The sequence below is a fragment of the Corvus moneduloides genome, chromosome 4 (assembly GCF_009650955.1).
Source record: "Corvus moneduloides isolate bCorMon1 chromosome 4, bCorMon1.pri, whole genome shotgun sequence".
Lineage (NCBI taxonomy): Eukaryota > Metazoa > Chordata > Aves > Passeriformes > Corvidae > Corvus > Corvus moneduloides.
In genome coordinates this window covers 71586644-71867601 of record NC_045479.1, presented here as the reverse complement: position 1 = coordinate 71867601, position 280958 = coordinate 71586644, and the positions used below count along the sequence as shown (strand labels likewise).

Sequence of the window (280958 nt, the reverse complement as noted above, 5' to 3'; positions counted from 1 at the left end):
ATCCACCACCTCCTGTCTCAGTCAGACTATTGGTGACTTTATGTCCTCTATTTCCTCTCAGAAGGCTCCATCATCACAATCCTGACTTGTCTGGCCTTGAACTTGTGTACATGACAAGGATGAGAACATTGTCCTCGTACCACAGGCTGGTCATGTCAGCCTGGGATCAGCAAGAATCTGCTTCTTGGCACACACATGGAGCTCCTAAAATGTGTGTTCACCTTCATCTGCAGATGTAGAGTGAATCTGCGAGAAGAAACAGCGAGACAGGGTTGGGGTGGGGTGGAAATGCTGCAGGAAAAGGAGCCGAGCAGGATTTGTGATGAGCTTGTCAGGCAAAGTTGTAACTTCAATCAGGGAAGAGCAAAGGCCTGAGGGAAGTCCTGGGTGTGCTCACACACCAGGACCAGCAGTCCCTGGGACTATTTAGGTCTTGTCAAGCAGAGAGTGACTTCTCCCTCTGAGCAAATGTCCATCCCTGAAGCTCTGGTGACAGCCCATCCCTGTCCATCCATTTAGGGTTTTGTTTTTGTGACAGCTGACATCGTGATTGCTCGGTATGAATTGCAATCACAGCCCAAGCACAGTGAGTGTAAACTTAACAGGGGGCTTTAACTAACCAACAATTCTGCTCAGAGGGATGGGCCTCCCTCTGGGAGAAAAAGGCTCCTGGGGAGCTAAATGCTCTCTTCCAAAAGGGATGTGTGCCCAGACAATAGCAGGGCTGGGCTTTGTAGGGGAGGGTGCTCAGGTGTTAGGCAGAGAGAATACTTTTTCTTGTTCCTTTGCCAATCACTGAGAGAAACAGGAGGACCCCTGGACTGGTGCCATCCCACTCAGTAACCCCACACATAAACAGGGAAGGGCTCCCCCATACTGAGGGAACCAGATGCTAAAATCTAGTGGGAGCTGGAATAAATTCAGATTTTAAAAGAAAATTAAATATTATACTAAGTATATAATAGCTACATATATTTTAATAATATTTTTTAATTACATGGGAGGGGTTTAAGTGTGTGAAATCTCACACCTTTTAAGTGTGTGAATTTTGGTGGTGCACTTTTTGGGTTTTAATCCTACAACATCTCCAGTCTCAAACATATCTCAAACTTCAGCCCCTTTCTGCCAGCTTTCACTGCAAGCCACAGGAGGGAGAGAATTGCAATCCTGCAAAGCCAAGAGTCCAAGGATGTCCCACAGAGACACCCCAGAAAGTTCCCATATGGTCAGATAAGCTGCTGGAGCTGATTTCCTGGCAACAGCCATGGTGCACAGTTGGAACAAACCTGTCCCAAAACGTCTCACCTCCCTCGTGCGTGCCAAGCACAGCTGAGCCACGGTGGATGCCAGAGCTGGAGCTCATCAGGAGACCTGGAGCTGAGCTGGGAACTGGTCTGGCTGCGCACAGGTCAATTCTCCAGCAGACGGGAAGGCTTCTTCTATGGACAAGACTTTCCAGAGCACAGCGAGAGTGTGGACATTGCACAGTCCTTTCTTGGGAAAACCAATGAAAGGAAGATGCATCCAAGCTGCCAAATGCACTCGCAGACATAAACTGTGTTTTGGGCAGCACTTTCTGCTGTCCCAGACCTCAAGGCCTGAGTTTGCATCCCTTGTAGGAGTAGTGAGTCTGCTCACTGAATGGGACAAGAGTGGCAGGCCATTATCCCTGCTCTCTCTCATCCTGGGGTAGCCCCATATCACCCATAGGCTGATGCTGAAGGGTGACAGAAGCACTGAACATGGAGAGAGGCTGGATTTGCAACCTCTGAGTGGTTTCATTCTGCTTACCCCTCACTTCACCTCGCCAGGCTATTGCCCTTTGTCTTCTCAAAGAGCCACCTGAAGTTCTGTCCCTTCCTTCGGATGCTGTTGATGGCCATGGTGGAGATGGGAAGTGCCCAACCTCTGTGGAGCCTCTGCACAGCCTCCAGCATTCCTGGCTCTGCTTCACCCTCTGCCTCAGCTTTCCTTCCATCTTTGCTGAAAATACAGTTCCTGGGGCAATAATTGCCAGACAACGAGTACACAAGAAGGTTTTGTTCTTCGGAAACAGCTTTTTAAATTCACCTCCCTCAACAACTCTTTCCAGTGGTTTTAACTGGCCAGACAGACAATTTTAACCTCTTTCTTGCAGCGTGCAAAGTCCACTGCTTTGATTTGTCTCTCGAGGTGGGATTCATCTCACCTAATGTTTGATGCACACCACGTTGATCGTCTGCAGCCACACTGGTCACCTTCAGACACCTTTAGAGTCTGCAGAGAGAAATAAGCCCTGCCAGGACATGAGTCATCTGACCTATTTGAGATGTCTGCTTTAGAATGAGATTAATCATGCCCTGGAAGCACCTGTTTTTCTCCAGCTAAAGCAGGAGTCTAGACAACCAGCTCATGAATTCAACCTCGGCGTCTTTTTAGGTGCTCATCTCCCCAGGATCATCGGCTCTAATGAACCCTCCAACAATTTTGTCAGTCGTGCTTTAGCTGAGTTGTACTTTGGCCCATGCTGTGTGATGACAGCTAATGATGAGCAGTGTGACCTAATGAGAGCAAGGGCTGCTGTTGTCTCCTGAAAAGAGAATTCTGCCCTTCAGAGAAGGTGGGAGAAGGTGTGTAAAGGTACCAGACTAGGCAGCCACACTCAGGTTCTGGATGTGGGTGGATTTGGGGGTATTTTTATACTGCCCAGATGGTGAGGATCCTGCTCAAACAGTGCAGAAGAGATATCAGAGAGCATAAGTAACTTAAGGATATGTTCAAACTGTGAAATGCTGAGCATTCTTCTTGTGCTCTGTCTGCTTTTCCTCACAGTGCTGGCTCTCAATCTTGCCAAAATCAGGGCTCAAACTGGGAAAAAGGAGCAAATCCAGAGTCGCAGAGAAGGGGAGCATCTCCTTAGAGCACTCAGTGCCAGCTATGCAGCATCACAGGCCACAAATACCTACACAGAAAACCTTTCGAAGGAGCTCCAGGTATGAAAGGGGCAGGTGAAGAACCGTAGCCAGCACACGTGCCCATGAGCTGGGCAGAGACCTGCCCACTGTGCCCACACCCAATAAATACATCCAGGGCTCAAAATGAAGGGCTTGGACCCACACAAAAACTCACGTGCACTCATTGCTTGCTGTGTTTCCAGAGCTCCGCACCATTTGTGTCTAAGTGCATTTGAGTCCTTAACAGTGCTGAGCCTGAGGTTGCAGAAGGGCTTTGACCTCGACTTAATTAATAGGGAAGATATAATCTTGATGTATGGCTTGCTGTTAGCATCCCTGGCTTGATACAAGTTAATTTAACTACAGCGGGATCTGTGCTGGAAGCAGGATCATGGGATTTGGCTCTGGGGAAACTTTCAAGTTTCATTATGCCACTGATTAATGGCCATCACAGAACCACGGAATGGGTTGGATTTAAAGGGGCCTTGAAGATCATCCAGTGCCAACCCCTGCTGTGGGCAGGGACACCTCCCACTGTCCCAGATTGCTCTAAGCCTCATCCAACCTGGCCTTGGACACTTCCAGGGATCCAGGGGCAGCCACAGCTTCTCTGGGCAACCTGTGCCAGGGCCTCACCACCCTCATAGTCGAAAAATTCTTCCCGATATCCCATCTAACTCTACCCTCTGGCAGTTGGAGCCATTTCCCCTTGTTCTGTCCCTCCATCCCTCATCCCAAGTCCCTCTTCAGATTTCCTGGAGCCCCTTTAGGCACTGGAAGGGGCTCTTAGGTCTCCCCAAACCCTTCTCTTCTCCAGGCTGAGCCACCCCCACCTCAGCCTTCCCCAATTTAAAACCACAGGGAGAATCTGAGCCCAGCGGAGTCTTTACTTGGTGGGTTTGACAGTCAAAAACTTGCAGCCATTCCCATCTCTGTCACAAAGATGAGATCCTTATCCTGTCAGTGGAGCATGAGCTTGTAAAATATACAACTTTTATTGCTCTTGCAACTAGCCACGACCAAGACAGCATAGGAAACATGCAGGGAGAAGTGAACTACTTCTCTCCTGGCACTCAGGGCCGTTGCTTCGTGGAGAGGAAAGGAATTTCCCTGAAGTGCCTCACAGAGGGCTTGTTCTCAGCTTGCAAAAACAAAGCTGTGTTTAATATCAGATGAAATCAGTGAGCAGGAGCACAGGAGCAGGGCCAAGGGTGAGATGATGTTTTGTGATACAGTTAAGGCTCGCAGCAATCTCAGTATTTTGGGAACAGATAATATGAGGTAGGAAGTCTCCCATACATTTTTCTTTTCAAGCATTGCTGTTCTTAGAGGAGTCACTAACCCATTAGGATAAAAAAAGTTATTTACACAGCAGGAGATGAAGAAGGGCTCGAGTCCCTCTGTCCCAGAACTTGGCTGAAGTTTCCATACAGCCTTCAATAAAAGCAAACCAGCCCTGGGGACTGCCTGATTCTTTCTCAGGGGCAATAAAACCCAAGTTAAATCAGCAAACTTGCTGCTGTGACAGTCCCCTATTGTCTTTTGCATCTCTCATTTCAGGCAGAAAGGGGAACATGAATGTGAAAGTGCCGGGAAAATATGGAAGAAAAGGAGGAAGAGGGTTCAGATTGGAAGAGAGCCAGTAAATGTTGTGGCCACAGGCAAGGTCTGAACCAGAATACTCTCTACTGAGCAGGAGGGACCACTCTGTCCATCCAAGGGCTGCAGTGATTTAATCCACTCCTCAGCAAGATACGGAGAGGAGGAAGGAGGGAAGAATATTTACTTTACCACAAGAACACAATCCAGGACAGATCGACAGCATTTCTGAGAGACTTTCTTCACCCAAAAAAGGCCTGCAGTACATCTGCTCTCTGCTCTATTTTCCCCACATTTATCAGAGGACTCCAAGCAAAACACCCTGGGGACTGTGACAGAGCAAAGGTATGCAAAGGAGGAGGCATTTGAAGCTATTTTTCCACTGGGAATATCTTTTAAAGTTGAAAATCTGCACTGGTCACCATTCCATCCTCTCAAGACTCTTTCATCCACACCCACGTTTTCACTTGAAGATAAAAATTCCCTGTGTAGTGCTGACATGCAGGATGCTGTCTGACTCCAGCCTCTGTAGGCAGCTCCCCTCAGAGCCCATTAAAGTGATTTGCCTGAACCCCAGAGAAATTGGGCAGTGAGTCTTTTCACCTCTATCCTATTTCTCCAATATCCAATATCACCCCTTGGATCGATCCCTACATTTCTGTGCTTTTCCTCCCAGCACTGAGGTGTTGCCCCTGCCTTGGGGATTTCTGGGATGGTTCTTTGCACTCCCTCCAGATCAGGCTGCAGATGATGTTTACAAGCTCAGAGCCTCTGCAGAAGCTGTGAATCTGTGGCTGTGCCCAACAGCATCCAGGTACACAAAAATCTGCCTTCCAGCACCATCCTCCTCCTCCTCTGCAGCCACCCTGGGCAGGAATTTTAACTGCATTAATTAATTAGTCACTGTTTGCACTCCCCAGGTCTTGCATTATCACTGGAATACCCATCTAAATCTGGTGGCCAAACAAATTAGAACTAATGAGGCCATCAGGGTCATATTAACATAGGAGGAAGATGGGAGAGCTTCCAGAGGAGGTTTCATTGCCAGACCAGGGCACGTGTGGTGCCGTGTGCTGCCATCAGAGCCTGACTTCCAAACAGGCCTGGAGAGAACAGGAGCAGATGAAGTGGATGCAGGGATGATCCAACACCAAATCTGGGATGTAGCACGATGTTGCAGGATGTGGCAGCAGTTCCTTGCTGCCTCCTGGGGAGTTTGATAGTGGCAAACATGGTGGGAACAGCAGGCTTGGATGAGGGGTGAGAGGCAGGGTTTGGAGTGGATGGATAGAATTTGGCATATAGCTCCAGGGGTTCTTGTCTCAGCTCCCTACTCTTGACCTCTGCTGGTAAACGAACCTGGTGCTTCAAGAGAGACTTCAGAAAGGTCACCTGAGTGATTCCCATGCAGGTGGCCACCCAGCCATGAAGCCAAGGGAGCAGAGGGAATGGGATGTGAAGCCAGGTGCATCCTTTCTCTCCCATGCCTTGGCTACAGACAGGCTTCCACGGCATTTCTGCTGGCCCAGGAGCCCACCTGGGCGGAGGCTGTTGGAAGAGACAAATTCAATGGGAAGATGAGCAGTTCTAGAAGAAATACAGCTGACACAGAAATGGGGATGGCTCCTCTAAGGGGTAACAGACCCAAATAGAAAGCTCATCCATACTGAGATCCACCCTGTCCTGCAGGCACTCCCCTTTGGGAAGTGCCAGTCCCCACGTCTCCTTGGAAAGGGTGAGAAAATTCCATGCCACCCCTCTGAGACAAGAACCAGAGCATTCCTGCTCCCCCTCTGCCCTTGAAACACAGACAATGGGTATCACGAGGGCAGATGGTGCTTAAAGGGTCACAAAACGAGGTTATTTGAGTAGAAGGGGCATCTCAGAACACACACAAGTGTCTCAGAGCCTTGATAAGAGCTTCCAGCCATCTCCTCAGTAGGTATTCTGTCCTTCCTCAGGCACCAGAGGGGCAACTGCTTAGGAGAGGCAGGACAGAGCCTTTTGAGAGAAGCTGGAATCTTCAGCAAGCCTCAGAGAGCAAGACAAATGTTTTGGTTAATACCTGTAAACTTGGCTGCTGCTTTCTGAGATTTATGTATTTTATATTTTTATTTTGTGATGAATTTCTTTCCTGATGTAGAGGTAGCACTGAGAAGAAATTATTTGTCGATCAAGCTGGTGATGTACCCAACACCACGGTGCCATTTCTGTTTTCTTGGATGTATGAGGGGCACTTTTAGGACCCCTTTTTGCAGGAACGAACACTTAAACAAGACATTTTAAAATGTATTTCCCATAAGCGTTTATGCTAATGAAGAGAGCATTTACAGAAATCTCCAAAAAGGAGCACTGAATCATCCCTGCTTGTCTTGTTTCCTGGAGATCATCCAAGACTGAGATAATGCTTGTGCTCCTTTGCAGGGTTAGAAGGTCTTAGAAACATCTCCAGAGGTTCTTCTGCTTTCACAGCAATACTTGAAATCTATGTAACAGCCAATAAATAGCAGTGATACCTTCTGATAATAAAATTACAGATAACTGAGGTGTCTGGTGGTGGTACCTTGGTCACAAAGCTTCACCTTGTGCTACCAACCCAAATGTGGCCTCAGGTGACCAAGAGAAAGCCGCTGTCACCTCATGATACGAGAGTAACATTTTATGGGACACTAACCAGTTCTTAGGGTTCTCAGTGAAGAAGTCAATGATATAATTGACAATTAGGAATGAAATATTTTCTCACTACCAGAGGTAGATAAATGAACATTGAGGCCTAAAGATGAGCTGATACTGAGGAAGGAGTTTGTGACATTCTTTCCAGAGACACAGCAGGAAATACAGGACCCACACATACAGAATCTATGTCCTTCACAGAATCATGGAACGGTCTGGGTTGGAAGGGACCCTTAAAGATTATCCAGTTCCAACCCCCTGCCATGGGCAGGGATGCCACCAAGGAGAGCAGCTCTTGAGAGGACCAAAGCCAGCTTCCCTCAACCATCACCAGGAAACACCTTTCCGGTGCTTAACTGGTAAAAAAGCAACACAGAGTTTAGAGAACCAGTGAGAGGCACGAGCCCCTCCATCAGCTCTTCCACCACACAGAACAACCTCCAGGTGCCCTCAGCCGACCTCAGCGCACGGTAGGGCTGTGGGGAGGGTTTCACACCTGCCTGATCCCCCTGCCCCAGCTCCCTGGGCACTCTGAGTGCAAAGGAAGAAGAGAAAAGAAACGCTGGGACGGGAGAGAGAGTTAACTTTTAGGCTGCGTAAGGAATAAGGGAGCTGGATGTCATTGTGCTGCAGAAGTGACCTACTTTCTCTTTATCTGGCTTATCTCTGTTTGCATTGGTTTATTGATGGCAGGAGATACTGCTAAGTGAGTGGTGCCTCCAGAATACAAATGAAGGTTGAATGCAGCCCTTCTGCCTGGGGAAAACTCTGGCAGGGACCAGGAGCAGCTCCTCCACCCAGCTCCTGGCAATTAGCAGGCAGAACTAATGCAAGGAGGTGATGGGCTCTGAGGCAGTGACCAGAGCCGTGCTACTGCTGTGCCTTCTAATGAACAGGCAGAAATTAGGCAATGAGCCCTGCAGCAGATTGTGACAGGGGAAATGCTGGTTTAGTCCCACAGAAAGCCTGGTCCAGCTAGGGTAGACTTTTCCTTGGTCATTCCTTGATTTCATCAGGCTGGGAGAGCATGGAGAGGAAAGACAACTGCTGGAGAGCAGCAGCTCCAAGTGAAATTCTCTCTCGGAGGGACAGTGAGCTGGAGAGCACCTGCATGTTTCTGCATGGTCACAGCTGTGTTAGCCCAGGGTTGCCATGGCTCTCCATGTGGGCAGGAGGTTGTCCTCCTGGTGTGCTCTTCATCCCCCTGCAACACCATCCACCTCTGAGGCTAAGCCTGTAAAAACACACGGTGCAGGCCCAGGGGAACAGCTGCTGGCACAGCCCCTGGCACAGCCTTGGCCACTGCCACCTGCACCCTGACAGCAGTGCCCTGGCAGGGTTGAGGAGATGGCAGGGACACCGCCTGAGCCCATCAGGCCACGTGGTGGAAGAGAGGAGAAGGAGATTTGTGGATATAAATAACTGTACTACGTGCCCTCAGCCTCAGAGCATGCGCCCTGCTATGTTTCATTACACGCGTAGCTACGCCTATGAAAAGTGTCTTTAGTCACACAAAAAACTTTCTTTAGCCCACATGGAGAATATATGGACTGTAACACTCTTGGTGCCTCAACTCTCAGCATCCTTTTGCCTTTCTACAGTGACTGGATCCCTTTTCCAAGCCAAATCAGGCTGGCTGGCAACCACTGAGACCAGGGGTCAGCCCCACTTTCCCCCCTCTCCACGCCTTCCCTCATCTCTCTCAAGTGCCAACCTGGCTCCACAACTTTTATCCAGGATCCTGCTTCCCACCTGCACAGGGCTGGTGCCAGACTTGGAAAAATCTCCTCACCCTCTCCTCTCCTCCTCCCTTTTCCCTTGCCTGCCACACCTGTATTTGCTAATCAGCTCACAGCATGCTCAGTAATTGCCCACGAGAAAACATGGGTGCAGATGTGGTGGGGAGAGAGGTGCACGCACAAAATGAGATTCTTGTTTTCCAAACAGACACCAAAATTTAATTACAGCCTCAATAAACGGTTATTAAAACCCTCTTCGCTTTATTGTTGCTCTTCCCCCCATTGTCTCCTGGCTCTGCATTATTGAATCATCAGCTCCTGTTGTCTTGTTTGGATGCTTTGAGGAAAAGACACAATGCAGGAAACTGCAAACACAGTTTGGACCCACACAGTGTCTTCCCCTTCTCTCCTCCCTTTTCTTTTACCATAAATTTTCCCTCTCCTTCTGATAAAAAGATGTAGCAGAGAGTTGTCACCCACATTTTCTGCCTGTTTTCATTCCCTGTCAGGCAGACATTCCCAATCCTTGGCACAGGGAACAGAGAGAAGGAAGGAAAAGGGGAATTTTCTGCTGTCTGTAGGGCAGTGTGTCCCAGTGAGGTGTGTTGGAGCCCAAAAAGGGGCACTGCCTGCTGCAGCTCTCCACGATGAGCTGATCTCCTCATCCTCTGCCAAGACTAACATTCCCCAGGGGTCTGCATCCTAAGGGAATGTCTTCTAGCCTGAAGACAAGGGAGCATCTTCCCACCTTGGGTTTGTGCAGTGTCTGGTCTCCTGTTGTCCTCTTCTTTGAAGCGACCATAATGATCTCCTCAACCGTGTCAGATATCCCATGGAAAGGTCTGGATGTCCCTTTTCTTACACCCCTATAATCCTGGGGTAGTTGTGCACTCTTGGCTATTTGCAGGAACCCCTTTCAGCTTCCCTGGGGACTTGTGCTTGTTTTACCCTCAGGGTATGAGTGAGGATTGGCATCCCCCCTGCACTTCTTCAGGGTAAGGAGGACAAAGTTTTTCCTGAAGCTGGAGCCTGGTGCTTGGTATTGGTCCCTGGGAGGATTCTTTGCTGACTCTACCATCCCAAGGACATGGAGAGGTTGTAGGCTGTGTCTCCACAAGGGCCCTGTCAAATGGTCCAAAGCTGTACTTAAAAAGGTAAGAATTAAATCCTGTCCATGTCCATCTTCCCTGTGAGGCTGTTCAGGGCAGAGGGCACTAAGAAAGCTTTGCTACTACACCAGGATTCATTAGCACACCATGTTAGCCCTGGGCACGCATCAGAAATGTTAATCAGACGTTTCCCCCTTCCCTCCTCCCAGCTTTAATCCCTCTATCAGGATCCCTAAAGGTTTGACATATGCACCCCAAGCCTGCTCACAGAGCTTGGTGCTATCTCTGGCTCCATCAGGAGGAACCAGCCGGTGCTCCTAAGCTCCCCTGCTGTCTGCTGGGTTTTCATACTTGATTCCCTCTCCTCCCTGCATAATCCCTGCTTGTAATTACAAATATCAGGCATGGGGGGCCAGGGGGGCCATCTGTGGAGATAACAACTGCCCTGTTTGCTGACCAGAGCAACCAGAGATGGCTCCAGCTATTTGCCAGCTCCGTTGCATAAATCCAAAGGGCCTAAAATTGTGTATTTACACAGCTCCTTAACTCCCTTCTTGTCAAGGGCAGCCTTCCCACCCCGGATGGAAATAAAAAGGTGTTTATTTGCACAAGCCCTGAAGCCCAGTTTGCCTGTCACATGGGTGGCAGATTTATCTACATCCTGTTCATCCCTTAGAGCCAGACGAAAACACATGGAGATGAATCCTGAGGGTGGGCAAGGGGACCTGGATTCAGGTACACCCTCCAGAGAGCATTTTACCATACAAAAATGCATGGGGCAGTGCTGGAGAAGATTTAATCTGGCTGAGAAAATCCTGTATGAGTGGGAGGAAAAGAGGTCCCTGAAAACACAGTTGTGAAGTGAGGTAGGACCACCCCAATGTTCCAACTCCCCAAAACCTTGGCTTGAATTCACTTCCAGGAAGAGGTGCCTTCTCCTCTCAACTGGGCTTTTAAAACCACGGCAGATTTGGCCCCAGAGGTTCTCCCAGCTACAAACCCACCAGCCAGGACATTTCCAATCTCAGTTACCCCCAGAGACCATGATGGGCCCAGTTTTGTACCAGGTTTCAGGGAGATACACCAGAACCCATTCCCCCATCACAAACCTCCCGTAATTCCAGCCTTTCCCCAGTGCTCCCCACACCCTCACACTGAGCCCCCAGTCACATGCCGGTACCTTCTTTCCCCACCCCGATACCAGACACTCCTTGAGGTGCTTCCCTGATGGACTACAGCACCTTCCCTGATTTCCCAGATGTGCCTTCACTTAGCTCTGCCTTGGAACCCAGACAGAAGAGAATCACTGAATCATTTAGGTTGGAAAAGCTCTCCAAAATCATCAAGTCCAACCATTAACCCAGCACTGCCAAGGCCACCACTGACCCATGTCCCCAAGTGCCACATACAGTTGGCTTTTAAGTCCCTCCAGGAATGGGGACTCCACCACTGCCCTGAGCAGCTGTGCCAGGACTGGACAACCCTGGTTGGTGGTGAAGATCATTTGACAGGAGGGGAAAGATTCACCTGAGTGCCTTCAGTGAGGACAGCAGTGTTCGGGCAGTGGTTTCTCTGCCCTAGGAACCAAACTGGGACTGGGTGTGGTACCAAGCACCAGCCACAGCATCCACTTTATTTTGTTCTTAAACATCTTGCCACAGGTGAAGGGACCTGCTGGAGCTCTCACAGACAGTGCCAAGTGTGATTTAGACTGCTCTGTTTGCCCTCAAGGCTTAAGAGGGCAAATCCCTGGCCCATTTTATTTACCAGTACAAACGATGTCTGTGATCCCTCAGAGTCCCTGGAGCAGTCTCCTGTGCAGAATTCACAGTGCAAGTCGTGTCATCCTGAAACAAACACCCACTCCTGGCCCTGTGACTCACACCCCCAATCTGATGACAGCGTTCATTAGATCCCTCTTGTCTGCAGTGGGAACACAGCTCACAAACCACCCACACTGGAGACACTCCAAGAGGTGAATCCCACCTGAGCTCTCAGTTCAAAGGGGCCCAGTTCTGCACCAGGTTTCAAGGAGATACACCAGAATCCATCCCTCCATCACCCAGCTCCCATTCTTGGCACAGTAAGTGGATGAGCTCTGAAAAAAACAGATGTGAAGGACAACAGGAGCAGCCTAATGGGACGTTCCAATATCCCAAACAGGCTCTTCTTAGCACATCACAGCTGGGTCCTGGCTCTTGCTCCTGAGGGCAGAAGGAGACATAGATGGGTAAAAAAAACCCAACCAGGCCCAAGTTGTCCCCTCCATCTGCTCTGGAAACAGTGAGTTCACAGCTCCTACTCATGGCTTTTGGACAGGAACTGAAGTCAGAGTTTCTTCTCTTAGCAAGGGTCTTTAGTTCCTGGCCTTCCCCACACTCTTCCCTCCCCACTGCGCTCCCTGGCCTCTCAAATCTTTTCTCCTGCCTGTGCTGAAGAAAAATTCCTCTTGCTTTTGGAAGGGTCACTGTGTGAGCAGCAGAGAGATGACAGCAGCACTCTGAGCAGTCACCAGAGATGTTCCCCAAGCATTCCCATCCCCTTTCCCCCTCCCTTTCTCCAGAAGTTCCAGTCCTTTATCACACTAATTTCCGCCTAACTATTTATTGGGCAATAACTCATTACCATTCCTCCTAGGACACCTTTAATAACAGCCTATGCTTGCATATTAAATATTAAATTTATAAGATGTATAATCCTTCTAATTAAGTTGAATTTAATCTAGAGCTCTAAATTAGAAGGAAAAGAGTGGGGAGAAAATAAGAAGGGGAAGGAAAAAAATCAGAAAAGCCAAGCATGGCACAGAATATCTGTGTGTGCCAACAACCCTGTGGTGTCATTGTCTGAGAGCAAACACCGAGGGGCTGCCACCACTGAGATGAGAGAGGGCAGGGGATCCACAGAGCCCTTTGAAGATTCATTTCATGCCACTCACGGGCAGCACAGCCAGAGGCGAGGTGTCCACCCATCACAGAGCCCTCCTGGAGTCTGACAGACCTGGTTCCCTCTCCTGCTCCACCACAGACTCCCTGCCTGAGCCTGGGTGTGGGAAAAAGGCTCAGAGGCACAAAGGGGCTTAGGAGCTGGGTCTTGTTTGAGACAGGGCTTAGCCACCAGCAAAATGATTCTGAAAGCTCCTGACTTTGGGGAGTTTTGATCCACGTGGCTTTCCAGCCTTTGGATTTCATGCAATGTTTGGCTTCCTTATAAAAGTCAGAGAACAGAATCCCAAATAATTTGTGTTTTGTATCGGTCCCGAGCTGCAGTTCCTGCACACAGGGGTATTTCCAATTCCTCCTGCAGAGGTCCTGTGTATCTGCTAAGACCCTACAGCTTGAAAAGCAACGGGGTCATGCCTGGATTCTTCAGGAATGGAACCTCATGGAATCAAAGAATGGTTTGGGTTAGAAGGGACCTTAAAGACCATTCAGTTCCAGCTCCACTGACGTGGGCAGGGACATCTCCCACTATCCCAGGCTACTCCAAGCCCCGTCCAGCCTGGCCTTGGACACTTCCAGGGATCCAGGGGCAGCCACAGCTTCTCTGGGTACCCTGTGCCAGGGCCTCAGCACCCTCACATGTTGCAGTGGGGATACTCCCAACACTCACAGGGAAGAATTTCTTCTGTAGACTCCAATTTCTCCTCCTTGGTTTCGATATGTTCTTCTAATGTCGAGGGGAGACAGCAGGTCTATGGGAACTGCCACTAATGAATGACTTTTTTACTTGTGAAATATCTTATTTTGTTCTTAAAACATCTGGATTTCCCATCTCACCAATCCCACAGCTATATGACTGCCTTTGGTAAATACAGTTATGAGTTTAACACAGCTCTTGAACACCCCTCCCAGACTTTTTCCATACAGAAACATGGGATATTTAAAAGCGAAAAAAAGGTAATCATCACTCCTGGCCAGAGGCTGGAGAGTGGGGGAACTGTGCTGTTCTAAGCAGAGTGTGTAAGTGCCAGGGCAACTCTGCCCAAGCAAAAGCAGTTTTAAAAAGTGGTGGCAGGTTGAGGACAAGAGAAGGGAAATATTTGGCAAACTGAGCTCTGCACTGGGTTTACTGGATTGTTGGACAAGAAGTGTCCTGACCTATCTCCACATCACCTGGAAGAAAACTCCCCAGGGATGTTCCCAGCACAGCTGGAAGAGAACTCCCTTGGGGTATCTCCAGCACTTCTGGAAAAGAGCTTCCAAGGGTTGTCCCCAACACCACTGGAGGTCACCAGAGCTCCTTCAGCACACCGGAAAGAAGAGGTGATCATGATATTCCCAGCATAACCTAGCAGTGTTTGAAGACAATCCCACCAGGACACAGTGACACATCTGGTGCCACATTCTACCAAAATGCTCCGAGGCTGTCTGGCAGCACTAGAGGAGTTAAAAAGCAGGAAAACTGGAGTGCTGAAAAACAGGAATATAAATTATCTCTCCTGACAACCTAATGTTCCTTCCTACCCCACTGGCTGAACAAGACCACGGCCTGCAAAGCGTGGAAACCTCTCTCCTTGTTGTCTCTTATACCCAAGTTGTGCTCTTGCCTTTTTTTCTGTCAGTAGGAGACCCTTGCAGGGCCATAAAGAAAATAACTCACTTACTGGCATTTTCTTCAAAGTCCATACTGTATGCATTTCTTTTCACAGGGAATTGGATTTTCAAATTCACAGGCTCTAAAGGTCAAGGATAACAGGCTATCAGCATTTAATATGCATTCCAGGGAAAAGGAAAAAAACTATAAAATTTGAAATAAAGGCTGCATGAAAATTCATTTCCAAAAAACTCAGATCACAACATCTCCCTTCCCTCCCTATGAATCGGCATCTGCTCTTTGTTGTTTTATCTGAAATGTATTAAAAGTCTCCTGCTAGCACCATGGCTTAAGTCAACATCTGCAGCATTGATTCCTGAAGGTGATCCAGTAAGGAGGGGGGTTGGAGCCAGGACTTTTGTTCAGCATCAAAACAACAGCAATGGCAACAAAGACCATGGTAGCTTTTGTGCCTGTGTGTGCACGTGCCTGTTAGAGATGCTGAGGTGGGTGAAGGTGTTGAAAGAGACTCAGCACGGATTTCAAACAGCTCCCTGCTGCTGGAGGGACAGGGGGGAGCAGAGAGAAAGGAGAATATGAAGCCCTAAAGCTGTCTCTGTTCTCATTTCCATCACACCAGCCAATCTCAGGAAGGGCAACCCACTACTCTGAGTTTCGCTGCGTATCCAGATAAATAAGATTGAAAAGGAAAGAGGAAGGAAATTTGCTCAGAATCCCATATTCTGACCAATTGGATGGCTGTCTTCTCCCTCAGTAGGTGCCACAGGTAACACCCAAAAAATGTTCCACATTTTCTTGCAGGTCTCCAGCACTGAAACAGCTCCCTCCTCACTGGAGGAATTCCCTTTCTGTTAGGATCCAACAGTGTCACCTAATTCTAGAATTCAGCAAGGTAAGTGTCCAGGCTGAACAGTCACTGGTGTCCTTTGATAGCAGGTAGATAGAGATGGACAATTCCAGAAGGTTGTTAGCCCAGCTGGAAAGGGGCAGGACCAAAACCTTCCCTGAAAATGCATTTGTCTCTCCGCTGCCACCTCCTCCAAGAAGTTTAGACAACTTGCTTATACAAGAAGTTTCACTTTTCAACAGCTGAGAAAGGCCTCTCCCTTTGAGAGCTGCCCAAATCCTGCACTCCCACATCTTGCTTTCACCAGCAAAATCATTCCCTGCCTTTCCATCAAACCCCACCCTGTGACAGACCTCTCAGCACCAGTTTCCACCTGGATCACCTCATTCCCTGGATCAAGGCAGCAAGGACACAGGGACTCACACCCACACACAAACTTCGATTCCAAGAGTAGAGCAGGGCCAGAGCCCAAACCCTCATCAGAGCTGTCATGACTCATAGGGTCCCTCAGGTGTGGAATCATCTCAAGTTTAGGCAGGAACAGAAGCACAAGGAAAAGAATTCCCAAATTCCCCAACATCCCCATTCACAGCCTTATCTGTTGTGCCACATGTCCCATAAAGCCTTCAGCTGGAGGAAAACCCATCAAAAATGTGCTGAGTGACTTCAACACCGCGGAGTGCTAAATAATTCACTGTGACTCAGTACTTGGTGCAGAGAAGGAGAGGGAGGAAAGCTCGATGGGAAAGATTTTGCAATCACTCTTTCCAATCATCTGCAAGGTGGGATCAGTCTGCCCGTGCTCCCCTTGTCTGAGCAATGATGTGCCTGGGAATCACTTTGGCACAGGAGCTGCTGGCACAGCTGTCTTTGGGTCCTAGAACAGGAACATCACATTCCTCCCCAATGTCCCTCAGGATTTCCCCTCCATCAGGTTTCTCCAAAGGCCCCAGTACCAAACCAGCACAAGTCCTGGTGTCCTCACACCTCATGGGCTGGGGCTGTGCAGGGCATGAGAACAAACTCTCCTGCGGGAGTTTCCCTTGGGTAGTCTCTGGGCACATCCAGCTTCCAGGGGGTGACAGCTGGATGGAGCTTTCACAGGAGTTTAGAACCTGTGGAAGCTCCCTGGTCCCACTCGTTTGAGGCTTGGCAGGGAGCCCCTCCAAGCCATCTTGCAGTGATTTCTTATGGTCTACAGAGAAAACAGACCCAGATCCTTCTTGAGAGAGCCCAAGCATTACTTGCATAAGAAAGAGTGGGATCTGAACCAGCCTGAGTCCAGCTTGATTCATAGAATCAGAGAATATTCTGAGCTGGACAACCCCCAAAATGCAACCGTGTGCCTGAGAGCATTTTCCAAATTGTTTCTTGAACTCTCTAAGACTTGGAGCCATTTCCACTTTCCTGAGGAGGCTGTCCCAGTGCCCAACCACCCTCTGGGTGAAGAACCTTTTCCTAATACACAATATTACTTGGTGTGGTGGTGCATCCTTCCCTCCCCAGCCCCGGGACACACCAGTATCAGGAGTTTCACCAAGGAACCCATCATCCAGGTGTAACCAATGTGCATAAGCATCTCCTGGTGTCCCTCCAGGGTAGCTGGCTGCCAGTCCCCATAGCCCAGGATATCCGGGCTGGCTTGGGTACAACAGGGACCTTGTGCTTCACTTTCCCTCCTGTCCACATGGATCTTCAGAAGGAGGCTAAGGCATTTCTCAGATTATCCACAACTGCAATCCAGGCTGGCTTTGCCAGCCCATCATCTCCAGCAGCCTGTACCCCACTCCCATGGAAAACAGCCCTTCTCCCTTCCAATGCCTCCCACCACGCCCAGGGCAGGGGGCTTGGAGAAGGGGTTAACCTGCCCCTCTCTGGGACAGAGCCAGACACCCAAAATCAATCCCTCAGCAGCTGATATGAATTAAGCCAATTTCTGCATGAAAGCCAGGGAAAAGCTGGTTGCTGTTAAGGGAGCATTTATGAGGGGTCTGGAAGTGTTATTACATTTGGAAGGTTTCTCCTCCCCCAAGATCAAGGACTCCTGGACAGCAAGTCTAGAGACCAAAGCAACACCTTGTTGTGAGGGAAAGAAAACTGAGACAAACTGCTGGGAACAGATTAGAAATCAGCTACAGCTGCACAGAGAGAAGGTCTGGGGGTTGAATTGGTTGGGGTTGTGCAGCACAGCCTTCTCCAGTAGAGGAAAGAAACACCTGAGGCTTTCTAAAGGTTTGTCTGCTGAGGTGGACTGAAATTAATTTGACCTCACCATGCAAGGGCTGAGAGGTTCCCAGTGAAATAGTCAGACCATCACAGCTGAAGCCAAGGGAGCCTTTTTTTCACAAAGTTCTTGGTCCACCAGAAGAACTTCTTGCCTCAGGATATCAGGTACCAGTAAACCTGCAACAGAGAGAGAGCTGTTTGCATCATCCCTCTGTAATTCTGAAACACAGCCAGCCCACTGCTCCATCTCCAGTCAGGCAAATCTGGCTGGATTCAGAGTCAACATTTCCAGACACTTGGAGGTGTTTGGATCAGGAAAACATAGTTTATTTGGGAAAAGCCATTTCCCTCCCTCACTCTCACCTGCTTTGAATTCTGCCCAGTGAGATAAGGACTGAAGTCAAGAGGAAAACCCACCAGTACTGCAGGGATGGTGCTGAGCACAGCGCTTCCTTTCCTCTTCCAGGACAACAGCTCACCAAATTTTTGCCCCTTGTTGCCAGTGCAAGTGGCTGAACTTATGAAAGAGAACTGGATATGTCTGAAAATGGGAAATGATGGGATAGGCAGAAATTTGGAACAGAGAATGGAGAGCACTTGGAAGTTGAAAGCAAATTCATTTTGGGGGATACAAAGGAGAACATTCAGCATTTCTGTACTTCGTGCAGATAGGAGGACAATTCCTTTCTTTTGTCCCTGGAGCTCTCCAAGAAAGTCAAGTTGCTTAGTTTGCTTAATTTCCAGCAAGGGTTGCTGACATGAGGAAAATTGTCTTCACACCCAGGCTGTGAAACACTGGAAGAGGCTCCTGGGGAGGGAAAGCAGCATCATCTTTTGTCCTGGGGCAGGTTATTCTGCCTGCTCACATCTGCACAGACACCAGTTCCGTGGATCTCATGGGCACAGGCAATCCCATGGAGTGACAGTGACACTCATTGGGATTTCTGGACAGCAGAAATCCATGTGTTGCTCTGCCTGGGCTGGTGGATGGCCACAAAACTGTAGGGCTACCCAAAATGGCAAAAGATCCTGAGAAGCAACGTTTTCACCCCAGAAACAGAGACAGGAGGATGTTTGGGGAGATCTCTGGTAGGTGCAGAGTACAGGGAGGTGGGATAAGGTGTTTTCCCAGCCTGTGTTATCTGGAAGCTCTGGTTTCTTGAGGATAACAGGGAATCCTGAGATCCCACAGCCAGCTCATGGGCCATGGCACTGATCCCCTCTGACCCTCAGCTCCTTCCCTGGGAAATAAGAAGGAGAATGTCCCTTTTTTCATTCAACTCCCTTGTTTCCACATGGAATTTACAGGTGGGTGATGCTTCCTGCTGCCTTTGTCTGCCAAGTGCTGGGCTCCAGTAATGCCTGAGACTCTGAAGCGCTGCTGTGATCTCTGCTGTTACAATGACTGCCTTGTGTGCGTGGTTTAGGTGAAGGAAGAAGTTTAACCCTTCCACGTCCACCTGAAAAGCCACCAATTCTAGTGAAAACTTGCAGGGTTTATGCTGGAGTGCCTGATGGGAATAGGGGAGGACCTTGGGCACTGCAAGCTGAAGGTTGGTGGCAGGCAGGTGGTAATTGCTCTGTGCTGGCCAAGAACCAGGTCTCTGCTCCCTTCCCGAACACAGCAACCACACAGCTTCCAGCCTTCTGCTTGCCATCTGCTGTGGAAATGCTCCTGGATGCTCTCCTGCTTTCTCCCCTCTCAACATGGAGCAGACTGAACCAGAGGTGATTTCCCTTGTTAATTCCTGAAGAAGAACAAGGCCCTGGGTAGAAGATGTCCCCTCAGGCACCCCTGGGGCTGTGTCTGGATTCTGCTCCAGTTCTTCCCACACCAGGGACATCCGAGCTGGTTCCCATCATGCGTGGGTCGAAGGACACCAAGAGGGCACCACATCTGCATTGCACAACAGACCCTAAACAGGCAAACCTGGAACATCTCAGCTCCATCAGACCCCAGCACAGTCCTCGCTACTGAAGGGAGCAGAGAACCTGCCCCTCCTGCTCCATCTCAGGCTTCTCCATGGCAGAAGGCGAGAGACAGAGCCATTCCCTGTGCAGCCATCAGCAGAGAGTATAGCCCTGTTTTGGGACCAAGAACTGCCTGGTAATCCCTGCACAGACACCCTTCCATGGCAGCCAGAAGTGCCTCTGTGCAGAGGTTTAGCTTTCCTGAGGAAGCAGAGAAACAAATGGTAAAAAGTGTTTTTCTTTTGCTTGGGCAAATGGGCTTTTATTCAGTTGCTTTTTTTTCCCCCTTTCTTTTTTCTTTTTTTTCCCTTTTTTTCTTTTCCCCAGCAATAGCACAGCCGTTGCCTGCATACTAAGCACCCTGCAGCACTCTAATTATCCTGGCAGCACACACAGCCCCTGCTTCTGCTGATGGCTGCAGGGAACCACTGGGAAGGCAGGCGGAGATTAGAGGGAGACTGTGGGCAGAGGGAGCAGGATGCAGGACACAGCCCAGGAGGTCAAGCCTGAAACCCCTGCACCCTGAGTGGAGGGTTGGGATTGGAGTTATGCTGGGAACAGAAGGGATGCCCTGGGTCTGCTACTACAATCTGCCTGGAGGCCCTGACTGCTCACTACAGATGATGCTGGATGATGATTTGATGGTGGCTGGAGGATTGTGGGCCAGTCCCACATCCCACTGGCCATTCACCAGTAAATGGAGGCTCTTAAACGCTGAGGACTGGGGCAAGAAATGGCCTCATCTCAAATACGGAGTTCGGTTTTTGGTCCCTCATGACAAGAAGGACATTGAAGGGCTGGAGCATGTCCAGGGAAGGGGAAGGGGCTGGAGCCCCAGGAGTGGCTGAGGGAGCTGGGAAAGGGGCTCAGCCTGGAGCAAAGGAGGCTCCGGGGGGACCTTGTGGCTCTGCACAAGTCCCTGACAGGAGGGGGCAGCCGGGGGGGTCGGGCTCTGCTTCTGGGGAAAAAGGGACAGGATGAGAGGAATACAATCATTAGGGTTAGAAAAGCCTTCTAAGATCAACCATAATTGAGAAAATGGCTTCAAGTTGTGAGGGGTTTAGCCAGAATATTCAGAAAACTTAATTCACCAAAAGGGTTGTCCAGCCCAGGCACAGCTGCTCAGGGCAGTGGTGGAGTCCCCATGCCTGGAGGGGTTTAAAGCCATGTGGATGTGGCACTTGGGGACATGGGTCAGTGGTGGCCTTGGCAGTGCTGGGAATGGTTGGATGACCTCAGAGGTCTTTCCCAACTCAAATGTCTCTACGATTCTATGGGGAGCCAGGAGGACTGAGTTGAGCAATGGGGCACCATTTTTTATGGTAACCTGTGAGAACTTTCCTATGGACAGAATGTGTCTGTTTTCGGGAACAACACAGACCTCCAAAACACCCAGGGGCACACATATTGTGGAGCACTGGGAGAAACAGCCAGGAATTTCTGTTGGGGAATTGTCTTCTGACAGGTGAAAACCAAGTAAAACTGGGCCATTTTCTTCCCTCTTTCCTATTACTCAGCAAAAGCAAACTGGATTTCTGCAGTGATTGTTTCTCATTTAATCTGTCCTGGTTCCTAAAGCTTTAATTAAAGCCCTACTGGGGTCTCATAGTACGATCACTGTTACTTCAGTAGAGTCCTAATGTATTTCCAGATTCAGACCAAAAAAATGCTACAATGAGGGAACTCAGGCTGAAACCTGATGGGATTTCATCTGTCAGGACCAGAGAAGGGAACCCTTCTTTGTAAGAGACTCTAACTGTTATGGGTGTCAAGTTCTGCCTGCAAAGAGGCCATGGCCAGAGTCCAGTTCTGTGTGTCTGATGCCTTCAAAATGGAGAGAGATCCTGGCTGAGGGAACACAAGAGCCAATGGACTCAGTGGAACAGGGAATAATTCAAGGCTAAAAAGGACCTCTCAGATCACTCTGAGCTCCTACAGTGCCCACAGCAGGAAATCAGTCAGTGCTTGTTGTACAAACCGTGTCAATCTCTCCAGAACTTCTTTCTACATCCACTTTTGGCTAGGGTAGAATCCACTGTCCCTTTGGGGCACGGAATGCAGTGGCTCCTTTGGTAGGTTATTCCAATAGGTAATCTTAAAATGGGTTTTTAAAATAATTTCCCTCTATTTCTCACTTGTATTTGTCTATGTTCAGTTTCTAGGAAGCAGCAACTTTGCTTTGCTGTAAGAGAGCCCTGAGCAGGAACACTGCAGTGTTGTATTGTGTTCATTAGTCCATTTAAAGGCAAGATTTTCCACATTTTATGCCATCCACAGCTTTGATCTTGACAGTGAAGTCTTGGAGGAACCTTGAACTGTGTTACCACAAAGTGCCAAGCCTGGGCACTTCCAGACTGATGTGCCTCTAACCTGCTGTGAGATTACTCCAGCCCCTCCCAGACCATCTCCAGTGTTCCCTTAGGAAATGACTCACAGGTCATTACTTGAGCCTTCCCTGATTTTGTTGTAGAGCTGCAGAACTTCCTGACTCATCCCATGGAGAAGAGCACATTCCTTTCTCTCTCTGCTGGTCTTCTGCAGATTGAGAGGTGGTGCCATGCCCCCACCTCAGTGGATGAAACATTGCTAATCCTCCCACCTTTCCCCATGGACGGGGAGCCCTGGGATCGCTCTCCTCTTGATTTTTTTCTAATGGGTCCATCTAAATGTCATAACCAAGCTGAAGGCCTCACATTGATCCATCAGGTAGAAGAATTGCAAGGAGATTAAGTAACCACAAACAAGGCCATTGCAGTCAATCTTCCCTCCACGGAGGCATCAGCAGGGGGAACTGTCAGCTGGAATGCCTCCAAGCATTTTAAAACCCAAAGAGCTGCGTGTTTTCATCTTCATAACCAGCCTTGCATGATGCATCCAAGCTACTGTTTATTACCCTGGCAAGAGCAATCTACTGCAGTCCCGACAAATGTAAAACAGACTGGCTTTTCCTTCTTTTTTTTTAGTTTTTTTGTTTTGTTTTGTTTTCATTTTTTTCCCTTTTCTTTTCCCTTTTCATAAAAGCAATAAACCCTGAATAATCTCAACATCACCATTGGCTTTATTGGTTAATCAAAAGCCTTTTTTTCCCCCTTCTGAGCTTAAGCCAAGCTCTTAACTCCATGGTTAATGGGCAGATATTTTCTCCAAATGCTCTTTTCTCATTCTCATAAGGTAACTATGCAATGGATAATGGCTTCTTTTTCCTGTTGAAGTGGGCTCTTTATCTACCTATTGGTTCCAGCTGATATAAATCCCTCCTTTTCAAGATGTGTAGACAGACAATATTCCTAAGTGGGAGACTGGCTGCATCTGTCCTCAAAACCTCTCCACTGTCTGTTTTTCCTTCTTTTTTCCACAATCCATATGAAAATATTGGAATTGTTGCCCTTTAATATTTTTTTTTTGTATAATTATAATTACTTTATCTCTGTATTTATTTATTTATACATGGAGGGGGTTTTTTTTGGCTTAAGTTCTAGTGAATATCCATCACCAGACCTGAAAAGACCAAGCTCCAGCCTTCTTGGTGAGGAGGGGACACCTCAAATGACCCATCTGCCACTTGAATATCACCAGCCCCACGGTGGGTGAGTTCACTGTGGGTGCCAACACCACAGGATGGGCTCTGGGTGCAGCATTTTAGCGCAGAGCAGGATGAAACAGGGAAAAGCTCTTCTAGACAGACATTCCCAACAAAGAAGTCCTGTGCTGCACATGGAGTTTTTGGGAGGAAGGGGTTGGATAAGGGCCCTTCCTGCTACTCCCAGTGCTGGGTCCTCACTCAGCTCCTTGCACCAATTTCTTTTCCTCTCTTCCCCCACTGTCCCACCAAAGCCACCCATGCAACTGTGAAAAAACATAAGAAAAAAAACACTGGGGCATTCTCAAAAAGAGAATTGCAGGGATGGATCCCCCAGCCTGGAGAGCCTGTGTCACTGCTCTGCCGTCTGCCCTGAGCCCATCGGCCCCCAAACCTCCTTCCAGCTTGGTTTGCCTGAACCACATCCTGGGAATTGTAGGCTCCAAGCTGTCTGACTCAGGCTTCCAGAGGCAATGAGAATATCTGCACTTTAGGAGGCTTCAGAAGCACTCGCCTTCTGCAAAAGAGCACTTCATAAATGGATGTTTTTCACTCACATTATTTTTTTTATCTCCCATGCTTGTGTTTTTTTCTGAGCTCATTACTGGCTTGGCTGTTAATCCCTTCCACGACTCTATCCCTCATCTTCAGGGGCAGTTTAACAGTCCCTCAGCCTGTGAAAGGGCCTTCAGATCTGGGATCACAAAGCATTAATTATGGATCTGCAGTATCAACTCCGTGCCACTTGCTACATTCACGAGCTGCCAGAAATCAATGGGAAGCTTGCGACAACTGCTGGCTGTGATTTAAGGCTCCTTCACAAGGAGGAGTTGGGAAACCTCTGCATGACTTTTGGGAGAGAGGTCTGGTGCACGGGAGGTCACTGATGGCTTGTGACACCATTATTTCTAGGGGAAAGGATGGCTTTCCACTAACCAGCTCACTTGTGGGGTTGTCTTTGCACTTGAGCATCCAGGGATGAGCAAATCCTTGGATATGACCCCAGGCAGCAGCATCCTGACCATGTGAAAATGTGGCTTCACTGCACCAGCAGGAACGGCCTAAAAATGCTCTGGCCTTGCCCCTTCCTCCCTCAGACCAAGTCCTTGGTGTCACTCTGGCACTTGCACAACACCTCAGTGTGTCAGTCCAGCCTCTAAAGGGGAATAAAATAAACTCAACTGAAAAAATATTTTGTTTCTGGCAGATTAATGTCTTGAACTGGTCCAACACAGGTCCAGGTAAGCATCCACACCTGATCAGAGGGAAGTAAATCTGTTAACACTTTTTTAATTGTTATTTATTGTTGTTGTGTCCCAGTGCTGCCTGGAGTCCTCACACAGCCCCTCCTGCCTTGTGCAAAATCCTGCCTGAACACTTCCCAAACTCCAATCCCAGCTCCCAAAGGGAGCTCACAGCCCTCCCAGATCACACTGGGAAAGGTGTTACAGCCTGTGCATGGCCAGGTAAAAAGCTAATGGTAAATGCAGGATCAGAGGACAAGTCTCGTGCATCCCCACCATCCTTGTCCTCCTCCCAAGTCTGGGAGGAGGTGGAGGAAGGTGCTCGATGGTGGCAGGAGATGCTCCATGGGGTCCGGCCCAGAGCTGCTGCCCAAGAGAGAGCAGCGAGCAACCCACAGACACTGCAGAGCACAAACCTTGAGGCACCCGTGCCAAGCCGGGCACCAAGTGCAGTCACACCGAACACAGAGGGTTCTGCTGCCCTCTCCTGCTGGGCTGAGCACCCACCTTCCGCCTTGCCAAAGCCAAGGTGGAGCAGGGTCTTGGTCACAGACGCCCACGTCCCTTCGCTGTGAAGCTCCCAGAAGTGACATTTCTCCAAGATCTGCTCCACACAAAGCCACCACGGCCTGAGCTTAGCAGCTGGGAAAAAGCAGGGTCCGAGCGACAGGAACCCCTTGGGTGCATCCTGGAAAAGGGGGGAATTCTGCTGCAAAAAGCTCCATTTGATGGAGATTTGCTTGCAGCAAGGAAGCAAGGTCCCAGCTTCTGTCCAGCCTGGCTTTCTCCTCATCACAGGGCGTAGGGACAGGTTCAGCTGCCCTCTGAGTGTTTCCAGCCCGAGGCCGGAATCTTTCAGGAGGAGGCTGAATTTCTGGGTGGGGGAAGCCAGCACCTTATGCCTGGCTGTGCTCAGCCACAGCGCGTTGCTGCCATCGTGAGTCCAGAGGCGTGGACTGTCCAGAGGCAGGGAACAGAGGCACCAGGACACCTGTGAAAATCTTCTAAATAACTCCCCAGAGCAGGGACTCCTTTCACTTCACTCCTGGGGAAAGGCGCTGCAAGAAAAGCCTCGTTCTAAACGCAAAGGATGCAGGAAAGTTTTTGCCTGTGCATCAGCTTTGCCTATGTCCTCCCTAATGCAGGCTCTGAACCACCCTGGTCTGGTTTAAATGCCCCATGGAGCAACAGAGGCTGTCCCAGCACCCAGAATAAACCTCTAGGCAGCACTTCTGGTATCCCAGAGTTTCACCAAACAGTTTTTCCCTGCTTTTGAGGAGGGAGGAATTCCCTGTGCGGAAGAGCTTCCCCAGACCTTCCCATCCTTGCTCTGCTCTCAGCTCTGATCTCAGCTCCTAAACCAGTTCCTCCAGGCCATTCTCTTCTCCCCTGTCCCCTCCTGTTCATCATTGTCCCTCTCTCTGGGGACAGAGTCTGTGGTGGAGCACAGGCATCCAGCTACTGTGGGGGAATCCAGAGCCTCTGAAAAATCAACACATCCTGAATTCCCCCGATTTAAAAGGCCTTTGGAACAGCAACAGCAGTGCTGTGTCTGTGACAGGGAAAGGGAGGGAAATTGGAAAAGCCTGCAGTATGTGTTTCTGCTTTTAACAGCATTATTTCAATAGATATGCATTCTTTTCCTTGCTTTTCCAATCCTGAGAAAGAGCAGGGTGGCATGAAGATTTTCCCTCCCTGGGGGAATGTTCCTCTGGGAGGTCAAAGGCAGAAGCTCCTGATTCCAGCCCAGCCCTTAACAAGGAGCCAGGGTGTTTGGTTTGTAGCAAAAATGCTTTTCCTCTCAAGCATCCCACGGGCCTTTCAGCTACATGCAGGTAAATGAAGAGTGCAAATTAAACCAGGGCTAAGAAAAAAATTCTCCACCCTTAAATATTAGTCCCTTCACACTTCTCAGTGTTCAATATTGCACCCTCATCAGTTTTCCGGTCACCCGTGGTATCTTTCAGGAGTGTGAGGCACATACAAACAGGATAGGAGAGACCAAAATTATTCCTAATGCAAAAATCAAATGGGTAGAAAATCATAACCTTTCACATCAGTCTCAGACACCATAAGAAAGCAGCAAAAAAGGATTTAATTCAGTTCTGCTTTTCCTTTAGGAACAGCCCTTAAACATAAGCACTACCTGTGCTGATTTACCTGGGAACATCAATTAAGCACACTGATTTGCTGTTTGCCTGTTAATCCAATTACTTCATTAGACAGAAAGGTTTTAGTGAGGGAGCCTTGAGTGGTTCAGTACAGATAAGGCTGGAAAAGCTCACATGCATTAATGACAGGCAACCCCTGTTCAGGAGGCAGCTGCTGAGGAAAAGCCTCAAACCAAAGAGCAGATCCTGCCCCCAGCACAGAAGTGGGACTGCTACCATCCCGTGGCTCTGCAGGGAAGTGATCGTTCCCTGCTGAGCTGTGAAAGGATTCAGGAGGTCTTTCTTTCACACTCTCACTTGAATACCCTATATTTACCCATGGAAACTTCCAAGTAAAGCACCACTCTGGTTCCTATCAAAAAATCATGTCTGGGACACATGTCCTGAGGCACTTGAGCTTAAAGGCAAAGCCACCAGTCTGATGGCTGATCACTCTTGTGGCTTTCTGGAAGCCTCTGCTTCTGGAGTCATGAGAATATTCTCAGATTTTCAGAGTTTAATTTTTTAAAATTTATCTTCAAGTTTTTGCTCTTGTGGTTGTAGAATCATGGAATGGTTTGGGTTGGAAGGGACCTTAAAGATCATCCAGTTCCACCCCCCCGCCATGGGGAACATCTTCCACTATCCCAGTTTTTTCCAAGCCCTATCCAGCCTGGTCTTGGACACTTCCAGGGATGGGGCAACCTGTGCCAGGGCCTCACCACCCTCACAGGGAAAAATTTCTTCCCAGTATCTAATCTAAATCTGCCTCCTTTCACTTTAAAATCATTGTCCCTTGTCCTGTCGCTCCATACCCACATAATAAATGAGCCCTCTTCCTCCATTAATTCCTTTAAGTTATGGTGAAAGGCTGGGAATTTCAATATTTACATAGGTAAAGTTTAGGTATTAAACACTGATAATTTTTGGGTTCCAGAGCAGAGGATGTTGCTCTCCTTTAGCCAGAAATCCCATTGAGTGGCTGCTCCTACCAAAATCCCAGCGTGTCACTTGGTTCCTTCCCTCCCAACATGTGAGACTTGAGGTTCCCTGCCACAAAGGGGTTCCGGGCTGAGAAATTCCCTCAGGCCTCATGACAAGGAATTTGACTGCCTGCAAGCATTAGGACTTCTTTAATCACAGCAGCCCAGCAACCTTCTCCCACCTTACAAAACACCTGGCAAAATATCCCTGTCAGTACAGCGTGGATCTGCTCCCCCAGCTGTGTCTGACACGGGGTCCCAGAGCAGGAAAGAGGCTTTAAATGTATGTGGGGAGAGTGGGGAGGGGACATCAGGGGGTGTCCCCTGCAGGGCATGAGACTCAACTGCCTTTGAAAGTCAACCTGAGCAGCTGTTTAGCTCCGGCAGCCGATTTTTCCCTCCTGCTTGCACTTTCCTGGAGTGTTTGGTCTGTCTCGGCAGAGAGCTTTTATTGCTGAGATGGTTACTTCAGCCTTGTCTCAATTTGCTTTTAGACTAACAAGCAATGTAGCTGCAAATTAAAAAGATGGAAAACAACAATAACCAAAGCTCTGCCTCTCTCCCCATCCCTCCTCCCTTCCAAGAGGACGCTGCAAGATTGAAAAATGAATCACTGAAAGACCTTTCTAGGTCACGGAGACCTTTTCCTAATGCGCTGTGAATAGAGGAAGGAAGGGTTTGTGATTGCTGGGCAGGGACCTGGCCTCAGATCCTCACTTGGCTACAGGCTCACAGTGTATTTTGCATCTATTAATTACAGAACTCCAGGGGATTAATTTATACAAAATGGGTAAACGATTCCCCACTGCAACAATTCCCCTCTTTCCTGTCTGGCTGCTCAATTTAGAAGGTCACGTCTTTGGGGCACAGATTGCCTTTTTGGGGAGAGTACAACCCCAGGTACCCATCAACAGGCTGTAAATCACAGCCACAATGAGCAGCATGAACTACAAGAGCATAAAACACCATTCCCTGGCCCCAAACCCCCCATTTTTTATAATTTCAGCCAAAAGAAATTTCACTTTTTGGCATTGTGATCTCACTGCTTGTAACTGGGGTGGTTGAACTATTTTTGGCAAGGGCTCTTTTCTGAGGGAGCAAAACCGTGGTATCTAAAGGAAGATCATGTTTTGAGCACAGACTCTGTTCTTCAAGTCTGAAACAGAAATTACGAGCTCAAGGAAAGATTTAGTTGGGTTCCATTTTTGGTAGAAAAGGGAGACAATTTGAAGCTACAAATCCTGGCTTCAGGTCAGCTTTCCATCCCTGCAGAACCAAACAATTTTGGCCAAATGGAAACAACCAAGGGAACATCAGCTGAGCATGAGATGGGCGTAGGTTGGACACAGGAAGTGGGATTACTCAGGAAAACAAGAAAGGCATTAACAGGTTAATGGGCAGGAGTGTGGAGTTAAAATATTGGATGGCTGGGAAAAGCTCCCTAAACAGCCTCTTGGATATTTGACTGTTTTCAAAGGGAAGTGCTGGAAGCAGCTGTTCCTGGAGATATTTTCGACTTTGGGGAGGCCAAACACTGTAGGACATGGTGAAGGGAATATTTGCATTAGCAGGGAGGGACAGCTCTTTCCCAAGTGTTATTTTTCTGCTCTGCTCCTCTTGCAGTAACATTTCCTCCCTCCTTAGCTTTGAACACTGTGACACAGCAGACACCCCACTGTGCAATGTCCCCAGGGAGATTCCCAACCTTCCACATCCCTCAGAAGTGGAATTTGCAGCATGCTGGGCCTCAGGACGGCATCTTGGGCTGGGCCTTGGAGATTGCTGATGGTTCTACAGCCTCTGTTCTCTGTACCGTAGGAAAGGCCAGAGAAGTCGAAGAACAAGAACCACAGAATGGTTTGGGTTGGAGGGACCTTAAGGCCCATCCAGTGCCAATCCCCTGCCATAGGCAGGGACACCTTCCACTAGCCCAGGGTGCTCCAAGCCCCATCCAACCTGGCCTTGGACACTTCCAGGGATCCAGGGGCAGCCACAGCTTCTCTGGGCAGCCTGTGCCAGGGCCTCACCATCCTCACAGGGAAGAATTTCTATCCAATACCTAACCCAAACCTACCCTCTGTCAGTTTGAAGCCATTCCTCCTTGTCCTGTCCTCCAGACCCTTCTCCAAAGTCTGTCTCCAGCTCTCCCAGATCCCTTTTAGGCACTGGAAGAGGCTCTAAGGTGGCACTGGAAGGGGCTCTGAGTCCTCCCTGTAGCCTTCTCTTCTCCAGGTTGAAATCTCCAAGTCTCTCAGCCTGTTTTATAGCAAAGGTTCTCCAGCCCTGTGTTCAACTTAGTGGTTTCCTCTGGACTTGTTCCAACAGGCAGGAAGGTTCCTTCTTGTACAGAGGCCCAAGAGCTGGATGCAGAGATGCCTCTGAAGGGGATCCCAATGAAAATGTTAGAGAAAAGGGAAACCTGGGAGAACAGAAAACATTCTCAAATCTTCACCTCTTCTCGTGCACACTCACTGCACAACCAGTGCTGTGTTCAACACACCCACTTCAGCATTTCCTCTCAGGAGGAGGGCACAGGTTTTTGAACCCTAACTCCCTGTGTCACAAAGAAGGAGTGCTTTTATTTTTCTGGCATGTTGACTGAGACATAGAGTACTGAACTCATGTTCTGACACAGCTTCTCTCCAAATCTCAGCATCAAATGGGATCAGCAAAAGGAGGTTAGAGGGACTTGGAGATTATCTAAACCCTCCCCTCTGCTCAAAGCCAAGGCCCTCTATGCCTCTGTTATTCCCAGCTATTCCCAATATCAGTTGTTTATTGCTTTTAGAAGACCCAGTGTTAAAAGCCTCCAATTCTCCTGCATTTTCCCCCTATTCCTGGATTTTAATTGTTAGATGAGCAGCAGGTGCATTTCCTCTCACTTCTGTATTTCTCTATTCTTCCAGAGGATAGAAAAAAACAAGGAGAGACACAAGGTTTCTTAATTGTCCAAAGATGCCACTGACAAATTGGTTAGTTTTTACTGACTCTCAGTTTCACTGCCGTGGGCTTTTTTTTTTCCTACAGAAGAAAAGGCCACACCAGAGGAATATTTATGAGCCTGCACAATGGAGAAATGGCTTGTAAAAGTATCTACAGCAAAGCACAGCACAGACATGTCTATTTGCTAAGGAGCAGGACCAAGTTACTGAATCTGGGGAGCCACTGATGTATGCAGTAATAGAGTGAAATCGAGCTCCAGAATAAAATGTGCAGTCAGGCAGAGACCCAAATGAAATGCCATTGCTGGATACAAATGAAAAATTATCAAAGGATAAAATGAAACCCATCAAAACACAATGTCCTTCACTTTGTTGTTTTTATTCTAATTCAGAAACATTTGGGTTTCATCTCCAGCCAGGCCCTAAACAGAGGCAGACTTGCATGTTGTATTTCAGGCATTCTTTCCTCGCTCTTTTGTTCTTCTATTTCTCTTTTTAATTCAATTTTTTTAAAGCAAATCCTAAAAAGGAAAAAAAAAAAAAATTCTGCCTTTGTTTCTAATCTGAGCAGTTTGCCCTTTGCCTGCAGGCTCTGCCCTCAAACCCCAACCCATATTCTGACCTTGCTCCCTGACCTCTCACATCCCTGTGGCTTTGCCTTGAGCATCCTGGTGTTAAGACCAGAGCCTGGCTTGGGACAAGAGCATCTGCATAAGAGAGATATCCAGGTTTTCTTTCCTTAGAGGACAATCCACCTGGTCCCTATTATCTCTTTCTCCTCCTCCCTCCATCAGTACAACGTTTAAATAGTGTAATTGCCCCAGTTTTAAACACTCACAAGTGATTTTTTCCCTGGCCATGGATGCCAGCTGCATGGATCTTTTACTCACTGAATGGCCAAGCGCTCTGCTCTAAGAAATCACCCCCCTGCACCCTCGAAGGGACTTGCAAAGAGGAATGCAGTGGCTTTTTACACCACCATGCAGTGGCTTTTTACAGCATTTTGTAGTGATTAGGCTGAATCCTTTACTGAAGCACAGGATTTCCAGGTCTGGGCACCAGCCCTGTAGCACTGACAGACATTGCTGCTGACTCCCTGGGGCAAGGAGAAGAAAACCGGCTGTGTTGTACTAACAGAGAAGGCAAATTACTTCCTAGAGGTGATTTAACTAATCAAGCGCAGTCAGAAGATGCAGATGTCCTTTCCTCTGTCTGTGCATCACCTGGGATGCAGGTTGGGCGCAAGCCATGCTTGAAATGATGGCAAAGAGCCCTGGTTTGGGTACTTTTCGTAGGTATTTGGCTCTGTGTTACAAATGTTACCTGCTGCACCTGCACGTGCTATTCCTGAGATGATTTGGGCAGAGCCCTGCTGGGGTGTACCTTCAAACTCTGGTGTTGGTGAGCAAAACCAAAGAGACTGTAGAGATTTAGAGGGCAGGTTTAGATTGGATATCAGGAAGAAATTGTTCCCTGTGAGGGTGGTGAGGCCCTGGCACAGGTTGCCCAGAGAAGCCGTGGCTGCCTCTGGATCCCTGGAAGTGTCCAAGGCCAGGTTGGATGGGGCTTGGAGCAACCTGGGACAGTGGAAGGTGTCCCTGCCCATGGCAGGGGGTTGGAATGAGATGATCTTTGAAGTCCTTCCAACCCCAACCATTCTGCGATTCCATAATTTCTATGGTCTGGGGCAAAAAACTCTCTGTTGTAGAATGTGGGGAGGTTTCCCAGACTGAGTGCTGAGGGAAGTCCAAAACTTGATGTCCATTAGATACAAGGAAACATTACAAGGATCTGATCAGCACATCTTGTTCCAACTCAGGCCAATCACACTTCACCACAGAAAATCTCTGTCGAAATCCAGGCTTAGAATACGCGGAGTTATTTCCCATCAAGGTTTTATCCTCAGAGCATCCTGAAACATCACCCCAGAAAGTTCCCAACAGCCACCTCTCTTTAAACGTGCTTCTTCAAATCTTATGTTTCCGTAGTTGTTTCCTAGCCCTTCTAGCTGAGACATTCAGATATTCTGCTCTTTTTGACCACACGGATCGTTTCAAGTACATGTTATTGCGTTGCTATGGTTATATTAGGATTGCAGTTTGCCTTTGTATTTGATTCAAACCCGAAATGAGTTCTTCCTACATAACCAGTTTTCTAATATAGAGATATCACAATTGTGGGGGGTTTCTTTGTAGCCAGTATCAAACATCATTTCAACATTTCAATGCAATGGAAGGGCTGATGTCGATGCAAAATTCAATCTACCCTCTGAAGGAAATTTTGTAATCGGTTAAAATTTGGCTGCTTAACTTTTAGGTGAGTAAAATTAGAGAAGATGGATGCTGGTTGAAGCACTGAAAATACGATATTTCCAAGAGAACACATTTTTGCAAGAGCACATATGAATGGTGAACTGTCATTGCAAAAAGGGGTCAAACTATTTAGGCCCCTTTCATTTGGGTTGATTTCTTAGTTAACACAAGTCCCAGAACTGGATTTGGGAGAAAGGCCAATTTTTGCCAGAGATTCAAAATTTTGTTCCTACCCGCTAAGGTGAAAATACTCACAGAAGGTAGCTATGAGACTCCTGCAAACTCTCTGGAACAAAGCTGAAGGAAAATGTGGATTGGTAAAGCAATTTTGAAGATCAAAGATTGATCTGAGGGAAAGATAACTGATAAAAACACAAAAACCTTTAAGAGTCTGGCTTAATATTAAGGGTATAAGATCAAATTTTAAGTACCTTTCTTGTACGTCATCTTGGGAAGGGAAAGGAGTACAGAAGAACCACTACTGACAGTTGTTCCCATCACAAAAACTTTACTCATTGCCTGGCCAGCATCCTTCCATTGGGAATAGGAGATGCAAGGATATCATGTTCCATCTGCCTGCCTGGAACTCATTATCCACCAGTTGCTGGGGTGGGATAGTCCCAGCACCAGCCTGAGTCCCTGAGCAGGGCTGCTCCATCCCAGAATTTTTGCAGAATGACCCCTGGGGCTCTTGGGGACTCCTCTTTGTGCTTGAGGGTGACGAGGCCCTGGCACAGGATGCCCAGAGAAGCTGTGGCTGCCCCATACCTGGAAGCATCCAAGGCCAGGCTGAACAGGGCTTGGAGCAGCCTGGGCTAGTGGGAGGTGTCCCTGCCCATGGCTGGGGGTTGGAATGAGATGATCTTTAAGGTCCCATCCAACCCAAACCATTCCATTTTTCCATTATGACTGTGCAGTGCAAAACCCCAGCGCTCCTTCTCTTCCACCACTCCAGCTCTGGGGTGCTCAACACCACCACCTCCCATCTCAGCCTCCCTCCAGGCCCTCTTTTGGGATCAGCCTGAATTGTGGAGATATAAAACAGGGGCAGGAGGCACGCTGTAAGGCAGCGCTGCTTTATTCCTTCCCCCATCTCCCCCTCCTCCTTCTCAGTCAGGCTGCGATGCACGGGCTTCTCCTGCCCTCAGCTGGCTGCTCCCCGCAGTGCAAAATGCCCGGTTTCCAAAATCCCAGCCACCTCGAAGTCGGGAAGAAGAGGGGATTTCATCTCAGCATCCCTCCAGCACCCCTTGATGCCGCCCCTCTCTCCAAACCTGACGAACCTCTGAGACACAGCCAGACCTGGGAGCATCAGAGTGGAGGAAGGCTGAGCTTTCCATGATGGTCTATGTTAACTCTTAATTACAGTGTCACAGCTAGCAGGGAAAGCACTGGAAATGCAGGAAGAGCTTAGAAAACAGAGGTCTGATTTGATGGTAAAGAGGGAAAGAGTGATTTATCCTTGATAAGGGGGTGTGAGGTGTGGGCTCCCAGAACACAGGGCACTAAAATGTGTGGGATCAACTCCTGGGCAAGAGGAAAGGGAAAATTCCTTCCACAAAACAAGATATTTAATTGAGTGACTGTGGCATTGCAATCATAAAATCACAGAATACCCCGAGTTGGAAAGGACCTACAAACATCATCCAGTCCAATTCCTGGCCCTGCACAGGACATCCCAAAAATCCCACCTTGTCCAAGCACTCCTGGAGCTCTGGCAGCTTTGGGGCTGTGCCTATTCCCTGGGGAGCCTGGTCAGTGCCCCACCACCCTCTGGGGGAAGAAACCTTTCCTGATCTCCAGCCCAAATCTCCCCTGGCACAGCTGCAGCCGCTCGCTCAGGTAACATCCCTCGGACCATGACTGCATTGACAGCAGTGCTCTTATTTAACGTCACTATGATGCCATGTGTCTGAGAGGACATGGTGTGCCCTCCTGGCTGCTTGTGGGTCCACATGGAAATGAGTTTAATGATTAAAAAGTGTCTCAGAGATGCTTTTTTTGAGAGCAGATTCCCAGGAAAACGGAGGTGTCATTCAGGTGGGTTTTGCCATGCTGGGTTGTTTAGAGAATTTGCCAACTTTTGTTTCTGCAATAAAGCTTTGCATGGGTTGTGTAGTGGAAGGAACACTGTGAACTCAGCAGAGTCAAAAATCAATAATTACACCATCTTCAAACAAGCTCCTTAGGTCTCGTTTGTTTTTCTCACAGATCTTGGGGCAAGCCTTTCCCCTGTGCCTCAGTTTCTCTCCCCTGTGAAATGAAGGTGTTGTTCTGCTTCTCTTAGGTGCACACCGGGGTAACCAGTGGAGATCTGACCTGGCCCTGCCATTTGTAAGGACTTTAATGCCTTCTGCAGATGTGCAATGGATAGAGGCTCATCCCTGGCTGATTCTTCATTTCTGCAGGGGAGAACTGATGTGTTTTCCTCCTACTCAGACCTCAGCTGGATCAGCCACAGCAGAGTCTGACACAGAAGGGTCCCTGCATTCAGCTGTGTTGTTTCTTCATCCCATCTACCCCCACCAGGCATCTCTGCAAAGGATTGGGAACGTTGCTGTGCGAGAAGCAGCTGAGATCCCTCCCTGCAGCTTCTCAGTCTGGGATTGTCACCAAGGAGACTGATGCCTGTAGAGGCCACCTCAAACAGAGACTAGACAAGAATAAGGGAATAAAGGTAGGTATTTATTTGAAAGGCCTTCAAAGGTACACCCTGGGGAGCCAGAGGCCACTGCCAAGGTGGACCCCAAGATGGGCAACAGGTCAGGAGTTCTTCACACTTTTATAGGTTTGGTTCATTTGCATGTCAGGGTTAATTCTCCAATTAAAGCTTCAGTTAATGATGCAGTTTCCCCAAGCTCGCTCTCCTCTTAGGATGTTGATTTACACATTTTGGGCCTAGGACAGTCTGGGTGTCCTTGGAGAGCAGGCCTGGAGGGCTTTGTTATGTCTGCCTAGCATGAGAGAGCAGAAATTAACAGGCTACAAGAAACTTCAGAGTCACACACCAGGCAGTACAGGATTTGAAAAAGGTAAAAGTTAAAACCAAGTCCATCAGTACTCGAGGGGCCAGGGGTTATAGGCAGGAGTGGCTGCCACCAGTTTTCCTACAACTGTGTCCCTGGTCCCCTCTGCCAGCGCCTCCTGCTCTTCTGGAGATCTCACAGCTGCAAGTGAAGGGAGAAAGCTTTAAGATGCCCTTGGGGAAAGCGTGGCAGGAGAGGGCTGCTAAGGAGGGGAACAAAAGCTGCTCCACCTTGATAAGCAAAAATACTGCCTGGGGATGCCATGAGCATCTTCTTGGTGGGGACATAGATGAATGTTCTCCAAACCAAGGCTCCTCAGGAGCATTTTCTTCCCTGTGAGGATGGTGAAGCCCTGGCACAGGGTGCCCAGAGAAGCTCTGGCTGCCCCTGGATCCCTGGAAGTGTCCAAAGCCAGGTTGGACAGGGCTTTGAGATGGAGCTTTGAAGGTGTCCCTGCCCATGGCAGGAACTTGGAATTTTGTTTTAAGGTCCCTTCCAACCCAAACTGTTTTAAGGTCCCTTCCAACCCAAACTGTTCTGTGGTTCTGTGGGTTTTGGAGGTTTTTCCCACATCTATTTCCAAGAGTACAGCAGGGCATAGCGAGGTACCAGCAAAGGCAGAGGCTGCACAGGACATTCAATACCTTTTGGAAAAAAACCAAACCTGTGACATGAGCAAGTTTCTTCATCAGAGGCACCTGCTGTGATATGATCTTGCTTTGCTTTGGAAAAATCCTCTGATGTTTTTGTTTGTGGTTTGGGGGTTTTTGGTGTTGGATTTTTCTTTGGTTTTAATTTGACCAACACTAATTCGGAGTGTTTCTTTCCTAGATTAACTTTGGGAGAAGGCTATTCCTTCACTCACCTCTTGAATCCCCAGTGCTTCTGGCTGGAATGCAAATGTGACCCAGGGAATGCCCCTCCAGAGTTTATCTTTCCCAGGGAATCCCCTGAACTTGAGAAACCCAGATGTTAGAAAAGGATGTTTCATTAAATCTACCACGCGAGGGCAGCCTCTTCCACCGTCCCGTGTTAAAAATCCTCCCAAATCCAGGATAAAAGGCTCTTTCGTTTGTTTGAAGTCCCTTGGTGATAATATTGCGGTGGTGACACCGGCTGCTGGATGATTTTCAACTAGAGATGTACAAACAGTTGGGCTCGATGATATTAAAAGTGCCTTCCAACCTAAATGATTCTATTATTCTATGAAATATTGTTCTATTATATTAAAAAAAAAAAAAAAATTATCACAGGTCTTCCAAAAAGGATGCCTGCAGCTATAGGAACATTGCTTAAGGACAGGGTTGAAAGTACTCCCACACTTCAAACTGTGACCACTGAAAGCACGGGGTTAAAACAAACGTGATGACTGTAATCACTGATGAGTCCTGTGTGTGTAATGCTGAGTTCCTGGGCAAGTCATCTCCAGCAGGCACAAACCTCATTCTTCTGGCTCTTGCATCGAGAGCCACCACGTACAGCAGATAAATAAACGCTGATTTTTGCAGCCCAGAGGCAGCAGCAGCAGATTTATCAGCCGCTGTTTGACGGAGTCACTGCTGCGTGGGGAGAGAACATCCCACCAAAGGCAGTGAATTACACACATATTTTGCCCTGGGCTGTGTCCTCTTCTTGATTTGTGCACTCACAACCCAGTGGAGGTAACAGAGCTGCTTTCCCAGAGCAGAGAGCAGCAGGAAGAGCCAGAGTGGTTTCTTCCAGTGGTTGCAGCACTGCTAAAACCCTGCTGTGTCCAAGCTGGCAGCCCTGGGTGGGGATGCCAGCCTTGCAGTCAGAATCTCCGGAGAGAGGAGGAATAGCAGTGACTGTCATTAAGTGAACTTGCTTCTGTGATCACTCATTAAGGACTGGTCCCAGATTTCTCCCAGGGGTGCCTTTAAAGAATTTTATTTTTATTTTATTTTTATGTTATGCTTAAGCTCCGTGCATAGGATTAGCCTCTGGAAGATTTCTTCCTTCCCCTCTCCAGACAGAAATGGTGTTTTCCCATGGACTGAGCCTTCATCTAGCAGAGCACTTAGCATCCTCCCAGGCTTGCCACAACCTGAACACAGCAGATTGGCCAAAAAGACCAGAGCCCAACCTGATGAACTATCACAGCATGGTTTGGCAACCTGTGGAAGCTGAATTTGTGCAGAAATTCAAGCCCTGTGCTTGATTCCCCAATGCCTCAGCTCTGCAGACTGTCCCAGCAAGTTAATCAGGAAGATTATCAATTTACACCCACTATGCTTGAACATGAGCAATTGACTATCAGAGCAGGAGTGAATTTGGCACCAGCCTTAACATATTAAGCAAATTAAGAGCTGGGATAAAAATCATTATATCTGACAGAGCAATTTGTGCATCAGAAGACGGTGTGCTTTTAATTCGTTGACAAGAAGGAGGGCGGTGGGGGGAACATCCATTCGCTGCAAACCCAAAGATAATTGGGTGTGGTTTATTCTGGTGCCAACCCTTCCAAATAAGAAATAAATTATCAGGCAACTGCCACAGACAGATAAACATGCCAAAGAGGAATTGGCCGTTTGTTGCAGAGAAATTCGTCCTCTTATCCTGGCACCATGCTGAGGGAAAATGTGGCATGGGATAAAAGCAGGTTAGCTCAGGACACCCCAGGGATGGTTTGTTCAGGCTGAAAGAAGAGCTGTGAAAACCTCTCCTACTTGACACCCTCATGGCTCAACCAGGTTAAAACCAGAGGGGCCCAGAGCACGGAGAGATTTCTGGGGTGGGAGTAAAGGCTGAGTGATGGAAAGCTGAATATTGGCATTCCCTTTGATCCAGTCTGGGACCTCAAATGAGAGAGATGACACCCTGATTTCCACCTTACCTACCCTTCATCTGTGTAGGAGGACATTTATCAGCCTGAGCTCACAGAATTCCAGAATCACAGAAGGGTTTGGGTTGGAAGGGACCTTAAACCTCATCCAGTGCCACCCCCTGCCATGGGCAGGGACACCTTCCACTATCCCAGGCTGCTCCAAGCCCCATCCAACCTGGCCTTGGACACTTCCAGGGATCCAGGGGCAGCCACAGCTTTTCTGTGCAACCTGTGCCAGGGCCTCACCACTCTCACAGCCAAGAATCTCTTCCAAATATCAAATCTAAATGTCTCATTTTAAAATGTTCCCCTTTGTCCTGTCACTATCTGCCTGTGCCAAACCAGTCTCCCTCTTTTCATAAGCCCCCTTTAGATACAACAAGCCCACACTGAGGTCTCCTCAAAGCCCTCTCTCTCTTCTCCATGCCAAGCAACCCAGTTCTCTCAGCCTGTCAAGATAAACATTGCACCTTTGTTTCAGCATTATGGAAGCAAATTTCTACTTAAGACCTATCTACGTTCACAGGTACTTCATGACATTGAATAGGTTCTGCAGGTTGGGGTAGATCAAGACAGAACAGGTAAATTTGAAGTGACAGGGAAAAAAAGCAAATTGATGGGTTACTGTATCGCCATCGTGAAGGACGTGGAGGACAATTCATAAGGCTGCCCAGCAGAGCAGCTTCTAGACATCTTCTTTATTCCTCTGCCCTTTTTTCTGTCCCTTCAAGTCTGAGACCCCACTGAGGACTGCTTTGAGCCTACGGTGCCATGATAGGAAACTTCTGTGAGGCTCAATGCAGAAGTGTCCTCTGACAAAGAGGACACAGGACTCTGCCATAGCATCTCTCTGTGCTACCCTTTTGATTTAGGGGACGAGATAACCCAAAGCTGGCTCAGACGTTAATGTTCTTTCTGCAGGAGTGGCAAGCAGCACAAGGGCTTTGATGAAAGGGGTCTCAGAGCCTCTGCAGTACTGGGTGCTTTGAAGGAGCAGAGCTGAGTTGGACAAGACACCAGCAGAGTTCAAACCAAGCTGCCCTGAGGGTTGGAGCTTCCCCTCAGCTCACAGTGATCTGAGAGGTCTGAGCTGCTCCTCAGGGGTTTTCTCCTGCATTCAGGGCTTGTAAAATAAGGGACAGGCAGGGATGGCCAGGTATAGAGCAGCTGCTGAGATGTGATGCCTTGGAAAGTAGAGGGCATGGCCGAGGGGATGGGCAACCAGCTGTTTTGATTTTCCAGCTCTGAATAATGATCTTGAAAAAATTCCATCCACTGTTCTCAGACAGGCTGAGAGAGCTGGGGGTGTTCAGCCTGGAGAAGAGAAGGCTCCAGGGAGACCTTAGAGCCCCTTCCAGTGCCTAAAGGGACTCCAAGAGAGCTGGAGAGGGACTTTGGACAAGGGATGGAGGGACAGGGCCAGGGGGAATGGCTCCATGCTCTCAGAGGCCTTTTCCAGCATTCTATGGTATGTGTGGCATGGGCATTCCTGACACTCCCACTGCCTGGGAAGGGATATCTGGAGGATGCTGCTGAGGTTGGCATGGTGGGACGGGGTCAGGAAGGGCCAGTTCCTGCCCTCTGGTGGACTGCAGCCCCTCCCAGATCTGCCTCCTCATGCCTGTGCCTGCTGAAGGATGGAGACTCAAACATCTCCATGTTTTTATAGAACTACAGAATGGTTTGGGTTGGAAAGGACCTTAAAGATCTTCCAACCCCTGCCATGGGCAGGGACACCTTCCACTAAGCCAGGTTGCTCCAAGCCCTGTCCAACCTGGCCTTGGACACTTCCAGGGATGGGAATCCACAGCTTCTCTGGGCAACAAGCAAGCCAAGGTTTCCATTTTCCTTTGTCTCCTGACACCAAAGGAGAGTTGACCATTTTTCTGCTTTTATAGCCAACATCCTTCTCTTCCCCATGCTGGCTCCTTGGATACATGAAGGCTGGGAGGAGAAGGCCTCTGGAGCTGTACTACTTTAGGAAGTATCTAAAGCCCCTCCAAACCATCTCAAAGACACATTGAAGCCACACAGGCCTCAAGACAGATCTCCTCCTTTTAGGAGAAGCTGGCTCACACTCGATGCCAAAGGAGATGGCAAATGAAGAAAGAAAAAAGCTTTAACTCCGTAAACTCGTAAATCACCAAAGTCCTGAAAGAGAAGGGGAGAAAAAAAAAGGCAAGAACCCAACATGGCCTTTTTGGTTTGCAGATAAGCACAAAGTTTGGCAGGAAGGAGATTAGGGCTTTTTCCAGTGTGCCTCGCAGTCGATAATTCCCACAGCAACACAGCCCCAGGCTGCAAACAGCCACACGTGCTCCCTGCAGAAAATGGGAGAGAGCAGAGGGGCAGAGGGGCAGGGCAGGGGACAGCTCGTGACCAACTCTGCAGACACCAAGGGAAGGTCCTGACTGATCCCCTCCACACTCCTTCCTCTGCCGAAGCATTTTTGCTGTCTTTGCTCGTTCCGAGTTTTTGGAAGCCCTGTGATGCTTCCTGGGAATCTCCAGGCTGACACTATCAGCTCTTGCCAGCAGCCAAGAGTCGTTATGATTAATGACAGTAGAAAACCGTCAATGGCAGATGCGAAGAATTAAGTTGTCACCAACATTTAAAAATCAGCATTAGGCCATGGGAAGGATGGGGGAGGAAGACGACAGTTGTATGACATCTGCAGCTTCTCACTCTCTCCACAGTTCCTCCTGGGGTGGCCTAAATCCATCCTGAAAAGGAATTTTTTTTAAATCATTAAAGATAATAATTTTAATATCAAAACAATTTTATAAATAACACAAATTATTAACTTTCTAAATCATGCCTCGTGTCACCAGACATCCCCAGGGTCCTGCCAGGCATCAAACTGCTACTCAAAGGATGCATGGTCTTGTGTCACATCTGCCACTCCTGGATGGACAGTGGTGTCCTGGTGGACACTGCAGGACACTGCTCTGGGACATCTCCAGTGACATCAGTTGTGTTCAGGTAGCTTGGTCAAGTCCCTGCATTTCTTCCTGGGATACAAACACCGGAGAACCAAGTGAGGGAGAACAAATGTCACCCAGGTGCCAAGTGACAGGATGAGAGGAAATGCCCTCAAGTTGCACCAGGGGAGATTTAGGTTAAATATTGGGAAAAAAAAAAAACATGAAAAGGGTTGTAAAGGATTGGAAAAGCCTGCCCAGTGTAGTGGTGGTGTCACTAGCCCTGGAAGTGTTAAAAAACCATGTGGATGGGGCACTTGAGGACATGGTTTAGTGGTGAGCATGGTGGTGGTGCTGGGTTGATGGTTGATGATCTTACAGATCTTTTCCAACCTAAATGATTTGATGAAATGGAAAGGACTGGGGATGGTGGATAAACACAGCAAAAAATTCAAGCAGAGTTAATTGGAAGGAGATCCAGAGCAAAGTGTCCCCAGGCTCCATGAAACATCTTCCCACTGCCCACCAGGGCTGAGCCTGGAGATGCAGGAGGCCAAGGGAGAGGTAGCAAAAATCCTCTAAAACCAAGCATCTCTCTCCAGGCTGTGAGCTCAGGGCAGGGGAGATGGAAAAGACCTCATGACTCCAAGGAAGATCTCACTGTCTAAAGCAAAGGTGAGATGTGCAGCTGGAGCTGCAGAAGTTTCTTTCTTCAAGAACAGAGGGTGCTCCTCTCACTTCTGCAACTCTTTGTGCCTCCCACCCCCACAGTGAACACAGGAGGATGGACCCTCCAAAGCCCCTCCTGTCCATTCCCACATGCCCTGGCCATGGCAGAATTCCCACCCTTCCAGCTCAGTAGCCTGAGGAAGCTTCATTCTGTCATTCCTCACATCCCTGACTTCCACAGGTGACAGATGAAGCAGAGACAGGGAAGGGGACTGTGGACAGGCCCTCCCCTTCCACAGTGGGGGGTATTTTCCTATCAGGAGCTGATTAGATTTGGGCAGAGTGCTGCTTCCCACAGCATTCCTTGCAGGAGGGGTCTGTGGGAGCTGTGTGATGCAGCCAGAAGGGCGTGGTGGCCTCGGTGGCAGTGACAGGCTGTGGAACGTCAGGTCACACTCCATCCCCGGAGCAATCCCAGCCCTCCACGAGGCACAGATGGCTCCTTTCCGTCATCTGACCTCATTGTTTAATCTGACCTGATCCGGTGCTCTAATCTAACGTCCATTTTAATCACCACTACGAAGCCGGGATTGTTTCCCTCGGCTCCACTCTGAGTTCCTTCCCTCCGAGGGCACATGCACAGCCCGGATCTATCGTCCATCTGAGGGGACATCCTCAGCTGCCTCCTGTGTGGGGTCTGTGTGGGGGCTGCTCCCAGCTGGCGTAGAGGAGATGCTGCTGCTCATAGCCAGCACTGCAATAAAAGGATATTTCCACTTCATGAAGTCAGCAGAAGTTTCTCCTATGGATGCTACAGGTTCCAAGGACTTCTAAGACCTTTGACAATTTTTGATCAGTGCTTTTGTAGTGTTTGGGGACCTTTAACAGATATCTGCTTGGTCACAAGGCTGTAATTATAGAATCCCAGAATGGTTTGGGTTAGAAGGGACCTTAAAGATCATCCAGTTCCACCTCCTGCCATGGGCAGGGACACCTTCCACCATCCCAAGTTGCTCCAAGCCCCAGTGTCCAGCCTGGCCTTGGACACTTCCAGGGATCCAGGAGCAGCCACACCTTTCCTGGGTTTGCATCATGACTCTGCATGACCTTGGTCAAGTCACTTAGCCTTGGTGGCAACACCTAAACTTTTCCCACTTTCCTGCTCTGCATTGTGTCCTGGTCCTGCTTTGGCTGTCAGTTCAGACAAAGGTATCCAGAGGTTATTCCCAGCTCATTCTTGGGAGGTAGCAGAGAGGACAGCCCCAGGGAAGCTGCAGTGATCTCCATTTGGGTGTTTGCAGATTAAAACCTCCTCGCCTCAGTTCTCCCTCTTTGAAAGTCTCAGCCCAGCCTCTCCAGGTTGAAATCTGTGGATAAAAAGACCACAGCAGGCAGGCACAGAATGCAGCCAAACAGGGCTGCAGACACTGATGAGTTCCGAATTTGTTCACCCAAATCAGGTCTCAGCCATCTGTAGGTCTCATGGTGGGGCTGCCTGTACCCAGGAAAGGACAGCCACACACACATCCTTCCCTACAGCCAGAAAGGGCTTATTCCACACAGTCCCCCCGGCCCGCAGCCTCAGAGGGTGGGAAGGGGCCTGGAAAGGTCACGCAGTCCATGACATCCCCGCAAGGCAGGATCAGCTCTCCTCTGGCCCCGCTGACAGATGTTTGTGTAACCTGCCCTCGGAGACCTCCTGTAAAGGAAGGCCACGTCCTCCCCCCAGCCACCTCCTCCTCCTCTCTCCGGGGTAACTCCGAGGATTTTCCCACGCTGCCCGAATTACACTGCATCCCCCCGAGCCGCAGAGAGCCCCTCTGCTCTCAGCTGCAGCTCTTTTCCCAGACTGAACGAGTAGAAACAATTTGCTGCTACCTTTTCAGCATGGAAAAAAAAAATTCATCCCAGGCTGTCTTTGCCTCACATCAACACAGAGCCCCTAATTCACAGCCCTTTCAGCACCTGGGAGAGGATGTGGCTCTGCCAGGATCTTCTGGCAGCAGAAGTGCTCCCAGCTCTTGCTCTCTCACAGCACAGAGGAAGATTCCCTGCAGTCTGATGGTGAGAAATGAGAATAAAATGTTACTTCTTTTCCGTCCCTACCCCAGGCTACTCTGAGATGACGCTTGCTCAGGCGCCTTGTTCTGCACACTTCGTCCCACTGTGGTCTCCCAAAATCTTCTGTTTCAATAAATTTTGCCTCCACCTCTCTCTACAAGCCCTTGTGAAAGGGCACTGACAGCTCTGCTCTGTGCTCCTGCAGGGAAGAGCCCTCGGGTGAAGGTGGGCTTTGCACGGGGAAGGTCCTGCTTCCAAAACACCTCAGAGTTCTCCATCTTCCTTCCTTCCACCATGGGTAATTCTTCCTCTAAGAATAAAGAAGTTGGCAAGTGGAAAGCAAATATTTATGCCCAGACTGATGGCTGGTGGTAAAACTTCTGTCCAATGTTTGAGATGACCCTTTGGGACCTCGGTGTTGATCCCCATGTGCCTCTCAGGGGCAGCATCTCCTCTTCCCCCTGTTTAAGTTTTGTCACTGCCTATTTTAAAGACACTGCTGAGACCCTGCCCAAGAGGTTTATTTGCCTTCTGACGGGGAAGTTGTCCTATTTTGCCATTTTTCTCTGCAGTCAAGTGTGCTACAACTGCAGTGTAATTCTAGGAACTCCAAGACACACCAATGCTGCAGCAGCTGGGGCTTTACATCCAAAACACACATGTGATCAAATTGAAAGGCTTAGCAACACCAATTCTTCTATTTCCTCTGGTATTACATTGACTTTCTCGCTGAAACAATTTTCACTGCAATATCCTACCAGTGCAACTGCTCCCAGATGCCTGAGCTTAGGCTGCACATTTGGCTCTGAAGCCAGGTTTCACAAAATGCTCCTGGTGATTTTCTACAGAGCTTGGAAATCCTGGAAGGTTTCTTTTTTTTCTGTGTCAAGTTCACTTTATTTGATTTGGTAGGCTGAAAAGCAAAAACTAGATCTCTCAGCAGCCCTATTTAAATGTTATTTAAATGTGCTGTCATGTGAGCCTCAGAGCTGCTTGAGAAATACTCACTCCTCTGCCCCTTGGAAAGCTGTGGCTTCCAGAAATTGCAGACAGGAGGATGATTTCTTGGTGCAATGCACCAAGGGATTTAAATGCTATGTGCTCTTTTTGTTCTAAGGCACCTCCTAATTAAGGACTGAATAAACTTCAGGGATTATTTTGTAACATAATCCCTGTTTTGCAGGTACTGGTGCTCTGCCAGGGCTGGCTGCAGGGGTTACACCCTGGGCATTCAGGGATTGCAGGCATCTGGGGCCAGGTTCTTTTAAAGGTAGATGTGCTTCTTTTGCAGAAGGGGTTTTATACCCCTTGTTCATCTCTCAGCCCTGTGGCACACTTTATGTCCCAGATGTGGCAGGAAAAGCACGCTTTGTGTCCTAGGTGTAGCAGAAAAGCTGTGCTTAGTTAAATCAGAGAATTATGGGTTTGGTTGGAAGGGACCATCCAAATCCCTCTAGTCCAACCCCCTGCAATGGGCAGGGACATCTCCCACTGGACCAGGTTGGTCCAAGCCCTGTCCAATCTGTCCATAAATGTTTCCAGTTATGGGGCATCCACCACCTCTCTGGGCAACCTGTGCCAGTGCTTTACCCTTCTCATCGTAAAAAATTTCTTACTTTTATCTAAATGGAACCTCTTTTAGTTTAAAACAACCACCCCTTGTCCTATCACTACAGACCCTGCTAAAAGCTCTGTTCACCTCTCTCTTATAGGGCCCCTTTAGGCCCTGGACAGGGCTCTGAGTTCTCCCCAGAGCCTTCTCTTCTCTAGGCGAACACCCCCAGCTCTCCCAGCCTGTCTCCAGAGCAGAGGGGCTCCAGCCCTCCGAGCAGGTCCATGGCCTCCTCTGGACTCACTTCAGCAGCTCCACATCCCTCTGATGTTAAGAACCCCAGAGCTGAAGGCAGCTCTGCAGGTGGGCTCTCACCTGAGCAGAGCAGAGGGGAAAAATCCCCTCCCTGGCCCTGCTGCCAGGTTTGATGCAGCCCTGGACACAGAGTTCCCTGGGTGGAATGAGCAAACCCAGCCCTGCTCCCAGAAACCACAGGAACAACTCCCTCCTTTTCCTGCCTTCTCCCATCTGATTCCAGGTCAGCCTGCCACTGCCACGCCATCCAGGCATGTTCCTCACACCTGGGCTTGTCCATGTTGGATGGACAACAGCCACAGGGCTCCTTCTCCTCCCTCTGAGGCTCCTTCATGGCCTCAAATCATCTCCTAACCCACAGCAAATGTTTTTCTCTGCTCAGCCTCCTCCATCTCATCGTATCTGCTCTCCCATCGTGGTGTTTACGCTCTTCAAAGAACCCAAAGCCGTTATCCTATCTTCGCCTTAGTCATAACTTGGCCAGGACTTACACATTTCTTTCTCCTTTTATTTCCTAATCTGCCCTCTCAGGTCTCTCCCGTCAGGAGACTGCTCTCACAGGCTGCTTGGGTTTCTCTGTTTATCTTGGAGCAGGAACAGCGTAGATTTTGCAAAGCTAGCTGTGAAGCAAGAGACTTTCACACTCAACAAGCTCACGGGTGGCAAAGTGCCATGGGACAGCTGTGGAATGAAAAGGGATTAGAGGAGCTAAGTGGATGCCCCTGGGACATAACCCCAGTCCCTCAAGTCCCTTCTCCAGCAGAGGGACTGATGTGGGCTGTGCTGCCCCACCCTGATACAGCTCGGCCGGCAGGATCAGAGCACGGATCTTGGCAAGAAACTCCCGTGAAAACTTCATGAAAAGCACATCATGGGGCTGTAATGGGAGGGCAGTGTCTGCTCTGCAGAACCCGGGCTCTCAGGACCTGAGAAATGTGTCTTTTCCTGGGGCTTTCCTGAGGCTTTTCCTGAGCCTGGCATATCAGTTGGTGGGGTGCTTTAATCTCACCCTTTGTCAGATGCGGGATCTGTCAGAGCGGGTCCAGAGGAGGTCACCAGGATGATTCCAGGGCTGGTGCACCTCTGCTGTGGAGACAGAATGAGGAAGTTGGGTTGTTCAGCCTAGAGAAGAAAAGGGTAGAGGGAGACCTTATTGTGGGCTTCCAGTACTTGAAAGGAGTTTATAAAAGAGGCGGAGAGGGACTTTCGCAGTGCAGATAGTGATAGCATGAGGGGGAACATTTTTAAACTAAAAGAGGAGAGATTCAGGTGTTAGGAAAAGGTTCTTCATTCAGAGGGTGGTGAGGCCCTGGCACAGGTTACCCAGAGAAGCTGTGGCTGCCCCACCCCTGGGAGTGCCCAAGGCCAGGTTGGACAGGGTTTGGAACAACCTGGGATAGGGGGAGGTGTCCCTGTCGGGACTGGGTGGTCTTTAGGTTCTTTCCAACCCAAACAGTTCCATGATTCCATGATGTCAGCATGCAAACAGGCTGGAAGTCACAGCTCACCCCGCTTGGGTCTGGCTGGTGGGGTTTTGGAGGGAACGACGAGCGGTTACAGCAGGAGAGAAGGAGGGCATCAGTTGTGCAAGGATCTCTCCATGCGCAAGAGATCACGGAATCGTAGAATCATTTAGGTTGGAAAAGATCCCCAAGATCCTTGAGTCCAACCATTAACACAACACTGCCAAGTCACCACTAAATCATGTCCCTAAGCACCACATCTCCCAAATTTGGCAGGTCGGGTCATTGACTGGTGGGAAGAACATGGGAAAAAGGCTCTTCCCATTTTAAGATAAGGGTAGATCAAACCCCAGAGGAGTTCATGGAATCAAACTGCTGCCAGAAAGCCCTGAACCATCACAGCCCTTGGGGCTTGGATTAAAGTTTTAGGCTGCCTGTGACATTATTAGTACTTTCTGTCCATGCAAACTGAAACCTCTCACTGTTCACAGCAGACTCCCTCAGGTTTGGAATGGATGGGAAAGTGAAATGAGAGCGAGTGGAGGTGCCCTCTCTTGCCCTGCAGAGCAGTGACTTCTGGTGGCATCAGCACTGGGCACAGGCTGTGCAGACTTGGCATGGTTGTGCCATGCTGACTGCCCAACAAGAGTGGCAAAAAATGGCATAAATCTGGATTGGGGGAGGATTAGGCTGAATATCAGGAAAAAGTTCTTCCCCTAGATGGTTGTGGGACACTGAGCAGGCTCCTCAGGGAATGGGCACATTCCAGAGCTCTGGGGGGGCTTGGACAATGTTCTCAGGGATGCACAGGGTGGGATTGTTGGGGTGTCTGTGCAGGGCCAGGAGCTGGACTGATGATGCTTGGGGGCTCCTTCCAACTCAGGATATTCCCTGAGTCTATAAAACATCATTCCTGTAGACACTGTTCGTGTTATAATCCTTGTAAAAATAAAGGCAGGCAGGGGAGCAATGTGATCCCAAGGGAAGAGCCAGGACAGGGTCATGGGATACCAGAAATCCCTCTCTTGGCTTACCACAGGCTTGTGTTGAGACTTTGGCCAACTCCGCCGCTCTTTTCCATTTTTCCCCCGCTTCCTTTTGTGTTGCGGCATTGGAAGTTCACGGGAGGGTTTCTCTGTGGGCGTGTGTGGGTGCCCACATGTGTGTGCAACATTCTGAGGTCTCTCAGTACAAAGGCAACATAAATTATATCGTGTCAAATTCTTGGAGTGGAGGTATTGGCACTTTCCTCCCTCAGAGACTTTGCAAAACAGCTACCTGTGAAATTAAATTAAACATTTCTTCTCCTGGGGTTTAAACAATACACTCCCTCTAAGTTGGGCTGAGGATTTCTTCATGCTGTACTACTTTATAGATTAATACAGTGCAGAAAATTAATGACCTTTTATTCACTAAGACACTTTTTTTTCCCCTTTGCAGATTTTAGATTTTCAATTTGCAAAGAAAACTGAGGGGGGACCGCAGGAAATCCCACGTATGTGAGGAATGCAATCTTACGATCTGGTTCCTGGTACCTGGTCTGCTCTGCTCCTGGGATCTGCTCTGCCTCCCCCAGCTGATAAGAGCACTGCTGGGTCTGCCTGCCACGCTCATTCCATTACTCCTGACACTGCCTTTTGTCTCTGGTGGGCTCTGGACAGGCATAAATCAAAGCTGTCACGTCCTGCAGAGCCCTGGTTTGGCCTGGAGTGCAGAGATCTCTGAACTCTGCCTTGTACAACCATTTATTACAGGCAGGAGAGGTGCAGGGTAGTATGGATGCCTCTTTTGCCTCTTTTCCCAGCCTCAAACACTGATCTTGAAGGGTGAGGTTTTGCAGCCCTGCGTCAACCAGAGCTCTTTTGGTGGTCCAGGGAGTGCAGCTGGGAGGGGAAGAGCAAAGCACCACTAAGATTTTATCATAGCAAGGATTTGAAGGGCAGTAAAACATTTGTGAACACCCTTTTTGTCTTCCAGATCATCGGGTAGAGATCCCAAAGGATCTCAAACACACCAGATGCACAAATTCCCAACATTTCCCCATCAGGGATAAATAAAAATCTCTCTGTCTCATTTTGCCAGGATTTTTTTCTGTTTGTTTCTACTCTGCTGCTATAACTTGAAATCCTTTTGGGACCAGCTTGATGCCCACCTCCACTGCCACCACAACACCTCTGCCCATGAATCTTCTGACCAGAGCTGGCGGAAGGCAGCCCAGCTGGAAAGACGGCCAGGGATGGATTTGGCCAGCACAGGTACCACCACATTCCAGAGGTCATCCAGCCACTGCCAGTATTTACCGTGCAAAGCTGGCTCAGGGAGGGCCTTTCTGAAGTGCAGAGGGCAGCAGTTTTATCTGTTGCAGCTGGCTATCTTTAGACAATTTTAATAAATAAGTGAGATTAAAAACATTCCAGCCTCCGCTGAGGTGTTTAACCCCGTCAGGCTGGGTGACGAGGAGGAGAGCTTTTGAAAACTGATTGCGTTAAGAAGGGAGATCTGGAGGAGTTTGCAGTTATATCCTCTTGAGCAAGTGCTAAAGGGATGCTGCCAGCTTCCAAACCATCCTCTGGGGTTATTCACACTTGTATCAGCCCTGATAAAGGTGCCAGAAATCACGCACAGATGGAAACCTCTGGATCTGTGCTGCCCTGGCTCCATGGCACATTATCTCCATTGAACAGTGGCAGAGACCTTCCCGTCATCTGTTAAGTGGTGTGAATCATTTCCACAGTTCTCCTCTGGAAGACAAGGCATTCCTTCCTTGATTTTGGCAGTTTGGGAAATTTTTCTGGGGACATGGAGAGGAAGGAGGCCTTGATCTTCTGGTGAGCAAAGTAGGGGCAGAAACTGTTCCAGAGATGGCCTCTGACACCCATCCAAGGAAGTCCCTGATTATCCAGGTCCTGTCCTTCTGTGCCCCTGACAGGTCAAACAGGGCTCCGAACAACCTGATGTAGTGGAAAATCCTTCTTCCACTCGAGAAGTCCCTTCTCATTGCAAGAGGTTGGACTAAGTGACCTTTAAAGGTCCCTTGTAACCCAAATCACTCCATGCCTCTACGATTCCATGACCCAGAGGGCCTTGCAGAGTGTGGGAGCATATTTCTGCAAAGTGGCCTGAAAGGAAAAATCCCCATTAATTGCCTTTGCAGGGACAGTCTTCAAGCCTCACAATTCCAAGACTTTGCATTTATTAGACCATAACAGAGGTCCTGAGCTTGACATTCCACATTGCAACCCCAGGGAATGCTGTCACTGGAGTGACTCTCTGCCATCAGGGTATTTGCAGTCTGGGTCCACACTGAGGACCTCCACAAACCATGACCCTGAGCTTGCCCGCCCATCATCAGGCATTATCTAATCATCCTTTGAGATTGTTTCCTAAGGAAATGGGTTTCTCTTCCCAGCAAAGCCTTTTCCACCGACAGAGATGGAGCACTGGTGAGCTGAGAGGTGCAGGGGTGGCTACAGAGACCTTTCACCTTCCTTCCTGGGTCTTCATGGAGAAAAGCTGCTCAGTGCAGCTCCTTTTCCAGAGTTAAGCTACATCAGGGAAAAGTTCTGCTATTTCTGAAACAACTGAATGTTGAAAATTCACCGGTGTTTTCTGCTCAGAATAGTCAGCATGTAAAATAAGGACAACTTCGACTTCCGTGGGATTTAGAATCTAATATCACATTCACTTCAATATTTTTTTCCCAGAAATTCTCAGTTCTTTGCAGACAAAACCCAAGAATCTCATACAGCAGTCCCAGTGGCTGAGGATGAACAACAAACGGTAACAAAGCACAATAAAATTTGCTGAAAACATGGGATTGCTCCCTCATTTTTCCCTTTCCCATCTCTCAGGATACATGATCTGAAGTTCCTGACCTATGACTATCCAGTGGCGTGGAGCAGGTTCTGCCTCTGTTTGCCCCAATAAGCAACACCAGGTGAATTTTTCATGAGCTCAGGGTACATTTTGAATTTAAAATATGGTCCAGACATTGCCTCTGCAGCAGCCCTGTGTTTGTATTTTCCAATTAGCTGCAAAAGTAGATACAGCCTCGAAGGGATGACTTTCCCTGTTGCTGCTCTCATACACATGGGGCCCTAAGCTCTGAAGAGCTGCAGCTTCAGTCACTAATGCAGAAGACAATAAAGAAGAGTTTTTAAATGGAGAAAGAGTTTGATCTCATAGCTTTATTTGTCTGTTCTTACTGTCCATTGCTCCTGGTTCCTGCTCAGCTGTTGATCACGTCTATGGGGGTGGCCAGATCCAGCTCTTGGTTTGGGTGCTCTCTCCAAGGCTGGTAAATGCCAAAGGTGAGGGTGCAGCCACCTCTGGGAATGCAGAAAAACAGTCACAAATGCATCTCTGTGTGCAACAAACTGCTACCAGATCCAACAAATATTAGCTGATTGCACCATGCAAACCCTGACTGCATGCAGGACATAAGCACCACTTTCCTTGTGGAACTCGGATGAGTCCCCAACATGGAGCCCAATGTGATTTCTGATTGTAGAAGAATCTCACATCCTAATTAAGTGAAGGAATGAGAAAAAACAGCTGCCTTCCTGAAAAGAGACCCTCCTTACAAATCTCATGTTAACAGGAGGAGCAGGAAGATGCCAACAGCTGCACGGAATCACTATAATTAAAAAAAGGAAAAAAGAAAACTTTCCAGTAAGCAGAGAGCTGTGGGCGTCCTGCAGTGGGGAAAGGTTAATTCCAGCCTCATCTCCCAGCTGGCTCCATGAGGACAGAGGTTAAAGATGAAGCTGTAACATACACATGTCAACACAGCTTAGATCTCTGCCTAACAGTCACCCTCCCTGAGTCTGCCTTGAAAAAACCACTTCCCTCCTGTTTGGTGAAGAGAATCCACCTCCCAGCACTTTTTAGTGGAGTTAAAAAATAAGTGTTATTAAATATGAATGCTTAAGAGTCTGTGTCTCCACTTGAGACGTCTGGTCTCAGGCTGTAGAAGACAAGTATTGAAAAGAGAGGTCCCTTGGGGGCTCCCAGCAAGACAAACTTCTGAAAATAACTGGAAGCTGGAAAAGATCTGAAGGGGGATATTACATGTGCTTGCCCTGCTTGGACCTCTCCCCTGGGGTCTGCTTGCAGCCACACTTCTGTTGCCTTTCCTGTCACAGACAGGGTTAGCATGTCCTACCAAAGCCAAACGCCTCTCCAAGAAGAGGAAAAAACTAAAGGAAGAGAGGGAAAATCTGAAAAAAATTAATGTTTAAAGCCCAGGAGCTGGTAGGGTGCCAAATGGTGCTCTGGTGCTCCTGGCTGGACAAAGGAACAGAAACTGCCCCTGCTGCTTCTCTCGCACCCTGGTTTGCTCCCTTGCTGAGGTTGTTCACAAGGAGATCCTGTTGTTTGCTGAGGCCTTGGAGGAGGAAGGTATAAATACAAAGGTGAAGGAGAAGGACCTCAACAAGAAGCTGTGGAAGGGTGGCTGCTCATTTCTGCACTGCAGAAACGACACGGGTCAGAGGGTGGTGCAAACCATCTTGTGACAACACCCACATGCCCTGCTGGAACATCTTCCCCAAGGTAAGCATCCTCTAGGTTGTCCTCTGGCTGGCTGTGGTTAATAGAGATAGGTGATGGAACATAGCTGCGACTTCACTTACACATCTCTGTGGCAACTGATACAGAGGGTCATGGAATCATCGGATGGTTTGGGTTGGAAGGGACCTAAAGATCATCCAGTTCCACCCCTCTTCCATGGACAGGGACACCTTCCACTGTCCCAGGTTGCTCCAAGACCTGTCCAACCTGGTCTTGAACACTTTCAGGGACGGGGCAGGCACAGTACTCCTGGGCAACCTGTGCCAGGGCCTCCCCACTCTCACAGGGAAGAATTCCTTCCTAATATCTCATCTAAATCTCTCCTCCTTTAGTTTAAAAATGTTCCCCCTTGTCCTATCACTATCTGCCCCTGTAAAAAGCCCCTCTCCCTCATTTTTACAGCCCTCTTTAAGTACTGGAAGCCTGGAAGGCTGGAATGGTTTTACTCCCTGCCTTTGAGCGCACCCTCAAAATCAATTTAGAAAGATTCATCACTCTCCCCTATTTTGACAGCAATTCCTTCTCTCAGCCCCTGTCCTGAACTTCGCTCCTCAAAAGCCTGAGGTGTGCCTCAGCAGAACCCCAAGATCTACCCTCACCCATAGTTTTCTCCATGCAGCCCCATGCTCCAGCATGCCAGAAGGCTGATGTGTTAAAAAAGTGATGTATTGAAGCAACAATGCTCATTCTCAGGTATCAGAAAGTCTCTGCTGCTCTCCTGGAAATCAGGAAGCTGTCCTTGGAATGACTGGAAGGAAAACAAATTAAGCAGCCCTTACACATGTTTCCATGAATTTAACTGGTGTGAGCTGGTGCTGGAGAGCCCATAAGCAGATCCCATTCTCATCCTCTGCAGAAGTGTTTTTACCAAGAAAATTAAATTATTCCTTTACTACCAATCCCAAGAAATGCAATTTAAGTTTAGAGTTTGAAAATGGGATGGAAATGTAGGGTATAAAAACATGGATAGTCTGAGGAGAAGTGTGTAAGCTACAGAGCAAACTGAGAAGGACATTTACTAAATCCTTGGAAGATTGCAGAGCAACATAAACCTTACACCGACCTGAAATGTGATTCCCTGTATGGGGGGTCTGGGTGTCCTTTATCTCTGAAGGTTTCCTGTTGGCATCCAATCTCTTGTACTTTGAGCTTTAGACAGCACAAGTCAGGGAGTGGATTTTTAGTTCCTTCTAAAATTTTATGGAAAACAAACCAGTGTTTTGAGTGCTTTTTCAAGTGACCAAACTTTTCTTTGTTTTGTGGGTGGAAGTGTTTTCTTATAGTGGCTTTTCAGTGTGTGTTTGTTTGTTTGTTTGTTTGTTTTGTGGAACCACCAGAAGTGGGAAAAACAAACAAAATATGTTTTTTGCCAAAAAGGCTGAATTCTCTATTTGACAGATTTTGGCAGGTTTTTTTTCTTTTGAGGGGGGAAGGTGGCGTGTTTAAATATTAGAAGTTAGAAAATTAGAAAGCTGTGGTGAAGTGTTCGCCTGCAAAGATGGGGACAGACTTTTTACAAGAACCTCTATTGATAGGACAAAGAGTAATGGTTTAAAACGAAATGAGTGTAGATTCAAACTACATATAAAGAAGAAATTTTTCATGGTAAGAGTGTTGAAATACTGGCACAGGTTGTCCAGAAAGGTGGCAAATGTCCCATCCCTGGAAGTGTCCAAGGCCAGGTTGGAGCAACCTGGGCCGGTGGAAGGTGTCCCTGCCCATGGCAGGGGGTAGAATGAGATGAACTTTGAAGTTCCCTTCCAACCCAAACCATTTTAAGATTCCATGATTCAACGAATGAAACTCAAGGAATGTTCTTGGAGGATTCCCTTCTCTGTTGCCTCGGCCTGTTGGACCCATCAAATGGGATTGAGGACTTCCATGGTGAGGTTCTGGGACTCAGTTCTGTGGCTGGACCCTCTCTTTCATCCCCAAAATGTAGGACTGAAGGCTGACATGATGTAAAGAATGTAGGGGGACAATATTCCTGCAACTCCTCCCTTGCAACACAGCACAGACATTGAGTGTACACAGCTCCTTTTCTCCAACTCCTACCCTGTGATATCACAGCCATTCTCAGTTTTCCCTTCAATTCTGAGTCATTTCTGTTGCTTTTCTTCAAAATAGGAAATAGAGGCGGTGGGTTTGCTTTTAAAAAATTATTTATTATTAAGCACTTATTTGCAGCAAAGAAAGAAATGAGAATTTGCACCACACAAGCAGAGTAATGCTAAACAACAGCAAAAGAATTATTTCAATCCTTTCTGAGAAAACAAGTTTGAGGTGACCTCTGGGAATCAAATAAAGTGCGCATACACATGAACAGCAAAAACCAAACATGCTGCCTATTAATTCAAGCCGACTTATTTTACAGAGTACAACTCGGAAAACATAAACAAGTTACTATAAAAACAGAGGAAATTGGCTGGCATTTCCCAGTCTTCCTTTCACAGCTTTTGAAGATGTTTGATAAGAGATCCTCTCAGTCTTTTGAAGCCAAGGACAGTCCAATTCCAATGCCAACCAAAAGGCAGAGTCATCACTTTCAAAGGAAGTTATGGATTCCATCCCTGCTGAATAAAGACCAATCTCCATCCTATGGATCGCAGCTCCTCCTCCAGTGGGACAAAGCAGATCAGAAGGTGTCTGAGAGCTCCCAGACAGAGTTTTTCTGATCAGGGGGACTTGTTAAAGGACAAATACCCAGAGGAAATGGACTCAGGCTCTGCAAAAGTGGCCCTTTCTGAAGACAGAATTTTTATCGTGACACATTCGATACTTAAAGCCTTTTTTCAGCCTCAAGTCCTGATGGCAAAGCCCCATTTTCAAGTAGAAGCCTGGTTCCACTGCTCAGCTCTTTCATTGATTTTCCTTGGCAGCTGAGTGGATATTCCAAGGACTGGGGTCACTGGGAAGGCTTAGCTCAGCAGTTCCCAAGTTGTAGAAAACCCTAAGGTCGTTCAGAGTGGTCTGCACGCACACAAACACACACACACATACACACACACAGAGGCTGAACCAATGTGTGCAAATGGACAGATTTTTAAACCTGTCTTGGCATCTTTTCCTGGGGCAGCTCTTTGGGCAGCAAACACAGCTGGAGTATCTCAGCTCCTTCTGCCCCTGCTCACAACACGGTGCTGACTCAGGTGTCACTGCCAGCATGCCACATCTTCCTCCTCCTGGAGGTTTGTGTCCCTGAAAGCCACTTTAGCTGGCAGATAAAATTACTTCTGGCTTGGATAGAAGCTATGCTAAATCCTCCTCTGTGGCTCATGGAGGTACACAAGAGCTCAGCAGAGATATTAACCCTCCCTGTAATGAGCACATTGCTCTCCTCAGGGTGTTTGTGCTCCTGCCTGGACTGAGCTGAGTGACCTCCACTCTGATCCATGGAATTTCACATATTCAAGCCTTTTTCCATGGCTGTGTAGATAAAGTCTGTTTTTCCAAGTGTAGACAAAGCTGTCAGGATCTCCTCTTGAAGAGCATCTATGCTTGGCTACCCAGCCAGGAGTTCCTGGGGAAATCCATAGAGAGAGAACTCATAGATATTTTCCAAACTCTTCCCAGGGATGTCAGGCTCTTAGTTCCCATTGACTACAGTAAGAATATCTCTCAGAAAATGTTGGCTAAAACACAGCAGTGGACCTCCTTTTTATCTTCTGAGTAGGTGATGTGTTGTCCCTTCTTGTTGCTGCTGGGTTAACTCTTGGACTTGATGACCTTAGAAGTTTATTAAATCTTACTAATTCTATAATTCTACTAAAGTCAGAAGCTCCTGGTGGTGGGAGTCTTTCTCTTGCTGGTCACTGATAAACATCAAGATCACCTTGAAATAAAGTGGTGGCCTTGCCTGCCAATCTTTGCTGTCTTTGTACTTAACACACTAATGTGTTCCTTTTCCAGGAAGCTCAGCCCATTTGCAGTGCTCCTATTTTATAGGGAACATCTAAAGCTGTTAATGGCACAAGGATCAGAGAGACTCCACGAGGTCCCTTTCAACCCTTAGAGTATCACCCTGGGAGCTGGCTCCTACCAAAACTTGAGCCAGGAGCAAACTGCTTTGGACCTGACAGACCTGCTTCTCCCAAAATTGCCCTAAAACAGATTTTAGAGATTTTGCCTGGAAATTAAGGCAATCATCTAGGCTGCCAGCACAGGACGAAATGGGCAATTCCAGGACACAATTCATCTCCTTCTACACCAGACAGCCAAACCTGTGTGGGTAAGCAAATCCCTACAGATATCTGTTCCTCACCTTTAAATATTCAGGCAGCAAACATGAGCAGATCAAGTGGAGGAATCTGAATTTAGTGAAAGTAAACTCTTTATCTTTGTCCTGCCAAAACTACAAGCTCTTTTGCCTCCCAAGAACTCACAAGTCTCTTTTGGTCCAGCCCCTGGAGATACCTGTCAGAATATTTTTTCAGCTTTTTAAAAGACAAACAAAAAAAAAACCCAAGCAACTTTATGGCAGCTGCTGTTACAAATGCGCTTTTTTCTGCAGCTGGAGAGGCCAACCCACAAGTCCATTGGTATAAATCACTCTCACTCTCAGCTGATGTTTTGTCAGGAGCTGGTTAAAAGCACTTTTAAAGTTCAGAAAGAACTTTTTATAGGACAAAAAAGCCCTCACTGGGGTGAATCACCATCTGCTGTAATAGGGACACATCCTTCCCAGGGCTATGAGAGGACCTCTGCTCAGGAATGCTTTATTCTTGGAGGAAGCCATTTAAAAAAAAAAATATGAGGAAGGGTGGGGTCACAATCTCTGATGTTATAAATGAGTAAAATCTTTTTCATTAACCCATCATCTGATCTGCAGTAACTAAGGACCCTTAGTTGTCATCTTAAAACTTAGGGATTGCCAAAGTGAAGGGCTGGCTCAGGCCACTCCTACATTTCTCCAGGTGGGAAAGCCCACCTGGCATGTGCTGATGCTGATCAATAATCCTTCAGGACTATGGGTTTGTGGGCTTAGAAGAGACAGACAGGGGTCCAAGGCTGGCAATTTTTCTGTCACTGCTGAGTTGAGAAAAGGCTGCTGAGCTCTGACTTACAGAAACCAATGATCCTCTGCATCACCCAGGAGCACAGGAGGTGAAAGTGAGGTGCTGGGAAAAGGAGATTTAGGTTTCAGACTGAGCAAGTCTGAGGGAAGAACCTCTGGGAGCCATCAGACCTGGGCTCTGCTATTTACTGTGCATTTCTCGTCTAACTAATACAACTCCAAAGGCTGGAATGTGTAGTAGCCCGAGAGAGAGCATGTTTTCATTGTATATGAAAGCATAATAAAAGCAAAGCTTGCTCCCAGAGAGCTTTAGAGACTTAGAAACAAATGCTGTTCATATTTGAGAAGACAGAAGAAGGATGAGAAGGAAAACAAAGACACACCCAGGAGTACACAGATGGTAGAAGTAGGTAGGAGATGAACCCAGGTATCCTGGCAGCCTGGTGCTTTGTCCTCCTGCCCTCTCTGACTGACAGAATTGAAAGCTGGAGGAAGAGAAGGGCTGGCACATGGCAAAAACAGGCAGATGTGATTTTTAGGAAGGACACCTGTTACCAGGAGCGGCAGATTTCCTTATCTCATTGATGCTTCTGTTCTCTGAGCATAATTATTCACTGTCCCCTTCTACCACCAATATCAAAAGCAGCAGAAAGCCACTGATCCTCTTTTTCTGTGCTTCCCATCTCCATCCATTTTCCCCTGACGTTTGCTGTGGGCACAGAGTGTGCAGCCCAGTCACAGAGCAATGGCCCTCTGTGATGAACAGCATCTCCTTCTGTGACGTGTTTGCTCTGCCAAAGAGACAGCCCTGAACTGGGCAAGGAGCAACAAAGAGCCCATAAAGGAGATAATTTATCCCTTTCCCAGACACATCCATGAAAGCAACTTATCTTCCCCTTCATCCACCCAGAGCCAGGATGTGGCTCTTATCTGCCTGTAAACCAGACAGAGTGGAGCATGTTGCCCTTTAAGGTCAACCTGTTGAAAAAGGAAAGAAAAAAAAAAAAAAGAAAAAAAGGAGAAGTAGCAGCATTTTTAAGCTTTGTTTTTTTTCCTAGCGGCTTGGGTGTGTTGGACATGCCTGTCATCATGGCAGTCCCTGGGAAATGGGACCTGTGCCTGCTTTTTGTGCTCTTCTTAGAGTTCTTATCTCTGATGTTTGAGCTCCATTTGCTCAGAGTGAGCTCAGAGGAGGCTATGAAGATGCCCAGAGGGCTGCAGCACCTCTGCAAGGAGGAAAAGCTGAGGGCTTTGGGGTTGTTCAGCCTGGAAAAGAGAAGGCTCCAGGGAGACCTTATTGCAGCCTTTCAATGCATGAAGGGGGTTAAGAGATGGAACAAGACTTTTTGCAAGGACACATAGTGGCAAGACAAGGGACAAGAGATTTAAACTAAAAAGGGTAGATTTTGGTTCAATATAAGGAAGAAACTCTTCTCTATGAGGGTGGTGAGGCCCTGGCACAGGGTGCCCAGAGAAGCTCTGGCTGCCCCTGGGTCCCTGGATGTGTCCAAGGCCAGGTTGGACGGGGCTTGGAGCAGCCTGGGATGGTGGAAGGTGTCCCTGCCGATGGCAGGGGTGGGACTGGATGATCTTTAAGGTCACTTCCAAAGCCAATCATGCTCTGATTCCATGGTTTTGTGTACGGGGAGCTCGACAATATGGGCAGTGGACAATGAGGTGTTACACAACCTCCGCTGACAGAAAGCTCTGTAGTAGGTGAGGTGAATCACATTCCTACCAATCCTGGCTCTCTGTTGACTGCCAGTGGAGCCTCAGTCCCCAGCTCAGGAGTGGCCTCTGGCACAAAAGATGCCCAGTTCAAACAGGGTGAACCCACTCTTAAAGCTCAGTCAGATGAATCCCACCCTGGTGACTCAGAGAGAAGGAATTGCACTTATACAGGCATGTGTGATGGAGTATTTCCTTTCATTTCTCTTCCAGTCTGACTCCTGGTCATTTTACTGGATGCTTCTTGGTTCTCATGTTATGAATAATAGTGAGTAACCACTTCCTACTCACCTTCTCCATTCTTCCCCACTGTTCATAGTTCTAAAATGTGATTTTAGAAAAAAAACCTAGAATGATTCCACACAAAAGACATGGATATAGTGCAGATTTAAGCAGCTGTGTGCTGTTATTCTCTGTTTTGTTCACTATTCCCTTCCAGTAATTCCTAACATTCAGTTCCCCTGGGCTCTGGTGCCAGGATCTCTTTTGTGAGTGGAAATAGCTACCCCAGAGACCATCACTGTGTATTAATGTTTAGAGCTGCACTTCCCATACGTGCATTACTCTGCATTTACTAACACTCAGTGTCACCTGTCTCTTTGTTGCCCGGTGTTGAGATGATCCTACAACTCCTGATGGGAATATTAGTTTCAATTTCCATGAATAATTCTGTGTCATCAGCAAATTTCATCACTCTTTTATTGTCAGTCGTTTCCAAATCATTTACAAGTGCGTTCAAGAACACAGTTCCCAGTGGAAAACCCTTCAGGACTCTCCTGGCAACGTTTTCCATCATCCAAAACAATCAATTCTTTGTTTCTTACCTTTTAATAAATTAATAATCTACAAGAATAATTAATCCCACAACTTCATTGTTTGACTGCTCTGTGAAAGACCGTGCTGACAACTCCTCCATTCCCACTACGCCAGCTGGGTGGTTTTATCACACGTTCACAAAGTCCTTCAAAACAGTTTGATTTGTGGGGATTAATTCCTCTAAAAGAAGTGTTGCCTTTTCCCCAACGTGTTGCATTTAGCCCTGGGACTACGGGTGCTGCTCCTCCTTGCAGACCCCACCAGTGAGTTTAATTCCGATGGCAACATTAATTTCCCAGGTCCTGCATGGTGCCCTTCTCAAGAATTCCCAGCACAATTGTTATTTTACATTCCCCTGCAGCTAAGTCTGATTGAAGCAACAAGCTGCACACCATGATTAATAATACAGTAGTTTTGTATCTCCATTCCCTCTTGAATCATGTCTCCTTTCTTTTCATTGATTTTTTTTGTAATTTATTTTACTAACCCTTCCGTTAGGGATCATTCCTGTGATTGACTCATTCCCTCTTCTTCCCCAAGATAAATGTTGGTGTAGGAACTATCTGAAACTACTCCACATTTAATAGGATTGGAAAAATTCATCAAACCTTTCTGCTGCACGCAGTGACCATCTTTTCCTTGCACACCTCCTTTACTCCACTTAAAAGTCCCATAGAGTTCCAGACAGATTCTTGTACCAATAAATTGCAGTGAGGTTTTATTGATATTTCATTCCTTTAGTAAAATGTTTCTTCAAATCTTGTTGGCATAATTTATTGATGTTCTATGTTAAACTTCCAGATATTGACTTTTTCTATGCCTCATTTCTCATTTAGGTATTTTTAAGGATTTTGTTTTGCTTCAATCACTTTTAGTCTTTTACTAACCACTTATTTATCTAGATTTAGTCTTTTTCCAAAATCTTTTTAATACATGATATATATTTGTCCTCTGAGCATCCAGTTTGTTGCTTTCGAAGTATTTACTCTGCCATATATAAGAACTTTGCCATTTATTATATTTTCTTTTAAAAGTTTCCCCCTTTTTGAATAAGTTAAGCCCCTTTTGGAGCATAAAGTTTCTTTAGAGGACTTTTTTATCTTTTCCTCCCTTGCAAATATTTGTGTGCATTACGTTCACTGTCAAAGTACAGTGTAGGTTGCCTTTGGAAGCTGCTGGAAATTCCCAGGCTTCAGGAACAAGGAAATAAGATCTGGTGATCCCTCCTGTGTCATGCCATTCTTTGCATAGCTTTTATTTAACCACCTTTATACCTCTGGTAGGGAGCAGGAAAAGCTGCACTCTGAGAGGTGAGAGTACACCAAGGATGATCCATCATTTAATCATAGTCTGATTATAATGAGAATTAATTTCAAAGTTAGATTTTGTTGTACAAGATCTCACCTAGTCCAGCTTTTAACCTCTCTAAGGATAGTCTGAAGCTGTTTCAATAATCAGTCATGCCCATGGTGAAGAATTGCACCTTAAAAACAGACAGAATTTCTTTTTCTGCATTTTTTTAACTTTTCTCTTGCCATCCCACTGCTCACCTTTGTCTTCACTGAGCAAAGCCCATCTCCTGCTGCAGCCTCACAATCTGTCCATACAGTCCCCATCTCTCCAATCTGTATATAGACCTGTGAGACCACATCAGAAGCCCTGCTTAAGTACAGGTAGGAGACATCAGCTGCTCTTGCCTGTCAGCTCATCCCAGAAGTCAAAGAAGTAGTCCAAACACAGCCTGCTCTCAGTAAGTCCTGTTCATAATCCCTTTTTGTTTTACTGCCCATGCTTGTAAATAGCTCCCAGGGGAACTTGCCCCGTTATTTTCCCAGTGGCTGAAGAAAAGTCAACCAGATTTTAGTTCCTTGGACACCTTTACCTGCCCCTTTGAAGCTGAAAGGGATGTTTTGCCTTTTTCCATCAGGAAACCCCAGGAGTTGCCACAGTCATTCAGACATTGGCCAGCTCCCTCAATCTCCTCATTCTCTGCTGTCTCCTGGATTTGTAATTGCCTACAAATGTTCCTGATTTAATCCTCCTCTACTCTGAGCAGTGTCTCTCTTCCCCTGCCACAAGGCAGGTAGATCTGGGAAGTTTGGAGAAGAAGTTTCTAGTAAATACTGAAGCTAAGAAAGCCCTTGGTTATTTCCTTATAAAGCATCCTACACAGTTTTGCTGCAACAGAGAAAGCAGCTGCCTCTGTGGCCTTTTCCTGGAGCACTTTCAATCAGAGACACTCTTTTGAGAGTGGCTTTTCTGAGCAATGTCATCATCATTAGAATAGAGCTATGGGATACCTGATGATGATATCAGCTGCTTGTTTTGGAGCTAAAGCTGTTTTCCTCCACATGTTGTACAAGGCTCAGTAAATGCTAACCCTTCCCACAGATGTCAGATATCAGCAGAGCTGTGATCAGAGAGCCCTACCAACAGGTCTGATATTGCTGAGTAGGGGGCAGGAGGCAGAGTATCCTCTTCATCACTGCTGCAGGACGCAGAGTCATCCATCCATCCATCCACTGCTAACCCACAGTTCGGGATTAAAATCCGAATGTACAACAACCACACGCTGCCTGCAAAGCTGGGCTGCAAGAGAGGAGGAAGGAGTGTTGCTGTAGTCCATCCTGTTGGTTGTTTTTTGTAGGATCAGATTCTGACTTTGGTGTGGGCCAGTCCCTTGTCCTGGTTTGTCTCGTACCCCAAAGCAGAGTCCAGCTCTGAGTTTGCACGGGGTGAGTTGGAGGAGGTTGGACTGACACCTCCTTGCTCAGAGAGCCGTGTCTGGAGCTCCTGGGCTCCACTACTAATTGGAACACAGGTACATTTTCAGTCTGTTCCTCTTTCCCCACTGCCAAGCTCTTTCCTTTCCCCCTGCCCCACTGTTCCTTCCTTAAATCCAGCCCTCTCTTGTGGCTCTGGTCTGAATTCACACTGAAACCTGCCGTTCATTTCTCTGCCTTCCCACATGCCAGCTGCCCTTCCCTCCCTCTGCTCCCTGTAATTTACGTTCTCTCCCTTCATTGACACAGATGGGATTTCACATTTAAACAATGTTCCACCATGTACCATTTCCCCCCGATAAGCAGGCTCAGTCCCAGAGTGACTCAGCCCCGTGGCACGCAGGTAATTTCTCCAGCTCCCTCCCATGGCATTCCTCCCTGGTGCCTGCCTGTGAGAGATTCCCACATTCTGGATGTCTGTGTGTGCTGTAGGTGACTGGATAATCTGTTTGCAGTGCAAGAAGATGTAATGCACAGATTTAATAGAAATCTTCACAGCAGCTCTGTCTTGAAAACCTCTAATTGTCCTCATTAGGAGAAAAAGCATTGAGCATTCCAGGGATGGGGCAGCCAGAGCTTCTCTGGGCAACCTGTTCCAGTGTCTCACCACCTTCACAGGCAAGAATTTCTTCCTAATATCCCATCTGAATCTCTCCTTTTTCGGTTTAAAGCCATTCCCCCTTGTCTGTCGCTACATGCCCTCGTAAACCATATTGCAAAGTGCCGCATCTTGTTTTTGGAACAAGGATTCCACCACATCCCTGGGCAGCCTGTTCCAATGCTTAATCAATTTTCTAGTGAAGAAAATTTTCATAATATCCAACCTGAACCTCCCCTGGTGCAACTTGAGGCTGTTCCATCCTCTCCGTCCCATAACTACACATCCATTTTTGCTGATGAATTTTGAAGATTTCTCTGTGATTGTTTTTGGGCTGCCTCATCTCTCGAGTGGTTGAGATGGGTCGGAATAACACCATGAGGGACTATGCCAACATGGATAGACATCACCACAGGGAGAACCGCAGCTTTTTTCCCCCCAAACATATGTTCCTCTTGTTGCCATAACTGGAATCAGCCTGCTGGAGAGCCAGGTGGAGTGTCCCAAAATAAGTAATAATTCACTCTGCGGATCTGATGGGTTTGCGTCAGGATTATGAAGGCAAAATCCAAGACAGTTACAAATCTATGGAGTAATGGTGTGCTGATAAAAGCAAAGAGGGAGGAGGATCACATTCCTCCCAGCCCAGCAGGCTGACAGTGCAAAAAGAATAACAACATGTAGTGCTCTGTACACCGAGTCCTCAGCCTGGCAAAGGGTGTGAGCCTTATCAGCTGGACAGGGACTTCATATCTCCCCGAGTGCCTCACTGAGACAGGTCACACCTCTGAGGTGTGATCCCCATCCCAGGTTTGTTTCTGCTTTGTATTTCTCAGCTGGGCACTTCCCCATCCCGAAAAACCCCATTGGATGGGCTAAATTAACTGGTTTTGCTTCCAAAAGCAATATTTTGGGGTTTACCCACAAATGATAGGAGATTTAATTGTCCCTTTTCCTTCACCTTTTTTATTCTGCTACCACAATGTCTAAAAATGTATCTTTTCTTCTTTATTTTCCCCTTCTTTTTTTGAGCTTTGAATACTGACTGGTCCCCTTTTTTCTAGTTGCCCAAGCGAGGTTTAGAGGGGTCAAAAATGTGCTTATTATAGGTTTTTCTCAAGGCTGGCGGATCAAGATGGTCCAATCTAATTATAGAGAAACATCCTCCTCCAGACTGAGTTGTGGTGGCGAGAGTCTTGCTAGAGGGTACCACAGATCTGCCTGTGAACTGCTCCAAGGAACACTGTCAAATAGGAAAAAAACCTATATGTGAATAAATAAATAAGTCAGAGATGTTGAAAAAACATTTTTTTACTCATTTTCAAACCGAAATGTTGAAGTGCTAAATTGCAAACCTGGCGGTGATTTAAGATGACCTTTCCTAAGAGCTTGCAGGGATAAGCAAAAAAACCCACCTGATTTGAAATGTTTCATTTTAGGACAAACCCAAAGTGATGACTCAACCTGATAAGATTTTTGCCTGCTTTTCTATTTCTGTGACAGAAAAAAAAAAAAAGAAAAAAAAAATTCATTTTAGTTCAGCCAATATCCATATTTTGATTTTTGACCAACTATATTTTCTGAGAACAGCTTCTGAGCCAAAAATCTCCCAGATGAAGATGTAACACTTATTCTGACTGTGAAGCAGCTGATAACCACCAGACACTTTCTCTGTTTTTATGGAGGTCACCTACATTTAGATAGGTGTTTCTGGCAAATATCTATGAAAACAGGAGTCCTCAATTCCCTGCATCAACAACAAAATCAGAAATCCCTCCCAAGTTCCTGGGACATCCTCCTGTGCTCAGTCTGCTGTAAATGACCCTCTTTGGACACACCAGAACATAGGGAAGGACCTTGAAAATGAAGATGTGCCTTGGATCCAACTAAAGAGCCTGACTGAACACCCAAAGAGCAGATATCCTGCTCTCTTTCGGATTTATTTCCCATCTGACTCTACTTATTAACTTTATTTCTAACCAGCCAATCTCCAAAGCTGACTCCCTTCATGCCCTGAAGATGCACTGAAAACTGTGCAAGTGCTTAAGAGCTGTTTTCCATGTCTGCTCTGCATTCCAAGAGGAAACTTAGACCAACTCTCACATCCCAGCTCAGCTGCAAAGGTGAAGAGATTTTCAGGCAAAGCTTCAGAAAGAAAACCAGGTTCACCAAAATAAGTCTGTGCCTGGCCTTGTTACCTCCACACACACTTTAAAGCAGCTGAGAGAGAGCTCTGGGATCAAAGTTAGGGATCTGTTTAAATTTTACATTGCAAATCTGTCTGGAGAGCAGGAGTGTCATGATGGTGTCACCAACCCATGTCCCCAGTCCCTGAATGATAATAAATCATTCTCCCTCAAGTCCCCCTCAGTGCTTTTTGAAAACAGAATAATCTGAATGAATACTTTAAAATATTTACCCCATGTGGAGGAAAAACTTAGTCTGCAGCACTACAGAGGGAAGATACAATCAGATTTTTGGGAAAAGATCATTAGATGATCTTTAAGGTCTACAAGATGATTTTTGGGGTCCTTTCCAACCCAAACCAGTGTCTGGTTCTATGAAAAGACGGTGTCTGCTCTCGCACTCCCTAGACTGGTACAGAGGAGGGGCACGGAAACATCGTGCTATTTGCCCGGAGGAAACACACCACCAGTGAATATTTGCTTTACCTTTGTGCAAACAAAATGTAGATTCTTGCTCTGAAGCTGATTCTCGGTCACTTTTAGCATCCACCTTGCACACAGTGCAGATGCAGTCCCTGCCTCATGCCTTAGCACAGAGACAATAAGGTGGGACATGCCTTAGGATGGTCACGAAGAAATACCAAGGCCCTTGGGCTGAGCTTTCTCCATCTGATGGCTCACAGTCTGTCCCAGCAAGCAGCCAGGTCACTGCAGTGCTTGCCAACAATGCTTGGCACAGGAATGTGGTGCTGATCACACCCTCGTAGCTTCCTGCAGCCACGGGCACGGAGTCAACTCCCCTGTGCCAGGCCAGCACAGCAGCTCTGTCAGCCAGGATTGAATCTTTGCCCTCAAATCCTATGTTTCCCTCACTTAGAACCATGGACTGATTTGGGCTGGAAGGGAAATCAAAAACCATCTCGTTCCAAGCCCCCTGCCATGCACAGGGAGACCCTGGCTGTAGGGCTGCGCTTCTCCAGCTCCAGCTCAGCAAACTGGGAAGGATTCTGGTCACCCAAAGACTAAATATCACCATTCCAAATCTACAGAAGAGGGCTGGAGTGGGCACGTGCCTTGTCCCAATCCCACCACAGCAGGAGAGCTGATCTTACCCAGCTCCTCAGCTCCATGTCAACCAACAGTATTCCTAGCAAGTCTTCCCACTGTCGCCTTTTGGCATAAAGAAATCTTTGTGGATCCCTCTGGATGTTTCCCTCAGCCGTTAATGCACGGTGTGGAATCATGGGAATGAATGTGTGGAATACATTATGCCTTGATTCCTCTGAATTTTGAACTCGCTTGGCTTTATTTGCCATGTTGCTGTGATTATTATTTCATCAGCCTCCCCCAAAACTCCTCTTCTGACCCCGTCTTTCAGCCACGCTGACTGTGCAAAGTTCATTCTGGCTTTGTGGCCTTGCCTCTGAGTCTCTCAAGAGGTTCTCCTTGCAAAGAGGGGTTTGTATAAGTGGGTATAAATTGTTTCCTTCTCATGAAGCAAATTTTCTTTGATTTCTTGAACAGAAATTGTGGAAAGGTAGACCTGGTTTCAGTGATCAGTGTGTCCCTTTAATTTTCACATACTCTTGTCCTAGAAAGGGCATCTTTTCAATTTATCCAGCAAGAAAACTCCAGCCACCACCTCTTAGTTTGAAACTTCTTTCAAGTAGCACCACTAAAACAAAGCTTTCACTTAACAATGCATTTCCTTATGTTCTTTAACTCTCAAGAGCATGGGAGCATATAATCAAAATCCTGGCTAAACAGAAGTTTATTTTAAGTAGAAATATCTATAGAAATTGTCAAGAAGGGTGTTCCGTCAAACGTCACCGCTCCTGCCAAAAATATATCTCAGCCAGTATTGTATGATGGCCTCAAACCCACGGAAAGCTCCTTGAGGATAAACAATGCACTGCACTGCACTTCCAGGCTGCAGGACAGATGGTGACACAGGAGCTGTTAGCTGTGGGTGAAGGAAAAGATCAAAGGTCTCAAGAACTCAAGATAATTGACGTGTTGGAACTTACAACAAGATAAAATATCTCAATTCCAATTCTTTAGCAGAATTAGGCCTGGACACACTCTCCATTGAAGGTTCGGGAGCCTGCCTGCTGTGAGAGCTTGTATGCAGAGCAAGACTTTTGGAGGATCAGGGAGGTGTCTCCAGTGGGTCAGATGATCTCTGCAGTCCCACTGCACAACTCGTGCTGCCTCAGCTCTAACCTGGGCAATTCTTCCTAGCCAGGGATATGGAATACCCAAACCCTTTGGTTTATAATTCCCTGGCCCTGTTGGATGAGTTTAGACAGGTTTGAAATTTTGGGGGTGGTAGTTTTGCTTGCGAGCAAGTTCAGAATCCAAAATGTGATGTTCTGTTTGGCCATGAAAGCCAAACATGGTGTCATTTAGGTGCTCAGATTGACAGGAACATGACCCTTAATTAGTTCAAAGCAGCCTAGAAAAAAAGATGGAAAGGGACATTTACAAAAGCATGGAGTGACAGGACAAGAAGGAATGGCTTCAAATGAAAGGGTTTAGATTATAAATTAAGAAAAAAATCTTTACTGTGAGGGTGGTAAGACACTAGAGCAGGCTGCCCAGAGAAATTTTGGATGCCCTATCCCAGAAAGTGTCCAAGGCCAGGGTGGAAGGGGCTTGGAGCAACCTGACCTAGTGGAAGGTGTCTCTGCCCACGACAGGGAGTGGAACTGGATGATCACAAAGTCCCTTCCAACTCAAGCCATTCTGTGATTTTGTGATTCTATTAAAATAAATGTCCAGTGCAAGTGCACAGTTATGTACATACATATGGCAAAACATGGAATTTTTGCCCCCGTGACTGGAGTTTTCTTTCTGTGAATAAATAAACATCACATCAATAACAGGTATTACACCCTCATTGCACCAAACACATGCTAAATGAGTTTTGAAGCACATTGCAGCTCTGACCTAATCAGTAGCATCCAACTCCTGACCCAGCAGACTTTTGGTTTAGGATCCACCATGACAAAACCGTAACTGTGAGGCATTAGCTTCCCTCAGCAGGAAGGTTTGAAAAATATCCTTATTTGCCATAGCTCATCTCCATCACTCAAGATGGCTTTCAGTGTGACAAATACTCTGGGAATATCAAGATTTCCTTGTCTGGTGTCCATTAATTTCAGTGATGTTTCTAATTTAAGCCTAGAGAGAGAGTCCTCAATGACAGTGAGTTACCCAACCACAAGCAGATGATTTAAGAGCAGATGCAACAACCTCATTCTCTGAAGTTTCCTCTCTGCCTGCCTGCCTGGTGAGTTCAAGATATCCCACAGGATGCCAGTAGATAAGTGCTTCCTTTGACTGGAATCAAAATATGCCCTAAAATTCTGCCCATGACACAAAATATGTTTTGGGTGATGTCTTTAAACAGATAGAGGGCATGTTTAGAATGGAAATTAAGAAGAAATTCTTCCCTGTGAGGGTGGCGAGGCCCTGGCACAGGGTGCCCAGAGAAGCTGTGGCTGCCCCTGGATCCCTGGAAGTGTCCAAGGCCAGGTTGGATGGGGCTTGGAGCAACCTGGGATAGTGGAAGGTGTCCCTGTCCATGGCAGGGGGTTGGAATTGGGTGAGTTTAGGCTCCCTTCTAATCCAAACGACTCTTGTGATTCATTCTGTGATTCCACCCTTTTGAGCTGGGTATTTAAACCCCCATGGAAGTCAACAGAGACTGAGGGCTCAACTCAGCTGAGCTGTGGCACCAGCTGAGGTGCTCTAGGACGTCACAGAATATCCTGAGATGGAAGGGATCCCTTAGGATCATCCAAGTCCAACTCCTGGCCCTGCACAGGACACCCCAAGAATCCCACCCTGTGCCTGAGAGTCCTCTCTGTGGGATACAGAAATACTACAGATGTATCAGACACCTCCCAGAGACAACTCAGATGATCCAATAAACCCATGACAAGGCAGCTGAATCCCACCTACTGTGCATGGCATGGACAGGAGACCAAAGGGAAGCTCAGCTTGAGGAACAAGCAGCATGGAGGATACCTGCACTCAGTAGGAGCTTCTTCACAAAGGGAGCAGAGACAGGTCAGGAATACCAGACATTATACAGGATTAGTTTGCATAGCCAGAGACAGTTCCCAAAACAAAACTGGTCTGGATCTCATCGCTTTGTGGGGGGCTGGTCCAAAGCAGTGGCTAAAGGCATGATCAGCTGTGTGCTGCCCCTGTCCCCATCCCTCAAACCCCACCTCCTCCCTCCACAGAGGCAGCTCCTAAGCCTCAGGGACCAGGAACCCACCAGTGGTGTTTTGCTGCTGTTTGTTAGTGGCCAGCAGACCCCAGCAATGGTGGAAACTAAATATAAACTGGCTCAGGCTCACAGATTTCATTATCGAGCTCAGAAGAGGAAACACCTGGAGCGAGGGGAGGAGGGGCTGAGCACAGCCAGCTCTGGAGCTGGCAGGGAATACCCGCCCCAGAGGCAGCGGCGTTCCCATCACAGCCTCCTGACAAACAACAAACAGATAGTGTTTTCCATCCTGGTAGCACATCCCTTCGGAGTGACTGTCCAACCTCAGGCTGTAATTACTGAGCCAGGCTGCTGCAGACTCCTCAGAGAGCTCTGCAGATCCATTGCTCATCGAGGGTCTGGGGAGGATGAGCGAGAAACATTCAGTCCACCTGCCAGCCCTTCATCTTCTGCTGGCCAGGATTCCCCTCACAAGGGACAGTGATGTCTTGCACAGGTTGGATCCCCATCCCACTGTCCCCACCACCGCCTAACTCATGGCAGGTGCCTTTTCTCCCGTCCCAGCCTCCAGCTCAATCCACCTCCTCCATCCCTGGCCTCGACTCATCAAAGGGCTCTGTGTTGCCCCTCCCGCTCCCAGTGAGGTCGGCACTACAAATTATCCTTTCATTGCTGCTGTCGTCCCCTCGGCACAGCACTGAAGTCCCTGTCCCCCCCTACTCTCTCCAAGTTCAAAGCTGAAAACAAAAATTACATTCTGTTTTTCCCCAAGAAACACAGTCCACCTGCTCTGATTTTTGTCCCCATCTCATTTTCTGCCCTTCCTTGGTGTGTTGCCTGTTCTTATGGGAAAACATCCACAATGGAAGGGATCAGAGGCGGTGGGGAGGATCACACAGGAGCCAGCATCCGTCCAGACAGCTGCTCCTGCTCCACCAGCCAGCAATAAAGATTTTGTTTTCCTCTCTCCCTTCACATGCTAATCACCCAGCAGTGATTAGAGCTGCAGCCTGACTCCAAGGGAAAGAAACAGAGGCGAGGGGCCGAGAGGAATTTTTTCAGCTCTGAGTAGAAAGGGGGGAGAAATTGGGGAAGGGAAAACAAAACAAAGCAGCAAAACCAAGAAATGGGACTTGAAGAAGCTTCATTCCATATGGTTGGTCACGTCCATCCCTTTCGGCATTCAATCCCAAAGTCACCAGGCAAGGGGCCTATTAAAGATCCCTATTTTGTTATTAGTATTCCTCCCTCCCAGCCAGAGGAGGTGGCGGGGGGGGGGGGGGGGGGGGAGGGAGATGGGAGCAGGTCTGGGGAGGGCGCTGGGAAATTCCTGGCATTTCTCTGCCTTTGTGTCTGGGGGCTGAACTGAAAGGGAGGGATGCCGGGCTGAATTAAGCCTCCTGCCCCCTCCAGCAGAGAAGGGATTGCGCTCCCAGAACTGAGAGCCTCTTTATCCCCTTCCTTAGACGGCTTCCAAGAAAAAAACCTACAAATTCGGTGGGGTTTTGAGGGAGAAATCGCTCTGAAGGGAAGTCTGGGATCTCCATGCCATCTCACTTGGTAACACTGACTCCTTTCGATCCCCGTAGGAAAGCAGATCTTCTGCGTACATCCCTTCATTTTTTCGGCTGGTTTCACTTCATAATTGCTGTTTGATGGGGCTCCCCTGGCTCCTCTTTTGACACGATTCTACAGTGCTTCTTTTCACTGCCAGATCCCAGCTGGTCACACGCCTCAGGGAATAACAGCCACCACCCTGGAGCTCAGCAAAGCCTGGTCTGAGCCAGCACCGCGTCCCCAAAATAACCGGGGGTGGATAAAGGGGGAGAGTGGGAATGGAGGAATATTCCTAGAGAGCAGAACGAGAACTGCAGCAATAGGTGATCTCCCCAGGAACTCCAGCACGAGGGTGGTGGTCCAGAGCATCATGTTCATCAGCCACCAGTAGATTTGTCCTCCATGAATTTTTTTCAGATTTATTCACGTCTCTGGTCTTCACAGCATGCTGAGGCAGCAAGAGCCACACCTGAGCTCTTCCTGGCTCTTGCTTGGCTGAGGGATGCTGCCCAGCTGCTGGAGTTAGGTGAAGGAGCTGATGCTCCTGCCTCCTCCCCCTCGCCCTCCAGGTGCTGTGACCCAGGGGCTGCTCTCCTGCTCAGCTTTCTCTGCTGCACACAATGGGGACCCAGTCTATTCTTACACAGGAGCCAATTCAGGGCCTAGAATTGTTCCTGGTGCTTTTACCTTTTCCAGCACTATTGTATCCTCCTGAGGTGGGGCATCAGCATTGTACCCACCACGCAAGGGGTCAGTGCCATGGGGATTCACTCCATGCCATGGTGGGGTTTTTTTTAATAATATTCTTCTTGTCCAAACTCTAGACTCCTATTTGACCTTTTTGACTCTGGCTGAGTGCAGTGTTGACATTTCACTCAACACTTTCCAGGGACCCAAGGATGACACCCTGGGAATGGCTAATTTGGGGTCTGTGTATTCTCAGGCTGCTTTGTTTTCCATGTGCAAACTTTTCCACTTTTCAACATCAAACGTAGGCTGTCCCTTTTCCTGCTCACTTCCTGCAGACAAGGAAGAATATCCTTCAGCAGGTTTTCCTGGTGAGTTTTCAGTTGCATAAATCTCTGCTGGCTTCACTATTCCACCCCTTTGCCAGATCACCCCTGAACAGTCTGGGCAGAACAAGACCAGCATCATGACTCTTCTGGGAAAATCAGCCACGCATTCCTGTCCTTTGTTCCCCAGCTTTAAACATTTAATTAATCCACCACAGCTTCTGAATAAGGACAGTAGGATAGTCTCTCCAGGAACTGGATCAATCCCATCAGATTGGATTCTGCCCATGTGCCAACTCACCCATGTTTTTGACAGGATCCAGCAAAAGAGGCCAGAAAGTCCCCAGTGGCAGGATGGCCTCACTCCTGAGGCTCAGACTGCTGCTTTTTGGTGGCTGTCAGGAAGAATTCCCGCAAGAGGCTTTCCTGTAGTCCACATCGTCCTGTGAGAAGATGAATGTGCCTTATAGTATGAGGCTCAAGCATTAAGTCATAGAATCAGAGAATAGTCTGGGTTGGAAGAGACCTTCCACTAGACCAGGTTGCTCCAAGCCTGACCTTGAATGTTGCCAGGGATGGGGCATCTACCACCTCTCTGGGAAACCTGTGCCAGTATTTTTTCACCCTTATTGTAAAAAATTTCTTCTTTACATCTAATATGAATTGACCCTTCTTGTTTAAAACCATCACCCCTTGTCTCATCACAACAGGCTAAAAGGTTTGTCCGCATCTTTCTTTCAGTATTGAGAGGCCACAACCAGGTCTCCCCAGAGCCTTCTCTTCTCACTGAGTCCCCAGAGCTCTGCCTGGATTGATTTTCCCTGGGGGAATCATCTCACTTATCCCACCCAGTCTACCTGCAGGACACATCTCCAATCCTTCTCCCCTCCTTCATCCTGCTGGCACCAGGAGGAGAAAATGTGCAGGATTTTACATCATGGGGAGCTATAAACTGTGTCCAGGTCTGTTGCATGGAAAGAATTACGAGGAGCTGAAACATCCACATGTCATCAGATAGCTAAAAATAGGAAGTGTCCACCAGGAATTGCCAAGCCCCACCCTGGCGTGCCCATGGAGCACCGGTGGGATGTGTTTGCAGCTACACAATGGGAGATGGGGAATGCTAAATATAGAGAGAGCTGTTCTTTAGCACAAAGGGGTGGGGTGGGACATGTGCAATGCCAGGAGAGTGGCTTTTGGCCAGTAAATAAAAGATGGCAACAGTCAAGGAGGAAGAACTGCGTTTATTCCTGAATATGTGCTGTCTTGTGCCTCTGTGTCCTGCCAGGAGTGACCTCAGGGAAACTGGGAGCTCCTCACCACCTCCTGCTCCTCTCCTTCCCTACTCCTCTTTCTGCTTTGGACTCCTCTGCCATTCTCAGAAGAATCTCCCTCATTCATTGACAAATAAATGTCTCATATCAAACTCACAGCACACTGGAGAGGAAACTCTCCATAACTAATACACCAAGGGAGGTTTCAGGATTCCATTTTCTTCCTCACTATTTCCTGTGATTATTCCCTGTGCTTTTCAATGAAGATGAGCAGTCCAACCCTGCCTGGTGCTGTAGGAGCTGGGGAAGCAGATGAGGCAAACTCAGTGATGTCACATCAAAATAGGAAAAGGGAGATCCCAGCTTGGGGTGGTCACTGCAGTGTGGCTCTCTGGTTCTCATTCCTCTGAGGTTCAGGCCTCAAAAAGGACAACTAAGTTGGGAACCCACTCACTCAGTTTTGAGGATGAGGTCAGGCCTACCATATTTTGGTTTGTTATCTGTAGAATATGGCCATAATATTTCCTGTTTTCCATGTTTGCCCTCCTATGTGCAGGACTACATGCTGTTCTGTAATACCACCCATGCAGACATGTGAAAGAGAAAACAGTTTGAAGAGGACAAACAGACTCTTTTTGGAGAAAATGAGGGGTTTTTGTGATTCTATGTGTGAACTACAATGTTACAACATCAACCTGTTCTTTAATCCAGCATCTTGAAAAGCAACAATAGGTGTCAGCATCTGGGTTTGTCATCTACCCTGTGAATTCAGTAGCTTTGAAGGAGGTGAGGCTCTTCCTGCAGGGAAGATTCTCACGGGACAGCAGCTGTGCTCACAGACCTTGTTTCAGAGGGGTTTCTCCACATTTTAAAGCAGGAAATTTGCATTGATCCAGGATGAAGCCTTAGACATTAACTAACCATGCTCCTTAAGTCTAAGGAAGAACTAATTTTGTTCTCAAGACCTTGGAGACAAAAGGGCTGGGAGTTCTTCCAAGGTTGCCTAACTCTTCCCAGTCCTGCAGCTCCTTTATCACCCTTGTGAGCCCACCCTGCTCCTTCCACTCTCTCCTGGGTGCTCCTGGACATCGTGGCTGCTACACATGCATGGGCAACCCTGCCTTCCCTGCTCATCTCAATGCTTGAGCCCACTGTCCAGAGGCTTAGAAATACAGAAACATTACGGACTTCACATTTTCCTAGCTGACTCAGGATCCTAAATATTTCCAAGTATGAAGGAAGTCAGTATGGCACTGCCTTCTGGGGTGTGTGGGGAAAACCGTGCCTCATCTCACATTTCCCAGAGGAAAAAGTGAACATCCATGTTAATCTCTCTCTGTTCATCCCACCCAGGGCAATGGAGGGAAACATCTCCATCCTCTCCAGTGATTGGAGAGACCCTAAATGGAGAAACACACTTGAAAAAGTCCAGCTGCTGCTGACCCAGGAGCCTCAGGAACTCCACAGTGGGACGTGGAGCACTTGCTAGTCAGGGGTCGATTGAGGATAAGCCTTCCCTTTGTTTCAGACCAAGATATACTAGATGGAGACCAAGAGTATTGATAGAGATCAATAGTGTCGATTCCAGTTCCACACTGCTCTTGGCAGGTGTGGGATCCAGCTCTGATCCTGGAGTAGGTCAATCAGACAAAGCATGGAAAGCACACCCTCTTTATCCCATGCTGCCTGGTTTGCTGAACCCACAAACCTGATCCATCATCAGAGCCATGGGACCTCTCCAACATGGTCACTGCTGGTGGTGAGCTGAGGGCTAGCTGTTTGCAAGCCTGTTGGGGAAGAATTGCACGTTTTCTGTGAGTGGATTTGCCATTTGCTAGCAGGAAAACCAATCAGGTTCAGCCTGGAGAGAGAGGTCAAAGCCTTGTGTGTCCTTTTGCATCTTTTGCAGATGTTCTCCTCAGTGGGCCGTGGCTCTCTCACACACAGGATGCAGCAACATAATGACAACTTCCTTTGATCCCAGAAATGTCAGCAAAGCTGTCCCCGCAACTGGAGCCTTCCCACCATGTTTCTTATAGGAGCAGGTCCAGCCCAGCCCCCTGTTCTACCCAGAATTTCCTTTTATTGTTCATCTCAGCAGAGTGAAACACAGACCACATCTGGAGTGTTCTCCTGGACACTCAACCGTCCCACCAGCCACCCTTCTTTGTGATGTTATTGCCTTCTCTGGAAGGAGAGATTCAAGCTGCCCCCTTGGTTAACTGTTATTTTAATTGACTCCTGAGGAATTTCTCTGCTTTGCTGTGTCCTGCTGTGTACTTGGCACAGAGCTGAATCCTAAAAAAGTCTCCATGTCTCTCTGCAGTGTCTTCAGATCTCTTGCCCTTCTGTGTGCACCATTGCACAGCTTGCTTGGTATAAATACAGAATGTATTCACTCAAATGCAGAATCACCAACAAAGCAGCCACATCTTTCACCTCCAGGAGCACAGCGTGTTTCTCTGGGCCCTTCAGTAAATGCAGTGTCCATTTGAGAAGTCCCAGAGAACCCCCCCTGGCTTCCAGCTACTGCATCTGTCTCCTCTAGTTACTGGGACACACCTGCCACTGTGGGTGGGTGCCCATAAACCTGACAATTTGAATCACATTCCATCCTTAACTTGTGCCCCAGAAGTGGTCACATTTGAATACAGGGCAAAGCTGGATGTGATGTGCACCCTTCCAGGTTCCCAGATCCATATTGCAACCCTCATGTAACTGCAAGGACTCCTGGAGAGAGGAGACCAGGCCACACAAACCGCAGATTGCTGGGGATTTATTAATTTTATTAATTTTCTTCTTTTTCTCTCCACTCTGGCTTTTAACTCTCCTCTTTTTATTATCTTGATAGAGCTGCAGCCCATCACACTGCAGAGCAGAGGGGAGTGGGGTGTGCATCTGACTGGTGCAAGTGTAGGGATGCCCTTGCGGAGCACCCTCCTTCAGGATGCTCAACCTCTGAGCCAAAACTGACATTTTTAGGACAAAGCAACTCCCCTGCCATCACCCCCTGCATCTGTGAGCTGAATCCCTCCTCCTGCAGGTAGCAGAGAGCTGAGGCACGAAGCAGGGCTGTATCTGATGTAAAACACCAAGGTGGAGGGTTGTGAATGCTGCTAATTGTCCTTCACGAAATGTCAGCTCCCCAGATACCTCATTAACATCCTTAACCCAGCCAAGAGGATGTGGCTTTATGCTGTGCTGGGACAGGGACGCTCTCCATGGCTGTTTGCACAACACTGAGCAAAAGGCAGCTTTGAATCCATTTGAGCTTTCTTAGATCAATCTGAACCACAAGAATGAGCAGTGATATTCCTCAGGTAGAAATAAATCCCATTTCATTGCCAATACCCCAGGCTAAAAGGAGAATTTCTTTTTACTCGTTGAGGCTGCAGGCATTCTGCCTCCAGGCTGGCTCGATCTCTAGGGGGTGAAGTGTTTGCACAAGGTCTCCTGGCAACAATTTCCCAGTGTCTGGGTAGTAGGTTTGGCTTAAGCTGAATCAACAGTGACTCCACAATTTGGGGTGATTCAGGTTAATAACTCCTGCCTAACTTATCTTAGATCTGAGTGCCAGAGAAGTTAAAGCCATCACAGATCACCAGTACCCAACTGCAGCAGGGAAACACCTCATAAGCCTTCCCCAAGGTCAGCACTTCGCTGGCAATCCCAGCACTGTCAGAGGGGAGATGATGACAGGCTCTCACACCTTCGAAGTCTTTCCTTTCCCAGCTGCTTGGAAAGCCCTGAGATGCCTTTTCTTTTCAAACACCACTCAAAAATTGTCATGCTGGGGGTGCTGCTGGTGTGGGCACCTGCACAGAGCTGCAGGAATGGTGAGGAACTGGCTGGATGGAGACTTCCCCTGCTCATTTCCCCTTTTCCCCTGGCTATTTATTGTGGAGGATTCTTTTGCAACTGGAGGGAGAGAGCTTTGGCCACATGTTTTGGTGCAAGCAGGAATTCTCCTGTCTCTGCACTTGTCCAGCAGGGAAATTTATCTCCATCTTTGTCAACCTTGCAACCAGCATCCTTCTGTAATTCCCATTACTGCTGATGAGAGTGACGCATTTCCACTAACTGGGTGAATGCCCCTTAAATTAGTCTTCACTGAGACATGGGAGCAGGGAAATAAAAGGGAGGCAGGGTTTCAATTAGCTCCTAGTTTGTTTTCAGCCTTGTCTCTAAACAGGAGAGCTCCACATAAAGTGTTTAAAAACCCCTCACTATTAAGGAAGAAAAAGAGCAAATTTGTTCATCTGTACAAAGCTTTAGTTCGTGAAAATAACAACATTTATTATTTCCACTGCATGTTCTTTCTGTAAATGTCAAAACCTTTCACAGACCCAGCCCGTGACGATCTTGTTAATCTTGTTGAGATGCAGGATGTAACTTGGAGCTCGTGTTGGGAAACTGAGGAACTGGAAGGGAAAAATACAGGTTAAAAACTAAACCAGTGTGAACATTAGAAATGAGACTTAGGAGTGGGGTTCACCTCATCGGATTTCGAGAAATAACTCACCTGTCCTAGCCTGGGTTCCCACTGTACAAGTGAATTCCCCTGCCCAAAAGCCCATTTCTCACCTTAATCCACCACGAACAAACACCAGCATAAGGATGGGAGGTGCTGGGCTGACACGGGATTCACACCAACTCTGCCGTGCTGATATCCCAGGGAGGAGTTTTGGGGGTGGAAGGAAGCCATCTGAGGTGATTCACGTCTCAGCAACCCATAGTTTGCACCAGGCATAAGGGAAACTGCTCACAAGGGCACTGGGAGCACCAGCCCCACTGTGGACATTGGAGTGGGGAAGAGGAAATGAGATTTTTGATAGTGCTGGAGGAACTGGAGGGGTCAACCACTTCTCTGGGACATGAGGCTTTAATTTGACCCCTTCTTTCCTCTTTATTTTTTATCCATGTCTAAAAAAGCACAAGGGAAAGCAGGAGGACACCAACTGAAACACAGTCCAGGACAGGGACAGGGAGACAAACAAACAGGGATTTGCCCAAGGCTACCTGACCCAACCCAAGCCTCTGGCCCTCACTCCCTGCCCTCACTGTCCTCCAGGCACCCTCAGAAAGCCCCAACCACATCCTAAATGCTCCATGGAGGGGCTCCACAAAGACAATCCACAAGCTCCCTCCCATCCCTTTCCCCATTCCAGGCTCCGAACAATTCCCCTCATCTCTAATAATTCAACGAGCTTTGTTATGACAGGGCAATGCACTTAATGGAGAGTGAAATTGAAGAAGAATGTGTGGAAGTTGCAGCTTTTATCTCTAAAATAAATAGTGAATTCCTCAGGGCTGCTGCAGCCCCAAACAATGCTCCAGAGCTGCTGGACTTTTGCAGGTTGCCCTGGTAACTTCCAGGCTTTTTTGGGGGCAGGTCCTTGTCAGAGGGAAGACGTGGTGGCAAAGCCACTCCAAAGAGATGTGGAGTTGGTGTTGGGAGAGCAGTGTGGGCCCAAGTGGCAGAAGATATTTAGGTTGGAGAGGTGTGCTGCACCCAAGGATCATCGTGGGTAATTCTCACTGAAAAATCCAGATTGGGATTTCAAGGAGTTTCCTCTCCCCATGTTGAAGGAAGTATTTCTGGTCTCTTGTCCAGGAAAATGGAGCAATCCCTCCCAAATTTCTTTTAGAGGTTTCCTACTGGTCCTTCACATCCCACAGACCTCTGCAAGAGTTTGTGGGGAGGATGAACACAAGGGATTTTGGAGCAGCAGTGGCCACTCACTGTGGCCTTGGAAAAAGGGTTATCTGTGTTGGTCTCTACCCCTTCCTGAGGAGGGGAAGTGGGGAGGGAGGTGCTGAGCTCTACTCCCTGATATCCAGTGACAGAACATGTGGGAATGGTTCAAAACTGTCTCAGGAGAGGTTCAGACTGGACATGAGGAAGCATTTCTTTGCCCAGAGGGTAGTCAAACACTGCAACAGGCTCCCTAGAGAGGTGCTGCATAGGCACTGCAGGAAGGTTGGCAGCTTGCTGAAAATGAGGTTCCTTGCTTTTTCTCTTAAAAAGTTAAACTCAAGAGAATCAGAAATTACACCTGTCTGAGTGGTCAAGTGCAGAGAAAAGTGGAAGAACAGAAGTTCTTCAAAATAGGATCACAGCTGAGACAGGAGATTATTTCAGAACTGAGGGCTGAACCTGGATTTTGTAAGTCTTTGTCTGATACCAATGGGATTTTTGCCTCTCCATTCGCAGAAGTTCGGGAACAGACAGCTGGCATTGTGAGCAGTATCCCAGGCTGTTCTTGGCTTTCTCAAGACGATTCCTGCTCCTGAGGCTAAAAGCTGCATTTTGTTTCCTTCTTCTGGGTCAGGTCCAGGCTAAGGAGCAGATTCCCATGCGACATTTCTGACTCCTCAGCTTCTGAAACATAAATACAAACATCAGACCTCTGGTATTTTTGTCTCTTGATGAAAGGAGGGTAGTTTGGGTTTGGGTTTTTTTGCTTTCCTTCCTGGAATAGCCTCTAATGATCCTCAACCCAGGAGCCCACAGGCTGCTGCTCACACTGTTACTCACGTCAGAGGTATCAGCCCTTCATCTTCCCCATCGTAGCCCCAGATCTGAATTCCAAACATTATTACTTGGTGCCCAGTTGCACAAGGAGATAGGTGACGACATTCAATAAAATCGGATTACTGGCAAGTTAAATGATCCTAAGCTGGATCTCAGCCCGAGGATTTTTGAGCTGCACAGGCTTCCCTAGGTCATTTTCTGTGAGAAGAGGTAAATATTGCAAGGCTCCCTGGAGATGTCAGTCAAATGTTGTGACGAATCTGAACGCAGCCGAGAAGGAATTACAAGGTGCAGAGAAGATAAAACTGTCTTGGGGAATTTATCCCAGCATTGTGAAGCACAAGAGCAACTCCTACTTTATGTTTTCTTCTCCTTTGTCCAGTTTGCATTAAATTGCAGAGAAATGGGGTGTCTGTAGCCTTTGGGGAATCACAAAAACATCTTGGGATTTCTCCAACAAGGAAATCTTGTGTCATGTGGAGTCTTCCTCCTCCTGAGAGGGTTTCAGCCCAGCTGACTTGCATACCTTGAAACCAATGACTCCCTGTGCTGCTCTTTCACAGCCTTACGTAAATATTTGGCTGGAACACACAGACCCAGGTACATGTGAACCTGTGTGCAACCGTATTAATGTCAGGATTGAAAAACACACTTGACTGACTTAAGCCCATGAGATTTTAAATAATCATAATGTCAATAATAAATTTTAAAGTGAATTCTTATTTTTGACTCCCACTTCTCAGAGAGACGTGCAGGCCATTCTCCAAAGGGTTTCCCTACACCTCTAAGGCATTCATGTTTGGAGTTGAAAGCAAAAGCCTCTACATAATTTCCTGGCCCAGTGATTTTGGTATTTAGGAAAACCTCCAGAGCTGGGATACTCGTGATAAAGCTCCCAGTTAGCAATGCTGCATGTCTTGGGGTGTCAAAGACTGTTTCCATCTTTCTGGGAAACACCGATGCCTTTTTGACACCCCCAGAAAGTGCCCAGTTTCCCAAATTAGGGTTCTTTTCCTGGCCTTTCCCCCAGCTGATGGTTGGGATGTACTTTATCAGACACCCAGCTTTTGAAGCAGTCTTGCTAAATATCCCTTTATTTTTCCCTCAGCTGCTCATGATTCACAGCCTTGATCTGACACCCTCAGTAATTATCCCCTTTGCAGCAGAGGCAGATTCAGAGCTGGCGCAGGTGGGAAGGCGCCTGTACCCTGCAAAGCAGCAGGAATAATGGGAGACCTTCCTGCTGCCCTCCTGGAAAAGGAGGCTTAACTCCATGTTTCTGGAAGAATCTGTTTTTCCAAGAAGCGGAGGCCATGCCGTTGTTTCAGCCGCAGTGGCGATTGCCAGCAGCCAAGGCTTGAGGAGACAAAAGAGCATTGCGTCCAACAAGCCTCTTGAGAACTCACAAAACTGCCTGTGTAAGTGCCAGGGTGCCTTTTGTGATAATTAAGAGAAAACCTACGTCCCAAATCAGCAATCTAGAAGGATTTAGATGCTCAGGGGTGAGGCTCCTTCCTCCTCCTTGCCCAAGGCCAAAGGACCAGCACAGCCCAGATCTGCTGATGGGACCAACCAGGCAGAATTCTTCTCCTAACTCTCATTACAAACAACAAAACCAAATCCAGCCTGATTTCTAAGTGGATTTCAGGCCATTCTGTTTTCCTTAGGTTGCTGCCAAGGCAGCTCTGTTCTTATCTGTTATTCCCACAGCCCTCACTTTGAGAGGACACCCAGCACACCTTGGGGAATCCCCCATCTCCCAGGCACTGCTGAGTGCAATGAGCCACGGGATATTTTTGCAGTGTTTTAGGAGCACTGGTGCCATAAAGAGAGAATTTGAGGAGCTCAGCATCACCTCCCTCCTGTCCATCCCAACCTGTACTGAAGCAGCTCAGGTTTTTCCCCGGGCTGTCTTGGCTTGGCAGTTAACAACAAAAATTCGGAGAGACTGTGTGTATGAATGGGATCTGGTATTAAAAATACTCCTCAGGGAGAGAAGGAAGTGCCTCTCTGATACTGGCAGGATTAACAACGTGCACCAACACATTCATTCATTTATTGCAACTCGAGTTTCACAGCTTTTGGGTGCTGTGTAGTGCAGAGTGGTAGCAAGAGGAGCTGAGTCTGGGCTGAGGCACCTGGAAAGTCTCTCTGCAGTGGCCCAGAAGTAAATCAGGACAAGAAGCCTTTTCTGGGGACAACATGTGAAGCAGGGAGAGCTGAGCCAGCAAACCCAAGCATCTCCTCATCTTCTGAAGGTGACCTTGCAACAAGAACAAAGTCCACCTTTAACTGAAGGCATCAAGAAAACCATATTTGAAAAATCCTTTTTGGAGTGAAGGTTACCTTCACCACCTCTGGGTCCAGGCTGGGAAGGTTCCTGGATCCAGCAGATCCAGGAGGAGGATCCAGTGCAAAGGTCTGACCTTATTTTCAGTCTCCTCCCAGCTGCAGCGAGCGCTCCTTGCCTGAACACTACAAAACAACTTTTGGTGCCTCAACACAAAACAATGCTGAGATTTGATCATAGTTTTGTCCTTCGTACTTTGGACGTGGCTGACTGTGAGACATTCTCAAACAGGAGCTAATCTTTCCCAGAAAACGTCCTGGGAAAATGTACATTCTCTGGGGGGAAGAGGAGGGGTCAGTGTGTGTGTATATGTGGTGTATATGCAGAAGGTGATCCCAAATTAATCCCACCTTCTGATGAAAACTCCAAATAAACCCCCAGCCCTGCTGAGAATCCCAGAACTAACCCAATCTAGATTGAAATCCCCAAGTAACCTACACCTGGATGTGAATCTGAAATCAAACCCCAAACCCCCATCCAGATGAAAATCCCAAATCCACCTCCAAATGCCCATCCTGATAAAACTCACACATTTTTGCTGTGCAGGTGGGAATCCCAATGAGATCCCCAAGTCTGCATCCAGACAAAAATCCCAAATCCTTGGTCATGTGGGTGGGAATCCAAAATCAGTTTACAAAACCCTATCCAGATTAAAACTCCCAATCCCTCACAAGTCTTCACCATGCAAAAACCCCCAAATACTCCAGTGAAACCCCCCAAATCACTCCTATGTATGTTGAAATACCAAATCATCCTCACGCCTCTCATTCCAATAAAAACCCCAAGTCCTTCCCAACATCCCAAATCCAACCAAAACCCCAACCACCCCCTCATAGATGGGAATGACAACAAATCCCCCCTCAAATGCCCACACTGACAAAACCCCAAATCTTTCCAAAGTCTTCATCCTGATGAATACTCCAAACTCTCTCCACGCAGGCAGGAATCCCACCACCCTTCAAGTCCCCATCCCATTGGAAATCCCAAATCCACTCCTAAATTGAATGTAAACCCCCATGTAGTTAAGAATCCCAAATCCCCTCCCCAAATTTCCACACATCTTCACCTCAATGAAACCCCAAAGTCCTCCCCAAGCCCCCAGCTCTAACAAAACCCCTGAATCCCCTGTGCAGTCGAGAACCCCAAATCCCAATAAAGCCTCTAAATCTTTCCAACCTCCCAATTCCAATGAAACTCCCAAATCCCTCTATGCATTTGAGAACCCCAAAACTTAATCCCAACAAAACCCCCTAAACCCTCTCTCACCTCCTAACTCCAACAAAACCCCCAAATCCCGACAAAACCCCTAAATCCTCTCCAACCTCCCAACTCCAATGAAATCCCCCAAATCCCTCCATGCAGTTAAGAACTCCATCCCAACAAACTCCCCAAATCCTCTCCAACCTCCCAACTCCAACAAAACCCCCAAATCCCTCCATGCAGTTAAGACCCCCAAATCTCCATCTCAACAAAACCCCCTAAACCCTCTCCAACCTCCCAACTCCAACGAAACCCCCAAATCCCTCCATGAAGCTGAGAACCCCAAATCCCCCAGACCCCAATCCCACCAAACCCCCTAAACCCTCTCCAACCTCCCAACTCCAACGAAACCCCCAAATCCCTCCATGAAGCTGAGAACCCCAAATCCCCCAGACCCCAATCCCACCAAACCCCCTAAACCCTCTCCAACCTCCCAACTCCAACGAAACCCCCAAATCCCTCCATGCAGTTAAGACCCCCAGATCCCCCCTCCCACACCTCCACCCTAACGAACTCCTTAAACCCTCTCCAACCTCCCACCTCCAATCAAACCCCCAAATCCCCCCCAGACCCCCATCCCAACCACCCCCCGCCTCCCCTCCGCAGGTGCATCCCCCGCTCCTCGCTACCCGCTCCATCCCATCCCATCCCATCCCATCCCATCCCCATCCCACGGCGCTCTCTCCCCCCGAGCCGGGGGCGGAGGCGGGGGCGGGCCGGGGCCGTTCTGCGCCTCCCCCGGCGGCGGGGGAAGGGGGGGCCCGTGGCCGGGGCCGTGGCCGGGGCCGGGGCCGGGGCCGGGGGAGGGAGGGAGGGCATCGCCCGCCCGCCCCGCCGGGACAGAGCGCCGGGAGCCGCTCCGGGACGGCCGCGCCGAGGCACCATGCGGGCTGCGGGGCTGCTGCCGCTGCTGCCGCTGCTGCTGCTCGGTGAGTGCCGCTTCCCGCCGCTTTCCGTGCCTTCCTGCCCGCTTCAAGCATCCCTCGCCCTCTCGCCGCGCTCCGCTTTTCCCGTTGCTGTTGGCGAGTTTGGCGGAAAAGGAGCTGCGGGGCCGCCGGGCGCCCACCCGGCTCCTGCTTGCAGCTTATCGCGCCGCTTATCGGAACCCCGAGCACATCCAGCGCTCCGCGGCAGCGCAACTTGGGGCGCGGGAGCCGCAGTGCTGCTTCGTTCTGCGGCGGGATGAGCCCGACCCTCCGGCACTTCCCTCCCGCATCCCTCTCCTAAAGCCCCCGCTCGGGGCTTGGGGCTCTTGGGAGAGCGATGCGCGGAGCGTCGAGCCCCACACCCCGCTTTTGGGGTCCCATCGAGCAAGGGAGGACCTTGGGTTCGGCGTGGTGGGGCTGTTCTTGCCGCGGTCCAGCGCGCCAGGTGCTGCACCCATGGAGCGTGAGCCAGAGATGGCGCGGGAGGAGAGGGGGGAAAACTGCTGGAGACAGCAATTCCCTGCTGGAAGTTGATGGTGGAGTTGGGAAAAGGTTAAACTGGAGACTTAGGGATGTGTCGTGCTGGGGAGGTTTGGGAGAGGAAACAGTGCCTGGGGTCCTGTGGTAGTGTTGGGGTTCAGGGGTGATGGAGTGGAAGTTCTGGTTCTCTGGTGGGGTGTTTTGTCGGAGAAGTGGCCATAAACCACATGGAAAAGTAGCAGGGAAAGGAAATGCACCGATTCTTTCCAGAGTGAATAAAGGTAGGGAGGAGTGGGGCATTTCTTCCGTGTAATCAGGGAAGGCGAGGGAGGTGCGAAATGAAAGTAAAATTTAAAAAAATAAAATAAAATAAAAATTTAAAAATAGAGTAAAATAAGAGAAGGTGAAATCCTGCTCCAACCCATGTGCCACAGAAGAGCCTCTGCAGAGCTGAATGTGCTTTTATTCAAGGTAACAAAAGCTGGGGGATGCTCCGGAGGTAAAAGCACAAGTGAAGGCAGGGCCCTGGGGATTTAGCTCTGGGGTGAATTCCCAGAGGTCTGGTTGAAATCTCTGCCTGCTCCGTTTTCTTTCCTGTTCCTCTCAGGACTCACAGGGTTTGGTGGTGAGCAGGTGTTAACCCCCATCTGTCCCTGATGCCAACATGGGCTTTAAAAGAGATTTCTCTTCCCATTAAAACTCAGGAAGCCCTGAGCATCATTAATATTGGCATAAAGTAGGAGCTGTTAATGCAATTCTTCTTGAGCTGGCCAGAATTTAGCTGAGTTTAGCTGACTTTGCCTGCTCAGAAGGTTTTGATCTGTTTTCCAAAATGAGGTGATAAATGCACTGGGATTGGACAAAACGGGCTGTTAGTTGGAGGATGGTGTTGGGAACCTGTTTCTCTAACACTCTGGAGTGATCCTATTACATCTTTCTCAGAAATTAATTGATTAAATCCTTCCAAACGGTGTTTTCTGCTATTCGTTGCTGCCCTTAAGTTTTGAAATAAGCTCCTTAGAGACGCTTTTATGTTGCTCCCTGGGTATTGGCAGCAGGATTTTCTTTCTTAGGGGCCAAGATCGGCATCCCTATTTGCTGAGTGTTTGGGCTCGGAGTCCCAGCAGTGCTTAACCCCAGGACTGGTATCTGCTGTGATCATCTGAGTTACTCAAAGCCTAATATTCATCTTTTTTTTTTTTTTCCTTCCTCCTTAAGTAAGAAGAAGTTGAGTTTGTAAGTGAAACTGTAAGATTCGGGGTATCTTAAGAAATAGAGATTGGGATGGAGCCTGCATGATTTGCTGTGTTTAAATTGGATGTGGAATGAGAGTTGAGATTTCAGAGCTTGTTTTTGGATGGTGACAACCTCGGTGCGTGGGGCAAAGCAGAACCAGCCCAAGGTTGATGAAGTTTTTTGAAAGCAGCTCTCTGGGGTAGAGCAATTTCCCCTGAAATACTGACTTCCAGGCTTGTACATCCCAATCCCCTGATTCTGGAGAGATTCCCCTTTATATCTCTGCTTAAATCAGAGGAAAATCAGCCTCAGACAAGGTACAGCCAGTGTGTACAAAGAGAGATGCAGCAAATATGGCATTAGGCAAAAAACATCTTTAAATTCCACCAGCCAGAGAGAGACTCAGAGTTACCCACTACAGCATCTTCACGGGATATTTTATTTTATTTTATTTTATTTTATTTTATTTTATTTTATTTTATTTTGTCTATTGTTTCTCTAAGTTGCATCTCGTATTCCCACAGGGGATCTGATAGCAAAATTGCATCAGGAAGAGACAAACAATACTTTTTATTCTCAGGGGATTCAAAAGAGCCACAGCTCAAACCTGTCCTGGGGGCAAAAAAGGGCAGGAAGGGCTTTTACCAGAGATCAAGCACCCGGCTCAAGGCAAACCACGGATTGATGGGTTTGAAATCCTTGTTGCCAAAACACCGCTTTTCATTCCCAAAGCTGAATTCCCAGGGTATCTCCCTGGTACTGGGAGTTCTCTGGTACTGGGAGTTCGTGTTTGTCCAGGAGCTGTCAAAGATGTGCGTTTAAAAAAAAAAAAAAAAGTATCCATTGAATACTAATCCTGACACGGGCAGGAGAAGGCAATTGGGGCCATGTCCCTAGGAGGAGGGAAAACATGTTTAACCAGAGGGTTTTAGAATCAGCATCAAAGCTGAGAGCTTCTTCTAGTATATTTTGTCTCGGAGGAACTTTGATAAGATTTTTGCAACACTTTTGCCATTTTAGCAGTGCAATGTCTTCGCACAGACACAGTAACACTACCCCGGGGGCTGTTTGGGAGGCTTAATTAAAGAATTGTTTGCAAATCATTTGAAGATTCCTGGATGAAAGGAACTGGAACCATGCAATATACCGATTTAATTCCAGGGAGTTGCTCTAAAGGCTTGTGACGAGGGTGATCATTCATGCTGGTGTGACGGGAGATCGGCTGGAAATATCTGCCCTCAGCATTTCCAGGGAGGCTGGGGTTGCGCTTTGGTTATTATTTTCCCTCTAAACCATGCATTTTCTCTCCCCATCTGCACTTCTAAAAGGTCTAAAGCCACCAGCATGAGTTCTGGGGTATTTCTGGGGACTCAGGGAGGTCAGTTACAGACAGAGAGTATCCCTCTGGCTGTGCAATGCCCCCCTGTTATCCTGGGGGTTTTATCACTCTACAACAGCAGAGAGGAGCTGTGGGGTTTAGATGCCCTAAATTTTGCCCCTTTATCCATGATGCTGCTCTGGGTGGCCCCTTTGCCCTGTCCCCAAGGACCCACCACAACCCCCAGAGCCCCCTGAAGCTCTGCAGGGCCAGGGAGGATGGGGTGAGTGGGGTTTTATCCTTACAGGGTGATGCTCTGTGGAGGTGAGACACTGCTGTAACATCTGCCTGAGCTGCTCTGTGCTACGGGGGCTCAAACATCAAGCTCAGGTGCCTTCAGCAACTTCATCTCCAGGTGGTCCAGGTGGGATGAAGCCCATGGCAAACCCACCTGGGGATGTGCAGGAATTCCTCCCTCCCCGCTACTGAGCTGGTGGGAGTGACACTTAAAAAAATGTGCAGGTTGTGAACCTGAATATCCAGCTGACTTCCAGTGTTGTTCCCAGCCTGACAGCACTCCTGCATGACCAAGAACCACCCTCAGCTCTGCCCAGAGCGGAACAGCACGAGAGGGTTTGAACTCTGCAGGAATCTGGGTGGCCCGGTCGGGTCCATTCCCCATGTGCAGGCATGTGAAATCTCACCAGCCCTCTCCAGAGCTTTCACATGCTCCTGCCAACTTCCTGCTCGAGAGCCTGTTTACGTGCTCAGCTCCTTCCACAACTGGCCCATCTCCACCTAAGGATGTTGTTCCTGAATTCTTGCAATGCCTGCCCTTTCCTTCACAGAGAGATCCTGAGCAAACCTTGCTTTTTTTTTTCCACTCTCTAAGCGATGCACGCAGTCATCTGGCATTTGTTGTTCTGCAGCTACCTGTGCTCTGCCCATTGCAGCCCCCAGGGCTTTGCCAAATACTCCACGTTGCAGAGAGCGGTTCCTTTGGGCTTGGAATTGCCAAAAAAAAAAAATCCATCAAGTCTTTCTCTTGCAGTTTGTGAGACCACCCTGACTCTGCATGGGGGTCTTGCTGGTCCTTTGGGGATGTGCCACCCATCTTTCCCAAAAACCTCTCTGTCTGCCATTGGGGCTTAATAAAAAAAAAGTCCCTATTTTTTTTCCCTGAACTGCCTGGTGGGATGGTGTCCCACACCCCAGGGTGAGGGTGCTTCCTCCTGTGCTTCGTTATTTGGGAGGTTTGGGGACAGTTTCTCTGAGCTTTGTTAGGTTTTAACTGCTCTGATTATGTATTTGTTGGGCTGAAGCCTCATGGTGTTTTGCTCTGGGGATCCTTGAGGAAAACAAAGATCCACTCAAAACAAGCAGGAGGGATGTGCTCTGCCCATATCACAGCTCCAGAGGTGCCTAAGCACTGGGGCTATCCAAAAACCTGCTGATTTTTATGCTAAAAAGCCCTGTCTGGAAGGCAGACAGAGCTGGGGAGAATCAGATAATCTTCCTTGTTGCTGTACAAAAATCATATAAGATTTTTTTTCAGCTATGAACTGAAGAAGTGAAATGCTGTTTAAAGGACTGGCTGTGGTGGAATTTCTCTCTGTATTTTTCTTGTGTTTGGTGGAGAGACCGTGCAGTGAGTGGTGAGAGGTGGGGAGATTCTCTCAGGTGGGGCTGCTGCGGTACAAATAATATCGAGAAACGTTCAAAAATGTAGATGTGGTGCTTAGGGACACGGTTTAGTGGTGGACCTGGCATGTTAGCCATCAAATGATTCCATGATTCCATGGGCAGGGACACCTTCCACCATCCCAGGTTGCTCCAAGCGCTGTCCAACCTGGCTTTGGACACTTCCAGGGATCCAGGGGAAGCCACAGCTTCTCTGGACAACCTGTGCCAGGCCTCACAGTAAACCTGAGGTTCCTTCAAGGGTGACTAAGCCTGTTTCAAACCTGCTGGCTTTGAATTGCAAAAAATGCTGGAAATAGTGATTTTTTAGGGGAATCTTAGAAAATGGCAATAGTAACCTTACTGCTTTCAGGGGGTGCAGAGCTCTGTGGTGGCTTATTTGGGGTGACTTTTGGGGATTACATGCCCATATCCACTGGATTTGAGCTGTTGTGTGTCTTAGAGCCAGCCTGTGGCACTGAATATTGCCGAAATCCATTGGGAACCAGAAAATGCCAGGACACCCTAAAGAGAAAAAAAACCCCTTTCTCCTTCAAGAGGTGAAACAAAGCTGCTCCGAACTCCACAAGCAGCGATATCCTTCATTGCTCATCTGCCTGTTGGGTCCCAGGTCTTGCTGATGGAAGTTTCATCACCACCAGATGTGCCTGTTTAGCAAATCTTTGCATCCCTGCAGCTCTGCATGTTGCAGGCACCTTTTCTGCCCCGTAAATAACGTGCGTCTCACGCCTCGCTTGGCCGCAGGCCAGGCGCTCTCAGCAGACACCGGTGACAGTTTGGTGACAAAGCACTGCAAGGACACAGGGAGAATTCAGACAACTTATTAAAGTCAGCTCAGTGTGATGTCTCAGCACCCAGCAGAGAGTGGGAGGGGGAAGGAACGGGGGTGAACGTTTTTTTTTGGGCGATGGGAATTCCAGCACTGCTGGAACTTCTACTTTTAGATGTGCAACCAGCAGAGGGAACAGGCCAGGCTGAGATTTAGTTTTCAGCAGGACTTCATTTGTGAATAATGTCCAGGACTCTGTGTCTTGGGGTTGGGTAGCAGCGGGAAGGGAATGGGATCTTCTTTGGACAAACTGAGACGACTGGACTTGAGGAGGAAGGGAGTCACAGTGTGACTCTTCTGTGTTTTCTTCCCACTGAGGGACCCAGGGTAAGGCCATGCAGGTTCAGATATTTAACTAAGATACTTAAGGTTGAAGCTGTGTTATCCTTGAATCCACCTGCATCTGAAGGCAATCCAGATGTGTCTTGGGATGAGTTATCCACTAGAGATGCTTGTTTCCATAAATGATCCCCAACATGGCCTGATGTCACACCAAAAATATCCAGGATCTGCCCCTGGAAACATTTATGTTGTGTAACACTGTCTGTACGTGCTTAAAAACATTTTAAAAATTTAGTTTCGGGATTTGGAAGAACTTCTTGCTGGTGGGTCAGGAGTGCACCCTAAGGGCTGCAAAATGAACAGGCAAATAAGAAGAACACGATCCTTGGGCTTAAAAACCAAATCTGTGCTTGCTGTCAGGTGCAGGACAGATCCTTAGAAATAGGCAGAGATGAGATCTGCGTTAAAAGCTCCTCCAAAATTGAAAATGTAGTTTTTTTAATTTCTGAGTCAGTCCCATTTTAAATGTTGCTTTGAGGTCCGGTTCGTATCCTTATCATCCTTCATAAAAATTGGATTAATCCAGTGGCTTTTTCTCTGTTTCACAGGCTCTGTGTGCAGGGAGCTTTGGTCTGAGGCCGCATGGCTGACGAGGGTGGTGAAAGGGGGAAGGAAGGTCATTTTGCAGTGGAAGAATAAGGCCTCGGTTATTAATGGCAAAGGCTGAAATGTTCTCTCTCAGCCTTAATTGATTTTGGCAAATTTAACTGGAGGAGGAGGAGGTAGAAATTGGCTTAGAAATTAAGCTGTGGTACCTAAATATGTATCAGATCTATTGTAGAGAAATGAGGAGACTGCCTTGTTAGGCATTTATTCTAAGTGGCTTCTGCTGGATACAGGCAAAGAGAAAAATACCCAATTTCTAACTTGGACAAAGGGGACTTGAAAGGCTCTTCAGAAAGGTTTGGAGAAACTCTGAAGGAGAAAGTCCTTCTTTGAAACCTAATAGCAAAGACCACTTTTTTTTTCCCCTCCTCCCTGGAGTCCAAAGGCAGGAGGGCGAGATAAGACATTCCGCCACGTAGGCAAATGGGGGGAAAAAAAGGGAAAAGTTTAAATGACACTGCTGCAGGCTGTGGAGAGTGGAGAGCTCTCAGGGTGACTATTATGTGCTGCTTATCAAAATACCGTGAGCCCTGACTGTGAGAAAAAGCAGAGTATTTAAAGAGATGCTCTGTGCCAGCACGGATCTGGTTAGCAGTGATTTTACTGGAGTAACACCAAGTAACCAAGGTTCTTGAGATATATCTATATCCACATTAAATAAGCAGTAAAGTTGTCCTCATTGGACATTTCTAATTTATCAAGCAACAGAAGAAATGTTTAAAGCACAGGTAAGGGGAGAAAATTTTCTGAGACAGTTACTAAGGAGCAGCCTCAAAGCGGGATGTGATTGCTCAACTCCAAACCAATATTCTCATCATGCATTTTTTCAGCCACCTCTCTGCTGGCAACCTGGTTTGGTTTAGGAGCCTAAATGAATAAAAATAACAAATAAACAAACAAGAATTTGTTCCTGTGGGTTTTTCTTGGAGAAAGTAGCAGCACTCAGTAAAAGCATAAAACAGCCTCCCCCAGTTTTATTTTCTTCTCTGTTTGTTTTTGCTTCTAATATTGGTCTCATTTTTAGATGGATCAGCCCCCTGATCTGGTTGGACACAATGCTAAGAAGTGTTTGTTCTCTCCACTGCCTCATTCTAAGGGCACACAAATCACAGCAACACCGTAAACACCCCCAAAATCCTGTGTGACGACAAAAAGCTGTGATACCTGTGCTGCAAATGTGATGAACAAGCAATTCTGGGGCTCCCAAAAATCCTGATCCAACTGAGAGACAATCACAGAAAAATATAAGCAAAATGGGACAGGGCATCCCATCAGCTGTGAAGCCAGAAAGCAAAATTCACAGCCTTGAGCCCAAATTTCAAGCGTGCAGGAGTTAATCTCCCCATCACCTCTACTTTCCCAAGCCTCAGGGTCATTCCCATGCCAAAAAGCCAAGGAGAGATGCTGATCTCTTTGACATAAAGAATAAATTTTCCTGCCCCGTGCAGCATGTGGAATACTGCGGAAAAATAAAGTTTAGAGATTAATGCAACACCCTATTAGAGACAATTATTTTGTTTCCTTAAAATTTTCCCAGATGTCTAAAAAAAGCCCTCAAGGCTCTCAGCCCATGTGATTTTTTGGGCTTCTAAGACAGTTCCTGCCCATGAATGGCATCAATAAATCCCCATTAACCGTATTTAAAAGGAGAATGATCTTTTTTTCTCATTAAAGCCTCGCAAAGGGTTCAAAACCTCATTTTACTGGCAGGGTGCTTTGATTTAAATTGATGTGGCTTAAATTATGAATTTTAATCACGACTTAAAATACGGAAGGAGAAAGTCATAATTTGAATGATTTGATTTTAATCATGTTTTTCATTTACAATTCATAGCTGTATCTCTTAAGCAGGGCTGAATCTCCTCATTGTAAAGCTTGGAGATTTACAGCCCACTCTTGCCTTTCAAGTGTGTTTTCTAACCGGGCTGGCACACTCTGAACATATTTGTTGAAGGAATTTTATAGCCTGAGACCTCTCTATTTTGATTTCTAATTTATGCATCTCTGGAGCCATCCTTGGTAATGATGAATAAAACTAATTTAGGGTTTATTGGTGGAAATCACTCTTTGCTTGTAGAGGAAATTTATGTTAAATTGACAAATGCAAAAGAGCATTTAAAATTCCTCTGAGATACATCAAATAACCGAGGACCTGGGGACCTTATGCAATAAACTTTTCAACAAACTTTTGAGTTTAGTGCTAAGCAACTCACTGAGTAAATCTGGAGCATCAATCTGTGATGGAGTTAGTGACTGAAATGAATTGTTCTGTGTCTCTCGAGGGTTTCAAATAAACGGGAGTCGCTCTCTTAAAATTCACTTTTACTGTTGAAAATGGGAGAGGAGACAATTTTATTTTTTGGCTGCCAGTTTCCAGTTGTTTTCGCAGCTTGGAATTAACTGTTGGTGGAGCAGCTGAATGCATCTCTCCTTGACCTGCAGAGGGAATTTCAGTGGATAGCTGAGGTTTTTGCACATAACTTTTGGCTGTCTGGCTATCCCATGCTGAATGTCTGGATACCCTGGACATCTGCCCATAGTGTGGGCAGAAAGCAATTAAAGAGAAGCAAAAATTAACAAGGCTTTCTTTAATTGACTGCCCTGTTTTTGTCTCACATCCAAATCCAGCCCCACTTAGTGTTGGAAAATCCGAGTTCCCCAAGTGCCACGGGTGTCCTGGTTGGCTTTAGTCTCACTGTAATGTATTTAATGGGTTTTTTGGTGCTAGATGATAAAATCTGGCCTCTCAAAAGTTAGGAAGAGATTTGGCCTTGATGGATTGTGGCCCATTCCCCTCATCCAGCCTGTTCTGATGTGTCCCCTTGCTGATCCAACATGAGAGCATTTTCTCCAGAAACCTTGACAAATGAAACTTTTCTGTTTAAGGCAACAGTCACAGAGGGGAGAAGAAGAAGGAAAATAAAATAATCCTGTGGTGAATGTGGTTGCCACTCCTGCTGTCACTGCTTTGCACGAAGCCATTCCAGTGGAAGGGATGCACCTGCTTCTGCTGCAACACATCAGTTTAGGCTGATAAAGGTCTCTGATAAGCTGCAGTCTGACCCAGCTCAAGGTGGAGTATGCACTAACAGACCCTGGGCAGGTCCCTGCAGCTCTCATTCTGCATTTCCTTAGCCCAAATCCCTCTCAGGCTCTTGGGAGGAGCAGCATCCCATGATGGCCATGCTCCTGAGAAGCTCTTCCATGGAGAGTGGTTCCTAAAACCTGGACAATAATTCACCATCTCACCCCCAAACATTATTTTGTGGGGAGTTTTCCAGCCAGGAGAAGGTTGATAGTGGATGGGGTGGTGTTAAGCAATTCCTAATGAGGACAAGGGTGGACAACACAACCCCCACTGTCAGCTGCCGAGTGAAGGACAAAACCTGTCACCCATCACTGTCCATGCTCTCCATTCTAGGTTTCTCCAAATCATGGCTTCAGTTGCTGGGGGTGATTAAGGGTAGCCGGTTTGGGGAAAAAAGCTTTTATTTTGGCAAAGGAAGTGGCACAAGAAGGGCAGAGTGGTGGGAGGGTGGTGAAAAGTGGACAAGTGAGGTTGGGTTGGTGGCAAGAGAGGTAGGAGATGTCATGATCAGCATGTGCATTTATGAATGCCCTTTACAAAGGGTTAGAGAGGGAAACACAGGAGTCCAAACTGATGAGCTGAGAAAGGAAAAAGATGCTTTTCTTCTTTAAAAAATCCACCTGTTTGTGTGCTCCTATTATGCATCTGGTCACGGGTAGCTGACAGCTGCACTGGGTAAAATTTTGGGGGTTTAAAGGAGTTTGGGTGTCACAGGAAGACCCCAACGGAGCAGTGCTCTTCCTCTCTGATCATATCAGAAATGAAAATTCCAGCATCTTGTCACCATCCCTGATGGAGGCAAAGTGACCTGTCCTGCCAGCAGCTCCTGCTCCTGCAGGAGCCTCTGCACTTAATCCCTGGACAGTGCAGAAGATTCCAGCATTGCAGGACATGCCATGGACAGTGGGATAGGCCTCGGGATGGGTACAGAGCCCCAGCACGATGGTTACTGGTGAGAAATTCATGGGGGTACTGTGTAGAGCGGGTTATTTTGGACCAGACCCAAAGCCAAGCTCTGGAATGGTCCCACTGCGTACAACTCTCCACGTCTCAGCCGTGCTCTCACAGAGAAAAATCCCACTGCCAATCCTGATAAAATAGTGCAAGGAGGGAAAAAAAAGAAAAAGAAGTCAGGAAATCACCAAAAGAAGCTGCGTGTGCCTTGGGGGTTTGGTGGGGGGACAGCCACGCCGAAGGAATGCCGGCTGTTTCGGGCCGTGTTTGTGTTTGAGCGGCAGGAGGAGGAGGAGGGTTGCAGCTCCACACTTTGTCTGCCATGAGAGCCTTTTGCATGTCTGGTAGGATGGCTCCAATCTGATTAGAAAGGGTCTTGATTAGGAGGGGTCCTGATTAGGAGGGGGCTCGCTGTGGGGGCAGCAGCAACGATGGAGGTAAAGCTGCTTTCCCTGGGAGCAGCGGCCAGGGGATGCCCTGAGCCCAGCTGGCCTTTTGGGGAGGGTTCCCTTCTAATCCAGCTCAGAAGCAGTTTTGGGGCAGGGGTTTATCTCTGTCTTGGCTGGTCAGATTGGTACCCTGAGGTGCTGGAAGAGGAGTGTTGATAAAGTGGATGGGAGAGGAGGAGCTGCACAAGGAGTGCTCTGTGGGGGAATTGGCTTTGAAGCTGGGTTTTGGAGAGCGCTTTTGGGATTGCACTTTATTTATTTATTTGTTCCCATCCTGAAGGCTGACACTCCTCACAGTGAGGGGAAGGGTAAGAAAAGTGCAGTCCATGAGCTGTTCCTGCAAGGATTTCCACTCGGTCTGAGCAGACACATTCACCCCACAGAGGGACAGCAGAGAGAATGGGCAGTAAGATTTTGTCTCTGCCCAAATCTGACAAGACCAGATGCTTGCAGCCTATGTCTGAAGTAATTAGAAGCATTCCCGCCACAGGAATTTCTTCCTTAGAGGAATTTTTTAGAAAGGAAGTAGAGGGATTATTGAAGGAAATATTTCTTAGAATTTATTTCTCATGCTCTCAGATCTCTCAGCCCTTGTTTTAAGCACCAAGACTGCTCTTTGCTGAGATGGACTGTTGTGCCTGTGGGCAGATTTCCCATTTTTCTCCTCACAAAAGGCAAGAAATGGCTTGTTACAGGAACCTGGTGCCACCTGCACCTCTCAGGACTCCCCAAAGCCAAAGAGTTGCAAATTTTCCCAGCCTGTTCAACCTATGGCTACCGTCATGAAACTGCCAAGAGTGGGGAAAGGCATAGCCCTCTGCTTGATAATCTAGATTAGGAATAATTAATTTGTTTTGTAGTAATAAGGATCAGCTTTTGAATCTGCTTAGATTTGGATTTGAGCCATCTTCCCAGGGGTGAGGGTCTAACATCCAAATGTCCTGGTACTGTAACTCATCTCCATCACAGGTTTGTGCTGCCCTCCAAGCATCAGGGATTTGCTCCACATCTTGCTTTCCTCCAACACTTTTCTGCTCCTGTTTGGGAGAGCTGATTCCAGTCCTGCAGCAGCCCAGGACCTGGCCATCTGCTGCATCATCCACAGTCCCAAAATGCAGTGCCTGGATTCCAGCATGTGTCCTATTTATTTGGCAGCTCTGCTGTGCACAAACTTACTGGGCAAAGGACCTGGTGCTGTTGGTTTGCATCACTTGAGCATTTCAGCCTCTCATCAGTGACACTGTTGCCCACATTGAGAGGTCTGGGCACTGCAAGGGACTGGTGATGGACAAGGAGAGCAATTCAAGGCCAGGTTGAATGGGGCTCTGGTCTAGTGGGAGGTGTCCCTGCGCATGGCAGGAGGGCTGGAACGAGATGATCTTCAAGGTCCCTTCCAACCCAAACCATTCTGTGATTCTGTGATGATTCTGTGCCAGTACCAGGGGCACGAGCATGCCTGCACCACAGAGTAGTGTCTGCAGTACATAGGCTTGCAAGTTATCAATTATTTAAAGCAATCAGCTGCTAAGAATTTAAAGCAAACCACAATCAATTACAGAGAATTATCAATAAGAATTGCTAGAAGTCGTCTTTTGCTTTTGATGGCTCAGCTCTTTCTTGCCTCCATGGTCAGCTTGGGGCTTGATTTCTGAGTGGTGTCCAGCAGCATTTTGCGCAATTACAATTTCCAGAGACATCAGGAGGAGATGAGGCTCAGGGCAACAAGAGGGTATTTTTGCACAGCTGATGGTGCTTCTCCAAATGCACATTTGAAATCTGTGGGGGGATTTTTCAGCTGTCTCTTCTGCCTTGCTGTAATCAGGGATGCTGTTTTCAGGTAGTTTTGGCAGCAAAGCCATGCTTTGATTTGGCCAGGGATCACTTGCAGACATGCCAGGAATGTTCATGTAGCTGCAGCCTTCACCAGTGTAGGGGCTCCATCTCCACTGCCCAGCTCCAGGATTACAAGCAGCAGCACCCACTGAATCCCAGTTCAGTGCCCACTCTCTCCTCTGCTCTGCTGATGGATTTCTGTGGGTTCCATATGTCCCCACCCTCTCCTCCCATCTCCAACCCCACCATGACTTCAGCTCAGCTTCCTGAAAGAAACGTCCAAGCTGACATGTCAGAGTTTTCCTGCTGAGCCCAAAGCGGGACCTGGTGTCTGTCATCCCAGGAGCAGAGGAACTGGGATATTATCAGCAAGCCCAGCCCCACAGCTCCCTCCCGTATCCAAAGCTGCCACTCACCTCTGTGGATCCCCTCCAAGCTGGGAACTCAACCTGGTGTTTACAGACCTGATGGCCTCTCTTAGGAGAAAGAGGAGGATGATAAACAGCAGGGAGGGGATGCAGCTCCTTCTTCCTTCCTGCTTCCTTTGCTCCTTTCCCTTGCCCTGATGTGGCCTTCCCTGCCACACAACCTCCAGGCACTGCCCTGGAGAGAAGGGTTTTGATGGCAGGGAGATGTTTTGGTGACAGAGAGACACTTTGGTGGCAGGGAGATGTCAGCAAAGCCCTGAGCTTACAAGGTGACAGGGCCTGTTCCATCCAGACCATCCTGAGTGCAGTTGCTGTAAGCTTTGCTTTCCTCTAGATACCATTTAGGATTTTCCTCCCTGATCAGTGAATCTCTTCATGCTCAAACTCACTACCTGTCCAGGCAGTTTTTGGGGAGCAGAGTATGACCATTGTTGTGTGCTGTATTTTTTTCATATATTACTTTTTTTTTGCTGGGGTTTCTCAGCACACAACTGTGCCATTGAAACCTACTGAGTGTGGAGCACTACAGCCCCAACCCGGTGACATCCCACAACTTCCCATGCTCTTCTGCTCAGCTGTAACCACGCAGGAATCTCACTCCTTGCTGGGCTGCTGGGTGGACAACATTGTTCCCCTATTGAGTCATTAACAATGAGGTCATTGGGCTGGAAAGACAATGTCATTCAGCAGCCAAGAACCCAGCTGGCTGATCCCCGTTGTGTCTCATCTCCTATGACAAAGCCACTTTTAATTGACTAATTAAAGCTTTTGCAGGCTCCATCTTGGAAGGGATGACCAAAATACGCATTGCTCTTTGTCAGTATTAAGTCAGGCCAGTTGGCTGATTAAGAAGCAAGACCTTTCTTCCTTCTCTACTTTGCTACTTGCTATGAAGCCCTAAATTCCTGGTCCTGGCAATAGGAAAACCTCCTCAGAGGATTCCTCAGAGATATCCCACCATATGTGTGAGCTGCTTGAACGAGGACCCATGGACCTCAAGAGAACTCACCCAAAGCCCACTCAAGCCACTTTGGGACGGCCTCTCTGCATTACCATCAAAGCTTTTGTTGGACACTTGTTATTTTGGATTCTCAGCTCCTACAGGAATTTGATATTACACCTAAACCTACGGCACTGGGGTGCTTTCCATACCCTGTAGACCTTACAAGGACAATTTGGTCCACTGGCTGTGGGCCAAGGGCATTTTTCTTTCCATTTCTGGGCCATCTTTCCCTTTAGGCACTTTTTGGGTGGCACAGTGTAGGCAGAAAGCAGGGGAAGTCCAAGCACTGGCAAGAGATGTGCCCACAGTAAATCCCTGCTTGCCTTAGCTGAGTGCTCCCACACTGCCAGGACCCTCACCACTCTCTGAAGGAAGATGTTTTGAGCCTTGAGACCAGTGGGCACTTGACATTTCTTGCTCTCATTGCCACTCTGAGGAATATCATCCTGAAAACAGTGAATAAATGTGCCCTGAGGGACTCCGCAAGACGAACACTGCTCAGTGCAGCTACGTTGCTGTTTCCATTAAACCCTCAGGGCTTTTTCTGCCTGCACTGTGATTGTCTCAAATCAGATTTATCTCCTCTTTGCTGCCCAGGCCCAGCTGAGCAGGAACGCTGGGTGTGTGTTTACCAGGGCCGGTGTCCCAGCCCTAAAGCATAGCAGCCGCTTCTTTTGAAGAACACACAAAGCAAGGAAGAGGAGCAATTGTTTGGGAGGAAGTTGAACCATAATGTGATAGACTCCCATGGGATTTACTATTAGTAATTATTTGTATTGCTCTGGCACCTGACCAAGGTTGGGGCCCCAGTTAGAAAGGTGCTGGATCAGCCAGTAAACGAAGACATCTCCTCTATACAAAATCTGTCCACTCTTGCAGGTAGAGATGGGGAAACTGGGGCAGGGAGAGGTTGACAAGTGTAACGAGGGTTGTTTTGGAGAGTTGTGGCTGAGCAAGGAGGTGAGCCAGCATACAGTGCTTACAGGAGCATCCTTCCTCTCTGGGGGTAAATCCTGGAACATGGAGTTGCAGAACGGTTTGGGTGGGAAGGGACTTTAAAGACCATCTCATTCCACCCCCCAGCCCTGGACAGGGATACCTTCCTCTGGACCAGGTTGCTGAAATCCCATCCAACCTGGCATTGGACACTTCCTCTACTTGTGCTGCTCCCAGTTCCACGTAAGAGGCCACTCGGTTACAAATATGCTGTGCTGGAGATTCCTGCACTGAGACAGCACTGGAAAGGTCAATTTCTCACTGTTTGTGCCTTTAATAAGTGATTTCTGTGACCATGTGTATTATTTTAAGGAGGGTCAGAGCAGGAGCTGTCGAAGAGCACAAGTTCGTCAAATGGAAACTGAGTCCCAGTGCTCCTGAAAAACAAAATCAAACAAACAAACAAACAACAAAACAAAAAGCTAAAATGGATTTTTTTTTCAGTAAAACTGACTGTTTCAGGAGAGTTAAGTAATGAGGCAACTACAAAATGACCAACAATAGAAGCTGATCGGATTACACAGGCCTGTAAAGCCAGATCGTCACTGGAGCCATTTGGTGGGAAAGAAACTCAGTGCCAGACAGTCTTTAAATAGTATTGAATAGGAGGGAGGGTTGGCTGTGTCCTTCCCTTCCGAGGCTCTCCCCACCTAAAGAATAGCACCGAGCCTCCTGCCAAGTCCAGCATGTCCAGTTCATGCCCAAAGGCTCCACTCGCAGGCCCAGCTATACAAATATATATAGGTGCTCGTGCATGCACATGTGTATATATAGAGCTCCCAGTTATCCGGGAAGACCCCACCCTGAGGGAGGTGAGGGTGTGGAACTGGAGAAAAAATAAAAATGGTGGGACCCAAAATAGCACCAACACACAAAGGATTCCAAGGAAATGTGGAGCTCTCCTCACGGCATTGACAGGAAACCTCCGGGCTGCTGGCTCGGTAACCCTGGCTAGCCAAGGTCATGGGGGACTGATCACAGTGGAGGGATGGATCCTGACATCCATCTTCTGCAAAAATCATGGCATGAGGGGTGTGAGGTGGAAGCTTTTATGTCAGTGAAGATTTGCAGGTGTCCCAGATGTGCCTGCAGAGGAATCTGTCTCCAGAACAGCACTGAACAGTGAATATTTAACCAGGAATCACACAAAGTTTTACTTAGAGAGGCTGGGATGCCTGAGGAAGTCACCAGTGCCTCTTGGCTTCTATGTCACTTGGCATCACTTGTGTGTTTCACATCACCTTAGAGTGTCAGTGGACCAAAGATCACAGAATCACACGATATCTCCAGCTGGAACAACCCACAAGGATTATCCAGTTCAAGACATTTCAGCTCATCCTCTTTGGGTCCATCCTGACCTGGTGGTGGGTGGTGTGTGAGATGGGCTGAGGGACACAATGTGACTCATGACCCCCAAAAAGTTTAAAAGTATATTTGCTGGCTGGAGGGCGTAAATTTGGGCTGATTTGTGACTCATCAGAGGTTCTGGGAGCACAAAGGAGGGTGAGGCTCTGGGCCTTATCGTGTCCCCACCATCTCTTTTCCGCTGGTGCGTTCTGTCCTCGGGATAGGCAAGCAGTGTCTGAGTGCTGCCCTGAGCATGGCCCCGGGAGACTGGCAACCTCCGCACGACAACCGTGGTGACAGGAGCGGGCAGAGGCTGTTGTGTGAGGGCGATTCCTGCTGTAAATCTTCAGGGGAGGTGGAGAGGAAAGGGAGGTACAAGAAGCAAGGGACAATGTGTTGCAGTGCCACAGCAGCACTGTGTGCCAGCACAAACTGACCTCCCACTCACCCATCTCCATTTTTTCCCCTTGTACCAGAGCAGCCTGTTACCAGGCCGAGGTGTCCTTATTCTTTTGGGTTTAGGGTCTCTCCTCTTGTTTTCTGCCCCTTAGGGCTGTGGCTTGGACCTCCTGCACGCTGGGCCTGCAGCTTCAGCCTCCAGCTGGGGATGGCATCCTTGGTTTTGGTGGCACAAGTTTGGGCATTAGAACTCAGATGCTAATACCAGCTCTAATGCCTCTCCATGGCCTGGCTTTGTCAGGCTGTGAGGTCCCAGAGAAGCCGGTAGTCCCTCTTTGGGTTTGGGGTTGATCCTTTTTCTTCAGGAAGAGCCCCCACCACAAGAGAGGGAATATTTCCTCCCTTCCTCTTCCTCACTGCAAAAATTAGAGTGACACTCCCAAAAAGTGAGGAGAGATTCGGCTACACAACTAACCCACAGGAGTTCTGCTCCACGAGAGCCTTGTGGCCCTCATTGCCCACGGATAAAGTCTAGACAGGTCTCCGATGCACAGCACCCAACTTGAGTGACATTGGATGTGACAACTCTTCCCCGGTGCCGGCCAGCTGGCAGAGGTTCAGCTGGCAGGACGAGTAGCTCAGGGCCAGCTCCATCCCTGCCTTGCTCAGCATGAACCCAAATATGGACCCAGCCAGCTGGAGAGGAGAGCAAGGCGAGGAATTTCATCCCCCATGCCACCTGACAAGTTGTAGGGTGCTCTCTCCACTGCCTTCTTGTGATCCTGCCTTTCTCTGTGGCAAAAACTGAGAAAAACTGAGTTCCAGGGAGATCTGATTGTGGCCTTTTTGTAGTTAAGGGGGCTTATAAGAAAGATAAGTGAACAAACTTATTAACAGAGTCTGTTGCAGTAGGATGAGGAATGATGGTTTTAAATTTAGATTAGATACAAGGAAGAGATTTTTGATAGGAGTGCTGAGATGCTGGCACAGCTCTTCCAGTGAAGCTGTGGATGCCCCAACACTGGAAATGTTCAAGACCAAGTTGGACCGGGCTCTGAGCAACCTGATCTAGTTGAAAATATCCCTGCTCATTGCAGTGGGGTTGGACAAGATTTTAAACATCTGTTTCAACCCAAACTAATCTATGATTCTATGATGTGACATCAAATCTGACATCAATCAGAGCTTTCCATGCCCAGGAATTAGGGCAACCTCAGCTGGGGAGGAAGTTGTGCCCCATCCCTAATGTTTGGTCAATGCAACATTTAGGAGCTTGTTCTTGTGGGGACCATCACCAGATTTCTCCTGAATTATATTTCTTAAAGTGCATCAGCTCCCCATCATCAGCTTTGAGAGCTGAGGAGACTTTGATTTGATTTAACCTACTTCATTTAGGCTAAATTAAATAGAGACTGATTTAAAGCTGAACAAGAGTGGCCACCTGGTGGGTTGTGTGCACTTTGACTAATCCACTCTGAAATCATACCTCCTTTTAATTTTAGATTAATTTTTTCTGAGTACCCCTGTGTAGACAAGCCATCAGGCTGAATAAAGATCAGTTCCTGTCTCGTGGGCTCACGTCCTCACTCCTTCCCAAGCTGTCTGGAGTGAAGTCCTCCAGGAAAAGCCAGCAAGGGATGATTCATCTTTCTGGGGTGAAAAGCAGGGGGAGGAACTTTTCCTCTGTCTTAATGAATAAATCTGTGTCCTCAGACACCCTCGATGGTGAGTGGCAGGGCTGGAGAAAGGAGGTCAGGTCCCCAGGAGGGGCTGCTGCGATGTGACAGTTCAGCCCTCAAGAGCAAAGCTGATGCTTTGGCCAAGCAGCTCCTTGTGTTGGCTTCTCCAAAGGTCTCCTTCCCACCACCTTGCAGGCAGCTCCATAGCTCCTTAGTGCTGGAATCAGCTTATGGCCCAGCCCTCAACCCCAGGGAGAGGTGGTGAAGTTCCTCCAACCCTTCTTCCACCCTGGAGAGAGGTGGTGAAGCTGGGTGGGATCCTCATGTGGTCAAGGTGGAACCCCCAATCTGGCAGCCCCAGTCTTTAGGTCCTTCCCATGGACCTGAGATTCCTCTCCAAATTCAGACAGATCTAGACTTTGAACGTATTTGCCTTTTCTTAAAAAAAAAAAAAAGGCTTTTTTAGCACTTGTTCACAGACAAAAGCCTGAAAGACCATCTTAAAGACTTACAACACTGAAGAAAAATCCCAGATATTCAGTGTGTAACAAAGTTCCTTGTTCTTATGGTTTTCCTGTGGTTTTCAATGTTGTGTTGGTTCATCGCCACTGTTTTGGGGCAGAAGCACCTGGGTTTTACCTTGATATAGAGAGACTTTTCTGGTTCATCACTCAGTGTAAACCTTGAGTTTCTTCCAAAGTCCTGTGTGACTTCTGCAGAAATAGAGGGGTGTCAGGGCTAAATGTACCAGACACCGTGTCCTTCAGCCAATGGGTGATTGATGCTTGCTTGATACAGGCCACAAATGGTCCTTCAAAGCAGCAAGGTCATTGTGGGATAGTTCCACTCCAGTGATATAAAGGATTCAGGAGCAGGACAGGAGCATGGCCACGCTCTGTGTTGTGGAGGGCCTGGTCAGGCTGGGACATGAGGCTTTTTTGGCTCATGCTCCTCACGTTTCCGCTCCAGCAGCTCCGGTGCCATTTCCTCCATGACAAGGTGTTTCTGGCTGCAGAGACCCCGGCTCATTCTGCAGCCCAGGGAAGGGTGCAGGGCTGCAGTCAGGTCCTTTAAAAATACCATCAGCTGCTGATGGGAGAGGATATTTCCAGGCTTAGTCGTGAAAAATGCCTGTGGGTTGCGTGGATAGAGGTGAGCATGTGTGTTTGTGTTTGTTTGCCTCCTTGACAACCTCCTGTGAAGGATTTCGGAGATTTCATTTTCCACAGTGGTCTTCCTGTCTCCTTCTGGTGGTTTTTTCATCTTTCCCTTCACTTCTTGGATAGCCACAGATTTTCCATGAGAAGAATTATGGAGACACTATCCTAAATAGGATGTCCTATGTTTATCCATAAGAGAGGCTGGACTTCCCACTGCTGGCATTCCTCACCTCTGGCCATGGGGTGCAGAACTGCCTGGGATGGTCCAGCTGGGTCCATTTGAGTGAAAAATGCCCCTGATCACAAATTTCTGGCAAACCCCAGACTCTGAGGAGAAATTCAGGAGTGGTCCAAGCGTGGCACAGAGGGCAATTCAATGACAAAGCTTTTGAGAAGGTGAGAGTGAGGAACACTGAGATACTCCTGCTCCCTCAAATCCACTGTCTGGTTATTAATTAGTGCAGCAAATGAACCCATTTCTACCTCCCCAAATGTGGTGTTAAGAGGGATCAAGGGAGGGAGGAGGAGACAAGTCAGGGCTGCAGGGAAAGAGGAGTGTGGGGAGGTGTGCCTTGGGATGATTATTTTTAATATTTGTCGTACTTCCAAATGAAACAGCAGATGAGCTGAGCTGGCTCAAATACTTGCAGAAAGAGCTGATGGGGAATTTGTTAATGAAGCAGCTTTCTCATCAGAAAATGCCTGTTCATCAAAACCTGGGTTCTGGGGACATGTGTTGCAGTCCTGGCAGGAGAAGCATACCAGGCTGCGGGTGGGTTTCTTGGTTGAAATCAAGGAGGTTTAAAGGCTGTTGTGCGAATAAAATAAAGCCAGGCAGATCTAACAGAGAGGATGAAGCAGCCAAAGCTCGTGTGAGGTTTGCTTCAAGTCCTACTCTTGGGGCTTAAGGGTTACTTGTACTTGGTAAAAATAGGGACAACTTGAATTTTTCCCGGTTCTGGAAGCAGAGTGGCCTTGTGGCTACTGTAGGGATGTGACTCACTGCAAAATGCTGCAGACTTAGAGTCCTCAAGATTATGCTAAAATGCTGTGAGGACATGCCCCAGATCTCCTGCCGAGGGGTATCTTCAGGCTGGCAGTGGAGTAGGAAGCCCTGGATGCTCCTCTCCATCTGGAGATGAAGCAAATCTGCTTGGAGCTTGAAGTCCATCCATTCCCCCCCTGCCCTGCTCCAAGTCCAGACAGTAAGGGTTTATTGTGAAGGTTTTTCAGGGCAGAGGCTGTGGCTGCAGATTCCCTTAATTTGACAGCAGAGAAGAGGGCACTCGTCAGCATTATTGCCTTGGTCTCACTGTCACTTCCATGCACAATCTAAACAGCAGCAATTTGAAGAGTTTTTTCAAGAGTCTTTTCACAGCAGGGCAAAGGAGGTTCCCTGCTGACAATAAACCCGGTGGCTCTAAATCACAGTCCAGGCACACTCGTTCCATAGAACCATAGAATGGTTTGGCTTAGAAAGGACCTTAAAAATCATCTCATTACAACCCCCCCTGCCATGGGCAGGAACACCTTCCACTATCCCAGGCTGCTCCAAGCCATGTCCAGTCTGGCCTTGGACACTTCCAGGGATCCAGGGGCAGCCACAGCTTCTCTGGGTAACCTGTGCCAGGGTCTCACCACTCTCACAGCCAAGAATCCTCCCCCCTGACCTGCTGCCCACACTTCTTTGATGCAGCCCCTCCCCAGGTGTTCCTGCAGCACTAATTAGACCCAGCCATTCCATCTCACCTTTAATATTTTGCAGAGCAATTCTATCAAAAGTGTTCTGCAGCAGTTTTTATTCTGGCAGGGGTTTGGAGAGGATATGTGTGCACTGGATGATTGGTCTGATGGATTAGAGGCTAATGCTCTGGCAGCTGATGTTGGATCTTTCCCCATTCTCTAACCCAGGAAGACAAGCTGATCTTTGGCCTGGGTGAAGCCATTTCATAGAGCTGATGGTGAGCCTGGCAGCAAAGGGGTTGGGTGATGCTCATTAGGAAATGCATCTTAAGACATGGAGAGTGCCAGGGTGTGTAAACCATCCTTGTACCATATCCCTCACTAAAATCTCCACCGGCAGCTCAGGAAGAATCTGCTTGGATCCCATCTATCCCTAAGCCGATGGAAGGGAAAGAGCCTCTGCACAGGCAAAATTAAAAACTCTGTGAAGTAACCATTTGCTCTGGTAGCCCAGCTTAATTCCAGGATAAATAACACTGCTCTGTGATATTCTGCCAATCTGATCCCTCTCACAGTTTCAAAAGGAGGTGACAGATTTCCTCTCCTCTGCAGCGACTGGGCTCTGCTGCACCTCAGACACGGCTGCACTGCAGCTGGTGGATAAAACCCTCCTTGCTCCCAGGAGCTTCTTGCAATGCAAAGGAACGTCCAGGAGCTTCCTCATTCACTTTGGCAAATGCTGTCTCCTAGGAAAGGCCACCCCCGGAGCCTCAGCCCCTGCTTTGCCTTTGATGAACTCAACCCGCTGCCCCTGTTCAATCAGGAAAGGCTGCAAAAACGAGGAGGAAAATAGGAACTTCCTCAGGGCCTGGCTCACATCCCTTCCCCTTCCCTGGGTTGCTCAGGCTCCTTAGCTTTCTCATCCCGCCTTGGGAGGAGCAGGAGCTGGCTGGCGTAAGGCTCCGAGCCGGGCTCAGCCTGCTGGTGTGGGGTGTGTCACCCACCATTTCCTAAGTTATTCTTTTGAGTTTCCTTTTCTCACTATTAATAGAATTTCAGCCAATATCTGAGCTGTTTCAACGAGGTGGACAGAGGGGAGACAGGGGGAGGCGTTACCAAAATAGGAAGCAGGAAGCTGTTGGGCAGGGAATTAATCAGAGAAGCTGCGTGGAGAGGGAATTAATTGCTGGCTTGGGGTGGGCTGCAGGAGGATGGACAGGACATGTCCTTTCACTTTGCATTTTGAGCCTGTTTAATTCTCATTTTGTGGTCCAAGCCTTGACCTTTCCAAAAAGCTTCTCCCCTGAGTGCCTTCCCCAGCCTGCAAAATTCCACGTACTCGCTGCATGGAGGTTACAACCAGAGCATCACTCCATGGCGTGGTTAAACTGCAAGAGAGTCACTTTAGGTTAGATATTAGTAGGAAATTAGATTAGATATTAGTAGGAAATTTCTCCCTGGGAGGGTGGTGAGGCCCTCAGAGAAGCTGTGTCTGGTCCATCCCTGGAAGTGTTCAAGGCCAAGGCTTGGAGCAACCTGGTCTAGTGGAAGGTGTCCCTGCCGAAGGCAGGGGGTTGGTCTAGAGGGTCTTCAAGCTCCTGTTTAACCCAAACCATTCTGTGATTCCATGAGTCTGTGGTTAGAGGTGGTGCACAGCAGCTCAAAATTGTGTCTGTAACTGCTGTTGCGAGGAGCTGTGTTGGCACAAATCAGCTCAGCTTTCCTTTTACGTTTTGGGTGACTTTTCACATCCCACCAGCCCCTGACCAGAGAACCCCCACACCAACCCTATCCACAAGCACCTACAGGGCCACTTCCAGCCTCCCACATGGGGCGAACAAGCCCATGTGGGTAATTAGCAATAAGGGAAAGTTCTCTCCCCTCCTGGCTGTCCCCATCCCAGACACACCATATCGCAGGCACAGTCATGGGATACACGTATCCGGACATGAAATCATGTTTTTGCAGCGGACTCATTTCCTCCTGTTTGGCCGCCGAGCTCACGGATGAGTGGCGGGCTCGCAGCCTCCTCCCACAGACCTACCCCACACCCAGCACCAGAGGTCTGGGGTTTCTGAGGGATACATGAAAGAAGAGAAGTGCAGACCAACCTTTAGACTCTCTGCAGCCAGTGCTTATCAAAATACCTTGGTAGCTGATGAATCGCTCTCATCTTCCCTAAAATGTGGAATTGGTGACGGTCCAGAAAAGTGAAATCAAAAAAGCAGCCTTGGCGTGCCAAAATGCAGCCAGGAAGGTCAGGGGCAGGTGGTTTTTTTCTGCCTTCTGGAAAAGAGGGTGAGGGACTCTGGTCCAGTTCAAGTGGACTTTCTTCTGGAGAGGGTCTCCTCTGGGTAAGGGGAGTGATAACTTGGAGGATCTTTCCTCCACCCTCCTCCTCCTCCTCCTCTCTCATAGATGTGTTAAATCCTTTTATCTGCGGGGCTCACGGTGTGAAGGGATCACTTGTTCCCTGCAAAAAGACTTACTGTATCTTTTGTGAGTAATTTTCATGCTGAAGGGGCCCTGAACATAATCCTGTCCTGTCTGGCTGTCCTTACCAGGGGTTTTCTCCTCCTTCAACCAAATCCTTTTTGTTTCTTCTGTTGGGGACAGTTGTCAGGCAATACTGGCGACTAGCCCAGGCAAACAGGGGCTCATTACCAGTTATTACCCCTGGGTCCACCACTGAAATTTGGCACAGGTGGCCAGTGGCAGAGAAAGAGATTAAAAAAACATTTTCTGGCATTTGAAAGAGATACAGTACGTGTGGAAGGAAAACAGTGACTCCTGGGACTGTGGTGCTTGTTCCGTAGTTGTTTCTGCTTTGGAATTAAGTTTGCAGTTGGTTTGCCTAAGCCAGGTCTTCTGTGGGTGGTGATCCTGCAAGACACCAAAAAAAAAGCAATTTTTCTAAATGAAATACATTTTTTCCCAAACCTTCAGTGAGAGAGAGTCCCTGGACAAACAACAACATTAAGCTCAGAGCAATAAAACTGCTGGAAGGCACTGAGCCCCGTGACTGCAGCAGCACCTTGTGCAGCAGCAGTGAGAAAACAGTTTCATTTAATGGAGAGAAAAGGTAAATTTTGCTGACAGAAAGGTGCCCAAAAACCTGCAGGAGGGGTGTGGTGATGGATGTTGTTGCTCATCACCCAGCTGTAGCAGCAGCTTCTCTCCACTGGTGTGTTGTGGGTCCAGCCCATGATGCTTGATCCCACTTAAATCACTGGACCTGGCTTAATGAGGAAGAATAAATGGATCTTTTAACATCTCTTGACCTTAGTGGAGAGGAACACTAGGAGTGGATGCAGAGATACAGAAAGACAAAACACCAGTGAGATTTTTTGGGTGCCAACTTGAGTCTTGGTTCTTCTCCCAGTTTCTTTTTTTGGGCTGTGTCCCTGTGTGTGCCCCAAAAGACGCCCTGCTACCACCCCAACCAGGACAAGCCTGGAGGATCTCACCAGACCTCTCCATCAGCAGAACAACCCCTTGGTTTGGGCTTTTGCCCTCAGTTTTTGCTAAAAGTGGTAAAATCTTAGCTGTATCTCCCTGGGGTGGGACAGGGAAGTGCTGGGGCAGGGATCCTGGTTCCTTGGATCACAGGGTGGTCCCAGCTGGCCACCAGGACTGGCGTAGAGCCAAGCCATGGTCCTATCCCTTTCTCTTGGACTGAGTTGAATTGAATTGTCTTTTTGACCTCTCTTTGGAGCCTTTAATTTCTGCCCCTCTGGGATGGGACCGCGGCATGAAGAGGAAACAAGAGCAGTGGGGGATTTCCTCCTTCCTTCCTTCAAACCCTTTCTTTCTTTATGTCTCTTTTATTGGTCCTACCTTCAGGGGATTTTTTGTGCCTCCTTTGTTGTCAACCTCCCTGTCAAACTTTTACACCCTATTTATGGGACAGACCCATCTTGTGGCTCACTGCATGCCTGGGCTCTCCCCAGCTTGGTACAACCATCGCCGACAATTCAAGCCACACAAATTGATAACACAACTAAGGAGGTGGGTAGATAAAACCCTCTCTTATCTTCTGCACCTGGGGTTTATCTGTCAGGTCCCTGTGATGGTGTTTTGCTTCCTTACCTGTTCTTCTCCTGCAGACAGTGGTCAGCCTATAGGAAATATGACTTATCTCCACAAAAGCTCTTTTCCTGCAGATGTAATGGAAATGTTTTCTCGCAAGCCAAGTGTTTCCTAAAATAATTCATGCTGCTACTTTCAGTTAAACTCACACCTTGTCTTTCCAGGAGTGGCTGCTCCCAGTGGCTGGTGGGGAAACCGTGTTTTGGGAGGAGGTCTGAACTTTTACAAGGGCGTGGAGGGACAGGACAAGGGGGAATGACTTTAAAGTGACAGAGAGCAGGGTTAGATGGGACATTGGGAAGGAATTCCTGGCTGAGAGGGTGGGGAGGCCCTGGCACAGGATGCCCAAAGCAGCTGTGGCTGCCCCTGGATCCCTGGAAGTGTCCAAGGCCAGGCTGGATGGAGCAGCCTGGGATAGTGGAAGGTGTCCCAAGGGGTTTGGAATGAGATGAGCTTTAAGGTCCCTTCCAACCCACATCAGTCTATGGTACTGTGATTCCCCTGAAATGGTGAGACAGTTGTATGAGCTGATCAGTGTAGGTCCCTTCCAACTGAAATATTCTATATTCTATTCCATTCATTTCCATTCCATTCCATTCCATTCACTTTCTGGATGGCTATGCAAGGCCCAGCTGTAGCTCCTCTGCCTTCTCCAAACCCACTCTGTTCCCAGGCATCTCCCACAGGACCTCAAACCTGTTGCAGCCTCCTCATCCCAAATCCCACTTCCCAGGCTCTTCTCAAGCCAGATCCTGACATGGTGGAGTTAAATTTTCCCACCAGAAACTTGACCTTTCATCAGATCTTCCATGCACAACCAGTGTCAATAGACAGGCTCTGTAAGAGAAGATACTTTGCCTGTGTGCCAGCACAGAGGAACAAAGCAGATCTCTGGAGAGCAGCATTAGGCTAAAAATCAATCATTGAAAGTGTGACTCCTGTTTTAGAGAGTTGGAAATAATATACTAGTGCTTCATGGGGAAATAAAAAATAATGGCATTTCTTCTGCACAGTTCCCAAATGGAAGAACCTTCTCCCCAAATCAGGTTGTTGCCTTGACTGCAGAGGGATCCACGGATAAAGTGGCTCAACGCAGCCCATGGTTCCTGAAAGGTGAAAAAGTGGTCAAACTTTTCCTGGGGTGAATTTGAGCAAGAGCCCAGAGCTGGTGGTCACCATTTGGGGAAATTCTCCATGGCAATTCTGGAGCTCCTGCAGTGATTACAAACAGAAGAATAGACACAGGTTTTTATACTGGTTTAGCAGCGAAAATACCCCATTTCGGCATTGCAGCACATTGCAGAGCTCTCTGCAGTGGGAGAGTTCTCTCTTGTCAGGCGAGTTGTCCTTCAGCTGCATCCCCCACTGAGAAACAGGGTCATTATTTGAAAGTTTAAAGTATTCTTCAGAAGCCAACTGCACATCTCTTTGTGTGTGATAATGTGAGGTAATTGGTTGGGCTTAATGATCTTGGAGGTCTTTTCCAACCTTAATGATTCTGTGATTCTGTGTCACCTTACGCTTTCAGGGATGTGAGAGACCTTTATAACAGGGAGGGACAATTGCAGTCAGTGCATCCCTTGGCTGTCCCCTTACAAGGGCTGGATCTACTTTATTTTGGGAACCACTTGCAGAGCTCTGCATGGAAGCTGGTGGACCTCCCATCTGAGGGAGACCTCCGTCCTGAGACCCAGCAGGTCTTGTCCTCCTGCTCTTGCTCTGAAGTCCTGTGAGTTTGACTACATTTGGAGGTTCCTCAGGCTTCCCCCTCTTGTCCTCCTCTGCTCTCCTTCCTGCTGGACACAGTGATACCAGAACGTGGAATTTGATACGACTTTGGAGAGCAGGAGGCAAGCCCTGAGTGAATGACTCGTGGTTTATGCCAGTGTTTATTTCTACAAATACCTGTTCTGATGGGAAACCAAGGGCTGTTTCCTTAGTTCAGAGTTTACCTTGGCATTTTTATTTTTCCCCAGGTGTCAGGTCTCAGGATGATGCAGGCCTAGGACAAAGCATTACCATAACAACCATCACAGGGACTACCCCTGCAAACACTACAGGGATCTCACCAAACACCTCTGCATTGTCACCTACCAAACAACCCCAAACGACCACCACCACTACGACTGACAAAGGACCCACTCAGATCGCTGCGACAACCACTGCTCAAAGCACCGCCACCAATACCACCAACGCGGGAACGTCATCATCCCCCGCTGCAATGTCACCTACTGCAGTGAGAGGGACCGCCCCCACAGCATCAGGGACCACACTGGCTAACACCACCACCACATCAGCCCCCACATCTGGGCAGGACAGCTCTTCACACAACGCCACTACCCCCACGGCCGTCCCTGCTGCAAGCGCCACTACTTCCCAGCAGCCCAGTAATACTACAGCCAGTTCGGGAATCTTGGGGACCACCACTACTGCAAAGACTGTCCTTGCTGGTGCCATCAGTCCTCCAGGAGCCGTAGGGACTGCTACCGCATCCTCTCCCAGCGCACAGCCTCAGGGAAAACAGCCTTTGGATCATTTGTCCAACACCACTGTGAGCACCACAGTGCCGAGGACTGACCCTTTCCAAAGCTCCAAGGATTGTGCTGTCTCTCCTTCCTCATGTGCCACCAAGCAGCCTCCTTCTTCTTCCAGTTCTCCAGTCCAGGGACTAATCCCTTCCACCAGTCCTGGAAGCACTGGCACATCTGTTATCCCTCTGATTACATCCCCGTCCCTCTCCACCACTCCGACATCACAAGCTGGCAGCAAAGACACAGTCCGAGAGGCAGCCACCACAACAGCTCCTGGGGCAGGTAACCGAAGACAGGAACCTTGGTTTCTTGTGCTGGGGAGGCTTTTTTGTAGTCTCTTCCTCCAGCTACCCTAAACACCTCCTGTCGTGATGGGCTGTCACTACCTTGTGTCATTTTAGGACTTTCCAGCGCACTTGTCTGTGTGACAAGCAGGCGTTTAGGTCCCTGTTGTCCTCGGTGGGGGTCGAGTCAATGCAGTCAGTGAAATTCAAGGAATGAATCAACTGGCAAAGCACAGGCATTGGCTTTTGGATGGACCAAACGGTGCCTGAAGCACCATCAACTGCAGCGACTCGATCCCCAGTGATGGCAAACGGGAGCGGCGGCGATGGGTTGGGGACTGACACGGGAGAGCTGGGGAAGCAGCCTGACAGCCCCCGGAATGCTGCCCATGGAGGATCCCTGGTGCAGCTGACAGCTGAGGGAAGGCTGTCTGGGCATGCACAGAAAACGAGCTTTAGGTGGCTAAGGAGATTTTGTGGCTAAACTCCGAGTTTACAACCCCTAAGGAGTCTGACTTTGGTAGGACGTTCATCAGTGCTGTGGGAGGGCTTTAGCTGCTCACGGCTGTCTAAGCAGCACTAAGAGTGTCCACATGCTGTTTAGGACCTTGCTGAACACTGTTAAGGTGTTTTCTCCCACCTCTGGAGCGTTACAGAGTCGTGCTAGTTCCTAAGTGTCCCGGTGAGGCACAGTTTAGCCTCCCAAACCAGCATTTTGTCTGGTGGCATTTACAAGGAAGTCATCACCCTGTGGGACTGCCAGGGCTCCATGGAGCCTTCCAGACTTGGCTAGGATTGTGGGTTCAGCTCACGTGGCTCTGAATAAAAGCTGTGATCACGCTGAAGCCCTTTATTATCTTCCCCTGGAAAATGATGTTCTTGACCCAATTTCCAGTTACCTGTAATTAGAAGCCACTCAAAAACCATCTCCACCCCATTCAGCCTCCCAGCTGTGGGCATCACTAAATGGGCCAAGGTTTTATTGCAGGCCCATCTTCACTGTCTTCTCTCATGTTTTCATGTGTGGGCAGGAATGAGGTGAAATGGGTATTTTCATGAAGGATATTTCTTTTACCTTTCTTTCCCCTCCAGCTCCACAGGACTGTTCTCCAGTGAAGGACGATATATAAAATTATGTTAATTCAAATTTGACCCCAAGCATTAAGCCTGAAGAGGTCTAAAAAACCCTTTATATTTAATAAATAGCTGACAGAATGCAAGAGAAACAGATGGGTTTGGAATGAACTCTCTCCTGGAGCCTTCAGAATGTTTCTGGGAGAGAAATAGCCCTCATCTTTGCTGTGGAAGAGGCAGGAGTCCCAGAAGCAAACAGGCTGTGAACATCCTGTGGCATTTTAATTCTCTTTGCCACCACTTAAGGATCAATTAGGAAGCTGGGGATGAGGGTCCTTGCCTTCAAAGGGATCTGGGGAGGCAGGAGGCTGCTGTGCTCCTTGCACTACTCCTCTGCACAAATAATTCTAAGATGCTACAGACCTTAACCAAGTCCTCAGAGGTGACCTCAGGTATCAGAGACACCTGCATGGGCCTGGCAGATTTGGGACTTGTGACCTTCTGGAATATCAGGCAGGACACCCCAGGCTGTCTCCTGTAGAACCAGGCACCACTTCTAAGCTTGGGACCCTGGAATTTTTCCGTGGAGGTGCAGTCAGCAGAGGTTATGGCATTACCTCCCCTACTAACAGAGGTGGGTGGCAGGTCCTGGAGAGCCAGGTCTGCCCCTGTTGAGGAAATTTCCCTGGAAGACACCCCAGATAAAGTGAAATGAGGGTCACTCCATATTTCTAAGTGATTGCCCAGCTACCCACATACAACAATCCAATAGCCTTTGATTCCTCTTTCCAGAACGCTCTGATGGGTTTCAGCAACAGAAAATAAAATCAGTAATAATATTCTTTCCGTATCAAAGTTCATTAAAAAAAAAAAAAAAAAAAATTAAAGAAACAACTTAAAGACTCTCCAGCCCTTGACACAACGAGCTTTGATGCAGGGCTAGAGCTAAAAACTGATTTTGAGCTGACCCCTAACAGAGCTGTGCCAGCTGTATCCTCTATACTGTGTCAGTGTCTCTCTGCTTGTTTTTTGGTGCATATTGGGGAGCCAGACCAGAGTACCCACGATGCTGGATCTGCATCAGCCAAACCCACCAGTGCCTCCCAGAGCCCTGCCAGTGCCCAGACATCGGACCCAGCCCCGAGGGAACAGACAGACAGCTGCAGTCCTGGCCACCAGCACCCCAACATTTCTTCCTCAAACAAGGTAACAGCACCAGAATGCGAAGGAGGGCACTTGGCAGTGGGGCTAATTTAGCTGCCATCCCATGTGCACGTGAAGCCTGCGGCTCTTCTCACTGTTTCTGTGTCAGAGAGAGAGAGAGATCTGCCAGGAAAGTAATTCCAGGTTGCAGAATCACAGAACTGTTTGGGTTGGACAGGACCTTAAGAGGTCATTTACTCCCATCCATTTCTCCTGCAGTTTTCCAGAGAAGAGACAATGGGGATGGAGGTGAAGGGGAGCGTGTCCAGGGGAGGGGTCTGGAGCACCAGGAGCAGCTGAAGGATCTGGGGGGGCTCAGCCTGGAAAAAAGGAGGCTCAGGAGAGACGTTCTCCCTCTCCACAACTCCCTGACAGGAGGGTGCAGCCAAGTGGGGGTCAGGCTCTTTTCCCAGGAAACAAATGATGGACTGCTGGATTGGTGACCAGCTGTCCTTCCAATCTTTGTGCATCACTGAGAATTGCTTTTCTTCTGCCTTTCCAGCTCGTCTGTAAAGACAGGGTGCAACATACCGGGCCCACCATTTATCTGAAGGAACCCAGAACCTGTGTAAGTACCAACTTGTTGACTGCCATGGAGGATTAGCAGCTGTTGGATGTTCAGCTTTTAACCTCTGGTGCTCTGAGCATGTGAGAAAATGCTCAGAAATGAGGAAATTTCATCAAAGATGCAACCAGTGTAAAATGGCGAATGCAAACCCAGGCTCAGCAGTGTCACCAGTGGGGGATGTGGCAGGAGGAGAAGAGGCTGGTGTGGTCTTCTTCAAGTAGAAGTCTCAGCTGAGCCCACTCAGCTCTTACAGAAAGATAAATGGGAAATTTTAAAAGGTAAATCTTTCCCTATACAAAAGCTAGCAGGAAAGCTTTTTGCCTAAATTGAGGGGCTGGAATTTTGTGCCAAAACTTAAGAAAAAAATGAGGGGTTCTTCCACAGTTATTGTGTACTTTGTGAGATCTTGTAGCTCACACTGGGGTAGGGTGGCATCCAACTGCAGAGCAACTGGGGAGGACAGGAGCCCAGAGTTTGAGACTCACTGTGCTCCTCAGTGCTCTCACAGAACCCTAAAGTGAGAGGAAAAAACTCCATTTCACTTGTTTCAGACCCTCTACAAGACCAAGGAGAAGTACAATGTGGTGGAAAGTCTGGGGACAGGCAAGCCCAACCCATGACCACACACCAAGACCCCTTCTGGTGGGTGGGCACTGTCTGCTGGTGTTCCTGAGGGATATCCACATTCAGAATAGTTCTTGTGGAAGCTGTGAGCTTCCTGCAGTAGTGAAGATGCGCTGTACTGATAAGTTCCAAATAGGAAGAAGTTTTAAGTTGGTGATAAAGAGGAAGAGACACCAGTAAATGGCTGGCGAGGTCCTGACAGAGTGATTGTGGGCAGGGCTCAGGGGTGGGTTTTGGCATGATAATGCTCTGGTTTCTGGCAGTGTAAGCAATGGAAAATTGGCACTTCAGGGACCTTCTCACAGCCTGTGCCATGGGCAGGGACACCTTCCACTAGACCAGGTTGCTCCAAGCTCTGTCCTGCCTGGCCTTGGACACTACCAGGGATGGGGCAGCCACAGCTCCTTTGGACAACCTGCTCCAGTGTCTCACCACCGTCACAGTAAAGAATTTCTTCCTAATATCTAATCTAAATCTCTCCTCTTAATTTAAAACCATTCCCCTTTGTCCTGTCACTCCCTGTCCTGTCCTAAGTGAACAGAATCAGCTGAGTTGGAAGGGAAGTGAAGCCACACTGTGTTCACAAAACCCCTTCAGACACTCTGTCAGCACAGCAGCTCTTGAAATTCCCTGTCCCTGGGAAATGGCCCTGCCTGGCAGCCCTGGAAAGGGCTTGGACCTCCCAACATCACCCACTGTTCTCCTGGAGGAGGGAAAGCACCTGCCTGCTGCCTGTTGTCACCTTCTGACTGTGGCTGCTGCTGGGTGTGAGTGCTCCTTGCCCACACGCCTGCCGAAGTGGTGATGTCCATAGTGATGCTGCCCTTAATGCTGAGGATGATTCCAAGGAGGGACCTTATTTCCATGAAGCCCCAGCAGGACAGTCTCTCCTGAGACCATTCCTTTCCCCATGTAATGTCTGGACACAGTTGCAGGTTCATGCTGGGAAAGCTTCTCATTGAATTTTGTATTGAATATATAAAAAGATTCAATCAGATTGGACAAAATCCAATTTTGGAGACTAAAAGTACTTAGGACCATGCTGGTGTTTAAAGCTTCCCCCCTCCTCCTGAGCACTGGGATGCTCTGTCTGGAGCTGTCCTTCCCATGGAGCTGTGCTGGGAGGCTTTTTGGAAGCAGGGATGGTGAGGCTGGGAAGCACCAGCGAGCTGAGGGATGGGCAGACACCACATCTTGGCATCATCCACCACTCCCTTGTGCCCTCTCCAGGGCCGTGGAGCGCTGGAGCTGGCGAGCCAGGGAGTCTCCTACCCTGTTTCCCTTTGATTCCTCTGGGTGTAACAACGAGCCAGAGCATTGTTAGCACAAAATGCCAATTACGCCCCAAAACAGCCACAGAAAGGCTGCAGGGCTGCAAGGGTGCATCCTCCCATCCCATTGCCCTCCTCGGCTGCCAAAGCGCCTCCCACACGCTCGCCCTTAACTTTCCACTCGTATTCCTGAGAATTGCAGCCCATTTTGTGCCTCCCAAGCTGAGCAGATAACAGAGAAATGGCACTATCTGGTTTCCCTGCTTTGTAGGCCCGGTAAACACGTCTGTAGCCAAATCCTGACAGCAAAGTGAAAAAATCCTTTGCGTTTCACAGCCCGTGGGAAAACAGGAAAGTGTGTGCTATAAGGAGGAGTGTTCCAGAAACAGCTCCAATCCTGCTCCGAGAACAAGCCAGAGTCGGGGTGGCATTGTACTCAAAATTCAGATCCAGCAAGAAACCAGGGAAGCATCAAGGGCAACGTGGGGAACCAGTGATGGGGGACATGTCTGAATCCCACAGGGCAGGGGAGAGGACACTGCAGAGCCACACACCCTGTGCACAGCTGGGCTGGTGGGGCAGCACCAACAATAGGGGGACATCAGCAACTGTTGGGACTGAACCCAGGAACTGCAGACATTTCACCCCACCACACCTCACTTTCTCCAGAAAAAAAAAGGAATTCAAGCCATAAATCCCCCCAAAAAGCCAAATACACAGTTGGCACTGCTTTGTGGACTGTAGGCATTTCACAGGCTGGTTGGTTCCCTGGATCCTTCCTCTTCAGATGATGCTTTAAGCAGTGCTGAACAGTTTGGTCCATGTTCCCCCACCTTCTACTTCTCCTTCCTTTGCTTACAGAAGGATCTTAATGAGTTTTTTCTGTAAGTCTTATTAGCTCAATGCCTCACGTTCCATAGGATGACTTCTCCCAAGGTCTGGCTCACAAATACATTTTCAGTTGGGTTGCTCCTGCCTTGGAAGGGATGGGTGGATGGATGGATGGATGGATGGATGGATGGATGGATGGATGGACGGACGGATGGACGGATGCTCTGCTCTTCATCCCAACCCTAAAATAAGTTAGGTAAAGCAAGAAGTGATGATGGCAGAGGTGGTTGGTGTAGCCTGAGCTGTGGTTGAGCCACACAACCCCATGTCCCTCTCCCAGGGTTCCTCCTCCATCGTGTCCCCCACCTGGACACAAATGTGCCCAAGGAGCTGAGTCAGTGGATACTGGGGAGCACCAGAACCTGCTGCAGTGGGAGGTGCAAAAGCCACAGCAGGAGCACTCAAGCCCACTGGAATTGCTGTGTGCCACCCACTGCTCTGGGGACACAGGACAGTCCCTGGAGCAGGCAGAGGGACTCCCTCACCGAGCAGGGTCGTGATCCCTCCTCACCCCGTGCAGCTGGCAGGGGTGGTTTGTTGACTCAAGTGCTGTTACCTCATTCGGGGATGTTGATTTTAGGTCCCCGCCAGTGTGGGAACCGGATCGGAGCTGCTCGGCAGCGCCTGTCAACTCCGGCCAAGGAATGCGAGTGGCTCCGGCGGCGGAGGGGGAGCTGCCAGGGGCATCCCTGCCTGCCCAGCGGCCTCACCCTGCCCCTCTCCAGCCCTGGAAAGGGCCAGTCCCTCCAGTGCACCCTCTGAAGGGCTTTAGGCACTGCTCACCAGCTGCCAGTGAAGCGGTCTCAGCGAGGTTTTAGCCTCGCATCCCATTTCCCTCCCCACCCAAAACCAGGGTCCTTTTTCCCCCCATGGGATGGCAGAGGGACAAACAGGTTACTGAGGGCTGAGGAAAGCAGAGCTGCGGCAAAGCCTGGGGAAGGAGGATGCAGGGGGGCAGCAGAGGCTTTCCCTGCCTCTGCCAAGCGGCAACTGCTGCACAGCCAGGGACTGAACACTCAACATTCCAAGCGTAGGAGCACAACCCAGCGTCCAGACGTGATAAAACCACCGCCATCACCAGGCTACAGCCCCTGTCCAGCTGGGAACCAGCTTTCCAGGGAATGCTGCCCTCGGGCTGTCCCGGCACCGGGCTGGGGGCAGACTCCCCACCCAGCTCTTTTCCCAGGGACGGTACAACCCCACAGAGGGGCCCCGGGGAAATTCTCCCGGTGCAAAGCGAAAGGACAGGCAAGGGACAGTGGCCTCACGATGCTGAGCTCGCCCTGGAACTGTACTCGGGGCCGGCCTTCCGCCCTGGCAAGTGCATCCTGTCTCCACTGCTGCTTCCCAAATATTTAGATAAGATGGGGTGAGATTAGGTGCGTCCCCGGGCCGGGCAGCTCCCATCCTTGCAGTGCAGCAAGCAGGGTGCTGCCGGCCACCGGTGCTGTTGGGATGGGAGGGGAGGGTTTGGGGTGATGCAGCAGGCAGGAGCAGAGCCTTTCCCAGCCACGTACTTCATTTCAGCATGGATTGAGGACTTTGACACACAGGAGCATCTGCACACGAAGGACTTGTGCACACAGGAGCTGTATATACAGCACCTCTCATACAGGACCTGTGAGAGCCAGGCTTGTGCACAGAATCATGGAATCGTTTAGATTGGAAAAGCCCTCTAAGATCATCAAGTCCAACCATTAACCCAGCACTGCCAAATCCACCACTAACTCATGTCCCCAAGTGCCACATCCACACATCAGGACCTGTGCATGGAGAAGGGTGATCCCCTCTACCCTGCTGAGCTCCCAGATGCTACGAAGCATCAAACAAAGAACTTCAGGAACACCTTAGAGGGAGTGTGGGCTCCATTCACCACTCTACCATCTCTCCAGGGATGCTTCAATTTGCCCAGAGAAGCTGTGGCTGTCCCATCCCTTGAAGCGTTCAAGGTCAGGTTGGATGGGGCTTGGAGCAACCTGGTCTACGGAAGGTGTCCCTGCTCATGGCAGGGGGTGGAACTGGATGATGTTTTGGGTCCCTTCTAACCCGAACCACTCTGCGATTCACTCTGCGATTCTATCCAAAAGCAAGGCACTGTCTCTTGCTCTTCCCTACAGAGCTGTGGGGAAGCTCCAGGCAGGACAGGGACCTGTGTTGGTGGGGACAGAGGGTAGAAAGGCTGGAGATGCCTGTGGGTGAACTGTGGGGCTGCACAGCCCTGCCCTGCTCCTGCTGTGGCCCCCTGGCCTCCCCAGCCCCGCCTCGCTTCCCTCAGGGACCTGCTATTCCTGGAACACCAAAAGCTGCGGCTCACAGATAAGGCTGGTGCAGGGCCCCGGTGAGGAACGGCAGCCAAGAGCTCGGCTTCTTGTAAAGAAACTACTTTTAAACTTTTCCTGTTCCCTGGGAGGGCTGGCGGCAGGCAGGCAGTGCAAAGGGATGAGGGAAGATCACAGAATCTGTGTGGTTGGAAACGACCTCTGAGATCATCAAGTCCAACCTATGACCCAACACCACCTTGTCAACCAGACTCGCACGGTCCCTGAGGCAGGCTTCCCTGAGCCAGGACACAGCTGACATTGCTCAACAGTCTCGGAAATTAAATAATATTCACGAAAATATTCTTCCATCGGCATATATTTTGACTCAAAAATTAACTGTGTCCAAACGGTCTTCCAAAAGTCTTTGGTAAGAATTAAATCCCAAGAAACATAGAAAAAGTTCTTGAACAACCATGCCAGGAAGTGTTTCAGCTCCTTTTGAGCTTGAATTAAGCTAAAATTTACAAATCGTTGTTCAAGAATCTTTTCAAGTTTAAGATAAATGTCCATATGCGGCTCTGAAAGCCAAGAGTCTTCCCATGGTTCCTCCATAGTTTAGAGATGGAACAGCAAAACAAAAACAAGAAGAGGAATCCACAGTTTCTAGAATTTACTCACAATCAGTCGCTGTAGGGATCAGGGATCATTCTGCTCACATTCCCCACCATTTGTTACAGTGGGGATACTGCAACACGTGTATCAAACAAGGAGGCCGTGGAAAAGAAATATATATGGACCAATTCTTGATAGATGTTTCAGAGATGTTTATTTCTCCAGCTGCATGGGCGGGGCTCTGCCCAGGAACTCTCACAACCCCCAGACCGAGGGTCCTTGCCCGCGCAGGGGAACACAAAACAACCACTGGGGAACGAGGCTGACCGGGGGCTTGGGAAACGCCATCTCTGTCCCCTCAGGGCCCCTCTCCCAGGGCTACATGGCAGGGGGAGGAGACCCCGACACCAGCCCGTGGCACTGAGTGGCACATCCAGTCTTAAAGGGGTCATTCTATAAGGATGCGACATCCTGCACCCCTGGCGATGGGGCAGGATGTTCCTGGGCAGTCCCTGGTGGGGAAGCACTGCTGACCCTCACTGTCACTGCAGGCTGAGTGGGAGGCTGCCAGCAACGACACCACCTTCTTTGAGAGCTTCTGCTCCACGGCCCAGCACGCGTTCGACACCAGCAGGGACAGGTGCACGGTGACGCTGACGGCCTGCGAGCCCCAATCCCACTGCTGGGCCGTGTGCGTGGTCCTGCACCGTGAGTATGATCCCACCCTCCTGCTGCAGTGGGACAGGGTGGCACTGGAACTGGGGACCCCAGAGCTGGAGGCTTGGCAGAGCCCTCAGGTCTACTAGAGCTTGGCCAAGGGACTCTGTTCCTGTGGCTGCCCCATCCCAGTGGTTGGGAGAGGTACAACAATTCCAGAAATGAGCTTTGTGCCCCAAGGAATGCACCAGATCCCTCTGCCATGTTGAGTCAAGGCAGGAACCAGTCTCCAGGAGGAAAAATCCCTCCCAGATGGTTAAAATCAAGTGCCCAGTTCAAATCCTTCCCCAAAGACCACAGAAAGCAGCTTCTTGCCCATGACAGAGCCCTGTTGGAATACCCAGCTCAGCCTGGGGGTGCCCAAATATTGCTTTAGGACTGGGGTGCTGGGGACATGGAGACATCCTGCTGCCCTAGCATGAGGGGCAGGAAGGCCTGAGCTCCATCCTGCTCTTACTCATCATCAGAGCAGGGGTTGCATGGGTGGTCCAGACTCCACATCCATCCTCAGGGAAGGCACCCAGGCACTGGGGACTAATCCTTGAGGAGCCGAGTCCATGCCCCTCACTGGGCTTGCTTGTAAATCACCCACTGGAGATGGATGGTGGGGCCTGGGGGCTCTGGGGCTGCCCCCTTCCAGAAGAGATCCCGGCTCCTTGTCTGGCTGTGGAGCACCTACAAGGGTTAGGTTAATCCCCACACATCTCCATCCTCCTCCTCCAGAGGATGGTGGCACATCCTCCAGGGGATGGTGGCACATCCCTTCCACACCTTGTGCTCACTGAAGCCTCTTTCTTCCCCCAGTTCGCTTGGACTCTGAAGAAGTCTTCAAGGGGCTGAAGGAGAAGAAGGAGAAGTTAGAGGAGGTAAGTGGGTCCCTGGTCACGGCACAGCTACCCCATGGCTGTTCCCCAAAGGTGGGTGGCACAGGAGCCTGACCTGTCCCTTCTGTGGCAGCTTGGCATCGTCAACATCACCTCTGACAAAATGGTGGAGGACATGACCATCAACGACGAGTTCAGCACCCCCCTGATCATCACCATCATCACCCTGGCCGGGTCCCTGCTGCTCATCGCAGCCATCTACGGCTGCCACCAGCGCTTCTCCCAAAAGAAGGACCAGGTGAGGTGGCAGGGGGGTGGGACAGGTATCCCAAGACTTTTTTCATCCCAGAGGCATCTTCAGGAGATGAGGATCATCAGTGTTGCTGTCTCTGCTGGTGGAGACATCCTGGCTTGTCCAGTGGGCACCACCCTCGGTTGTAATTTGAATAAGAAAGGCCTTCTCAATCCAAAACCCCATTCCAAAAACCAGCTATGCCCCTCAAAAAATTTCTTGAAATACTTTTACGAGTAGTGGAGCTGAGTTGGGTGCTCAGAATCACCCCCAGGGGTGCCAGGGAGCCCCCCTGCGTGCAGGGAAGAAGGAGGGCATCAGCAGGAGGGGCATCGACACCACAGGGCTCAGCCTTTGCAAGAGCTGGGCCAGGGCCAAATTTCAGAGCAGGAGCAGCAGGATTTAAGGAAGAACCAACACAGAAAGATAAAATAATGTGAGTTTTATCTCAGGAAGCAATCCAGGGTGATTTTAGTCCACCTGCAAGGACTGGCCATTCCCAAGCCCTGGGGCACCGAGGTTCGCACTGGTCCCAGCTGCTCTTCCTGAGGATTTAGCTCTGGGACAGACAGAAACAGAAAGAGAAAATAATTATGAAATCAGATTATACAATCAGGGCAAACCACCCTTCCAATGGAGAAGCAAACCTACTTCACTCTTACTTCAAATAATTTTCTCCTGGACCAGCACATCCTTTCTCAGCAATCCCAACATCTGCCCCATGGGAAAACAAGGAATACAGCTTTAAATATTTAGAGTGCAAGGTAGGTGAACACAAGAGGGAGGGAAGAGCAAACCAGTGCCAATGTCAGACTTGTTTGTACTTACCAGGCTTGATTTTTTTGGGAAGAAATAGGGGAAGATGCAAAACCTCAATAAATATTTGACCTGTGCTGTGGTTGTCCTGGAGCTTACAGGATTTCATCACCCCTTGGATGAAACCTCCCTGGTTGGGGTGAAAAACATCCCAGCAGGGACAGAGAACAGTACAACATGCCCCATGATTTTCAGAAAACAGGTAGAAATAAGGTATTTTTAGCGATGTCCCTAAAATAACCTGGTGCAGAGGAACTGGTACCAGTCCCAGCTGGATGTTCCCGAGGTAAATTCCCACCAGGCACAGAGCAAAGTAGCAAAACCAAAGCTAGTTCTGAAAATCAAACGCATTCCTCCTTCCTGGCTTTGTTTTTGGGTGGTTTCTTTTGTTCTCCTTCTGTTTCAGTTCCAAAAATGACTTGAAAGTTTTTTTCTATTTTTTTTTTTTTTTCCTCCAACCTTCCCTCCCCCTCACCTCCCTCCCTGTTGTTTTATCTTGGAAATACCCAGAACATCCACCCTGATGTCCCCGGGTTTGATGATGGACATGTGGCCCTGATCTTTAATGTGAGTTCCAACACAGGGATCGGAGGGGCGGGCGCCGCATCCGTAACACCCCCAGCTCTCACCTCCGGCGCTTGGTAGGGCCCAGGAGCTTTTAACAGGACTAAAGCCCAGCTTTACAGCCCCCTTCCCCTCACTGCATGGCTGGAGGGTGCCTTGCCATGGTGGGAGACCAGCAATCCCACAGGGAAGCAGCCCTTGGGAGAGCCCAGATGTGTCCTCTGCTTTCGAGCATCCCCCAATCTCCACCCACACCCCCCCTGCCACGAGTGACACAGGGGACGCCCAGCAGTGCCTTTGCAGCCCCTCTGCCAGCACCAAGCCCTGCAGTTTTGCTTCTCCATCCCTTTCCTTCTCCATGGATTCCCTCCCACGCCTGTCTCCTGACATTTACTAGGAGCATTGTAATAGAGCAAGCTGTGAATCCAGGCAGATTTTAACAGGGCTCCCCAAAAAGGGCTGAGCAAGGACTGCAGTTCCCCACTGAATCCTTCCAGGGAAGGAGAGGCATGAAGGACCCACCGAGTGCCCTGAGCTTCCCAAAAAAAGGCTGACCAAGGACTGCACCTCCCCACTGAATCCCTCTAGGGAAGGATGGGGATGAAGGAGCCCAAGTGGATGCAAAATTAGGATGGGCTGGGGTTCTGCCAAGGGATGAAGGGCAGAGTCGGAGCCTGAAGCACATCACACCAAAGGACCAGGGTGACAAAGTGCCTGATTGCATCTTTCCCTGCCTGGTTGTCATAGAGAGTTCCAGAATGAGGAGGGATGATGCTCAAGATCTGGCAGGTGGGACTACTCCTGAGTTAAGGAAGAGAAGAATAATAGAGCAACTAAACAAAGACAGGGGTGGTGAGAAAGGGGAGGGGAAGAGCAGATTTGAGGTAGGGAGGCAGGAGTTGGGATGCAGCGATGCTCAGCCTCTTCCCAACATCCTGGGTGGAACAAACTGAAGCTGGCAGCTGCTCCTGGAGGTTTTCCACATGTCTCTGGCTGCTCTTTCTTCCCTCCCATCATCAGCAGAGTCTTCCTCTTGCCAGCTCCATGCTATCCCCTTGCTGACCCCACCTCAATCTCACCATGAATGTCTCTCTATGTAGTTATATAAATCTATACGGGGCAGCTGTCACAGCTGGCTGGGAGGTGACAGCCCTGAGGTGATGCTCACAGTGAGGCCAAGGTGTTGTTCAGTGGGGTTCATGGTTTTCTTTCCTCATAGCAGCGCCTGACCGAGGAGATGCAGACCATGGAGAACGGCTACCACGACAACCCCACGCTGGAGGTGATGGAGACCTCCTCTGAAATGCAGGAGAAGAAGGTGAACCTCAACGGTGAGCTGGGGGACAGCTGGATCGTTCCTCTGGACACCCTCATGAAGGAGGACCTGGAGGAAGAAGAGGACACGCATTTATAAGATGCAGAAGTCGATCAAGTGAAAAACGACCACCCCCCCCAGAAAAACCCCAATAAACCCTACACACATGCACACACAGCTCCAAAATAAGGCAAGATTCCTCCCAAAAGGCAGAAAATCCCTTAATGAACTAATCATGGCCCCTTGTGCCACCACATGGGGTGCAGGATGGAAGAGGAAAGGACATGAGAAGACACCTCTGGGGCACATCAACACAAGCCACTTTGGTGGCCACATCTGGCCAAGCATCCTCCATCCCCCATCCACCTCCCACACCAGACCTGATCATGGGCAAACAGGGTGGCTTTGCTCCTGAAGAGCTGCTGGTGTCTCCTCCAAGCATGTCTCCTCCCATCCCACATCCAACCACGCCAGCTGCATCCTCCAGCTACGGAGCGACTCAAAAATCAAGAGAAATGAAGTAAATAGGACGGGAGATGGAGCACGTATGACAGCAAAGCAGCACCTGGCAATTACAGCTAGAAAAATCCTCTGGCCCACGCTGTTTAGTCATCACCCTGCCCTCCCTGACACCCAGGTATTGAGTGGAAAAAGCTGGAACAGCCTGTTCCTTTTTAATCCGGTTTCCATCCTCTCCTCAGAGCTAAAACGCACAAGAGCTCCTCGTTGTGCCATAGGCAAATGGATGCATCGGGACCCAGCGGGATGGGAGGGATGCAGCAGTGCCAAGTGATGCTCAGCCCTGCTGCCAGGGGCTGTGGAACAGATCCTGCACCCACTTGGAGACTGAGAGAGGTGCAGCAGCTTCTTGTTTTGAAAGGATGAGATGGAGGGAGAGGAAAAGGAGGAATTCCTTGAGTTCATCCCTCTTAGGAAGGGTGTGGAGAGCAAGAGTGATGCCTGGTCTCTAGTCCAGGTATGATGTTGGCAGTTTTGTGGTGCAGGAGTCCAGCTCTGGTGCTGCATTTCCCTATAGAATGCCTTCCAGGAATTACACAGCAGCATCTCACAGCCCTCATCCATCCTCCACGAGACTGTGGGACACACACACCACGATGGTTTGTGATTTTTGAGGGCACATTTTCCTGCCTGAGCAGCAGAAGAGGTAAAAGAGCAGCAGAACAGGAGCCAGGGAGCTTGGTGGCATTCAGGGTTTTCCACCAGTACAGCCCTTGGTGTTTCCTCCCCTCGAGGTTTAAAAGCTCAGTCCACGCCCTTGAGTTCTTCTTCACAAGCCACTAAGACAACAGAGACCTGCAAAGCAACTTCCAGCTCAGCAGCAAAGCTGGGACTGAGCTTCGTCCTGCAGCCCTTGGTCTGTCACCCAGGTCTCCCTTTGCTGAAGTCTTTAGAGGGGAGAAGAAAGACACGGCTGGACTGAGGCCATTTCTGGATTTTGACTGCCCACCACAGCTCCTAAATGGCTCTGAAAGGTTGGGGAGAGTTTCATGCCTTTGCTCTGGTGAAGCAGCTCAGCCCTGGCAGAGGCAGGGACCAGTGGGAACCATCCTCCAGCACATGAGGACCAGAAGGTCACTTGGCTGAGTCCTTCTCCTGACCTGAGGATGGTGCTTGTCCCAAATCCCTCTGCAAACCAGAGGAGCTGCAGATAAGAGCGATGCCCAAACACAGCCCTTCTCCCCTGCTTGCCATAAACCAAGGCACAACAGGGAGATTTCCTTTGGGCTCTGCCACCAAGTCAGCCCGACTGGGATCTGCTCCCATGGCTGCCCTGAATGAGGGGAAAAGCAGAGCCAAGCAATGGGAAGCTTGGAGAAACCCTGGTGGAGTTGGGAGTACTCAGGAAGGAGAGGATCGGGGTGGTTTGTTCAGCCCCATGACAGGCACTGGCAGAAGATACATGTGGCTCTTCCCCCTTCTGTCCTGCACCGAAGGGCAGAGTCTGAAGTGTTCAAACCTTTATATTTTTGTATGTAAATATTCCTGCTATTCATTAGCAATGTATTCTGCACACTTCACTTACCTGTGCACTGCACTATGGGGAAGTAATTTTGGAGGGGAGGGGAAATAACAAAATAAAATTTAAAAAAAATTTAAAATTATTAAAAATAAAAAAAAAATAAAAAGAAGAAAGAAAAAGCTAAAGGCCAGCCTGGTAGGGGATTAAATTTTGACATGAAGCAGGAAAACACAGCTCTTGCCCAGCTAACTCTATGCCACAACTTTACCCCTGTTCTAGCAGCATCAAGTTCAGCTCTTTAACACGGCCATGAGGCTCAGAGAAGCGGCCTCGGCATCCACAATTGCTCTGGTGAGGATTTTGGCCTCCCAGCTGCCCTGAAAGGTGAGCAGCAGGTCCCTGACCTCACACTTCTGTCCTTCCCAGAAATAAACACAGTGAAAACAGGGCGGCAGTGATGCTGTGGCCATGGGGGCTGGAGTTGCCACAAGGACACCCCTGGCAGGGGATCTCCAGGTGGTCAGGCTTTAGCTTGTGCCTAAAGATTCCCCCTTCCCAGCAAAGAGATGCCAAAGTGCTTTAATGAGTCAGGTCCGAAGACTTTCCAAGAGAACCCTACAGAGGCTTGAGATCAAGTAACCTTAAATCTTTCCGAGCAGAGACCAGTGAAGATATTACCTGCTCAGCAAGTGCTTACAGTGATTTATATTTGAATAGGAATTGTACATTTATTTATTTTTCCAGACACCATATTTTTAAACCACTAATATTTTATAGTAGATTTTCCTTCCCCTATTTAAAAGAACTATTTCCACAGGAAAAGAAAACAGTACTTTTTTTTTTTTTTTTTAATGTTGAGAACATTCTTTTTCGGGGAAAAAAAAAAATCAGGTAGGAAATGCAGCAATGAGCATCTTTGGCCTTAACCCTTCCCTTCGTAGACTGTAGCCATAACTGTCACACCAAAAATAATAAATAAAAAAATAAATATTTACCAAGGCATTTCCTTCCTCCCTCCCCCTCCTCCCTTCCCTGCGCTCCTCCTCTCTCCCCCAAAACAGCTTTAACATCCCACACGTTGTACAAAGAGATTCTTGCTCTTACCTTTTGGTGAGAGCTTTGCAAGCAGCTCAGATGTCCTTGCAAGAGACTTTTCTATTTTCAGATTCACGAGGAAACGTGTAAATATTTTAGGAGCATTTTATCTCCCGCTCCCAGTGCCGTGACCCAGCTGATGAGGTTGATACTGTGACTGCTGCCTACAGAAGACACACAGAAGTCTGTGAGGGACTGGAGAAGGAAAACCTGATTGCCCAGGTGGTTACCTGTTGAGCCTTGCACATATAGTAGAGCTCTTACATACTGTGTGTAGCAGCATCTCTCACGGGGACAGGAGTCTGATTTACACTGGAATTTACTGAGGAACTGGATTGTAAGAGATTATTCTTGCATTTTCCTACAAATATATTTTGAGAGCATCATGTATTTCTGTCAATAAACATTCTTATGTAAAAGACTCGTACCTTTGGATGAGTGAGGGGAGGGGTGGGCAGGGCAGAGCTGGTGCTCCAGGGCCACAGCTTCCTGCTCTGGAGATGCTCCATGGGAAAACACTGACCAGCTGGAACAAAACCAACCCAGACCTTCAAGGTAGCCAGCCATGGAAGAGCCTGTATTTTTCCTGTGCAGAAGCAGTATTATAGTGGTGGAAAACCAATTAAATTTAAAAACCAGAGGACTTGGAGGGGTGGGCAGCTGGGGCAATGTGAGGGCACCCCCACCACAGCCAGAGCACTTGCTTAAGCTCTTGGTGCCTTCAGGCTGACAGAGGGAAAGGCAGCTCACCCTTATTTCTGCATTTCACCCTTACTTCTGCATTCCATCCTAACTCACTCCTGGCCTGCAGCCCCTCCTCACACTCAGGGCAGGCTGTGGAGGAGGCAATCAAACCTCACACCCATAAAGCGGGAGAGGCATCACCCAAGGGCAGCAGAGGGGCAGCAGCAGCGCGGGCAGTTCAGCAGCTCGGCTGGCCTTCAAGTGCCCAAAATAAAACATTTTGTCCCACGTTAAGTTTCTGCTTATGTAAAGAAAAAAAAAAAAGAATTTGGTTGAAGTCAGATATTAAAAATCAGCGTTTTGCAGCAGCCTATGTTCTAACTCCGTGTTCCTCCCCAGTAAAAGTTCCTGTGAATGTTGGGAACACGCTGGATTTATGGGATACTGACTGAGCTCATCAGTGACATCAGGAACAGGGCCAGACATAATGCACCACTGGTTTCACAATTTCTCCAACACTACAAGACCTTCACAGGCATTTTTCCACTCTCCGAAGCGATGTGAGAACAAAAAGATCTTAAATCAACACCCTTGCTAGCATATACATTTTTATTAAGAAAAAAATGAACAAAATACATTCTCTCCTTATGTACATTACATACAACATAACTACATTTGTAGATATTCCTCATATCACTCATTCATTTATGTACAGCATGGGGCTCACACACCAACCCAGAAATCATCAAAGATGATTTATGCCAAGGAAGAAAATTAACATTCCAGGCTGAACAAAGATCACCCATAAAGAAAAGGGTGGGATGGGGAATCACCAGAGTCCAGGGAAGATGCCTGTAACCACCATGGGCTCAGCACAGGAGCAGTCAGTATTTGACTTGCCTATTAAAACACATGAGCAGTTCACAGCTGTCATCACCCCGTGGATGCTCCTTTCCAGCCCAGGGCTGCCCACACCTCTCAGCTCAGCTCTCCTGTGCTCAGGTGTCCCAGACAACAACTGCAGGACAGACACCAAGGGGAATCCAGACGGACACCAGAGCCTGCAGGATTGCTGTGGAGGTGCAAACCCTTCAAGCTGGGTGCCAAAACAGAACAGAGAGGCCAAATTGTGGACAGGGGGTGGACACTCACACTTCCAGCATTAGGGAGGGAGAACCAGCTTTTGGGGGCCACACTGCGGTGTAGAGGACAAGATAATGAACACTGAAGGTCCAGACAAACCATCACACACTACAGTGATACCATCAGAGCAGAGGCAACAGCTCAACAAACAGCTCAAAACCCCACCCCAACCAGGTGATGCTGTCCAGCCAGCTCACCGTGTTTGACCCCAAGCTACCCGGGTCCTGTCTATGCCACCAAATCCCCTAAGAGGGGCAACTGCAGCAGTTTCAAAGGGCAAACATTTAACAAGGCTCAATACTCCCAAAATGAGACACGCTGCATCGCAGCATCTGAATGCACAACATGTACAATACCACCAGCCCACAAGGATGGGAATGTCACCTCCAATTAACTGGGAATGAGCCCACAGACTTTCAATTTCTGTCCCTCAGCAAAGTGGTCTGCGTGGTTCGGGGCCTCCAATTCTCAAAACTCTCATGAACACATTTGTTTGTATAATTAAGCTCTTTTCTCTGGCTGACGGTCTCCCCAGCACCCCCTCATTTCCTTCTGTGGAGGAGGGAGTGCTGGAAGACACAGCAGGAAATACAGCTTTAGCAAAGTAACAGCTACTAATAACGAGGGGTTTGTTTTCCTTTCCACTACCCCACACAGCAGTTTCTGAAGTGAGGAGTGTTTTGTACATCAAAACATCAATGGGAGGGATAGGAATGAGGAGGGAGAGATGAAGGCAATATTCACCCTCCACTGCTAGTTTGCATTCCTGATGACCACAGCAGACAGGAGGGGAAAACAAGTCAACAGCACAATAGTTCTCCTCCATTTTCCCCTTTTAAGAGCTGGGTTTTTGTCAAAACCTCAAAAAAAAAAAAAAAAAAAAAAAAAAAAAAAATCACGTTTTAGCCTCCAAGTGGCTTTTTAAATGAACAGACCCTGTTCACACACCGCAGCACTTCTCTGCTTAGTGAAACACTGAGTAATTGATTGAATCCCTTGGTTACTAAGTCAGGATATTTAAAGTATATTTTCCTGTCACTGGGGAGAAAAATCTATCCATTGCTATTTGGGATGTGAAGATGACTGCAACCACTGGAGCCACTGTTGTGGTTTAGCCTCCCCACCACCATATTAATTAAAAAGCACCTAATCTCCTTTAATCCAACTGGCAGCTTTCATCAGAAAGCTCAGAACACTTTTAGGTTTTAACAATCCTTTAAGGCACCCAGACCTGATCCAAAAGCCAGTGGTGCTGCACCACCTCCAGTCTGTCTGAGCAGGGTTAAGCCCAACTTGGCTTCCTTGCAATTGCTGTGGAGAGAATAAAATTGTATTATCCTCTCTTTGGGGTAGACAGGGGCCAAAGCTCGAGATGAAGCTCCAGGACTAGAAGACCCCAATATTACATCACTTCTCTCTGAAAAAGAGCCAAACAATCCAGCTCACATTGTAAAACCAGCTCTAAACAGCAACGCTACTGGTTAGGAGAGTTCCTCAAAGCTCTTCCACAAAGACAGACCACATCTTATGGATCTACTCAGTCAGGCATCCCTGTATTAACCCCAAGACTATTTATCTTCTCATTCCCTCTGCCCTGCTATGTTGCAGAAATAAACCAAACACCCCAATACTAGTGAAAGTTTTGGGATAACAAGAGCAGGTGCAGGAACCTGGGACAACTTGAGGGCTGGTACCATCACCTTTTTCTTCTTGAGGTCACACAAAATAAACCCTGAGATGGGAAGGAAGGAGTATCACAGGACTGAATGTGGGGCCATGGAAGGGCACAAGGAAATAAGTCTGTGCTGCAGTGGGAAATCATCTCCCACACTTCCCTGTCCTTACCCGGGATGAGAAACAGCCCTGGAAAGAACAATGTTAATCACAAGGATCCTTCCTGACTGTTTCAGAGGCAGCAGGAAGGAGGTTTGCAAAGGAAGCAAACAGAGCATGATGTGGAGAAACTGATGCCTCAATAACACTACACAGCTCTAACCTTCAATTCCTCTGTAGGTACCCATTAAACTCAGGGAAGTCTGAAGCATTTTAATAGCAGTGAACAGCCACACAGGAAAAGAGAAGTCAGAATAAATGAAGGAATAACCAAGAGGTCGTGCTTTGACCATCATACCTGCTCGTGATAAGACTCTCCTTTCAAATTAGTAGCAAACCCAAAAATCTAACCTGATAGAGCCAGTTTTGAGCTGTTCACTCACATCTCTGTTTCCAGGAATGAACTGTGATGCCACACTGGAGCTGAACAGTCGAGTGAGTTCTGAGAGCACTCACAATCCCCAGGTCATCAGTGAAAGCTGTGCTGACTTACAGCAAACAGCTGGAAGCCAAGGCAACGTGGAACTGTGTCTGCACCAAGTATAAATTGAGATTTCAGGGTACCAAGGTGATGCACTGACAGCAGCTCCACTGGAAGCAGAGCACTGAATCTGGGTCACAGCAATATCTGGAGTTCAGCCCCATCAAACCGAGTCCATGAAAGCAAAGCAGAAAGCAGCAATGTGTTATCCTCAGGACCTGTGCTTGGGCAAGGGGCTGCCCTGCAGAGCTCCACACCTCAGCCATACAGCTGGAGTTACACACAGCCCACACAGCCACCGCATCCTCCTCGGAGCTGTACGGATATAACCGAAGCACACGTGGCTAATCCCGAACTCCAGCCAGCTCTGTGACCTCTGCAAGAATGCCAAAGGGATACCTGCTGGCATCCCCGTGAGGCTCTCCTCTGGGACTCTCCAGCAGCAATAAGCAGGTCATTAACTGGCTTCCACTGCAAAACCGCGTTTGGATCCATTGCCTACGGACAAAAGCATCTGGAGTCAATTTATCCAAGTGCTGAGCCATGGACTCTTATCCTGGTTCCAGTACAGTAAACCTACTTTTTCCACTCCAACTTTTCATTATAATAGAAGCTTTCAGTAAAAGAGGGATTTTGCCTATAAGCCATTACCACAACTTGAATAATCTCCAGTATAACCTTTTCCCTGACAGGATATGATCAGGTCTCCCACTCCCACAGGCATTTAGATACACTAACAAGCTTCTGACAGCACATTTACATTTCAACAGTATTTACAGCTTATATACTACTAGCAATCTATATCAAGTCATATAGTTGTTCTTAAACTCTCCTCTCACAAAATAAGACCCATCTCCAAATTAACACATGTACTTATTAAAACAGGCCAAGCTCAGAGTTTCTATAATCTTCCCCCTAAATCAAAACACCAATAATTTTAATTTTCAACTGAGTCCACCTCTGTTTCTGTAGTAAGAACAGCTATAAAACAACACAAGCACTTCCAGAGACATACATGAACTGCTTTTACCGTCAGGACTTCACTTGACAATAGCCAAACATTCCTTAACTCTGAGCCAACTAATAAGCTAAAATTCAAAGCATACACGGGGACTCAAGATTTCACAAGACATTTTTCCACTTTTAAAAACAAAGGGACTGAATGGAAACGTATCTACTCATTTTTGCCATTTTCCCCAGAAGTGGCACAGCATTACATCAGCAGAATTACTGCCTGTACAGAGATGGAGGTTGTACAGAAGTTACTCAAACCTAAAGTTCACTCGGTAAGTTCTACAAAAGTACTTATTTCTTGATTCTGAAATGCAGGAGGCAGCAAGAGAGCTGACAGTATTTGTGTTACAGGTACCTACCACCCTCCTGCATTTGAAACAAGCAGCATTAGTGCTCATCTTTCCCACAGTAAGAGCAGCAAACAAGTTTGAAGTGTTCCTCAGGACACTGCTCTGAATCCATCACTCCCCAGAGCAGGTTGGCACAGCAGGGCCAGGTCAGCACACGACTTCGGGACAGAGAAAACTCCCTTCGAAAAATTTGCACACATCAGGAAAATGGTTCAGCAAACAGCTGTTCCACAAAGCCTTATGAAAAACTCTCTTCCAGAGTCATTACTCGGCTTTGGAAGGATTTTCTTCTGGAAGAAGGAATAGCTCATGGAGCACTGGACACTCGTGGCTGCCAATTAAAGAAACACACAGATGAGCTGTAGCAATCCCTGGCAATGAGCCCCACACCTCCGCCATCCTCCTGCAAATAGGTGGGTCCAGTTAATTTGCTTACTGACTTCTTAATCTTTAAACTCTCATCATTAAATCATTAAATTTTCAGGCTGGGTTATTATAATCAATGACCAAAAAGTTTCAGCAATTTCATTTAACAGTCATCCAGGACAATTCATAAAGGGAAGCTTTTCTACGCTCTTTAGGAAAATTTCTGCTTTCCCTCTAGTTGCCACTGCACAAGGCAATGCCTTAGAAAAGCTTTTCCAATTGGGTATCCCCATACTGATTTTCCAAAATAAGAGTAAGATTTTGCTAACTGAAGTTCTGGTAGGAAGCTCCAGCCTGATCCCTGAGCCAGCGTGTACCTGTGCACACCCAGAGCCATCCCAGGCAAACAAAAACCTAATTCCAGAGGTTCACTTATGCAACTGGGTACGACTACCTTAACTACCCATGCAAGATGCCACCCAGGGAAAGGGCAAACAAACTTTCCCAAGACAAAGTTCTCCCTCCTCATTATGCTCAGCAAAAGGAAGAGATTATAATAATAAACACGTCACAAGTATCTTTAAAACAGCCAGAGGATAAAACCTGCAACTATTTTCCAGGAACATTTTGCATCACCCTTCAGGCCTTCCCAGGACCAATACTAACTAATGGGATCCTCAAAATAAAAAGGCAAAAAGGTGGCTAAGGTGGCTACAATCTTATTTAACATGTAACAAAGTCCTTCTGCCACATGACAACATCTAGGGTCACACCCCAAGAGCAAAACATGCTCGGAGAGGTAATTTTGGGAGGACCCTTCAACAACTTCTGCCTTGTGACTACTGTGAGGGGTTGTGTAAGACAAACGTTAACAAACTCACTTAATTCTACCTAATCCAAGTGACCAAAAAAATTAATTCTGAAGGGCTTTATTTCTCTAAGAAAATGTGTCACTTGACAGGAACAATATAAAGAATAATTTCTTGTTATCCAAGGAGATGATCCACTGAAGGATATTGTAAGGGTCAGTCGGTGACAAACCGAACACAGGAATTTCAAAGGGTATTTTTAAAAAAGCTAAACCAAGAGTGAAGTCTGAATGTCTGTATCAAGTTTATCCCACCCTGACTTCCTCCAGTTTTAAAAGACACACCAGAGCCTTGTAACTTTGGCTTTAAAGACCCCAATCATGATGAATGAGTTCCTCTCTGATAAGGAACGATGCTTTCCTTTGCAATACCTTATTTACAGGTTAACACAGAATTTACAGATAAAACTACTCACTGTAGTGCAAAGATTATGTGGCGTGAAGTTCCTACACAAAGTCACTTTATAATCTAAAGGCAAATAGAGTATGTTTGTCTTGTCTAAGCTAAAGAGCAGCCTCAGACACAGCCTGCAAGCAACGATGGTGAAGTTTGAAGACTTCTCACGCACAGCTTGGATATTTATAACCTCGCATGCACTGGGCTGTGAAACGTTTTCAGGTGGCTGTTTTCAGATCCCGTGGGTTTCTTTACTGTCTGTATTTCGGGCTTTCTGTAATGAGCACGTCTAATGCTTTCCTGGAATATCACCAGTGTCTTTAAAGATCAGCATGCAATGAAAATCAGACTGCCTGTGTCACTGCCTGACAACAACTGGCTGATTTTGAAAGGGAATTTATACTTCACTGCTCAGAATTTTTTATTAGATTTTAAAGACTGTAACGTAGCATACACCAATGCAAAGAAATCATTTGACTCCTAGCCTTAAGGACAAAAAGAAGGAAAGATCCTTGGCAAAGCCACAAGAAGCCTTCCCTTTGGATTAACCTCTTTGGCCACATGGTGCCTCTGCTGCTCAACAAATAACTGCAGAGCTGAGCAAAGTTTCTGCTGGTTAATCACCAGCTGTAATCCATGAACTGTGCTGGTGCGAGCGGCATCGATCTGCTCGGGACAAAGGCAGGTCAATATCTGATCATCCTGAAGTGCTCTCGTTAGCTGGGACTGTCAGTCCTGCAGAAGCAACGTTCCCCTCGCTCAGACAAATCATTGATTTGCACGATGCTACAAAACACAGAGCTGAGGCTGCCGGGCCCCGCGCACACCCCTGGCACAGAGGACAATGAGTTTGGATCGAATTCCTGTCACACAAATCAGACCTGACACGGTGCACTGCTCACCAGCAATGCCATTCACAGCTCTGGGCGTTCCTGAACTTCCCCTGCCTGCTCACCAGGGCTCCTCCACCAAGATGTATCTTTTGGGTTCTTTTAGCCATCCAAGGTGGACACACAACAGTTTACAAAGAGCTTGGTTAATTAGCAACTGTCAAAAAGAGCATTTAATCATCTGACTGAAGCTGAGGATACACAAGCAATGGCATCAAGTGATAAAGGAGCACAGCAGCACTAAATTTAAGTACTAGAGGGTTGCAGAATTTTGGCTGGTTGCATTAAAAGCTCTCGGTTTGATCTCAAGGGAAGCAACACCTCAGCCATAATATTCCCCCAGTATGTACATTTGTACTGTATAAACTCTACGTTAGTTAACAAAGCCTCGGCACAGGTAGCACACCACAAAGCCAAGCAGTGATGTAAAACTTTCCATGCCAATAGGAAGAAAAAACCTGCCATGTTCCAAAGAAACAATTTCATCAGATTTCATTTCCCACACTGAGTGGATTCTTCCCCAGACATCTGACTTGCCATCCACTGAAGTGCACAGTGTCTGAACAGTCTCAAGTGACAGGTTAAAAACACTTCATTTGTACAGTCCTCCCTGAAGACAAGCCTGGCCTCTGACAACACTATTCCTTTCTAAGTGATTAAATACTAGTATGAGATTTTGAAATTTATTTCTAATGCACCAGGACTACAAAAGTCACACAAAGAACATGATAAAGAGGCAATACAATCAAAGCAAGCAGACACTTGATCTCTGAAAAAGACACTCAACTAACTCTTTATTTCAAGAGTCCAAATCATCTTTGCACACACAGGACTTCCACCAAGTTCAACAGGAGCCACAGCGGGTGCAGCAATGATACCCGACTGGCATGAATACTGCTGGACAGAAGGGTTTGCAGTTTCATATAAATATTTACATCTGCCAGTGTGTACTGAATGCTCATGGACACCGAATGCAGAGTTTCTAATGCTGGGTATGCGTGTCCTTCATTCCACCTCACAGTGCAGCACCAAGCCCTTACGATGTTTATAAAGAACACTTTCAGCAAAAGGGAGAATATATTTTCTATACATATGCATCAGCTCATTTTCAGAGATTTATGCTAAGAAGGCCTCCCTCACATTCAGATCTACGTCTAAAATGCATTGACAAGGGAGCTGCATTACACAGGAAGGAGACAAGCTGTTGGGAGCAACGCCCTGTACACGTACACATGGACAAATGCACAGAGAAGTTACATGGAAACAAAGACAGTCTGCTTCAGAAATCCTACACCCAACCCAGGGTCAGGTTGCAGAGGTTGGGGGTGTGTGTGGTGGAAGACCCAGTTCTGCCAGGCTCGCCGAGGACCCGCAGGGTTTCTCAGTGGAAGAGCACAGCAGCAAAGAGATCAACTCCTGAAAAGGGGCCCATGCGGACGGCGACCGCACTCCCGTTTTCCAGCGGTATCTCTGAGGTTCCCTCTTGCCTGCTAGGTTTAAGTGGAAGGCTCCAGAGAACAGGAGACAGGGATGTAGGTAGTCAGTTTAGATGGAGTCTCAGATGCAGTTAGACACGACTGTCAGCACGACTCTGGGACGAGGAGACAGACGGTTCAGAACACGCGCTCGCCTTCCCGCGACACACCGTGAGCACAAGACTCAGGACGTAAATTACATCACCTCAACACGTGCCAGTGTCCTGCCACCAAATCATTCAGCTGCTGAGGATGGAGTTGTGGGATAAAAGCAATACATCATGACTAGCTACAAATGAGGAAAGAAAAACCTCTTCCCCCCTCCTCCTCAGGAAACGCAAAATAAAACCCATCATCTTTAATCCCAGACAACTCACAAATCTTAAATTTTCCCCCATAGGCAAAAAGATCTGGGTTTTATTTCTTTTTCTTTTCCCCCCACCTTTACATTTGCTAACTCAAAATCCAAAGTCAGAAAAAATATATATATTTAGTCAGAAGTACGTCAGTTACATTTTATTAACCTACTCCAAGGGAAAAGCTCCAGGGATTCACCAGACAAGTATAAAACCCCTTTCAAACACCTAGGGGTTACTATATTAACTTCATCCCAGCAGTCAATCAATGCAGTAAAAAAATTAAAATACTGAAAATGGATGCTTTTCCCCTCTTCCATGTGTCCAGTGATTGCTCCATTACAGCGTGATGAGGTCCACCAGGTTGCCTTTAGGAGGGGTCATGTTGTCTGGGAAGAAGTTGACTAACGTGTCAAACAGCTGAGTTCTCTGGGCATATGTGTGGTCAACGTCTGAAAATCCTGGGGGAGGAAGGAAAGGGAAAGTCAGTCCTCACAATCCCAAACATTCAATTTAGTTGGGAATTGTCCATTTAGGAGAAATGTTAACAGTTTCCTCCCTCTGCCTCCACTAACAAGGCTGCCAGCTCTCCGTCCCACTACTGTGAGCACATATACAGAGATTATGTCACCCCAAGCCAGCACTGCCATCAAAATGCCATAGAAAGTAATAAACAAATGCCTGTCAAGCTCACTGACAGCCCTGAAGAAACAGGGGAAGCAGGAGTTCTCAGGGGACTGCTCTGATGTCCCAAAAACAAAATTCGTGCAGCTATTTTTATTTGGTGCCTCATTTCTTCTGTCCTCAGGCTTTTTTCATTATCTTCACTGCCATAACCAGAACTGCTCCTTGGACTGCTTGGAGTTTTCCTTGAGACAAGCTCTGCTGACAGCAGGAGTCCCAACTCAAGAGTTGGTATTTACTCACTCGACTTGCACCTGGTTGCATATTGGCACACAGGAGCTTTGCAAACTGGTTTCTGAAATGCTGCCCCCCAATACTGCAAGGTTTGGTTTGCACTGTTTATCTAAATCCTACACTGAAGCCTCCAGCAAGAACAACAGGGCAGGCACACAATGATTTCCTCCACTTTGGATTACTCCCATTGCTGCTATCTCAAAGGAATGCTTTTTAATTCAGTGAACTCACTCTTCAGTTAATTAGACAACCAAGTTAATCAAATCAAGGAGGGCTGGGGTTTTTGTTTGATTTTCAAAGCACCTCTTGACGTACATATCCCTCCTATCTGTAAACCCAAAATCTGGATAAAATGTTGTACCAAGTGAAGAACTAACTCATCTTTAAAAATGCTTAAAACTAGGGAAAAGATTTGAGGGTGGTGAAGCACTGGCACAGGCTGCCCAGAGAAGCTGTAGATGTCCCATGTCTGGAAGTGGTCAAGGTTAGATTGGATGGGGCTTGGGGCAACCTCGGATAGTGGAAGGTGTCCCTCCCCATGGCAGAGGGGGTTGGAATGAGATGATGTCTGAAGGTCCCTTCCAGCCCAAACCATTCTATGAGTCTACGAAAAATCCAACTTTTTTGAAACTTGGGGTTTCTTTCTTTTAAAAAAATTGATCTTATAGGGTCAACTTGATGTCTTCCAAACCACAGGAACTCAGCAGAGCTTCCTCATCCAGCTAGGCAGAAGTGCAGTGGGCTTTCTCTTTCCCTCAATTTCTCAGACTGGGAATTACGCCTCCATAAAAGCTGAAGTCATCCATTCTCTTAGCAAGAGCTCAGTGACTTGAGGACACCCCAGCATTATAAGGATGTAATTTCTGCCTGTAGCTTTCCTGTAGCTCACCCAGGACAACTCTCTGAGATCTCTTAAACAGTTAACTGGACAGAGCAGCGAAACAAATCATGGCTTTGGCTCAGCCCTCCTGTTTCCAGCCCTTCACGCCACTGTTTTCTTCGCTCTTGACACTCTGCCCAAAGAACTCATTCTGCAGAGAACAGAGCGAACCAAACTACTCCAGGAATTGCAGTTATCACAGCAAACAGAGCCGTAGCCATGCTGTGAGATTCCAAAGTAACATGACAGGAGGTGCTTTATTCTGACCAAAGCTTCTGTTTACTTGGGTAAGAGCGAAGGATCAGATGTAATAAGAGACACAAAATGATCCCAGGAGGCACTGGTTTAAAACCACTGATGTTGACAGATGTTTTAAATATGGGCTTGAGGCATTGGATGCTGGTCATTATAAATAACCTCTCAAATATCTGGGTAGTGGCACTTTGCATATTGAAAAGAGCCTGCAATGTTGATAGGAACTATAACATTTGATATAAAAACCAGGAGAAACTAAGAGTAATTATCAAAGGGAACATCATGTAATTCCTCTGACACACAATACTCACCAAGAGTTGTGAAATCCGAGCCAGACTTAAATAATGCTGAGGCAAGAAGCTGAAACTGCAGAAGAAGAGGTAAAGGGAAAAAGAAAGAAAAAAGTGTTATTAACCACACAGGCAAAAACCCCAAAGGATTCATTGAAGTCCGAGTAGCTTTAGAGTTGCTGTGTTTTCTCTACACAATCCTCAGAACTCCTGTGCCATACACATGAATAACAGCAGCAGGCACTTTCACATGAGCACTACAATTTGTCACCTTGGCACAAGCCAGATGGTTTTTCCTAGAATTAGAGCAGTGTTGATGCAATGAAAGGTATTTGACTGAGAGCTCTAAAATCTCATTTTTTTACATATAATTTTTTGCCTCTTTAGCAGAAGGTAGAGTCCCTTCCACACAATGACAATCCCAGGGATTAACATGGTACAGGCTCAGCAGCTGGGGATTAGATGGCACAAAAACAGGGTAACTGCTGGAGTGAGCATGAACTTCTTGAACACAGAGAAAACTCTGCCCAGAGAAGCTGTGGATGACCCAACCCTGGCAATGTTCAAGGCCAGGTTGGATGGGGCCCTGAGTAACTTGATCTAGTAGGTGGCACCCCTGCCCATGGCAGGGAGTTTGGAACTCAAGGATCCTTAAGATCACTTCCAACCCAAACCATTCTATGATTCTAATGACAACAATCTTTCTGAACTGCCAGAGATCTCATATCATGAATTTAAGGCAATACTTTCTTAACTAAAAATAAAAATTCTTTGTTTGGGAACATCAGGACCATGAATAAAAATGTTTTAATTAACACATTCAGGGTTTTATTCTCCCTTCATGTCTCACTGATAGACGGTGACCAAAGTGTCTTCCTCTGCCCCGACTGCTGCTTTCAGTTACCCAAGGAACAGCAAAGCTTAGTGCTTTGTCATGTGTAAAGAAAGAGTTGATTCCTTAAAGCCTTGGAATCTTGGGTCTCCTGCCTGTGTATCTTTTCAGCACACAGCTCGAAGGAAAGGAAGGGAGGAAAAAAACAGAAGAGAAGCAAATATGTTCAGGGAATGAGTGGGAAGAACAGCCAGGCATTACATACCCATCAGTTTAATTTCAATTTCAAGAAAAAAATGGGAACACAGACAATTTGTAGGCATGGAGGAGTGGAGAAGGTGAAGAGTAGCAGCCAACGTGAATTTGGCAACAACAAGTTGTAGCACATCAATCTGATTTCTCCTATGAGGCAGAAGGCCCTAGGGATGGGACTTGGCAATAGACCTTGTCCATTCTGACTTTCATAGGAATTCTAACACTTTTATATGATATTTAAAGCACATTGTCAAGGCATCACTTAGATTAAGCCAAGAGGGAAAGGCAAACAGGTCAAATAACTTTACTGTGGGTGGCCATCAATGGTTTGACATCAAAATGGAGCCTTGAATCAGGAGTGATTCATCTGTGCCCCAAGGTCAGCACCACTCTGGGTTTTCAGTGATAACCTGCTTGGCAGAACAGGGCAGGATCACCAGACCTTACACCACACTCAGACTGACTGCCAGCATGGAACAGACAGCCTTCCAACTGTTTTTCCACTTAATCCAAATTATAATGATGGATTGAGGTGCATTTCACCAGGGCCAAGAGCAAACCAACATAAAGAGGAAAAATCAGCAATACAAAACAGGCGCAGAGGCTCTGTGAAAAACGCACTTAGGAGCTGCAATAGACCAGTACCACTTTATTATAAAACTGACAAATGCATGAAAAGGAGCAGAATCTTTAAATAAAATACTCTTGCTGTTATCAAGGTTTTAAAATCTCCTCTACAATAAAGTGCCCATTTTGGGATGCCCTGTATCAATTAGCAACATATGAGGAAAGCACTAGAAAAAAAATTAAGTGGTCTGAAAACCAAGTTCTATGAAGAAAGCTCAAAGGAGTCAGGGCTGCAGAGCCTCCACAGAACAATAGTCAAGTGCAAAACTGCCAGAAGTCACAGATGCAGAAGGCTGCTACAAAAAGTAGATCCACAACTAAGTGCAAGAAATACTTTAGTAAGATCAGTTTCAATGTGACATCAAGGGAAAAAACAGGCTAAAATAAGGACTGTAGTGTGCCAGGTAGGTTTGAATCCTTTGGGGAGGGTACGGTGGGAAGGTTTAAGAACAGGTTAGAAAGATATGGAATTGACAACTTGCAGAAGTGGGGGGAAGGGTGCAAAGTGCCCTCCTTAGTGTAAGGCCTAAGGTTACATGAAATCACTGCAGTGCCACACATGGATTCCGCCGTGAGCCTCATTTGTGACAGCAGCTTGGCTTCCCAGCAGCACCATACTTAAACAGCTGCCCAGCATAAATAGCTCCAAAAGTTCCAATAAAACCCGTGGCTAAATCTGTGCAGCTTCTGAGAGCAAATGCCATGCCCTGGCCATCCTTCCCTCCCACACAATTACCTCACGGGCCCGCTGCCAGCTGCCTGGTGGCACACAAAGCTGGGATGAAGCGGATGCCACGTGCTTCCAGGGGTTCCCGGGCTGTCGCAGCAAAGCCCTGCTGGGAGCACAAAGCCACCCTGGGGCTCAGGTGCCCGACTAAGAGGCCAGATGAGCAGGGTTCAGCCAGGAACTTGCTGAACTGAGACCAGAACCTGCTGAAAATGGCCTCTGCCAAATATTCCAGCCTGATCTGCACCAGGCATGATGGATTTTCACGGCTACGAGTTTCTTTGCAGCTTTGTGGGGAAGGAGGATCTTGTTTCCTTCTCCACTGATGGCACCGCTCTTCAGTTAACCGTAAGGGCTGTTGTTAGTTTGGTTTGAAATTAAATTTGTGTATCAGCTCACACTTGAAAAGCAGCTCCTGATGGAAAAGTCAAGCATGTAAGTTAAGAACATCAGTTAAGGACAGTGCTGAGCCTAAGCTGGTTCACTCTGCATTCGTATTACAATCCCAAACCCTGCAATATTCTCCCAAAGGATCCCTACTTTTTTCCCAAAGCATAGGACAGTTACTGCTCACTCAACACCAGGTCTCCTACATAACTATTCACAGCAGATATCCAATGTGCTATTTTCTTCACCAAGTTCAAGCTCTGCTCTAAAGAAGGAATTATTTTCTTCATTGATTTTCTTATCATATTAATTGTTACTTTAACAGATGGCACTTCTGATTCTTATTAATTTTGGATCTATTTGAAACTAACAGTATCTGATTTTTCAAAATATGCAGTGTTATGCAACAGCTTCTGAATTCACAGAAAAGCAAAGCCCTCAAGCAAATCACACCTATCTCCCATCAGGCACCAGAATGAAACACCCAATTAATGACTATCTAGGAAAAACAATTTGCTTAATACTGCACAGCAACTCTGTTATGGAGGCAAGACCAGAATTCAATTATCCAGCAGAAGCATCCAACTGCTTTAATCACACCACCACCCATTTTCTTCTGACAATCCCTCTGGCTCACTGGCTTCATCCATTCCAAAGAAAAGACAAAAGACAGCGGTCCCCTTTGTTACACAATTAACTTCTCTCTCAGAGATCCAACCAACCTTCTGAAGAGAGGCAGGGGTTCCTTGCAGATAAACACATCTGGATAACTAATAAAAGGTTATACTATGGCTATTTTTATATATTTGCTGCACACCTCTGCCTTTGAACAAACAAAATGGTTAAGGGGAAATGACTAACTCTCATTTGGGATACCGGGCAGGTTGTGTGAATCAGACACAATTCCTCCTCCTCCTCCTCTGTAATGTGTGTAAGTGCTCAGATCACAGCATAAACCAGTTCCTCAGCTTTGATCAGTCCTCTGGGGCTGGTGACTCCCAGCACAGGCTCAAAGAGAGGCTCAAACCCTTTGAGGACGGAGCTGTTGCTGAAATTGGGAAGGCTGAACGCTGTTTTTGTAGAGGCTCCTTGGCTCCAAAGCCTCTGCTCCTGCAGCCCTTGGGCTCTGAGGCTTTACAAAGAATCACAGCAGGACACAAAGAAGAGAAACAGGCTTTTCTTACCTCCTTCCTAGAACTATTTTTCCCATTTGAGCTTTAATTTTCCCAGAAATATCAGTCTAATGCAGATTCAAACAATACTTCTGGGCCCCGATGGCTTTATCTGTCAAATTTATTAAAGACAAGGTCTTAAGAATGGAAAGTATGAAGCAGCCTTGAACAGGGGCCTCCAGTCTCAGTCTACAAGCAAGTCAGGCCTCAGATTGGCCTCCAGGTCCTTGCTCTTTCTCCTACCATGCTCCAAGAAAAACATCCTGCGAGTTTTCCTTGCGCTTTGTATCTGTTTTACAACAATCATGGGATTGAGCTTCATCAGTTGTTGAATCTCCATGTACAAAATCATCCTGCTCTCCCATACTTGGAAAGCACTGGACGTTTTTGGTGTCATCTTGATTTCTACTGCAGCCCATTTAACAGCAGCAAAGTTCTGGGCATGATTACTGCAGTGTTCAAGGAGCATCTTTAGCTTTTGTACATGCACTACTGATGTTTCTGTGCTTTAACAGCACCTGCTTTTCTCTAAGTACAAAATCTGGCATTCAATTTGATATTTATTTTGACTGTCTTTTTATCTTTAAAAGCCTATTGTTGCAATCTACCACCAAATTCACATCTGTGTGTGACAGAGACCATCCATGCCAGCAGAAAATTTTACACCAACAAATGACACTTTTATACAACTTTTAACCTGTTAAATCATGGGCAAAATTCCCCATTCTCTAGGGATTTTCCCTCCTTTTCCTACAGTGACGGGGCTATTAACCCACAGCCAGTAAGAACGATCCACTGACTGGAAAACACTGAACAGACTGAGGAGGTTTAAGGGACTTCAAGCAGAACCACAGTTAAAGAGAACTGGATCTGCATTTGTGGGCAGAGAAATTGCTGGCACACAGCCTGCGGCTACTAAACCAAGCACCCATGCAATACCTGTTACTTGCAGGCATCTACTTCACTTTAGAGTAATAAAAAAGGGAAATAAAAATCTAGTCCTCTTAGCATCCCTAAAATTCACAGCAACAGAATGAAAATCTTGGAGTATGTTCCTACTATCAATCATTCATGCTACTTTAAACAAAATTGGTTACTAAAGCCAAAGTAAGTTTCAAGAACAGTCTGTTTGTTTTCCTTGGCATCCAACTCCAAACAGCTGAACAGACTTGCCTAACTAAGTTAGAAGGAATTACTTCTATTACAAAGCAAGCAAGCCTCACCACAAGGGGAAATTCTGCTTGTAATGGTATATAACACCACCCAGATCTCCATCCATAAAACATGAAGCCATACAGGCCGGTCTCCAGAATTATTGCACAAAGTTGGGGACAAAACTACACAGCCTGGTCCTTCCCAAATTTAACAGTAACCCTGGAAAGAGGGGAAAACAGGCAGGAATTGATTCCCTAAAGTTCTGCCACACTAAGAAGCCTTGCAGCACTCAATGGCTGCAGCCAATCACATATATCGCCTTCGGTATTAATCAAGATACAAATCAAATAAAGGCAGGGTATGGAGGTGTCTGGGCCGAGAGACACAATCAAACTGGTGCTTGAAATTCGATATGGAATCCAAAATGCCTGCGTCAGTCCTTTGGAAAGCACAGGAGCAATTTGAAGATGCAATGCCAGAGCAAAAAGCCAACTCGATGTGATAACCGGAAGGTAAATTGACGTCAACTGGAAACACACCCAGTCAGTACCAGCCCAGCAGCTGGCTCTGTGCCACCACCCTGGCAGATCTGGCCAGTGTAAAAAAGCTTTGGAAGTTAAAGCTTTATGACCAGCACAATGAATAACAATCATAATTAAAAAAACCAAACCAAACCAAAACCCAAACAAAAATAGGGTCCCAGAAACGGTTAAATGATTTTTGGAGATGGCTGGAATGGATGGAAGCTTTAATTGTGCTGAATGGTGAGTGTTGATCCGACGGCCCAGCATGACAGACAGAAGCTATTGGATTTTGTTTGGACCAGACATTAGGCCTGCAGAGAAAGAATCCACAATATATTCACTCAGCTGGATCGAGCTATGTAAGCTCATTCACTGGATCATTAATGTTCAGAACACCAATGTGCTCTCTGAAAAGGGGTAATTCTTTTTTTCAAACATTTTATTCTATTTCTACCTGGTATGATACAGCTACTACATCCCCCAAAATCTCAGAAGAGCCCATGCAGTCATGTAAATTCTCCATTCCTACAAGGTGGACAAGTTGAACACTGCACACTGAACTGGGAAAAGGAAAAGCAGGATATTAAAGGCTTTCTTGTGCCAGATGTGCCCAACGTGCAGCTTTTGCAGCAGCTCCTTCAGTCTGTCGGTGACAGGAGGCAGCAGGAACTAGGAGAGGAGCTTGCTCATCACACCACAGCTGTTTGCTGTTCAGGGAATAGTAACAAGGCCCAGCCAGCCATGAGATGCACGATCTCCTTAGGAGTAACTGGCTGAAGAGAGACAGGCTACCAGCACACAGGTGGGACATGGAGAAAAAGAGACATCAGGGAACACAGGACACATCTTACAGGAGTGGGAGGTAGCAGGAGGGGAGAAGAGAGCATCAGAATGGGGGCTGTATGGTATGGGTTAGTACAGGCTCAAACAGAAAGAAGAAACCTTGAATTCTGTGTTCAGTTTCGGGCCACTCACAACAGAAAGACATTGAGGGGCTGGAGGGTGTCCAGAGAAGGGAACAGAGCTGGGAAGGGGCTGGAGCACCAGGAGCAGCTGAGGGAGCTGGGAAAGGGGCTCAGCCCAGAGAAAAGGAGGCTCAGGGGGGACCCTGTGGCTCTGCACAAGTCCCTGACAGGAGGGGGAAGCGGGGGGGGGGGGGGTGTCACTCCCAAGGAGTAAAACATAGGACAAGAGGAAAGGGCCTCAAATTAAGGATATCAGGAAAAAATTCACCAGAAGGGTTGTCCAGCTCTGGCACAGGTTGCCTGGGGAAGTGGTGTAGTCCTCATCCCTGTAGGTATTTAAAAGTCACATAGATGTGGCACACGGGGACATGGTTTAGTGGTGGCCTTGGCAGTGCTGGGGCAATGGCTGGACTTGATCCTAAAGGTCTTTTCCAACCTAAATGACTCTGGAAGTGTTACCACACTGGGAAAATGGTACATATTGGGGGAAAAAAAAATCTCCTTTTCTACCTTATGAAATGCAGGATCATCTGTTGTATTTCCTATGCTAGAAATGACTGGAAAGGATGTGAAATTACTTGATATGGGACAATTTGAACAAGAAACCATTTAAAAAGAACAGAGTGTCACAGCACTTGAATGTTTTGTTGGATCACATGTTTATAAAAGCTGATTAGAATTTATGACAGATGTGATCAGTTCCAAGATCCTGATAAGAGTAAACTTTTTTTCTAGTTCTAACCGTACAATCTCATCCTGCACACACGTAAGAAGCATATTCTCCCCCAAGACCTTTCAGTGTCTGTATAATCTTTTCTTTAGCTAAAGTAGCAAGTTAAAGCCACCAGATTAGGTGATTTAATCCAGGGACTCAGCATGGAATAGAACTGCCCCTCCTCCTATCATGATTTTATAAAAGGAGCTGTTGAATCCCTTCCCAAGTCATTAAGGAAAGAAGACAGCAAGAACCACGGACTTTTCCTTATCTACCCATCAGGAGCTGAACGCTGGCACAACTCAAATTCCATGTGGAAATTAATGCCAGAGTCAAATCAACCACCTTATCTGACACTTCTCACTATTTCTTTAATCTGTTTTGTAAAGTGACATGCACTGCAGTACTGGAATCAAAACAGGAAACGGGAACAAATTCCTGGAATAAATAAAGAACATGCCTACTGGATAATATTCAAAAGGCAAAGGACATAAGATTTTAAGGGTAGCAAGCAATGTATATATATAAATTACTTCCACAAATATTGATCATCTTTGAAAAAACTTTCCCTCCCCAGAGATGTTGAATGTTGAGAAGCCAAAAGGCAGCATGAGTAAGTTTCTATTCCCTTTCCAATGCACAACCAACTACAGACTGGTGACATTTCAGAGAGTTTACATTTCAATTAAAGCTCCCAAAATATACACCAGCACACTGGAATTAAAACAAAGGCTTAGTCTTCACTCTTAGGAGTACAAAAGCTATTTTATCTGGACCTGCAGTTGTTAAATGACTGTTTCTAAAACAGTGTGAACTTAAGTGCAGAGAAATACATGATACAGCAAAGTGTCTGGCACCTGCAGAGCTTTTATAAACTGAATAAAACCCAGGTTTAAGAGGCTCAAAACTTTCAATGAGAACACAGCTTAAATTTCTTTAGGACAAGGATTATTGATCCTCACCTCCTTTGTCTCCTCGGGGTCCGAGTGATCCACGGTTACATACAAGTCATTCTGCAGGTACTTCAGTGCACTGAGAGGGTCAGTTTGAGCTTTCTCCTCAAACCTGCAGAGAAGAGACAGAAAACTTGAGCAAAGCCATTTCCTTTAGAACTAAGTACTACTGGTTCAACAAAGAGCAAAATCCTCATAACAATCACAGTATTTCCAAAGAAAACCATGTTAATGGCAGCTTAGCCTCATGTTTCCTGGAATTTCAAGCCAGACTGAAACATGAAGGAGGAGTTTTTTGGGGTGTAAAGAAGTTAAAAGGGCAAAGTGTTACATTCTTACTAAAAATAATCAAAAGCATATGCACAGGAACTTCTTAATATATAAATTTAAAATACTGAGTACAGCTTGTTTTCTGCTTAGGTGAGTAGCACCTCACAGATCAGACACAGCCAAGCCCTGAACCCTTCAGACCCTGGGATATTAATATCCCACCTTTGGAAAGAGCACAGCTCCATAAAAATCCTGTGCACCACCACCATTATTTCCTCATTTTCTTTTAATGAACAGGAACTGTAACTTCTGTGAATTCCCTCAAGAAGCGAACAGAGCCCTCAGGAAATGATTCTGGGCTCAGCATCCTCAGTGAGCAGAGGATCGACTTCCCTGCAGCACTGAGTTGGTTGCATAAACCCAGAAAAGATGAGGTTTAAAATGATCTTTTTCCTCCTCTCACCTACCACCAAGTGGAGCATCACACTGTTTGTCATCTTCCATATTGTTATTTTTTTATTTGCGTCATCTACCTGGCTATTTATACCACAGTGGACACGTGTAGCCTGAATTTTGCAACTGCCTAAAGATGTCAGTGACTGAGCAGCACAGGGAGCACAAAGACTTCGTCTGTCACCTGATGCACCTGACAGTTTGGTCACTAGACATGGTTTCAGTCACTGACACAGATTTTCTCAGATGACATCACCATGGTCCAGAGAGCTGAAGTGCTTTAAATAAGTGCAACGCCTGCCACCTTGCTCTTTTCCACCTGCCCAGCTTGGCTGACTGGTACTGAACAAGTTCAAAGGAAAAACAGGACGCCAGCTGATGCTGTGGGTTTGCTGTGGATGCAAGGCCAGTACCTGTTCTGGTACCTAGAGCTTGAGGGAGTGCAGGAAAACAGCAGCCAGTGATTGCACAGCAATTCAGCTCCAGCCAGGCACCCATCCCACCATCCCTGGCTGCTCAGGTTTAGCTCCCTCACATGGACCCCAAAAATGGCAGCACGGTGCACAAACCCCGAATTTCTGCCAGATAACACACGGCAACATTTCCTTCAAATGCACTTTAAGCTAATAGGAACAAATAATCCAGAGCTGTCTCTGGAGGCTGCACAGCTGCATTTCCATACCACCACATCTGGGTTTAATAAGCCTCCCAGATAACCAGGCAAGGCCTTTTTTCATTCTTGTAGGTATTCACATCTACTGTGTGGCTAATGTTAGTGTCTCACCCAGCCACAGTGGCTGTGAGTTGAGTACAGCAATTTGCTTGCTGCCTCAGAAATAAAAAACCATCAGGAAAACCTGACCTTCCAACTCTTGGCAGAGCCTGATAACAAAGTATTCTCCCCCGGAATGCAGGGAGAGCTATTTACTGCCTTCAAATGATTTCCTGGGTCCTGAAAGGCTCTCTTGCTGCTGCAATTTCTTGACTAAGGCAACACCATAAGCTTGATTCTGAAAAGCTGTTGCCCTAAATAGCAAATATCAGGCAGCTCTGAGGAATCCAGAGTGCAAGAAGCACTGCAGTGTAGCTGAATTCTGCCTAAGTGAGCTCTTTCAGGAGTTTCTGAATGAGAAACTCTGATGACCTCACCACGGTTGAGTCTCAGATGTGCAAAGCCATCCAGCCCCCAGACTTCATTAGCATCCTTGCAGGCTGTTACTATCTCCAAGCACAGTGTTTCCAAAACATACTCCATTTCCTTGGGAAGTGACAGCACCAAAACACATGTTGATGAGCAGCAGAGTGAAAAGGGAATCTAAAAATTCCCCATGACTCCCCACACAATAACCAGATTTTTCTAGTTCTAGAATAGCATAGGCAAAATGCATCAAGTTAATTTTGTAGTTTAGCCCGGCCCACTGCTTTTTATTAAAATAATTTTAAAAAATAACCAAGAAACCTGCCAAAGGTTTGGAAGGGACCTTGAAGATCATCTAGTTCCATATAACCAACAAAATGACATTTCACAAAAATGTTTATGAGAGATTTGAGTCTTAGCAGCTTTAAAAAAAAGGAAAAAGACACACCTGAAAAAGAAAATTGCAAACCACTTTTGTTTCTATACCTGTGCTTTCTGATGAGGTATTTGCAGTGTCTTAGCAGGTATTCCTTCGAAGGTCGACAGAGCTTCAGAGACCAGAAATCATCTAATCTCATCTTTGGAGAGCAGGATTTACCAGGATTCCCTCCAAATAAGTAGTGAACCTAAGGAAATGAGAGGCAGATCAAAAAAATTGATTGTGTACATCCACTGAACAAAGACAATTTACTATGTCAGCAGCTTAGCAGAGGTTTATTCTGGTGGGACAAACTCTGCCTTTTAGACAAGTTGCTCCATTTTATTATTAGCCTCACTTTGTCCCCTTGGAGATGAAGAAAGTTCTCTTAAACCATTTACATTTTAAGATAATAGTAGAGTTGTATTGTGAGAACATTACCCTAGCATATACCTAAGAGACTTATAAATAAACATCCCAAATTTGTGCAAACTCTTTCTTTAGGAAAAACCTATGAGCATGATAAATCCTTAAGCACTGACAAAGGGAGTGGGAAGTCCTAAAGATGCTCAAAGTAAAGTGACAGCAAGCCCAGTCCAGCATAACCTAGACTTACAGAGAGAGGCAAATTTCCAGAAGACTGGAAGTGTCACAAAAGGACTGTTTATTTCTTCACTACATTTTTCTTCCCATCATGTGGTAATTTCAGACTCTGAATTGTTGATATTAAACATGCTACAAAGGACCTTCAAATACTGAAGTCTAACAAGTCCAACAGGCTACCTTTCCCCACGGCTTTAAAAATAATCACTCAAAACAATGTATTCTGCATCCCACTGCTGTAGGCTCTCCTTATTTATATCAGAGGAGTTTAGAAAGGTCATTGGAACAGAGGTTTCTAAAAATAAGACTCTTCAAAACAAGCACATCAAACAGCTCTTCAGATAAAGCTGGGCAACAGCAATGATTTAGTAACCTTCAGAGTAACTCATAAAATACTACTCTCAGTCTCATGGTGCCTTACACTTAGAAGTAAAGGCAGAACAGTATTTACTTATTTACTGTATCATTACAGTGAAGACAACAAGCAATGCAAATTCTCCATGCAGAATCTGCACCCATTCCTCTTTAAAATCCCCTTATTGTCAAAGTTTTGGGCTAGTTGGGTTTCCCAAATTTGATTAACATCCCACAGAATGCAAGATTAAAATATGTTTTTCTTTAACTCAGACTGTTTCAGACTAGGGAGAATTTTTAGAAGAATCCATGAAAGGTTCAGTAAGCATGTCACAGTAATTTAAATTCATGAGTTAATGAATTTATGAACCCAATCTGCGGGTTTGTGCTTTATCGGTTAATATGCACAAAGCTCTAAGTTTACTGAGCTGTCATATACACTAAACCCAATTTTAAGTCTATTTAAGTATGAATGTGTCCATTGGAGGCTGACAGTGCTAAAGAGCGTCAGTTGCTTCTGCAAAGTCAGGCACCTCTGGTTAGCTGTGATTAGTTCATTCGAACACACCTTTTCCTAAAAATGTGGGTAACTCTCTGTTCTCATTTAGTCACCAATAGTTGAGAGTAAATCCCTGAGGATAATGAATGAAGCTTTGTGTGCTCTGAAGCATGAGAGCAGCTCTCGTGTTTACTTCATATTGACATAAAAAGTAGCTTAGCACCTCCTTTTGAAATATGGGGAGTCAAATGGGAGCTACTCACCATATTAATCTGAACATTAACACTAAACTGAAAGCTATATTTATGGTACCATCTTTAAGGAAACAGCTATATCTTAAGGGCAAAAAGACTAAAAAAAAAAAAAATCACCTCATACCTTGTGCAACTCATCGTACACCAGCTGATGGGCAAACCTTGGGCAGGGCTCCTCCTCCTGAAGGCTTTTACCTGGATTCTCTTTTGCTGCTTGGTCATTCTTATAGACACAAGACCTGAAATTCAAAGCAGTCAGGAATTATTAGTTGTACCTACAGGAAGCAGGAAAAGTTGCTGAAAGGCAGGAAGGTACAAATGATGTGTAATACCAAAGATTTTCTTACTTCTATGTTGTCCTCTATTATCCCATCCCATTCTTAGCTCTACAAAGAACCCAGCCAGCAATCAGAGGTCACCTTGGCTGAAAAGAGTCCTCAAGCACAAGCCAAACAGGAAAAAATTCTAGAAAATTATTTGTCACGAGCTTTGGGGGTCTCTTCAGACATTACATTATTTGCCTACAGAACTGTCAGCATGAAGTATTTTTTTATCATGGAAAAAAACCATCTTGCACCCAGTAGAGCTTTAGACCACGGATTACAGGAAAGGTGGTATTTCAGTCACCGATTTCCAAGCAGACTTAAGTTATAACTGAGAATTCACTTTTAAAAAACAACACTCACACCTTTTGAAGTGATCGACCCCACATTAGAAGAGGCCTTGAACACAAAAACTCCGCCAGCTCTGGAAAGGAACAGTGGCAACAAGCTACCAAGTACAACTCAATGAACAAACCAGGAGATACTTTCTCAGAATGCACGGGGACTTCTCCACCACCATTCACATGCAGCAGTTTCCTCAGTTTCTAAGAACTAGCACCATGTACACTGCCATTAACAACTTACACTGGACTGAATTTGCTGCATTGGTGCTGAACCCTGGCCTTGAACCCTTCCTTACAGGAAAAGCCTTTTATAACTGCTCACTTCCCCTCATCCCCTGCACCTGGCTCCAATAAAGATGTTGACATGATTTCTCTCCCTCATTTGGATTATTGCCATGGTGCCTCTAAAGACAATGGGAAAAAGAGGTGCCTTAAGGGAACTCAGCTGTCTTCAACAACTTTCAACAGTTCCATGGTTAACAGAGCTTACAGAGTTCCCTGGGAGACAGGATTGCTTTCTAAAGAAAGTCAGTGCAGAAATCAGAACCTAGGACTTACCAGCTGTTCCTCACAATGTCATAAATCCAGAAGGAATTCCTTACGTTCTCTTCCCGCTTTTCCTTGTCTTTACTGAGCCCTGACAAGACATGGATTTCATTCAGTTCGGGATCAATGGTGGCCCTTTGAGTGAAACCTGTCATTGGAACTGAGAAAAGAAAATAAAAGTTACAGGCTGGAAACAACGAAGGATGCAGGAAGGGATCCAATAATCAGGCAAAGAGTTTCCCTCCCCCTGCAACTGAGCAGATCATCATCCAGAGGCCAACTTCTTCCCTGCTAAAGCCAAGTCCAACACAAATTCTCTTCTTCTCTTCCTATCTCTGACTCTTGGAAGGAAAAAAAAGGCATTCTGAGAGCTGCTGTTTCCTAGGGAAAGATATGGATAGAGCTATTTGGGAGACTACCAGCTCAGAAATGAGGATTAAGTGCCTAACATAGAACTAAATGACCAGATGACCCTTACAAATATGAATGGAGTGATTTTGTTATTGTCTCATCCATAAAAGGAAGCATTGATTCCAGAAAGCTTAATCACAAAAGCTGGGAAACTCCAAAAAATTCAAGATGACCTCACTATTCTATAGCTCACAACCCTGCAGGACAAAGATGTCAAAGAAGCTTTTTGTATTTTCTGAATAGTCGGGGTGTAATCACCAAACTATTCTTCCATCCCACCTTCAGATTTAGAAATATGGTGAAATCCTGCAGATTCCAACAGTTTTCATCATAATTCCCTGAAAAAAAGGTCAGCAAATTTGTTTGGCAGCCCTTTTTGTTTGTTGTATAATTCCCCGTTTCCTGTTTCCCTAGGCAACCATCCTTCCAAAATGTATTTGTGAAGGGCACGTGATCTTTGTTTACAGATCCTGTTTGTCTCCTCTCTCTTTCTGGGTCAGTTTACAAAGGCTGGTAAAGGTTCCTGGCCTTCGGACAAGATTTTGGCATGAAAAATTCTCAGAACTCTTGTATTTTGCAAATTCTTCCTTGTAATTAACTCAATTGCACCCACGGCTTAGAGCCCTATGTTAATAAACCATTTAATATTGCTGTTGGGGAACACACAAAATGGTATTTTGGAAACCCATTGTGTAACTGGTTTCATTCTCACGCTTCACTCTTTTCATTTGTTAGGCCAGGAAAGCAATAAAGGAATTTTAAAATTTTGAGTAGAATTTGGTTTTCTACAATTTTAGCCCCTAATGAAGAATTTAGCAACACCACAAAACCTAAGCATTTCTGAAAAAAAAAATTTAAATGCTTAATTCTCATGTAAATTTAAATAGAAACTAGAATATATTTGGATAATTCATTTGCAGAGTCCCTTTGACAAAATCCTTCCTTATGATTTCACAGGAGGAAGAGGCTTTGGAGCCCTCATCAGCATAAACCTGTCTAGTCCGACCTCCAACTTTGCCACAAAGTTTTAAAGGAAAATTCATCTAGTTTATAAGGAAATGGGTAGTAAAAAAGAGAAAAAAAAAAATCAGGGAATAACACTGGCACAACAACAACTACACATCTTGTTTTACCTGCAAACCACAAAGAACTTGATTTTTAAATACAACAAATGAGGACTGTGAAAGTGATCCCATAAAGAAATTGAGAACAAAAAGACAATTATAGAGTAAAAATTGCTAATTTTTGAAAAGTATTGTGTAATGTGTTTGCTTGCATTGTCAGAGACTAAGTTGCTGACCCAAAAGGATTAAATTCAAGGCCTGTTTGAGACATTTCTGGCAGGAGAGCCACCTAAATTTGATCAGCAATGCTAATGCACATGGAAAATGTCTTTGCAACCCTATCTTCTGCTTTGAACATTTGAGACCATGCCGGGAATATTACATAAAAAAACTCCCATGCAAATCTTCAGAGCACTAATACCTCATTGAAATGAAAATTATTATAATCATGAGAAACATGGCTGCTCTGTTACCACTGATACCCAAAGCATCTGAAACTTGTCTATGGAGGTCCCATCCCTCCTCCTGAAATGTTGTTAAATAAATGAATTTTGTATCTCGTTTATGCTCGATTTCCCGAAGCTGAAATTATTATTTAAATAATGAAGGAGGGAAAAGCTGCCAAAGTTCAGTGCTGGTGGTTTTTTTCCTCTTGATATTAAGAATAGAATTCATCTGCAGCAACTGCAATCAAACCCAGATTCAAGTCAAGTAATTTCAGGCTTCCCTCAGTTGTAAATCAATCCCTTCTTGAGACTGTTTGAAATGCAGAATTTCTAGAAAAGTATCAGAAGTATAAATCCCCACGTTTACTAAGGGCCTAAGATGAGGTGTAACTTACATAAACTCTGTGACCTACCTAAGCAACGGTGTAGAAACTGTATTTATATAGTGCCTTAGGCTAGAAAAAGTTGACATCTGGTCTTTTGCAGAGGAGGACAAAATGAGAAAGTTGGATGCAGTATCATTAAAAAAACCCGTAACACAAATTTGATAAACAAGTCCCTGAAAATAAATAGACAGTAAGACAAGATACTACAGAGTGAGCAGGAGAAGCTGTGATGTTTTAAACCCAACAGAAACATGAAAAAGGTGTTTTCCAAGGAAGTCTGATCCTTGACAGAGCAAAAGGGCTCCATAAAAACCTCAGGACTGAAATACTTCCACTAGGGGGTAAGAGAGGTTCACCATCTGCAAGTGCAGCAGACTGGCAGGAAATGTTGGACAGAATTCACACGAGAATAGTTGGAATATTAGAGAGGGACACAGGATGGAAACATTGGAAAAATACTTGTGATATTTAGGTAAAAAAATGTACACTGGGAAGGAAATCTAATTCTGCATGGGCAACAAAATGGAACCTATAAAAATGAGTCTAGTAACAGTGACAATAACTGATTGCTTAGGACATATCTTTTTTAATTTTAGGACTTGGGAGAAAGAAGTCAAATAACAAGGGGTGAGAACCAGAGCACTTCCAGATCTGTTACTTGCAATGTACTAGATCCAAAGGGTGAATGAAGTGGTAAGAAAGGCTCCATGCAAGTTCCCTAGCTTCTGCTTCTACACAGAGAGATGTAAGATCAGCTTTGGAGCAAATCTCCACCAATTCCACATCTTTCAGAGCACCTCTCAGGTTGGCCATGGGCAGCCAGCTCCAAGAACAACGCAGTGACTGAGGACTTAGCCCTGGGTGTTTTAAACACTGGCCCGTGGCTACGTGGTATTAACTTGGCTCCTATGACAATACATCACTTATTGAAGAGGAAAAGCTGTAGAGAGAAATCATTAAACACAACACAATCCCAAAAAGTCTAGGAAGATGGTGAATGCCTTTCCTGTGCTACTGAATGTTTTTTTCCCCCTTAATCTCATTAACCAGCCCAGAGTAGAAGGGCAGTAGCCACCTGAAAATAAGAAGTCTGAATCCTTGCTCAGGAACTCATTATTTTCATCCATTTTTACACAGTACAAATTAAAAGCTCATGGCCTCAATATTTGAAAACAACATTCACCCACAGAGGCCTGGAGTTCACAGCCAGTTCCATAAACAAGCAGTAATTCCCGAGCAAGCTCCGAAGTGATGCTGTGGAGCTCTGTACAGTGTAATTTCCATTTAAATACAACACATGGGAAAAGCTTTTCTCCGAAAGTGACACCTAATCATGGAACAGCCACATTCCCACTACCATGGTCCCTGCTTACAGGGGTTTATGGATCACGGTGATCATTTCAGCCAGCTGAATATTTTTTGGCTTGTGTGTGCGAACAGCTACAGTTGTTTCAAGCACAACCTTGGCTGCTGCCAGAATCAAAGCAAGAAAACAGCTTTTACACAGAGACAGAGCTTGCAAAGCAGGAAGTTGAAATTCATGGAATCCTAGGGTGGTTTGGGTTGGAAGGGACCTTAAAGACCATCCAGTTTCACTCCCTGCCATGGGCACGGACACCTTCCACTATCCCAGGGTGCTCCAAGCCCCATCCAACCAGGCCTTGGACACTTCCAGGGATGGGGCAGCCACACGGGCAACCTAAAGTCAAGTTTATGGTTACACAGACGTGGTTCTCATAATACTGGACAGAATTTCAGAAATTAAATCTCATCTCTTACATTTGAGGGGATACTACAGCAAATTTTTCAACATGCTTTGCAATGCAACAATGGCAAAAAAATATATACATTTATAGTCTATAGACCACATCAGAAGGATATCATTAAGGATAAATAAGGGAAGCAAGTTCACTGACAGGGCTTTAGTGTCACCTGAGTTATGAAACCCTCAGAAAATGTGACTGCCAATCCCAATGCAAGTGATTTGCAAGTATCCTCCCTCCTTGTGATGCCTCGTGATTAGAGAATTGGGAGAAAGCTGCATCACATGGATACTGCTGCTCACCAGAACATGGCACCTCCCGGTGGATTAATTTTTAAAAAGTGGTAGGTCTGCAAATTATTCCATGCCACTCCTTGTAATTCCTATAAAGCGGAAGCAGCACCGCCCCCAGAGTTTAATGGAGCAAGTCATGGTGAGTGATAGCACCAGGCCAGCTGTTGACACAGCAAGATAATGATTATCCTCTTGGATTTTTCCTGATGAGACTGCATCTGGCAGTCGGCCAAGGAGCAGCTAAGGAAACCATCTGAACAGTTTGGTTGTCATGTTGACAAAGCAACAATCCAATGTCCAACACTCGGCTCTCTCTTGAGATTTTGGAAAAAAAACAGTAAATCTGAATGGAATTCTGAGCAAAGCAACTCTAGGATTTGGTGACTGCCTGCCCCCTTCCTCAACCTCACAGGTAGAAGAAAAGATTTGGGGATTGGTTCAGAGAAGCACCTCCCAAGATGAAAAGCACATAAGGTCCCTCACAAAACAAAATGCTTCCATGGCAAGGGATGTGCTGGCCACTGGCAAGACTTTACCTGAACACAGGCAAAACATGCCAGGTATCACAGAGAGATGATGAAAATGGGATACTCAGGCTGCCTGTCTGAGCTGGATCCCAGCCAAGCTGAGCCAGCTGTACTATCTATTTTGATTCATGTTTTTCTGACTTTGCCTTGTTTCCTGGGCTGGGCTGTGTTGCCTCTGTCCGTGGTACTTATCCATGAAATTCTCCATCCATCAGGCACACAGTTCTGTATGTGAAATGAGCACCTGCTCAACAAGAGACCTGGGAGCTTCACCGGTAGCTTAAAAACTATCTGTAGGCTGCCCTTAAGAACCACTTCACCATTACAAGGAACCACAAGAACATTTAAGGCTTGCTCACATTTGACTTTGGAAGTTACTCCATGCCAAGGGATATAGGATGTTCTGCATCCTTTTGCAGAAGGAACTCCCCCTCTGACCAGGAGCTCTGACACACCACCTGAGTCAGGGCCAGAGGGGATTATCACAGGAACCTTGACCACAAGTGTTGCCATGAGCTCCCTCAGGCTGAAATGACTGCCCAGGATTAGTCACGGATTGAGCATGAATAGAGTCAGGAGAGCTCCCAGTCCAGCCCTTGGGGACACCCAGGACTGGTGGCATCTCCAGACCACCCATATGCTTCAGGTATGCACCATTTTTGTTTGTTGGGGGGGGAGGGTTTGTTGTTTGTGTATTGTTTGTGTGCTTTTTAAAGCAATTAAAAGTATAAAACTGCTCTAAAAGTGTCTGCCTGTCCTTCAAATACAAACTCGATTCAACAGTACTAAAATTCCTCCAATTTGTACCTCTGTTGTCTTCCTTCGCATCCAACACATCATCACAGTTGCATGCCTAAATTTGTCAGAATTATGTCTTTCGCTTCAAATTAAGAAAATTTAAGTGATACTTATCACCCATTATTCCCAAACACACCAGCCATCCAAGGAGTTGGTCACAGGATCAACATCAGAGACACAAACAAAAGCAAAGAAATGCTGAACAGCATAAATATCTCACCCAGAAGATGAGAGCAGCAAAATCAACATATCATTACCATGGTTTTATAGCACTGCAACAACTCTGTGTTACTGATAATCCTTATTATCCATTTCACTACTTTTTTAAAAATCTCCCTACTCCACGAGATATTTAAACAAATGCACAATTAAGTTCTTTTAGAAAGGGTAAAAATCAAAATAGCACCACTAAGAATAGAACTGAATGCCACATGCGAGCCAGGAACAAAATGTAATCATGGGACTTTATAGGAACATTTAGGTCAGGCATCCTCAACTTGACTCATCACACTGAGCAGCTTAAAACTTCACAGCGACCAGGCAGGCAATCACTTTGTTCAGACAGATCAAAATGGTGTATCACTACCTAACAAGAGCACAATAAAGACTTGCTTTTTTTGGGTGAAAACAGTGCTGTCAACATTTGCTGTCTGAACGTAATAAGCATTTTGTTCTCTTCCTGTTAAAATGCAAATTATCCCAGCATTTTCTTTCAAAAGCGATGGAAACGTTCAAATCTGTTTGTTTACTTTCTACACACAGGAGAACAGTAAACCAAAAAAATCTACTCGTGAATTATTTCCAGTGAGTCATTTTCTTATTTAAAAAAAAAAAAAAAAAATCTTCTATTCATCACTTCAGGGCCTGTGGGAATGGGAAGAAGGGCTAAAAACTTACTTCATTTCTCTTTTACTTCACTGAACCTTGCAGTTCATGTATGAAAAGCAGAGCTCAGTGTCCTGACAAACTCTATCTTTAAATCTGAAGTAGATAAAGGTGTCAGCTTAGAACATGTTTTCAAGCTTCTGCCTATGAAGACACATAGCTTGAAAAGATCAAAATGGCAGAATGCTACTAATTTCCTGGGGAAAAAAATGAATCAATTCTTTAAAAGCTCTAAGGGACAACAAAGGGAGCATGGGTTGTGTGCACAGCAGCATCAGGCAATGTGCACCTGAATAAAGGAGACTGTCAACAATATGAGCTGGTTCTTTCTTGGAAGCACTTGAGTAAATAAATGACTCCAGAGAATTAAAGCTTGGGTACTTTTCTCCAGAATTGGCGTAACTAAATTAATGAGCAAACAATAACTCGTCACCATCAATAATTCACTTCAAAAGTTCACCAAAATTATTTGCTAAAAGTTAAGCCTGATCAAAAGGAGAAGGGCAGCCTAAATTCAAGATTAATTACCTTCCTGGGGTTTTTAGTAACTGGAAGAAGAGAAAACAAGATGTGAACAAGGACTGAATATATATAAAATGAGAAATACTCATAATTTCTGTCCCATAGTGGTACACAGTGCAACTCAAATTTCAAATTCTGACTTGTAGGATGAAAATCAGGGTATTTGGAACAGGGAAATGATGTGTTTATACATGCAGAAATGCTTTTCAGGAAGAAAGGAACATTTTTCTCTGTCATTTGAGGAGAAAAGGTATGAAATCGGTTCTTTATGGTTATGTTACAGGCCCTTCTGGGTGTTTTTGAAGACTTTCTGTCATACAGAAGTACACATAGGATATGTAGCTCCAGTGCTATGAATCACACAGAACTGAAGCCTTGCTCCCTCCTCTTCCTTTTTTTTGCCCCTTTCTGATATTTATTACAAATATAACAGGACAACAGATTGGTCTCATTTTTCTAGTCAAAATAACTTCTGTCCCTCCACTCCAATTCTCTGTCTCTGAGCACCCTACCTGCCTTTCTGCAGCTTACCTCTATCTTATAGTAATTTTCACTTAGTGAAAACCAGAAAAATAAGAATTTGCTTTCTCCTTTCCAGGTTTTAAGACTTTTTTTTTTTTCAGCTTTTTTTTTTTTGTCTTTGCTGGAGTTTCAGAAGAGGTATTTTTACTTCTTACTTTGCTGGGCTTTTTTTTCCTTTTGAGGTGCTATGTGGTTTCATGCATCAATTATTTGTATTGTGCTCAAGAAGGGGAGTGTCAAATGACAGAAAGAACAGAAGAGCTGGCATAAGTTTAACCTATATTCTGTGCAGTTTACTTGGGTGTGGAGGGTTAGTTAAGGATGCCAACCTGATCTCACAGGTTGACCCTGGCCTTTCACTTGCACATCTCTCCTTTTACAGTATTTCATCTTTCACAGGGTATTTCTCATTTGTAAAAACAGAAAGAAATGATTATGTAGTTTTCCTCTTACCCATCCCTGAATCTTTCTTTGTGCCATCTGAGATAATGTCCACGTGGTCACTGTCCACATCATAGCTGAAGAAGTCATTCAAGTAAGTCTTCGATCTCTGGCCACCAAATACGTATAAGCAGCGATTTTTCTGGAATGGGGGGCAGAAAAGAAAAGTCTTTTTAAGTTCAAGACAGTATGCTGGTCAACTGTGATCATTAACAGAAATATTTATCATAGAATCAGAAGTGACATTAAAGCCCAGCCAGTTCCAATCCCCTTCCACTATCCCAGGTTGCACCAAGTCCCATCCAACCTGGCCTGGAACACTTCCAGGGATGCAGGGGCAGTCATTAATGAATCAAAGAGGAACAGAGATGTCTCTTCTAAGTTTAAAATCATTGCACACAGGTAACTGCTGCAGCCCTGCCTCATCCAGCTTTAAACTGATTGCTTTAACTTCACACCATTAAAGCAGCAGCACATCTTTCAAGTTATTATTAAGGAATTAACAGGCCCTGTCTCTAAAAGCCATCATAAATTCATTGTTAAAAAACACAATGGGAACAAAAGACAGACTGTAGGAGAAAACCATCCAGGTACCAGCAGATTACTAAATTCAGTACAGGCAAATGGCAAGGAGCAAGCCAAGAATAACAGGTTTATTGCTTCTTTCAAGTCTGCCAAGTGGAAAGTCCGTAAGAGGCAGATTATTTTTCTTTCAAATGGTTGAGAAAACAGAAAAGGACTTAAACTTCCATGACCTGTGCTTACAGAAACCAGTATTCTTACATTTACCACAGGCACCTATTTGAAAGGTCCTCAAGGCCCTGTGCAGAATTTTGTGTGGCAATATGTTTTTCCACAAGATTTTAAAGAACCATTCAAAACAAAAATAAAATTGAAAGCTCTGAAAGCCCAGTATTCACTATAAAAATTCTGATCTTTCACTTGAAAGGGGAAGAGAAATAAATCAGCAATTTCTTCAAATTGGTGGGTTTTGAATGGTGTATTAGTAAATATTTAAACATCACATTTATTTTAATTCTCCTTAATTCTCTTCTCTTAAATAGACATGTGGTTGATGGACACAGCTGGAAAGGCAATGGAAGGTGGTTTTTAATACCCAATACAGAGTAAAATGCTACATACACCCCACCCCTCTGCTCCTCCATGAGGCTCTGGATGGAGTGTGTCCATAACCCCAGCTGTTTACAGCTGCTCAGGACACAACAAAAAGCAGCTTGATGCTCCAGCACCAAGGGCTCTGAGGCCTGTGCAACTCAATGCACACCCAGTAAGTCCCATTCCAGTAAAACAAAGAGTATCTACCAGATCAGAAGCTTCTAAATTCCTCTACTAACTTAAAAAGAACACATTTTTTGGGTCAAACTGAACCACAGCCTTTGGATCTACTCACTATTATTCCATTAAAATCAACTCCTTTAAATTCACCTTGATTTTCACTTGAAATTTTATTCAGTTGAGTCATGAAAGCTCCTAAACTTGAATTAGCACCTGCTGCACTTACCAAAGCAGCATCAGAATGTCAGCAAACATCAAATTAACTGAGACAACACATCGCTCAGGAGATTAAAGAGCTCAAAACTTGCAAGAAAAACCAAAACCAGATGTTCTCCTTCACGTCAGACATCATAAATCAAAGTAGGGTGTGGATACTCACAGAATGGAACAACATGCAGTGTCCTATCCGGGACTGGATATCCTCGGGTCCGGCGTTGCAGGAATCCTCCCTCAGAAGTTTCCACGTCTGGCACTGACAGTCAAAAGCAAACAAGCCACTGAACTGGGGCTCACTGGCTCTGCTGTCGTCCACACTGCCATTGCAGGTCAGAATTCGGCCTCCAAAGGTGTAGATCATGTGTTTTTCAGAATCCATGCACATCTGCAAGAACCAGGGAAGCAGTTTTAAGCTGGCACAGCAAGACCTGAACACTCTGATCTAATCTTAAACATGCCTCTCCTGCAAGCAATGCCTACTAAGCTAAGACGCTGCTCTGCACATTTCCTGAGCCTCCAACCAACAGGAAAGGACACACATTTTCATGGTTGTCAGGTCTTAATCTCATAAAAGAAATTTAAAACACAAACCTAATTTCTATATGCCATTTAATATGCCAAAGAAAAGACTAAATGTACCCTTCATCACCTAAAAAACCTGCTGATTTCAGAGAAAAGTACTTGAGAGTCTTTCACAAGGATTCATAGGGTTCTTTTCTATAGATCCATAGTTTCCACAGAAAAAATCCATGGGGATCTTTTCAAGCTACACCCTTATAGCCAGAGAGTTAACAGAGTATCACCTTTGGCAATGGCTGAGCAAGGAAGAAATTCAAAACTGCTGCTAATTCACTGCCCACCACTCAACTGAAGCAAAAATCAGCCTGTGATTTGTTATTGTGATTCCATTCCAAGCACACATTTACTGTTACCCCCATTACTGGAACACAAAGTAGGGGCATAACCTGGCCAAAGATTCCTCATGGAATATATTTATATATTTAACCCTCAAACCTGAACTGAGCTTATGGCACACAAGAGAAGCACTGCAGCATAGATCAAACCAAACCAAACTCCCTGACTCCAGGTGATGTTTTCAGACAAAGTGCAAAGCAGAGGGTTACAGAACACCAGAGGAGGAAAAAAAAGGCAAACCAACAGACAAGATTACAGTAAGATAGAGATGCTACTCAGCAAAGCCTACTCAAAACACTTCTAGTGCAGCACATTTCTGAAGGTTAAATAAAAACTGAAATTACAGTAGGTGCTGAGGGAGAGAAGAGGAAGAGCTGTGGATTCAGAGAACTCAGTGAGGCCCCTTTTTCCTGAGAGACAGCGTAGGATAAAAAGGAATCTTTTCAAGAGGAAAACAAGGTACCCAGAGTAGCCCTGCCAGCTGACAATTTCCTTGTGCCTCTTCCCCCAACACCTGAGAGACTGGCATTGGTTATTAATAGAACAGAAAGACTGACTGGCTTTTGTTCTGCAGACATGGCGTATCTTTAATTTTCGGTGTCAGCAGAAAGGCACATTGTGCTGGCAAACAGCAGCTTTGGTTACAAAACAGCCAGTACCAATAAAAGCAGATCTTGGGCTGCTTTAAAAATGAGTACTGATGTGCTGTTTCTTGGCGATGTTTCATTTAAAAAAAAAAAAAAATCAATTGAGAACAAAATACCTTTTTCAAGTAGACAAAAACCACTGAACACAACATAAGTAAAGAAGTTTTCAATTTGAACACGTGGACAGATGTGACTTTTTAAAGGATTAGTAGCCATTCCTCTAAGGTGTTTCAAGCTTTACAACTCAAGCACATTCTACAGTTCTTAAAGTAACCAGCTTGGAAAGAATCCTGCTCCTGTGTTGGCCTCATTCCAGCAGCTTGCTTGGAGTATTCTTCCAAAGGTACCAATACACAGCTTTTCAAGTTGCTCCCCAAGGCCCTCTGGGCAGGCAGGTCTGCAAACCCAGCTCAAGGAGACTGATTAAAACCAGATGAACTGTGCTTTGAGCTTTAATAAAACGTGTCTTAATAAAATGCATTTGTCTGCAAAGGTTTTTATGATTCTTCTGACTCAGTTTGATTAGAACACCAGCATCCAGTGGCGTTGAGCAGCAATGCTATTAGGATTTAATTGAGTGCTCACACCCTCCTCATCCCTGCTCTGTTACCTGGTGCAGCACCTTGAAATGGCAGAGACTAGATCGAAACTGACTTTTTAAACACTGAGAACTTGCAGTAGGAGGATGAGTGTGGCTGACCTGATGATCAAACACCAGCTTGGGGCCTCCATCTGCTGCAGTGTCCTCGCTCAGCAACATCCAGGTGTTGGTGTCGATGTCGTAGCGATAGAAGTCGCTTTTCAGGGACTTGCTGTTCCTCACGGAGGAATCCAGGTACCGCCCCAGGGTGTATATCTGCCGTCGCTGGATGTCAATGCACATCTTGTGACAGGACCTGGCACTGGGACCACTCTGAGAAAGGAAAGGACCACAAAAATAAGGAGAATAATGGATTTAATATTGCTCCAGGTAGGTCGCTAAGGGAAAATAAGTATTAGCAGCAACTAGAAATCCTTGGGGAATTCAGGAAAATCTGCTTGCAATCAAATACAGGATTAATACATAAATAGTTACAAGAGCACATCCCATAACTTCAGTCCTTTAGAAAGACACCAGCAAAAACCTTAATGTGTTTGTCACAACAAACTTATGATTTGAACCCCTTTTTGTCAGATTCCTTAGAAAACAGTCAGTTTCTCCCAGAAGTGATTCTCAGAGGCGTGTGAAAACTACTTGATCTTTTAAAATAACAGAAGTCGATGCACATGAGAGGCAAATTAAGATGTCACAGCCTATAAATAACTACACAGGAAGAAGATTAAGAAGTGCTCTATTACAAGAGCCTCCGTTTTATTAATAGGCTGTTTTCTAACAGATCATAAGCAGACACTCCCCCAAGCAATCATATCCCGTAATGGCTCTGGGAAGGTAACAAAAGCACTCCCTGTCCTTCACAAATAGATATGGCCCTCCCAGCCTCCATCTAAAAGAAAGTTTCCCACGGTAAGCAGCATTGCCCTGAGTTATGATCTTCAAGAGAAACACACAAAGTGCCCCATGTCAAATTATTATGGGCTTAATCCATCCAGGAGTGCTCAAGTTAAAGCATGAAGTAATTTATTCAATGACATTATGATGATGATACGCAGTCCTGGGCAGTTTCCTTTCTGCTTCCCAAATCTCATTCTAAGGGCCTTCATACTCTTTTTCTTGAAGCATGAGAGTGATATTCTGGTACTCCAAAACATTAGAAATGAAGATGTACAAAGCCTTATGTGCAAAATATCAGAAAAAAGAAAAACATCACATCCTGAGTGTAGATCAATTCTATAGTTTGACACAGTTGGGTGACAGGACACAGAGAATGGCTTCCCACTGACAGAGGGCAGGTTTAAATTAGATACAGGGAAGAAATTCTTCCCTGTGAGGGTGGGGAGGCCCTGGCACAGGTTGCCAGAGAAGCTGTGGCTGCCCCTGGATCCCTGGAAGTGTCCAAGGCCAGGTTGGACAGGGCTTGGAGCAGCCTGGGATAGTGGAAGGTGTCCCTGCCCATGGCAGGGGTGGCACTGGATGATCTTTCAGGTCCCTTCCCACCCAAACCATTCTGGGATTCTATACCAAAAAGTCTATTAAAAATTATTGAAAAGTAAAGATTAGGCAAGTAGGCAAGGATATAGCAAATCACTAAAATCATTACTGAAGACTTACAGTTAAAGAAGAGTAGCCATATCACACCAAATAATCAGCACAATAGTTGCTCCATGTGCTACCAAGTACTGCCTTATGAAAAAATCTGCATAATTGTACCCTTTCACTCAAATTCTACTGAAATTTAAAGTACACTAATGGAATGCACATCACTAAATTGCCTAAAAGAAGAAAGGAAGCATTACATCTTTGTTGTCAAAAGCCTGCACTATTCATGTTACAGAATTCAATTTCTTGATTAGGCAATGGTTCCAGGAAACTGTTTACAATAACTCAAAAGACCATGTGAAGAGGTGAACTGAATTGTTCATATCTGGTAAATATGAAGCATTATGTCGGCAATGATTACAGCTTTGAGGATTAGTTACTTCATGGCAATTAAGATAATTTTCTTTTCTGAAAAAAAAAAAAGTACTGATAGCAGTGAAGTATTAGCATAAAATCCTGAAATGCAGCAAAAGCTCATTCATTGCCTTTGGTCACGTGGAAGAAGATGACACAGAAGGCAACAACACAATTTACTTTGTTCCTAGAAAATACAAAAACAGTATCTTGCAGAGGACCCTGTTCCAAACACACAGGGGAGTACCTCTGCATGTGAAGCACCAACCTGCACACACACAAAGGCAGCCCCTGGTTCACATATAAGTCACCCCAGTGTGCAAAGTCCATCCCAAGCCATGGAGCTGGGACACTGAGGGATATGGCACCAGTCCTCTGCCAATGAGCACGTATTTGCCTTGGCACAGCTGCCTTGTAGGTGAGATGTGAGGACCCACCTTGCGCTTTCTGAGCCTCCCCTCTGGCACGTCACTGCAGTTTTTTAATTGAACTGGACAATTTAAGAATCATCCCCTACTCCCTGACCTCTATGTGGACTAAATTAAATCCTCCCAAACTCATTCAAATGATGTCTTTGGCACTTTCAAGAGTAAATCTCCAATTTAGCAATTTCCAGACCCTGCCTTGCCTCAAAAAGCTACATCATCAACCAAAATTTGTCTGCGCACAGACACAATGGCTGAGACACTTCACAACTCAACTCCCATTTCAAGGCACTGGCACCAACAACACAGTTGCTACACTAAATATACAACATACAGATTTCCTATGACTATTTTAAAATGAGAAAAGAATTCATGAAAAATACCTTTTTTCTTGAATTACATCCTGGCCACATCTACTTTTTTAAAGATCTCTTAAGGTATTAACATTCCATCTCTACAAACACAGAATCTTCATCACCTCAAGCTCACTCAAGAACTTCAGCTTCACCAAGTTGCAGAGCCTGCCATAGCATGAGCTATCTCTTGTAATACAGGAAACTTCATCCAATTCAAAATTTGTTCTCAAAGAAAACTGGAGTTCTGCCCGCACACCACTCACAAGATCACATGGAACCTGCCAAAAGTTTCCTCCTTAGCCTACATGTTTACCAAAATGAGTAAATAACTCCATTAACAATGGTACACGCTAGTTTGACATTTGAGGCAGAAAAGGGGGAAGGTCTAAACCTGTGTTCACTTCTGAGTTCAGCTTGACCATGGCAGTCCTTGCAGTTCGTATGTACTTCAAAGAGGGACACAATGTCCATTTAGAAAGACACTGCAAATGAGTAAAACGCTTCAAGGCACATGTGATGAATCAAGAGCCCGTGGGTGGCTATGAGTGTTCATGCAAAGCCGTGTGCTCCACGTGGTTACAACAGCAGCCTGTTGTTCACAAAAGGAACACACTGCCACAACTTGTCATGGACACAGCAATCCAGTAAATTCAAATGGGAAAGTTTGTTGATTCCACAAATGTTCAAAGAAATCTGACCCTTTAAAAACAACTAGTGAGAAAAACTGGACCATGACAGAGATGACTCTCTAACCTAAGGTTGAAGAGATCAAGCATGGCTAGAGGGCAAAGGAACAAACTTCTGTCTCCCTGCCAGGATGTAGCCTGGTCATGATCCATGAGTTCATGTCCCAAGCTGAGTGGATCTTAATAGAGATCTCTACACCCTTCTTCAAATTCAGGCCTTAGCACCAAGTCACGGTTTTGATCAGCTGCTTCTGTGGTTACCTGAACTCCTAACAAACCCATGCAAGACTCCTCATCTCTGGAAGTGTTCAAGGCCAGGCTGGATGGGGCCCTCAGCAGCCTGGCCTAGTGGAAGGTGTCCTTGTCCATGGCAGGGAGGTGAAACTAGAGGGTCTTTAAGGTCTCTCCCAACCCAAATCATTTTGTGATTCTATGACTCAGTGCTTTACTTTAGATCTGGTTTCTTCTAAGTTGTTGACACATGAAATCTACATTTTTGCAGATGAAGTTTCACGACCTGATTGACTGAGGTAGCAGAGGTGTCCCTTCCCAGACAGAGCCCATCTTCCGTAAGACTCTAAAAGTCACATCCACCAACAGCACCCAAACGACCTGAACAAACACTGGCTCTGGGGACTCCTTCCAGTTCTCATCAGAAAGCTACTGGCAGACATTCTGCAGAAACCCCACGTGAAAGGGGCTTGTGACTGGGCTAAAATGGCAAGCAGTGCGTTGCGCTGCTTTGGCCTGTGCCTCAGCTGCTGCCAAGGCTGTGATGGCAAGAGGAAAGCATTAGCATATCACATTTCTAACCTACAGGACACCAAACAATACCAAAAACGACTAAGCACAGGCACTGCTGGGTTTGTGTGGGACTCAATAAATGCCCACACAGAGCCAGGACTGACCTGAACAAAGTGGCTCTGTGCCACCCAGCTCCACCATACAATCGGCAGAGCACAATAACAGCTAAAACAGATTAAACAGCATGTGCAGAGTCCCATTTGGAAGTGCTACAAAATACCAAGCTTTATGCCCAGCTCTAAGGCTCTTCCTCAAACAGGTTGGTGTTGATGCAACTTCTCTGGTCTCTACAACACAGATAAACGTCCTGGTGAGGGTGGGATGGTGGGGAAAGGAAGACAGTCTGTATGGTCAGGAGCACTTAAGACAGGCTTTCAATCCTTTAAGCACCCAGGGCCAAATAGGATTTTTAGGTTTCGTCAGTGCTACACGAAATTCAATTGTGCAATGCCAAGTGAATACACAGTATACTTTATGAAAAGCCTTCTCAACATGCTAAGCCACTTTATAAAATCTAATTAGAGCTTTCTTCATTTAACTTGCAAATGCTGAAAGCAATTATCCCACTTAAGGACTAACTTACAAAACGTTTTCAAAAAGCAACACAACAGCACCGAGAGACAACACCGCCTCCTTAGAATAATTGATTTGTTCCTATACAGGGGAGAAAGGATTGGGACTCAACTCCTTAGGGTAGGGTCTGCTCAAATCACTATTTATGCCAGAATCAGCAGGCATCATCTTAGCAACAGCATCCTGGCATGCTCCACTAAGGCACAAACATGATAGCTTTCATTTTTTGGTTTGTTTTTAAGTAAGTGTCCTATGAACCTCCTTTAATGTGAACATGACCGCAGGAAGCCGGTTCCACTGCCCATCCCAAACAAAAACTGGGGGAGCTTGGCTTCTTCTGGTTATCATAACCTTTTGCAAATAAAGGGGTTTCAGTTGCAAGAAAAATCTGTTTTATTCAGACCAATCCAGATGAAAAATCTCAGGAGCAAGCCTGGATCCTGTTCAAGAGTCAGGGAAATAAAGAACAGCTGACTAATTCTCCGTTCTTGGTCCTGTAAAAGACTGAGAGGAATGTGAACACTGCCTCCAGTATGAAGTTCAAAAATAAGCATCATGAGGTAAATGCTCTTGTCCTAAAGCAAACTAGGACGAGGACATAAAAAGACACAAACAACCTACTTTGTTTCCAGTCCTGAGAGCAGCCTGTCAGGCAACAAATAGTCCCTCCTGCCTACACACAACTGCAGAGATTAATTGCTCTCATTTCCCAGTTTCAGAGTATAATTCATTTCCTCCTCCACCCCTCCCCCCCCCCCAAAAAAAGGGAAAGTTCTCCATAAACTTGAAAATGAAAGGAAATGCATATTATTCTTGGCATCAATTCAAGTCCATGTGCTTTAAGATTAGAGCTTGTTAGTGCTTTATCAATGCCGGTCTACAGCTAATAGCTCCTAAAATGTTTCATCTGAGCTGTAGCAAAGATTTGCTTTGCTCTAGCTGAGCACTAAATTCAGCAAGAGAAACAACTGCAGCCACACAACAAAATAAAACACTTCCATCCCATACAAGTTACTCACAGAAGGCATTTTAAGTTTCTCATAACCTAATGGCGCCAGGAACATAATAAAATAATTTAATCTGCTGGGTTTTTTATGGTAGCATGGAGGATTTGGATGGCACATCAGCCCAGAACACAAACCAGAAGGAGCTGGGAGCTGATGTATCGTTCCCATCACCCACAAAATCACCGATGATGTGTCAGGAGCACCAAACCACCAGAGCACACTCAGCCACACAACAGGAGCATCTCAACCATGCTCATGGACAGAGCAGCCCAGCATGGGCACATGGCGGGGCTCAGAGCCCTCTGTAAGGGTTTCTTCAACGTGAAAGACCCTCCCTTAAATAGCACATCCCAATTTCCTACTCTGTAGAATGGCAGAAAGCAGTTCCACCTGTGTCTTTTTATGTCCAAGACTTAACAGCTCCAGCAGTAGATTAAAACCCTTTGGATGTCACACAGGGTAGATGCAGCAAAGGACTGAATGTTTCTAGGAGCATAAAATGGGAGTTTAGCTCCAAAAAACAGATTCTGGATGCTCAATGTACACTCCATTCATTTAATTACTCTGCAAATAATCCCTGGAAGCATCCAAGGCCAGGTTGGATGGGGCTTGGAGCAACCTGGTCTGGTGGAAAGTGTCCCTACCCATGGCAGGGGTTTGGGATTAGATGATCTCTAAGGTCCCTTCCAACCTTCAACATTCCATGGTTCTTGCCACTGTTTATAAAAATAACAGATATTCCAATTTAATTTTAAGGCTGCTTTACCAGTTACAAAGAATATTTCTGAGAATATGCAAATTCATCAACCATGGAATGGTTTGGGTTGGAAGGGATCTTAAAGCTCATCCAGTCCCACCACCTGCTATGGGCAGGGACACCTCCCAGTAGCCCAGCTTGCTCCAAGTCTTGTCCAGCCTGGCCTGGAACACTTCCAGGGATGGGGCAGCCACTGCTTCTCGAGAAAACTGTTATATATAATTTAAATATTTTCTGCCAATAAATGTTTTAGGAAGCCTAACAAATAGACCAGAATCTGTCTAAGAGTCATGATGCTGAAAACTCCTCAGGACCAGTACTGGAAAGCCACGAATTTACACAATTTTTCACACAGGAGAGTTAAATGTCTTACGATAAATACTAGGTTTGGATATCAAAAAGTTGTAATCAACTATTAATAAGTCCAGGCACAGCCAAGACAGGGAAGGCATCCTCGGTCAGGCAGTTGACACAGAATTTGAGCTATGGCTAATCTGCTTACTGGTGCCCTCCTGCAGAGATGCCACGGGACAGATTTACCAGCAAAGTCCTCTCTGGGCATCTGACTCAGACATGATGGAGCAGATTAAAGTCAGAGGCAGCTTTTAGCACACACTTTTGTGTGCACATCTCTTCAAGATGGGAAAACAATAAAATTAAACAGGGATGAAGATTTTTTTTTTCTCCCCTTCCTAAAAGCACACTCACATTTGGGACAGTCCTAATTTCCCACTGTTGATGCTGCACAGCCTTGAGCTGAGTCTGCCACAAAGAGACTTTCCCTGCTTAAGTTAGAATTAAAAAAATAAATGGCCTGATGTTCTATTTTTGAAAGACGGTTCAATGAGCTTATAAGTCAAATGATCAGGCTCAGAGATCATACGACACGATCCTTATGACAGCAGTGGGCTGGATTTGATGACCCTTGACAGCCCAACCTTCCAGTCTGACATGAACTTGACTCCAAGTCTTTGCTCCATCCTTCAGGGATCAGCACAGGTTTATCACAGCACAGACTCAGTGCAGCACAGGAACACTGCTATGAAAACAAATAGATAATGCTCTATTCCCATTAAATTATTATTTATTAGCCTCCCTGCCAGCCTGCTTGCAGAAATAACTAATTTGAGAGTATTTTTATAAAGGAATGAATTAGTACATGATCTTCCGGCTTCTGATGTGCCCTGATCCAGGTACCTCTAAAGACCAAGTGTGTCCTCACAGCTGAACTTTCCAAAGCACCAACATTGTGCTTTGACAGCTGTGCTGCCTGACTTTTCCCCTACAGTGCAGAAACGGCTTTGGCAGACAATGCCAGAGGAACTGCCAGTGCAGGAGCCACATTCCTGCATCTTTTGAGCTCTCTGCTTTCATACCAAGGTACCATCAAGGCCTTCCAGCAATGCATAACACCAGGGATCTCATGCTGCAGTACACCAAGACATCTTACCAACCAGTGGACAGTGAAAAGGGGAGAAAGCTCCACATCTTCAAGCATGCAAAGAGTAGGAAATAATTTGTGGCCGCTCAGTACTTAAAAGGAGGTTGTAAAAAAGATTAAGGGGAACTTTTTACAGAGGCAGATAGTGACAGGACAAAGTGGAACAGTTTTAAACTAAAAGAGGAGACCTTTAGATTAGCTGTTAGAAAGAAATTCTCAACTCAGGAGGGTGGTGAGGCCCTGGCACAGGTTGCCCAGAGAAGCTGTGGCTGCCCTTGGATCCCTGGAAGTGTCCAAGGCCAGACTGGACAGGGCTTGGAGCAACCTGGGATAGTGGAAGGTGTCCCTGCCCACGGCAGGGGTTGGAATGAGTTGATCTTTAATGTCCCTTCCAACCCAAACCATTCTGGGATTCTTTCATTTACGTGAAGAAGGTTGAAGGAATGTGTATGAAGGTCTTACACAGGCTTTAGTTTACAGTCAAAAATAAAAGTCATTCAACCTTTGTGATTCAGCTTACAAATGCAAACAAGAGAAGTACTGAAGGAATACCCCAGTACAAGGCAACCTTGCAGTGAAAGGACATCAATTCTGTGCTATTTCTAACAAAAGACACAATCCACCTGCAAACCAAGTGCTGCTCACACTGGTGAAATGTGAAAAAATATATAACTTCTTAAATTTTACCAAGTAAATTGTCAGTTTGTTCCACATTCACTCCTCAGCTTTGCTTTCAGCAACACTGATGAAATGTAACAGACGACCCACCAGAGAACCAGAGCTTTCACCAGCTCCGAGATCGGCCCTCAGGACAACATCCCTTGTGTGCCGAATTTAACTAACCCCATTAACAATTGCAGGATGTTGAATGAGGTCATTTTTGCATGCACCACAAGTTCACGCTGTCCTCTCATTACCAGTAACAATGGCCAACAAAGGTCCAGCCAAGAGAGATTTTTCCATAGACACAAACTACTCAGCTGAGCTACAGCCCCACTTGCAGACCAAAAGGCTGAAAAAATTTAAATGGTTGCTTATAAACTGTTTAGCCACAAAGGTGAGGATGCAGCAAGGTTACACTTTTGGAAATTGATTTTTTTTTTTAATTTATTGTCCCTGAGATGTCAGTGATAGACAAACATGAAATTCTAAGTCTAAATCCTTCGACAGACACAGGCTCTCAGATGTTTCTGAGAAAGTAAAGACAGTTTCAAACAGGTGACAAAAGAGTAGTTTGCACCCAAAGGAGTAAGCAAGTCATAAGAGTGGCTGTTTCATTTCCTAGAGCCCAATATCAGTAACATTTCCATCATATGCATGCCCTGGAAAATTCATGGATTAAGTCCTATTAAACACACTAAGGTCTTTCAGGCAGGTCTGAATTCAACACATCACTGCACCACCCATTCTGACAGTAAGTTCTCTTGAGACACTCCAGAAAGCTCAATTCCTAATTACCTCCAAAATCCAGTGACTGAGATACCTCAGTAGTAAGGTCCACAAAAACTTACTACATTTTCAAGCATGTAATTATCCAGACAATTTAGCTACAGATTTGTCTGGGATACTACTTGAGACTGCTTCCCCTATGTTACCACCTTGGGATAACCAGTATTTCTTTAGGGATTTCTGTATTTGTACAGACTGAGGAATGTTAATGTAACATTAATGTAAAAAGTCTCCCAGTGTAGCTGAAATAAGACATTACTCTACTCACAAGGCAAAGCAGACTGGTGTGTAAAGCTACTTTCACTCACTGGCAAAAGAGTAAGTTTTCCTTCTACCTCTACATATTCTCCTGTTTCTTTAAAATCCTTTTCTTTTAATCCCTTCAGTGTGAAATGCAGGGGTCCTGACATTCCAGCTGGCTCATCTCACAGGTGCATATTTCTGTGTCTTTAAAAGCCAAAAGGATATAAATCAGAATTCCTTGTACCAATATCAGCCTCTTCACTAAATCTTTACCTGACAATCCAGTAATGTTGTTTTCCCCCAAAATGCATCCACAGCCACCCAAGAATGACTCTACACTGCCTCATCTACTATTCACAGGGAATTGCAAAATGCATTAGGATGATGCAATAATGTCCTAATAAAGCCATGTAAGTAAAATAAAGTTCCATTCCAGACCAGAGATCAGAGCATTAAACTCATCATAAGCTGCAGTTGAAGTGGTGATTTTTATCGGAACATAAACGCCACAAATCAACTCTGCCTGATGCATTACTTCAAGGACTAAAAGTAGTTTTACTTTGCAACTGAAAGCTTTATGATGACTTGGAAATTCAGTATAACCTGAAGACTGGCACGCACAAGCTCCAGGGCTGCCAAAGTTGCGCAGCCTCCAGAACACCGGGCACAAGGCATTTATTTAATGCCTCTTCCTCCACGAGACTGACTTGAACAGCAGCGTGTGGAGGAAAGGGACCTCCACACATTCAAACATCTGGTGTGAGGAATAACTGAAGTCTGGCTTGTTTTCTGGGCTTTTTTTCATGCTGGAAGCAAGAAATACAGGCACCCAGTGAGGGAACTGAATAACTTAAGACCTGGAGCTGTTTTCAAATATGGATGATCTTTTCCTTAAAAAAAATGTCAAAGTTTAAAAAAAAGACAAATAAACCAGTGTTAAGAGGACAGAATTGGAGGCACACATAAATCAGCTTTAAAAGCTGAAAACCTTTTCCAAAATGTTTACTTAAAAATAAATTATTTTTAAAAGCTGAGGTGTTACTCCCTCAACAGGGTCTTTGTGCTTTAGGCTGCCTAAGTGGAAATCACTGGGGATGTCAGTCAGGCATACGTGAAAGTCTCTCTCTAACATTCTGGGGAAAGAATACAGGCTTAGAACATTTTAAGCCATTATGCTACTAATAGGGAGGAAAATAAACCATTAGCCTGTGATATTTAGGATCAGCCTAGGATACTTTTCATTTGGTTCACTTCAGCATCTGTCGTCTTTGTCCCTACTTTAGTAGGCATTTGCACTATTTAGGAAGTTGGCTCCGAGGTACGTCTGCAGTATCCAAGTTTCTTTCAGGGACAGCTGCCTTCTCCCTATGTGCTTTTGTGGCACCAGGCATCTCATACAACTGAGCATCTGTACCACTGGAACTGCTCAGCAGTAGGACATGGCACATTCACTGTATTAGATCTCAAGTCCGTAAACATCACAATATTTGAAACAAAAAGCCCCTCAAGTCACTTGAAGTGTCTTCCAAACTGTATCACCATCTGTGGGAAGAAGTCAATATTTGAGACTAGTTCAATTCCTACACTTCAAACAGCATAGGGTAAAAGCTTTACATTTATAAGCTCATGTACTGCTGCATCACACCCAAAAAACCAGTCAGAGGTGTCACAAACTCTTAACAAAATGCTTCTGTGGTAATACAACACTGAAAGCTTTGGGTAAATTCATCCATGTCAACAAATGTAAGGAAATGCATGCAGAGACTGGAGAAAATTTAACTGGAAATACAATAGCAGCTGAAATTCCCCCTGGCTCTCACCATTAGGAGATCTTTCTACACTTGTCAGCTTTTACTTTCAGCATCCTGGAAAAGCACTTGGTGTTCACAGCAAACTGTCACCTCACAATACACCCATTCTCTACATCATTCTGAACCTAAGGAACAGGAGGCACTTGTTGACCTACACTTTCCTTCATTGTGAGGAAAGATTTATCTTCTCAAGCAGTTAAACCATGACAAGACCTTCACTTCTACCTATGGCAAGAAAACACTTCAAAAATTTTTGAGAGAAACACAGTGTCACCTAAACCTAACCCATTTACACAATTTCCATGTCCTTCACAGAGCTGATTTGAGAGCAGGGTTTTTCTCTGAAGAAGCCAGAATGAGGATGAGTCAATGTATTTTCCAAGAAGCAGCACAGAAGGTACCAATCAGTGCAGTGACACTGTTTGAAGGGAGCTCCCCCCATCTCTGGTCTCTAGGAAATGCTAAAACAAGGTACAGGAATACCAGCGACACACAAAATATGCCAACTATCACACTACTTTAGTCTCATTTATCTGATCTCCAGAGGCATCAACATCCCTCAGCATTTTGATCCTATTTCAAAATCCCCACGCCTATCAATTTACACCAAACGAAGTCTTTCCTATGCTTAAAACTGTCCTCTGCACTGAATTTCACTAAATTACCCTTCAAAAGAGAAAGCTGCTGCTTGGAAACTAGAAATAGACATCAAAACATACACATTAACTTTCTCTATTAACTGACACTGGCCTAGAATAAAAATGTCCAAGGAATGACAAGGTCTGTTTTTTTAAAACTATTTATTCCCTAATCCTGAAGAGGTCTGTTGATCTACAGCCACTAATAAACCCTGAAGACAACAGCATCTGTCAGAACATTCCACCTTGATTTTCAGGGTAGAAACTCTTAAAGGCTCTTAAATGAAATATATTTTGGCTGGGCCTTGTGCCAACTTATTCACAGAGCTGTCACACACTCCAGAGACAGAAGCTGTGGGTAAGCTGAGAGATCCTGAGCTGCTCCATGGAGCATCTCCCTGGAAGGATTCAGGCTTGAGGACAAGGATTTGACAAGGACAGCAAGAGCCCTGCTGGAATACTCTGAAGGGATGGTGGGATCTGTTTGTCCATCAGCAGTGGTGGTGTGTTCACCAGCAGGTCTCCATACCCTGTTTTTCAGGCTGTAAGTGATCAGCTACTCCAGCAGTGCCCTGAGCATATTGTCCAGACATACAAGACAGACACGGAGGTGGTAGAGCATGTGCAGGGAAGGGAACAGAGCTGGGGAAGGGTCTGGAGCCCCAGGAGCAGCTGAGGGAGCTGGGAAAGGGGCTCAGCCTGGAGGAAAAGGAGGCTCAGGAGGGACCTTTTTGCTCTCAACAACTCCCTGACAGGAGAGGGCAGCCAGGGGGGGTCAGGCTCTGCTCCCAGGGAACAGGGACAGGAGGAGAGGGAATGGCCTCAAGTTACACCAGGGGAGGTTGAGTTTGGATATTTGGAAAAATTTCTTCACTGAAAGGCGTGTTCATCCCTGGAAGAGGCTGCCAAGGCAGTGGTGGAGTCCCCATCCCTGGAGTGATTTAAAAGCCCTGTAGATGTGACACTTGGGGACATGGTGTAGTGGTGGCCTTGGCAGTGCTGGGAGAACAGCTGGAGCTGATCTTAGAGGGGTTTTCCAACTTAACTATTCAATGATTCTATGAAAAAGAGCTATGGAAAATCAGCTTTGGTGGTCTAATTGTTAAAAAAGACAAATGCAACTTCAGGTGACAAAGAGACACCTCACTGGAAAACTTTGAAAAACAGCAGCAAAAAAGTTTTTAGAAAAAGGTCAAACAACCTTTTCCTAATGCAGTGCAACAGAAGCTGCCAGTACCTTTATCCCAAAAGCATTACTGTGCATTATCCCTACAATAACACTGGACAGGATGCAATTTTCACCATATTTTGCTCTTGTCCAAGTTTAATTATTGAGTGGCTAATTTAACCACTGTCACTGATTAATTAGAATAAAAAAGCCAGAAGCAGAACTAGCACAATACAACAAAATAAGATTAAGCTCTACTGGAATCTACTCTGAATATTTTTTAAAATTCCATGTCAACAGACATTTCCTTTTTGCAAATTGTTTGTGAACAGTGATGTCCCTATTAGAGAAACATCTGGAGTCTCTGTTTTTGAATTTACTTTTCAACATTTGAGATTGACCTTTTCATTTCTAAATCAGGTTTCATCCAGATCTCTTTGGGAAAAAAAAAAAAAAAACAAACCACAACCCACTGCTGGTTTCCAAGTAGAGCTGCTGCCAGTTCACTGTACCTCTGAAAGTCACCAAAACCCTGGACTACACTTCAGGAGGCCTCTTGAACACTGCTGAATATATCACAGAATCATGGAATGGTCTGGGTAGGAAGGGACCTGAAACATCATCTTGTTCCAACCCCCTGGAAGGTCCATGTGCAGGACCTTGCACTTGGCCTTGTTGAACTCCGTGAGGCTCACAGGGGCCCCACCTCTCAAGTTTGTCGCAGAGAGTCCTTCCAGAATTCCCCTTCTAAAGACACCCACGTTTCTTTACACTTTTCTCTATTAAGTACATCCCTTCTTCAAAATTCCTCATATATTCATAGATTCAACAAGTCTCCACTTACTAAAAATTCCTCTTTCTTCCTCTCTCCCCATGACCCTTCCCATCTTCCACCTGAATTTCCTGAACTTCCATAACACTCTGTTAACATTTTTCCCTCCAAAATCCCTTTATAATCATTTAACCACATCAATTCCCAACTCTTCTACTGTGTCTCCTGCACAGCCCTCCTTTTGTGCATCCCTCCTTCCTCCCATTCCAGTTTTATCCTGCTGGAGTCAGGCATGAGGAACCTAAAGAGAAAACATCCCAGCCAGGCCTCCTAAGCTTTACAGAAACTCAACTGGATGTGGCGTGACCCCAGCAAGAAAGGAAATGAATCCCTTAAACACCAGACTGACCCATACTGGTTTGTGCAGGAAGAAAACACAGTAGCCCCTTTTTGACTAAACACTACATAAATATAACAATTTTACCTCTCCACAGCTTTGTTATGACAGAAACCAGAGTATCATGTTGCCCATTTTGTAAAGGATGTTCCAATCAGTAAGTACATGACAGAGATTTGAAGGCTACAGGAAATGCCTGTGAGATTTTATTCTTTTTTTTCAGCTCAGGCTATTTGTCCTACTTGATTACAACCTCTAAAAACCTTTGCCATGAAAAAAATGAGAATATTAAAGTGTTATTTAATCTGGTAAGGAAGCTCACAAAATTAACCATGACAAGAAATTGGGAAATACAAATGAGAAACAAGACATTTTTATACTGTTTTCAAACAGTTGAGGAAATCAACTCCCAAATTTGTCAAAAAGTGGAGGGATCTCAAACTTTTCATACCTCCAAGAAAAGGTGGCATGAGTTGTCCTCTGACAGACAACTAATGAACTCAAAACACAACAACCACACAGAACTTGAAGATTTCAGCGGACAGTGAAAGGAATTACACAGGCCAAAAGTCTTGGACTTTTTTTGTCTCGCCCTATAACCCAAGCTACATTCATTTCAGGTTTCATATTGTCAAATACTGAGCAAAATAGGCCAAGGAAAATGGTTCAAATGAATTCCACGAAAGCTCTCAGGGTTGTGTAGCCTTTGGCAGTAACCCCTGTCCTCTAGATTTCCATCTGGTAGTTGTCCATTTCTATTCATTTTTGACAGAAGCTAAAAAAATAAACAAATTGTTTCTGAAGCTCGAACACCAGGATCGGGTCTGAAATGTTCATTAGCAAGTTCTTGGAACCTTCCAGTGGAAGGTGTCCCTGCCCATGGCAGCAGGGCTGGAACTGGATGATCTTTAAGGTCCCTTCCAACCCAAACCATTCTGTGATTCTGTGATAAGTCTCATGGTTCAGCCACACTAAATTATTTAACTCGTGCTCTACTCACTGAGCTGATTTTTCTGCTTTTGAGAAATAAACTTTTCCCCTCCAGGAATCTTGAACACTTCAAAGCCACCTCCAGCTCACATTTTCCCCACATAAGCACTTCAAAAGTCTTCAGAACTTGAAGGTCTGAACTCTGTGGCTCTCACCTCCTGCTGAACTTCAACACAAGCACTTTAGAAGGGGCATTTTTGTGGGCAACAACTGATGTATTTTAAAAAATACGGATGTTTGCAGAACTTACCTCTTTCTCAGTATCCCTGGATATACAGGTCCACTGGTTTTCCTTCACACTGTATGCCCAGAAGTCAGCCAGATCCTGAGTTCCATCCCAGCCACCAAACAAATAAACTGTTTCTATTATTAAAAAAAAAAAAAAAAAGTTTTATTTTAAAAAGAGAATGTGTTTAAACAGGCTAATGCCCACAAAACATCTGTGACAAAGAGACTATCAGAAGAGAAATTTAAACTCTTTTTTACTGAAAACACCACTCCTCTTTGAATGGAACGAGTCATCAAGACAAAAATGTGGTTTGGTTTAGTAATGGAAGATTTTAGGGTTGATAGACAGCCAATTCTCAGAGTCATTTTCTATTTCCACATTTACATAAGAGGCAATCAAACCCACAGCCTTCTGATTAAAATTCCAGACAGACAAATGAACAATATTTAACATTTTGGATCCTGTGCATGTAGTCTGTCAATGACATCTCAGCCTGTGCCCCGCTTGGTGCAGGATTTATACATCAACAAGATTTCTGAGATAGAAGCAGCAAATCTTTTCTGTTTAGTCCATCCCTTAGACAGAAAAATCTACTTCAACTACAAAATCCTCTTCAAGGGAAATGTCTTCCATGAAGTAACTTACCTGATGCCACGAAAGCCAGTGAGTAGAAGAGTTACAAGTTTAAGTCAGTGTTTCAGGGCTGTCACCTCAAACCCACAACTGCTCTGTGTACAACAAGTTCTAAGGCTTCCCAGAGTCACTGATAAAACCAGATGAAGCCTTTGAAGAGGGGAAGCATTTAAGAAAGGAGTTTCTGTTCTGCCATGGAGAGATAACCAAACTGCTCCCATTATAGAAACAGCACTATCTGGTCTCAAATGCTAAATATACTTCATTTTTAGACTGCATTAAAACACAACACAAAGCCAAGTCCAAGAAGAACAAGCTCCTCAAGACTTGCAGAGCTTTGAAAAACTCCTTTAAAATCCAAAAACCACTTCTATTATGGAGGTAATGGCCAATTTTTAATCCAACACCAATTAAAGAGCAGGGTTAGAGCGCGATTATAAAATGGGACTAGTCCCTGACCCTTACCTACCATCAGGATAGTGGTCATCACCATGGAAAGGTTACCCTGGTTCATTAACTTTAATTACCCTTCCTCCTGGACTCAGGGCTCCCAGGGTTCCCTGCAAAGAGCAGGTCCCTTTGTGCGCATAAATTCTCACAGCTCACAAAACCCACATTACCACAACAGCTTCATTGATAGCCGAGAAAAATAAAAGATTTGGCACCAGCTAAAAATCCTACTGGGACCTTGCCAAAATGTCAGGCCTGCCTGGAAAGGCTTTGTTGGCTCACATGAAATTTAATAGCAAACCTGAATGACTCCGATGAAAACTCAGATTTTGGAAGTTACCTAACCCAGGCTGACAGAATTGAATGTGAGCACTGAGAGAGGAACACGAGCACCCAGCTGGTGCTGACCATCCCCAGAGCGACACCCTGAACACAAATGGACATGAACTCTGTGCCAGGCCCATTCTTCATCATGAAGTAAAACTGTAGCTCACATGAAAGAAAGGCTCCATCACTGTCCAGACCCAATGAAAATAATTTTTTACTTTCATGCCTTATTGCAGAACTATATGCATACTTTAGAGGAAGGTTCTGTGTTCTAAAAAGATTATTTCTTAATACATAAATGCATCTGTTGCTGGTAATGTCAAGCAAATAATTTGTTATGGTTCTCCTAAAATTTGGAAATGTTTTCCCATGGTATGAAGAAAAAAAATAGTTGTTTGGTGGTTTGTAGGATTGTTCTTGTTTGGTTGGGTTTGAGTTTGATTGTTTTTCTTTGGTTGGGTTTGAGTTTTTTGGGGATTTTAAGGATTTTTTTGAAGTCAAGCTCCACTCTATTTCCCAACCAGTATCACTGCTTGAATTCTAGCTGTTAATTCAGATTTTACAAGAGGGATTTTTTTTTCACCCTGCATGCAGAGACCAACCAGGACAGATATCAAAGGACAATATTCAAAGAAGAGGACAGAGGCCATAAACCCCAGGCAGCAGCAGTGGGGCAGCTCGAGGGGGGCCCAGCAGTCTCACACCAATATAACTCTGGTAGCACTGGGGAACTCAAGGAGGAAAGGATCCTCCCTTTGCATCCAAGCAATCTGGAACACAGCAAAATTGATGCTGCTTTATTAAAGCAAGTCTCTGTTCAGCTTTAGGGGCAGAGAAGGAGAATTTTCAAATCTACCTGCAAGGCAACAAGAAAAAAACATGAAAGCAATTATATTTACCCAAAGCTTTTACCAGCTACGTTTAGGAAGTCAAATTTCTCCTCCAGCATCCTCAGCTTATTTCCTCTACATTTATTTCTGAATACAAATTCAACACTTTGAATTAAATATGTTCTTTGAGTATTTCTAAACTGCTTGCTCAGTCAAAAATGTTTCTGTAATGTCTGAGTTCTTTTATTCCCTTACTCTCTGGATGATTAAAAGGTGCCAGAGAAGTCCTCAAATTAGAGAATGTGCATTCCCAACAATCAACATATTTCCTGTCAACCTCTCCTTAATTTCTGTTTTTCAGAAAAGTAGCAAAGCAGCCTTCTCTAACACATTAAATATCAAAATTCCTGGGGAGGCTTCAGTCCAGGTTCACACACATTCTCAAGGACAGTTCTTTAACTCCTGTTAACTCCATCTTCTCCATGTGGTGAAATCTTGGTGGGATTCTGGTACAGGAGGCCTTCCTCAAGGAATGCACTCCAATCCTGGTGACATATTTAACTACATTATTTGGTCAAGTGGTATTTCCATGTCTCTGCTAGAACAGTTCTCTATGGAATATAGAAGAATTATGGATCTACAGCACCTCTGCAAGTCATCTGGTCCATCAGTCATCCCCCAACCCCCTCACAGGAGGGCTAACTTCAGCAGAGACCATGTTGGCCAGGGAATTATCCAGTTATACTTTGAGTATCTCCAAGGATGGACATGCAATGACTGATAAACTTCATTACAATTTTTTCACCCCTAATATCTAACAGGATTTTCCCTTCCTGTCCTTTATCCTATCCCTCTGCTCGCCCCAAAATGAGCCTGGCCATCTCCGTGCTCTCACCAGTAGCTGAAGACATCTCTAGGATCCTCCCATGAACCTTTTTTCTACCAGACAAACAAAACCAGCTCCCTAAGCATCTCCTCACACATCACATGCTCCAGCCCTGACCACCTTGGTCAGTTCAGTTTGACACAATCCTTATTTTCCCAGAGAGCCCAAACTGGGCACAGCACTCCAGATATGTCCTCGAGTACCCAAGAGAGGAACATCACCCTCCCCTCTCCCTGCTGGCTGTGCTTGTGCTGGTACAGCCCAGCAGGAGAGGCTGGCCTTCAATGCCACAAGGACATGTTGCTGACACATGTTCCACTTCCAGTACCTTGCAAATCCTTCCATGCAGCAAGTCCCCAGTCTGTCCTCCTGCACAGCTGTCACATCCCAGGGGCAGGATCAGAACCTCTCAATTCTCTCCTGCAGCCCCTCAGGGTCCCCTGGACTCACCGCCCTCTTCTCCAGTTCATCACCCACTGCCCTCCCAGTCAGCTGCCAGCCCAAACTTGCTGGGGCTATACTGGAGCATCAGTGTCCCAGAACTACAAAGGATTCCTCTCAGAAACAAAAAGATCAAGGTGTAAGATCTCACAAAAGCCGCCTACAAAAGGATGTCACTTCTCCACATAGCACCCACACCTTTAGTTATGTGCCAGCAGCACTGTCCACTTTGTGAGGAGCGTTTAAGACCACAAATCCAAAATCAGCCTAAAATCTTCTTGCAGTATCACATCCCTTGATTTCTGAGCCACAGTTCAGCTGGATGCAAGTTGGCTGGATACAAGGGTTTTTTTTAAAGGATAGGCACACAGTCCCAAATGTGAAAGCACCATGAAGTTGAGTAACCTCCAGGATTCAGCAGCTGTTTGTGTTTCAGAGCTTAGAAGCCATCTGTGTTTTGTTTCTGAGATCCCTTCATCCTGTACACAAGTCCTGTCTTTAAATATCTTATGGATAGCAGTGTTTTCCTCAGGCAAAACAGCATCCTTCACGTCTGCTGCTCTCTCTTCATCTTTTTCATCTTTCCACGCTGCTTTTGAACCAGCCTTGTCATTTCTGCTGTGCTGCCCACATATACGATGGGCACGCTGGGCCCACTGCTCTGAATCTCCCTCTCTTCCCAACCCACAGATTTGTCCTCATTTATCTAATGGAAGGAAGCAAACAGAATTCCTTCTGACGAAAGGAAAAGCAAAATGATGTACAACCAAAATTACAGAGCAGTTGCACTTCAGTGAGAGCACAGAGGTACCACATCAATAAAGAGCATTTCACTAATGGTTTCCCTCAAAAAACTGTTTTGCCTGCCAAAGAGAAGAGAAATGGACACAGAAAAGAAACCATCCTGGTTGCTTTGCTGTTATTTCTAAAACAGGCTCATTGGAAAACTTCAGAAGGCTTCAGCTTTATGAACTAAAAAGATGAACACTTAAGAAAGCCTGACATGACATAACATAAAATATCCTTTTTTTTAATAGAATGGCTTCTACATGGTCTATATTTCTATTGTTACCAAAATAAATTACATGGCTTTATGGACTGCACTGTCATTCACTGTGTCTGCCCTGTAAGAGCAGATCAATTCCACCTGGCCTATGGAATTATAAACCACATCTCCAAAACACAACACACAGACTGTTCTTAAGTACCAACATTACTCCTGAAAACTTTGCTTTTGGCAATTCACTTACCCATTCCCACTTTCTTCCAGAATAAGCACTGGAATTTTGAAACATGTGCCATATCTGACCCATAAGGAGGCCAGAAAGGGCAGACTCCAAGAGCTGTTAATAAGGAACCAGTGGCAGATGCTGACACCCTCATCCAAAACTGCATTAGGGTTCAATTCCCTGGGAACACAGTTTTACACATGAACCTTTGTGTTACTGCTCCAATATTTCCCCAGGGCCTACACAAACAGCTTCTCATGTCTGACATTCAACACACAACACTGTGTTCTTGTGTAGTTTTGGGGTTGTTTGGGGGATAATTTTGTTTTAATCTATGTACCTGGGTTGCAACTACTCAAATACTTCCCCTTCCTCGTAGAAAAGCAGAGAGAACTCTCCAGCCTCCCACATGGAAAGCTGCATGAGAAATGCACCTTGCAGGGAAAAGCAGGAATAGCACAAGCTTTCTGTTTTTATTTGCAGCTTAAAGCTTTAAAGTACCTAACAGCTATAACTGTGACTTTCTCTTAGTTAATGCATCTGCATTTGTATACCAAATCCAACCTCCTAATTCTGCCATCCAGAGTCATTCCAGTCTGAATGCTAACGGAATTAAATGCATGGAGGACACTGTGAGAATAACTAACTTCCCATTTTTAACTTTTCTTTTTTTTTTTTTAATATAGGAAGACATCAGGCTGCATTCTCAGTTCTGCATCCCACAATGCCTACAGTTCAATTGCAAACTGCTTTACGAGTTTTCCAAAGCATCAGGAACACTGCACTTACTCAGTCAGCTGTGGCAGTGTCAGAGACTGAAAACAGTTCATGCCTCAAACATTGATATAAAGTTTTGCTCATTATAAATAAGCTACAACTGAAGAAGCTTCCCTGAAGAGTGGGACTTTGAACTGAAAGTCAAACTGTTGATTAGATAAAGGGAAACCCATTGTTCAGTCATCCCAGGCTGAGGGAAAGGCATGCATCCACAAAAGGCCAAAGCCACCAGCTGCAACTGTCCCCGGCTGAGTTTGGGGTGCGGGAAGAGCACAGCTCACAGACGCCAGGTTTACACAGACTCCTCCCAACCGAGTGGGGAGGAGGAGGCTTTGGGTGCATGGTGCAGCCTCTGGTGAGAGGCAACAAACACCCATCCTCTGATTACACAAACCGGCCCAGCTGTGGAACCCCCAACCCCACAGGCCACATCCACAGGACATTCATGTGAGAGGCTTGGCCCCACAGGACTGCACGGGATGCAACAGACCCAGAGTCTGCTGTGAGAGACCGACCCCCGCCCCAGGGGGACATGGCCAGACATGCCTACCTAGTCTGAGCATGTACACCCATGGGACTCTGTGCCTTCTGGGGGGACCTTCACCACCGAGAGACCAGCTGGAGAGGATCAACGAACATCGCTGGGATCCACGGAGTGGTGATACTTTCCTTATTCTGTCCCTGTCACTCTTTCTGTCCCCCCCACCTATTTTCTACATGTTTTTCTCTCTCTCATATTGACCATCAAATAAAACCCTTACTATTGCCACTGGCATATGGTCTTGTTTGTACCTTAATTCGGGCAGAAGCATTTCTAAGAACCTTAAAACTGGATCATAACAGGCAGGTATTAAGAACAGGAGTATCAGATGGAAATGAGCTCCAGCACAAGTTACTGGCTGCCAGCAGAGATGCTAAATTCTCTTTCAGTTACTTTCAGCCTGCTCTAAGTGAAAGATAAACCATGCTGAAGTTTAGACCAAGTTAATCCATGTTCTACCTGAAACTGATAAACAAAGTCTCAGTGACTCTACGCACTATCAGCAACTTAAGATCTAGCTCAGCTACTCGCCAACCCATATCCTCTATCTTAACACCAGCACATGCATCCAGCAAGCTCAGTACTACTAAATTAAAATCATTTTTCTAGTCAGTAATATTTGGTTAAAATTTCCTTGAGGTTAATCAAAACACTGAACCATTTATAGTTCACTGATACCTACAGCAGGTCTGGCCATCAGAGATGAAAATTTGCTTCCAACGCTTATTCTATGTGATATGGAACTTCAGAATCTCCTTGTAAGTATGATCTTGATGTTTCACTTCATTTCCAAAAGATTCAAGTTGAAGAAAATACTGATTTTTGAGAAGGCACTCACTCTTCTAACAAGGAGTGCGAAGTGAGACGATTTCTCTTCAGTTGCCAAAGTCTTCTAAAAAAAACTCACTCAGCAAGTGTGTGAGTAAGGAGGGAGGATGTCTTTGAAGGGAAGAGTACACCACTGGCTGCTCCCTCTTCCATTAACACTGGATCTGTCCAAGGTTAGCCAGGGAGCTTTCCAGCTCCAGTCTGTAAAATGCATCCTGACAGAACTGGCTAAATTCCCACCAGCTCGTTAAACTCTACCTATATCCAAAAGGAAAATTCCAGCAATCAGCAATGGGAAACAGCCCCAAGAACTTCCCCTGGCCTATCACGAGCCAAATTAAATGGCAAAAACTGATCATCTCAAAAGTATTTCAGCTCTTACATGCCTCAGTGGACCTGGATGCAAAACTAAGAGCAACTTCCCAAAGAGCCCACAGGGAAACTTTGGGATGGTATCCCACCACCTCTGAACAGAGCTGCAGCAAGAAAGGACCAGCATGAGAGAGGGAGGAAGATCCAGGACTCCACATCTGTGGGTGCTGTCCATCCACTTTTGTGCAAGTAAAAAACAAAAAATGGTATATATTTGATACATTTACAAATACACATTATACAGATTTCCATAAATAATATAAATATTAATAGATAGGAAACATGCAAATATATCCAAAGTATATATAATACATATAAAATATATCAAGAAATACTGAAAAATATATGGATGAGTTTTACTGCCTTGTTAAAGCAGAGTGAAAGTCAAAGGCAGAGCTAACTAAGCCTTACTGGGGCCTTAAGAAAACTAAGAGGAATGGAAAGGAAGGCTCACACTACCATGGATATTTTATTTTCAGGAGGTGTGCAGGACTATCATTTCCAAGTTGACAAGGATCATGTTTCTTCCACACTCTTGTGAGACACTCACTACTAATTCCTGAGGCCACTAGGGAGCGTTCCCAGCCTCTGCACAGACAAACACCGGCAAATCCTCCAGCAGTGTTTTGTTCTAATCAATCTCAAACCTCTCCCACGAAATGAAAAAAGTTTACTCTCATACACAGAATAACTTGAGTGCTTCCTCCAGAGCAGTAACTACTCTGAGCAAAAGCCAGAGGCTGCAGCTACTGCTGGATTTTTGCTTGTTCACTATGACTTAGCAAATTACTCTGGAAGGTCCTATCCTGTCACATGCTCTGTCCCCGTCCTGTGACCACAACAGATACGGCCACGGGCATTTTTCTGCCAACTCCTTCAATGCCACCCTACATTCCTGTCCAATATCCACACCCTGGTCTTGTTTCTCCCTTCCCAAGAACAATCCTTTCACTCACACAGCAAAGACTCAGGCAGACGCTTCCTTATTCTAGTAAGGACTGACGTACCAAAGAAATCTGATTAAATAAGAGACAAAGATACAGAAAATTATGCAGAACAACAATCACTGGAACTGTTCCTGATACACCACCCCACTTTCTTTTCTATGCAGGTTCTCTGAAACAGAGGCTGAACCATTCTTTAAACTACTACAGGAAACAATTTTGCAAAGGATGTCTAAAGAATTATATTTAACAGGAGTTTCTTGCACACTGTGGAAATCAGAAGCCACTCCAACCAAAATACAAGGAATGTTTCAACACATCAGATTTACTGCTTGAGCCTGTAACAGATAAGGGAAATTATTATCCCTAATTTCTCTTCTCGTTTGAACTCCTGCTCTAAGATGGTAGGAGGAACAAAAAATTAAAACCAATTGTTCTTGGTTTCTTAGTTAAGACAAGACAATGGCTAAGGCATAACGCAGAATTAATAGGGAAGAAAGGGAAAGGCAGCTGGATATGGATCCAGAGAGGAAGCAGAGCATTTAACCCAACTGTTAGAAAGTGCGATTTTTTTTCTCAAAACCTGAAGCTAACACGGTGTCTGAAGAAAAACACATTTGCATACTAATCTGGAAAATAACTGATTAAATGTTTTAGTTAAGAAATGTAACAACTACTCACCTGTCTGCACATCTATAACCATCTGATGGCCACCTCTCATCCCTGGCCGACTGTCTTCCCCGTCACCTTCACAAAAAGAGGGAAGGGAGAGTTTTCCATTATAAGATTTTTAAACCAAAGAAAGATACAACCTCAACACAGAAGCAGAGGAACTAAGTAACTCACCCTTCTTTCAACACTAGCACATCACTTTTTTTCCAGGTAACATTTTTTGTGTATTATAAAATTGTGCAAAGTTCTATATTGAATTATCTGGTGACTGACAGTACAGAGAGCAGAAGTGAATACTGCAACTCCCAGCGCCTTGAAAGGAGCTCCAGTGTTCCTGACACACTCGGTGCACACAAAAGAGCTCTGAGCTGTCCTTGCAGCTCTCCAGCAGGGAGGACACAGCCAGCCTTTGGCTCCCCTTCCATCTCTCCCCACTTGAGAGCTGCCTGAGGGCTGAGCTGTGAGAACAGATACTCAAATGACAGGGAAATGAACCCCTGGGATGGGAGCAGGAGGTGATGCAGAGGTAGAGCACAGCAGGCTTTGCACCAGCTATTTTCACATATAAGGGAATTCCAATTGTCCAATTAAAGCAGCTTTCCAACCACTTTAGGTATCTTAAGCATTCAGGACAGGTGACATAGATAACCCCTCCCCAGGGGCTTGGTGACAGTGCTCCACATTTGGCAATTGTCACCTTGGATCCTACATTTGCTCTACGACAGTGATTTTTGTACTGCGTAGTCAGGGATGCTGCTACAAGTCTCCTCTCAAGGCAGAGAGGAAGGGAAAAGATTCTGCGACTTGGATTTACTGTGTAACAGATCAAGACTTCAAAAGATCCACCTCATTTAAAATAGTCCCTGTTAAGATAATGTATTTATTTGTCAACTCTTCACTTTAAGTTGAAGTCACATCAATTCCATGTGCGAAATCCAGTAACACAGATAACTGATCTCATGTTTAACCAATATTCTGGGATTTGTTACTAAACTGATGATCTATCCTTAAAGTTACCACTTGTATTCCTGCAGTGTTCCTTACTCAACCAGAGACCAGACTGAGTTTCACTGAATTTGCAGACAAATGCAATTTCTTCAGAGAAGAAACCATTCCCTAGAACTCTCCTAGAGGAGACTTTCTTGCATCATTTTCTTGTTCCATATTCTCAAAGGAACAAGACAGAACTGGCAGTACATGAGTTCTATCTTAAGAAATGTCCTTACCTTTGGTGCTTTTCGGGATAATCTGCCCCCAGCGAGGTTTGTACTCTTGCTGACTGATATACTGATTGAATAAGCCATCTGCAAAACAAAAAATTTTGCTGGATAAAACATTTATCCTTCCATTATAGCAAAATCACTTTTAATGTGGGTAACTTCAACCTAACTCAATCCAGTATGCCACTCCAAAGCCTTCATTTTCAGTGAATTCCCCATTATATGTCAGTTAGTTTGTTAAACTTTTGTTAGTTTGTTAAACTTTTGTTAGTTTGTTAATGAACTAAATGTGCAAGCACTAAAATAAAAAGAATACTTGCTACTAGATCAATCAGGAATTATCCAGTTTGCCTGCCAGGTCGTGCCAAGTGTCTATAAATCTCCAGTGTGGTGTATTTAATTAAGAATAGAATCCCTCCCCCTTATTTAGGCAAAAGGAAAGTTGCCAGGGCATATAAAATTCAACCATTTTAGTGGACGTTAAGTTAAAACTAGGTCAGACAGCATCTCTGGAGCTTCATCTGAGAAGAGAAGGGAAGCAGACCAGATTGTTTAAATGCCGTGATATGGGACAACCAAGCACTGGATGAAAACAAAATAATAGTTTACATTCTCTTCAGAGTGTTAAGCAAGAAGAGCAACAGAAGAGGCGTTAGAACCCAGGCCAGATGTGCCAAGTGCAGCATTTCTGTGAGCAGCACCACCTCCAGCACTTTACCCACACTCCCCTTGCGCCTCCCACCTCTTCAGCACCCAGAGGCCAGTTCCTAATCCTGCTTAGATGTTAGCATTCTATCACAAACACCAATTTTTTGTAAAGGAGACTCATAACACCCACACTCCCTGGGACTGCTCTCCAGTGTTGGAAGGGCTTGGCACGTGAGGAACTTGGTGCTGCTGTTCTTCAAATGTCTCCTCTGAAACACCTACCTCACCTTCTGTAGCACAACAAACTAGGAGACCCCCTGAGCACTGTTTGCCTGGCTCCATCCCACCCATCACCCACCATCTCAAAACACAAGCTCTTCCTGACAAATGTTTCTGCTGTATTAATGCATTACCTAGAAACAAAACAATAGGAATTTAATAGATGATGAGCGCTGCCCCCGCTTATTTATACAAAAGCCCTTTGTAGGTATATAAAAATTGTCACCTTGGATCCTACATAGGCAAAAAAGAATGATACTTACTGAACACATCCCTACTTACTTAGAAAAAGGTAAAAATCTTTGTTAAGCATGACACAAAGTTCAGAGAAAATTTTAAAGTGTTTCCTGGCATCCTGTAGTTTGTCGTGACTGAAATCCAGGTTTTAATTAAAACCCAAGCCAGCAAGTATTTCCTGGGAGAAGATGAATGCTCTATTTAGAGACTATCTAACAGGAAAACAAGGGCACTCAAGAGCTCCTGAAAGGTGACGAGTTTGGTCTGAAAATATAAAACTTCCATAAACTCAGCTGTGCAAGTTTTTCCAAATAAATACTTTGGAAACAGGGCAGATTTTACTTTCACCTCAGAGCCAAAACCAGCAGCTCTCTCCCCACATTAGGTAATCGAGGAAAGCCAGAAGTTTGCTCAACGTATATAGAAAGAAAAGTGGTTTATTCTGGGTTTAATAGCAGGGTTCTTAACTCCCACTTCTTCAGCATTTATGAAGTTGGGACAACACACAAGAGGCTTGAAGCTTGAGATCTCATAAATTCTGATTCAGAAAAGCCAGCCCTAATAGAACAAATGCATGTGCTGTAAGAAATCCCACAGTGACTCAGCCACAAAACCAGACAGAAACACAGCTTTTTGGTTATCGTTACAGCCTTGGGTCTGCAAGACAGAAACCAAAACCGTATTTATCCCGATGGCAGCCAATAGATAATTGGACATAAATAGCTCAAAAGGATGAATTACACCACATAGGATCTGAAAGGGTGATTTAACCTCTCTCCCATGCTCTACACCCACAGGCTGCACTTGTCAAGATATGACACTTCTCCCCTACTGTGCCTTCAGCCTCTTTTAATAATGCTTCTTGTCTTCCACGGGACATCGGTTTGGAAATACTCCAGCTTGCTTCCCAGAAATGTTTCCACATTCACTCTACTTGCGTTGCAAACCAGCAGCAGCTTGTTTTGGAAGCTGAATCACCACCTGTCTGACACCACCAGGGTAAAAAAAGGAGGATTTCTAGGTGGATTCTGTACCCAATGCCAGACCTACGCCAGCGCACTCCTTATGTTCCTTGTCAGGAGAGCACTGCTGACCAAAAAGGTCTCCAAAGCTCCTGTGAGGCACTGAGGATCAGATCTAGGCCTGCTCAGGTCTGTCAGCTGCTCCCAATGAATCAGGAGTTTAAAATAAATTTCAAGACTCCTGTCAAAAAAAAAAAAAAAAAAAGTGCCAGGTGGAAGTTTTTAAATGAAGCGTTTTCCTTTGCTCCAGAGACCTCTCACTTCAATGTCCATGTTTACAAAAATTACAGCCAAAAAAACTGACTTTGTACTATTTTCAAGCCCTTTGCAGCAAGTCGTGACGCATTTTGGATGTGACAACACCAAGTGCATGGTGGTTAAAGCTAAGTAAGCTCTGCCTCCCTGATAATCCAAGTCTTTATTTTGCCAGCCAATTGCAGGTTACCCAGAAAGGATTAGGACAAACACTGTGCACAAAAATATTTAACTTGCACAAGCCAATCAGTTTGGGGGTTTTAGACAACACACATCTCCAGGTAGGGTTACTGAAATCCATTCACTTCACTGCTAATGGCTCAAAAACCTTCAGAGTGACATTTAGCCCATAATTTCTGGGAGCTGGGGTTTGAGGTTTTAAGATTTTTCTCAAACCAAAGAAAAGTAGCCAAAACACCCAAACAGTTTGAGGCTTTTTGAGTCATAACTACCTTCTAAAGAAAAACTGAAGGAGAGAAAGGTGCTACCAGATAAAAATCCAGCCATTACTTGACAATTTCCTCAAGACTTAGGAGGAACAAGGAAACGCGCAATTTTTTTTTCCAGCTCAGAGCTGTAATATTTTCTTGCACTTTGTTTTTCATAAAAACGAGACAAAGTTTGCTCTCAAATCCATGTAAGTTATCCCTCTTCTACACAAACACTACGATTTACTTCCCAGAGGCTTTGGATCCCTAGCCAACCTCTCCCCTCCATATATCCCAGTATACAGAACACCTTTCTCAGAACCAAATCCAAACAATATTAAATGGCAAAATTCAGGTATACGTGTCTGTCTAGAGCTTCCAGGGGAATACAATTGTTCCTGTGCATCCTGTTCCTGTGAATCATGAGTTCTGGGAGACACTGAAGCCTGCAGGCTGCACATCATGACTTCTTGTTTGTCGCACAGGACTGACTTGTCACCAGATAAACACATGTCACATACTGACACAAGTGGTGCCAGAAGGAACACCTCAGTCCCTGGAATACTAATACGAAACAAGCAGCTATTCCACCCATTCCAAGCAGCTTTCCATGTCTACAGGAGCTGCAAGCAGTTCAACCAAGCAATTTGCACTCCACATACTCTCTGTAGGAATATTAAGCAGATTTTTTCCTTCGATAATATAGGGCTGAAAGCTATAAGAATGGATCCAAATGTGAAGCATTTGAACCGAGTCTGTGAACCAGCTGAGATTTAGGGAACCTTTTCTTTTTGAGAGGAAGTCAGGCAGCTGCCAGAGTTTCCATTTGCCCATTTTCTAAGTGTAACGCACAAGTCAAAAGAATCAGCGGGAAAAGTGTGGCTGCCTGCCACTGAGCTCTCAAAAGAAATCATCTGGTGATGTGAGGTGGAAGACAGCGTTCATCATTAGCAATGCAAAAGAACAAGAGTTAGCTCTGCCAGCACTAATTCTTGACCACCTACTCTTTTTCTACATGACTAAGCCTATGGAAATAGCCCGCAAGAGATGCAGAGCGTTGCACTTTGTCAATACCCACCACTGCAAATATCAGCCTCTCCAGAAGACATTTTAGGCTGAACTGAGTGTGCAGTATCTCTGTCAACCTCGCTGCACTTCTGTTTGTGCCTTTAAGGCAATGAACTCCCAGATCAGCAAGCGGTCAGGAGTTCACATATTCATGCCCAGTCTGCAACAGAACAGTCACTCTTTGAACAATTTCAGGGATAATTTAAGGATCTGTATGTCTCAATTAACTCTACACTTCAGCTACACTACACAGACACAGGATTAAAGTTAATCCGCTTTTACTTGGAAAAACAGCACATCAGACAGGAGTTCAGTGGTTAAGAACACCCACACCTTAGAGACTAAGCAGCGAGCTACTGCGACTTCACAACAGAGCTCCCAGGAAAGTAAAATGGTAAAAAAATCATCACAGAATGGCCTGGATTGGAAGGGACCTTAAAGATCATCTAGTTCTAACCCCAGTGCTGTGGACAAGGACACCTTTCACCAGACCAGGATGCTCAGAAAATGCTGGGGAGCTTGAGCAATGCAGAACAGAATAAGGACAGGTAACTGTGGAAGACCACAGGGAGCAAGTAGTAGGAATACTGTAGGAGAACCTGCTGAAGGCTGAAAACCTCTATTCCCATCCTGCCAAGAAGAATCTAGCTGTTAAGCACCAGTAACATTCAGCACTTTGACTGCCACAACTCCAGATAAATTATTCCAGCTGCAGTTTTGGGGGTTTTTGTGGTTATCAGAAGAGGTTTATCCTGTCCTCTCCCCCACCCCAGCCTGATCAGCTCCCTGTCTGGGCTGGCCATGTGGCAGCACGAGCACCAGTGCCAGGGACACACTGTCCTGAGCAAGGGCAGGATTGACCCAGTTAGTGAAAACCCGCAGGCGTGTCAGCTTAAAGCAAATATGGGATGCAGCCTCGGTGTCTCGGGATAGATAGCACTTCTCTCCAAAGGGTGCTGGGAGGCGACAGAGCTTTAAATGGGTACATTTAAAGCTGAAGACAGCATAAAGAATGGCAGGAGGATGGGGGAAGGAAGGTTAATGTATTCCAAGACAAGCAAAATCATTAAGGATGACCAACAGAGCGGTGGGAGATGCGCACACTGACATTTAACTTCAGCTAGCCAGGTGTGGGATTAAAATGAAGCAAAATAAACATCCCTATGCATATCTTCCTGTCCCTCAGAAGCAGTGACAAAACTTAATGATGCTCTTGGAGAGTCTCCTGCTAAATTATCCACCGTCTGTTACTACCAAGACTTGCTTCTTATACTTGCTGGAACAAAAAAAGGGCTGATAAAACAAGCTACAGAGTATTTCTCCAGCTCATTTAAGTGATGCCGAGCTCCTCAGCCTCCAAAAAGGGACATGATCACAAAAACCAGGAAAGGAGGATTATCCACATCAAATCTGACAGGAAACAAGTGTCTGTCAGACAGAACAATACAAGACCTACAGTTTTCTACCAGGCCAGTCCTTTGCCAGTACTTCCACACTTGGAAAAGCAGAGCACTGCTGACAGCAGCCCCACTCTCAGCATACATTAACTAGTAAAGGAAATTAAGATCTAACAGCTCAAAATATGAGGCTACAAACATTCACTTCATTAGTGCCCAAGAAAAAAATTCCATTTTTGAGAATACTTTTTCAGCACATTCTAAGATTTTGAGTGAAATTCCATTCAAGAAATCATTTCCACTCCAGCCTGCAATGAAGTGGAAAGAGGACAGCCTCCAGGCACTGAGATTAAGCCATGGCCAAGGCAGCAGAGCGAGGCAATGATAAAATCATCACCATCAGCACACAGCACTCCTCTGGCTGCTGCAGCATCGCGGTGGGCTCATCAGCTCCCTCCAGGCACTCGTGTCTTTGAGACACAGACAGCACCAGCTCCCCGCTGCTTTTCCAGCCTGCAATCCTCCCTTGCCCTTACAATTCAGGAGGAAGCTGCCAGTTGCAAAATGCCCCTGCATTGCAGGAAGCTGTTCACGCTCCCATCCCAGTCAACACTCCGCTGTCTCAGGAGGGTGAGGATGAACACGGCAATTCTCAGTCTCAACACTTGTAGCTGCTCATGGAGCTCAGCACAGGACAGGTCTCAGCCGCTCTGTCTGAAGAGAAACCTTGAGCCAAGCCCATAGAAAACTATTTACTGCAGTTTCGGAGGACCTGTTGCAATAAGCTCCTTAAAACTGTGCTCAGTTGAACAGCTTAGTCACAAAAAGATGGTGAGTTTTCATGGAAGACAACCCTTGATTTTCATCACATTCTGAGAACCACTTCCAGCTTCAGTGGTACAAACCACACTGATGGAAGTCAAGCAGGTACACCGGCATCCATCCAAAGGTATTACAAAATAACTGATTAGCCCAGAATTAGAGAACAACATCTCTGGTGCCAGCTATCCATGAAATTGGTTCACTAAGTCTCTAACTCTACTGGGATCAGACACAAAGTTTTTCTCTTACGCCAGTACAAGTTTCCAATAACGAGTGACTGCACAGAGTCAAAAAGCTCTACACCCACAGCCAAGAGCGCCTCTGTTTTATCAGACTGCAATCCAAAACTGCTGCACAGATCTTGAGAGTCACTTCAGTGCAACAGCCCCACTCTTTCTGTATCCTATTCGATCAAGAGAGAGTATATCTCCCTCCTTTTAGGAGCTGATAGCTGTTTATACACAGTGTTTTTAAGTAGGAAGCTTCCAAGTAAAAAATTAATAGCAGTTCCAATGAAACTGACTGCCCTGCAAAGGTGCCACTCTGCAAAGGAAAACAGGCTCTGCCTGCTGCCACTGACTTCCACACCATTCTCCAAGGATTATTTTCCCCATAAGCAGAGAGAGTATCCTCATCCAGATACAGCTGAAAACTTCTGCGTGAACACCAATTCAGTGGTGAGCTCCAACCAGAAACCATGATCCTGATCACCACTGAGAAATCCAGTCTTCTGCTTCCCTACTCACCATTCCAGTTACTTTACTGACAGTTAAGCCCACCCTCAGCTTGCCAACACTTACATGAAGAACTTTTCTTTACCCACTCAAGTGCACCTCGCTGTCATCTCTGGGGGAAAGAGACTCCAAAAGTAGCAGTGGTAAGAGATTTCATGAATTTTTATCCTTCATCACATACACACTCACAAGTCCAAAAGCTGACAGCACACCAGAAATGAAACAACACACGGACCTGCCAATTCTACTACTAAGCACATTAACATTCAAAAGAAGGCAATATTTCAATGTGCTTTTTGTAAAATTAATGAATCAGATTCCTCTGATTCTCTTACCATTCACAGCTTTTTCTATCAGCTCTTCACAAGCATCGAAGTCCCCCTTCAACACCAGTTTGTCGTGCAGGTCTGTCAACATGGGGTGCTCCAGAGCAATCTTGGTTTTCTTCTGCAGCGACTCGAAAGCCTCGGTGTAGTTGTGCTGCCGAAAATGCTTTAGGCAAAGGCGAATGGCTTCCTGTTCACGGTACTACTGGAACACAAGAAAACCTCTGAGACATGGAGATTTTTCCTTTGACCAGCACTGCTGGCAACTACCTGTGAACCTGCCCAGAGACATGATCTCTTATCCACACCACACAAATGACTCGCGAGCTCACGGAGGAACGCTGTGTGAGAGACATTACAAGCTGTGCAGGCATTTACTTTCCAACAGTATAGAAATTATACAACTTGGTATCATCCAATTTAATAAGCATACAAGAAGAGAGTGCCAGTGTCCCAGATCTCTGGGGTGACCATTATTTCCCCCCCATCCGCTTGGCCCTGCTGTTCGAGGCCTACAGGAAGCACAGAGCAAGAAAAAGCCTTCGCTATCAGCGTTACATAATTTGATTGTATGACTCTTACATAACAAAATAATTTAGAAGAGTAAGTAGGTCACAGCTTTTCTAGAAGCAGAAGGAAAAAAAAAGCTGCGAGAATGGGAATACTTGCAATGACCAGCACTCCTGCCACAGAAAGACAGAAGGCTGACCCCAAATCCTGCGGGGTCCTTTTGTGAGGGTTTGGGATCAGCGGCACCAAGGATTTATGTGCACGCCAAAGTTTTAACTTCTAAATATTTCCCTGCATCTTGAAGCAGAACCTCTGCTTTCACACCACGGATGGAGCCACAGCTGCCCATCTCCCACTCAGCTGTGGGAAGGGGTGAGAAAGGTGAGATAAAACCCACGTGGGGTCAAACATCCTGGCACAGACACACGAGGGAGTAGTAAACTCTGAGTAAGAGCTACAATTTTCAAAGCTGCTAACAAGATGCATAAGAAACACAGATTTTTAAAGTTGATAAGTAGCAGAATCACTTATTTTAAATACACTTTTCAAGCCTAAATTCTAAGGCATTAAAGAAAAAAAAAAATCTCAATTTCCATCTTTAACACACAACTACTGCGGTAAAAAGCAAATGTAACTTTAGGCATCTATAAGACTGATCAAATTACAGACAAAAGATTTTACTCCTAAATGGACACTTCTGGTAAAAGTGAAGTTTATAGTATTTAAATGAATAGAATCTTTATGAAAACCTGGAACTAACACTGACATTCAACAAAAATTAGTGCTCTTGAAATAATGGCTCGATAGCAAGAATCTCATAAACTGAAGCGGCTAAAAAGAAACACGGCCATGTGTTGTATTTTTAGTTCTTAATCCATCAGTATTTCACAGCTGCAAATAGCCAGAACTATGCATTTTTAGAAAACCAGTTCCCAGCCCACATAAAGGCCAAGGACATGTACCGATAAGAATGCAAGGCTGCAGCAAAGGAATATTAAAGCTAAAATAGTTTTACAGCACAACTGGCAAAAAACAACTCTTTTTTTTCTTTCCAAGAGATACCTAAGACATGCTCTTTAAGCAAATCTTCACTTGCATGAGTCAAGGCCAAAACCAAATTAGATTTTTTTTGTTCAAAGGGATAGCAAGCACAAGGAGAGCTGCACACCAGTAACTACCAGCTTCTGCATTTTCAGATCCTCCAGTTTAGAAATCAGACAAAATGCAGACCTGGGATAGAAGGTACCTCCTCCCCTCCTCGGAGCCTCTCATGACTGATAGACTTGGCTTAGATAGACAGGAATGACTTGGATGAAGTTTGGCCACTTGATGCTATAAAAGTTTATATTCAAGTGACACCATAGTAGTACCTCAGAAGTTAAACGTAAAAATTTGCTTTAAGCAAAAAAGTGTATAAAAAGCATATAAAAGGCTCCTTTTTAAATGCTGTCATACAGGTTTAAAGAGATAACAATCCAAATAATAGCTTTGATCCAAAGCTGTAAATAATTCCTATGGTTAAAAATGTAACAAGAGCATGAGACTAAGACATCAACACTGTCACACACTCATAGAATTAAAAATACTTAGATGTGTTCATTATCAGAAGTGGTACCCAGTAATAAACTACCCCTTCTTAGGTGCTGAAGTATGTCCACTCTTCAGGAAAAAGGAGTAAGGCTTTTTGAAGGCAGTAGGCTGAGCTAGACAGCGAGGAGAAAGCACTGAGGAATGTTTCAGCCCTTATCCATTATCCTCCACTCCACTCCCCACAGGAGAGGGAGGTTTTGTTGGCACTCTACAAAAAGGAAGGGCAATATGGTGTAGAACCTTCCTCTCATCTGATGTCGCAGGCAGTGAAGAATTATTACACTTCAAAGCCTCTGAGATTTCCAAAAACACATATGAAAATATTCCCACCATCTCAAAGAACAGGAAGAAACAGGTCAACCTTTCTGCCTTTCCCTAAATAATGGGTCAGCACATCCTTCTCCATGGATCCAGCAACAGTGGCCTCTTCTCTGTGAGAGAGGAGAACATCAGTGACACATGCACTCATCACCAAAAACTTGGCAACAGATCCTAGTAGAGCCCAAACCATCGTGAGTCAGTCTCTGCACTGCTGCTTTGGGGCTCCAAGCTTTAGGAGAACAATGCTGGCACCCCTTGAAGAAGCTGTCCCTACACACAATGCTGACCAGGAAAAGTGCCGATTCCATGGGATAAGATGGAACAAAACAGACATCATCACTGCATGACTCCTGACCAAAAAACCATAAAATCAGAGCTTCCTGCTTGCAGCAACTGGTCCAAACTGCCAGAGACACTACCACGTGCAGAGCCAGCAAAAGGAAAACCATCAGCAACTTCTGTCAACTGGACTTTTCAAAACTGGACATCCATCATCAGCTGACTCATGACCACAACACCACTTGGATCATAAAGCAGCTCCAGACAACTTCCACTGTGCTGGTTATTTAAATCCTCCACAAAGCAGCTTATGATGTCGGTACAAATGGGGACGAACCAGAAACCACAGTCACATGGCTTCTTCACCATTCTGGCAGCACCATGAACTGGTGTGGGAGTCTCGGTACCAATCACGCACAATCTCTATCCCCTTTTAAGTTCTTCCTTCTGGAAGCAGAAATACACTGCTCCACTACTCAGTCCTATTCAGCTGGGAAGGATGTCTTCTCTGCAACACAGTATCAGTTTCATTAATTGTTTCGGAAGATTCAATGCACAAAATGCAGCAACAAAATGGGTTCTGGTTGTCAGTGTGCATTTCCCTCCAGCAGGAGAGGCATCTCTTACACTCAATTAAATACAGGTTATAAAAATAAAGTTTGAAACCCTTTGAACTTTCTGTCTGTTGAATGGCAAATGGCATAAATCATTCCATGTCACAGCTCAGTGGCACCAGCCCCACTCTGCTCCAGCGTATTGAGCATAAAGACAGTAAGAGGGAAACAGCAAAAGTTCAAGGAACCGCAACAGGAAAGACACCAACTTGGATTCTCTTTCAAAGAAAGTCATTTTTATATGCTGTAACAAAAGCTGCATCTGTAACCCAAAAGGCTCTGGACTCCAGGCATGTTAAAAGAATGACTAATCAGAAGGCAGGAAGAGGGAGAAATGGAATCAGGTTTTGTTAAGATTAGTTTCCCTTCCAATACAAATACTACTTCACTAATATTGTCCCCTTTGACTCAGTGTTCCTTTCTTTCATGTTCTTCTTGTGACGTCCACCTGGCGGGTTTTTTGGGTGATGCTGGTGGTTTTGGGGGTTCTTGGGGCTGTTTTGTTGGTTTTTCAAAGAGAACAGATAAAATTCAGAAAGTTTCCATTAGAGTCAAAGTCAGCCACGTGGTTTCAACTGTGCGTGTTTGCTGTTTTAACAGCTGATACTCAAGGAATGAAAAGGTCACATCACTCCAGTAAGAGAAGTTTCACAAGATTCTGAGACTGGGAATCTTCAAACAAACGGCATCTAAAATGCAGGCCTACCTTGCTGTACCAGTTGAGGCAGGGCTGGACCACATCTGGATCATCAATGCCATTTAGTTCAACATACCAGATACTAAAATTGAAGCTAGGTCCCCAGGATAAGAGTGGAACTGGAGAAGAAAGGAAAAGGAGAAAAAGGATGCATAAACATCAAACAACCACTATTGCAACAGAATGCTTTTAAAGTTTACACAAAATTCAGTATTTCTGACTTAAGTTCTAGCTCATTTAACTTAGCTTAGCAAAATTACCAAACACATCACGTTCAAGTTGTCATTTAAAGCAACCTGTGCTGAGCAACATTAACACAGCAGATCATTACAAAGCAGAAGCTTGCTTTAAGCAAAAGAGCAAAAACACTATCATTAAGAACAGCTCCAAGAGGCAACAAGCTTTGACAACGATGGGAATCACGAGCATACTAGTGATGGTATTTGTTCCTCATAGTACATTTATTTCCCCATTTGTCAGCAACAATTATTTCCCCTAATGGTGAAGACAAGAAGCTTGGGTATTTTAAATTTTACAAAATTAGTAACATCTGCAAGTTGTGGAGGAGGGAGGGAAGGATAACTGTCACTTTCTAATTTAAAAACTCCAATTTTTTTTTTAAGCTTTAATCTGTTCAGTTTTTCTGCTGATACTATTTTATCTGAATATTGGAACGAATTAACTTGAAATACTGAAAGACCCATGAAAAACACTACAGCCTCTCACCTACGGCTTCTCTACCACACTGGGTTAACATCTGTGGCCTTGCACTGATTTCGTGATTTATCTGCAGGTTAAGACTTGGTTCTGCTTTTTGAAGCAACTCCAACTCCCAGAAAACTTGTGTGTGAACTCTGACTCCTTAAAACTGCAGCGAAATCAAGTGGTTTCATTTCAAATACTTTTGTTTCCTTTTTATTTGACTGTAACTGATAAACAGGAAAAGACAGTATTAAAGTTGAATGAGCAGTTACCAGCAACAGCAAGGAGTCCACTACCTCCTCCCTTCCACTATTTTTGCCACAGAGAAATTGCTTGTTGTCTTTCAAACCACCATGAAATACCACTGAGATTAACCTGTTGAACTCATGTTTTTCTGACCTACTCCTTGAGGAAATAAAAACCCCAAACTCGTCATAAAGTTGTTCCTGAGCTCTTACAGGTTCTTAAGTATTTATACCTCAAACAAACTACATCTCTGACTGTCTGCAATGTGTTTGGGCACAAGGCACATGTTCAAACACATGATTTTTCTAAGTTTTAGAGGGTGTGTTTACAAACCTATTGCTAAAGACTCATGGTAACTTCTGGGAACAGTCAAGATCCAAAGAGACACTGTATACGCAACTCTTAACTGATTTTAATACCCCTAAGTAGGTACTTTCTATGTCACAGCTCTCAAATCATCTTTTCAAGAAGTTTTTTTCAACTTGATTATTCAGCACACAGTGTGATGCTTTCAGAGCATTTCCTTGTAGGAGAATGTTTGCAGAGACAAGAGAGAAGTGAAGTGGTCAGAAAAACCAAGAGTCACCTGTCTTTCATCCCCTGCACAAGCCGAGTGCTGCCAACATGGTAACTTAACACCATAAAACATGACTGCTTCTAAACCCAAGTTTGGTCCCGGATATCCTACCCATTACTGCAGCAGTCTGACAAAATACCACATCTAAGGTTAACACCTTTGGTCTGTCCTCAAGCCTGAACACACAGACCAGACCAAACTGAGGTTAAATTTGGTATTTGGTCAGCTATAAAGATCAAAGTCTATCCATCAGCTCACTGAACTGAAACACTCAACTAAACCACAGACCACCTCAAATGGGCCAAGACCATACATTTCCTGATGGTGAACCTGAGGCCAATTTCCTAACCGAAGTATTACCACCTTCTCTATCCACCTCTACTTCTTTTCAGCAATTCCCCTCAGAACTTACATAAACTTCTCTCAGAAAATAGTTAACAATTTGTCCCCTTATCTTTGAAGCCAACTGCAACACCTAAGAAGTTACTGGGATGCACAAAAGAATCCCAGGCAGCTCTCACCACAAGAAAAAGCAAAGCCAACAACTTACTGACGTTTGTCCTCCCCACAGTTAACTGGGAGCTTCCAAGTCTTTTTTACCAAAAGGAATAAACAAAACACCAGAAATGGTGATTTTAACAACAAGATTTCCACAGTGCAACCGTATTTTCTAAGGAAAGCACATTAAGGTGTACAGGAAAGGGAAGGCAAACACTTCCCCAGCACTGCACTGGCAGAGAAAACTGAACCTGATCTCTGTAAACTACTCCATAGGAGCAGGAAAAGAAACAAAGCTGAAGGTTGAGACTGGAACGTGATTTCTATTCCAGTTAGGCAAGCTGAAGTGTTCTGCTGGATCATCTCCTCATTTTTTGAACTTCTTTCCTGACTCCCAGGAGACACCTCTCATCCCTTCTGCCCCCTCTTTTTTGAGGCTTCCATAGGAGTGCTCAGATCTTCAGAAAAATCTCCTTTTAGAGCACCCACAACCTGACTTCTACCTGGAAAGAGAAGGCACTAAGTACAGCCTGGAAGCACTTTTTTCTGCACACCTTTGAGATGGTAATACACTACAATCAAAGGTGTTGAAAGCCTAAAGCTACATAATTCCTCCAGTTTTTATCATAAAGCCACCTCACCAAGTTTTGTTCCTGCAGGTACCACAGCAATCCATCCTAAAACATCTAACTGTTCGGAGCAGTTGAATTGTCACTCCACAGTGAGAGGAGCTCAGCAGAGGAAAAGCAATTTTTTAAAAAATCAATATTCTTCTGAGAAGGTATTTGAGTCACTTAAACACTTAATCCACACAAGGATGATTTTAAGGGCTACTTCTCAATAATAGCTATGCCTAGACAAGGATTGCAGCTCTACAGCAGAGAAGATAATAGCAAAGGCATTAAACACAGTCATTTTAAATACCTCTCTCAAGCTAATTTCTGTGTCCCTCATCTACAGTCAGATATACAAACATGTACACTTGCAAAAATGAAGAAAATATCCATTAAAAAAGTATCCCTCATTTTTGTTCCATCAAAGCCTAAAAATCTTGAAGCCTAGTTACCAAACCCCATGCTAGTAACAAACTTCAATGAGAATCACACCTGGTACTTTTCAAGCTCTTTCATGGCAATCAGTCTTTACACCTTCTGCTCTCAAGGACACAGCACAGAAAAATCTCTGCTTGGAGGAATCATGAGAACAGAGCCAGAAACAAAGCTCACAGACATGAAAAAGATTATTCTTCAATATTTTGTCAGGATAAATATCTTCTTCCCTCTCTCCAGTTCTTTAATGAGGTGCTACATGAAATGTAAAAATTACCTGTCAAGTAGGTCAAAAGCCTGCACAACTGGGCATTTCAGTGCTCAGGAACTGAAGTTGAAGTAATTAAACTAACACAAGTGCAAGGCTTTTCTTGACAGAAGGAGAGAGGTTATTCTTTCTGTGTTTTATGAGCCTGAAAATTCCTCTGATACGTGAGCAATGGCAGCTGGAGCAGGAATTGTCCCCCCTCCTGTATCTCCCCATGGTTCCTCCTGCCCCATGCCCCCATATAAACCCCAGTGTTGTGTCACTGACAGTGCTGTTGTAGGTCCCTGTGCTGATCTGTGGAATCATAAAGCCAATTCCTGATGCAGGTGCTGTGAAAACTCCAAACCCAAACCTCACTGATAGCGGGATTTTGCCGTGTCAGTCCCCAAGAGTCCAAAAGGGCAGATTTTGGCCTCGTTTCCTGGCACTGTTACAAGGAACACAGCACGGTGCTTGAAATTTTGAGTTACTTTGGCTAGCAGCTTGGAAATTTTAACAAACTCAAAACATTTTCAAGCTGTGAATCTGAAAAATAACGGAATTTCATAACAGTGTTTTGCAGTTGTTTTGCAGCAAAAAACGCTCTCACAACTTCATCAACAAAATGGCACCGGCCATCAACCAGAGGCTTTCATAGGTTTGGGTGACAAGATCATTTCCAGTTCTGTCCTAGCAAAGGAATTCCTTCATGGAAGACAGCTTCAAGAAATGAAAGGCTATAGATAAGAGTTAAAGGAAAACTCACCTCAAACCACAACTAGTGAGGAAGTGACAGCTCAGTGCAAACCTCATATTAATGTACACAATAGGGAATGCTTATTCATGGAATGGTTTGGGTTGGAAGGGGCCTGGAAGAGCATCCAACTTCATTCCCCTGACATAGGCAGGGACACCTTCCACTATCCCAGGTTGATTCAAGCCCATCCAACCTGGCCTTGGACACTTCCAGGGATCCAGGGGCAGCCACAGCTTCTCCGGGCAACCTGTGCCAGGGCCTCCCCACCCTCACAATCAGGAATTTTCTCCTAATATCTAATCTAAATCTACCCTCCTTCAGATAAGGCCACTTCCTCTTGTCCTATCACTGCGTGCCATTGTGAAAATTGCTACATGAAGATCCCATCCCAAGAAAACAAGGTACTCATGTAACTTCAGAGGAAAACATCCTGGTAGTAGAAATTAATCAGTGTTTCACTTTCATAACAAGTTTCAACTCACTGCTACACTTCATTTCATCAGAACACACTTTTCTGGAATACAATTTACACACCCAGAGAAGCAGCCAGAAATCTTTCCATTGGCCCCTTTAGCCCTCCAGGAACCACTTGATGGTTTTTAGCCACTGAAAAATAACATTTTCCAAAAACCTAATGCTGGAAGCTTCAGAATAAAAAATAAAAGTTTTTAAAAATTCATTTAACTTCCCTGATGTAGTCAACCTTTAACTCGATTCCTCTGCTACTCTTGAGGTTTCCTAAAGCCAAGCACTACAGTTGCTTCCAAAAGTAGCAGCCAGAAACCAGCCCAGTGAACAACCAAATTGTCTGCTTCTCTAAGAACAGGAAACCCCACAAATGATTACCGGATTCCCAGCCTGAAGCTTTCAGTTCCTGACAAACATGAAGAGATTCAGAAACAACACACTAGAGCAAAGGGCTCTGAGGGGAGCCCCTACACAGCCACTATCATCAGAGTCTTGGCAAAGGAATTACCCAACACATCAAAACACTCCTAAATTCATCTAAATTAGCCAACAGGATCTTATCTCATTTTTCAGCAACTACCTCCTTGCTCTATTTTTAACCTTAAACTGCTAGTTTAAACCCAGTCATTCTTGTACTATCTCAGTAGGTAGGAAGGGAAAGATAAATTTACTGAGCAAGCTGAAAGGCTCCAAATCCTTGGATTAAATCCAAGAACTGTAAGACTCTTGTTCTCTCTGGCCTGCAGAAAGCAAGGAAGAGACATCCTCACCTGCTCCCAATCACACGTCCCAGCACCCAGCCTTCAGGAGTACCCCCTCAGCCCCTGCCCCAGCCAAACCAGACATCAGGGGGTACAACCCTTCCCTGCCCCTGGGTGTCATCTTTAGCCAGAGGTGAGTGAGACATCGTGATTAGAGCAGCAGGGAGAGAACAAGGGAGGCTTCTGCTGTTGCTTTATGAGTCGCGAGCGTGTTTGAGAACAAAACTTTTCAAGCTTTTTCAGACTCCGGGGCTGCCAGTACTGAAACTTTTACTGCTATTTAGCTTAGTAATTTATTTAAAGCTCTATATAGCAATTCATAGGAGGACAGTAAGCAGCTTCTCCCGCAATTAGTTGACTCAACAGCTGTATTTCTGAAAATTGCTCTATTTTGCTTTCACTCTGCAGGATTTAAATTATGAAGCTACTATTTCTTATTAACAGGACTTCACTGTGTTCCAATCTAACCAGACTAAAAGATGATGAAATGGAACAGCTATTGTGGATACTTTGCCTGAGTACAATGAAGTCACAAGTGCCAAGACCGGCACAAGTATCAGAAGAGATTATTTTCTACTCAGAATGCTGAAAAAATGCATTTACCTATCTTAATGAATCGACAGGGGAACATCTGTTCATCAATTTTATGCTTCAAGGTGAATGTTTCTTTGTTATAATCATTCTTTAAGCCACTGTGGGAAAAAATAAATAAGGTTACTAAATCTTACCTTGTATTTTAGGACTAGCTAATAAATGCAATCTAGGTCACGCCTGAAACGCGAAGCTTGTTTCATACCACTCTGAATCATCAGTACATGCGCTGGACCAAGGCCTGGGCTGCTCTCCACCTACCTGTGCCTCCCTGGGAGGCAGTATTGGGATTCTGGGAGGGAACTGGCTTTGGATCAATGCTGCTCCTCTGCATCTGGAACCCTGAGACTTCAGCTCCTGATATACTGAACTGCACTCTTCCATTCTCAAGAGGGAGGTGGACCAGATCTCAAAATTATCACCCTGACAAAGTGCTTTGTGATTCATTTATGGGCATTACTTTATAAAAATATCAAATATTTAGTATAATTTATCAAAAATTTTAACTCCATTTTTACCAAAAATACAAGTACAGGTCACAAAATGAGGATTTTTATTGAACTTCAGACAAGTGAAATTATATTAAATGCCAATAATTACTATGATACTAAAAGACTTCTTCCCCCACAATTGTAACAGCAATAAAGGCAGATTTCAAGACTGATCTATCTAAGAGGGCAGAAGTGTGGGAAGGGTTGTTGGATAGATTCTATACGGTCTTGAATGACACCTGCAATGTACAGTTTCCCATGTTTCTCAATGGCTACTCTGCTTGACTACAGATGATGCACCCCATACATTCCCTGGAGATGGACTTCTCTTCTGTAGGCCTCCCAAAATTTACAGGTTCTTGCTAATCTTTTCTCTTGTACTCCTGGATATTTAGCTCTCATTTCCCTTTCTGAAACAGCAGACCCCTTAAAAGGCCCTTGCAAATTTATATTAGCAACTACTCAGAAATTCTGGATAACCTGAACAGCCAAAAGGCTCTCTCTTTAGTACCTAACAGTACAGCGCTACCAAATCCAACTAAACGAAGGAATATGCAAGTTTCCATTTGCCTGTTTGATTTATTTACCCATCTGAAAAGGCAGAGCAGCTGACTAGTTCAGATCTTTATGGCTGCAATGAGGTTTTTGACATGGGGAGGTTACTTGGGCTTTTAAAAATTACTTCAAAGTCCCCTACACGTGGGGAATCATTTCTACTGTGCCTCAAACACATGGAAGGAAGGAACTGCAATCCAGCAGCGCTGCACCCTGCGCTCAGCTCTTCCAAATCCCCAAGAGCTTGCTCTCCACAAATCCTCTGTGGTTAGAGCAGGATAAGGAAGGTTTCCTGGAGCAAGCGCTGGGACTGCTGTTCTCTGACCTGACCACAAACATGAGGGCAGCCAATGGCAGGGTCACAACCACAGCTCTGCCCCACTGCTGGCCATGTGTCTGCTGGGGAGCCAAGGGGGAAGAGCATTCTGGTCCAGCCTTTACAGTTCCCAGAGCTGATGGAATCACATCTTACCTGGATAAGAGATCTGTCATATTCTCCTCATTCATCCCACCAAAGACTTTAAACTTCTTTAAATTGCAGACATGTGTTTTCTCGTATTTGCCAAATGTGATGCTCTGGACTATGGCAGGTCTTTCAAGCTTCAGAATCAAATACTGCAGAAAAGAGAACAGTGAGTTTGAATATTAAAGCCAAGGCAAAACACACTAAGGGAGAAGCATTACAACCTCCAAATACTGAGTTTACACAGCCAAAGAATGAAAGTGAAGATGAAACCTCCCCGTTATGGTATTTTCTCATTTGGTCCTGGAATGAAGGAAAGATTTTTTAAGAATATTACTTTAAAAGCAGTTTACCTAGGAAAAAGATTTGGTTGAACTACTTATTCCTACCAATTCTATTCAGAGATTACATACATTCCTTTAAGTTGGACACAAGACTTCCTGAAATCTGGCAAATAGGATCAAACTACAGAGAATGAAGATTCAAACGCCCACTACAGCCTGAAATGAAACCTAAACGGAATACACAATTAGATAAATACAGTATGTTCCACATGCTAAGAGAACATCAAATTACTTTTCCTCTCTGGGCTGACGCTGTTTAACCACTGAACACTAAGTTCAGTGTGTGGCAAACATAGGAACCAACTGCTTATTATTAACCATCCCAAATAAAAGGGAGCCACTTAATGACAGAAAAGGAGCTTTACATGGAAAATGATGAAAATGCTCTCCCTTGTGAACATTTGCTCCCCTCTCACACTGGGTGGACACAATCTGTGTATGAGTAGTCAGATTATCTATACAAAGGCCACAGCTACCAGCTTCACCAGCACTGCTGGAGGAAGAGGTCTGTTCCCATGGAAAAGCAGATGCAAGGAAGCACTTGCACCATTCATCAGGGTCCACTGAGCACCTTCCCCTACCAAACAGGTCTTGGGGGGAGTCTGGAAACAGTTTGTTTTTCAGAATACATCCAGTTTTATATCTGAAAACAATACGTTTCATTCTCTTCCCTGATTTCTCAGAAATAAGCAGTGCACCGCAGAGGCAAAGCACAGAATGACAATTACTCATCGTGCTTGACTTTGTTACAAAACCCTGTCATGAGGACTCCAGCACGAGCAGACCAGCACACTGTAGGACACCTCCCACCGCAGGCTCTGCTGGTGGCCCTGTCCTCCACGCAGCAGCACCGCCAAGCCAGACATGATGCCTGAGTTTTGGTCTTTCAGCGACATCAAGTAGAGTTATTTGCATGTGTGTGGCTGCTTTCTGTAGAGACTGAGTAGTATCTCCTATGCTAAACAACTCCATCAGTAGGACAATCTTACCCTAGACAGGTAACTTTTGGGAGAGCAGCAGAAAAAACTTGCTCATCCATTTAGTTCTCAGGTTTTGGGGTTTTTTTTTTGTCTCAGCCCTATAAAGCAACTAATTCTCAATCTAGGAGCAGTACTGATATTGTTCTGGAGAGCACCAGGATAAAGGTATGATAAATAAAGGTTTGACCTCAATGGCTGGTTCCTACTACATTCAGAGAAAGCTTAGATTAAGAGAAATACTTGTATATAGAGCAGTTACAGGTGAGGATGTAGATTGGATAGGTACAAATAGCAGATTTACTGTCAAAGATGTTTCCAGCATCTCATTGTTTTTCAAAATGAAGAAAATCAACCAGTATCAGCACTGTGAGGGTACAACAGAAGAATGCTTTGGTGCTTTTCCAAGTACTTTTAATGAAAATTTTCTAGTTTTGTGAAGAACGCCATCCACCTAAATGTCAGAACCCACTGTTTATGCAGCAGCAAGCCATGCTGTTGTCTTGAAGTACTTCTCAAACTTCAGGAAAAGAACCCCACTAGAATTCTATAGAGAAAACTGATTTTCTAAAGCAGGAGAAAGGAAAGGATGAGCAAAAGGACGGTCCTTTAATGAGCAAGGCAGCACTTGATACATGGCACAGCCCGCTGCCAAAATTCCCATACAGAACAGACAGTACACAATGTCTAAGAACTCCTCCTACACCATCATATCTTCCCTGCAGATTTCTCCCAAAGCTGGAAAAGTGAAGCCAGCGCTACCAGCAATTGCAGTTCTTAATCCTGCTGGAATCCCAAACCTAATGCCTGGGCCATGAACACATACTTTCTCAAGTACCACACAAGATTTGCAAAAACTTGGCACAAACGTCACCCTGCATTATTCAATTCTTACCCTAAATTAAAGGAGAGAAAACCAGGACTGCAGTTAAGTCCTTTATGCCTGGAAGGGAGCAAGGCACAGCAATTACTCCACATGGCCAGCAGTGATTTCTTAACCCTACAGATAGGGAGAGAACTCTGCCGCCCTCCTTCCCTCTTCCACACATCCCACCATCTGCTGAGTCATGCAGACCTTAGAGAAAATAGAAGCACAAAAACTAAAATCAACCTTTTTTTGTGAATTGTCTGCTGATTGATATGGAAACAAAGGACAGATTTGTTTTAAAACCCTGTGCCTAGGTACGTATTTTTCTGGTTTTTAATGAATACATAGACATATCGAATTGAAAGACTTTCAAACTAAAAGATAAATTTAGATCAGCTATTAGGAATAAATTCTTCCCTGTGAAGGTGGTGAGGCCATGGCACAGGTTGCCCAGAGAGGCTGTGGATTCCCCACGCCTGGAAGTGTCCAAGGCCAGGCTGGGGGGCTTGGAGCAACCTGGGATAGTGGAAGGTATCCCTGCCCATGGCAGGGGGTTGGAATGAGATGAGCTTTAAGGTCCCTTCCAATCCAAAACATTCTATAATTCTATGGTGTATATATATATATAAAAATACAGAGATGTACTTTTTGGGTTTCTATACAAACACACACTACTGCCACTGTGTGGGTACCAGCTATGAATCCCACCGATGTTGAAAAAACACACTGCCTCAAGAGCTGCTAACAGCTGGCTGCATGGATATTTCTGGACTGCTACCAGGATTTTAGCTGTGACAGACTATTCTCTGTAGCTCTGAAGGATGTGACAGTAATGTCTGTAAGATCAAGTGATTTATTCAACCTGGAGAGAACAAGCCTATGAGATTTCAGGCAAAGACATACACCAAGATATTTGACACTTTTCCATTTTATTGCTGTGAGCAACATCAGTATATTTAAGGTCCATGTATTCATGTAGTATTCCAAAAATCCAAACTATAACTGAAGTGTTTGTCCATTAGAACACAGCACACAGATACTAATTGGCATGACTGAGCAAAAACCTCAGCCCAGTTGTTAGGCCTCATATCACAACACTAACAAAAAAAGATGCTACAGAACATTAGAACAGCAAAACTTCTGGTTTCTGATTCAACACATTTGTAAGTAAATATGCACGAAGAGTAGAGTAAGTCACATACGGCACTTCAGCACCCCAACAGCTCCTTACAGTGCGCCCCCAAAGAAAAGCAAGTCTAGCCCTGTTACACCGGGAGCTGCAGCAAATTCCAAACTTTTTTGAAGCTCTGGTCTGTGCTACCATTTGATGACAACCATATGCAGGCTGCTGCATCACACAACAGAGTGTAAATTTTATTAATGTACTTTAAATTAATTCCTGATACAGCAGGATGGAAATCATAGGAAAACTGTTCTTCAGATGCAAAACTGAAACCAATTGTTTGGACACCACCATTAACTTTATACATATGCTCCTCAACGGTTCAAAATTCACATCTCCACAACACTGGAATGGACTGCTCAGGGAGCAGGTGGCAGAGTCACTATCCCTGGGGATGTCAAGAAACAACTGGATGTGGCATTTAACTGGATCCTGGCACTAAAAAGGTAGTGATTGGTCAAAGGTTGGACTCTGTGATCTCAGAGGTCTATTCCAACCTAATTGATTCTGCAATCAAATATGCTGAACCAGATTCCAAGCTGCACTACACAAACTGCTTGTACAATTAGAGCCACACTGTCTATTATCAATTTCTTCCTCAGTTCTGCTGAAGCATTTTTTTTAATTAAGGAACAGTGAAGCTTGTACTGCATGTAAAATAAAACCCACAAAATAACAAAATAACAAGGGCTGCCCTTGTGCATGACACAAACATCTCAACTGCTCTTGCAATTAAGTTGGTGGCTAAATAAAAACCTATGCTTTTGTTCTACAGATTAATAATCAAGCCACTCCGGGGAATTAAATGCTGCTCTGCACAGTCTTCCACATCAGACCATCACTGGAATCATCAGGATGAGCCTTTCTGACACAGCTGTGGTCTTCAGCATCACCAGCCTCATTGCTTCACACTTCCTATGTAAGACGAGAACGACATTAAAAATAGAACCATCAGCCCTCTCCTGCCTGAATAGGTTACTACATAACAGGTTTGTTATTAAATATATAATTTCTGGGTCATCTATTTCAAGACTCAAGAAAGATATCTAGTTTAATAAACAGAAAAACAGCTGTCAGATGTATTTCCTTTCACTGGCACTCATTCATAACCAACTGGTGGCTCCCATGGCCACAAGAATTATTTAACTCTACCATACCCATGAAGCCCGGAAAACCCTTTACTAAATATAGTCACATGGCAACGCTTCAAGGGACTACACTTCCACTTTCATTTTCTTTCTCTTTTTAAAAAGGTCTGGTATGGACTTTAGCACATTTACTGCATTTTCATTGTGTTACTGAACACATTTTGATGTTTTTACCTATGTTCTTCTGATTCGTGCTCTGAAAGAAAAGGTGCCTGGAAAGGTTTTGTTTCACTCAGTGAGGGAACGGAATAAACCAATGTTTAGGGACTCACTCATATTTTTACCTCTAAGACAGCACAGCATCATCACCTCAGCAGGGAATTGCTAAACCCTGGCATTAAGGTGAGGCACTGAGGAGACAAATACGAGCGATTAGAGCTGCAGAGCTTATTAAAATATCTCCCATTGAACACGCTGGACATCAGTCCTTGTGTTGTCCCTTAGCCCTGGGTTCAGCTAATAAAGCTGGAAACAAGGAGAGCTTTTTTCCCCTGAGTTTTAGTTCACTTCCTGTCTGAATTATTATGGCCACCCACACATTTGAGCAAGTGCGTCACCACACGAGTTACCAGTTTTTAACTGAAGAGCTGCCAACACAACACCAATAAAATGTCCTGCGGCTTCATTTTCTATAGGATACGTGATGTCTATACCAGGGATTAAAAGTCATGTGTATACATCAACCTCTTTTGGAATATGAACTACTCGACTTGATTTTTCCCCAAATTCTCTCCTCACCACACTTCAGTCATCCACAGTTTCAACTGAAGTTTTCCAAACTAAAATTCTGCTGTAAGAAACAAGGAAGCAGAACACCTATATAAATGTTCTTTCTTCCTGCAGTTAAACATGGCAGTCTTTCAATGGACAAGGCACAAGAACTACTTTGATCAAAATGCAAGCAGATCTGGAGTTCTTTTGTCAAGTATGAGAAACACAAATGGGAACTGCTTCTATATACACAAAAGTGACAAAAACTGCACTCTTTGCACACAGGACTCTTCTGCAGATTTTAATTCCCCATTTCCTCTTTCCAGCTAATTTTTCAACAGGGAAATTAAATCATAAAAAATGCTTTGCATGAATAATTGAACACTCAGATTACAAACACAAGAAGTAGCTGAAGTATATATTATTTTATGTAGTATAAAGGCACTGCAAATACATCATCCCTCTTACTCAGGGCTCAGGATTGGGCCTGCTGAACACATGAGCAGCTACACAGTACTTCATATTTTCACTATTAGATACAGAGATTCAAGCAAGAAGATCCAGCAGCATTGTCTTTTCCAGTTAGGCAGCCAGGTTTTCTGTTAAAGACAAAACTAAGTAATAGAATAAAACTCAAATACTGCCTTGCCAATCTCTGTTGCCACTATGAAGACCAGTTTTTTGCAAGCCAGGTCTTAATTCTGAATGCCTAATATATGTCTCGATATGCACACACGGGTAGATAATGCCATTGTTAATTCATCTCTCTCCTACCAAAAAGTTTGGTTTAAATGTCTTGCTTAGCATGCAGAGCAGTGCCCAACTCTCCAGGGTTGGAGTCAAGTCATTCTGCAACAACATCTCCATTCAGGTCACGACTCACACACATGAAATTTTTGGAAGACATCTCTTTAACAAGCTCGTGTGGTTTGTACAGAAGTCTGCCACTCTAATTAATCCCTGCTTAATCTAAATGTCTGAGTATAACCTGCATCACTGCTTGTCAGCCTTAAGTAGAAGTTGGGAATATTCTAAAGCATCCACTTACAGGAGGTGTGCTCCCATCCCAGAATCAGATTTTTAGAAGTACTAACTGTTCAGGATGGCTCAGAAAATTGAAGAGCAGATCTGAGCACAACTAGGAGCACATCTCAGATGAAAAACCCAGTCCAAAGACACACCATGAGCCAGCCCTGCCTTGGGAACAAAAGCATCTCAAGAAAAACATGTGCTTCCTGCATGAAAGAAAGTAAAGGATGGTACAGACTGGAATACAATCCATGCTCAATACCCATTATTCAGCAATCCATAGTTCCTAGACAGACTAGAACTGCTTCACGCTATGGATTAAAATCCGATGTTGTTTATCAAAATATGAGTATGTAAAATAATCCAATTAAAAGAGCCATAGGTGCACAGAGGATCAGTATCAGTCTTCACATTCAGGTTTAAGGAACAAGTTGATGGAATACAAAGGATAGCTTTCCTTCTCCTCTAAAAAACCCAAAAACCTAATTTTACCGACACAATGACATAGAAGGATTGATCAGAAAATCCAGGTGAAACCTCTTCAGCTGGAGCAGATGACCTGCTGCGCTAGGGAGCCACCAGTGCAGACTCTGGATTTTTAACAGAACTCCAAGGCAAAACAACAAAATTTACCTGGAGGAAAATCCTGTGATATTTCACTCATGAGGAATACTTGGATTAAATAAGTAGATATGGAGAACTTTGCATGAGAGAGACACTGTGCAAGTCACTCTGCTGTATATCAGTGTTTTAAACAAAGAATTTAAAACAAGCAACATAAGAGACACAGAAGCTGATCAAACCATATCAGACTAATAAGGTACAGATCTAACACAGAGAAAAGGATAACATTCATTGGAGAGAGAAAAAAAAGTGGAAAAGCATTTTCTGGATAATCTAACAGCTTTAATAATAGTGAGAAAACAAATTAGATGCTAAAACCAATACAAATCTTATTTTAACAAGGTGCTTAACCAGTAGAAGAGGTGACATTCGTGTCTCCAACCAGAGGCCACATTTCTAAACGTGCTGTTAGGAGAAACAAACACCAGCTCCTTAGATCTGGGATTCAGGGCCAAGAACCTACAACAGCCTCCAGTAGTGCTGACAAAGGGGGGGACCTGCACGCCTCATTAGCAGCTTAATCTCACCATAAGGTTTGATTATTTCCAGCACAACCACGATTGCCAAGGAGGAAACCTGAAACTTCCCCCGCAATGAAGCACTTCTAGAAGGATCACAAATTGCTAGAAATATAAGTATCTCATGTACCAACAACCTGCATTTTTCTCAGAGAAGGAAGCCTATAAATACTTCAATGTCAATAGCAGCAGCCCACATTTAAAATAAGAACCCCAGTAGACATTAAATTGTACGACACAGCTATAGAGCAGCAGAGATTCAGGAGCTTACCTGGGGAGGATAATTGCTTTCTGAAGACCATCGTGAGGACTGATCATTTGGCCTATCCACCAAGATATTCCTAAAAAATGAGAAGCCAAAAGTAATTTAAATAACAGCTGCATAGTTTACATCTCCAATAAACGTGTTGTAGATTCAGATCAGTAACATTCTCATGCAACTACCTAAATCATTAGGTACAGACTCGGGTTCTCCACCTTCTTTAATAAAGATTTTCTACATTGCCATTTTACAGGACCCATCAAAATACGCCCTCGAGCTTTGTGGTTGTGAAACGGAGCTCCAAGTTGCGAAACAAAAAAAAAGCCAAATTGTGAAATAAATGTAAAACAGATGAATTTACACAGGCCTAAGTCTGTAATGAAGTGGAAAAAATGGGCTTATTCACCTCAGTGGGGTAAGAACTTTTCAATAAGGTTAAAATGATGAGCAGGAGGGTTAATAAGTCAAAAACTCCTTTAGTAGATAGGCAATACTGGAATGGAGAGAGAGGGCTGCTAACCTACTTAAGCTTTCCCAAAGCATGGAAAAATGACCACCTGAGTCATGACAAATTTTGACAAGTATTTTTCATGAGCTACAAGCCCAGAACAACACACAAGAAAGCAGAAGTTCAGCTCTTCAACCAGCAAAATTGAGTTGCTTTCTTCATTTTGAAATAGCACAATACTTCGGTATTTAACAAATTCAAAATAGGGGTTTTTTTGGCTAAAATTAAACAGATTCATCATGACAGTTACATGACACATCTGCTTTCTCTCCTATAACCACGCAGTAAAGCTCACGTCCCAGATTAAACTAAAAAAAGACCCCTAAAAATCCCTAAAATATGTAATTACTGGCAAGGTGACAATGCACCACCTGCTGGACAGTGCTTGCGAGCTCTACCACATCCAACTAACGAACTCGTCAGCTCATAAAACTTATGTAAAAAGAAGGAAGCAGTCATCAAAAGGCTTATGCCATCTCCATCTGCTGTGTAGGAGGAAAAGAACATGAGCATCTGGATTACTACAAAGGGCTGGAGGAAAAAGCACTCCAATGAAAGCACCAAAGGGAAGGAGGTTAAGTCAGAGGTTGAGCATTAACAGACAGAAATTAGCTGGCTCCTTCCACACCGGGCAGCCCAAAATCACCGCAGTAGCAACAGTATCCAAGCAGTCCCACGATGAGACAAGGGACACAGCCAGGAGCCAGACCAGGGTGGCCTCTTAAATCTGAACACTTTCGAGAGCTGGCCAACTGGCTGTGTCTATCCAAAGGCTTAGAGAACACCTCCGGATTTTCACACAGTGCAGGAATAAAACTGAGCTTTCCCCTCCCTTTAGCTGATTCCCATCATAACACAGCGTTTATTAACACAGTGATGCCAGCGCCAATCCAGGTCTGTGGCTGCTTTATTGACCCATCCCCACTTGGGAAAACACGACAGAACAGCACTGCCCCCCACTCCAACCCCATCAAACATAAAGAACATGGCTCTACAAAATTCAACATCCAGCTAAGAACATCATTTGCAGTGCAAAGAGGCTCAACTCCAAAAGAAAACCTGGCTCTGTCTTTTAATCACAATTGGGACAAAACAAACCAACCTAAGCAAAGGGAACAATTTGGGAACTGAGATACAGATTTCTAATAAAAGCTGCCAGTCTGAAGGCTAAGTCACCATTAGAAACCGCAAGACACTTGCTTCTGAGAAGAATCACACCTGCAATCTCCTGTACCATGCCACAGGCAAGACGTGGTATTTAATAAATTCTTAATACCTTTCAGCATCTGGAGAGAAAAAAATGTTAAACTTAAAGATATGTATTTTATATTAAATACTTTAGGGATGCAAAGGCAGATAAAACTAGATAATGCTATATGGCTTTTCTCTTTTATGGAACTTTATCCTAATCCTGGAACAAAAGAAGACAAGTTACCATATGGAATAAATTTTATTTATGATTCCATTACATTTGTTTAAACATTAGACAACAAACTCTTCAAATGCTGAGCAACACTTGCAGGAATTGGCACTGCCGCATGGTCAGATATTGCCCAGCTGGAAAGAGGCATTTTATACCTGGGACAGATCCCAAATATCATATTTTTAGAAGTAGATTTGTTTGCTTCTCCAGGTCAAAGATCAGTTTGCCACAACCAAGGAAGATCTCAATCAGTACAGCTAGACAAGATAAAAATTCTTTTGCAGAGAGAGAGAGAAAAGGGACAGGCAGCTCACAAAAAATACAGGCTAAAAAGAAATGTGAAAGAAAGAAAGCTGTATCAATGGAGTTAGAAATGTTTAAAATAAATGGGTTATTAATTTATTAAAATTAAACAAACATTAAAGACAGAAGTCCATGTGTACAAAGGCAATTTACCGTAACAGTTTAGGAAAATTTATGGACTTGGAGGAATTCAAGCACTGCAGCAGCCGTGAGGCAACAAGAAACAAACAAATGCATGTCCTAACAGCAGATGCCTTTTTCCGTGTAAAGCCCTTTTTCTGGACATCACAAAACTCCTGCACAGTACCCGGAGGGAGACTTTGCAGATATGACACCTAGATTAAAATCTGAGAAACTTTAGAAGTGAAAATTCCACTAACGCAACGACTTCCTATGTAATTTGCACAACACATTACAAAAAAAAAAAAAAAAGGTATTTGTAAGCCCTCGAGCTACCACAAGTACCAATGGTTTTACACAAGTTTCTCCTGTGAAAAAAGCAAGCCATTAAACGTGGTTTGAGATAACTTCTTATCATCAGCTGCGGATACAAGATCCAGCCTAGCACGAATCTACAACACTGCCAAAGGGACCACCCCACGCACTCGCAAAGGATCCTCCCCCTCCATGCACCAGCAGCTATAATAAAGATTTGCATAAATAACTTCTTTCATCAGATCAGTTCTCCAGTTCAGCTCACACCAGTGCCAGCACAAACTGAGACTAAAAGATGAGCAGCTGGATCCGGACAAGGGGTTCACACTGGAGTGAACTCCCAATCCCCCCTTCCCACCGGAAAGAAACTACTAAAAAGATGAGATGATGTGGCGCCTCTGCTATGAGAAGCAAAGCAGAAGGGGCCATTTTATTAACCCCACAAGCAATGCCAGAGGCAGCCCTGGTGTGCCTCATTTCCTAACCTGGCTGCCTGAAGAGCTATCAGCAGCTAAGCCTTTCTGTAAGCATTCCCATCGCTAAAAGGTAGACAGTTCCACGCAGAAAGCTCTTGGCAGAGCACGGTGCAAGTTTCTTTTTATTACCCAGGCAGACATGGGTCTTGCAACTGCTGGAAGGAGATAATTTTTCCTTTTACCAGCCCAGAAACCGTCATATCCTTTGTGCCAACTGTTGGCTGATCTCTGCTGGAATGACAGAGATGTCCCCATGCCTGGGGACTTCTCTGTGCAAGAAGCTCTGTGGGTTCAGACACAATAATCACTAAGGGAGAGTTTTCCCTTGCTCCAATGGGGAAGCGAGAAATAAGATGACTTTGCAGAATACACTGCAAATTAGTTTTAAGGCTGCTATAATTTGCATCTAACCTAAATATTTTCATGGAGCTGCTATTAGAGAAATCCATGACTTTAGGAACAAGCCTTTAAGAATAAACAAATCCCAAACTCTCACTTTGCCTGGCACATTCACATAGCTCTTCAGAGAGCAGCTGTGCAGGAAAGGGCACAGGCTTTACTAAGAGGAATTGGAACTCAGGCTCTCTTCTAGAAAACCACGGAGCTACCAGGCCATTACACTGCAAAAAGGCACTTGGAGTGCTAGGAAAACACAGGCTGGCTGGAAATGGACTAAGTACTTGCTCCAGGGTTGTCCACGTGATGATTCTTTCAGTTTTTCCTACAACCATCCCAAAAGAGATTGGGAAGAATACAGCAACCTGGAATATACGGAGTAGAATTTCCACTAAGTCCACTGTAAGACGTGGTGGATCAAACTATTCCAAACATGTGGAACCCTCACAGCAGCCAGCAGAAAGCATCCACGGAGATAATCCTGCCCAGCCTAGACACTGGAATGTACACACAGTCTTAACCAAGAAAAACAGGGGGAAAAAAATGACTTACCACCAAAAAACCCAAAGGATCTGGAAAGAACTATAGGTTTTTTTTTTTTCCTCCTGCAACTCGCATAACTCACTACAACTCATGCTGGTTTCAAACCACCTGGCCGCAATGTTTGAAAACCTGCATGTACCTATGGCTGTCCCCTAAAGCAGGTCAAAAAACACTTTTTAGGTTCTGCTACAGTTTCTCTCCTTCCCACTGGAAGAGTTCTCTGCTTAGAGTGGCAGAAGGATGTAAAGACGTGACAACATCTTGGTTGAAACACAGTAAAAACGCGAAGTTATTGTGAAGTTATTATGCAGGTTCATTTAGGAAAAAAGTGGGAGGTTTTGGGGTTGCTTTTTTACAACACAGGATTTCTTAACCTCTTGCAAAGCAAAACAAAGTTCGAGTAAAACATGTACAGAAGTGCACAGTTTTAAATATTATAATGTCACGAGATTGGCTAGCTTTCTGCTCAATTTTGTTTCAGCTCCTCAGCAGCCTCACACTATCATCCAGTATATTATAAACCTATTTCTATCAAAAATAAAATAGCTTAGTAAGTACAGCATAACAAAAATAAACTGAAGAATTTAGGAATCACCTTACAGAAATATATTCATCAGATCACAGCTGACTATACTGGACAATAAACACGGCATTACTTAGCTCTGGCCTAGAAACAGCCCAATTAAAATCAGTTTCACAATTTTTTTCAATTAAAAGTTTACTTTTGTTTTTTAAGCTGCCTATCATCACTGCCAGACCAACCAAACTGCTTCTTAAATGCTAAATGACCCTGTCGCAGACATTTCCAGTAAGGCAATTTAGGAAGTTGTTTTTTTTTTTTCACTCCCCTCATCTAGTTAAGACTTTTTTAAACAAGATCTTTTGGATTCATCAGTTCTTCCTCAAGACACAATGGGAAATAAATAGTATCGATAGTGACTAAAAGAGCAACGTAGTGCAGGAAATTATAGAATCACTTGGGGTTGGGAAAGCCCTAAGATCACCAAGTCCAACAATTAAACCAGCACTGACAAGGCCACCACTAAACCACGTCCCCAAGCGCCACATGTCTTTAAAATCCCTCCAGGAACGGTGACTCTACCACTGCTCTGGGCAGCCTATGCCAGGGCTGGACAACCCCTTTGGTGAAGAACCCCTTCCTGATATCCAATCTAACCCTCCCCTGGCACAACCTGAGGCCATTTCCAAGTTATCAGAGCTTGGTAAATAACTGCTATTCCAGTGACACTCAACGACCCTAAATCACGGATTAAACTTTTGACTGTATCACTGAGATTCAAATCCTTGGCGGCAAGAGCTCCCAGCTCCAGGCTGGGAATATCAGTATTAGCACAGAGGAAAAACAAACAGGAGAAAAAATAAAGTCAGGTTTATTTACTTATGTTGGTACCCAGAGTAACTCCATGCATCACAGATGATTACCAGCCTAATTGTCCCAACATTTAGGGATTATAGCTCAGATGCAATTTCATTGCTAAGTGATGCTGAGAATCTTCTAAGCTTGAAAAATTACCAAGGTTTGTTACCTCCCTGCAAGGTTTGTTACCTACCTAACTTTGGGTTTAAATTTAAGAATTGTTAGATTACTAAAATAGATCTTTTCTATGTACTTTAATTCATGTCTATCTGCTTTTTTGTAAGAAAATAAAATGCCAGTGATATTAGTGAACTCAATGACTATGAGATCATCTGAAATAGTTTCTTTTGCTCATTTCTTACTCTGTCCTTTTGTACATGTCCAAGACAAGGATATTTGAGGACACAAGGATATTTGAATTCCAGCCTTTTAACTAAGCCTAGGTAAGATACCAGAAGACTCCCTGAGTAGAAATAAATCCCTGGCTTAATAAAAAGACGAAGAACAGCAGGCATTCTGCCTTTCAACACTCAAGGAAAAAGATGAACAGATTAAACTCTTCAGTTCACTGAATTTGTAGCCAATAGATAAAATACTGGAGTAAAATCTTCCAGAGTTTAAAACATCACCACCCACAACCACTGGATAACAAAGTTCAGTTTTCATTTTGAGAAAATCTCATATCTAGCTTGAAAATAGTTTGGGTCTTATGTGAACATGGGGATTTCTACTGCCAGCAATCACCAGAAAAGTCACTGAACTTTGACTTTCCAAATTTTCCACAGTTCTGGTGGAGCAGCCCACTTCAGCACTGCTCACTTCTCATTTTCAAAAGCATCTTCTTAGGACGGGACAGACCCTTTTTAAGTAGATTAGAGGAAAGCAATGTCTAACACACATCTATGTAAATCCCCTGTGCTGCATTTTGGAAGCATCACAACCTCAGTAGAGTATTTTTGTTTGACTAATGCACATATGGAAAAATTTAACGAAGGCCAGGAAGTAGATTAAGGCCTTCCCCGATTTCACAGCAGTGCAAGGATGCTCTTATATTCCACAGTATCTGTAATAATTCCACTCAGGGGAAGCCACAAAACCAGACGGAGTGATTACATGTGAAGATATACATTGCTAATGTAAGCCATAAACACATCTTTAATAGTCATCAGCACCGTAACCTCACACCCAGTAGAAGTTCACCCAAAAAACTGATGCCTGTAAAAGAATTCAACGCAGACAATGTTCAGTAAAACAGACTGAAGCGCCCTCATGCCCAAACTGATGTCAGGTTTGGAGATTTTTCCACCAAAACTCTATGGAAAATGCCTCCTGGTCCCAGGCGGGACAACTTTCACAGCACTCCTTTCAAAATCAAGCTTCTTTCACTGACAGTGCAACTCAGGGAATGCAGAAGACAAAATACTGATCTGGGAAAATGAGGAAATATCAGCCTGTAAAGTGCTGGTTATTTGGAGAAACGTAGCACAGGTCAAACATTTGACCCTGGAGTTACATTAGGGAATAATTCCTTATTTTCGATCAATATACATAATTCACGCTAAAGGATACAGCCATTCCCAGGCCAAAATTACTTCCATATTTGGCAGCTTCCAAACCCTGTAGCAGAAACCAGGATTTTTAGGAGACAAAATTGAAAGCTAGCAATTGTACACTGTTACATAAGAGTGGAGTGGGAACTCATTCACCAATTCCTTATTCATGGGTCAATTTACCTAACCCAAATTTTTACCTCCAATTTTAACACTCTGCGCTAAGAGCATCTCTTTACTAATAAAACTTTCAAGTGCAGAACAGGCTAGGAAATTGCTGTTTAAATATAATTACCATAAGAGCCAAATGCTGCTTAAACAGAAAAGGATTCCAGAAAAATACAGGTCATGTCCCAAACAGAGTTTAAATGTTTTTTCAGGCACCTTCCCAGAGCTTGAGCATGACATTATGAACTCAGCCAGTCTCAGGAGGAAAGGCAAGGGAAGAACAAGGAAAACACCACCAAATTCAAATTGACCAGAGCACAATTTTTCTCTGTGATGAAGATCCTGTCCTTTTCCAGGAACAAAGGGTGCCAGCAGAGGAAGAGCAAGTGCTATCAGCCAGTCTGGTTCTGCAGTTTAAATTCAGACATGCAGGCTGCTGTCCTCAACTTAAATAGATGGTTGTGTTCCTTGATTTAAATTGATCCAGGAAATAATTTCTCAAGGATTATGCGCACCGAGTTGCAAGTAATGACTGAAATAGCAACTACCTAAAGCAACAAACCACTCTACATTCTTCAGTGCTCCCTCCTCCCCTTCCAGTAACCAGTGTATTATGGAATTCAGATCCAGTTAACTTACAGTTCATTCTTCTCACAAAATTCAACAGGCAAAAAAAGCAAAATTACATTTGGGTTTACAAGTTTATATCAATATGCAATTAAAGTCAAGCACTGGCTTGCTTTGGAACAAGTCACCATCTGTGTAAGTCATGGAATCAGTGCTACCCACACCACTTAACCTCAGCAAAAAATCAGGAATCAGATTACAAAGTCGATGGTGGTGATAAACCTGACCGTTCTACCAACAATCTGATAAAAACATAATGAATGTACACATTTAAAAACCCTATTCTTTGCCATGAAAATAAAAAAAAAAAACAAACAAGCAGACTGTACGTGACGCCTGAGGAACAACATCTATCCCAAGGAAAACTCTGTTTCAAAAACTGGTTAGTCTTTAAACCAGTAATTAGTAATTAAGAGCCGGAAAACTTTTATTAGACTCATAGGCTATCCGGTCACATACACAGCAAATGATCCACCATCTGATGATGTTAACACCTCCCATGAAAATTTTACATTCTTAATGTTCCTGTAAAACGCCATCCCAGAAAAGGCTGAACATCAGAGCACTACAGGTTCTGCCAGGTTGGGCACACCAGGGAACCCGAGCAATTAGCATTTCACCTGCCAGTGAATAAACCTGTCTAATCTCTTAAATAATGTCTATATTTTAACTGGAGCCTAAAGAGATTTCTCCTGATACTACAGCACTTGTGCTTTTACCTGGGGAGCAAGAGTACCATAACTCATAACTCCTTATAACTTCATAATTTTGTGATTTTTTTTTCACTCCCTCTACCTCTGACATTTTTCTTTCTCACTAATTAACTTTATCAGACACCAAAGAGGCACCTAAAGGTTATGTATTCAGTCTGTAGGCAACTTTATTTTCTACAGAAATATTTTGGTTTTTAAGTACTGAATTTCAGCTTTCACAGAAAAATCCTAGGCTACAGAAGTGATGCAAACAAGAGGGAAAATGCCTGTCAGAACATGAGGCTGTCTAGAAACATCCAGAAAATCCACACAAACAAGCAGAGGGGGAAAAAATATTTTCCACTGGCCACTGGAAAGGATGAAAAGCAGAACTGAGAACATTTCTATACACAGGGTTTGGCTGAGAGGAAAGGAGTGGGGGAGCTCACTGGTTAGCCAGCATTTGCATCCCCTGCTCATTTTAATAAATGTTGGAAGAATTGATCAATATTAAAAGTCATCAGCAGTTACAGAGCCAGCCCCTGTGCCTGCTCACCTTCCCATGTCTAAAAGCAAAGCAGTTACAAAAAGGAAAGTGAATTTGCTATGTCAAAATACTGAAGTAAAGCTAGAAATGCTGACAACTTAAGCTGAAAAAATATATTAACACTTATTATTGGTGCAAAAAAACCTCCAAAGTCACAGTTCTACAACTCTTCCACCATTTGGGTCTGGTTTAGATGGCTTTAAACTGCTGAGATGTCAGGAGAAGACATCCTCACCTCGTAAAGGGAACAGAGCTTGGGCTCAGGGAACATAATATTAAAAATAAACCTTTTCATTAGTCATGACTGATCTCAGCTTGAACATGAGACTCTTCAAGACCTGGATGTATCTATAAGGAGATTTATGAACCTCTAAGGTACAGATCTGAGTCATCAGTTTCATGTGGTTGGGGGAGAAACCGAGAATCACGTTTCACTGGCCAGAAACATATGTTTTTTCCTGTTAAAAAAATCTCAGTGAGCACAGAAGCTGGACTTCAGGTTATTTTCCACCTGGGGTTTTTTTGTTTGTTTTTGTTTGTTTAGATCTGTTGTTTCTAATCCTTATAGATTTTACCCTAAAGAGTTTGCTACATGTGTTCTCTTCACCTTCTTACTAAGGTTTGGAAGATTTGAAAACATTAAAGAGTACACTTCTTTCAGAGTAGACCACACTACAGCAGTACATTTTAGTCTGGCCAGGAACTTGCTGTTACATTCTCATAACTAGAAAGCAAAAAAAAATTTGCATTCTCACTTTAAAAGCCTATGAGTCACTCGTATTTTACATCAAAGTATCTTTCACTAAGTTTAGTTCCCTTGGTTTGATGGAAATACAGAAAACCAATGAAAATATTATTTCAAATGTATTTTAACAAACCAACTGGATCTTTCCCTACTCCAGGACACTTCCTAGGAAAGGCACAACAGAGTTATTCAGACTTCAGCATATGACACTGCTCAAAGCATCAAACTGGAGAAGACTGGAATTCTCTGAACAACTGAAGTTGACTGTGAAACAGGTAAAAGTGAGTTGCAGTGAAAAAGTGACACCACCTAAGAGGTTGTTAATGGCATTTAATTATCAGCTAAGAAACCATCTTAATTTATATTCTTAATAAAGACCGTAGCACAAGAAATAAACAAAATACTAACTAAAAATCCTGAAGTCAAACATAGGAAATATACTGATCCTCTACACAGCTTCCATACAGGAAAACTTGAAGGACTGAAAATTTGAGCAACAGAAACAGGATGAACCTTCCCCACAAAGGTATGCGAATAGAGTAACAAAGCAAAAAGCTCTTGTTACTCTCTGAAGTGGGATTTCAGCCGTATAAACAGTGACAGAAGGACCTGAGTGCATTCCCAAATAAAAAATACCATCAGCCACGAGGCTGAGGCAGCCTCTAGAACCCACGGCCCCAGGATACAGCAATCTGGCAATAAAAAAGGGTACACGGCTGCCATCGCACAGAGCACAGCACTTCACCTCTGATTCAGTTCAGGAGGAAGTTCAAACTGGAGCAGGTGTAAAAACAGGCCACTAAAAAAGTCAGGACATGAAGTGCTTCTCTCAGTGTAGAGCAACAGCTTCTGGTTCTATTTCCTACCAAAAAAACCCCAAGTTGGAGCAAGGCCTGCATTACCTTCTATAAACTGTTTATTCCCTCCTTGTCCAAAGAAACTGACTGAGCTCATCGCTTCCTACAGGAGGGCAGAGGAGGGAGGGGAATAAAGTCCATCTCCCTGTCTCTGTGCATGTCAAAAGACACCAGCATTCCTTTGTGTCACTGGTGTGAAGTGACTGCCGGTGGTGGGACAATCCCTAAGCCAGTCCCAGGTATCAGAGAGCCTCCCCTGAGGCCCCATTCCTTTGGGGAGGAACCTTGGAGAGGCACGGAAAGGATCTAACAGAGCAGTCTCAGGCGATGGGTTGGGTTGGTCACTTTCCAAGTTGGACAAGCTGAAGCCTCTCAATGCACCAGTGCCTCTGCACAGGCAGAGCATCTCTGGGAACACCAGATGTTTCAACACCAAATTTCCTCTTGGATCAATTCTCTTCCCAAAGGCACAACCTCCCCTACAACACAGACTGAGCCAGCCACTATTACCAGACCAATACTTTGACTTCTACCCACAGAGTTTCTAAAATAAATATCCAAGTCAGTCTTCTTGCTGGTAGATACAAACCAAGAGACAACAACTCCAGTGGTTTGAAAAATAGAACTATTCCTTGGCAGACACGAAAAAGACTATCCTCACTTAATGTCTGGAAAGGTCCTTGCAAACATGCAGGTAGCTGCAGCACTGGTAAAATTGCAAGAAACTGGATTCAGCACTAACTAATCCTCCAGTACCACCACCAAATGCAAGAGGAAAGACACTGACATTCAGCAGAGGAAGCTTCTCTTGTCACTGAAAGAAAAGGGGTGTTTTTCAATAGATCCTCAACTAGAGCATGACCAGAAAGGCCTTTGAAAAACACTTTTTGTTTTGCTTTGTTTAGGTTTTCTTAATTAAAAGAGAGGTTATCAGGTGATTTCAGTATTCTGAAAAGTTTTAATGTCAGTGCGGCATCACATAAGCAGGTGAGATGTCGCCAGACATCTAATTTCTTCCTTGGTCAGCAGTGATGAAAGCTTTATATTCCACAACTTTGTTTTACATTTAAAACCATACAGCTACTTAAGACATGTGTTTAAATCATGCTTAACTGACAAGCTCCTCTGCTGCTCCTCCCCCAGCACTTTTGCAACTTCCAACAACAAGCAATAAGATTTAATAAGTTGTATACTCGTTCCTACATACATGAGGGCAGAGCCTCTTTTCTCCCTCAAGGTTAAAGTGGTTTCTTTCTAGTTATGCCAGCAAACTTATTTAAACTACAGTATTACCAGAATTCCCAATGTCATAGAATCATATAGGTTGGAAAACATCCTCTAAGATTGAGTCCTTCCAGACAAGCATCATTTTGTTCTACACATTAAATACTAAGACAACTTTTAGCTCTGTGTGCATGTTCATCCCACAGGGTGTTATGATCCTGTCCCAGCCATTTTTAAGATTTCAATCTTCAGACCATCCCAAATAACCCACCCTCCCACATATTTCTTATTAAACTTTCTCTTTTTGAGAGGCTGATCTCCAGTCACAGGTCAAAGCCTCTCCTTTCCAATTCAGACTGCAGTCCAGCTCTCTCCCAGACCACGGGAATCAAAAGTTAGCAAGCAAAAACCAAAACTTCCACAGCAGACAGCACGTTAGGAGCAGCATCCCTCAGACCAAGGTCAGCACACCAGAGAACAACCCCACTGCTGGGATTACAGTGCTTAAAAGCAGATAAAATTGTTTTCACTGATGACAAGCACTTTTAAACAACATCTTAGAACAGCCAAATGCAAGGTCACGCGTCTGTAAAATACCAGCCCAGCTACAGGAATGGGAATTGTATCAGGAAAGGCATTAAGGACTTTGGGCAGCACTGCAGATGCCACGTGAACATTAATTCCTGACACGGGTCTGCAACAAAAGGGACTAATGGGAGCCTTGGAAAGGAATATCAAGGAGAAAGACAATACTCTGTGTCTATATCGCATCACTGAGATCAATAATGGACTGTCACCCTTCCGCTCAGGGACCAACATTTTAATAAGATTGCAAAAGCCAGAAATGCCAGTAGAAAGAACTACAAGACAATCAGAGACCTGAAAGAAGCACCCTAAAGTCAAGCTATTTTAACAGGAAAGGTAAAAGGGACGACTTAATTATCACCAAAGACTACCAACTACAAAAGAAACCAGTTCTTCACATCTAACAAAGACAATATACAGAAAAACAAAACAATTCGGAGTTCAGTTAAAAACCCGTTTTTAGAGGTTTGCTTCATTTTGGAAAGTGAAGATAATTGAGGATATTAATAATTAACAATTAAGGCAACACTGTCACTTGTTGATAGCGGGTGACATCAGGATACATCAATCAAAGGTCAGTACATGCAGCACAATCGATGATCGGATGAGTCTCTACAGCCCATGATGACCCAGCTGTGCCGTGATCCCAGCAGTCCTCCCGAATTCCAGCACAAAGGATGACTTATCCAAAACGTCTACCAAAGACATCACGCCTAAACCACGCTGTGGTCACTCCAAACTGGACTGCCAGCAGCTAGCGGAATTCCACAGGCTGCAGCCCGATGCCTTTCAGCCAACTCTTCCACTGGGGATGGGATCAGTTGGTAGGTACAGCAGCACAAACCAATGGTTCTGCCAACCCCCAAACTGCTAAAGGCACGCGATTAGGGCAGCAGGCCGCCCCTTTCCCCTAAAACCACACACAGCAGGTGACACAGCCCACCATTCCAGAGGTCAGGGGCAGGAGAGGATGTCCAGCTGCCAAAAAACACAGAACCCACAGGCACCTGATATAGGCAGGGCAGGGAAGGAGGGACACTGACCCTTCTCCTCGTTTCACCCAGTAACTGACCAGCCTCTCCCCCACCAGCACCTGTTCTTCCCCCAAATCTGTGGTCAGCTGCTACTCCTTAAGTGCAACTTTCCTTTGCCCATGCCTCGTGCTAAAACACCCCCTAAACCTGACCCTCCAGGCCCTCCCCACTTAACTCACCACTCTAAACCTGCAAGCCCAGACCCTCTACCCAACACAACTCCCCCCAAAAGTCTTGATCAACCACTTTCCCAAACACACCCCCAAGTGATGATGCCCTGTCCCTGAACCTCCAATCCTGCTGAGCAACTCCAGCCCACAAAGACACCAAGTGCCGCTGTACACAAACGCAACCCCCCCAAACCCTGCTGTAGAGATCCCTCTCATACACAGCCCCCCAAAATCTGCTGCACAGAGCCCTCTCACACACAGAACGCCGCTCACACACAGCTCCGGTCCCACTGCCCCCCGCCGCGGCCTCCCCGCGCAGGCCTCAGCGCGGGGCCCGCGCAGGCCCCATACAGGCCCGGCCGCCCGGCCACCCCCAGACCCGAGCCCGGAGCCCGCTGCAGGCGCGGCGCAGGGCTCGGCACTCACTCGGGCAGGTAGGTAGAGGAGAAGCTGCTCCAGCGGTGCAGGCTGTAGCCCAGCACGCGGCTCTCAACGCCCGCCGGACCCGCCGCCGCCGCCATCTTGTTGTCAGCAGCGGCCCCGGCAGCGACCGCGGGGGGCGGGGCCAAGCTCTTAAAGGGGCCGCGCTCTTAAAGGGGCCGCGCCGGCGGGGGTGGGGACGGCCTGAGGGGGCTCAGGGGGCGGCTGAGGGGATGTCCCGTGGGGCTGAGGGGATGTCCCGGGGGGCTGAGGGGATGTCCCGGGGGGCTGAGGGGTTCGGACGCTGCCCCTGGGGCTGAGGTGCCCTGAGGTGCCCAGGGGGTGTCGCACGGGGCTCTGATGGGCTGTGGGTCTGAGGGGATGCCCTGAGGGGCTCAGAGAATGCCCCATGGAGCTCGAGGGGTGCCCTGAGGGGATGCCCTGAGGGGCTCAAGGGATGCCTCAAGGGTTTGAAGTGAGGTGAGAAGTTTGGGTAATGCACTGTGGGGATGAGGGGCTCAGGGGGTGCCCCGTGTGCCTCAAGGGGAATGCCCTGAGGGGCTCATGGAGTGTTGATTGCCAAAGGAAATGCTCCTTTCTGGCGCCACACAGGCGGGTGATTGGGAAAGGGATCTAGAAAAACCCAGGGAAGTTTGATCCCACCCTGGCTTCTGGAATTATAAAATTTTTAAGGTTGGAAAAGACGTTTAAGATCATTAAGTCCAACCACCAACCCAGCACCGACAGAACCAGCACATAAGATGGGGATTATTTGACACATTTATCTCTCTGAGGTTGGTGTAGGGCTTTTCCTGGAGAATGGAGATGTGTTCACCCAGGGCTCCCACCAAAGCAAGGGTGAAGCTTGGGACAGCCCTGGGGGAGCTCTGGGCTACTTGAGGAAGCAGGGGAGATATTTCAAGACTAGGGGGAGAAAAAAAAATAGCCAAACCAATAAACCGCTGTCTGTTGGAAATGACAGATTGGAGAGATATTATGAGGCAGGACAGCAGGATGCCTGGCTAGATTAAATTAGCACAAGGGTTCTTTTATTTTTTTTCCTCTTTATTTTAGGAAAGCGAGTGAGAATGTGGCAGCAAAATCTGCCTGCGGATGAAAAACTCGCTCAGCAGCCTTGAAGGCTGAACATCAACTGGGTGTTTCAAAAGTGAGGGGGAGCAGAAAACACTTCATCTCAAGACCCATTCCCAGAGGGGGTTCACTGTGTTTTCACTGGTATCAAAGCCACACGGCTCGGCAGCAGCACAACAAAATCCATGGATGAGGCACAAACATCCACATCTCCCTCTGCTGCTGCACTAACGAGGCCTTTTGAAGTTTGTGGCCTTCCCGTGGCACTTCAGACTTCACTTATCCCAGCTCCTGCCTGCAGGCATCCCCCTCCCAAAATTACCACAGGAGTAATAAAACGAGTACTTTACTAATAATGTACTCCCAACCCCAGAGAAAGAGATGCCACCTCAGTGTTCAGAACCTCGCTAACAACCAGCCCAAGAGGAGCGATGCCATGTGAAATCTGTGACCTCTGAATATGAAATTTAGGGGATTGAGAGTAGGGGTAACAACACTGCAGCAGCCAGGAGGAGGAGGAGAAGGAGGAAGAGCCAGCAACTCACTGCTGCACAGTGAAAGCACCCCAGGATTTCTCTGCCCAATATCCTGTTACCACTTGAATCAAGACCTGGATGCCAAGCCAGCGTATTTTTAGCACGTTTTGGACTTAAAGTGAAGGGAATGCTGGTGAAATACGCAGTACTGACAGCCCTGGAAAATCTTTATTCATCTGCAGCACAGGCGGCAGGGAAGGCTGTGAGGAAGCAGAGCAACCCAAAGCTGCAAACCGAGCCCCCTGGTCCCTCCAGCACAGCCTGCCCAGTCCTGTGCGGCTACCAGTGACTGCTGGAAAAGAGGCTTTTTCCCCAGTCTGAGTGGACAGAGCACGGTGGAGAGGAGCGTGATGTGCAGGGCAGTGTTGTGCTGCAGATTTGGACAGCCTGCAGCTTCCAGGTGAGCTCTCTGTATCCCAACCAGGGCAGCTGCTGGAGCCCAGCTGGTGACAGGGCCATAGAAGAGGGGGAGAAAACTCAGAAACACAAGTATTTGAACCCCACTGTGCTGGTCCAGGCCTGTGCTGTGCTTGCTGTGCCAATGTAACGCGGGATCTGTGGAATCTGGAGAGCCCAATGGCACCAACGTGCCCCATCCTGCCTCCAGCAGTGACTGAGACCCATTGCTCCAGGGAAGAACCGCAAAGAGGGCACATGTACGTAGAATCACAGGATCACTAAGGTTGAAAAAGACCTCCAACATCATCAAGTCCAACCATTAACACAGCAGTGCCAAACCCACCACTAAACTATGTCCCCAAGTGCCACATCTGCATGATTTTTGAACACTTAGAGGGATGGTGATTCCACCACTACCCGGAGCAGCCTGTTCCAGTGCTTGACAACACTTTCAGTGAAGAAATTTTCCCTAATGTCCAATCCAAAGCTCCCCTGGGACAAGTTGAGGCCGTTTTTTCTCATCCTATTGCTGGGTGCACCCTCCTGTCAGGGACTTGTAAAGAGTGAGAAGTTCCCCTCTGAGCCTCCTTTTCTCCTGGCTGAGCCCCCCAGCTCCCTCAGCTGCTCCTCATCAGACTTGTGCTCCAGGGCCCTCACGAGCTTCCTTGTCCATATGAAGCAAACCCCGTGCAGAGTTTTCCTGCTTCTGCCCCCCTCACTTGGGACCTCACTGCAACCCTCCAGCACGTTTTGGTGCCTCCCAGCCCAGAGCTGCCTGGGTGGATCCATGCTGCCTGTGGCTGGCTGCTCTCTGAGGATGGGGCCGCAGAGGGGAAGTGAGAGCTTTCCTAGCAGCAGAAAGGTCCCTTTGGCGTTCAGGGACCAGCCTGCCAGAGAGCTCGGATGTCCCTGGACGTGTGCCTTGGACAGTAGCTGGAGTTGCTGGGAAAGGCCAAGGTGACCACAAGAGATGTTCCCCACATCTCTTTGCCAGGAGGACGCACACACACCGTTCACGTGCTTGTCCATCAGCAAGCTGGAACTCCAAACACAGGAAACTCGGGGATTTGACAATTGTTTGTGTCAGCCTCGAGACAAATATCTCATCCCCCCCCCCCATCAGGAACTCGCTCCTCTACTGTGCGTGTGTTTCGAGTTTCCTCATGCAAAACCTCGCGTGGGCGTTTGGATATGTAATGAGCACATAGTTCAGGATGAAAACAAGTTGCGTGGAAGAGCCAAGTAACGCCAGAAAAATGAAAGCAATACAAACAACAACATGGCATGCAGCCATACCAGCCAGCTCGTGGGCCAGCCGGATCTCACGTCCTCCCCGGAGCTGCAGAGCTGATCAGCTGTTGGAAAAAGAGACCTTTAAAGACAAGCGAGAGAGGAAATAGCATTGGCAGCACAGGCCGCTGCATGTTTCCTTCCAAAGCAGGACAGAGCCAAGGACATTAGGCAGAGCTGTAACATTTGGGGTCTTGTTGCTCAGCCGTGGAGCAAGGCAGAAACCTCAAGTGGGCTGCAGTTGTGTAAACTCCTATTGTGTAGGGAGCGGAAGCGGAGCGCTGGCCTGGCGGGGTATTGTCCTACCAGATTTTGGCGATGCTCACCTAACCAAGCTCCTCCTGCAAGGCAAGGGCCTCGTTTAACTCAGACATGGTGCAAAGAGAATAAAACCTCCTGCCTGCGCCAGACCCAGGCTAAGAGCTTCCTCCCAAACCAAACACCTGCTGCCTCCCACAGTACCTTCAAAGAAAAATGTCTCTAACCTGTGGGCAAGGCTGGAGCACAGCCAGGAGGAGTTCTAAAAACTCCTCAAACTGGCCTCACTCATCTTCATCTCTCATTTTGATGACATGATGGAAAAAAGTGGCAAAACTCATTGAGACCCATTTCCTGTGGGGCTGCCGTGCACATCCACACTGAAAAGGGATGAGAACAAGCCTCAAAACCAGATGATTTTTTATTTCTCTCTTTAGAGAGAGGGATCATCTGTGCCTCCTTACAGTGCAGTAAAACAATACCTCCTTCAGTGTAATAAAATACCTCTTCTGATCTAGGCCCTGATCCAAGCATCTGCTCCTGGGCTAAACACTCCAATACCTGCTTGAGTCCTCTTCACTGCCTCTTGCAGCATCCATCCTTTGGTTGAAGGCTTAAATCAGTGAAAGACCTCTCTGACAATCCAGAAGATTGAAAGGGCCCAAAATGCCAGCGCCTCCATGCACACATTGGCGTAATTCTCTGCATAAAAGCCAGCTCTAAAAGGCTTGTTTTGCAAAGCACAAGTGTGCATTTTTTTCGAATCAAGGTCAGTAACTCAGCTTCATTCACCAGTCTCCAGCTGCAAAACACCATGCCCCAGACAATGGAGGAGAGTGTATCTGAGTCAGAAGATGCCTTTTAAGGGATGCAAATGGCTCCGAGCCACACTGGGGGAAGAAGATCTCGTTGGTACCCTTGCGTGCTCAGCCCTGTCTGAACTGAAATAGGGCACCCGAGGGCAGGGAAAGGACAGTGAGGTGGGAATGGTGGCACAAATCACGCTCACACTCTCCATCCTTTGGTAAAATCACAGAATGGTTTGGGTTGGAAGGGACCTTAAAGATCATTTAGTCCCAACCTCACCTGCCATGAACAGGGATACTTTCCACTAGATCAGGTTGCTCCAGGCCTTATTCAGCCTGGCCTTGGACACTGCCAGGGTTGGGTCATGCACATCCTCCCACTGGTGTTCCAGTGCCTCACCACCCTCACAGTAAATAATTTTTTCCTAATATCTAACCTAAATTTTCCCTCTTTCACTTTGTGCCCATTACTCCTTGTCGTGTCACTACAATTCCTCATGAAGAGTCCCTCTCCAGCTTCCCCGTAGGCCCCGTTTGGATACTGGAAGCTTGCTATGAGATCTCCACACAACCTCCTCTTCTCCAGGCTGAACAGCCCCAGCTTTCTCAGCCTGTCTTCCTAAGGGAGATGTTGCAGTGCTCTTACCAACTCTGTGGCCCTCCTCTGGACTTTGCTCCAACAATAGCACATCCTTCTTTTTTCGGAAAATGCAGTTTTCCTATGTCACCCCCATGCCACCCTCTCCGTGCCCACCAGTGTGACGCGCCACCACACTCGGCTCTGCTCCACAATACAGCACTTGTAGGAAGCAGACGAGACGCTCCCAGCTGTGCCTCAGGCTAAAAATATTTACTCATCTCTTCCCCTCCAGGCAGGTGTGTTCATCCCAGGCAGGGCTGCTCCCACATGGATGTGCTTCCATACCAGGCACACGCTGCTCATTGTACGCTGCAGAGCTCTGGGGTGTTGTGATGATTCCTCTGAATCACCCAAAGAGAGCTCTGTCCTGTGTTTCAGATGCAAAATGTGCCTTGGAATTCAATAGTTGCTGTAGTGCCTAATTACAGATTTTATGGCGTACTTAGTCACAATGGCTAGAGCTCTTGTTATTTGACTCGGACTCCTTCTGTTGCTTTATTTTATAGACCTTTTTGCTGAATGTTTTCTCCCTGCATTAGAAATAGTGTATTGTAGCATTTTCTCCCTCCAAAGATATCCCAAATTCATGGAGCACTGGTCATCAAATTGATAGTAGTGAGCTTGCAGCCCTCTTTCTGTCATGGTGTTCCACAATACACATCAAAGTCGGCTCAAATAACAGCAGCAAAACATTTCCCAGGATCCAGGAACTCTTGAGCACTGATCCTGGCAACACTGCTGTCTGTGGTTTGGAGACAACTCACACAGTCTGCTTGGGGCATCCACACCTTCCCTGGGCACTGTGGAGAAGGTGGACTCCTTGGGTGCTCTTCCCAGAGGATGATTCAGCCCACCACAATTGGACACGTCTTGTGCGAAGCTGAATCACTCTCCTGAGGTGCTGGTCTGTTTATGCACATTCTAGAAGGCCTCACTTTATTGCAGATGGCTGAGAAGGGTAAGACAAGCCCCATGCTCTGCATTCCTCCTCCAAACCGGAGGAGTTCAAGTGGAGTTGACTGGAGGATCACGGCCCACCTATAGTGCTGTGTTCAGCTCTGGAGCCCCCAACATAAGAAGAACATGGAGCTGTTGGAGCAAGTCCAGAGGAGGCCACAAAGATGCTCCAAGGGCTGGAGCAACTCTGCCCTGGACACAGGCTGGGAGAGCTGGCGGAGTTCACCTGGAGAAGACAAGGCTCTGGGGACACACCAGAGCTCCTTCCAGTGCCTAAAGGGGCACCAGGAGAGCTGGAGAGGGACTTGGGACAAAAGCATGGGGTGACAGGACAGAGGGGAATGACTTCACACTGTCAGAGGGCAGGGTTAGGTGGGATATTGGGAAGGAATTCTTCCTTGTGAGGGTGGTGAGGCCCTGGCACAGGCTGCCCAGAGAAGCTGTGGCTGCCCCATCCCTGGAAGAGATCATCTCCAAGAAGAGGCTGGACAGGGCTTGGAGCAACCCAGTGGAAGGTGTCCCTGCCCATGGTAAGGGAGTTGGAATGAGATGATCTTCAAGGTCTCTTCAACTAAAACCATTCTCTGATTCAGGTGCAGGGATGTTCTCTACCCTACATGACAGGATCCGTCTTTCCCCTATTAACCTCTTTTTGTGCCTGTGTTTCTTCATCAGGAGAACAAAGCTAAGTACTTAATTGCCTACTTTCTAAGGAGTCAGGCAGGATAATTAACTAATATTTGGGTAATGTGTCATAGGGTAGGAGTGCTAAGTAGTGTTCTGTCAGCAGCACAGTGGGAAATGAAGGACTCAATCTTGTTTTTCAGCCGGGAATGTCACGGTCTCCCCGAAGTCCATTGTTCCCATTGACTGGTTTGCTGAGGGCAGGGAACTTGGGCAAAGTGTTTAAAGGGAGAGGAAGCCAGGGACAGTAGAGAGCTGTTGGTGGTCCACAAGAACTGTCAGAAAAACTGGTGAATTTTGGAAAGAGAAAACTGCCAATGAAGCCAAAAGCAGGAAATATGCCTGGGGCTGCACAGAAAATCCTTACATTTGTAAGCGTGGTGTAAATATTCAACAGCAACATCCTCTGAGTAACAAAAGTGCATCAGAGAAACTTTTCTTGCACTGCACTTACTGCACATAGGCAACACAGTGGGAATCGTGGTACAGGCACCCATCTAACTCGCCCTGGGGACTGAAGCAGACGCAGCCCAACAGAGATTTCACATCTTTAATTTTTATTACTCTGCAAATTACGTTATGGATGAACTTCAAGCCCTCCTCATGTTCACTGATCATAATTGATGAGATTTCAATCGCACCTCCTTGAAGTTAAACATCTGAGAGACACTTTGGTTAATAGCTTGCCTTTCAGAGCAGTGCATTAGTTCTCTTGTGCTCCTGTCTGCTTAATTTAGAGCAAGTGGCCAAGAGTGGTGCAATTAAGGAAGCAGGAATCTTGGGCTGAAGCTCTCCATGCTTTCAAATGACCAGCAGACCCCTCAGCGCCAACTTGTTTTTCACAGTAGCTGGAACAACACTTTCCATGACTCACTACTAATTGTGCTCTGGACTTGCAAACAAAGGTTTTTAGCCTATTCTTATTTTATATGAAAATTATAAAATTCAGTGCTCTCCCAGTGCCCTCCTCGAGTGTTCTGTCCCACCTCTGCAAGCCTGACTCTTGCCAGGCCATTCCAGGGAGGCACATTCTCCCCCTGCCTCTCTTCTACACAGCCCAAGGTTTCTCACTCTCTTTAGTTATTTTCTCTTCCTGAGGACAGTCTCATACTTTGATCTGTGCAGAAGATGACTTTTTTAGTGAGGCTGTTGGGCTCTCCCTATTTACTGTGGAGCGTCCAGCCACAGGCCACATGGAGATGATCCATCCCTTTTCTCTGGAGTTGCTTAGCCAGCTGCAGACCATCTCAGCAGCTTCTACCAACTGCTCTGCATCCTGTGCAGACATCTCACCCGGGATCTGCACAGCCAGGAATAGGGAGAGGAAAAGCCACAGATAACCTGGAACTGATCCTCTCCACCATAGGCATTCTCTGATCTTTGGCACAAAGATCCATAAGGAGCAGTAAGGCCTGACCTTTGGAAAAAGAAATCATCCTTTCACTTCCCCGGCCTGATGAAATGCAATTATATGGCCACGCACATGAAACATCCACATGCCAAACCCACCAACCCACCAACCCATCCCAGCACTCCCTGGGGAGAGGTTGTGCCCAGTCTCCAAAGTCTCTGAAAAGCTGTTTTATTCCAGAGCATTGCTTCCTGTTGTGTCTGCTCCTGGTTTTGTAGGTGGAAATACTGGCAGCAGTTCTGGGAAGGGCAGGGCTTAGGGAAGGACATGTCTGTTCACCAAGGCCACCCTTCATGGCCTTAGATGCTCCACTTAAGACCCTCTTTGGCACTCAGGCACAAGTGGAAAATAAGGAGAACACACTGCTCCCATGAAGAGAGATGAATTTTTCTTCCACTTAGGAGAGAAATAATATTCTGTGGAGGAATAAGCATTTTCACTCAGTGCAAGTCATTCAGGGATCTCCAGCTCCATTTTACTGTTGCCCCAGCAGCAAATTCACCCAAACAGACTCCTTTGTTCTGTCCAGACCTCAATCTTACTCCCACCAAAAGGCTTTTGGGAGGGGCTGGGGTGACACATGGTCTGGGGCTGTTTTTATCTACAGATCCAGAAGTTCTCAGTCTATTGCAGGACAGTGCTTCCATTTTTTCAGGAAGAAAGGAGAGCCACATACCCAGCGGGAGACTTGTTTCTTCCCAGGCTCAGCTTGTCCCACCCCATCAGAAGCAATTTCCCAGGAGCTGCAGACAGGCATGGACTGAGGCCTGAGCCCGTCCGTGCTCTGCTGGTCACTGAGGTTACATAGGTTTGCAATCTGCTTCCTGGGAAAAGGAGGGAGGCAATGGTCCTGTGACTGCTGGAGGCTTGGGATGGGCTCATGCTTACAGGCAGTCTTCTGCGTGGGCTTGGCAGGCAGAGCTCAGAGGTTTGTGGGATGTGGGAGTGCCATCCCTGCTACTTTTCCGACCTGCTCCCACATCCGAGGATTGGCTGTAGGGCTCAGGGGCCTCCCCACATTGCTGAGAATGAGGAGTCCCTCTCCAGAGATGCCAGAAGAGGATACACAACCCAAAGTCAGAGAAAAGAGGCAGGAGTATGACCCAAATCACCACATCCTTCAACATGAGCACCTGGAAAAGCACAGTCCAGAGAGTATCAGCCCAACATGTGCTGGAATAAAACACGCTCCCTCCTAACCTTGTCCAGCACAGGTTTTCCCTTGCTGGTTTAGACTGGGACTAAGAACAACATTCAGGTTGTGTCCTGAAGTGGTGCTGCATGCTGCAAGCCAGGCAGATCCCAGTTTCTCCTGGTTCTGGTGTAACAGGGGGAACACCACAAGGCAGGTGTTCTTCTGCTAAGTGCCAAGACTTCTCCAGTCTTGGCACTTAGCAGGGGACTTCACTTTCTGCACAGGTCATCCCACATTACCTGCTGATGTACTCCTGTTTGCCCTGACTTAGGTGTGGAAATTCCAGCTCCTTGGTCACTGCAGGTGGTGAAGGAGTTTGCTCTGCATAAGCCCCAGGTTAAGAGCCTTTGTGCAGACACCTTGTTCCTGGGATTTGTCTCAATGGGACCTAAGTCTGGCTGTGTCCTTCTGCAAGGTGAGGCCCTGATCCCATGGGAGCCCTCCAGCTCACCCTCTTTTTCTTCCCTGAGACCCTTAGTTCTGCCCTTTGCCTTGAATCCAGTCATCTTCGTCAAAGATGGGGAATTTGGCTCCATGCAAAACTAGAAGCAGCTCAAGACTGCGTTGTAACCTCATGGAATATGTCCCTACACATACCCCAGAACTACAGATTTGTTCATGATTCCCAGCTCCCTGTTTGTCCTGGATGTCTGGGGGGCACTTATCACCCATGAGAGCTGCAGAGCCCTAAAAATGAGCCGTGGGGAGGCAGAACAGCCCTGCCTCCTCCAGCAGGACAGCAGCAGCAGCAATGGCTCCCCCTGGGAATACACAGCTCTGAGGGTAAAAATAGCAGCTCTGGAAATGGAAAAGGGCAAAGCAAGCAGGTCTGCATGAGAAAAGGGAAGGTGGGGCGATGAGCAACAACACATTTCTGTGCTGGGGGTTGACCCTACAGAGCAGTTAGGGGGCACTGAGGCTCAAGAAGTACCAGAGACACAGGTCTGTCTCTGGAGGACGAGGGCTGGAAAATGTGTCCCTGCTCTGTCTCGTTGCCTGGGCAGTGCTGGAGGGGATGGCCACCAAAACCACATTCCCAGGCATGCTCTGAGCCCTGTGCAAGGCTTTCTCCTCACAGCACCAGCCCCACTGAGCTCCTCCCCAGCTTCTACATGTGTTCTTCAGTGCTGACCCCATCCCATGAACTGATGGAGATCACGGCACTGGGCAGATTGGAGGTGCCAAACCTGCCCACAGTGGGTGCTGAAGTGCCTCATGTCATTCAAGCCACTCACTGGTGCAGCCTGCTTAGACCTCAGCTTCCCCTGCTGCCAGGGAGCAGCAGTCATTGCTTTGTGGGCATCCGGAGTGTGTGGCTGAATGTGGAAGCAGCGAGTGGCTAAAAAGAAAGTAATTCCAAGGAAAGGCTACTGTGTGGTAAGCAAGGACAGCGTGTTCTCCAGATTGCTGAGAGAGGAAAAGAAGCAACAGTGGTGACCTTTTAGAAATGGTGGAAAACCAGGCAGATAGCTGGGAACTTGGAAAAGGAAATGGAAAGAAGAACAATCCCGGAAATTTTTACCTGGCAATTCTGACTTCAGTCCTGAACACAGCAAGGGGGAAGGCAGGGAGTGACATCAATCTCTGATCAGCGAAAGGAGGATGGAATAACAAAAATTAAGGAGTAGGGCTATCGAGAACGCAGAGATAGATTTCTTATCATTGTATAAAATGAGTGGATGTGGGAACACTGTGAGGCAATACATCAACTCATCAGTGAGTTTGGTGAGTTTGATGTAGTGTCTAACAAAGCCTTTTTTTTTTTTAATTAATTTCTCTTGGCTTGGATCTGAACATCGTCACACAGGCTGAACATTGCAATCTAAATGTCCTCTCAGATGGCCACGTGGAATCTTGATTCCTCCCAGATAAAGTTTGAGTGCTTCTGTTGATGACCCCACCCCTCCCCTGAGGCCGGCGCTCTGCCGACATGAAACCACTGCATTCATCTGCTCCCTCCAACCTCAGTGCAGATAAGACTCGACAAAACACCACATCCTGCAGGATGGAGGCGGGAAGCGAGAAAGCCAGCGAGTGACTCATCCCAGCCTTACGGGCAGGAGTTGCCTGGGATCTGCACCGTGCAGGAGGCGAAGAGCTGTGCTAGGGGCTTGCAGGAAGCTGGTGCTGGTCCTGCTGGAAGCCTAGACCCTTCCCAAGGATCACCCTTGCTAGCATCATCATCATCATCAAAACCTTAATCATAGAATCATAGAATGGCCTGGGTTGGAAGGGACCTTAAAGATCATTCCAACCCTGCTGCTGTGGGCAGGGATACCTTCCACTGTCCCACGTTGCTCAGAGCTCCATCCAACCTGGTCTTGAACATTTCCAGGGATGGGGCAGCCACAGCTTCTCTGGGCAACCTGTGCCAGGGCCTCCCTATCCTCACAGGGAAGAATTTATTCCTAATATCCAAACTAATCCTACTCCCTGACAATTTGAATCCACTCCTCGTAGTCGTGTCACTCCAGGACCTTGTAAACAGTCTCTCTCCATCTTTCTTGTTGTCTCCATCAGGTACTGGAAGGATACAATTAGGTGTCCCCAAAGCCTTCTCCTTTCCAGGCTGAACAGTCCCAACTCTCTCAGCCTTTCCTCACAGGAGATGGTCTTCATCCCTCTAATCATCTTGGTGTCCCTCCTCTGGACCTGCTCCAACAAGTCCAGGTCCTTCCTGTGCTACATGCAGAACTCAGCAAAAACATGTGCCAGTAACCACCATGTCCTTGTCTCCCTCTCTTCTCCTGCAGGACCAGAAGCCACCTCTGCTGGCTCTCCATCAGGGAAGAAGTGTCTTCTAAGAGGCTGCAGCAGTGGTTTGTGGCCAAAATCCTAAGGGGTGTAAATATAGGCCACACTGCAAGAGAAAGTGGCTTTCCAACTGTGTGGTAAGAATGGCCCCTCATTAAGGAACCGAAACACGATCCATCAAGGCTGTCTCTTGCAACATGCCCAAGTCCTGATTATGGTCATTTTCCTCCCTGCTTCCACTGCATGCCTGGGAAAGGGCCGCAGTAATTAAAGTCTGAATCTCATTAAAACCCAGAAAGTGCTTGGCTTTCTGAGAATCCAATTATCACAAACGCTACGTAACGCCAGTCAGGGCACGGCTTGTTTTTGGTGTTGGGAATTATTTTTGTTAAACATACAAATATGGTGTGAAATCAATTTTTCCAGAGGACGTTGCAAATCCAAAGAGAGCACAGTTATAAAAGCAATTGAAGAAAAACACTGGAGAGGGAGGAAGAGGCTGCAAGGAGGAGGAAGTGGGGGGAACATAGTGGTGCTGCTGAAGAAGAACAGAGCAGAGGTGCCAGGCAGCAGGGATGATGCATATCCTGTCCAAGGCCCTCCAGGGACAATCTGTCTGGGTCTGCATCCCGTGGATGGGGCATGTCCCAGCTCCTGGCTGGTGACTTTAGGCACAGAGCAGTGGCCTGCTGTGGCTCAACTATGTCCCAACAGTCCTGACTCACCACACAGCTGCTTGGGTTTCATGGGGAAAGTCCTTGAGTCAATGGGTCCAGCATGTATCCATGGGATGGTCAGGAAATGGGAAATTATATGAGCTGGGCAGCAGGAGATGAAGCTGCTCTTCCTCTCCCTCCTCAGTGTAGCAAGCCCTACAAAAATGCACTGTGGGCAGCAGAACCCTGCCACTTTCCAAGGAAATTGATCTTTCTCAGAAGAGCTTGACTGTGGAAAGGGAAGAGATGGGATCTCCATCCTTCACTAGGATGGGAGCCTTTCTGAGGATACAAACTGTTTGTGTCAGCACACCTACAGCCGGTCCCTGTGGCCGTAGTGGGCTGCAGCATCTCCAGATCCCACCCAAAACCTCCTCCTCCTCTGCTGCCAGCTGATCCCTGGGCTGTGACATCCCAGGGTTTTGCTGACAGCGAGTGTGGCAGCATCCATGCAGCCAGGGGTTTTGGAGTGTCACCCCTAACTGGAACTGGCAGTGGAATTTGGGATGCCTGGCTTTGCTGCTGAGGCCCCAGGGAAATGGGGACAAGGCACTTCGCTGTTCTGTGCCTCAGTTTTCTCAGCTGTAAATGCACATTAAAACAATTTCCTAATTTGTCGGGTGCTGACAACCTCCGGCAGCGCCAGTGAGGAGCTCTGCCAGCCTGGGGGAAAGGTGCTGGTTCAGTGCAGAACAGTGTCGTGGCTTTCATGGCACAGTGTGTCTGCCATACATTGCACTCATGTAGCATTTCTTAGCACTCAGTCGGCACTTCAGGTCTTTAACTAATTACACACATTCAGACAATTTACCAGCGTGAACAGAAAAATATCCAATAATGACTGATCTGGAAGTGTTGGACTGATTTCCAGATTTCTCCAAGAGTGAGCATTTGCAGAAGGTGGGAAATAGGGTTTTGAAAAAGAAAGGCCAAACAAGCAGATGCATTAAAAGAGAAAAAAAAATTGTATAAAAAGTGTGTCTGCATGGAAGGAATTGCAGGGTGAAACAGCCGACTGCAATTCCTTGTGGAAACACCCAGCCACGGCTCAAGCTGCAGCATCTCCAAAGTGCATTTAAAATTCACCTCCTCCTTCTTTTTGCAATTAAACACATATTCTTATGCACCTCGACATTTAAAATAAATAATGACAATTTTTAGTGCTGGCAATTAAAAGCGATGCTGTTTACATTTTAATGAGCTCCTCGAATGTGACTAGCTCAGCTTCTTTCAATCAGAAATGGATGGATTTAGAAACAAGACATCTTTAAATGCGCTTCAGATTTCTGTAAACAGTAGCCCAGCTCTGCTTTCAGGTTCTCAGGGTGGAGGGAACAGAGAGGCAATCTGCTGGATAGAGAACTCTGCACAGCTTTTCTTCCTGGTGGCGATTCTCTGTGGGAGTGCAGAAAAGGAAGTTTATTTTGGAAGTGAGAAAAATAAAGCAAGGTTTTGTTCCAGGAAAACACAAAGATAAGTAGCATCTGTGCAGCTGGAAGTCCTGTATGTGGCTGTGAAGCCCATATTTACAGCTGCAAAATGCCAGGTACATTTTCACATCCTGGTAAGACTTCAGAAGGCATCAAAGTGCCACTGAGCTGATTTCCAAGATGTATTTTCCACCCACCTTTGGCTTGTGCTTGGAAAACCATTAATCATGTTTCGGCTCAGAGCCATCCAAGGGTCTTGATTCGGCATAGTGAGGGTGGATGAAAACTGTACTTCTGATTTCAGTACAAATAACTGTGTTGTTCCAGCCTGGGTAATATGGGTGGGGGACACTGGGCCCTAGGGCTCTGCAGATCAACACTGCTCCATCTGAGCCTCCTCCAGCAATTCCAGGGCAGCAGGCAGCAGGTTGGAGCCGGCACATCTGCATCTCAGATGCAAACCTCTTGGAGAAGAGGTAGATGTCAAAACACCACTAGGAAAGCTTTTGCTGCTAAATAATTCCAGCATAAACAGCAACTGTGAATAAGTTGACAAAGCGGGCAAAGGAGAAGCAGGTTCAGAAGCCCAGCAATAATAGGAGCGGGGTTGGATTTAGTGCTGCTAAAGCAGTATTCTCCTTCCTGCACCCTCATGCTGCTTGGTGATGAGGTGTCAGCATTTCTGACTCACAAAGAGACTCAGGCTTGCACAGGGCAGCAGGGAAAGACTTTGGAGGTAGGGTGAGAATTTAATGCTTTTTTGGGGAAAGTTATCATAGAATCATAGGATGGCCTGGATTAGAGGGGACCTTAAAAATCGTATGGTTTCAATCCCCCTGCCATGGGCAGGGACACCTTCCACTATCCCAGGTTGCTCCAAGCCCTGTCCAACCTGGCCGTGGACACTTCTGTTCCAGTGCCTCACCACCCTTATAGTAAAGAATTTCTTCCTAATTTGTAATCTAAATTTACCCTCCTTCAGCTTAAGTTCTGCCCAAAAATCCCTGTTTCCCAGTGATTTCAGCCCTGGCAGGCTGTCAAGGGAGGTCAAGAGGCACCACAGTCCCTGACAGCTCTAGCTCTGAAAAACACATTTACCTTGTCTCTGTGCTTCAGTTTCCTTCTACAAACAGCACTCCTTGGCATGGGGTTAATGTAGGGAAAATGCCCTATAAAGACCAACCATTGTTATGGAGTTGGGAGAGGAAAGGCAAATCGCTGTGATTTGAAAGATAATAGAGCATCCCTGCCACGGCTGAGTGTGTAAGAGGTATTGGGGGTTGTCTGGGATATTCCCGTGGGGAAATGACTCCTTTGTTCAGTGGAAAAAGGCTGTAGAGATCCCCCCTTCGGCGATTCCTGGTGATTCCCCACGGGGGTGGCTTCTGGTAAGGGAAGGCTGGTCCCTGCCAGCCCCCGGATCCCATGAGGCTGGGACATTCCCTCACTGCTCGGTCTCCTCCAGCCACACAATAAGCAGATAAAATAGTAAGGGACCTCCAACGGCGTTGCATTAACTCGGGGACACCGCGGGCTGGGATCCGCCGGGTGCGCGCAGCCAGAATCACACCCGGGTACTGAGTCACTTTCAGGGAAATCCATTAACAGCAGGGCTCTGGGGAAGGAGAAGGACCTGGAGAGAGCCATTCCCTAGGGAAATGCATTTTGCAGGCTGACATCACCGCTCCTGTTTGCCCAGTGAGACGACGACCACCGAGTCCTTATGATTTAGCAATTATTTCTCATAGCAGGGCTGAAATCTGACACTGAATTCTCAGTTTAATCATGATAATGATTAAAGTGGGATATTTTTCCCCATTTTTGGTGCTTTCTACATAGCAGGAGTGGTATTTCCGGCATAGATGGGCATCCCCCAAAATGCTTCTGCATTTGAAACTCTCATCCTTTCCCCTTCCACAGAAGCCCATCTGGGTGGTGAGCGTAGAAACACTGGCACAAAATGTGTCCCCCGCCAAGGCCAGCACAGGGGACATTTGACCCAAAGCCAGGAGCCTCCCAGCTATTTTGAGAGCAGCCCTTGCCAGTGTCTCTCCTCAGAACCCCGAGCTCCTGGCAGCCCAAGGAGAGGAAGCTGCCAGCAAGGACTGATTGCTCAGGGTGATGTGGCAGAGCCTGGAGGCAGCACAGCAAGTGCAGGAGAAATCAGAGCTGTCACAGCTGGTTACGGCTGCGGCCCCGAGCTTGAGTCGCTGGTTCCTTGGATGCTTTGAAAAGAAGCCCGTGGTTCATTGGCTCCTGCTCTAAGGCTGGAGGACCACCCCAACCTCCCAAAAACTACTGGGTTGCTCTGTCATGTTGCTTCGAGGCTACACTGAGCTTTTACATTTTTCCAGCCAATCCTCCACCCAGTCCCTGCTTCTCTCCAACTCAGCTGCTCATCCCAAAGTAAGGATCCAATGCAAGGGTCCAGAGCATGCACTCATGTGATGAGTTATGCTTTGGAAAACCTTCCTAACCCTACTTCTTATAGACTGGGAGTAGAGGGGAATTCTTGGACATGCAGCTTGTGAAAGGAGCTCAGCTGGCCCACAGTGAGGATTGCATAGAGAAAGAAAGAAAATAAAACAGGGATTTTGGGGGTTTTAAGTCTCTGCTTGAAGGGACAGTAAAAGCCAGAGGTGAGGGAGAAGGCTGGAAAATCCCAAGGAAGGTTCTACCTAGGGATGAAGTCCAAGGCTGAGTCTCAAGAGGCTCTTCAGGGATGGGGAGCCCTGGACAGATGTGTGCTCCTTGATCCAGCTGTGCCACTGGACATGCTCCTCCTCCAGCCTCTCCTCCCCACCCCCCAGCTTCTCCAGCCCTTTCAACATGGAGCAGCATCGCTTGTTGGAGCAGATTTGGGGTCAGAATGATACTTCATGGACACCATGGGGCAGACTGTCCTGTGCTGCTGAGGATTATTGGCTGGGGCACTGTGACATTTCCAGCTGGCGCAGCCCTCTGCAGGGTGGACATCTGCCCATGGATGGAAAATATAGGGAGGTAACCATGTGGGAGCCTTTGGAGACAGTGAAGAATTGCTGGGAGGAGGACAGTGAGCCAGGCAGGAAAACAGATTGGTCTTCATTGAAGGATTAAGAGGAGATTTACACCCAAAAAGGAAGCAGGGAGGTAAGTGAGGAGGAAAATGACACTACTGACAAGCCAAAAGAGCCAATACTCTGAGTGATCCTTAAAATCCTGTACTCCAAGTGCAGGGAGAAAGAGGAAAAAGGCGTTCTTGAGAAACTTTAAGAAACAAATCTGTGTGGGTTGCAGACATCCAGTATCCATTCTCAGCTGCTAACAATGGGATTCTTTAATGAACATATTGATCTTTGGGTGGTTACATTTTAAAATCCTTGGACAGTGTGATCTTGAGAGGCAGAAGAAAGGAAATGAGGTGGTGATTTAAAACAAAGAAGGGGAGAATATAATTATGGCAATCACCAGCATACAAAAGTAGCAGAACAAGTATTTTCTAAAAAATCAGGATGAAATATTTACAGCTTGGTTCTGTCCACACAATAGTGTCAATGGGGAGAAAATTTGCAGGAGCCAGATTCTGAATAAAATTACAATGAGACAACAGTCAGACTCAAGGGATGATGGGCACAGAAAACTGCCAGTTTTCTTATTTTCCAACTTTTTTTGGTGTGAAGAGAAATGCTGTTAGAGATCAGCATGGCCAGAGGATGAAAGCAGTGCAGCCTTTTATGAACATGTGGTTTTGTTTTGACTGATGTATTTTGCTTCTTTGTCTTAGGAAATATGAAAATTAGGCAAAAAAAATGCCTTGGTCTGAAATGTGGTTTGTACAAACTGAAAACACATTGGGATGCAGTCAGTAATCCTGAACAGGAGTGGGCTACACGGTGCAAGGCGCAGTTACCAGGGCAGAACACGAGCCAGGCCTAAAGATCAAGTTTCATTAACATCTTTGCTAATGATCTGGAAGGGCAGTGCATAAAATGAGAAACACAGAGGATGGTAAATTTGAAGCAGCTTGGTAAATAATGAGGAATTGTCTCTGGTTTTGTTGCAGACACCTGGAAATTTCCATCCAATATCAAGTGGTGTTGAACACCCTGAAACATCTCCTCTTGCTGAGTGACATCTCCATTACTCACCACTTAGCCCACTCAGTGTCTCTTTTTAACCCTCCCAATTTACTTACCAGCGTCTTTCCCGGGTCTTGCGGCAGACCCAGCCTTGGGTTGATATTTAGAGAGACATTTCTGGAGCAAACAGAGCAAACCAGCACACGTAGCCGCCTTCTCCAGGTTCAGTCTCCTTTCCCCTCCTGCAATGAACACCGCTGGGAAGGATGATGATGATGAGTACTGTGCCTTCAACTGTGTGTCCCACCCTGCTTTTCGTCAAGTGCTCCAATCTAACAGTGGCTTAAACTGGTCCCCCCAGCAGCTTCTGAGGTCTGTGCTGGCCTCAGGCTCCTCTGGCCGCCTCCTCTTTGCACTGTTTGAGTGATTCACGGCTGTTGCTCAAGACCTTTCCATCCGTGAGGGCTTGAGCAACAGCCGTGAGTCGCTGGAGTAGCCTGATCCAGGTCCCTGGAGCACTGAGCCGAGCTCTCTGGGCCGTCAGGAGACAGGGAGCAGCAGAGGACAAGGTCCTGGGAGCATCTGTGTCCTCTCTAAGCAGGCTAGAAGGACACAGGATGTTTCTGGGGAGGATTTCATGGCTTTTCTCACAGATCAAGCTCAGTGGTGGAAGGGAATCAGGTAGAGTGTTACCCTCAGTGAGGGAACCAGGTGTCACTGTGGGAAGGGGACACCTTCATCTGGCAGTCTTCTCAGGATCTGCTGGGATTGAAGGGAGAGAAGGAAGAGCTGAGGCTTGCAGCAGAAGTGGTTTTCACCTATGTTTTTTATGGTCCCAAAACCTCACTCTCTGTCCTGGCTGAGTCTGCCTGTGCAGAGGCCCTGGTCACCAGTTGTCCTTGGGGCTGCAGCACCGCGGTCTCAGACACCAGCACCACACAGGGAGCAGGAGGCTTGAAAAGAAGAGGGACATAAAATATTGACACCCTTTGGTCTGCAGATGTGATGGGATCTGGTCCTCAGGAGGTGCCTTTTGCAACTCCAGAGCTTTTGTAACTTAAAACAGGAGTTAGGGTTTGCAAAGTCTATTATCACCCACTGGAAGTCTTGAGTGCCCCTGAGATAGAGGGGGAAGAAACCTGGAGAGATCAGAAATGATGGCTACAGTGACTGATGAGCAAAATTACCAGGGATGAGATCTGGTTGGATCAGCTGTGGAGGCCGTAACCTGCACAGGGCAGGAGCAGGTGGTGTGGGGTAAAACCTTCTGGAGAGACAATATTTATCCAGTTTGGTTTGAGACTGTTTGAAGCTGCTAGAGAATTTGCTCCCAAACAACCAAACAAACAGAGGAAAAAGAAATGCATGTGAATGGATCCAAATGTCTCCTTATGGTGTGGGGGTTTTTTTCTTCTTTTTTTCTTAATGAAATACATGGATTTTGCATTTGCAGCACATCAGGGCTAATTTTAGGAATGTGCAATTATTTTCTTAAAAAAAAAAATAGCCAGGGGGTTGCAAAAACCCTGCAGAAGATAATACATGGTCTTCAGCCCCAAAGGCTGAACCTTTGGCTTTCCTGCCAGAGAAGCAGCAATCCCTGGGGTGGGAGAGCAGGCTGTCAGCAAGGCCTTCCAACCAAGCCATGATCCTCGAGCAGGGCAGGGGACCAAAGAAAACTGCTGTCTTCCAAGCGTGGGAAGCAGGGTGGCCTTCCCAGGGAAAGCAGCTCCAGGATTACCAAGAGCTGGTGGGACCCGCTGTCTGGTACCTCCTTGTCCCTCCCAGCCTCCAAGGGACCTCCTGGCTTAGCAGGAACAACACAAACCACAGCTGACCCTGTCCCCTCCCTTCATGCCGCTCTCCCGGACCATGCTGGAATTGGTTGCGGGCGCCTCGTTCTCTGACTCAGCCGTTATATCTGGGGAATTTATGGCTTTTCCTTCCTGCCAGCCTTAGTAAATAACCCTGTCATCTGACTGGCTTTTGGGAACTGACCAGGAGCAGGAGTCTCGCAGGCAGGCTGAGAGGAGGACCTGCATCCAAGTAGGAAGCAGCATTGCCACGGCTGGGGGGCTCCCAGCGGGACCCTCACTCGTGGCATCACCGTCCCCAGTGGGACTCTCACCTGCAGCATCACCATCCCCCGTGAGACCCTCACCCGTGGCACCACCATTCCTGGTGGGATGCATGGCATCACCATCCCCAGCAGAATGCAGAGCCACGACCAGGGAGTCTAACCCAAAGTGTGTCCCCATTCAGGATAGGGAACACTGGGCACAGCTGTGCTCCCACACCTGTGATGCCTGGCTGCGATTTGGCTTTTCTTTTCCTCTTTCTCAGAAGATTAGCCATGAAATTGGGAGGAGGACAGGAGGCAGCAGGAGGGCTGAGGCCATGGAATAAACAGGTCTCCATCAGCCACGTGCTTCAGCAGTGCTGGTACCTCCTCTGCTTTCTTATTCACCCAGTGGCAGCTGTTCCCCCAGCCCAGGTAAAAAGATGCTTTCACTCAGGGCATCCAAAGAGCCAGGGGCTCCAGTGGACTGAGCAGAGCAGGGAGACCTGGATTCTGCTGGAGGGACACCTCATTGCTCCAGGACAGACCAAAGTCACCTTCACAGATCCCCTATAGTAAATTTGGGCATCCTGGCTTGCCCCCTGGAGGCAGCCCCAAGCACTTGGATGGAGGCAAGGAAAACGACGCAGCAACAAGTATGAGGATGAGCTGATGGAGAAGTTCAGGTACATCTGAAGTGCTGCAGGGAGAAATATGCACTTTTGGGATGTTGAAGCAGCTCTTTTGGATAGATGGAACCATGCTGGACTGGGGATGGGATGAGCCAGAACCCAAATCCAGTGTCTAAGGTGAGGAGTGTCCCAGGACGGATGCTCATCCATCCCAGAGCACTTTCTCCCATCAGGCACCTCAAAGTTAATGGGAATTTTGAGCAGGAAGATCAGAGAGGTATTTTAACTCCCTGTGGTGAGGGAGGTCAGGCTGAGCCTCGGGGACTGCTGTGGAAACTGCCATCCGTGTGCCAGGAATTACATGCTGCATCCTCCTGGCATGGGTGCGGGAAGTGCCTCTTCCTTCCTGGCTTTCCTCTTCCCTGTCATCGCCTCGGCAGGCTTTGAGGACTGCTCCAACACGGGGTCTCAGCTCCACATGGCATTTCTGGAGCCGGGATGCCCAGGAAATGCCATCAGGCAATGAGTGCCATCTCTCCACCCCCTTTCCAGGAGTCTGCCCTTTGGAGGGTCTTCCAAGCAGCCCCTCCTCACACTTTTCCCTGGTGCCTCCTTCACCAGTCAGTTGCCTCACATTACCTGCCACTAAGGCTGCCCTTCCCTATTTAACAGCCCCACAGCTCCCAAATCCCTCTCCTCACTGCCATGGGGCTGCACAATGATCTCAGTTGGGGAACTGATCCAGCACAGAATAATCCATCAAATAAAAACCCTCCTTTGGACAGCACAGCTGCCGGAGAAATGTTCCAAGAGACATTAGGAGTGGAGCTGGTTTGATGACCAGGCACATCTCAGCGTCCGTAGAGTGGCAGCGTGGTTTGGGTTTGAAAGGACCTTAAAGATCATTTACTTCCAACCCCTCTGCCATGGGCGGGGATGCCCTCCACGAGAAGCAACCCTGTGTTACTCCTACACGGCTTCAGCACATGGTGAGCTGGAAGAATAACATGGAACAAGAGCCGACCTCCAGGCCTTGGAGTACCTCTGTATACTCTTGGGAGCTGGGCTGCACAAGGTGTAAAACATCCTCTGTCTCATGGCTGGGCATTATTTTACCCTCTCATGGATGTCGAGCAGCTGATAATACATAATTAGTTTCCTGTCCAGTGTGTACTTATTGTGTCTGTGTGTTCCGTGCATTGGGTGGAGAGTTCATAAATCAAAAGCTCTCAAGAACTCTTCTGTCCCAAAGTGCTGTCGTGGGCAGGCAACGCCCAAGAGGCCCCAGAGCAGTGATTAATAGCACCCATCTCTCTGTTTGGGCTGGTTTAGGGCAGCCTGAGTTACTGCTCTCGCTGAGAAATGTGCAGGTTGGCAGAACTTCTCACACCCAGAAAGTGCAAGACAGCAAATCCCTGTGAAACACCAGAGTCAAAAATAAGTGAATAAGTAAAAAGTGCTGCTGGGAGCCTGGTGGAGACCCTGCAAGACAAAAATTGTAAAGACAATCCGCAAATTGCCTCTCTGGACAAAGCTGTGGAGGCAGCGTCTAATCACCATCCTGATGTAGGGCCACCTTAGTCATCCTTTATTGATTCCCTTTTCTGTGAATCATCAGCTCCTCGCGGGGAAGGGCTTTCCAGCTCCCCGGCTCGGAGAGACACAAATTACCAGGGAGCAGCACGTAAACAGGAGCAGGAGAGCGGAGATGCCGACGGAGATGCCCTCGGTCACGTGCCCGGCAATTTGGGAAGGCGATTAGAGCTGCTAACCAGGAAAAAAAATAAATTGAATTTTCTATGGGAAAATGAGCCGGGTGAAAGGTAGCAGGCACGCAGAGGAGGCTGCCGGTCTTCTCCACAAGAGAAAGTCACCTCCTGTTCACTTTCCAGGGAGAAACGGGGAAGGGGTTTCTCCCTTTGATCAAACACTCTCAGCTCTTATTTAATCAGGTGAGAGGCTCCTCAAGTGTGAAGCAGCAGGAGCACATCGGGAGCAGTGATTTGAGGTCACGTACATCTCTCCAACCTGCTCTAAACCCCTTTGAGTCATCCATGCCCTATCACACCTGACCCATCCCCTCCCCTGCTCTTCCCAGGAGATTGTTCAGCCGCAGGAGCCGAAATTTCCTCTGCTTGCCCCGTGGCCACCCTTGCTCTCACCGTGCGCGGAGCAAGGGGGGACCACTGAGGAAGGATTTGGACCTTCTGGCGGGGACCACAAGGAGAGCAGCCCTTGAGGCAGCTCTGGTCGGCTCTGCTGGCACTGGCGCTGAGCACAGCTGGCCTCGGGAGCGGCTGCAGAGCATCCCTGGCGCTCTGCAAACACAAACTGCAGCAACAACACGGCTCGGGGGGAGGAATGAGGGGTGCCAGCCAAAAACCGGGGTGGCTTCCTAAACGCCCAGGGCTGTGTCCTTGCGATTAACCCCCAGGGCACGGGAAGGGCTGGAGTCCATCCCTGCTCCACCCTGGGTTTATTCTCCTGCCTTGCCGGAGAGACAGATGCCGCTGCAAGAGCGAGGCAGGCGGTTCCCCTGCAATCCAGAGCAGAGCGAAGGCGAGCAGGCGCTTCCGCTGCCAGGGAACGAGCTTGAAAGGGATCCAGCGGATAAAGAGATATTCAAAGTTCAGCTAATGAGTGAGATGAGTCACTGGCTCAACGAGACAAAGGTTAGGCTGGAAAATAAAAGCCCTCGCTGCAAGGAGCGGGGTTGGTGGGGATGCAAAAGGCAGAGGATGGGGCGTAGCTAAAAGCAGGAACTGCTGACAGGGGCAGAGGGGCAAAGCAATGGCTGTGGATGGGTTGTGACCCCGGGTTTGCCCCAGATTTGGCCCAGGATGAGTACAGGGAAGCAGAGACAGTGGCCGTGGATATTCAGGCACACGGCAGCTCCCTCCAGCAGTCAGCAGCCCTTCTGCAGCCCCACCAGCCCCTCTCTGGGGTGAAGCACGGCTATTTGGGGGCCCAAGGAGATGCTGTTTGCAAAGGAAGCACAACAACCCTTCCTTCACTACCCAGCGCTGCTGACAAGGGACAGAGATTGGTCAGACCTCAGAAAACACTAATTAATCACTGAGAAGCATCAGCCTACTTTCAATGCTCTCATTGTTACCACCGTGCCCAAAGAAGAGAAATACTGTGGTAAATGTGGGTCCTGCTCCAAACCATCCTGAAAATGAGGACTGGAAAACCATCACCTTCCTGCTCCTTGAGGATGCTGGCTTGGGGTTACCCAAAATCCCTGTTAGAGCACCCCTGTGTCAATGCTGAGCAAAAGAGAGGAAAAATTCTTCTCTCCCCATGGTCTTTTACAGTCCAGAAACCAAAAGTCTGCAGCTTGTAGACAGCACAGAAGGGGTACATGTGGCATGGGGCAGGTGCAGTGCTGAGGGACTTTTCTAGAGATCTCAGGACTTAATTTTTGGATGCACTTTTACTTCCTTCACTACTGGGCTCAGCCCGGGCCAGCTGAGTTGCCACCTGAACTGCTCCTCTGAATAAACATTCCTGTCCTCCTGAGCAAGTGAGAAGAAGAGAGATGGGGTGTTAATTTTCTCTGGGTTCCAACAATGGGGAAGGATGGAGCAGCTTTTGAGCAGCTCTGATAAAAGGAGCAGTGGGCAGGATGCTGACCCTCTCCCTTCTCCAGCTGCCTTGATTTCCATGTCTGAGGGATGGATCCCCGGCAAAGGCACCACGATTGGCCAGAGATGCTGATGGAGGACTGAGATGTCTGTTTGCTCCTTTCCCAAATCCACCCTTGCAGCTCCAAGCAGGCTTGGTTATGGTCCCCAAAATCCTTGTGCTGCTCTTTAATGAATTTATCTGGAAACTGTGAGCAGCACAGGAGGGAAGAGAGAGGCATAGCAGATCCCAGCTTCTCTCCTCCCAGGGGATCCACAGCATAGCCCAGGCTTTCCTGAACTGGCTGCACCAAACCCCTGGAGTTCAGGAGCTCAGGTACAGAATCCATGAAATGTTGTTTCCAGAGTGGGCAGATGCCCTGGGTGCCACACCTGGACCCTGTGTGCCTGCTCTGTATGTGGGTGCCAATGTCACTGTCCCCAAGGGGATGAGACAACAAGCTGGTTCCTGAAAATGTGAGGTTGCTGATATTTATTGCAATGTGGAACAGGGATTATTCCAAAGGAAGCAGGATATCATGCAAACATTAAATTGACTGCACTTGGAGACTTTTATGGTCCTTAACGTGCTTTGGAAGCCTTAATTAATCACGTACTAGCTTTGCATACTCGCCCTGGCTCTGCTTTGCCAGGCCACTGTCCCTCTGCCCACCAAGACCTGTGGGACAGGCTAGAAACAGTGGGATGCACATAAAAATCCCTGGCACAAGGGCTGATGGTTTTAAACTGGAGGAGAGTTGATTTAGATTAGTTGTAAGGAAGAATTTTTTTACAGTGAGGGTGGTGAAACACTGGCACAAGTTGCCAAGAGAGGTTGTGGACCTCTGGAAGCATCCAAGGGTCAGGTTGAATGAGCAGGGACATCTTCAGCTAGATCAGAGCTCAGAGCCCACCCAGCCTGGCCTTGAGTATTTCCAGAGGTGGAGTCACCTCTCTGGGCAGCCTGTGCCAATGTCTTACCACCCTCTTTGATTTCAGAGCTAAATGTGCAACCTGGGAATTAATGTGTGAGCTGGGCTGTCCCAAATGCACCACCTGCATTGGCAGTGTTAGAAAAGCCAACTCAAAGAGGTCCACAGCCTCCTGCAGCCTCAGATGCTGTCACTGCCAGGAGCTGGACCTGCTGCTGTCACCAGAGCTGATGGGAGCACCTCGCAAGATGTGAGAAATTGGGTGGGTTGAATAGAGACAAATGGATGGAGTCATCAGGGAGTTCAAAGAAAATGGTGACAAGTCAAATTGTTTTTAAAAATTATTTCCACTCTAGTGGTTGAAGGCTGCCACGGATTTCTCTCAAAAGCCCTACTGATGGAGAGTGACTCAAAATAATGCCTTCTGATAATCAGAGCATTGGCATTCCTAAGGCTGCACAAAGAGAGCATGACAAGATTTCGATCAAAATAAAACAATCCCATGACTGATTGATGTTTACAAAATAAAAATGTGGCTAAAAGGCATCAGTGGGGACAGAATAAGGATGCTCACACCAAAAATCCTCCGAGCACGTTCACCTCCTCAGCATCACCAGTGGCACACAGGGGAATCCAGCCTACAGCATGGAGCAGCCATATCCCACAGGCTCAAATCCTGCCCCCACCTCTGCTCCTGTGCCCCTGTGCTGTGATCAAAGACCAGCCAAGAGCTGTAGACTGCAATGGTTTGATTATTTTGGTGACAGTCCTACCCAGGGCTTAAATAACATAGTAACTGAGTAATTGCCCAGAGCAGCTCTGGCTGCCCCATCCCTGGAAGTGTCCAAGGCCAGCTTGGATGGGGTTTGGAGCAACCTGGGATAGTGGAAGGTGTCCCTGCCCATGGCACGGGGTTGGAACTAGAGGGTCTTTAATGTCCCTTCCAACCCAAACCATTCTGGGATTCAATGATTCCATGAATGTGCACAAGGGGCTTGGAGAAAAGTTTCATTGCAACAAAAAGTTTTGCCTGTGCATATTTTCTTGTGCATCTTGAGCTAATCCTTTCCCGGGGTGGTGCTGAGGAGCTTATTAATTTTACAAGAGTGAAAACCTACCAAAATACCCTATTTGTTTTCAACCATTGGTCTGAAATGCCCGTAATTAAAGTGGAAGTGAAGGATCTTCTGCACAAAAGCAATGCAGCCGAGCCCTCAGCAGCTCATGGTGCTGGAACAGCATCATCCCAGCTGCCCCCTGGGGACACACTGTGAACAAAAAACACCTTCTGAAAGCATTGAATAAAACACCACTTGTAAGGATGTGAAATACAAATGGGTTTGTGTCTGTACAGCCAGAGTAAAAATGAGACAAGGAGGCAAATGAAAATAAACAAATCGGGTTTGAGAGTGATTTATGCCCAAGGGACGAGGTGAGGGCTGGACTTTGAGAAGTCAGCACTGTGTTTTTGCCGTGGGCTTCAGGGCAGTGAGTGTTTCAACAAACATTTACCCTTTGCATGCGTTCATCACACTTTTGCCACCTTCAAGCACAACCTGGAGGAGACTGGCCTTTCTGATGATGGAGGAAAACCCTAAATTTGTGCCAGAGAGGTGTGAACAAGGGGGGGACCCGATGCAGGGAATCCGCTCTGTATCATCTCAGGCACCTGGGAGCATTTAATTCACCCAGATGATTCTCCCAGGCCAAACAGACTCATCCCTTTAATGCGACATTATCTCGCTGCTGCTGTGACTCCTGCTATTAGCTTGGAAACAAGCTTTATGATGGATTGCCAAGGGGATAAATGGGAATCCCCATTTAAATAAATTTCACAGGGGTGACGTGAAGAGAGGCAGTGTTTAAGTTAAATGCTGATTTTTCTCCTGGTGGAAATACAGTGAGTTGCCTCCAGCATGTACACTTGGACAAGGCTGAAGATCAGAACATAAATAGAAAAACTCTACACTGGCAGAGATGAGGGCTGGGTGAGCTGACATATCTTCCCTCTCTCTATGGTCAGAGCAAAGATTTTGCTTTAATTGGCTTTGAATCATCTATCTAAGTCACTCCCAGTACTCTAGAACCTGAACAACAGCCAAGTTTTTAATATACTCATCCTCATGCAGCTCTGCAGGGGTACGAAAATACCCAGACCTGTTTTCGACATGGAAAACAGGCAAAGAGAGACCAAGAGCCTTAACCACAGCTTCCAGGGTGGGATGGCTTCACCATTGGGTGGGATACAGTGTCCCTTCCCAAGAAATAGCCAAAAGCTTGGCACATCCCTTGGGATGCAGAGAATGGCACTGACTGTCGCCAGCTTGAGAGAGATGTTGGACCACTGTGTAAAGCACCATTTCTTGACTAAGCTGGGTCTGTCCTGGCCAGATTTCTGTGGAGAATTTGGAGGTGTTGTCTGCTGGGTGGGTTCATCCAAAGATGCCACATGGGCAAGAGTGTGAATCTTCCCTCCAACACCTGCACAATGCTGCCGTCTTCTGAATCCTGAAAGGTGCTCAACTCCACACAATGAACCAACCACACTCCAGCACAGCAGAAAAATACTGATGGCAACTTGTATGAAAAACCTGGAGCTCCTGTGAGTCACATCTCACATCTTCCTCTCAATGATGTGTAGTAGGTCTACAACTGCTGGATTTGATGCCAATTTACGGCTTGTGTGACCCCATACCCTCCTCAGCAAGGCCATCAAGGGCATGGCTCTCCAGCACCTCCAGCAAATACCTGCCCAGAGATAAAGACATCCTTCCTCCTTCCCTCAACAGAGCAGCTCTTCACTTGGATGTTCTGCGTGACTTGACCTGCTGCCAGGCTTTGAGCTTTGGTCTTCATCCAGGAGAGGCAGAGACCAAATTCATCAGCTTTTGCCTCAAAGCATCCAGGCACAGGTTCCAGGTGTAGTGCTGACGAGCTGGCGGGAGCCAAGGTTGGCCAAGGTCACTTTGTTGCCGGCAGTGACTCTGGAGTGATGTGTCAGCTCCTCTCCAGCCAGTGGCACAGCACAGGGGGATCCCAGTTTTCCAGGCTCCTGCTGTACTGCGGAGTCACTGCCCCTTGTCGCTCGTGGCCTCTTCCCTCGTGGTCACATGAAGGCAATTCCTTGGTGAGATCCCAAGGCAATGGAGTCACGCTGGGCAGGGGAGGACTTTACTCCTGCCCTGTCCTTGCAGCTAGTCCAGGACAAGGTTCAGTGTCTAGACGCGAGTGACTGGCAGCAAAACAGGATAATTCTGGGCACTCTTTGCAAATCAGCAGTGGCTGGGTTTTGGCAGAGACAGCAGGGACCGAGCCTGGCACGGGAGCAGGCGGTGACACGGTTGGGTGGCATCCGCTGCAGCCCGAGGGTTGGACCTTCTCTTTTGCGCAGTGAGGAAGGATTGTCCTTCCTCATCCCAGCAGGACTGCACCAGACTCCAGGGAAAGGGACAGCACTCATCTTCCCTGACTTTGGGGATAAACAGGAGCCTTCTGCTGCTGTCATCACCCTCTGCTCCCTTCATTCCCCCGCTAAGGGAGAGACGCAGCTGCACCTGGAGGTTGGTCTGTCAGTTTTGATGCCAACCTTAAAATGAAGCAATTCAGCCCCTGCTGCTGCAATTGGCATTCGTAATGTTATGATCTTTGTTTCTTGTGAGTTATAAAGGTGCTTCAGTGAGACACTCCACAGCCCACCCACGAAACCTGACCTTTCACGTAAATGGTTTTGTTTGTCCTCTAAATATGTCCAGGTCTTTTAACATGTCAAAGCCTGGCATCCATTTAAGGGGTACCATGTTGAGATCAATGGATAGTACCAAGTTAATCCCTACAACAGCTTTTCATTCCTTGGGGAAGCACCATCTCTCATTTAGTATGACAACGGTCAGCTCAAAATCTGTGGATGAGGAGCACAAATCAGGAAGTCCATGAGCCAGTCCTGCCCTGACTCACCAGAGAGCTCTCTGCAAAGCACATCTCAAGATCTCATTCTCAGTATTTTGCTCCAAATACTTCTTATAGATCTTGAATATCCTTCAGGGCTTTGTTTTTTGGCTCTGGCACAGTGGGTCCCTATGCAGTGGGGGATCACCAAGAGGATGGTTTTGTTGGCAGATGTTTTGCTGCCATCTCTCAATTTGGCCAAGGCATCCTCTCTATCGCAGTGATGTCAGTCCTGCATTTCCACATCACACAGGGAGGAAGGAGGTTGTGGACCTTGCAGGACTCTCGTGGGCTACATCCGACGTGCTGGGAAGTGCACAAAGATGGTGGTTTTTACAATCAAGTTTTAGAGCTATGGTAGCCTCTAATGGCTTTATTCAGACAATCTATAACACATCAGGTGCCCCTTTCATTCAGTTTTCTTTTCCTTAGTTAATACATTTATAAAAGTTTCTCCCTCCAAACAGAGACCCTGCACTGGTGAGATTGCAAGAGGTGTGGAAAGACACAAGGCGTTTGTTTCCGTGCTTATCATGGGTATTTCTAATTTCAGTATTTCCTCATTGTCCTTCATCTCATCAGGCTGAGATTATAATTTATTGTTAGTTCCATAATTATTTTTTGTCTCCCAAACTCTTCAGAAACCCTAAGAAAACTAAATGCCATGGTTTCCTGGTATCTTTGATGGCTTGTTTGTTTAAAAGACTTTTTGGGGAAGAACAAGGGAAACATCCTTGAGTCTAATCTGGAAACTGGATCTTTCTAAATGCTCCCCTTCCTGCTTGGCACTCAGCTGAGCTAAGCTGCTCTCTGGAGCAGTTAATTCCACTGACTGATGGAGACACATGATTTTTAACTTCTAGGTAGCACTCCAGGATGGGTTAGTAAATCACCCAGAGCTTCCCACTAGAAGATGTATTACCTTGCTTTCAACACTGTGAACTCTGGAATATTTGGGCAGAAGTTTTCTGTGCTGAGTGTTTTGTACTAATGCTCAACCTTCAGCCAAAACCTGTCAGCCATTTCTAAGAACAGGGGTAGGGAAGAGTGAGATGTTTCTTCCTTTTAAGAAAGTATCTGTGGATTTGAGCTGTGGAATAAGATTGATTGTCCTTTGGATTCCTGTGAATGCCATAATCTTCAAAAAGAGCCATTGGCCAGCGTTCAGATGAGACATCTTCAATGGCAGCAACTGAAATCCCAGCAGACTCAAAGCCCACCAGGTGCCTCCCTGCACCTGGAGAAAGAGCAGGAGTGTCCCTGTTCCATCGGGGCTGCCAGGTCCATCGGCTCTGCGGGGTTCAGCCTGGAGCAGCCGAAGAACAACACTGATTAGCTGCTCATTAACTGAGCACGGCACATCCTGAGCACTAAAGGAGGCAGCAGCTCAGTGCAAAAAATAGCTCAATTAAGGGCCATCAGGACTCACCCACACAAGGGGGATCATTGCAGGTTGCAGGGATATTTTTAAGCCAGGGTCTTCCCAACTTGCGTTTGATCATCTTTGCTTGTTGAGGGTGTCCCACCACAAGCATGCCTGGAGTCTTTTCTGCTGAGATTTTAATCTAATTTGTGACAATAAATAAAATTGAGCAATGATTTCTTCTTTCCTACACCCCAAAAGGACCTTGCATCCCCTGGTAGGGCAGACCTGAGAACAGCCACACTCCTTTACCCACTGGAGCAACCACTCTCCGTACTCCCAGTGGGCACCAAGACAGAGCACATGTTTCAGAAGCACATACCAAGTGTCTGCCCTGTCCCACCAAATATTTGTCACGGATCCATCCATGGTGGCAGGAGTAAGGTGACCCTGCCCTCACCCCACAGGGCCCCCGTGTCACCTCCCCTGCTCCAGTTTCGGGGTGGTCACAAGGTGCTTACTCAGAGGGGATGAGGTAACACCCCTGTCAGCAGTGACGCCATCGCCTTCCCCGTAAAGCACTCTTCTTATCGCCTTCTCAGTCATGTTTTCCTGGCTGGCAGCCCAGCCAAGGGATATGGTAATCTCCAAACGCTATCAGACAGGGTGATCAGCTGAGGCTGGGATATCTCCCTGCAGAGGTTGTGGTGATAGCATCCATCCCCATGGAATCAAAGAGTCATTCAGGCTGGAAAACGTCCTTAAGATCATTGAATCACACAACCATCTAGGTTGGAAAAGACCTCTCGGATAACCAAACCCAAACATGAACCCAGCGCTGCTGTGTTTACCACTAAACCACATCCTCGAGTGCAAGAGTCTTCTGAACACTTCCAGGAATGGTGATTCCACCACTTCCCTGCTCCAGTGCTGGACAACTGCTTCAGTGAAGAAATTTTTCATAATATCCAACCTAAACCTCTCCTGGTGCAACTTGAGGCTGTTTCCTCTCATCCTGTCACTTTGTTACCTGAGAGCGAAGACCCCCCCGGCTGCCCCCTCCTGTCAGGGACTTGTGCAGAGCCACAAGGTCCCCCCTGAGCCTCCTTTGCTCCAGGCTGAGCCTCTTTCCCAACTCCCTCAGCCACTCCTGGGGCTCCAGACCCTTCCCCAGCTCTGTTCCCTTCTCTGGACACGCTCCAGCCCCTCAATATCTTTCTTGTCATTGGGGCCAGCAAGACAAGACAGAGATTCCTGGCTCCCTCACGCTCTCTCCCACACCTCCTGTCATTCCCTTCCTGCTCTTCCCATGGCTCTCTTCTTGCCCAGCAGGCTCTGTGCCATTCTGGTCTCACCTCTGCAAATGGGATCATCCTGGTGCTGTCTCCTGGCCCTTCCAGGGTCATAAGAGGGACTCTCCACGGGGTTCTTCATCTGGAAAGGAATCCTAGGTACCAAGTGTGGGTTGTCCTAAGGCGCAGCTCAGTGTGGATTTTAGAAATCCACTGTTTTTCCCCTCCAGATGGCATTCTTGTTTCTTGTGGTACGTTTCAGCATTGATGACTTATGTAATTTTATTATAAATCTTGTGATATTTCATGCCATCAGTGATGCAAAGGTGGCCAGAATCACATGGCTCTGTGACAAGGAGCTTTTATGAGGGGCAAAAATAGTCCGGTGTATTTGTGCTCCTCATGCTATGAGGGAAGCAGGAAAATATGCCCCCTAAAGGTTTGGAAAGCAGACACAGAAAGGAAAGAAAAACCAAAATACAGCCTAAATTTGGATAATCATTTAGAAAAATCCCATGATTTTTAACCTGCTGTGATTTTTCCTGGTGCTGGTTCGCAATTCCTGCTCTCCTGAGAGCAGCTGTTGTGCTGGCTTCCAAGCTGTTCCCTGAAATGTGGAAATCCCCCTTACACAAACAATGGCACTGTTAGTCTTGCTGATTTTCTGGAAGCACAAAAACATGTTTGTTTTCAGCCATGATCCTCTGAGGGAATTTCCTCCCTGATTTGGAATATGGGAATTTTTTTTTATTCCTATGAAAGCCATTTTCCCAGTTTCCAAGATCCTTAATAAACTACAATTACCAAGATTAAGAGCATTACGTGGCTGGCATCAGACACAGACCCTGAATTGTGATTGCTTTGGTGGAATCTGGCCGGGATAACTGAGTGAAATGATCCCTTCTCCTGCACAGCGGGTGAGAGTGTGGAATTGATGTGCTCCTGTTTGGGATAACAGGTTGCCCGTGGCAGGAATTTTGTGTCCATGGAAGCTCAGGCACCTGCCTCAAGCGCCAAACTGTGGAGGAAAGGCAGGGAGGACCTGCTGGCAGCATCAAAACATGCTGCTGGGGGCTTTGCAGGTTTGTGGAAAGGAGGTTCAAGGGCTTTTCCCAATAATGTCTGAGCCTCCAAGAATCCAGCATCTCATTTATCAAGGGAACAAACACACTGGAGCCCCAGTCTCCACTCAACATGCCCCAGATGTTGCTGGTGGCCAGCACATCCTGCGTGTCCTTTCCCACTGCAGCACTGTGCATGGCTCTCAGCAGCAATTCAATGGGGGGATGGATGAAGGACTCAGGTCACCACCTGGATGTGTGACAGGGAGGAACACACCTGTCCTCAGGAGGAGCATGGGAGTGCCACTCCTGGAGCTGGTGCTGGGTTTGAGGGCATGGAGCCCGTGACTCCTCTGAAATGATCCATCCTGGCTGACATCCCGGCACGTGGTGACACGAGGAAGAGCTTCTTCCATGGGAAGAGCTTCTCCATTGGCATCGCTAGCAAATGGTCTTGTAGTTCCTGGAACTTCCTGCTGCTCTTGCTCCAGCTGCTTATGTGCCCTTGTCTGGAGAAGTGTCAGCAACACCAAATCCTGCCCAGACCTTGCAGGGATGGCTGAGTGCCACCAGCAGGGAACAAACGCTGACCCATCCCAAGGAGGCTTTTTGGAGCCAGATGAGCTGCAGCACTTGGAGCTGCCAGTGCCGCCCTTCCTTCCTTTGTGTTTCACTGACTGTGGCCACCCTGTCCCTGTGCCCCGAGCCTGGGTGGCACCTTGAACCCTCTGATCCGTGCCACGAACCCGGGCAGTGCCGTGCGGACACCGAGCAACGCCCGGTCGGCTTTGGGAGAGCACGGGGTGCCTCAGCTGAGGGACCTTTGGCAGATCTGAAGGGATGTCTGATCCTCCCGGGGTCTTCAGAGGTGGGTAGTGCCACGAAGGCTCCACACACATCCCTCCCGTGGGAGGAAGAAGCTCCTCTGCCGGGTACGCGTAAGATCTTCCCAGCAGGGAAGAGGCAGCTATTGAAGGAGGAAGTCTTTGAAACTGTACTCTGCTGCAAGTAGCTCAGACATCCTCAGTGACCCCTGGATGAGTAAGAAAGGACCTTTTTTTTCTAGACTAGGTTGAAGGATATGTGGGATTTCCTAAAATCCTTCTAGTTGTGTGGCCATGTAGCTTTGATTCCAAGCTGCCTGGCACGTTAGCAGCTCAGCACACCCTTTGGAGGACAGAAACTCCTGTTGACCACTGTGAATCTTTCCACCACAGGTACTCAATGGAGACCCAGGTGATGCCAAAAACTTGCCAACATCCATTCTCAATCAGGCACCCACAACAGGCTTTACAAAGACATTCAAATCTGCCCTAAAAATTGTTCCAAGGGAAGTGTTCTCTTGTCACATCTGCAGCTTGATGGTGGGATTGCAGCCAGTGCAGGAGGATGAGGAGCCCTCACCCCTTTTCTGGCTGTGTGGGCTGACCCTGAGATATTCAGCACTGAACTAGATCCTGATGGGCTCAGGAGAGCATCCCACAGATGGATGTGCAGCACCAGCTACACCCTGGTGGGCTCAGGAGAGCATCCTGCAGACAGACACGCTGCCTTTCCCACGGCGGCTCCCCTGCAACGCTCCACCAGCGTGAGAGCTGCGAGGGAGGCAGGACTTAATTAGAGGAATCTGGAGAAAGGCAGATTTTGTCATGTAAATGATTCCTGTCATAGGACACGTTCTAAATTTGGATTCTGAAGCTGGGGCTGAGCAGAACAATCTCTGCCGTAGCGTGGCAGCTGTCAAAGGTAGGGAGAAGCGTTGAATGCCTACAGGAGTGATGGCTGGTGCCTTTTATTTCACTGCGGGGTGCTTTCAACCTCTGAGCACATCAAATGATTTCATATTGCTGGACAGGAATGATCCTGTGAGACAGCTTCGATCATCCCCACTCCTTTTAACTAAGGTAGCCAAACCCCCAAGTCCATGTGGGCAATAAAAGGAGTTGTTATCGCAGACGTGATTTGATCCTGGATTTCCAAACCCCCGGGCCTGTGCTGAGGCTGTCAGCCGATATCACAGCCTGTTTCTGTTTAATATTTTCTTTCTCCATTGCTCAGCCCCGCACAGCATCACAACGGGAGGCAGCGCTTTCTGCTCGGCTCCACCTGCTAATGGTGCCTCTCACTGTGTTTTTCTTCTGATGCTGCACCACAAGGTACTTATTCCTTTAAAATAACAACTTTTAAATAAATTTAAAAACTCCCTAAGGTAGGTATGGTAGCAACAGATAAGGTTCCTGATAAGGATGCATTTTGAGTGTGGATTCTCTTGTGCCTCATGGGGTTAAGGCTCACCTTGCTTGCAGGCAAAGGTCTTACAAGAGTTCATTTCTCTCTGGATTCCCAGGGGAGCTGCAGTCAGCCTGTAATCTTTCTTTTCCTTGCTGTTTCCCTTTGCTTGCTTTCATTAAACTTCCAAAAACGTTCATAGAATCACAGAAGGGTTTGGGTTGGAAGGGACCTTAAAGCCCACCCAGTTCCAGCCCCCTGCCATGGGCAGGGACACCTTCCACTATCCCAGGTTGCTCAGAGCTCCATCCAACCTGACCTTGGACACTTCCAGGGATGGGGCAGCCACAGCTGCTCTGGGCAATTTTCACATCTCCATCTATTAAATTCAGATGAAGACGCCCACCAAGTTCAATAGCTCTGAGAGGTGCTGGAGAGACAGGTATGGAAGTGTGGCTTCAAATGCACAGTGATTGAACACGTCAGCCTCGCTTCCTTGGGAAGCCAAAATAACAGGGAACAGTAAAAATTCTCTTTGGAAAATGGCTGGAACAAATCCTGTTGAATGTATAATGTGGATAATGTTCCAGTGTCTGGGAGAAGTGCTAAGAGAACCAGAGCAGAGCGGTAAGTGCATCATTCATAAGCACCACCTCCTTTAACAAATGTGGCTCCTTATTATGCTCATGAATTATGCATGGAGGAATCACAATTCCTGACGGTGTTTGGTGCTTGCAGTCGCTGGGTTCAACTGTGTGACTCTGCACGGACCAGGCACCGGCGCCGCTCTGGGGCTGATTCCATTTGGATGGGACCATCCTGGCTGGTCAGAAAGCATGGCTGCTCCCGACTGACTGATTATTCCAACAGCTTCAGCCTCGATGTAAATCTCTCAGCTGTGAATATTCAGTTGTAAATTTGACGTACAGTTTCTATAAGCCGGTAAAACTTGACCTAGACTGGCAAAACTGTTATTGAGCTAAAAGGCCCAGCCCACCCAAACACAAATCTAGCAAATCTCTTGGATTATGGAAGGGAATAGAGGCAAAACACTATTGGCAGAATTTGCTGAAGATTCTTCATCAGGTTTCAGTTTTGTGACCCATAAAGCATGTCCATATCGTATTAAATCAAACAGACCATCCTAATAAATCATTTTCAGGAATAAAGCCCCTGAGGAAGAGGTCTAAAAGTCACATTGCCTGCTATGCCATCATGGACAGCAGCAATCCGCCCTCCTCTTGCCCTCTCCATCTGCAGGGAGCGAGAAGCAGCAATTAGCCAGCCTGGGGGTGTGTTCCCTGCTTGGGGTGAATGACACCCTGAGCCCAAAAAATTCAGGTGTGACCCTGTTTGGTGGCAAACCTGGCTTGGGTTCAGGCAGCCAGCAGTGAATCAAGCTCTAAGGTCAAGCTGAGTTCACAAAGTGGAAAAACCCAGTAAGCAGCAGCCTGAAATCACGCCCTGAGTGCACCGATCCCGGAGCGGTGGCCCAGCCGTGTGCCAGGCTCCAGGACACCAGGTCCTGGGCTCTGGCTCATCTCCCACTCAAAGACGTGGTCCTGATTTTGGAGACCTGATCCTGAGCTTGGCTCAGCTCCAGGACGGAGGAAATGACTCAAGTGACACTTTGGCAGCAGCCATGAAGAGGAAATAATAAAGAAATCCTTGAAAATAAAAATATACCATCATCAGCAAAGGACAGTGAAAACCAGTCAGAGTTTTTATGGTTTTTTTTTTTCCCAGTTGAACAACCAAACCCAGAGGGAAGCAGCACATGGTTCATATTGTTCCTGTACCTGGGGACTGTACATATGGACCAGGACTGGGCTGTGCAAGGAGTACAGACCCAGGGTAAAGGACTCACCTCACCCCAGTGATGGCTTCCACCTCCTGTGTTTGGCATAGGAGACAGCAGATGGACTCAGATTGAAGGACACATAAATGAATAGGAGATCTCAGTGACAAAGCCATCTGTCTAACCAAAGTCACCCACTTTTGTAGTCTGTGAGGCTTGGATCCACCCACTTGTGTCGTGGAGCCAGACTCTGAGCTCAGTAATTTTGCTTATGGTAGAGTGTGGTGTCTATTTTATGGGGAGATGGGTTGTGCCCTAAGGGTTTGTACTTCTCTGCATTTACTGCAAGTGCAGAGCAGGATTTAGTTGTTGTTTTGTCATCTATAGTCAACACATCCCAGGCAGACACTCAACAGTTCAGCTCTTTCCCTGTTAGAGATAACTTGTTTTAGTGTCTTGGTATTTAGGGCTTAAGTGATGGAGAAGCAAAGAGGGACTTCAGGATACTCTCATGATTTGACCCAATGGCAAAAGGATTTGTTCTCAGAAGGACCAGTCCTACCTCTTCTCACTCACTGACACCTGACCACATCTTCTCCTGGACTAGGAAAAAATTAGAAAAAATTTCTTCACCAAAAGAGTTGTCAAGCCCTGGAAAAGGCTGCCTAGGGCAGTGGTAGAGTCGCCAAACCTGAAGGGATTTAAAAGATGTGTACATGTGGCACTTGTAATGTGGCTTAGTGGTGGCCTTGGCAGTGCTGGGTTAATGGTTGGACTTTATGGTCTTAGAGGTCTTTTCCAGCCTCAGTGGCTCTGTACTCAAAGGGCCCTGCAGGAGCACAGCTAAATAAAACCTTTGATATTTTGGTGCAGTGATCTGTTCCAGCTGGAAGAGAGGTGAAGTTCCGTACTGTGCCACGAGTTTGCTTTTTGGTTTTGTGTGCTTGGACATGAAGAACTGACTGCTCACCCAGCCATTCATCCCAGTTTAGTGTTTCCTTTGAGATCCTACACACTGGGAACTGGCAGGAACATCTTGAATGCACTTGGGAGCACGAGGCTGAAGGGAGTAAAAACCTTTTGGGGCATTAGAAACAAGCCAGCCAAGAACTCCCATTGTCTTTGGATTAGGCTGGCTTTGTGCAGGTGTTTGTGTCTGCACTGGCCCCACAAGTCCCCTGTGGAGCAAACCCAGAGCCCCTGGTGCGGGGCTGGCTCCCTCCCTTCCTCACCACCCCTGCTGCTCACCAGGAGCCTGACAAAATGAAGCTGCAATGTCTCCATCTCCATGAATCCCTAATTTCTGCTTAATAAATAGTCCAGTGGGTGATAAAATCAACCACTTCTGCTGGTCCCACTGGATGGAGGGGGCTTTTCATGCCAAGGGATCTCAGAGCTTGGTAGGATTTTGTTTTCATGTTGTTATTTTGAAATTTCAGGACTGCTTTGCATTTTGCTGCAAGACCTTGGCAGGAGCCACCCCACCATCCATATGGGACAGGACAGGGAACAGGGAGCTGGGTCCAGCCCTGGCAGAGCCTCAGCCTGGGAGAGATTTGCAGAAGCCAACCCGTAGCCTGTGCAGAGTCTCAGTGCTACAGCCAGGAAAGGCGGCAGCGCTGCTTCCAGTGTGTTTCCTTTGCTGTCCTCCCACCCTCGCTCCTACAAGCTCCTCATCATCATTTTTACAGCACAGCTGACAATTCCCTCCCATATTTTCTGTCCCTCAGAACTCTCTGTTCAGAGCACCGGCAAGAACTACCAGGTATTTAGACCGAGGGCTCACACAGGTTCCCCTTAAGAGCTGTTTCTCCACTATTTACCTGCTTATTTCTTGTGCAGTGTGCAAAGTATTTGAGGGGGCAAAGGCAGATTTGCCCTCTGGGCTCCTGGGCTTTTTATGGAAAGAGCATCAAAAGCAGCTCCAACCTTTCCAAGCTGTGCTGCAGAGCTTCTTGCAGAGTCATTGCTGTCCTCTGGCAGCGACCGTCTCGTTAAAATACAGGTTCCCATTATCTCTGACTCGGCCAGGAGTGTTACAGGTGCCTTGCTAGTCCTGCACGTGTTTCTCCTGCAAATGCATCACTTTCCTCTACTCAGGCTGATTTTTCCAACCCTTCCCACAGCCACTCATTGATTCTTTAAAGCCAATTGCAAAGCAAACAAAGAGAAACAAACCAAACCACAACCCCCAAATACAACAAAAAACACAAAATAAACACCCCAAGACTCATCAACCTGTGTAGTTTAAAGCCAGAGAATATATTAAAAATTTCCATCATGGAAATTTCCTAGCTCAGCATGGAGATTTCCCAGTATATTAGACTCTTCTGTTTTTCAGGGCTGTAAGCAAAGAATGGAAATTTCCAATTACTGCATCAAAGGCTGCTGCTCTCCTGACAGTCTGCTTAGCAGGGGTCATCTGCTCCTGTAGGACATTAAATAATTTAAGGGAGGGACAGGGAGGATTTGCTCAGCTACACCATTTCCTGCACGAGGCACGAGCATTTCCTCTGCTGCTTGGTGGAAGAGAAGGATCTCGGCAGCTGAGAAGGACCTCAGGGTCAGGATTTTGGGAAATGCTTCTTCCTCATCCTGGCAGACCTGGTGTGCAGAGGTGGGACCAGAGGAGTCTGGTTACCTTTGCCTTGACTGGAGCTGTCCAGCCCTTAACCTGTTGCACAGTCGAATTCCCACCACTGGGATGCACAGGCAGAAAACTTCTCTCTACCAATAGATCATTATTTTTTTTCCTCTCAGGGCACTGGACTGGGAGGAGGGGGGAGGAGGGAATATGCCAAAGCAAGAAGGAATCACACTCCCTCCATTTTGCAGCTGTGCCCCACCAGCACAGGCTGACAAAAAAGCTTCACTGGTCACCCCCAGCCAGGGTTTGGATGCAGGGAGTCAGAAAGGCAGGAGAACCAGTCCCTGCTTTCTTCTCCCACTCCACCATGGGACCAGCAAAGCCCACCAAGCCCTGGCGTAGTGGTTGGCAAAGGGGGGTGATGGTGCCTACCAGGGAGTGCACTGTGGGGTTTAATCAGTTTGTGCTTGTGGATGGTGCTGGAGCTCCCAGTGCAGGTCCTGTACAAAAGTGCCAAGTAATGCCATTACACGGGGATTTTCCTCAACAAGTCTCGGTGCTGCAACATGAGAAATGCTCGGGATGATGCCATTAAGAGTAACCAGCTCCTTTGGCAAAAGCAGTGGGAAAGGAGGAAGGGGAGGGAGGGAGGGAGGAGAAATGAATACATATGACTCCTAGGAGAACTGAGATTTGAACACGGTGTCTGATTTTTCACAGGCTGTGTCTTATCTGTCTTTGTAAATCTGGCTCCAGGGCATTTAAAGGAGCTCTTTTGTACTAATGCTTCTTCTGAACTCTGGTAGTTAGACCGTGGTTTTTGTAGGTCCCAGCTCATTACAGAGGTAATCATGTGAGCCGGTTTATTTAAAAGGGAAACTAGATCTGAATGTTCTCCAAACCCAGAACACCTTTTACGAGCATGAGTCTGCAGTAGTAACTGCCTGTACTTCTGCAACCTCTCTCATCCAAGAAATTCAGGACTTTTTATGAAGCAGAGTTGATGTTGTTTCCCTTACAGTGACGGGGAAATGGAGAGAAAAAGGGGTTTGTCTCAATGTTTCTTTCTGATTTATTGGCAAAATATGATTAGAAGCTTGTTCTTGTTGGCTCATATACCTTCTCCACCCTCTCAGTTTTAAAATCAACTCAGGCTAATTGTAGTCAAGCCTAAGAACAGGTATTTGTAGCATCTCACAATCAACATGGGTCACAGAGTTGAACAACAAAGTCAAACGAACTTTTCTATGAGTTCATCTTCATAATACATTACAGAAAATACAGCTGTTGTTAAGAGGAATGTCAGCATGAGTCAGGTATAAGACAAGTTTCCTGCAGCCAGCAGAAAAAAACATCACCAAGCCTTCTCAAAATTAAGGGAGATCATTTCTGACACAAATGGTCTTGCACCAAATGTGAGCCAACTGGTTCAAGCCTCATTATGACAGACAAAATTATATTTATCACTGGGCTGGAGGCTGGTGGCTGTTCACAGCCTTGTGAACATCACCTGCAACAGCATTTGGTATGAACTAAGAGAGAACAGACCCAAAGAGAGACACAGCAGCTGGTGACACAGTAGGTTTCCCAAAGCTGTGGAGAGAAATGGGATAAAACATTGATATGGAGCCTCCTGCACGGAAAAGGCAAGGTTGAGAGGAAGAGATTTTTTTTAGAATGTCCAAAAAACTCAAGTGTTCAGTGTGGTGCTCATCTTGGGTGAGCAGCAAGATGAAAGCAGCAAGAAGAAATAAAAAGCAGAATATAATCAGCAAAAAGCAGGGGAAGAAGGGGATATAGACAATGGATAGGAAGTGTCATGCAGCAATTAATTAGGTGAACTGTAACTTCAAGAGGCAACATGGGAATAGTTGGGCTGAGAGGCACAAGGAAGATAAGAAGTAAATGAGGAGCAAAGGGAGTGCTTGCAATGGAGATGTTAAATCACTGCCGAAAGGGAAGAGGGCTACCAAGCCTCAGTGCCTGATGCAGCCGCCTGCTTTGCCTTTCTAAACAGCTGATGGAGAGAGACACCTCTCCTGGAGAGTGATTCAGTTGTTCCAGAGATGGGTGGGATGAGTTGCTTTCTAAAACTGCTTCCCTCCATTGACTAGAGAGGGGGAGGCCAGACTTGGCTCACACCGAACACCTGACGTTTTGGCAGCTAAAATTAGGTGAGATGAATCTCATCTGTTGGTAGAACCAAGGAGGATATTGGATATCTACTACAGACAAATATTTTTAGATTAGCCATCAAGGAAATTTGCATCAAGTGGTCCTCAAGAGCTGCCTCCATAGGCCTCTGGATGGCTTGTGTTAATATTTCTGCAAGCCTTGGCATATGGAAGAGCTCCTGAAGGCCAGGAGAAGGATAATCATAGAATCATTGAATCCTAGAATGGTTTGGGTGGGAAGGGATCTTAAAGATCATCTATTCCAACCCCTCTGCCATGGGCAGGGACACCTTCCACTGGACCAGGTTGCTCCAAGCCCCATCCAGTGCTGATGGATGACAAGGCAAGCAGGACAGCACAAGTAATTATAGGCATGACAACAGTCCCATGAAAAACAGTGGACATACAACTCAAACCATATGGTATCAAATGACAAGAATATAATCAGCATCGATCAAGTTGGCTTTGATAAAAACCCAGCATTTTCAAATGAGTTCGGCTTGTTGTTCTTGAGTAAAATTACAGGTTTGTTTGATAGAGGCAATGATGACAGCACAAAATGCTCAGACCTTTGTCCTTGCACCCCATACTCCATACTCACTCGTTGGGGACATATTTCCATTAAAAAACTGGCACTGAAAATTATCACAAATTATTATTTGCAAAATGGATTAAAAAGTGGCTGCCTGGCAGACCTTAAATTCCAGCTTTGGCTGGGAATTAGCACCAAATGCAATTTGGAAGGTGAGGTGTCACAGGGATGAGGAGTCTGGTGGTAAATACAAAGTCACTGCTGCTGATGTGCCTCTTTCTGATCACACATGGTGGGATGAATACTCTGACTCGGGCTCCCCAAGCAAATTCTTCTCATTCAAATACTTGCTAATTCTCCACCAAGGGAGAAGGATGGCCAGTCATCCCTGTCTGCTGAAGGATTATACTCTGAAAGATTAACTGTGGGAATCATTCAGGAGACAAGAAACTCAATGTGGTCTCCCAGTGTGAGACTGTTTGAAATGGTTGATGAAAACCTTCTGTAAGAAGCACATCCTTCTTTCTGCACATGGTGGGGAGCTCTGTCCTGCTCCTGATTGTGAGAGGGTGTTGGAAAAGGGGTAAAAGGATCATGTTGGGGTCTCCCCCTCCTGCCATGTGGTCCTGGGAGAGGGGCCCTGGGGGGGAGGCACTGGGGGTTTCCCTGCCCCTGCTCAGCCTCGTTCCCCATTGGTTGTTTTGTGTTCCCCTGCGCGGGCAAGGACCCTCGGGTCCCGTGATTGAGCAGTTCCTCGGTGTGTTACAGTATCTCCACTGTAACAAATGGTGGCGAATGCGAGCAGAATGATCCCTGATCCCTAAGGACAGCGACTGATTTGTGAGTAAACTCTGGATTTCTCTTCTTGGTTTTGTTTTGCTGTTCCATCTCTAAACTATGGAGGAACCATGGAAAGACTCTTGGCTCTCCAAGCCACATATGCACATTTATCTTAAACTTGATTCTTGAACAATGATTTGTAAATTTTACCTTAATTCAAGCTGAAAAGGAGCTGAAACACTTCCTGGCATGGTTGTTTAAGAACTTTTTCTACGTTTCTTGGGATTTGAGTCTTACCAAAGACTTTTGGAAGACCGTTTGGACACAGTTAATTTTTGAGTCAAAATATATGCCGATGGAAGAATATTTTCGTGAATATTATTTAATTACCGAGACTGTTGAGCAATGTCAGCTGTGTCTTGGCGAAGGGAAGCCTGGCGCAGGGACCGTGCGACCCAGGCCATGTGGACCGAGCGCTCTCCGAGCATCAGCGAGACAGTTCCCGTGCACGGGCAGAGCGACACGAGCTGCATTGTCAGCAGCAGAGCAAGGCGTGGTGGGAGCGGGGCGACCCCGCGGTGCCCGCCCAGCCCCACGCAGTGTGTGGTGGAGCGAGCCCCCTGAGAGGAGCGGTGCGCGGGCGGTGGTGGCGGTGGAGCAGAGCCATGCCTAGCTGAGACTCGTGCTGGAGCAGGGCACAGGGGGGTCGTTGCTGGGGGGCCCAGCCGAGACGTGGGCGCGGCCCCAAGCAGCGGCAGCGCAGCTGAGAGCAGAGGAGGCGGCGGCACGCGGGGAGCTGAGCAGCGCGGCCCAGCTGGGCTCACGTGGCCCCGAATGCAACCCTGGGAAGAGCGCGCAGGCACGAGCAGCCCCGGTGGCCCCAGCAGCCCTGACAGCTCCAACACGGGAGCGAGCGAAAGCGAAAGAGAAAGCAAAAGCACAGCGAGACAGAAAACAGCAGCCACTTGGAAAAAGGAAAAAATCATCGTAGCTAAGGTTTTAGGAATAGTAAAATGGTGTCATGTTAAACAAAATTATGGATTTATAGCAAGATGTGGCAACCAGGAAGACATATTCGTGCATAGAACTGCTATTAAAAAGAATAACCCTGAGAAATACATCCCAAGCTTAGGAGATGGAGAAGTAGTAGAGCTCAAAATTGTGCAAGGTAGAAAAGGGTTACAAGCTTCAGAGGTCACTGGGCCTGATGGTGTTTCTGTAAAGGGCAGTATATATGCTAAAAATCGTAGTCATGTTAGACAATATCTCCGTTGTAAACCCCCCCTACAGTCTCCCTTTCCTAATCCCACCTTTCCCTTTAACCTATACCCAATATGAACCCTTTCCTAAGTCTATCCCACCCCCAATTTATCCCTAATCCGTTTTACACCCCATGGTTTCCCTCACAAAACCATGCCTTTACCAATTGTTTCCCCAAAAATCCCTTTCCAATGCCAAGTGGGGGATGAAGAGCGGGAGGGAAGTAATTAATTACGGTTGTTTAGAGTTCCAACAGGTACAAATGGAAGAAACCCTCTCCTGCCTCAGTTTCCCTACAAAGCATGCTTGGAGAGTCCTGTCTCCCTTCTGTCAGCCTTAAGATGTTCCACAGAATCTGTTTGGACATTTAAAGACTCAGGAGGGTGGCTTGTATTGTTCTAAAACTGTTCTTGTTATGTTTATCCAGTTGTTTTCAATGTTAAGTTTTAAATCTCTTTTTGTTAAAAATAAACGGGTGATATGTCAGGGTCTCCCCCCCTGCCATGTGGTCCTGGGAGAGGGGCCCTGGGGGGGAGGCACAGGGTTTCCCTGTCCCTGGTCAGCTTCGTTCCCCATTTTGTTGGTTTGTGTTCCCCTGCGCGGGCAAGGACCCTCGGGTCCCGCGATTGCCGCAGTTCCTCAGCAGAGCCCCGGCCATGTGGCTGGGGAAATAAACATCTCTGAAACATCTATCAAGAATCTGTCCTTATATATTTCTTTTCCACGGGCCTCGTTGTCTGATACACGTGTTGCAGTATCCCCACTGTAACAGGATCAGGAGAGAAATACCACATCTAGAGAAGGCAAAGGAGCTGTGGAAGGGTCTGGAGCACCAGGAGCGGCGGAGGGAGATGGGAAAGGGGCTCAGCCTGGACAAAAGGAGGCTCAGGGGCACCTTCCGACTCTGCAAAGCTCCCTGACAGGAGGGGGCAGCCAGGTGGGGGTCAGGCTCTGCTCCCAGAGAATCAGCAATAGGATGAGAGGAAACAACTGCTAGCTGCACCAGAGGACATTTAGACAGGATATTAGGGAAAATTTCTTCACTGAAAATGTTGTCAAGCACTGGCACAAGCTTCCCAAGGATGTGGTGGAGTCCCCATGCTTGGAAGTGTTCAAAAGGCATGTGGATATATCAGCTGGGGATGTGGGTTAATGGTTGTATTTGATGATTTTAGAGGTATTTTCCAGCTGTAATGATTCCATGATTCTGAGATCAATGCCTTGGGGTCTGGAGGCAAAGCTTTGGAGGGAGTGGTCAAGAAGCTCTGGCTTTTAGCTGGTGATAAGCTGGGCAGGAGTTTGCCCTTCCACAGGATGTGGGACAGCAGGCTCTCATGGGCTCTTTAAACATCAAACAGTCACAGCAAGACCCAATGATTCCAAGTGGAAGCCAGACAAGTTCAAAGAAGAGAAGAGCTTCAAGATCACAGCAGGAAACCTGATCTACCAGTGGAATGAGTGGTGAAGTGACTGGTGGCACCTTCCATGTGTGATGCTTTCCTGGCTGGAACACTGGGCATGTCCAGGGACCCCTGCACTGGGCAAACCAGGGAAATGCACCAGCTCACCCCCTCAGAAAGGCCCAAGCAGATGATCTCACACACCGCTCATGACTCTGATTTGAACCCCCCATGTCTCCCCAGGCCAGGGCACTCGCCAAGCCCATCTCCCCTCGAAGGGGAGCTCTGCCTCAGAAGAAGGAGCTGTGCAGAGCCAGCAGTGCCTCCTCTGAGCCAGCTGTGCACCACTCACTGTTGGGATTTGCTCCAGGACTTTGGGCTTTTTATCATGTCCCTGCTATCGGTCACACGGCGGTGACAAGGCCCTGACTCATGAGGGGATGTGCCATGTGTGCATGACTCCATCTGCCTCCCTGACCCACTGCTTGTGTACCTAATGCCTGCTTGGTGATTTCAGGGTTTGGACGTTTTCCTTGAACAAGCTCCGATGACTTCAGCCGCAATATTTCCCCGAATGCCGACGGCTGCTTTTGCTGCAGACACTTAACACCGGCAGCTGTTTGGCAGCATTTTGTGCTGCTGCATTTGGGATGGAGGACAATGACTACACCAGCAGTGAATTTTGGGATTTGCAGCCTGTGGCCAGGGTGGTGACACCCCAGTGGTGCTGCTGGCACTGGTCTCATTGCCAGCCATATGATTCCCCGTGACTGCTCAGCTCAGCAGGGATGAGCCGTGCCACCCACGGCCTGAGCACAGGCTGGGGAGGGAGGATGTTCTACACAGGGATCTGCCTCAAAAACACCTTCTCTCCCAGAAGTCTCCCACCACGTGGAGAACCAGTCAACTAGAAGATGGTAGCTTTACCAGGTGCATCTTACGAAGTGGGATTTGGCCTCCTCACAACCTGGGAAGGAGACTGGCAAGGAAAAAGCAGGTGCTCCAGGAAGTGCTGTGTGTGAGCTAACAGGTGATGCTGCTTGCCTGTGTGAGAGGGATCTTATGGAGCAGAGGAAGGAGACGGCGTGAGGTGCCCTGGCCATGTGGAGGAAACAACCTCCATTCTATGTCCAACCTGTTGGGTGATAGCAAATCTGTGCACTCATCCCCCTGCATGTGCCTCAGTTTCCCTGTTTATAAAACTCAATTCCATAACCTGAGCAATACAATGATCCCCAGCTGCATCCTACATGTGAGGTGAGAAAGAAATGTCCTGGCCAT

General features: G+C 46.4%; 2 protein-coding genes and 1 long non-coding RNA gene across 4 annotated transcripts; 1 reads left to right on the top strand and 2 right to left on the bottom strand.

Annotated features, from left to right (window-relative positions):
- Positions 1–78772: 78772 nt before the first annotated feature.
- Positions 78773–84777, bottom strand: LOC116443534. Its single transcript, XR_004239953.1, has 2 exons — positions 83376–84777; positions 78773–83292 (listed from the first exon to the last, which is right to left on the bottom strand). It is a non-coding gene; the product is annotated as an uncharacterized LOC116443534 (long non-coding RNA).
- A 666-nt stretch (positions 84778–85443) lies between these two features.
- PODXL (podocalyxin like) lies at positions 85444–130529 on the top strand. Its single transcript, XM_032105502.1, has 9 exons — positions 85444–85568; positions 113162–113998; positions 116126–116280; positions 116780–116845; positions 123056–123212; positions 124026–124087; positions 124179–124343; positions 125664–125720; positions 126937–130529. Exons 1-9 carry the CDS (start codon positions 85523–85525, stop codon positions 127129–127131), a joined length of 1740 nt encoding a protein of 579 aa, XP_031961393.1. The 5' UTR covers positions 85444–85522; the 3' UTR covers positions 127132–130529.
- An 858-nt stretch (positions 130530–131387) lies between these two features.
- On the bottom strand, positions 131388–233909 carry MKLN1 (muskelin 1). Of its 2 annotated transcripts, XM_032105500.1 has the most exons (18): positions 233785–233909; positions 219707–219776; positions 212043–212185; positions 210537–210625; positions 204638–204747; positions 200627–200819; positions 193408–193485; positions 192191–192256; positions 183273–183385; positions 167655–167867; positions 165556–165777; positions 163893–164022; positions 155835–155982; positions 154734–154848; positions 152968–153107; positions 150630–150732; positions 142330–142384; positions 131388–140426 (listed from the first exon to the last, which is right to left on the bottom strand). In XM_032105500.1, exons 1-18 carry the CDS (start codon positions 233877–233879, stop codon positions 140305–140307), a joined length of 2205 nt encoding a protein of 734 aa, XP_031961391.1. In that variant the 5' UTR covers positions 233880–233909; the 3' UTR covers positions 131388–140304. The 2 variants fall into 2 exon arrangements, with proteins under 2 accessions (XP_031961391.1, XP_031961392.1); XM_032105501.1 differs by lacking the exon at positions 219707–219776 and having other exon boundaries at positions 233785–233842.
- Between the last annotated feature and the right edge of the window lie 47049 nt (positions 233910–280958).

Bases quoted from the DNA above. Each gene is read 5' to 3' on its own strand.
- PODXL (XM_032105502.1), top strand. From the start codon at position 85,523: ATGCGGGCTGCGGGGCTGCTGCCGCTGCTGCCGCTGCTGCTGCTCG. The intron at 113,999-116,125 runs GTAACCGAAGAC...TTGGGGAGCCAG, and splicing joins CACAACAGCTCCTGGGGCAG to ACCAGAGTACCCACGATGCT. The intron at 123,213-124,025 runs GTGAGTATGATC...TTCTTCCCCCAG, and splicing joins CGTGTGCGTGGTCCTGCACC to TTCGCTTGGACTCTGAAGAA.
- MKLN1 (XM_032105500.1), bottom strand. From the start codon at position 233,879: ATGGCGGCGGCGGCGGGTCCGGCGGGCGTTGAGAGCCGCGTGCTGGGC. The intron at 204,748-210,536 runs GTAAATGCATTT...TTTCTTCTCCAG, and splicing joins CTGTCGATTCATTAAGATAG to TTCCACTCTTATCCTGGGGA. The intron at 153,108-154,733 runs GTATGAGGTGAT...TCATTTCCTTAG, and splicing joins TGTACGATGAGTTGCACAAG to GTTCACTACTTATTTGGAGG.